The sequence below is a fragment of the Falco rusticolus genome, chromosome 8 (assembly GCF_015220075.1).
Source record: "Falco rusticolus isolate bFalRus1 chromosome 8, bFalRus1.pri, whole genome shotgun sequence".
Taxonomy (NCBI): Eukaryota; Metazoa; Chordata; class Aves; order Falconiformes; family Falconidae; genus Falco; species Falco rusticolus.
In genome coordinates, this window is record NC_051194.1 from 42,454,625 (window position 1) to 42,742,982 (window position 288,358).

Below are 288,358 nucleotides of genomic sequence, written 5' to 3' on the forward strand. Positions count from 1 at the left end.
TTACATCTGATTTCTGAAAGACTGAAAGTGTCAATTATCCTATGATAACTGGGTAACTTCATATCTGTCCCACCTCTCCAGGCAGGCTTCATGACAGTTTATGAAGTCTCTGGAAAGACCAGCACGTTATGAACTATTCTTTGATAATCAGATTTCTGCACAGAATGGGCTATACCATAATCTTCTTGTATAGTTTAAAAATTACTCTCTTATTGGAAGAAAAAAAAAAATCTACTTTTTTTTCTTCACCTCACTGCCCAGTCATTAGATAGGAACAGATTTAATATATGCTGTTAAATATATGAACAGAGTCTAAGAGCATCATTTGTCTCACACTGCAGGCAGACTAACACTGTTGCAAATGTTTGGTGTCAGCATACAGCATGCTACTAATTTAAAATGCTGTAAAACACTGTGTTATGATATTGTCTTATATCTTACCTGCTTCAAAATTTAATTTTAGGGATTTATCTCTTCTGTGGAAGACAGATTCCTGGGAAGGTAATAATCCTCTGTGAAAACTCATGTTATTTTAAGATACCTATTATTCTGTAGTAGGCCAATACCAAGAATGCTAATGTAAAGAAAAATAAATGGAAAAGACTTTATGCTTCACGCATCAGAGCACTGAGCTGGGAATATAAAAGGACCTGACTCAAAAAGACAGACACTTCTCTCTGTGAAAAAATTAGCCAGAGAAAAGATGGAAAGAGAAGGAGCAAATGAGAAGTGAATTTGTGTGACCTGAACACTATTTAAATATGCTACATGTTTTATCACCTTTCTTCTAGGTTTTTGGTTTTGGTTTGGTTTTTTTTTTTTTTTTTTTTTTTTTTTAATGCTAATGCCTAGTCAAGTGCCTTCTTCAGTTAAACAGTGCCGGAAGACATTTGTATTTGCCTCTTCTCAGCTAACATATCTCTTGCAATATGATAGAAAAGAGCCTGAAACTGTCACTTCATCAAATGTCACATGACTCCAGCGGTGCCTCCTTTGATGAGCTAATTGGTGTTCCAAGAGGGCCAGGACTGCCCTGCATTTGAACATACTTTGTATAATAGGCAGGGTACTGCTTTTTCACAAGAGTTCTCATGCAGCAGTACAAAACCACTGTGGCTACATAAATAAGGTATTTGACACCTGTATCCTTTTCAGAATAGCCACACAATGCAATGAACCAAGGATGGAGACATCTTCTAAGCCTTTTTCCCTAAAAAAATTATTTGAACCAAGCCACAAAATGCAGTGAACCAAGTATGGAGACATCTTTTAAGCCCTTTTTCCCCAGAAAAATACTCAAACCAAAAATATAAGCAAAGGGACCCTCTGTCACCCAGTGATATTTATGTTACTCATTCATGACAGCGACAAAATATAACGATACAAGAAACAGCACAGTATTTGCCAAAGTATAACTACTGCTTACATTACTACAGCATCTAGGAGCCCCTGTCATCAATCAGAAGCCACTGTACTAAGCCCTATATGAAGGCAGAGGAAAAAAAAAAAAAAAAGATACCCCCTGCCTCCAGAAACAAAAGTCATGAGAAGTATGTACAACATACCACCACGAAATCTCAAGTCAGTCAGTCTTGGCAAGACAGTAAGATCACCCCTGTCAGTTTTTCTGTTCCCATCAAGACAAAGGACACTGCTGAATAGTCAAAGGAAAATAGGAGGTAACTGGAGCAGGCTGTGGGGAATTTTTTTCAGTACAGAGCTTTCTATCTACTACAGCTAAGTCTGCCAAAGCCTACTGCTTGTGGCAGACATAAGCTTCCCACTAAGAGCTAATTTGCATGATCCGACTGAATGCAGGCTTTGCAGAATAACATCTGTAATTTATTCCTACAGCGTTTAATAGAAATTTTCACTTAGTTTCTAATTTTCTTTCTGTCTTCAGAGCATTACTTCAGTACTTGCATGAATTCAGTAAGTCCATGAATTTTACTGGGAATTTCCAGTGTTTTGTGGCCATTGTGTCCTTTAGGAAACCACATGTGAAAGTTCAGACCTTCCTGAAGTTTTCTTGAATGCCTGCTGCATGTAATTTTGGAATTCTATACAGCAACTATAGCTTTTCCATATGGTAAAAATCAACATTTAACTAGGAAGGAACAGAAAAATAAGCAGAAAGAGGAGTAATCAATCTAATTTCTCTCCATGAAGAGTTTTGAGTCATATATTGAATTTATCCTAAGCACATACCTGAATCTCATCTCCAATAGTACTGAACGACAGAAACTCGAAAGCTTCTACTTATTTCCTTCACTGGCCTGAATTCAAATCCTTTACTTTGTAGAATTTATGTCAATCCTAAAAAAAAAAATATATCCAAACAACAAATGTTGCAACACGGTTTCTAGGCTGAAACTCATTTGGTTTTTACAATTAGACCTCCATTTAACAGAACTACTACACAAATATAAGCCTTATGTGCATTATGTTTGTTTCTTGATTTCTCCCTCCCTCCCTGCTATGGGAATGTGTTCAATCTCATGTTTTACACTCACAATACATTTGTTTAGTCTGCCATTTTTTTTGTCTTTTTCCCCAACTTTTAATCAGTGTTCATACCAAACAGTCCAAATAAATCCTCACAGTACATTTAAGTTTTGTTTGCTCCTGAGTTACACATACTAGATAGTTTATCTACTAAACAGATAAATATCCTTCTGTTATTGGATCCAGATAATGTGTGCAATATGAGATATGAAGATTTTGTGCGTGAAAAATACATAGTATTATGGTCATTTAGCAAACCTGAGCCACTCTGCCCTCCCTCCATAGAGAAACTTGAGGAGGAAGGAAAATTGTCTAGGGAGTCTACAGTAGTACATGGGGTTTGCTCATCTGACAGACTTTCAGGACATAGTTTGTCAATGCACAGAAGTACGTGATTGGTAAGCAGCACACTGCTCTATAGAGTCAGAAACTGCTTAGTTCCTGTAAGAACGGTAATTTTACATCTGGTGTTCTGAAATGCCTTCTTAGCCGGAGAGAGGAACTTGGAAGAAAGTGACTCACACTGCCAGCTTTTGATGTGAAAACCCTCCCAGGAAGTGCTTGTGGAAGGAACATTGCTGTCCTCCCTCTGCCCAGACTCCATGAAGTCCTGTCCCTGAATGAAACATTAAAGCAGAATAACACTCCCAACTCTCTCTAATAGCTGTACGAGTTAAAAATGAAACAAACAAAAAACCCCCACCACCTCAAAATCCAACAATACTTCAAACTTCTGGTATGAAAGCACTGCTTTTAAAAACTGTATTACTCTTATAAGTATTGTCACCATCCAGTGACCATTGCTTAAAGATCTGTTTAGCTAGAAGTCATGAATGAAACAGCTTTGCCATGCAGGATGAAATGAAGACAAAAACCATCACCACCCCATTTAGCAGCGTAAAAATGGAGTAGCATTACACATCTAGTAGTTGAGGAAAGGTTGGCAAAAGGAATCACAACAATCACAATAATGCAAAAATGAACTCAAATTACATGGTTAGATCCGATAATAAATTTTTTTCAAAATTCCAGAACTAATACAGAAGATACTTATATAACTCACTCTCAACTTCAAATTATTACTCATATTCTATAGGTATACATGTGTGTGTGTATTTTTATATATACATATGGATGTATGTACTTATATAGACACATACATACATATACATGAATCCTTAATGTTAAATTAATTTTTAAGAACAGAAATTACCAAAATTTAACAAACCATGACAAAATCAATAGCCATATATCGAAAAGAAGCAGAGGACTAGAAAGATAACTAAGTTTAGAATGTTTTCTTACACAATTTGTTCAACCTGCACATGCCTGACATATAACAATGTTTCAATTCAGTTTCAGAAATAATAGATAGGGTTATACATTTAAGAATCAAAAGCTGTGTTTGTTACACACGTAATTTTCTTCTGTCAATCTTGAAATTTTTACAAAGACTGTTTACTTGAATCTTTTTAAATTCACCTGCATTGATTGATTGATGCAGTAACTTTTAAATAGAAGATCACTAATTGTAACAGTTACAGTTGAATTGTATCAGCTACAGTTCAGTCACAATACAAAATTACCCTTTACTCCAAAGCAAGTACAAGGGGTGCTTTCAGCACTAAGGGGCAGTTATTGCAAAATCAAAGAGAGAATTAATAGGGGGTCTTTCAATTTAACAGCAGAAATTTAATACACAGAGATCCATACATACTTTTTTTCAGGACTTAAAAAACTTCCTCATACTATGTTAATAAATACACATTAAGGTGTTATTATTTTTATAATTTCTTAAATTACAACAATAAAACATGGGAGATGTTTACATTCCCAAACATTTCTTTTATAACCTTTAAACAGCATTGCAGACTAAGTTAAAAAATATGCAGCCTTTTTTGATCGGTTTGCAAGTGATTCAAGTAACGTCTACTGAACAGCACCGTTTTTTGTTGAAACAGCTAAAACTTAAGTCTTATCTAGAAAAGGATGGCAGCATAAAACCAAGTATGTAAATACAGTTACACATTTTTAAATTCTTAGTGCATGTCAAAACACAAAAGCTCTTTTCCCACTCTCCTTTAAACTGGCATGTATGGCTTGCTGTGAGATGTACCTGATCTAGTCTGGAGATTGGTGTGCTACCTATGGTGGAAGCGTACTGTTTTGAAAAGAATTGTTACTAGGAAAGCAGTAGAACATTTCTTTTCCATGGCTACATTCCTGGGGATGCAAGATAGTCAAAACAAACCCAACTGTCATCACTAGCACACCGACAGCAAGAATCAGGCAGGATATGAGGTTATCTGAATGGTTCCATCGCTCTTTGGACAGCCTTAGATAACACGCTGTTGGGATGATAAAAACAAGTGGGGTAGCACTCAGAACTCCCTGTGCGTGGGAAACAACAATAGAAAAAACCTTCATAAGTGTGTATATTTACATGTGAAGAACAAAAACCTAAATTTTAAATGGTTGTGATTAGATTGATGCAACAGTAAAGCCAGATAATAGAGGCCTATTCCAGTGCTGCTATATGGAAAATTTTTTTCAAAGTCACAAATAACTTGCAAAAATATCTGTAAAACTACTTGAAATAATTCATATTTATTTAAATGCTTTTGCTTTGCTGATACAGAATAATATTTTAAATTGCAAGTACTATTACATCTGATTACCGGAAGTTTCACAGCTTCAGAAGTACAGTAACAGCCCAAACACAATAGTTCTGCAATACTGTAACTGACCTAAAATATTTAAAATCATTCCATGTAGGAGTCTAGATCTAATACTGCCTTACAAAAGTGGAAACACTGTATAGCAATTCAAAGAATTCTGATCAATTTTTATATTTACGACCTGATTTAGGTTGAGTTCCCTATAAAAGCAAAGCTCCCTTTGAGAGTAGAACTTCCCTTCCTACTAAAGATTCAGCTCCTCTTTAAACACTCTTATAGACAGGGTCAGATAAAAAGCACCTGCTTAAATGCTTTTTACAGTAAAGCCACTGCAGATTAACATATGAGTTACACACCAAAGGAGAGCATTTTTATGCAGAAATTTTGAATGTTTACTTTGTCACATACTTAAAAAACACTATGTTTCAACTTAATTATGGTGAGGTAAAATCCAGCTTACTGAATCTCTTTGCATTATTGTTTGTACAAACAGCCTGCTAACAGTGATCAGTACAGACATCAAAAATAGGTACATGCACGAAGTATCTTCTTCATAAAAAACGAAACTCTTAAGTACGTGAAGCAACACAAACTAGGATCCCAGTAAAAGAATAGCACAGCAAAATCCATGGACCCTTGATTCCCCTATGACTGAACAGTTTCCCTGGGGAATTACCACAGGGCAAACACAATGGCTTGTGCTTTGTTTAAAAAATGAGAAAGCAATGAAAATGTAAGCGAGTCAATGAAACAGCAGCAAATGCCACCTTGGTAAAGAGCCAAAAGGCAGCTCTTCTGCTGGACAGAAAGCCTGCTGAGACACAGATAATCTTTCTTTCATGTGTAAAGACTCTGCCTATTCATTTTTCTCTACTGATGGATATTGAAACTGAACAATCCTTCTGAGTGCAACAATTACGTACAATAAATACTTACAGCTGTATTGTCAAATTCTCTTTTAAAAAGGAATAAAAACAACCCCACAAGAAAGGAGCTACCCACTGAAATGTCTGGCTAGCAACTTCTATTTGCAACTGAGTCAAGCTCAAGCTATCAGCTTGATTATTGAGCAATTGCTTAGGCATCTCTGGGTAAAAATATTGTAAGGATGGAATGTGTGTTTTTGAGTGATTATTTTAAAACAATTCAATTCCAAATAGGAATCACACATAACTTATTAATGCTAGAAAGACTCACTGGCAGTTCTCTAGCGTAAATTTATTCTTAACATATTATAACATATAATAGATGTAAAACACATATATGTATTTAGACATATATGGGCAGACATGGTTAATTAGGTCAATTATACCAGTATTCAGACATTTGGCCAGAATAGGCATGTGTGTATGCGTGCACACATTTAAATACTTTTATGGGTATATGTATATACACAGGTGAATTTTCTGCACTTGTAATGTAAAACAGAGGGAAAAAAAGATGGGGAAAAAAAGTTGCCAACAGATGCCAAGAAGGTGGCAAAAATTTTAATCGAAACATGCATCCTGACCAAACTAATAGGGATATTGTTTATTTTCAGCCAGTTATAATTTGAAAAGGATTCACTTAGAAGAAACTATGTAGGTAGTTATTTTAAATAGAGGGTAATTGGATAGCTTATCTGAATATTCAGACCTGTTCTATAACATTAGTACTAAATCACTGCTATAAAATCACTCATTACTGCTCAGTTAGCAGATAAGCTGTACTGCAGATCAAAACAGCGTACATGTATCATAATGTGCATGCAAGTTCCTGTATCACATAGCATAAGGACCAACTCATTCCATTTTGTTCCATCAGTAAGCATATAATATATGGCTCAAAACTGTCAGTGAATGCATGGACAGGGATATAAAGAGGCAATTCTAAAATATTTCTATAAAGAAGCAAAGACTGCCCTTAAAAAACTTTCTCCACCTTCTAACTTTTATATCCTGGAGTACATTTCTACACGTTCTCTATTTATCAAAAATAGCTGACTTGAAATGGAAGGTAAATTGTTAAGACAATGTTTATAATAAATGTGGATTGGATTATTATTTTTGTTAACATTTCCTCACATTAAATATACTTTCTGTGTGAAAATCCACTGACTTCATCTGGTAAGCCTGCTTTGCTAACTAGCAGCCTAGGACTCAAGTAGACCACGTGGCGATTCCAGCCAACAAAAAAGCTACATAAATGTGTTAAAACTGGTCCAAAGCAGCGAGTGCCTTGTGTGGTCTGCCTGGTAAGCTCCATCTCTGCTATGAAGCAATACCAGACACAGAAATATTTACTGGCAAACAAAGCAGTCTCCTCCTAAAAATCATACACTCAGGTTATGAAATTACTTAGTTTTGCTCCCTAGTTAAGTCCAAAGCAGGGAAAAATTCCAGTTACTGTCTCTGTGGTCTCACTACTACTAGTTTGTTCTTTCTTCCCCCCGCCTATTTTTTGCCCCTTTGGCACAAGGCAGTCATTAGGATCTGCCCCAGTGTTTATTAAAGTGCCACCTTCATCAGAAGCGGGGAGTAGAAAAAGAAATGCCAGATTCAGTCCTAGAGTACAGAAAGGATGAGTATTTTAGTGATTTCCACTGCAGTTTTAATACATTTGGTAAGTCATAGCCACTTGCCAAATCTCCAGAACTGTTCTAAAAGCCCTCCCCAACCACAGGGACTTTACCTCCTAAACTTCCTTTCTTTTAATTATCCGATTTTGAAACAGTGAATAATCCCTTTTTTCCCCTACTAACATTTCCACTGATTACTCTGTTGAATTATGCAAGATTTTCAATAGAGCTGTGAATTTTTCAGAGTTCTGTTTTACAAAAAAGTGATTTATTAAATAAAAGAGTATACAGGTTCACTTACATTCAGCTCTAAAACTATTCCAAGGCATTCATATACTAATGATACACCAGTCGCCACAGCAATGATAACTACTGTCACAACAACATGGAAAACTGTTGAGAGGTTCCCATGGAAAAACACATTGGCAATCACCTGAAACAGAACCACAATTTTAAAACTTGATTTTGCTCTGTATGTTAACAAACAGCTTATTCTAAGTCATTCACAAACTAAAAGAATGGATGAGAGTATGCTGAACTTTACCTCTCTTGCTTCAATAATGCATCTTTACCCACTTCCAAAAATAATTAACAAAAAGCATTACTAAAACTGCAGAACACTTGCAAAACTGACTTAGTTACACCTGCAGAATTTAGGGTATGCTTACTTTCTTCTCATTTGCCCACTACAAAATAAAAGCCGATTACAAGTTTTTACTGAACAGATGGATCTCCTTAGATGGAGATACTTTAAAAAGCAAACTAGTAAGCATGATAAATATGCTATTTTCAGTTATTCTCAACATAAAAACAACAGTGGCATTTAAGCAAAACTTGGAATTTTAAGCATCCCTGACATTATTAATTATTAACATAATATTGGATAATGTTATGATAAATGTAATACAGTGTATGTTGCCAGAGTCTAAACATTACAAGTATTGCATGTAGCAGGGTAGGATATGCTGATGTTTACTACAGATCAACCATTTACTTCAGCTACAGTATATATTAATAATGTGAGAAAATTATTAATATATATCAACATTGTTAAAGGGAGAATGTAATACTTACCTCTCTAGTCACAAAACATTCAAGGGGGAAGGTGAGAATTACAGTAACTCCATAACAAAACCTTCCAAATGTAGCAAGGTTGTCATCTCTACAGTAGTTTTCAAATATATCTCCTGAGGCACAGCAAAATATCAATTAGTTTGAACTTCATGTCATTTGACTATTTACAAACTGAAGGATAATTTACTGGAGTAATCGAGAGTTTCTGATCCCTCTCCTGACATATATCAAGAAACTGTAGTTACAGTCACAAATTGCATCTAGCTTTATCCTGCTACTAGCAGTGTTTTTATTTCAAGTAGTGTTTATCTTTAAAAAAAAATATTTTAATATATAGACATTAGTTTGTCATCTGTTACCTTCCCCTTAGCACAGATTTTTATGAGATGCTGGTGTTTGTTGAAACAAATGTGACGGATTCAGAAAGAAAGCTTACATGTAAAAGATCTATTTCCTTTATAAATGTAATTCCTAAGAACAACAACAATTACACAAGGAAGACCAGGGAATTCCTCTGCAGAACTGCATTTCACTGATAGTATCAAATCATAGCTGGTAAGCTGCAGCGGAGAATTTCAAATATTCTGACCCTGAAAGCCCATTAAAAGCTTACAGATTGTTACCTAGCAAATCTTCTTACCTCTAACAACAAAAGCATTGGTAGAGAATTCTAATTATCATCTTGCTTAGCCTTTACCACAAAGAATCTGGAATAATGATCTCTGAGGCACAAGAAGACACTACAAGACAGCGATCAGATCTTTTCTAATTTACTATACTGTCTTATGATTTACTACTTTCAGGATGACTATGGCACTGAAGAAGCAATTATGGTGTACTTCAGAGAAAGCAAGCAAAAAATTTTGACAGGGAGAAAGAAGGTAAGATAGACCCTGCTTCCAGTAGTCATACACTGAGGGATAGCTGTAGTCAGACCTTTCTATAGTTGAAATATCTCAGCCAGTTTGCACTTGGTCTACCTACAGTTGCACCTAGGTCAGTGACTTATTCTGCATAAAGAGCACTGGAGGCAGGAAGAGGCCAGATCAAGCAGTAACACCCATCCTACAGTTCCTCTGTTCTCAACCACATCCTGCTGCGCATCAGGAAAGAAAGAAGCTTGGAAGCCTTCTCCTACAATTTGGAACAGAACTATTAAATAACAGAAAATCTGCTTGTTTATGAAATGTGTATTTTTCCTGAAGAAGCTAATGCACTAACCAAATCTATGCCTCGTTCTTTTATGCACCTTTTCCACTTCAACAAAATGATGTTAAATAGTATGATGTAACATTGATTATATATTTTTATACACATATGTATATTCATATACCCACAGAGGTGACAGTAGGATTAGTTACAGCAGAAAAGCTGTTGTAAAGATAGGAAACACCTCTAAGTCAGAGCTAGGATACTGTGTTAGCACAGACAGGAAAAGATAAAAAAGAATGTACAGAAATATATGCCGGGCACCCTGCAGAAAAATCAAGGCAATTTTTGTTCTTACTGCTCTCTCCTAGTGGACCATGTGGCTAAATTATGGATATTTAGTCCTCAGAAGTATTTTAATTATGGAAGTATTCAAAGGGGACTTTCACTGGTGAGGCTTACACTTGGGACTCTGACACCTATTAACATTTTGCTGACATCTTTGTACCCCATTTTGGTTGTTAGGTAACTATAAAAAATGTCTTAACTATTTTTGTCCAAACATAGTATGATTTTGGTATTTTTAGAGTCACTAATTAACAACGAAAGTCAGACAGAAAGGTAGAAATGTAAGGATTACAGCAAGCACCAAAATTGAGGGGTCAAGCAGTTTACCTTCTGTGTATCCTGTAAAAGTCATATATCCACATGCAGCAAACACAATGCTGATAATAACAGCAAGTGAGACAGACACATGTGTGACTTGAGACCAGTTATTTAATGTGGGTTCTTCCAGAGACCCATATATTAAAAAGCTGTTATGGTTGCAGATGAATGCTGAAACACACATGACAGTTAAAGCAGATGTATGAATTCATGCATATAAGCATATAAAATACATTTACAGAATGTGTATTCCAAGGTAGGAGAGATACAGCACAGTGTGAATCCACTCATTAAACACAAACTAACCCCGAATGAGTGCAATGATAAATGGCTTCAATTTTTACTTAGTTATTTGATTTGATGAAGGTTTATATTCATCCTAGGATGATTTTGACTACCTTACAATGCCACACCATTTCTCACCTTCCACACCTCTGTCCCACCTCTGTTTTCTCTTCCTGCTCTTCTATTTCTTAAGAACACAACAGCAGTTCTGAGATTATTTTTTTATTATTATTTTTTTCCCAAAAAACTCCAGAGCCATTTGCTACTTTCAGACATCCTATGACATCCATTTTAGGCAGCAGCAAGCATTAGGAGGCCTTAGATCGTCACAGCAATAACAAGAATATACCAGATCCTGCAGGCAAGAACATATTTTAGAATGAGTGTGCCCAGGTGACCAAGAAGGCCAAGAGCATCCTGGCTTGTATCCAAAACAGTGCGGCCAGTGGGACAAGGGAAGTGATTGTCCCCCTGTACTCGGCACTGGTGAGGCTGCACCTCAAACACTGTTCATTTTTAGGCTTCTCACTGCAAGACAGATATTGAGGTGCTGGAGCGTGTTGAGATAAGGGCAACAAAGCTGGCAAAGGGTCCGAAGAAAAAGCTTTATGAGGAGCGGCTGAGGGAACTGGGGTTGTTTAGCCTGGAGAAAAGAAGGCTCAGGGGGGACCCTATTGCTCTCTGCAACTGCCTGCGAGGAGGCAGTAGGCAGGTGGGGGTCGGCCTCTTCTCCCACGTAACAAGCCACTGGACAAGAGGAAATGGCCTCAAGTTGCACCAGCAGAGGTTTAGATTGGATATTAGGAAACATTTCTTCACTGAAAGGGTTGTCAAGCATTGGAACAGGCTGCCCAGGGAGGTGGTGGAATCACCATCCCTGGAGGTATCTAAAAACATGTAGATGGAGTACTTAGGGACACGGTTCAGTGGAGGACTTGTCAGTCCTGGGTTAATGGTTGGACTTGGTGATCTTACAGGTCTTTTCCAACCTAAACGATTCTATGGTAGTGGAGGCAAGATGACACTCGAATGGTTCACTGTGAGAAATGGGAAGCAACAGGCACTCTCTAGTGAACATATACATTGCAGTCAAAGATTTTTCTGTTAAAGGTTAGCCAAGAGAACGCAGAATGATCACAGCCTCCTCAGTTTATCAATTAGACTAACCCTATTAGTGTAAGTGTTTTAAGACGACCTGGATTCACATGTCACACCGCTGTCTGCTACGGTGGCAACAGCCTCTAGGGCAGGATGGTCAATAAATTAATGTAAATGACTCAAACTCAACTTCATTTTTTTTCTGGAACAGCTTAACATTAATATAAAAAATTACAATTGAAAATATGCAACTTGTAGGTCCAATATATTATATAAAGTAATTTCTTACAGTTGATCCGAGTATTAAAAATACCAAAAAAGTTACTTACCGAATGACATCACCCCAACAGCTTGTACTGCATTTGATTTTGCAAATATCCATGCATTTTCTGATTTGGGTCTAAAACAGACATTTGTTTTAATAGATTATCCTCTTTTCAAGTATCAGTTATTAAAAATAACCTAAAATACTATGCCGTAATACAGGACTGCCAGTCAGATCTCCAGAACTCTCTGAAGTAGGCCACAGTGTCCATCAACAATAAGATGAAACTAGGGAGATACCCTTCTCACCCCCCTTGTTTAAGTATTTCTGCAATCAGTTTTTACAGCTAAAAATGTCAGTCTGTTTCAGTTTTGTAAATAAACTCTTCAAGTCATATACCAAGAAACAGCAACAAGGAAGGTAAAAGCTGTTACTGATTCCGACTAAGGTTATCTCAACCCAAAATCTCTTCTGACTAGAGGCAGTTTCTTCCTTTGAGCTTACACATGTGATCCATGCAGTCTAGAGATACTTTTTTCCTAGGCTACGAATTAAGCGAGGCAGTTTGCCCTTCTTTACACCTGTCCCACCTATTCCTCATAGTAAAGGGATTCTGTTAGTTCCCAAAGTGATAAAGTGTAAGTATATGGAGACTTCTATAATCAGGCACAAGTGTAGCATCCCCCACATCTGCTCCTCTAAGATATGCACACAATTTTGGACGTCAGGTAATCGTAATTCTTAGAGGAGGCCCACAGAAAACAGTCAGCAAACTTTGTTAAAAACCATTTGATGCATAAACTTCCTCTCTGAATAAAGAGCCAAAATAAAGGAAAGGAGAAGAACACAAAACAGCTTTTTCCAGAACTACAAGTTGCTAAAACTATGAAATGAAATTCATAAGCCAGTTCAATGTTTTATTTGCAATACTGAAGCACAAAGAACAGTACAGAGAAACCTATTCGCAAAAAGTTGGCTGCTCCTAAGTTTCTGTTTTTATTTAGAGGGAAAGCTGCTGCCACCTGAGGCCTTAGCTGCTATTTTCCTACTGCCCTAGAAAGTAGTGTGGCACGCACGCCAGTTCTGTGAAGTTCTGAATGTCAGCTTTGTCTCTCCCTCTATCTGGTGATAACTAGCCCGTTTTGACAGCTGTAGTGGTATATGCCATGCTAGGTTCCATTACTTCCAAATGTTTAAACTCCTTCCTTAGAGGAGGAAAAAAAGAAAAAACCCGAAAGATATTGCTGTTTCCCCTTTCAGAACTCATAGATTACTATTTCTTGAGAGCTCAAATAGTCAATCCTTCCTTTTCCATATTAAAACTCCCAGATTTATAGTATCTAATTCATATTCAGTTCAGACTTGGAGCACCTTTTCAGCTCTTAAACTGTAGTTGCTAAGCTTAACTTTGAAGTACACAGAACCTGAGCATCAAATTTAAGCTCATTTTTTTTGTCCTTGTCCCTATTTAGTTTGACCTACATTCTTCTTAGCAACTCTTAGGGGAAGATTTTAACTGCTCCTCATAGAAGAACAGCGGTAGCTGTGAATATCCATGAATGACAAAAACAGCCAGCTTACTGCTCCCTGCTCAGTGTACAAAACAAGGCTACGCCTGCATGAACACAAAGTCTTTTTCATGCTGGAGAAGAAGTAGATGAAATGCAACGGAAGTGAACAGAAGAAATACATTTCTGATACAAAATGCACTTATTGACAGCTGTACTATCATATATAGTAGAAGCTGTAACACAAAGCAAAAGCTGAGAGGTAATGGAAGTGTGATTCTTGGAACAAAAATAATAAAAAGATTGAACAAGAAAAAAACATCCTAAGGGAGATCGCAGACAGGAAAAGGTCTCAGCTGAAAGACAACAGCAAGACAGACTGACAATAAGAACTCTCCATAGGAAGGTAATCAAGCCTAGTGATGAAGACAGCCTGGAGGTTAAAAAAGTAAGATTCTACTCAGTCTTCAGAATACTTAAGGGAAAGTATAGCATAATAAACATGCTAGTGAGTTTTAAAAAGTTTTGAAAATATTTGTGTTTATCTACATAAGAACAAGGGGAAATGAAAAGAACAAATGAACCAGGCAAACATTGAGCTTCCCTAACAGGGTAAAAGGCATTTCACATCCAGATCATGAGTAAGAGATGGGCAAATCTGGCAGTCTAAAAAGCATATCTTCTACTTCTTGTAAAATATTTCTTAAGATCCGTACTATCAAAAATCTCTTCTGTCATTTATGTAGAAATGCTGCCAAATATAATACAGCAGAGTGCATCAGAAGTGAAATATCTTTAAGGAGGGCAAGAGAAATATGCATCCCTGATCTCAACCCAGCTGGCAGGTAGGAAACACTGACTGAAAAAAGAAGCTTTTTTTCTAGAGAGAAAGCAAAGTCATATGTCTGACAGGGGAGCTAGGTGCAAACTGGCGGTTATCAAAATAATCCAGGAACACATGGCAGATTAATTCGAGTTTAATTCAATGATTTAGACAGGAAATTAATTGTAAAATTTCAATTAAATTCTATTCAAAGGTAAAATAGCTTTTTAGTTTTTGTTTAAACTTTAAAAATCTAAAGATACTGAAAAAGTTTATAGATGCTGAATATAACATCAATCAACATAACTAAAAGAAAATGAGTAATGCTCTCATCAGCCTTGAATTTTATATTAATCAAAGCCATCTTGGTTGTCAAGGAACACAGACAAGACAAAGCTGTATGTCAGTCCCACTTAGTAACAACTGTTTTAACTCCTCTTTATTCCTTAATGAACTACTTAGCAGTTCCATAAATATATGGTAGCTTAGTTTTATTTTTTAATTTCATCACACATTATGTTTATCTCTGCTTACTACTGGATTATTTATATGAAGGAAAGAATCAACTTTCTACTTTAAAGTTATTTTCCTGAACCCTTGGTTTTTCATCCCTGTGATCAGCTGCCAGTTGAGTAATTCTCACATCCTATTTATGTGTAGCAGATGCTCTTGAAGTTTTTCCTAGAGATTTATGTATTATGCAGACACTGGCATCGTGACATTCTTTCCAAAAGAACACCAAATTAAAACGATCCAATTTTATAAGCTACGTAAAATATTGCTTTTTACAGAAGTGAATGTTAATCTTTGAAGCACAAAGTTATTTTATGCGATATTAACATACTGCACATTTAAAGTTTGAGATAATTCTAACTCATTGGTTTTGATCACAGTAGAAAAATACCCAGCTATAAGCAGGTGGAAATAAAGTAAAGAATGGATCATCAAAATGTACTTTTATCCAACATCTTAAAACTCTGGGTCCAGAATACTAGATTTTATCTGCAGGTTCATTATGTCCTTCAGGCAACAATAATCATATGGATGATATTAATTGAAAGCAAAATTGGAGGGGGAAAAAAAAAAAAAAGTACTTCAGTTTCATATTTGTCATAACAGGCAATAATTTAAATCAAGTAATCACTCATCATAAATACATTTTTTTTATTCTTGAGCACTAATAAGAAAATAACATTCCTATAATGTCCCTGGAAAACCTGCTCCACTCCCAAAGCAACTAAAAAAAAAAACCAAAACAAAAATGCAACACTCCAAAGACTTTCAATTGCTGTTTTTCAGCCTACAGTTTCAAGTACATCAAATCATATAAAAATAGTAATAATGTTGTTGTTTCACTGATGGGCTACCACATCACAGAAGGTTTCTAAGAGAGATAACATTCTCTGTTGTCCAAATAATAGATAGAGTTTTCAACTAGAACATGCATTGCATTTAAGTAAAACAACAGTTTTATCATTCCCAGATAACCTTCTTGCACCTCTCAAAGGGAAGCAAACTTCACTTTGAAAAATCTGAAGGTAAGTAAAAGCTGATTACTAGCCAGGGAGTAATTATCAAAGCGAATAGATTTCCAAACGGGATTCCAGTGGTACCTGACCTGAGTCCAACACTTTTGAATGTATTCAGCAGTAACTTGAATGATGGAACAAAAAGTAAGAAGCATCCTCAACAGAAAGTATGAAATGTGCAGTTCATACAATCATGCTAGAGAACAGGGTGAAAATAGAAAAATCATTGGTTGGTAAATGGAGAAATCATCTAATAAAGCAGTATTCAATTCTGTAATGACAAATCCTACAGTTATGCTGGGGGAAAAAGGCTTCACGAGAACAGGGCAGGGGAACAACAAGCAAAAAAAAAAACAACCCCAAACACACACCCAACTTCATGAGAACAGAGTAAAAAGAAAGGAAAAATTGCCAGCTCACTGTTGTGCAGAGAAGGGCTTGGTGCTTCACTTAGACTGCAAACTCAAGGCATGTCTACAATGTCATGCTACTTTTGAGAGAGGCAAACATCGGCAATCCCCAAAAGAGGACATATAAGATACATCAATCTTTCTTCTCTGCTCCTCAATGTGAATACCACAGGCAGCTGGGGCACCACGATCTCACTTTCATTTGCAGAGAACTTAAGGCAGCCATTGGGAATGATCATTAGTACAGGAAATGACAAAGAAACACTAAAGGAACTGTGTGTGTTCAGTCTATAAAAAGGATCACCAAAGGGGATCAAAGATACAGCTCTTTAATGTTGTTTTTTCAATAATTTGAAAAAGAATGAACAATTTGCTGTCCACATCCACTGTGGTTATGCCAAGAAGCAACCAACACCAAATGCAGTAAGAGACACATATAGGAAGAATTCATAAGAAAAGGCTTGTTAAGAACTGGAATGGAAAAATCACTGAATTGCCAAGAACAAACTAGATAATCAGCTGTCATCAATGACAAGCACACAATCCATTCTGCTGTGCAACAATGGTAGGGATTAAGTATTCTCTCTGGCCCATCAAGTCTTTATCTAGGATTGTACAAATTATTTTCCTATACAATAGATCTGAGAACTGAACTTCATAACCATGATTTTTTTAAAATCTCCTTGAAAACCTCCAATTCTACTCTTTTAATAAAGATTCACAATAAATTTATTTAGTTGTTTTATTTGATATAATACTGTGATGTGACCCATATGAAAATAATCAGTGTTCTTCATTTTTACTGAAAAAAAAAAAAAAAAGAGATGGCAGAGCATTATACCATTAACAAAATATTAGAAGGTTTTTAATACTTGAAAGTATATGTCTATTTCTAACTGTAAAATACAAATAGTAAAAATAGACATTGATAGACTGTGAGAAAAAAAAATCTGATTAACAACTTGCTAGATGCATTTTTTAAAACAGTAAGTGTGAAGGCAGAAATGGAAGTCTCTAAAGAATTAAGTAAAACCAAGAATCACTCAAACCTCAACATTATGTCTTGTAAGAAAAAATAAAACTACGCATTCCATATTTTTCAGTGCTCCACAGCTGTTGAGAAGAAATGTTACCATAGTAACAAGGTCATCAGTAACCATTATATATAGCTTCTTCATTTTTTGACAGGGAATTTTGTGACTATTCTTTCAAATACCCCTTTAACACACAGCATCAGAAAGATGGTGGGGGGATGCCCCACACTGTTTCAAGTGCATCGTTTTATGGATGATAGGCAATATTATCTGGTACAACTTTAGAAACTACTATTCTACCCATCTTCCTAGCATTAAACATTAATACCCTGCAATTAACCCACATATCTTACCAGTAAGACAAATGAACGATCGTGCGTAACACTGCTAAAACAGTCATGGCAGAAGAATTCACTGCTTACAGAAACATTAGAAATACTATATAAAACTGTCCCAATAAATAAAAAAGCACATTCAGAAACAGTTTGTTGTCTTTATTAATATACATATATATAAAATTATTTAAATTATAAGGACAAATGCAAACTTTCTAGGCCATTAAAGAAAGATAATAGATTCATAGCACTTTCTTGCCATATAATTATAAAAATCTTGCCACAACACACACTCATTTATACTAAATTGTCTAGAACACTCCAATGTCCAACGTTAAATACTGCTTTCAGAGTATGAGTGCTGGAAAACAGTTTTGCATGCTTATATTGTTGCTTTCTCAAATGACAGAATAAAGTTTTTATTATTGTGTTCTCTTTTTTAATGCCATTATTTGTATTCATTTTTATTATATTAATATATGAACAAAATGAGAAGTATTACTAAGATACTATCTATTTTAAGATTGTAAATTATAGGCCATCTGACAATAACGGAAAAAAGTAAATATTTCTCAAAAGACAGACAACCTCACATGCCCATTCCAGAGCCAATTATTCTACAGTTTTTCTGAATTTATGTGCAATACAGGAAAAATAAAAAAGATAAAGTGTTTTAGCAGTTCATTTTGTATTACTGTTAATACAGATTTATTCTTTCAATTATCTATCTCTCCCAAAACAGCCATGTTCCAAAACTATGCAGATATATGTAACAGTGAAATAACATTACATACAATCAAAAATTCACTTTGTGGCAATTGCAAGAGTACTCACACTTGTGGACTGAATGTTACTGTTCTCACCATCACAATACACAGGATGACAATGGTTAAAATCAAAGAAATAAGAGATATCTGTAAAGGTAAAAACACAGCTTCATTCAGTAAGCTGCTGAAAGGTTGTCCTCTTAGCAGCATAATCTATGTGGTTTTTTTTAAAGAATAATTAACAAACAAGTACAGTTCTAAATATCACATAAAATATTTATAATTAGAAAGCTTGTGTATTTCATCATCTTTTAATTTGTTGCTCTTTTTAAGTAACCAGCCAATTCCAACTATTTCTCTAATTTTAAGTGATATTCCCATCTAAATATTTCTAATTAATAGTGCTCAGCATTTCAAGATCAGGCCTATAGCACCCAGTGCTTTACAATATGTGAGTTCTACTAGCAGTACATGGATAAAATCCAGTGATGCATAGGGAGGCAAGAGTTTTGCTTAAACTATTCCAAGTTTTCTCAATATTTCTTGGGGCAGAAGTCAGTCTGAACTTCTAAAATACTTAAGATGCTCTAGCCAAATGTATTCAGTTCAAATATATTAAGTTATGACTAGCACTTTTTTTCTAACGGCATACACAAAAATAAACAAAAAATCAAATACTATTGATTTACCTTTCCCAGTTTTGCTATGTCTCGATATAAAGATATAGGCAAGGTAAAGATGATGGTGGTAAGAAGAATTATGAAGTGACGGTCAGTAAGCACATTATCTGGTCCAACTAAAGCACAAAAAAAAATTACGTCTCTTAGAGACTAACATGAGGAACAGATTAGTTACATTTGAAAGGCTAGGAGTAACAATCTCTGATGTTGACCAGGCTTTTATCCCCTTTACTCAAGCCAATTAACACTGAAATAAAGACTAGGCATTAACTAACCTTGAGGAAGCCATACACAGCATGTGCATAGTCACAAGAATTCTACAGATTCAAACCAAATGCATAACATAGGGGATATATCATACCAAACTTTGAAAGTCTGGCATTTCTACATATAGATTAGTATTAATTTCCTTCATCGTGCCTGGTCCATGTTGGCAGACTGCAAGTAAAATATCCTAGTACTACTTTCTGCCATTTACTCTTGAGGATTTTTTGACACTGTGTGTTGACATCAATTACTGTGCTGTTGAAGATAAGCAAATTCTTAAAGAACGATCCTAAAATAAGTTAATTTTGAGGCTTCTTTTGAGCACCTCCTTTCTTGCTGTCAGCTGGCTTCTACTTGTAAAATACAGATTACCATGTGAAGGCAACAATGTCATAATATTCCCTGCAATCAGTAGCATTTATTTGTACAACCAGTGTTTTTTTCAAGCCAATTACAACTTAAACCAAAACATGTCAGTTCCAGTCAGGCCACCAGGAACCATGGGCTTGAATGAAAGCTTGCTGAGTAATTATGGCTGGGAAGTGACTGCCAACTGACATGGCAAGTCTGTGTTCAGTTCCCTCTGTTCTGTGGGAGATGGTAACACTTTCCCCACTTCCTTCCAGGCAGGCATTCTACTGGCCAGGTGAAAAGATGTGTCATGCTGCTGGTTCCTGCTATTACTTAAGTCATACTTCATATAAATTATTAGATATTCACTGTCACTATCAACCTGATCAGGTATGCACAGAACAACAGTGTGACAGTTAAAACTGCATCCACACCTTGTAGGCTTCACCTGCTGAAAATTATAGTCCACCTGTGGAAATCAAACAGTTCATCCACATACGAATTTCCATATCACTGCAGACACTTCTTTTAATTCTATTCCCCAGTGAAGAATCTTTTAACTTAGCTGGCTTTGTGCTAAAGTAGATGGCAAAACTACACACAAATTGCTCCACTGATTCTGCTGTGAAAACTTACAGCAAAGGAAGTGTCCAAGTGCATGAGTTAAAGAGCTCAAAAAGCCACACCTGCTTTTGTAGTATCTAAGAGAATTGAAAGTTACATATGTAGTTCATGACCAACTATTACAGATATGCCTAAGTAAGCATTAAACTCATTATATTATTTGCAAGTCATCCAGTATTATTCACTAAAGTGCTGTTTCAGTAGTCAAATGATTATTATAGGAAAAAGCTAAAAAAGATGACAAAATATGATGACCTTGAAAATATACCACTGTGGAAGACGCCTTCTATTTGCTTAGTATTTCATCAAAGCATGTGGTTTCTTCACTGACACTGAGTCCAATGATAACCAAGGTCTAGGAGTCATAGTTTTCATTTGAGAAAGACTTATTAAAAAAACACCAAACACCACACCAAAAAAACCCCCACTCATACAGATAGGCTTCAAGTCCTTAACTTACTATATTGAAGTGTAATTTAGAAGCAAAGTAACAGGTAAGCCCTAAATACTTAGGCTATACTGCTATCCAATACATTTTCCCCATTCTGAATTTTTTAAATGCATCTTACCTCCAGGAATTCTCTGAAAAACTTTAGTTAAAGTGTCTCCTGTTATTATGTTGTAACTGATCATAGCTAAGAAAATAATTTATTTGTTAGTACAAGTCAAATACGAAATATCAACATTTTATACACATTTTGTAGACTTCAGGATTATATACCACTGTCCCTCTTGTACAAATTCTGGATAGCACCAACAACTTCTGTTTCAGGTTTAAAACAAAACAATAATAAAAAAAAAATCTCTAGCACCCCAACCCACCTTTTTAAAAAAAAACACAGGTTCAACCTACACAAGCCTAACAAGCAAGGCTGTTGTGCTGACTTGCCATATAACCTTACTCCCAAAGAGGAAATCTAAGCTTCTAAACACTGTTTGTTTATAACAGCAATTCTTTGCCAGTTTATTTTCAAATTCTTGTTTCTATTTAGTAAAGCTCCAGTGTTAGTCTAATAATCGGTCCTGCGAATAAATGCACAGAACTTCCTAGCTCATGTAAAGTCAGCAAACCTTCAAACCAGAAGAAAGGAATTAAAACCAGAATAAGATATCAGATATGCACTTCCATTCTTTCCACTCATTAACAAAAACTGTGGCCTTAACATTCATACTTCATTCTTATCTTAATCTACACTACAAGTGTGTATATACACATACACAAAATACATTTATATACTCATGGTCTTCACCATTTAGACAACATATATATAGGTACTGACCTTAAATAATGCATAAATAGTCACTGTTATGAAATCGTAAGTCATAAACACTACGTATAGAAATAAATTCAAGTACGTACATAGGCATAACTAGTTCCTTGGTAAGGACCGAGATCTTTACAATTCTTTTCCATATTCTCTATGAAGTAGTAAGTACGCTCTTTTTTGAGCCGATATGTGTAAAATCGTTGCCTGCGGTAACAGTAACTTGACTCCCTTAAAAAATCTCAGCTACCTGTAATCAATTCAGGCTGATTATTCCCAAAGTAGGAGTTTTGATCTGTGAATGTGGTCACCAAGTCCAGCCTCTTGGCATATCAAGCAACCAGTACCTGCAGCCCCATGTGTGAAAATATCAAGCTTATTTAAGATTTGATTTAATTATGCTACTACTGTAGGAAACAGATTCAGAATATCACTTTGTTTTAAAACTTCCAGTCCAATTGCTGCCTAGATTATACCTGTTCTTTTACTATTTCTTCTTCAAAGAGGTCTTGAGTGCCCAATTTCCTAGTAGCTCATTGGATATGAGGCTGAATTAATGCTTCTGAAAAGCAATGACAGCACATAATAGTCAATCAACTTCTGATCAGTGGCTTCTCCAATCACAGTAATACTATATCTTTGGAAAAATATTAATTCAATATACTCCTAAAGTCACATTTTCCTTTTGATTCAGGCACATTAACTTTGTGCTCTGCTACTCATTCTACAAAAGAATCTGCCCTTTGCTATTTCTCATGGCTGCTTTTGTCATTAATTTTCAAGTGTGTGATCATGAATCTCTTTGCTATCATATTTCAGTTCATTTCTATTATGCTGGTACTCCATCTCATTGAATTCTTCCTCAGTTATTCAGAACCTACCAAGTAATTTTTAGTTGTTTTTTCTTTTTTTTTTGAAAGCAGAAAGGGGCATATACAGAATATTCTTTACAGAGTTCTTAATATTTAACCAGTGAATGAATAAGATAATGTGAAAAAGCTTGTTATTTATAAAACTTAATCATCTGTATTTTATGTGATCTTACCAATAAATGGATATAAAAATTGAAGAGTTGAAAGAACTAGATAACCTACAAGACCATATGTTTTTCTGACCAGCTCTTGATAGGTGTTGGTACTGGAGAGGTTTCCTCCTTTGATCAGTAATATAATGGAATAATCTGTTAAAATATAAAATTACTGTTAAAGACAGCATGAACTGACTTGTAGTTGGTTCATAGTTGGTTAAAAAAAAAATAAATCTTTAAAAAGGAAAAGAGTGGCATTGGGAAGAACAAGGATGAAAAAAAAAATTCTCAGAAGGGATCCCAGTCCACCAAACCCAGGAGTTATAGGTTCATACTGGAAGGAAATTGCAGCTTTCCCAATTAAGGACAGCAGAATCAGACTGATTTTCATTGGTTTCCGGTATGGCCAAAGGGAATAGGAACTGTAACAAGCACCAAAAAAGGAAAATTAAATTAATAACACAGAGCTCCTGAATGATTGGAGCATTTTATTTTATCCTGAAGGGGGGTAAACTGCAAGGGACTACCTATGTCATGGTACTAGAACTCTCAATCACTTTTCTCAGCTATATATTTAAGTTTGTGAAAGGTAAAGCCTGGTTAATATTTTATGTCTTTTCCACTGTTAACAATAAAAATATTATAAATATTTTAATGGAATACTTTTAAAATAAAACATGTAAAAAGTGATTTAACTGGAAAACTATGAAGCAACGTGCCTTGAGACAGAGCTGATATCACAGGCAGAATTAGTCCCAGATTGGGCTTCAAATTTTATGGAGAACAGTTCTGAGATATTGGTGTTACATCAGGCTATGCTTTAGTATTCATTTAAGCACCATTGGATTTTCCAGTCCAGATTAGTTACAGCACAGAATTTATTACCTTAGTGCAGATGTCTTGCCAGAGAGTAGCTAGACCTCATCTATTCCTCATCTGGCTTTCACTTAGCTTGTAATCTATGCTGCGATAGGAACAGTTCTTTTCTGTGAACATTATCAGTGTTCTTCTGGGAATGACTATAATTATGAAATTTCCACAGCCTTTCCAAAGGAGATTTCTACCATTTGTTAATATCAAAGCCAATCCAGAGATTCCCATGAGCATATGCAATTTTTACACTATATAAACTTGCTTACGCTATAATTGGGAGCAGACAAAACCAGAAATACATAATTGTTCATTATCAATTATGCTGCATACCGAGCTGATCTTGAGCAAGAAATATTAGGTCTTTGTAGCAGGGGATCTTAGACCCAATAAACTTGAAAAATATTTATTGTTAAATGACCTAAAATTGTATTTGTCTGTCAATCTAGGACTATATACAGTAAAAGTTAAAAACATCCCCCAAAAGGAAAAGCAGTAAGAATTCGCCAAGTATTCAGTAAAAACTACACAAAATAACTACTAATGTTTCATACTTAGCCTGCACTTTAAAGGCTACCAGTCAAAAAGTTGTAACTATAGTTATAACTTGCTTGTGCAAGATATATTGAGCCACATCTTTAACATAATAAAACGCTGAGTTAAATTCACAGGTTGTAACCCTATGGCTATGAAGTCTTCAAAACATTTAGAAATGCAAAGGACAAATCAGATTTCCTACAGAAAAGTAACTGAAATTTCTGAGCTATGTTTAAGATACAATTTCTTTAATGTATTCCGCCATCAGCCATAGAGAAAATTTTCCATTCATAAGGAACATATTCTTTAAGTCATATGACTCTCCAGTCAAACTTCAATGACTTAGACAAAGCCTTAAACGATATTTTAAGCAATGAAAAGCATCCACTGCTGCTCTGCATACAAGTAACAGAATATGTACCATTCATATTGACTTGGTTTGTTATTTTAAGACTTGAATCCACAGAGTCTTTACCAAAATTCTCCTTTGATGCCAATGGATTCGCTTACATTTAAGTTTATTTACCATGTGATTTCAAAACTTTTCCCTTTTTGAAGGTAAAACCATTCATTTTTTTTAAATGAATTATAATTAAGTAAAATATTCAAAGTCATAGTACAACCAAAGGTTTTAATTCTGTGGTATATTAAAAAAAAAAGTGGTATACAACCCACCATAGGATCAGCCTCTTAATTAGGATAAAAACAGTGGACTACAGCAGATGATTGAGGCACAAATGAGAGCTGTTTTTCCAAATGTCACCTTGACCTAGTCTAAGTAACTAGGCTTTATGAGAATAAAAGCACACAAAAAGCAGCTTTGTATGTTGTACAGTGTAATTATCTACTGCTATTAATCTACTCAAGGGATTAGTGAGGTAAGGAAAAAATTGTCATTTTTATTGTCATAGATATACTTGTTTCAGGTATTGTTAAGCTCAAGATCAGCTGAACATTGCAAGACTAGCTTTCACTTTACAACAGAAACTGCTTTTAGAGTACCTGTGATATAGGCAACCCCAAATAAAAGCAGTACTCCTAGTGGAAAACCAGCTTCCTTCATTGAATATGGCAGTCCTGTAAGTAAGAAAAGAAAAGATTATAGAAGAATCTTTGCAAATACTTATTTGTGACAACCAAAATAAAGAATTCAGATTAAAAAAAATTATCAAATCTTCCAAATTGGACCAGCGTGCTTAATAACCTCAGAAAGATCACTTTCAGTGAAGAAACTGTTGCCCAGGTGTGAAGTTCAGCCCGCATCTGTCCAATCAGTTCTCTGCGGTCATTATGGCAAAGAGTATGTAGGGTATTTATCATTGTGAGACATAATCTCAGCTGACACCTGTGCATTTTTGCATAGTAAGCAAATAGAGAAAAATCTTTAGAAACAGCAGCAGAAAGTAAGACAACAGTGTTATTCTCCACACTGGATAGTCATGCATGTATAAACAAGGCTGCACACAAGATAGTGAAGAAAGGTATGTTTACCTATAATCCCTGATCCTATGATAGAGTTGATAATGTTGAATCCAGCTGATGCCAGATCACTGTTTCCTCCTTTATTCCTGGGTTTCCTAAGGAGGGCTGTTTGGTCATCTGTATCTACCTATTTCAGAAAGACAATGATAACATTATACATGAGAAAATAGGTGAGGACAAGTATTTTACACATAGCCTATTCAAGATCAAAAAAAAATTGTCGTAGACTGAGATTTGTAGTTATTTTGATAACTAAATCCCATTTTTTTCCCAGTAAGAAATGAAAGGGATGTTAGGCATCTAATTCCTGTATGTCTGACCCATAATCTGTCATGAATTCTTCTCTGAAAAAATTAAGTGGAAGGGCAGAAATGTATACAAACTCAGAGGCAGGCTGTTAAACAAAGAACTTTTTAGTTATGTTCCAAAGGCAGACATGTGATTCAAGTATTTTTGAAATATTTTAGGTAATATGACTGATAAGTAAACACAGACCTCTGAATCAGGGGAATGAAATAAATTTCAAGAGTTACTACTAAAGTATGCCAACATCTGATGATGCTCTAATTTAAGGTTTTATTCAGCATTTTAAATATTTCTGTCACCCAATGGTTTAGCTCATTATGAATAGTTAATAACACTATGAAATTGGTTAATCCCAGAAATTTTCTGTGGGAAGGTCTGGTACAAACCAAAATTCAAAGCACAATTTGTAGCCAGTAGCTTCAAAAATTAAAGTTTTATCTGCAAAAAGCATTTCTTCATAAGCATGCCATGGCCCTCTCCTCAGGTCACCACTCTGCTGTCAGAGAACATTTTAGAATCATTCATTAGCAGGCCAGTATTTTAAATCAAGTCATATAATTCAAAAGAGGAACACGCATTTAATGAAAAAAATGCTTGCCTGTGTTCGACCAAAGCAAAACATTGTGTACTTACCATGAAAATAAAGAAACTATTTCATAGATGCAGGAGCCTACTTAAAATATATAGCAGGTATTAGAAACTCGGATGCTTGTCACTACTACTCCTAGAAAAAAAATTAAATGACTGATAAATCTAAGTCATCTGTAGATAGTGGTATAAGCTGACAAGCGTAAGTGCTTTAAAGAGGGCTACATATTTAAGGAGAACCTTTAATCCTTAAGCAGTACTAACATTATAAGCCTAATAGTGGGTCAGATCAAAGGCCAGTATAGCCTGGTATGCCATTTTTGAGTGGCCATGGAAAGCACCTAGGAAGAGTTTAAGAACATGAAAAATAGTTAGCAAAATAGTTAGCAAATAATTTTCCTGTCCCAGCTTTCAGCAGTTTGCATACCCCAGAATTCCCAAAGCAGTTATGTTCTTGGTGCATCACATCCCTTAATAGATTGCTCCTTAAATTTGCCCCTTTTTTGAAATCATGTACGTTTTTTAAGCTTCTACACTATCATATGGTAAAGAATGCCACATCTTAATTATACATTGTATGTAGAGACAGGTACTCTTCTTTGTTCTGAATCTACCATTAAATATTTCCACCTGGTGTCCCAAATTTTTTTATCATCACAGACAAACCAACCACCATTTCCTACTTACCTTCTCCATATCACATGCAATTTCATACATAACATTCTCCCTCAGCTGTTTCTTATCTAGACTTACAGGTGCCATGTTTTATTTCACTACTGATTTGAGCATCACTGTCATTCTCTCCTGAAATTTTAATCCTCTCTGCTACTTGCAGCACAGTACATGTGAAATTGCACTGAGCTAGAACAGCCCAATTCCCTCTTTCCAGTTGTTACAAGAAAATGAACACAATGTGCATTTTACAGCCTGAAGACTCTGTTATGAACCCTGGTCCTTTTCCCATTTGGAAGAGACGTTTGAATTGGCAAAAAGGATGAGAAAGGGCAACAGAATTCATGACACAGGTGAAACGGCTCCTGTGCGAAGACTGGCCCGAAGACGGAGGTAACACCTGCTGGGAGGCCTGCCAGGGACAGCGTGCCAGGTGGCGGCGATGGTGAACAGGACGGGTTTGTGCCTGGCCAGGTGCTCTCCCAGCGATGGGATGCAGCCCGTGAGGTGGCCTGGGTGGCCACCATCGCACTGACAGCGGCAGGCTCACCAGGAAACAGGGTGCTCAAGTTCTGGTCTTCAAGCAACACCGAATTTTAGCTGTGCCAAGCAGCCACAGTTCCCCTACCGCACGAGAACAGGGCCCCTCAGGTTGCGTTTTTCTTCCCTGCGTGGTACCTGCGAGTCTTTCTTTCTCATACGAATTGCGGGCGAAAATGAACGGAGATGAAAGCGCTATGGCTGCTGCCAGCGCAGCCGGGCCGAGGCGCCGGGCCGGGCGCTTCCCGCGGCTGGTGGCTACAAAGCCCGACAAAACCGGCCACGGCGCCCCCGAGCGCTGCCCAACGTCCCGCAGAAAGTAAAGGCGAGTCAGGTGTGTGCTGGCGGGCTCGCTGGGCTGCGGAGAGCCCCTCGCCTCCCCCGTCCCTGCCGCCGCCGATCCCAGCCCCGGTACCTGGTGAGCAGCGGCCGTCCCGACGCGCTCCATCGTCAGCTGCCGCGGAGGGGGCGCTGCCCTCCGCTCCGCTGCGCTGCCGCGGGCCGCCTCCGCTGCCTGAGCCCCGGGAGATGCCCGGGAGTGAGCGGAGAGGCGCGGCGGGCGGGCGAGGAGCGGTGGCAGCGGGGCCGCGGCGCGGGCTCCTCGCGGGCGCGCTCGGAAAGGTCCCGCCGCGCTCCCGCGGGTTTTGCCCCGGCCTGAGCCTGCAGCCCGCGCCCGCCTGCGCCCCGCCCGCCCGCGCCGCCGGCGGGGCCCGCAGCCTCGGGGCCAGGCGCCGGGAGGCGCGCAGGGGCCGCGGGCGCGCGGGCGGTGCCTCCGCGCCGTGAGGCGGCCGCCCCTCGCCTGGGACCTTTCCGAGAGTGAGCGCTGCGGCTTCGTGTTTCTGAGACCCCGACCTCACAAAATCGTGTTTATCCCAATGCACGAGGAGAGCTTTCCCTGCAGGGTGTGTAGCGAAAACTGGCGCCGGTGTCAGAGTCGCTTATTTGTTGTTTCTGTTCGATACCGATGTTATTTACGCGGCCCCGCTACGGCAGTCACTGTTTTTCCTCAGGGAGGGCAAGCTGCTGTAGAGTGCCAAATCAATCAGCAAAATGGGTGCAAGTCAGATAAAAGAACATACTGGGGCTGCAGTGAAAGTATAGGAAGAGGCCAAACTAATTAAAACCAATGCAAAATTACAGTGCTGAAAGTTTAGAATCTGCCGTTATCTTGAGCTGGGACCAGGCAGTCTCCAGCAGAAACACTCCGTAAACATAGAACAAGCTACAAATAGAAATCTACATCTTAAAAACATGTGGGAAGTGGTAAGCAACAATAAAACAGACATAATAATTAATTTTGTGAAGTATTACTGGACATAAAATTTAAGGCCTACAAGAGTCAAAAATAACTTTGGGAACTTACTTCAGTTGCTGGAGGGCCCTATCGATAGAATGTGGACCCAAAATTTTCAACAAGATTAGTCTTTATCGGTAAAAAAAAATAAAAATCTGAGATGCAACTAAATAGCAGAAGAAAATAGGGCATGCTAATTTCCTTTCTAGAATCTTAAGAACTCTTACATTTGGTAATACTTTGCTGGGATAAACTGCAGTGGTTAAAGGAGTGCATATGCCATGCATCAGTAATTTTGGCCTTAAAGATCTATGATGCATATGATCTAATATGGAGAACAAAGTACACATAAAGAGCATACATGACATTTTTGTTCAACAGCTTAAGCACATTAGCTCCAGCTCCTTCAAAAAAAAATCTCTAATCAGCTCCATGACAAGCTACAAGCTGACATGTATTCTTGTGTGACCAGTCAGATGACATGAGTCAGCAGAGAAAATTTTAGAGGCCTAAGGTGCAGAGAAAGTTCTTGTGATTTAGCAGCAACATTTTTTTTTCTTGGACTGTACAAAGAATTTTGTGTAAAAGCAGGGAATTAAGCTGTTTTAAAGCAAAGTGTGATAAAGTGTATAGTAGGTTTTCGTGACAGTACTCTACCAGACTCTACATGTTTAAGACCGTGGTAACTTCCTCACAAAATCTTTTCATCTAACACCCACATAGTCTACAATAGTCTCTTTGAGTTCTGTGATTTTGTTTTAATTCCAGTTCGGGGTGTGCATTTGTTACCTTAGAAAATAATTTCTGGTTTGTGCAAATGCTTTCTCCTGTATGGCCTTGTTATTAACCAGATATATTCTTCAAGCATTTATTTGATGCAAATTAAGTCAAGAACCCACTGTGCAACTCTTAATATGCGAGGGGGCCATTACCTGAAAGTGGCACCCATTTATTTAAGAGTCCTAGAATTTTACTTGTATGGTCATACTGGCACAATGCCGAGCAGTGTTTGTAAACTTAAAAGCTTTAATTCAGTATAGCAGTAGTGAATTAGGGAAAGGAATTGGCACTTCTGAAAAGATTCTGTAGAGTAACTTTTTCCTGTACTATGAGGGTAGGCTTTGATGCTCTATGCTCAGGATTGCTCTATGCTCCTTGCTGTTCTTTGGGATGTGGTTATTGTATGAAAGGCTTAATACTGGTTTTAATCTTAGCAGAGACTAGTAGTACATTGTGAATAAAATTACAAGGTGCATGGAAAATCCATAATCCAGAGTTTGTATTATGTTCTCTCTGAGTTTGCTGCAGGACACTTTGTACAATTGTTTACTTCTGTGGTTGTGGTGGAGGGCCAAGCTCTGAAGGATGCCAACAACATTAAACCACAGGGGCAGGGCAATTATAAAAAAAACACTGAAGGCATCTTCCAAAAAGAAGGACACAAAGGAAGTTGTGACCAAAAAAGGAAACAGAAAGGATCATAAATCTCTGTGAAATGTAGAAACACATTAAGGCAGGTTAAAATGAGTTAGAGCAACACCCAGTGAAAAGGAATCAATACTGGTAACTTTAGTATTTATGAGCAGAAATCCTGCAAGAGAATCCTAAGGATCCACAAAGAATTAAGGTTGGGCAGGAAGAGCAATCATGATAAAACCGGAACAGAGAAAGTAAGGAGAGGTTTTTGGTCACTGAAGAGGTTCTTGGGAAGATTTTCACAGCAGAAATTTTCCCATCTGGAAGACCAGAGAGAGAATACGCCTCAAACCGAATGACCAGCTGAATGAACAGAAAAGATAAGCAATAATGAGTTGCAACAATCAGATGTATTAACCTTGGGATCACAAGTTAATTTGTAGCTGGGGAAAGGGGAGTGCTAAGTTTTTGCTTAACATCAATGGAACTAAGTGGTATTGGAAAGTGGCAGATGTGACGTAAGTATGACTGCCAAAAAAGGCTCCAGTAATGAACCAAGGAACTGCATAGCAATATGCCCAACATCTCCACTGGGCAAGGTAGTAGAAAGTATAATAAATAATAGGATGAAGATGGCATTGAGCTGTGTTGGCAGAGCTTTGTCGAGAAGCCTGCACTGCTACAGCTTTTACTTCACTAGTGTTACTGCTTGAGATCTAAATTTCCAAATGCCAATAAACCACTGCAATCTTTCACAAGCATTAAATCTATTAAAGCAAACAAGACATTAAAAAAACAGAGAAAACTCAGTACTATAAGCTCTTTGTGTATTCCAAGGATGTGGTCTAGATCATCTGAAAACATGTAATATGTTAAAAAGATTAGATGCAAAGCAGACGTAGAAAAAGAAATGCCATGTGATACGAATTGACAAATATAAGAGAGATTTCTTTTGCTTTTATCTGTTTTTTTAAATGAATGAATAAAACAGGAAAAAAAGAGCAGTTTTTTGTAGGACATGATTGTTATAATCACATGATACTTTGATATCAGACTTATGAGTCCTTCCTGGAAAGGTCACATATCATTTTACTTTTTAGTAGTGTCTTTGTCCACAAGGCAAACATATTAAAAAGAACTACTGTTTTCAACAATAAATTAATTTAGCTGTAAGATACCTAATAGTCTGCCAGTATGAGTGATTATGGGCCACTTCTAAAAAAGATTTTGCAGAGAAATGAGCCTTTGTGATGTGCCTGAGCAAGATGGAATGAAAACTGCCCAGCTTAATCAGGCACCCCTGCAAAGTTGGTGAGGACTACAGGGGAATGCAACCTCTTAATATTACCACTGTAAGCAGTCTGCTTGTGTTGCTTAGTTGATGAGTTTAATGAACACCAAGCACCTGGTCTTCAGGCAGACTATATAAAGCATTACAGAAAGTACTAAAAATAATCATGGTTTGGGGTGTTTATGCTCTCAAAGTTCTAACCTGGCCTTCCTAAGAACTTGTAGTCTTTGTGAAATTAGTGAACAAGTGCTAAACTGAGCTAGAAGTTACCAGTAAAGCTTTGCCTCTTCTATGAGTTGTAGCTACCATAATCTGTTTTGGAGGAACATAGAGTCTTTAAGCTTATAGGTGATGGATTTTGTATAGGCAGTGTTGGTAACCTTTTGTTGATGATTCTTATTGTGGATACTGGGTCTTCAGTCTTTTGTGATAAAGAAAATGTTCTGCTTCCTGATTAACATGGTCTGCACAGTTGTGGTCAAAAAAATACATCTGGAGGGGGAAAAAGAAATCTTGAACTGCAGCTGGATCTGCCTTACTAGTTGGTTGTGAGAAATATACTATTTATTTAATTTAAATGTTGCACAAACCCAGCTAAATAAGAAAACTTGAAGCTTTACATATTAATTTTTCTTATGGCAAGTTTGAAATGTAAACTTGTCATTTCTCTCCAACCCATTAATTCATGGGATCTGTATCTGGGAAAATCAAAATCAAAGTTGTTCTGGTTCAAAATAGCCACAATGAAGCCAAGAAGGCAGACACGCTAATGCGGGAGAGCTGTTGTAAGAACTCATGACTGTGCATTGGGACTCTGTAATTTTTCAGCTAAACTGTATGAGCCCCCAAAGAACTAGTTATTTACTTTCCTAGATGTTTCACCTTTCTTGGAACTTCGATTCCACTTCTCCCTCACCCAACCCCACCCCATGTACTTTTGACTTCTAGTAGCTGTATTTTTGGTTATTTACTATAATTGAAAAAATAAATAGGAGAATAAATTGTTGCTTTATATTCAGATGACTCTAAGTGAATAAGGTGTGAGTGCAGCTAACTGTGCTTGTGCTTAACTAAGGGCTTAGGCTTGAAGTTAATACCACACTTTTTAACTGCTGGACTATCTACATTGGGAGAGAAAAGAGAAGCTGAGAACAAAAGCCAGTTACCTCTACTTGATTGTGTACCTGGGTGTAAGTTTAGAATTTGAGTGAGGAGGAAGTTATAAAAGTTGGGGTTTGCGTAAAGTGTTGTGGTAGCAGGTCCAGATATCTCCTTTTGTACTGCTTGAACAGATTTGAAAGGGTAGGAGAAAGCAGAAAACCAAGTGTGGCCCTTCAAAAAACCTGTAGAGGAATTGTAGAGGAATGAAGCTGGGTTAATTAACACTGATAGTATACAGCTGTGGGCTGTCTTCAGGGTGGTGGGTTGGCTCATGTGGATAAGGTGCAGGTGTGGCTGGTGCTATTAAGTGGTTGAGAGCAAACGAAGAGAGGGTGGCTGAGGAAGAGAGAGGAATAAGTAAGAGAGGAGAGAGTGGGCCTTGGATGAGATGTGGTGAGACAAGGAGAAGTCAGTAGAGGGACTGTATGAAGAGTGTGCTGATATGAGATAGCAAAAGACCTCGTTGCAGTATGATAGTTTGGAGAGTGCTATGACAGTGAGGCAAAGTGTCAATCACTTTAAAATTATTTCCTCCCCTTTTACTTTGCAATTTCACACTAAAATTACCAGTTTTATCTGGAGCTGAAAGTAGATGGTAAAAGGTACTGGTTTCCACAAACCAGCTGGGTTTGTAGAAAAGGAGTGTTCTTGAGAAGGCTTTTTTTTTTTTTATAATTTCTTCTGCAATGGTTTTGGGCTTTTAAAAGCCAAGGTAAGATTTCTTTTTTTTTTCAGTGTTTTCAACCAGGTCTACCAAAAAAAGTATAATACAAGCTATCTCAATATGCCTTAGCTGGTGGGGAAAGCTGACTAGTTGTCAGGAAAAAAATATTAAAGCAATTTTAATTAACGAAGATGTATAAGAACTGGTTTAGGTAGCTGCCAGAAGCTGTCACTGTAGTAAAACCAGCTTATTCCTTTATGTCACTCTGTGGCCCTTTAGTGTTGACTAAATACAAGCAATGGTATTTGGTTACAGTTTTGGGTTAAATAGGCTGGTTTACCTTGCTTCTCCAGTAGAGACTTTGGCTTTCAGTTTCTACAATTTTTTCCTTATCCTGTTTTTTACAGTTTTATTTTATAACGGGTCTGTTCTTCTTCATACATGTTTATGTGACTGTAAGCCCTTAACGTCAGATCTTTTTTTTTCCTAGATGACAGAAATGGATGTCCTGGTAATGTTTAAAGGAACCATAATGTACAGTATATATCATAGGTTGCTTGCTGAATGTGCAACAGCAGAGATACTGGTGGTGTCATGAGTGTTCATGTTGAACTGTGGGATCTTAAGGTTTTTTATTCAAATTTGCTTTCTGAGTACAAGATTACAGAAAAAAAATACTATAGAATTATTTTAGATGAAAAAATATAGATATAGTAAAGACAAGTAGGAAGCCTGGAGGCAAGAGAGTAAGGTACAAGTGACTGATAACATGCTAGCCAGCAGCTAGCCTGAAGGCATTCAGTGTTCAGAGAATGAAAGGTATGTGCACAGAGATGTTTGGTAGGCATATATTTGTGTATAAAGGGTGTTTTTGTGAAGTGTGCCAAGTTCCTTTGCTACATGCATAGTTTTAATTTATGCTGAGTGTAATGGCATTGTGGTTACCAGTCAGTTAGCTTAATTGGTTCAATTTTTTTTCTGAACAGTAGCAGAAGATGGTGATGCTGCAGGTGCTGGTATTCTGCTGGATATTCATGATTCACTGATGATGTGATGCCATGTGCAATTCTAGAACTTTTACTATAATATTTCTTCAGTGCCTTAACAGATCCTGTACAGAAATAACCAAAGTTGCTTTGACTACTACTTATATGCTTTTTTTTTCAAAGGGTTAAAACTGGCATTTCTGTATGAATTTCTGTTATTAGCATTTGCTGTTTTGGCCCTGCTTTTCTGTGCTTTAATCCTTGAATGTTTTCAGAACGAATGCTTGTCAGTGGCCCAATTCCCTTGCTTTTTAGGGAATACTTCTTCTTTATTTTCTGAAATGGATGACGAACTGAATGTACGCTTGTAGTAGCTTAAAAAATGCTGCCTTTAATATGATAACCTGTGGGCTCATTTGGAAAACTAAGTCGATTTACTCAGTATTTTTCTTCTAGTTAATAACACAATATGCTTTGACTATGAAAAGACCCTTTCCCTCATGTTTTGAAATGCATATCCCTTGCGTCCCCATTACACAATATTAATTCTACCTGAAGTTCTTCGCTAATGTTTTTAATTCCTTTGCAGAACCAAGTGGTTCTTACTTGGGCATATACTCATACAGCTCATTTCTAAGCTATATTGAGATGAAGTCGCCCAGCAAGGGTCAGGGACCGCAGCTTTTTGCTGCGTCTTGCAATTAGGCACCACCGCAATCCTCCCCCGTTTCCGCCGCGCGTTCCCATGCAGGACGTAGTTAACGCTGTTAAGGCGCAGCGCTCCAGGCCGGCTGCTGGTGAGCGCCGTGCTCCGCCCTGCAGGCGCCAGGGGGCGCTATTCGACCTGTTTGAGCTGCCTGCCGCAGAGCGCCAGCGGCCCTGCAGCCGCTCGGCTTAACGCAGGCGGCATCTGTGGCAGCCTTCTCACTCGTTTCGGCACCCCTTACACAGGCCCTAGTGGAAAATTTTCTGCAAACGCAATGACAATTCAAAACAAATGGTAAAAGCGAGTCCTGAACTCAGAATCCATTGTGGACACTGTGACATGCTCAAAGATGTTTGTCAGGGACAGAAAATAAAAATACTGATATTGTTCCAATTCTTTCTCTCAAAAGTGTTGTGTTATAAAAACATGACGAAAATTAAGTACAGTCTCTGACAATTGTGTCAGAGATTGGTCAAACTTCTTATGTCTTTTGTTGGCTTATTCCTAACAATTTTGATAACTTTGTATTCCTTACAACTGTTTGTCCATTTATTGGTCTTGATCAGTTTCAGACTCATGTTTCTCTTTGTTTCTATGCAGAGTGTGGGGAGATAAGATGTTGCAAATCTGATTAAGAAAGCTGATGTCTGAATCAAGCACCATAAGTATTTAAGATATAGACAGTGATGTTACACATATACATAAAGATATTTACAGATGTTACAGGCAATAAACAGATCATAGTTTATTTATGATGTACCAAGTGACTGAACATTTTTGCTATGCTTTTGGAAACTGAACTCCCCATAAGTTTTTTTCTTGTTTGTTATTTTAAAATAATCTGACTCAAGGATAAAATATTAATGGTGAAAGCTTGGACAAAGTGAAGTCAATGGTGTAACCCCTAAATGATATATGGTATTGTATGAATATAGCATAAGAGCTAACCAATTACACACACCTGTAGGATGTAATGGATTAATTTGTTATGCTTCTTTTGTGTTTTTCTTCCTTTTATATCTGAAAGACTATGTTTGTATGTGTAAAGTCCTGTAGTAGGTTCTACAGTAACACAGGATTGGAGGGTTGATGCATTGATGTATTTTGAGGAGGAGCAGAAGAATAGGTAGTTTTTGTTTTCCCAAAATGTCTAGCACAGGGAAGGAGGAAAGAGGGAGAAAACTAGAAATGGACTCTGGGAAGTGATGATTTTAAAATGGTAGGACAAAAATAATGGGAGACAATTGGGCTTGTCAAATGCTGTTTTGCTAATTCCCTGACATTTATCTTTTGATTGTTTTTACAGCCTCTCCAATTGTTCTTTCAGAAGTATTTTCTGATTTGCCACTTCTAATGTTTTATCTTAGGTGATTCAGTGCTTCCCAATCACCACTCAACTTGTAATCTTAGCTGATAGCTCATTTTAACCCCAAGTTAATACCTTTCATTGTGAAAGGCAGCCAAGAAGTTTTTGGCAACAGTTCATAATTTTGTTTTAGAGTGAGGTTGAAGAACTACATGCAAATACGGTTTCCTTATTTTTTCATTATTATAAATAGAGAAGTGAAGAAAGAGGAAGGGCCTCAAGAGGAAAGGAAGAAAAGTCTAGCAGATTTCTAATGTGTTGTCAATATGTCCATTTAAAGTTCAGTAAAACAGTCTCTTTTAAAGTACCTACTTGATATGATCCAGGGGATTTGGTAAACATGTAGAGAGCAATGTTTTGTCAAATACATCCCTACTGCTATGTAGAGGCTCTGTATAATCAGAGATTTTCCATTAGCAGTAGAATGTGGATGTGCTTTACAAATATCTCCCCTGTGTCAAAGCACAAGTGACAGATGGTATCAGTGACACCTTAGTTCTGTCTTCTGCCTCAAAATACTTGCTGTCAATTAATTCAGACTAGGAGTGAATTAGATCTGTTTATCTTTTTTTTTTTTTTGTCAGTTAATACTTAGTATTTTTAGCATATCCAGCTCGTTAGTTTAACATCTGGCAGTATGAATCCTGACCCATGACTAAAACTTCTGCCCATTAAGGTAGTATGATGAGTAAGATCAAATCAAAAAGATGGATTCAGCATTCCATTTAATTCACATCATCGAATAGCAGTAAGAATACATAGGAATATTTTCCAAAATACCAAAAGAAATAGGAATCAGAAAAATCATATTTTCAGAAAGGTATTCCTGATTTCAGCATAGTTTTTCTCTTGTGATATTGAACATGCAGTATGCTTTCTCTGTGCATGAGTTCCTTATTGCTAAAATGAGGATAATATTTTCCATTTTTACAAAATATTGTGAAGAAAATTCCATTAATATATTATCTCAGATATTAATATGATGGATACTATAGATTATGCTACAAGAAAGCAACAACCATGAACAAACTATTTGCTTTATTTAAATTTCAAAAAAATAAGTGTATTTTTAGTAAGAAGTTAAAGAATTAATTCCCCTGTAGCAGTGAGCTGAATTTATTTCACTTTGATCCATTTGGAGAGTGACTTATCTAGGAAGATATCTGAGAGAAGTTAGAAGTTGCTAATGTGGAGCCTGCATGAAGATGCTAAAAAGGAAAGCTATGTAGGAAGAGCCTATAATTTTCATTCCTATCTTTGGACTTGGATTAATGCCCAGAATAGTGACAAATACTACGTCACTGGGGAAAGACTAAGAATCCATTGGCAATAACAACTAACTAAAGGAATAGATAACTGCATACAATTATAACAATAAAGTATTTGCTAATAAAAACAATTTTTTTCTATTTTCAGTATGGATAACTGAAAAAGACCTTTTTTTTAACACTCAGTATTTTCAATGGGGGAAGAAAATGAAGTGTTGATAACTGTGTGAATATATGCATGATATATATACACACATCTATATTCAACAGACAAATTCAGATGAAGGTATTATAAAATATCCTCTCCCTCAATGCTGAAAGCATACTATGTCTAGGTGAGTTATTGGAGGCACCTGTTTGAAGAGCTTGGCATACAAGGTGCATAATTACCTGAGAACAACTCTTTGATAGAAGTAAGGGTAGAATGTGATAGAATACTTGTATTTATTTATTTTATTTGTCCCCTCTGTCACTTAATCTTCTTTGTTAAAAAATAAAAAGGAATATGGACACACTCTGGTTTAAGTGTTAAGTACTTCCCTACACATTTTAGACTCGTATTGCTTCTGCACTCCCTTCAGAAGCCTCACTTTACCCTCCGCTTCTCAGGAAACACTGCCTTACCTGTTTCTCCATTTCTGCCTTCCTTTGGAAGACCTGCAGAAAACCTCCTTGTACTGTCTGAGTTGATAATATCCTGGGAGAAAATGGGTAAAGGACCTTTCTAGCTTTCTTTGGAGTCTGAGGGAATAACAGTGCTCCCTGTTATTCTCACCTCCCTTATTAAAAATTCAAATAATTCTTTGTTTTGTTTGCGGCTAAAATAATCTGTGACTGTAAGATGCAGTGGCTAGGTCTATGTGTGGAACAAGGTGTTGCTGTAGTACTACATGAACAAAAGTTCCTTGTGTGCCGAGATATTACTTGTATTAAGTTTGGGTGTTTGGGCTTGCTTGTAGTGCTTTTGAAGCATGGGCGGTCTAAAAGGAATGCAGAATTTTAAGTCCTTTGCTAATACTGGCCCAAAAACATCCACAAACAAGACATGGGATTCGAACAGTAAACATACTTTCCTTACCAAATGGAGAATTTACTTACAGAGATGCCAGCTTTTAAGTATCCCTGCTGCTGCAGTATTCCCTGACCTTATGACTTATTTCTGAACATTGTTACTATCTTAGTAAAGGGATAAGTTATAGATGATAGAGGGTCTGTTCAGTTGGGTCTATGTTGAAATAGCAGCTGACCTCATTGAACCCACTTCATGCTTAGTATAGCAAAAGGTAGTCTTCCAGCACCCCTTCCTGTATTATACGAAAGTATGCTAATGCAAACATGTATCTAAAGTTAGATACAATATTTTTTTAAAGTCCTTGCATATCCTGCACTCTTTCCTAGTGAGTATAAAATTTGACTGTGCCTATCAACACATTTTTTTCTATAAAGAATTTCACTCTTACCTCATCTATTTGGGGTGCTCCCTACTGTGTATGTGGAGTAAAATTGAGTAAAATATAGTAACTCTTTTGAGTAAAATATAATAAATATGAAGCTTTAAAAAAAAGTAGCATTTATGTTTACAGGAATAATTTTCACTATGCGATCAAATATTTTAGGTAATTTAACATGTCATGCTTTTACATATAGAGAAGGAGTATTGTTTAAGGTAAAATCAGAGATACATATACATATGTGGTTTTTTGTACTGGAACCAAGGCTTAACAGGTACTTGGCTTAATACTGGCTGGCAGAGAGGTTTGCTTTTGGGCTGAAAATCTGCAGTAACTCAAACGAGTGACATTGCTGTGGAGGTAAAGACATGTTTTAAATATTAATTGGTATGAAATATCTTGAAGCCTGTTGTTGATACACATTCTTCAACAACAAGAGTGTTTGCAAGCAGAAATGGGAACATGTGAAGATGCAACCAATCAAAATACAGTTCTCCATATTATGTGCAGTTGTTAAGGATGTAAACCTATCAGTGATATTTCAATTTAGGCATTCGGAGAATGAATAATAGCTCGATGACTAACTATTAATGATATGGAGTGAAAAAGAAGCACTGTTGGGTAACTGGAGGTAGAATCATTTTACTATATGCAGCGATGAATATTACCTTGCACAAACAGTACAGCCTTGAAGTAGGGTGGGTGGAGGTGCAGCTGTGTGGGAAGCAGAAGACTGAGAGAATATGATTTATGTGTGAGAAATACAATCCTGTAAATAAATTTTAACGTTAGAAATTTAACACTAGAGATGCTGCATACTGGGCTTTGAGCTTCCAGATGCTCCCTGCTTTCAGTTTTGGTTTAATGACATTGTTATTTCTACAGCAACCATTAGTGACATTGTTGAAAGGACTGCAGCTAGAGTTTCCATTATTAGATACAGTTATGGGATTACTGCTATTGTAGTTCTAACTATTGAAGATGACCCTCCATCAATTCCTTTCCTCTTTTCCTCACTACATGTTTTTACTAACATAACATAATAACGTATGCAAATAAGCATCCAATTTGTATAACTGAAAACTAGCTGAATAACTTTGCCCAGGATTTCCAAATTTTGATTTCCTGGTATAGCAGTAGAGTTACCATATTATTTAAATGCTTTTTAAAGATGATTTTAAGATTACTGGTGCTAGAAATGTAAGAAAGTTAGAAGGGTAAGCACAACTGAAAATAAAATTCAAAATATCTGCAAGATCCAGGTAATGGCCAGCAGGTTGTTGGTACAGTTAACCAGATTTGGTTCAGAAGTGCACTAATGTCACAGTCATTACAAGCAGGATAAGCACAGACCTGCTTAAAGCCAAGAAATACACATTGCTGTGAAGGAGTTGAATATCTTGATTCCTGTTACAGCCAAGAGATGGAATTGCATAATGAGTTACAGCAGGTTATTTCCACTTAAAATCAATTACAGGTTTTTATGGTTGTTATTATAATAATTGTTATTCATATAATAGGAATAATTATAATAATTAGTGAACTAGTTTTATTTGCAAAATAAATATTTAATAGTCTCGAGCTATAGTGCCAGTTCAGAAAAGAACGCCTGTGGGTGTGTTAAATTCGTTTTTCTTGCTGAATCCTCCTGCAGCAGCAAATTAAGGCCAAGGAGTTCTCTCCCATGCGTGCAACTGCTATGTCACTCCTTTCCCATTGTGTCTCTCTGTACTGAAGAAGCTGCTCACTGTTGAAACAATCTTGAGCTAGTGCATTACCACGTTAGCGCACAAGAGGGCAGTGTAGGGGCAGGCTGAAAGGGTATCGCAGCCAAGAACCGCAACATAACTGATCGAGTAAGTCTAATTTTAGGCCCAAGCACATCAACATTCGCAAATAATGAGGAACAGACTTAAAACTATCTCAGTAGGTATTCTACATAAGCAATATTCTTTTCGGTGTTTTTTTTTAATGTCTCTAACTTGTATTTTATGTATATATTCGTATACATTTTTTTAGAAAATTACTTCATTCCTTTTTTTCTTTTCAAATCGTAAGATATTTCAGTCACAATTTCCATAGATATTTTGCAGCTGTCTGGGTGTTTTAATACATTCCACTGCACTATGTCTTTTTAAATGATGTTTAATAATGCAAGCAAAAATTTTAGTGAAGGTGAACATAATCTACAAAGCTAATATCTAACATGATACACTTTAAAAACATTTTCTGTTGGGCTTTATTTTGAATAGATGTATCTGAGAATTTTATTTTCTTTAAAATAATGGCAGCTTTTGTATGTACAGCATTTTAAGGTGTTAAGTAATTTAATGAAGTACTGCAACACATCTAGTACATATATAGATATAAATACGCTGAGTGGGCAGAGAATAATACCCAGCCACATACATGTGCAAAATGCATGCTACAGTATTGGTCAAATCAGTTAACATCTATAAATAGCAAGGAATCAATTTATACAATATCAATCTAGTTATTGTGTAACCTTGGCTCCAGAAGTATAGTTCACACACTACTTTTACCCTGCTGACTGTATACATTGGATTCAGCTGAATGAAATTCTCTATGCTTGGGCTAGATGAAGGGCTTTTTGAGTAGCACATCCTTGATGGCAGAATTCTGCTTAGTATTGTAGAAGCTGGCCTAGTGTAATCCAGTTTCTGAGTTTGGTCTTTCCTGAGCAGCACTTAAGGCATGGAGGATTTAAAAAAATAATGTATTTTTATAAGGATATTTCTTGGCTTGTTACTTCATTTCTCCCTCACATCTGCAACCTGACAGACCAGTGAGTGGTGTTAGTGGTTATTTGTGGTGGTGTTTAGTTGTGGTGGTTTTTGGGTTTCTTAATTATTATTGAGCTTACCTTAGCTCTATTTGATCTAAAGGCCACTTGATGGAGTTAAAACTCTAGAGACAATAGTCCTTGATGGTGTTGGAGCACCTGAACTTATCTTTAGAAAATCCTGATGCCACAAATATGATATCAGTAACTTCAAGTGTTCATTTGGATAATGGTCTTAAAAAACACCACAGGGACTGTGCATGAACTAAATGAACTAAAATGTGGGATTTTGAGTAGTTAGACTCTTTGGTCTTATGGCAAGGGTCCCATAGCCTATGGAGCTGGAATTCAAGCACGTTTCTCACTTGCTTTGCTAGCAGTTCTATGTGGAAAAAGTGCTTTGTGACAGAATTTAGCAGCAGCTTTGCTTTCAGAAGAAAAAGGTCTTTACAATTTTGGCTTGCTGTTGTGATACTAGTACAAAAAAAAAATCCAGTGTAACTTCCTTATATAAGACTAATAGTGGTAAAAACAATGATAATGTTTTGGCTTTTATATGCTGCCCAACATTTCAGATGTTTGTTTTCAAACACTTCTACTCTGCTTCCAGATCTGTACATGTTTATGGAGACCTAATTCTGTCAAAAGGGAAGTGATGGTAAAATACATGTAGTATTGGTAATAGTACAAAGATAATGCAGAATAAAAACATCTTCAGAAATTAGTGGCACAGACTGAGGACACAGTGACTTAAACCTGTCTTTAGATAGTCTCCATTATAAATCCATGTGCTCTTAGGTTTTTTAGTACTTGGATTTCCTTCCCATTTTGCTTCAGAAAGTTTTCGGCTGCAGATGGTTCAAATAGAAAAACTGTACTCACAAGTTATTTAATTGGTAGCATGTGTATTAATATTTATGGAATTTGAACGAAGAAAAAAAATCATGAATTTAAAACAAACAAACCAAAGTTCTTATGTTAATTGCTGAAGAATAATGTTAATGCACAAAGTTCTGTTGGAGGCAAGTCAATAATTGGTGTGCACCCCAGGGACTGATACTGGGGCCAGTGCTGTTCAACATCTTTGTTGATAACCTGATGATGGGACAGAGCACACCCTCTGCAAATTTGCAGACAATACAATGATGGTGAGGAGTTACTGCACAATACTGTATGCATTGATTAGTTGTGCTGCCATTCAGATGGGCCCAGACAGGCTGGAAAATTGGGCAGAGACAGATATCATGACCAACAAGGGCAGTTCCAAGTCCTGCTAGTACATGCTGGGGCCCAAGTGACTGAAAAGCAGCTCTGCAGAGTGGGATTTTGGGGTCCTGGTAGACATTAAGTTGAATACTAGCCAACACTCTGCCTTCCTGCACCCTGTGCTGCATTAGGAAGAGCACTGCCAGCAGGCTGAGGCAGGTGATCCTTTTCCTCAGTGTTCAGCACTGATGAAGTCATATCTGGAGTACCATGTCTGCTTCTGGGCTCCCCGGTCTAAGAAATATGTGGACTTCTTGGAGTGAGTCCATAGAAGGACCACAAAGATCATTAAGTGGTGGGAGCATCCATCATATGAAGAGAGGCTGAGAGAACTGGGACTTTCAGTCTGGAGGAGTCTCAGCAGGGATCTTGTTACATGTATAAGTACCTGCTGGGAGAGAATGAAGAAAGAGCTAGGCTTTTGTCAAGTAGTGCCTACTGATAGGACAAGAGGTGATGGGCACAAATTAAACCACTTGAAATTCTCTCGGAACAAAAGAAAAACCTTTCTTACTGTGAGGATGGCCAAATATTGGAACAAGTTCCCTGGAGGGGTGGTGGAGTTTCTGTCTGTGGAGATGTTTGAAAACTGTCTGGACATGGTGCTGTACAACCTGGTCTGGGTGACCCTCCTTGAGCAAGGGGGTTGGACTACATGATCTCAAGAAGTCTCTTTGAACCTAACTGATTCTGTGATTTCTCTTACCTTCAGATAACATGGTGGAAAAGAATTATCACAGTGGCTGCGTATGTACATTAATCTCGGGTGGTCGTGCTTAATGAGACTGAAATGTGGAAAGAAGCTATGGTGGAAACCATCATTGGAGCAGCAATACATCCTGTGCTTGTGTTCTTCCCTATAAACTTACTGAATTGTGCTTAGACCAGTGTAATCTGGTATCATTCCCATCAAGACTTTACTGCTCTGTACAGATCCATGAAAGAAATTTTCCAGTTTCAGATTTCATAAGTCTGGTCTGTCAACAGGTGATGGGAAATGTTCTTCTGGCACAGAAGTGTGACAGTAAAAAGAAAGAATGGCCTAATAAAATGTGAACAACAACATTTTCACTTAAATCTCAAGTTGTCTGTGAAATTCAGTGCACTGAGGAAGTTCAAAACTGAGAATTGTACTAGTCATAAAAGCTAGGTGGCCACTATAACATGGTTTTGTTGCTTTCAAGACTGTAGACCTCAGGTTGTGCCTATTTCAGATTTTAAAGACCCATTGTTACAAGGATAGGAAAAACCCTATAGTAAACAATTTCGTTTAATGTTTTTATTCATCAGCACAAATTCAGTGAGATAAGATTTTATGGTGTATGAAAAGTTTTATCTAAAACCTGATTTTTGTCATTATTAAAAATGCTTTTACTCTTTGTTAGACTTTTCTGCCTAGCTGTGAGCATGTATAAAGTGTCAGTTTTCTGCTGTAGTAGATAGATATTTTCTGCACTTGTAATCTACTGCCAGTAGTGCAGCTACTGGCAGTAGATAATGTTCTAAGCATTTGCATCAGTGAACACATTTTACAGGCACTTTGAGCTATCCTACCATACATTTGAAGGAAACATTGTGTCTCTTTTGACCACAAATTGAATTTACTTGCACGTCTCCATTTTATAAAATATAAAAAGATGTTCAGTTTCTGCCAAATTCAGTTTTGTGTTTTAAAGTGTGTCGTGTCTTAGGAAGAGAAAGCTGAAAGGCATTTTCAATTAGAAAAATCCCTCTTGCTTTCCTGTTAAAAAATGAGGCGAAATATAGGGATGAATATGGTGGGAGGGAGCTGTAGAGTAGTTTTTAAGTGAAAACTAGCATATGCTGCAAAAAAAAATCAACTTAGTTTATGCAAGCATCTGAAAATAATCATTTATAGTGCAATGAAATTTCCACCTCTGCAGACAGAAAGAGAAGGTCCTACATGTACCAAATTCCCCACATATTGTGGTGTAGCCCAGTCCTGAGTCTACTGGGATCAATGTTCTTATGGATTCTAGTTTCTAAATTTGCTGGCAGTGATTAGCAAGACTTTCAGAAACTCTAAACTTAGTGGACTGCTGATTAATAAATGCATGTTCAGAATTTTGATCAATATGGAATATAACTAGATTCAAATGTTTAAACTATTCTATAAATTTAGTAAGATTTCACTCATTTAGTTTACCCTTCAATAGTTGTGTCCCGTTTCAGTACAGTTAATTCTGAAGTGTGTAGTGAATGAATCTTGCAATTTCACCAGAATTAGTCTGTGTTCACAAACGGGTAGAATTCAAACCTAGAAGTTGGTGGGAATAGAAAATTGGTTTTGTTTTGCAAGGTAATTTTGTCTTCTCCCCCCTTTCTAATTTTTTTTTTTATTAAATTATTAAAGCTAACGCTCTTCTGCTGTCCCATTAGGTGCTACATCATGAATAATGAAGTTCTGGCGGGTCCAGTACTGAGTGCTATTCACCTTCTCCTGTTAAAACTGACAAGGAGCAAATATACAGAGAAAGGAGGCATTTAAGGATATGCAGAAGCGATGCAGCTTATGGTGTGCTTCAGTACAGTAAGTTAACTTTGATTTATTTTCAGAGGTTCTCTCTAATAAAATATTGTCTCTTTCTTACATAGAAGTTTCTAATTGTCCACAAGCAGTACTTGTTCACGTCTAAGAAACAGGAAAGAAATGTCAGCCTAGAGAGGAGCAAGTGGGCATGTTGGAATTCTGTGAATTCCTGGAGTATGTTGAAATTTAGGTAGAGGGGTTTTTGTCTTTATTGGGGTGCTGCAGAATATTTTGGGTTTTTTTAACTATCTTTGTCAGACAAATCTGTATGCAAAATGGTGCTTTTTGTTGATGATGATTTATTCCTTGGAAAAAACAAACAACCCTGAATGTATTGTTTTGAGCATTGATTTGTTTTTCATTGTAAAATGGCCTAGTTACTCTTCAGTAAGTCAGCAGAAAAAGCATGCTTCCTATGGGTACTGATATGTATATAAAATCTTAAATCTGTTTACTTTTTATTTACATATTTATGTAAATAAAATGGAAGGGAAAGGCACTTACTCTGGAGGAGCTCTAGTATATAAGCAGTCAGAAAATTTTGTGAAGAAACTGTTCCTTTCTTAGTATTGAGTCCATTTAAACACATTGAGTGAATACACCTTGTGAACTTATTTACAGTTGGTAAGCATTCTTCTTTCAGGAAACAGAATTCAGCTATAACAGGCACGAAACATTGGTATCACTGTTCCTCCTTAGCTCAATTATTTTGTAGATGGTGTCATGTGAAAAAATTTCAAATGGGTTAGTGTTTAATTCAGTAATGTAACTAAATGTTTTCTTGCTATAAAATCCTAAATTTGCTGACTGTCCAAAAAGGGTTATCTGTTTGTTAAAGGGGATTAACATTTTTTGATTACAAAATCATGAACATAAAAATGCAGAATAAGAATGTAACAGAATATTTTATTTTTGCAGATGTCCCCACAGCAAACAAGAACTTAAATATTTTCTTTAAAGTACTAAAACTTATTCACACAGAACTATGAAAATATGTCTTACATAGTGGTCAAAGAATACGAAGCTTTTATAAAATATCAGAAGTACTCTAAAGTTGTATTTGATGATAATGTAGACATTATGTGTTACAAAAAGTGCACTGTTTGTGTTGAAGTTGGGGAGAAGACAATTAGATTTGAAATCTCTGTAGAAATTCTTTACTAAATTTACATTATTTTAAGGCCACAGAGTATCAATGTAGATTTTGAATATTGTTTTGGTTTTAGTTTTTTTTCTCATCTTCTAATTAAATGATTTAACCTAACTGAAAAATAAGGGATCTTCTTTTTCTGCTCTGTGATTTAGGAATATTGGGAGGAAATATTTAACAGAACTATGAACACTCTCTTCACTGCTTAATTAACTTTTTTATTTTGTCTTTATCATTCAAAGGTGCAATAATAATAAGAAACATAGATTTTTTGAAGTCTTATTGACTCAGAATTTTTTCCCCCGATACTAAGGTATTCTATAATACCAAGTCAGTTATACTTCTCAAATATTTTCCCTGTAATGTGAAATCATGCATGATAGATGGAGAAATCCTTCAGACTTTCTTTGTAGTTCTTTATTTCAAGACAGAGTGTTATTTATTTCAGCTCCTTCATGATGGCCAAGGAGAATATACTTCTAATAAGTTAATAATACTATTTCAGCTCACTTTAGGGACTATTACTCATGTCTTGCAAAACTTGAATCTATTTGTAAAATTTTTCCACGGATCCATTTCCCCATACATCATATTTACAACAGTCTAAGTCTAACTCGGCTCAGCTTCAGATAAATCAGTGTGACACAAGGATATACCTTCTCAAACATATTATATTGTGTGTTTACCTAAAGTGTTTTTCAAAGGAAACTTATAAAAAGTATTCTTTTTTGCTCAATGAAAAGCAATAAATGATAAGACTGAAAGCCCTGGACAGATAAATGAGTCCTCCTTTCAAGACTTCTCTCTTTCAGAAGCTGTAGAGGTAATTTTTAGCTGTATCTTCCATCTGTTTGTTTAGGTAATACCTTTTCAGAAATGTTCTAAAAATTGTTAAAAATAAATGTATGTTTGTTTTTTACAGCACTGATGCTGGTGTTATAATGTGCACTCAGTTTTATTGTTACTTTTTAATCCCTCTACCAGTGTGCTTTGTCTAACACTAATTTCTATGTTTATAAATCTGAGGCATCCTTCTTATTTTGAGTAATTTCTGTCTTACAGACTTCAAAAATAAATGCTTAATCACTTCCCCTTTTAAACGTCTCCCATCTATTTAGTGATTTCTGCATTATTGTCCAGGTAATTGGGGAAAGAGTCACATTTTCAGCGTCACTGTTATTATCACTGAAAACAGGCGGATAAGAATCACTTCCATTCTCTGTTATGGTCTGAAGAGATTTTTGTTCTTGTCTTAGAAATTTCAGAAGCTAGTAGGTGATCTAGTATCATTAATAGTGAATAGGAGGGAGGGTATTTAAAAATGGGTCATACTTGAATTGTTTGTTTTGCAACTTCAGGTTCTTGAATTAGAGGAGAGAAAAGCCTGTTTAAAGTGTCATTTAAAGGCATGAGAAATGGTTCATCAATGCTGATACAATAAAGAATTGTATAATCTAATTTGTTATTTATATGCTAAAAATAAAATATTTGGAGATTTGCACTCCAGTGAAAAGATATTTTGTCTCTGCTTTTTAGGGTTTTTTCTTCTTTATCAGGTTGATTACAGGTACCAGTCAAATCCAAAATACAGGCAGTAGAATTAGTTCCTATGTACTTTGAAATTATTCAGCAAAAATGTTATAGTAGTAAGCACACTGGAGGCTGGGGAATATGTCTAAATACTTATTCAGCCTTAGAGGTACTGAGTGTTTATTTCTACATGTAAATTTTCCAGCTTAGCAATTTTAAAGAAGCACATCACATCAACATTAAAAAAAAAAAAGTACGAGCTGTTTCTGAGAGAGAGGCAATGGCAAAAAAGCAGTGGGCAGAGCTCAAAGGTTGAAGTATAGGTGGTGATGACTGAGGGCAAAGAAAGGAGAATCCAGAGTTAAATATCCTGTCAGCTTTTATCTTTATAATGTGTCCTAATAATTTAGAAATAGTAAAATCATGATGCAAAACTTAGGGGCTTTTTTCTTGAATATTAAAACACAATCACAATGTATTGAGTCTTTAGTAAGCAGTGGCTAAAAAAATGGCTTTTCACATTTTGGTGTGCCATGTAATATAGTCTAGTGGCATCAGAAGTTTATGGGGCTGTGTCTTAGAGTGGTTAGTGGTTGCTTTCCTAGCTTCTTAGAACATTAGTGGTCTATTTTTAGTCTTCTAACCCTGTGTCTGAGCCTGTCCTCCCTCTCTCCGTATCCTGTAGGGCTTGTAAGGTTCCGGTCCTAGGAAGAGTTATTTGTTCAATGCTATATAAAAAGGGGTTTCGTGTGTTGTACAGTTGAGCAGCCTCAAGATTAACTTCCTTAAAATGTATGGATCTCTGCCAAGCATCGTTCAAATTTATATGTCCTTTTTTCATAGCTAGATAGAACTTTTGGAACCCACTTTTACAATCCCGAAGTAACTTTAAGTCAGTTGTTTGCTTTAAAAAGGTGCATTTCCTTTTGGAAATTCTGACTTTGAGACTCTCTTGCTTACAGAATTTAACTGCTCATCACTTAAGTTAAAAAAGAGGTTGGATTTAATTTTTTTTTATGGAGCAAGATTTGTCCATAACTTTTTCAGTGCCTTAAGAAACCTTTGGAAAAAGTCTTTTTCTTCCCTTGATAAATAACATCTGTATGTGAAATTCATCACATGACTTGTGATGCCTTTTTTCCTCAGGACCTTTTAACTTTTTTGTCAAACTGAGTTTTGCCATGTAGATTTTTAATACACATGCTTCATTTTTATATTCTGAAATTTAAACTACTAGTAAAGTTGACTCCATGTGGTGTCTCCAGACTGCAGCAGAAAGTGAGTGCTCACCTGTTAAGAGTTCCCAGCTCTAATGTAAAGAGAATAGGGAGAAAATAAAAGGATAGTGTCAATAATCTGTCAGCTAACCCAGTAAACAGAGATGGAAATGTCAGCAGCTTATCTGTCAGGAGGGATGAGTCACTTGTCTCCCCATCTGGGGAGAATCTGGATGGAGCAAACTGGTTTACCAGACCATCTGCCCAGAGGTGCCGTCCTAGTAGGGAAGCAATCTGCTGGCCAATAGGTTCCAGGATGCTAACCTGTAATCTTTTCTTGGATGGTACTCTAAGCAAATGAATTACCTAAGAGAATGAGGGAATGGTCTAAGGAAGAAGTCCAAACATAAGTTATACTAAGGCAGAATTCTTCAACAACAAGTTACATGTGATTTAAATATCTTTTAAGATATAAAGCTGTGCTAATGGTGAGAAGTATAATGGAACTGGGCAATTTGAATGCCAATGTATTTTAATTTCAGGTGTGTGATAATAGAGTAAATCTAAGGGGAAGTTTCTATGATTTTTTTTTTAATTTTCAATTCCTGTTATTTTCTATTTTTTGAAGGGGTTTTGTTACTAGAATTTTATCTAGTATTCTAGTAATAATTCTAATAACTCCTCATGAGAGTAAAAGAAGATACATAAATAATACTTTAAAAAAAGGGGTGATTTTGCGGAGCTGTAGCTCACACTTTGTATATGCAGATATTCTACAAGAATGCCAAGATTTTGTATGAGGCTTTGCATGTATTACTAGATTATGATATTGAAGAGAATAGTGTGCCAACCGTATTATAACACTTAACTTAAAAATGTAAAAGGAATCTCTTCTGTATGTAAGAGTATGTAGATGATAATGACATTTCTTCATTATTCAGTTGGATAAAATAGTATGTGAAGTACAGTTTTCACTCGTCATTACTTAGTCTAAAATTTTAACTTGACTTTTTTTTTCTGCTAACTCAGTTTATCAAGTTTTTTCTTTTCTTTTTTCCTCAAGTGAGTATTCTAGAATGTCATGAAAGACCACATTCCAGTCTATGATAAAGATGCCTATGTTTACTGTTGGCCAAAACTGGCCGCATAGGATCTGCATGGGAATGCTCACTTGTATTAGTAGCATCTCAATTACTCATTTACATTTACCTTTGGATACCTATAACTTATGTAGATATAATTGATTTCAGACCCTATACAGATTTGGGCTTTTATATTACTGATTTTTTTTCTCTCTCAGAATGTCATACAGGCCTATTAAAAGGCTTTTGCAAGGCATTTGAAGTCAACAGTTACTTTGATCAAATAAATCTATATTCAGGAAGAAGTTGTGTTTGGCAAGACTTAGTTCTCCTGAAGCTGTTCTGATACTCATCAGTTATTCTAGCATCTCAGATTCTAAACTGATTGTAGTCTTTATTTTCCAGTCTATGTTTTTACCCAGGATCAGTGTCAATGTAATGGGCATATATTCATACAGCTGTTCTCTTTCATCCTTTGAAAATACTTTATATGAGTAAGAGAAAAAGGTCAAAAAGGTTGTAATTAAAAATAAAGAAATCTGGACAATTCGAAGAGTGAATTAAAGAGAAACATAAGGTTCAGAAAGTACATAAATATACTATGTGAAAATATTAACATTGACATTTCTGCACTAATGGAAAACTTGGCCTCTATTCTTCTGTTTCTTTAATGTACCTGAGATTAGATATTTACATAATCAGATAATTTATTTGTATAATTAATATTTGAGCTTTTAAACGTAAGGTCACAAAAAGTGACAATGTGTACTTTAAAGGACATTTAATTTCCTGTGACTACTCTATTTCCTATCCTTCATATTTAATTTATCAGTTACTACTTTTATGAATGCCACAGTCTGTGGAAGCAGAATTCTTAAGTGTTCATGGTATTGTGCACCAGATTTTGTTATCAAAATAGTTTGTATGCCTTACATAAAAAAGTAGTTTCATGGGGAAAGTCTAGAACACTTGTTTATGCAGATATAAAGTGCATTTGTGTAAGTGGTGACATTTGGACTCTTAATGCAGAATGAAGTAAAGAAAATAGGTAATGGTCTTGGCCAAAGATCTGAAGTTCTGTGGAGGAGCTTGTAACAGAATATAGTCCTTCTGACTTCGGTTTTTGTGCTTTAACTAAAAAGTTATTTGGAGCAGTGATGGGGTAAAGATGAATTTGCTCGTAATAGTTTGCTAGTATAGCATACAGTAAGTTCTGGCACCTTTGTCTTCCAGAACTCTTTTCAGGACACTGAGAGGTATAAATTATTTGGGTTCTTTATCTTCCTTGAAAAATGGGTGCTGTAATGCCCCTTGGTCCAATGACAGTTTTTCCTGTGTTTGCCTGGTTTACAAGCTCTTTGGAACAGAAATTGTTTTGGTTTGTGTATTACTTCATGGCTTGTAGTAAGTAACATGTTCAATAAATAACAGTAAATCCATCCTAAAATGCATAGTTAAATAATAAGATGCAAATGCAATGGAAAAAAAATTACAAATAGGCAAACTTATTCCTGTTTTCTTCTATGTAAATACTGACGTTAAAAAGTCACCTTTCATGAGAAGTGTTTGTGGCAAGTTGAGTACCTGGATTTTTAGTGAATTCCATGCAAAAATAGATAGGTCATTTTGTTCATCACCTCAGAACTTACTACTTGGAGAGTGTTCTGTGGAACTTCCTTTAGATGGTTAATGATATGAAAGGAATTACCCAACCAAATCTCCTGAAATGTTTACCTCTACTATTGTATATTTCTGCATGCATTTTAGTATCTGTGATTTGTTTTGTTCTCAAAGAATATGACTGTTAATAATCCTTTTTTATTTTGAATTCTGATGTGACTTTGTATTGAATATTAGTTAATGCATAACTTTTTTCTCCAGAAATTCAAGGAAAATAAGTTTGTCTTTCACACTTGTTTAAATTTTAATTGTCTTTTCAAGTAACAAACAAGCTTCAAGCTAAGACTTGCAGATGCTGAAAACTAGGTCATCTTGTTTATGTACAAACTCTGCTTGCTGTACTGCAGAGTGATGGTCTATAAAAGCAGAAGGATTTTCCTAGGATTAGGCAAGTCAGTAAGAATATTAAAGTATTCTTACTGCATCCTGCCATGAATTAACCATTATTTTTTACTAGTTATTCAGCTATTATAATTCTGGTTTTTACTTACTTGGATTTAATTTAACTGCCATCCTCTGAATGAGTAACTGCTCAGATTTTTCACTGAAAATGTAACCCATGGTATCTAAGTAAGGCTGGCATTTAACCAGGACTGATCTAGTGCTTTCCGTAATTTGGTGTCCTTTCTAGGGTAACCTTCATGGTCACCATGAAGAGAACAGGATTGTGCCAGATTACATAGTCATACCATCTTTTTAACCATGAGTTTCATTTGAAATGTGGTGACACAAAGCTGTTTCCTTCCTTTACCTCATGTTAGTCATACCATGTCCCCAGTAAGCCATTCAGCTTGCTAAAGTGATGCATAAACAGGCTAATAGTTCTTGTCTTCACTGCAAAACCTTATTATCTAACCATTAGTCAGAAGTATGAAGGCAAGTGTTAAAGTGCTGAACTCACAACTGGTCATATGGAGACTACCCTTGAAAACGTGTAGTGTCACGGTGGCAGTTTATGCTCAGCTTGTACTGTTTTATAGATTTGAGCTGTCAATTTGTTGAGAGTAAAATTTCAGGATCACACGTGGTAAATGGGGTAAACACTCCAAAGGCATGGTGAGATTTTTTTAAAAATTGTGCTCCACCTTATCTATGCTGCCTCTTCATAGCTAGTATTATCAGTGAATTGATTCTAGTGAGTTAAAATGCAACCTGGTTTCTTAATGAAGACCTACTTGTAGTTCAGTTCTGGTTTCTTTTTCTGAATCTATTGCCTCGTTATGACAGTAATAAGAAAGATATTAAGAAAACTTTATCAGATTTCAGTGGTTTTATGACAACTTGGGAAATAGCACCGGAATAATACTTCATTTATCCCTGCTAGTTTCCAGTCTCTTTTAGAACCAGAAATGCAAAGTTTCATGAGAACTGAAAAAGAAAATTGTTAATGTTTTATTAGTCTTAAGTTTTCCATATTATTTATCTGAGACTCTGTAAATGAGTGGAGTGCTCAGGCTAAAGTCCATATTAATACCAACCTAAGAGACTAACCGTTTGTCTCTGTGGCATACCTTTCTTTTGCATTTGTCACCTTTTTATTACTCAGGAATAGATACAGTATAATCTTACTGCAGCGCTTGGTATCTTGAGCGTATTGTCCACATTAAAGTCTTATTATATCTTCCTGTTTGCCTATCTCCTCCAGTTCTGCATGCTATCTTCCTGTCTGCTTCTATTTTAGAAACACATGAATATATGTAAATAGATGATCTTGTACAATTTGTGATTTGTTTAGTGACTCTTTCACTCTGATAGTGTGTGGGGTTTACTCAAAACATTAGCTTTTTAAATAGAACAGAAATGGAGGAAGATGGCTTTGTTATTTTAGAACATCGCTTCACTTGGAAATTTTATTTTATTTTTTAAGATTAAATTTGCAAAAATTACTAGGCTAGATTGATAGTGTTCTGTTTTTCACCGGGTGACTGGGTTTTTAACAAAACCTTTTCTCTGGGCAAATAGGTAGCTCCTTTAAAACTAAATAAAAAATGAAAAGGATCCTGTTTTCATCTGAAGTTTTCAGTGGTTCAAATATGAGTAATACTCTAGTAAGTAAATAATTATCAGTTCTGATGCTACTGCTTTCACTTCTCTTTATACACTGGTTTCTTTGACTTTACCGCATGGTCTGCTATGCTTACTGAATCTTACTCTCCCTTCTTTCCCCCACTTAACATGAAGGAAGAAATAACATTTCCTAGCTGATTTATTCTTCACTTCTTTACAGATCAAGAAATATTACAAGGAAAAGCTTAAGGCTTGAGGCAAAGAGCACGTTCAATAGCAGCCATATGACACAACTGTCCAAGGATCAAAACAGCTTTTAACCTTTGCTATCATTTTATCAAAGTTTTAACCTGTGATGTCTTCTATTAATTTATATACAATTCTCAGTCAAATCACTGTAGTAACTGTGCAATGCAGTCTGTACAAATTCCGTAAATAGATAGAATGTGTGAGGTGGGGCAGTAATCTCTTCATCTCATTGTCTCATTCTGAAATACTAAAACAACTACACAAGTTGTTGAAAACTGGCTGTACATGTCTTACCTACCAGATGCCAGATTGGAATTGTACATACAGGTGATATGTTTTCTTGGAACAATTAGTACAGTTGGCAAAGTGGCGTTTGTTCACAGAAGCCCCTTTTTGGGATCTGAAATAGAAACAATAAACTTCAAAATTAAATACCACAGAATAGTTGGTCTCAGATTATATCAGAAAGGAGATAGCTGGTTACTATGGACTGAAGCAGGGAGGGGGATATAAGCAGGAAAGACGTGGCAAGGTGAGGCATTTACTTGGAGAGAGCTATAGGTAAATTATAGCCTGTGGGACCAGAACGTGTTTCAATCAGAGTCAGTAGAGAAGCCAGAAATAACTTAGCTTGCCCTTCAAATTCTGTTCCTGGAATTTGAATTTGGAAGGGAAACAACAGAATAACATAACTTGGTGAATGATTTAATTGATTTGCAATCCGAGTGAATGTAATATGTGAGAAGCACTGAAGCAACAAACATTTTTTAGTGCAATTTTAAGGCATTTTCTTCAGTGGAGGTTTGTAGTTGTTCAAGTTGATCTGAAACATCTTTTCATATATGATGTATTAATTTTTTGCAAATAAAATACAAGATTGTTGAATAAACTGGATTTTTTTTTTACTGTTCTAGCAGAGCTATTCTTGATGGCATTTGTCCTTTTATAATACAGTTGACTTGCTTTGGAGACTATGTATCTTGCATATGTGTATTCCACAGACTCCCTGAAGTCCTTTGAAATCAAAGTAGTTAATAGTTAATGACAGTGTATTATGCATTGTATTGTAATTCTTACTGCTAATTCTATTTAAAGAATATCTGGGTTTTGGGCTAAAACTAACTGCATGAACCATCTTGGTTTTTCCTTCCCAGCTGTAGTGGTGGTATTTATTCCTTTTCTCAGATATTCATGACATATTATGAAAAGCATTAAATTAGAAAGTAATTTAGTGTTCTGTTTTGATACTGCTGTTCATCTTTTACTAGTGTCATTACACTGGCTTGTTCATGGATTATTTGGTTTCACAATATTTTTTGGCATCAGTTTCATACCTTTTCTCTTTAAAATAATAATAAAAAAACCCACTCTGGTTCGCCAGTTTTGTGTGCCAGATGTTGTCAAGCACATTGGCTCTAAAATATGTCTACAATATTTAAGAAAAGTATTTCATAGAGGCATCTGGTATTTTTGTAGCTCATCAGTATTAGAACTTAGTGAAACTACAGTATCTCCAAATGAAGGTGCATCTATGAGGTATGCAATATGGTTCAGTGGTTTATATAGCACTGGCTCTGTAATATTTGCAGAAGGAAAAAACCACAGTGTACTGAATATAGCGCCTAGCTATTTGGGAGGTTATTTCTCTTCTTTTGATTCATACAAAACTGAACTCACTACCTGTTTGCCATGGCAACTATCTCTTGATAAACCTGTTGCCTTATCTGTATGAGTCACTCTTAACAGGTGTGATCTGACTTGTCCTAAATGGTGTAGAAACATCCTTACACACTCTGATGGGTAGACGTGAGGCATGCTCACATGTAGGTGTCAAAGAGAACAGAATCTGTACATTTAGTTTACAGATTCAGATTTACTGCCTGTTTTGAACCATGGGAAGACATCCATATAGTGTCTAGTATCCATAAATGAGATGTCACCGTTGTGTAACACTGTTGAATCCTTATACATGAAATTCTCTGAACTGCATTTTTATATGTATTTATAATACATGTACATTATAAGGAAAGACAAAGTTATCTATAACTGAAGAAATTGATTTCATTTGATATTCAGTGTCAGTGTGAAGCATTTTTAGAATATATTTATATTCAGATATCACACCAAAACCAGTGTAGGATGTCATGAATGATACAGAGATATGGTAAGAATTTATATTCAAAATCACATATCCTATCTAGAATTTGGATTTGCAAACAATACTTAATTTTAAAGTAAGCTGAACCAAAGTCTTGGCAGTAATTCCCCTGAAAGTTTAGTAGCTCAAAATCTATGTCTTAGTTTTGTGGCAGACTTCCATTTCTGATGATGATTAACTGAAATTAAGCAATGCCTCATGATGTAGCTCATACAACACTCAAAGTGTAGCAGAAACAATCCAGGTGGATTGTACAAATAAATCAAAATTATACACTTTTTGTTGTATCTGTGTCACATCTGAATTTGTGTATCTCTTATTGTATTTTCTTTTAAAAAGTGGAAAAATACATTCTTGTCTTTGATCTCGTGGGTATAATCACTTTTTTTGCATGGGTAAGGTAGAATTTTGACTCAATAGTCTACCAAGCTAGTCTGCCATGAAAATAGTTAACGTCATCATTAAATTAAGCATACTATTATGTTTGCCTATCCTGTCCCCTCCTCCAAATCAGCTACATTGGAGGTGACCTGATAGAGCTCTTCTGCTGATCTTGTTTTCCCTGTGATATAATTCTTATACTCAGCCAGATTCATTCAAGGACGCAAAACCACCAGCATGTCTGCAATGTCTCCTTGCCTAACTACTGCTAAGATTGTTATCTTTGAGTAAACAGCCGAAAGCTCTGTAAACTTCTTTCTCAGTCTGACAATACATTCCAAATATTCATTAAATTTTTTTTTCTTTTGAATAGCATTTTTTTGTTTGGAGGGACATAAGCTATTGAGTACTTTCTATTGCTGTTTCTTCAGCCTTTTTCTCACTTTGAGTGAAACTAGCTATTTTGCTTTAGTTAGCCCATAAAGATTAGAGGTTTCTAACTCAAGAATGAAGCAAATGCCTCAATCCTGCTTAAGAAAAAAGTTAATCTCTTCCACAATTCTTAGTGAACACACATCATGGCTCTTAACAATGGTGGTTTAAAATGTTATTTGCATGTACTTTGGGTCCATTTCATTATTTTTATTAAAGCACCCTAACTACCTTTTGCTAAGACACAACCATAGGTTTGCCATCTAATTGTTCAAAAAGTGAAATGCACTAGACATGTGACACCTCCATACATTACTCCTATCTAGTAGAAATACCTTATGAAAGCACCGTAGAAGACTCATAGCTTTGCAAATAGTCATTATCATCAGAGATGAGTAAAAGTGTCTTAATTAAGGATTATATTGAAATAAATAATCTGTATTTAAAGTAGAATCAATGTTTTACTGTTAATTTTATAAAGTTTCCAAAAGTCATGACTAGAGACAGATTTTCATTAGAATGAAAACAAATAATAATGCATGTGAAGTGTGATAACAGTTTGGAAATTCCTGCCAGGGACAAAGATTTCATTACGCTATTGGAATTAGTCACCAGTTAAACTATGTAATGAAATCATATTAGTTTTGTACCAATGTAATAATATTCCACATAGGAAGGAAAGAAGGGCTGTTTGCATTTTAGAGGAGTGTTTAACCACACTTGAGATTTATTTTCTTTGATGGTCATAATTTACTGACAGTTATATGTATGGGAAAACCCTTTTGATGTTTGTACCATTACAGATGCCATCTGGACTTTATCTTTGCATAGATGCTCATTCTATATCACGTTCAGTTCAACTGGCAGCCAAAGCAGTAACAAAGTTTTTACTAAGCAACTCAGGAGTGTACTTTGCAACTTGTGTTGAGATAATATGCAGTAGTAGTTCCAGGTGGATTTAATTTATTAATAAGTTTATTGGCAAAAAACCCAACACCTGAGTCTTGTTGTACAGCTAGGCAAAATTCACTCCTTTTGATTCTATTTCACATTGAAGAGATGATAAGTTTTCTTGGCTAATGTTTCTTCCTGTGTTTGGAAGAAATCTGATTCATTTTTTGTCTCTTTTTTTTAACTACACTAATTTATGATGATGTTAATTCGTTGTTTAGAACTGTATTGTTAATTTTTCAGAGTGGCCAAGAGCCTAGTGTCTGCCAACTAGAATTAGTACTATATCTTAGGCAATATTGCTCTTTAGTTACTTCTTTAGGACTTACAAAACTCATTGTATATGTTTTACCTACCAGGTGGTAGATAGTATTTGTATCTCCCAGAAATTTTTTATGGTGTACTCAAGCAGTTAATACATAGAATCAAGATACTGATTTTCTATGTAATAAATTGTCTAGAAGATAATTAAAAAACAATGTATTGTGGTATATACCCACAAGATGGCAGATTGACTTTAGCATATGTGACCTTCAGCATTTGCTGAATTTTGTTTTTAGACATGAAGTTTTACTCTTTTATTGATGCCTGAAAGCCTCTGTCAAATAGGTATATGTTGGAAAGAAAGTGACTGTAGGCAGTGCATAAGCACCCCTTAGTGCAGTGGAAAGAATCAGTCAAAATTGAATGAATAACATATCTGAGAGCACTGAACCACTCTTTTCCCCAACTTTATCAAAACTCTGTTATCTTTGCTAACTATTTGAAAGTTAAAACGTTTACTGTTTACAAATTATGTTGTAAAGTATGAAAGAATGCTTTAACCTGATCTCCTTCAATGCAAGGTGACCAACTTAGTGTACGAAGGAAAGGCTGTAAGGCTAGGCAGACAGCACTTTTAGTAAAGCCTTTGGCATAGTTTCCTACAGCATTTTTCTGGAGAAACTGGCTGCTCATGGGTTGGACACGCATATGGTTTCCTGGGTGAAAAACTGGCGGGATGGCCAAGCCCAAGGAGTAGTGGTGAATGGAGTTAAATCCAGTTGGTGGCTGGTCACAGGTGGTGTTCCCCAGGGCTCTGTACTGGGGCCAGTTCTGTTTAATATCTTTAACATCAATCTGGACAAAGGGATCGAGTGCACCCTCAGTTAGTTTAAAAAACAACACCAAGCTGGGGGGAGTGTTGATCAGCTTGAGGGCAGGAAAACTCTGCAGAGGGATCTGGACAGGCTGTACCAATGGGCCAAGGCCAGTTATAGGAGATTCAACAAGGAGAAGGGCCGGGTCCTGCACTTGGGTCACAACAACTCCACACAACACTACAGGCTTCGGGAAGGGTGGCTGGAAAGATGCCCGGAGGAAAAGGAGCTGGAGGTGCTGCTCAACAGCCAGCCAAATATGAGCCAGCAGTGTGCCCAGGTGGCCAAAAAGGCCAAGAGCATTCTGGCTTGTATCCAAAACAGTGTGGCCAGCAGGACGAGGGAACTGGTTGTCCCCCTGTACTCAGCACTGGTAAGGCTGCACCTCTATTACTGTGTTCATTTTTGGGCCCCTCACTTCAAGAGGTATGTTGAGGTGCTGGAGCGTGTCCAGAGAATGGAACAAAGGTTGTGAAGCAGTGAGGGAACTGGGGTAGTTTAACCTGGAGAAAAGGAGGCTTAGGGGAGACCTTATTGCTTTCTACAACTACCTGAAAGGAGGTAGCAAGGTAGATGTCGGTTTCTTCTCCCAAGTAATAAGTAATAGGACAAGAGGAAACGGCCTCAAGTTGCACCGGGAGAAGTTTAGATTGGATATTAGGAAAAACTTCTTCACTGAAAGGGTGGTGAAGCATTGGAACAGGCTGGCCAGGGAAGTGGTGGAGTTGCCATCACTGCAGGTATTTAAAAGATGTGGTGCTTAGGGACATAGTTTAGTGTGGACTTGGCAATGCTAGATGAACAGCTGGACTCAATCTTAAATGTATTTTCCAACCTAATTGATTCTATGGTCTTCCACACTGAAAGACATTGTCCACAGTACTGGGAAAGCCAGCACATATGGATGGATCCATAGGAGCTCTAGGTGTCTAGCATCTCCTGCCCATTTAAGGAAACAGAGGTCCAACTCAATTCAGCAGTGCAGTATCTGGAAATGGTGTCTACAGTAAATCTAAACTACAAGATGGACAGTTTTACAAGTTGCCGTTTAGTCCTCATCTTCCAGTCACCCATTTCAGGGAACCTGTTGAACACTGAAAATACCTACCAGCCTTCATTTCTTTTCTGGGGAAATCCTGTGTGCTGGGAAGAGAAGAAAAAGGAGATACTGTGTCTTCCCCAGTGTAACATCAAGCTAAGTTAGGGGCGTACACCCACATCTAAGAGCTGTGAGGTGCTGCCTAGTTCCACAACGTACACATAACCTTGAGGGATAGATCATATATATGGAGTAAGAAGGAGGGATTCCTCTGCTCCCATTCTGTTTATGCAGTCTCCTGTCTGTGCCGAGATGCGTTTTTGCCTGCTTATTTCATTATTTATACTGTTTGCTTCTTCCCTTCACCGTGCAGTACCATGATAGCAGTTTAGCCAGTTTCTCTGAGATTTTTTTGGTCGGCTGATGTTCAGTCCTGTAAACTGGCAAAATGCGGCAAGCTGGACACTGTTAACTGCAGGCAAACAGTACATAAGAATTTGTGTGCATTTCCACTGGAATAAAAGGAGCACGTAGTAACAATTGCAGCCCATTGTAAAATCTGTTTCTGTAATGCTTGCATTTTACACTTTTGGACGTAAAGCATACCTTTTCTGATTTTATGCTCAAAATTACATTTTAAAGAATGTGAAACATGTCCATTCATGTAAATTTTCAAGTCACTTTGTTTTATTGATTCATTTTCATAAGCTTTGTTAATCTGGAACTCTTTTCAGATTTTATGCTTTGGAAACTGGTTTTATTTTCTTTGATTTCTAATTGGATGAGATTATCTGGAAATGTGCTGCATGCATTCAGCAGCAGCAAAACAAAGCTTTGTATTCTGGCTCATCGCCTCCATCGCAGGGGCAGACAGGTGGTGATGTCCTGTCACCATGACTACATACAGCCCCTTAGGGAGGGCTCTTGTAAGATGATAGTAATTCCTGAATGGGGGGAAGGGTATCCAGATAGGCTTCTAGTTGTGGGTTCTTTTGTATGGGTTGCACTTGATTACACATCTGCCCTGTGGCATGGGTGTGTGCTCCCAGAAATGCAGGGATTGGAAAGAATACATCACTACAGAAGGTGTTACAGGGGTGGCTCACGTTTACGGGTTAAAGTCTTTATGTGGATTAGAAAGGCAAAAGGATTAGTCAGACTGCCTGAGCTTCTGCATTATATTGACTGTAGGTTTTCCCAGAGTTAGACACTTCAGAGGGAAAGGTATACCTATGCTGAGGCGAAAGCACGTTCCCATGGCAGTGGTTTAGAGCATTGGTCTGAAGGGGAAGGGAGGTCTTTGTGTCTGTGACCATATCTAGTGACAGAATGTAGACATGCTGTGGTCTGTGGTGGGAAATGTTAATGAGAGTAAATGGAAAAAGTCCTTCAGCTGTGTCTTCCCTCAGTATGTCCCAGCAATTTAGGTAAGTAGAATTAAGAATCTGGACTGTGCCTAGCACGCACAGACCACCACCTTTCACTTGTGAAAAGAGGTCTAATAGCATTTTCAGTGATTAAATGTAGTTTGACCTTGGTGTTATAGCTGAAAACTGGGATTGCATCATCTTTTGACTTCAGATTCGAGTGGCTCAAAAAGTGCTACCTAAGGAATTGCCAGTATTTTCCCTCTACATGCTTTTCTGTGGTCTGACCTGGCATGGCCTTGTTTACACTTCTGAGATCTGCCAAGATCACAGCTGGAGTTGGTGTTGCTGCAGAATATTTGTAGTTTAAATTCCATTCCTGCTTTGCAGCAGTGCAAGCACATGTCTCTGCTACTGAAGGAAGCAATGTGTTTGAGTAAGGAGAGAGAAACTTGAGAGGGATGTAAGAGAGTTAAGTAACAAAGTGAAAAATGGCAAAGCACTGTCAGACTTGAAATGACAGAAAAAGCTAAATGGAAGCTGGCCTTCTGGTTCAGAAGGGATTTTTTTGTTGTTTCTTATGTGACTGAAATTTGACTTTAAGGACCATGCAGCTGTTGCTCTGTCTATGTGTAATACCTTGTGAAGATAAGTTGTGGAAAAGTTTGTAATCTGTGATGTTACTGATATTATTCAGTGTTGGAATGTTCAGCCAGGAATGCTCTATACAGACAACAGGAAGGGCTCCCTGATTCAAACTTCATGTGGGCTGACAGAAAAAAAATTATAGTGCATGAGGAGAAGTAAAGATGGGAAGAAACCTTGACTTTTTAATGAGGAACTGATTAGAGAGAATTGGCTAAATGGAAGAAAAGACTCCAGCTAGTACTTCCTTGAAGTGTGTAAGTCCCTGTGGTGAGTGAGAGTTATCATCTGGTTCTTAGTTTCCCCAAGGGAAGAGACTCTGTCTGTTTTCAGTGGTGTGAAGGAGTGCAGGAGCAACGGTGAGCTGCAGAGAATGGGTGGTCTCCTTGGTACTCCATCTTCAGATGCAGCAGTTCCTTCAGTCTGCTGTTTGCTCCTAATGATTTTGGAACAGAAAGCAGCAGTGACCTAGAAAATACAGAAATATCATTTTACTGTAAAATATGTACAATCTCAAGCTTCAGCTAGACAAATTCCACAGAACAATTAATTGGGAGCAGCCGTTGTCTTCCAAAACTGTCAGTTACACATTTTATTCTGAAGTAGAACAAAGAGCATTCTTGTATGTACATACAATCTATAAAATAGAATGGTTAGACAAGAGATACAGACTTTCAAAATAGCTTTGAAATTTACAAGCCCAGCTGTCAAATTGCCCTGCCTGCTTCATTGACAATTAAATAGCAAAATCACGTAGCTAAAAAACATTACTTTTTCTGGGTGAGTGTTCTGAGACTAATAAAACAATGGGGGGCTTTGTATTTTAGTTACCTACTAAGTTTCAAGACTTGTTCTTGCCTGTCAATTGTGAAGACACACACAGTGTCAACATCAGAGTTCTGATGAACTTGGATCACGGTATACAAAAAGCTATAATCATACTGGGTCTGGGAACTGGGGATTCCTCTGTAGGGCTGCCCATTGGAGGCCAAGAAACCCTTAAAGCGTTTTACACTCCGTATATATTTCCATGTATATGACCAGCAAGTTGGATGTTGCTTCATGTCCTCATCTGGAACTCTTGAAATTCTTCTTCTGTATATCAGAAACCCAGAGGGCATGGGCACAGAGGATGTAGGTAATTCAAATACCACTGCTGCCTTTCCACATTTCCTATTGCACATCTTGGAGGAACCAGATAAATTGTTTCCATTTTTTGGAAGAAAAGAAAAAATACAAAAGAAAAAAAAGTGCACTAAATGGAGCAGTTACAGGATTTTATGTCTAAGACATATAATTAAAAATATACATGTAAATTAATAATTTCAAAATATGGATTCTGGGTTAAAATGCTGCATTATGAAACAAAGATAATGGTAAAATAAAAATCATTACTTGTCCTCATTTCTATACAAACCCTGCAACACATGAATTAAGGATGTGCCTGGTGCAGATGGGAGATGTTAGTAACATCCTTTCGACACAGAACACATTCATGGAAGCAGCATATGCTCTGCCAGTTTTGTCCCTTGTCACTTTCAGAGTTTGAAGAGATTGTGCTGTTCCCTGGTGCCTGGAGTTGCGGTAGCAAAATTCCATCCAAAGAATAAATGATACTTATGATATGTGTCCCACATGTTAGGATCTGCCTATGCAAATTAAAGCTACTATTCCTCTTTTCTTCTGTATCTTTGTTTATGTATTTCATTTAAGGTTTCTTAGTTGAGAGAGAGAATTTGTACAGCTTTCCCATTGCATACTTTCACATGATTCTCAGATCTTTCTCTGATTATTTGCATGAAGAGGTAGGATAAGGCCTTTGGTATTCAGCAGAGACAAAAAGCTGTTATTTTTTTCTGGGTCAATCAATTTCCTCCCTTAGATCAGAGCTGGGATCTCTGAAGTGTATACCAGAACTGAGCTTCCTGCAGTTGTAAAATTAGACCCATCACTGTCACCCTCCTGTAATAGCAACAAGAGAAAAAATGTGAAGAACTATAAATTTTTGTGGCTGTTGAACTCAGTCAGTTCCAGTTCTCTGGGAAAGAAACTTATAATACAACCATGTACAACGTTTGTATGACAATTAAATAAAACCCTGTGTGTGTAACTTGGAATATAGCTGCTGCTACAGGCATGTTGTTAAACTGCTTCTTTTGGTTTGCTGGATTTGATATCACTGCATTAGACTGAGGGAAGAAGCAGCATGACCCACTTTGATTTAGGATGGCCGATTTCACTCATTAAGACTGTGCTTTGCTTGTACTTTGCTGTAAGCACATACCTGGGGCTATGCCTTCTGAAAGCAAACCCAACATTTCTACATTAGGAGACTGATGGGGCAGAGTATTTGTGATCCATGTACAGGCTATAAGGGTTTTAGAATAAAGAGTAAATAAACCTCTGATACTGAAATTCTCATGAGAACCTTACGGTTTTATAAAAAAACAGGAATGCCATGTAAGGTCTGGTAAATGCTTTTATATTTCTTAAATGTATTTCCTATAAGAACGAAGAATATGTTTTAGGGCTGATACAAAATTTTTCCCCCCTTACCCCTTAATGTAAGTTATGAGGAAAAAAAACCCCATTAAATAGCTTTTATTATACAGGAAATGTACTTGAAGTGTAGAATGCTTGGGACCTAATGCCTGCTTTACTGCTATAAATTGTTCATGATATGTCTTTCCTCATATGCATCAAACATAGCACTTGCTGCAGAGATGCATGTGATTTTCTTGTCTCCTGAGAGACAGTAATTGGCTTCAGTTTACTTAGGCTGCTGCAGTACAATTTATTTTTTTAGCTTAGCTGAGGCTCATGTTGCAGCATGTTTTCTTCTGTGAGGGTGAAGTATTTAATTTGTAAAGTGGTGGAGAGTATGCGTTGCATTACAAAGATAAAGCACATCCCTGCTCTGTGGTGTTTAGCGGAAACAGATCACAGCACTCCACCATCCCCCTTTACCTTATCCTGTCTTGTTATTAAATTGCATGTGAAATAATCATGATCTTTTAGAAAACATGCATTGTAACTAGCTCGGTAATTTGAACACATGACTAATGAACTGTGGTTTCTATTTGCTTTGTCTGTTTATAATGAATTATCTCTGTGGTTTTCAGCCTCAGTCACATGGTGGTACTTCTCTTCCCTGGGTCTCATTTCTGTCTTGATAACCAAATACTATTGAAATGGGCAACAGATAGAAAATAATGAAAACTTATTTTAAATATAAGGTTTTGTTGTTAGTTCAATGATCTTTTTTTCCTGCTCTGATTCCTTTATGGTTTTTCAGATTTATCTGTCTAGATGAAGAACTAAAGACATGAGCATAAAAATCACAACAAATGGCACTTCAACGGAGTTAAGCTCTTCAATGTAAAAATATTTACACAATCATAACAATTCATGTAGCAATAATAGTGATGTAACATATAAGTCATATAATGGAGATGAACCCTGTGAGTGAGGGCTTCCTTGATTTTATTAATTCCCATCATAATTTTACTTTCTAAATGACTGGTTTTTTTTCAATAAAGTACAGTATGTAATTCATAATGGACTAAGAAATGCTGAGTACTCACAATTTCCTTTAATGGATTAACGAATTTCACAGTAAATACATTTGACTGCTGGGGATCCTGACTTGCTGCAATGGCAGTCCCACTTACTGTTCTTCTGGCCAGTCTACTGCTTCTTGGAGGAAATGATTTTGGTTTTTTGGTTTGGGTTTTTTTGCCAACACAGACTGAGCTTTCCTCCTTTGTTACTGATGAATTAGTTTCAGTTAATTCTGCAAACTCATTACTCTTTTATGGCTGCACACATGTTAGCATTGTTGCATTAGTTCATATGAGGCACTGGGACATCTGGGAACACTTGCTTGGGAGCAGCATTAAGCGGTGCTGCCCTATGAATTAATTTGCAATGAAGAGGAATGTCTCCTTTCTGGGCATCCATGTGGATTTTTTTTCTTTTAAAACCTCATTAAATAAAAGCAGTGAGTAATGAACTTATACAATGGGAGTGACCTGGCTCTACTGTCAGCATTACTAATACTCTCATTTTGGCAATACGTGACATACAGAGTGGAAGGCGTTTTGTCTGTGGTTGGACATGTTGAAAATTCACCTGTTCATGGACATGGATCAGTATAGTCACACAACGAGGATTTTAGTAGCTACTAAGGGATCCTCCTTTGCTGGTTGTAAACTGTGGAGAGGGACAAGCAGCGCAATGTGGTAGGAATATAAAGCTATGCTTGACTGGGATAACCATCACTACTGGTTTGCCTAGTAGTATGTAGGGAGTTCTTTCAAGTGGCATATCTGTTCAAATGATCTGGAAGCACAGGAGAGGAGTGTATAACGTGAGATTTAAATGATACAAACTTTATTGATTTCTGCGGAAAAAGGAAATAGGTGGAAGGGAAGAAGTTGTTCACAGAAGCAGTACAGGGTAATTAGGACAACATATGTGCCCTCAAAGCAGCAAGCCTATTTCCAGTTCAGGTTAAACCAGGGCCCTCAGCCTTTCCTGCTGAGGCCAAAAGCATTGTCAATGTCTTCCCACACAGAGTGCTTGGTAATGAAGCTGGGTACAGTAATCTTACAGAGTACTGTAAGAGACTCCAGGTTCCTGAAAATGAATGATGAACTGTCATTCCTCATCAGAACGCTTGCCAACCTGTTCACAGAGCAGAAGTTCTGCAGATTTTAGATGATGTTTTGAGCATGTAATGAGAGTAGGTATAAGTAAAATGCAATTAGAAGTGAAGTCAGGGACTAAAGAAGCGGAATAGCTCCAAAAGTCTTGAAATAAATGGAATCGTTTATGAGGTTAGATAAGGTAATCAAAGGAGTGATGGAATAAATAATATACATAACTTTGACTTCAAGGGTTTACATACTGACATCAATACAGTGTGATTAGAAGATTCTCTAATTTGGGCTGGAGGTCAGGTACTTGTAAGGATGTCCAGACAACTGTGGAAGCCCATGTCTTGGGCTTTAACCCTGTATTCTAAGAGGGCTAGGGATGAGCCCCAGGAACTAATGGTATGAGAAGTCTGGACAAATCTGTGTGTTCTTGGTAAGACATTTTTTCTGGTGTAGGTAAAGCCATTCCTGTAAGGAAATATGGCTTCCCTATTGCATAGTACACCAGCTCAGAGACCCTGCTGCAGCGATTGCTGATGCTCATCATACTAGAGATCTTAATAGATTGTAGTGTTAGAATATTCCATCAGTTATTTCATGGCTGTCCAAGCAATTTAATATTTAGCCAAAGTACGGCTAATATGACATAATATCCACAGATAAAGAAAACACTGGAAACGTGCTAGTGAGCAAACTCCAGGAATATTCTACTTACTGCAAATTTTGAAATATAAAACTTTAAATTCAATAATATTGTATTTCAATGCACTATACCTTTCTGCCCTTGAACAGCATGAAGGGATCCGTTATAAGTCAAAAGCTACCGTGTAGCCTGTGGGTATTATGACTGTGAACACTACTTAATACAGCTGAGTTTCAGCAAGGTCCCTTTCTTATGAGATCAAGTGAAATGGTATTCATTAGTTTTGAGCATTACTGGAATAAAAAGGATCACTGTACGTTAAAAACAAATGCTACCTGTTTGCAATGAGCCTTTTGGTTGAATGTTACATAGGACCAAACAGAGGAACGTTGCTGGAGAGTTTGTTCGCATATTTAAGACTTGTAAAGCATGGGTAGCTGTGGTAGCAGCAATGTGGCAAGCTAAAATAACCTTAGATACTGAGGAGTGCCTTTACGGTTTGGAAGGGCTCTTGAGAGCTGAGAGAAAGGCTGTTGGGGCAGAATGTGTTGGTGTCCTGTGTTATCCCCAGGCAGTATGCTGATGACAAAGAAGTAGAAACCAATGGGGTGTGGTCAAAGTACTTAGATTTTTTTTTTTTATTGTTTTACATAGGAAAACCCTTTAAAAAGTGAAGAATAAGGTATTTAGCTCTAGTGATAACGAAAGCATTCTTTATTTGTACCAAAGCCAGTTTTTATCTTGCTTTAACCAACAGAAGGACAAAGAAAAATAAATACAATACAAAAAATGAAATCTTTATTTTTTGGCTCATTTGTAATATTGTTTACATTGTTTATGATAATAACAATTTCTTGCATGCATTTCACCAACACATTACAAGTCAAAAGCATTTGTAAAAGAAAGATTCTACATTTAATGTTCGCTTGTGTATGAAACACAAAATGTCCTGATGTCCTTGATTATACAAATGTGCCATTTTGTTCTTGGGAAATATTGTGGATTCTATTTTTACAAGTCTAGTGCAGTGTGATTCAAAAATAATAAGAATAAGCTATGTAAACCGATACTGCAAGATAGCAAGGACTTCATGAACAATGAGACTGTCTTGGAACTTCTGATGAAACAGCGCTAGAAATTCACATTTCCCTAATACTTTCCTTGCTATGTCCTGTTACCAGATATAACTATTTCGAGACAAGCTGGGTTCCAAATTTACACAATTTACTTCACATTGAAATATATGCAAATATAATATTCAAACAAGATAGTCTACAAATACTTTTTTTTTTCCTCATAGTGTGATGATGCCAGTTTAAAATTACTGTGGTCAGAAATTAAGCCAGGTGAACGAGGAAAGAAATATAAGAAATAGTGATCTAAACTTGAAGACACTTTTCTTATATACAGAACTGTTGCCAAATGGTATTTCTTTACATTATTTATATATACTAACCACATCTTCAACAGGTTAAACAGTTTGCAATATGGCCTGTACAGTCTGATTCTACACCATATAGTAGCCACTTCAAATTTAAAATGCAAAACTAAAGAAGCTCATAAATAGCTGCAACCTATTGCTTAATGACTTGAAAGAATGAGGTCTGGTTGGACAATTTGATTCACTTCACCACTGACACATGGCTTCCTATAGTGGAGACTGTGGACAGTGGAAGGAGCAAGATACAGCAGCAAAAGCATTGACATGCATCAGTGATACTCTCTGAACGATCTACAATGACACAGAATACAACATGTCCTGTTGAACTCTTATGAATTGCTCATACTGTGGTACATATCTGATGCAATTCCACATGGCAAAGCCATTTAATTCTATGCTCAAATATGCACTACAGTATACTGTTAATATTTACATGGCAAAGGGTTTTTTATGGATTTATTAGATGTTGGCCATAATGAAAGAAGACAGTAACTAAAGAACAGTCTAGAGAAAAATTTGAGCTGTTTAAAAACAAAAAAAAACCCACAACAAAATGAAAGAACTCCCAGGTATATTTTGGTGAAGCTATTTTTCCAGTGCAGAAACCGCACAGTATTTTTAAGCTGTGAATATTTTAACAAAAACAAGAACTTGTTAATGTTTAATGACGTGCATAAAAATAAGTCATTGCAGATTCCTGTAAATTAGAGGAGACTTTCCAGGCACATTAATCTGGATGCACATAATCTGGATGCAGCCGTACAGTAGTTAGAACACCTCAAATTTAAGAGCAACCCTGAAACATGGAAGTTCTTGAAATCTTTACCTTTGTGCAATGTCATATTTTTATTTATGCATGATTGAAAAGTGCAGCATGTCTATGCAAATCACTTCTATCTGTACATTATAGAGAATCTGAGAGTAGAACACCTGGTCCTCATACCTCTTTCCCCAACACAAAACCTATTACAAAAATAGTCACATATAATAGTAAACAAATTGTGAATTAAAAAATGATAAATACACTAATACTGATTTTGTAAAAATATGACAAATGTAGCAGTTGCATTACAAACAGTGAAAAGAGTTACCGTTCTATATGTTTTGCAGTATGTGAAACACAAAAACATATCACTTCCCATTCATTTCATGCTCCATGTTCTCTGTGGAGCCACTTTTCCCCTCATTCTTAGCAGTGTCAGTTGTAGTGAAAACAGTAACCTCTTGTCAAGTTTGTTACCCTGATTCACAGAGTCACAGACTGATGATGAAGGTTCACTGTTTTGTTATAGGCACTGACCATTAGTGTATATATATAATGTATATATATATGCACACACACACGCGCGCGCACACACACGCACATATATATATATATGTGTAAAAACTGACAGTTTGGCATAAACCTCCTGCAGGAGTCCAGTTGATGCTTCATTCTCAAAGACTGTAAACATGTTGTCCTACAAACAGAATTCTTAAATCTTTATTTTTTATTTTCCCTGACATCTTTACCTTTGTAGTTCTTTTCTGCTTTATCTTTGTCATATTTTTCTTTGTCTGGCTTTGTTACACTGTCATAGGATGGTGGGGAAGTCGTAGAGGAACTCTCATCTGTTTTTTCTGGAGTGGAGTTCTCATTTAGTTTATCAATAATTATCTCTTTTATAACTGGTCCATCTCCTTCTTTATTTTTATTTCTGTTATATATACTAGACACCTTTTTAACTTTTTGCTTTAAAAGGTAACACCTGTAAGCACGCTGAATAATGACAGCAGATACCTCCTCCTGTTTTCGTTTTAATGTGGTTGTAATTGGTTCATAGGAGACTTTAGAAGGATTGGCCGCCATGAACCGATCTTCCATCTGTATTCTGAGGGCATCCATCTCCCCACTTTCCCCCAAAACACGCTTTGTGAAAGCAAACAAGATGTCAAGGCAGTGAATTCTGTCACCGCTTACCATGGGCAGATCCATTGCAATAAGCTGGACTTTGTTTGGTTTTGCTATAAGAAGAGGAGGATCTAACGAAGCTGCAAAATCTGATAGTTTACTGTATTCTATGAATTGTGTTGCATCGGGATCAAACTTCTCCCAGACTTCATAGAACATCTCAAAGTCATCCTCACTCAAGGGTTCAGCGCTTTCTTCAGTAGCAACGCTGAAGTTCTCCAAAATCACAGCAATGTACATGTTCACCACTACCAGGAACGATATGATAATGTAGCTGACAAAGAAGAAAATCCCAACGGAAGGGTTGCCGCAGTCGCCTTTAACGGAGCTCCCCGGGTGGTCTTTATGGGGGTCACAGTCTGGCTCCCCACTGTTAAGAATTGGGGCTAGCAAACCATCCCAGCCAGCAGACGTGGTAATTTGAAAGAGGCAGATCATGCTGTTGCCAAACGTTTCAAAGTTGAACATGTCATCAATCCCAACTTCCCTCTTGACATAGGCAAAGTTGGACATGCCAAATATCGCATAGATAAACATGACCAGGAAGAGCAGCAGGCCAATGTTGAACAAAGCAGGAAGCGACATCATCAAAGCAAAAAGCAGAGTGCGGATTCCCTTAGCGCCTTTAATGAGGCGCAGGATTCGACCGATTCTGGCAAGTCGGATGACTCTGAATAGTGTGGGGGACACAAAATACTTCTCAATCATCTCAGCTAAGAACATACCTAGAGGAAAAAAAAGAATATTTAAAATATAATTTAAAATTTATTCGTTCATTACCTATAGTAAGATTTATTTATTGTCTCCAAAACAGTCAGTATAGAGAGTCTATGTTATAGCAAAACGTCATGAAAGTTATTACATTTTATTGAAACCTGTTACTAAGGTGAAAGCACCTTCCTTATGTTGAAATGCTGTCTAGGAGAAGGGAAATAAGTAAAAGAAGAAAGGCTGCTTGTGGCATGGTAGCTAGTGTCTGTCTAAGCTTTCAGTTACTCCTGAAGCAGCCTGGAAAGAAAAGTTTCTGCCTTTAGATATAATTAGTTCTTGAAGCTGAACAATTAGTTCTTGAAGCTGAGCTTTTTACCACTGTCTTTTATGAAGGAGTATATTGGCTTAATCTCTGCAAATCCATGATTTTTTTAACTTGAGGATCTACACTGTATCAGTACAGCTTCTCTCAGGTGTATCACTCTTGAAGAATCAAGTTTTGTCACACAACTGATTTGCACCTTGGAGAGTCATTAGCTTTTAATTGACAGAAATCTAAATATTTGCCAAGACCGTTGTTAGCAAAAGCAATTAAAAATCTCACCACCTTCACATCTTTTCCAGTTTTAGTACTGAAAGCAAATTTGTGATTAGTTCACATATACCACTAAACATTCCTCTTTATATTTGTACATGTTAATCTAATGTGCCAAATAGTTCCTTTATGTGTTTTGATATAGAAGATGACAGTGACTAACAGGAGAGATAAAAATCTTACACACAACATTTCATATATTGTATGCTCTAAAGTATGAAAATCTGAATCAAGATCTAAGTCATATAGGAAAGAGAAAATTTCATATTCAGTATCATAACATCCTTGTACAAATGTTCCCTTTTCCTTCTGCTAGTTCTTTCTTCAAAGGACTTGCTCTTACCTACTATGGAGAGAATCACAACCACAAAATCAAAAATATTCCAGCCTATAGTGAAGTAGTAATGGCGAAGTGAAATCAATTTCAGGACACATTCTCCAGTGAAAAGGATAATGAACACAAGGTTAATTCGGGATAAAATTGTTTCCATTTCTTTACTCTGGTCATCTGTTTCCACCATCATTGTGACCATGTTAAGGCAGATGAGTATCATGATGCTGATGTCAAATACTTGTTTGGTTACAAAATCAAAGACCATGCCTTGGAATTTATTCTGAAAAGAAAACCAAACAAAAAAAGTAATATAGTTTATACTCTGAAAATATTTGTCTTTAAAAATGCAAAATGGGAAAGCAAGTCCCTGCAAGATTCAGGAGGGCAAGATCCATTCATGATGCATCCATTAATATACACCAAACTCATGCTGGTTTGTGTCTCATCCTGTTTGTTCGAGTGGATCAAGAAGTGTACCACTGTTTATTGAAGGGACAGGAAGGAAAACTATGAATAATAATAGTAATAACACTGACAATTGATATTATTGGTGTGAAAAAGGTGATATAACTTGATAACTAGCAAGAGTACCAGGCACATAGAAACTCATTTTCTTATCTTTATTCTTAGCTGGTTTTAGAATACTAATCCCCACAGATGTTTCTCTCTTCCTTCAGTAACTGTGCTTGGTGAGATCTTGGACTACTGAAGTTAAATGTCTCAAACACACCATGACTGCACAGCCCTAGTTTTCCTTTAGTACTTAGCTAAATGTTTATTGCCATATGTCTCTTCTTAGAAAGACTATTTTTAACCACTTGGTGTGTAAGGGGCAACAAGTATTTTATTTTTTTCAAACCCTGTAGGCGTTCAGTAAATAACAGAGTAGTTTCTTACAGAGACATTTATCCTACTTTATGCTTTACTTGCTAGAGCATTCTTTTATTTTGTAAGATTGTCTGCACCTGTTTTTCTCTTTCACATTAGGTGACCACTGCCCCCTTCTGTCTTCAGCAGCAAGGGTCAGTGCATCCCCATTTCCTACAAATCATCTGGGAGGAGCAAACCCCAAAAATTAGGTTTATCTGTGGGTAACAAGAACTAATAAATGATCCAACCAACTGTACTTTTCTAGGACTTAGGCAGGAAATTATGACATTTATCTCATTAAACTTATTAAATGCTACAGTTCATACTTCAGAGTGTATGTTTTTAAATCACACATGAATGATCTAGTCCTCTGAATTCAAAAAAAAGGGGGACAATTTCTACTTTTATAAGAAAATGAATGGAAAAAATATTTTATTTCCAGACATATAACCTTATCTTTTTTGGCTAAAATTATATTCCCAAATGAGTATTTAATATTAGGAGTATAAAAATCAAATCACTCTTACCACTGGCCTTGGTATAGGTTTCTGTGGCTTTTTGGATCCCAGTTTTTTCATTGCATTGTAATATTTCTTCTGTTCCTCTGTCATAAATATATCCTGACCTCCAAAGTAAAGAAATAATATAAAAAACTGATCAGTATCATGTCTACACATAGAACATTTAACTACAGTATGTCCCTCTGTAACATAATAGTACATTTATATTTGATTTTTTCAGGTATTTATAGCGTGGATGCTCATATGCATTCCTAACGCAAAAAAACCCCACCCTTTACTGGTGCCTTGTCAGGCTAACGGCTGAATTTTCCCAGTGTCTTCACGCTCACCTTGGCTGGCATGGCTAAAACGGTTTTTACTATACTGATGCTGTTAAATAACTTGCTGATGAGAATATATTTAGTGCATAGGAGCCTGACTGGTGCCTTACATGTTCCAAATTCTAGATAGATTTTTAGGATTACAGCTAGCCAGGTCTAAAAGTTAGGTAACTCTTGAGGCACAGGTTGTGTCAAGGGAGAACATTTCTGTCTAATCTGAGGGTTTTAATGACAGCAAAAAAACCCCACCTTTGATATAGACTTAATAAAAGTAATCCAAATCATGTCATAGCAAATTAATAATCAAAACAGCACTGGAACCCTGATGAACTCAAATTAGCCTTTGTCTGCAGATGCAAATGCTGCCAGTCAGATGTGCAACTGAGTGACTGAATTTCAGTATAAATGGATCGTGCTTATTGATGAGTCTGAACTAAGTCAGATGGAAACACAATGTCAAAGTCATTGTTTGTTAAACTGGATATCAAAGCCCAAAGCAGGGCATAACTGATAGAAACTGAGGCAGCAGCCCCAGACATGTTTATGGCTCTTTTAAGAAGCTAATGAATATTTTCACAGAGAAAAATTTCTGTAGTTCACAATTGACTTTTACCATAGATTCTGTTTGGTATTGCTGCTTTTTATTTGGTGATTGAATAAAACCAAATCATATGAAAATTGTTTTTCACAGCATACAAATATTTAGAATGATCCTGAGGTTCCATTTCTTTTTGGCAGTTGAAGGCTAAGAATCATGAGGCTTCAAATTATTTTAAATATGTCTATTTGTATTTTTAGATTTTTAAAGTTATTTTGAATAAAATTATGCATTATCAATATAATTATTTTAAACATACCTTTGTGTCAAATGTATACAGAAAAAATTTGCTTCCTTTTATACCTTTGCTTTACCATCACTGATTATAGGTTGTATTTGTGTCTAACAAGTTCATCTCATTTCTCACACAAATGTTAGAAAAATAGAGCTCTTTTGTACACATTTTTATTTGCATCTTTAAGCTTATTCGTGTGAGGTCTATTGGACTTTTAATCAACTGTTTAATTAGCTTGCCAAACTATTATCTGTTGCATAAACACAATGCTATATTGTATCTTCATTAAGTGTCAACAGTTTATAAGATTAATTAAAATTATTTTATCCTAATTCTTTAAAGTTAATAAAAACCACCCTCTCTTCCATGGCAGATAATATTACATTTAATCAAAAGAATAATGCACATTCCCTGTTTGCATCTTCATTTAAGCTCTTACACAATTTGCAAATTATTATGAACCACCTCATGATTTGTCCCTCTTTGCTTGTCAAAATGCTGAAATGCAAAGGTTAAAATCACATCCACAAGATTTAACACAGATTATGTTAAAGAAAAAGAAGGCATTTTTACTCAAGGACTTGAAATAACTTCTCATTTTTATTAGCTTTACATAAATTAGTTATTAATTCATTATAGCTAATAATTTATAGCACTATGGAAACATTTTAAATACTTATCTTCTTTTTTTGTTGGTTGAAGTTGTCTATAATGACACCAATGAAAAGGTTCAAGGTAAAGAATGATCCAAATATGATAAAGATGACAAAATAAAGATACATATACAGGTTGTCCTCATACTTAGGTTGATCTTCTACCTACAAAATAGTATATATTTTATTACCCATGAGAATACTAGATGTAAAACCCAATGTATATAATTTATTAATAATATATGCTATCTCAGCTAGGAAAGCTGTAAACTGCACTCAGCTGTTAAAAAGACCCAACATGTCCACTCCAATCAATATTTGGAGAACTGAAAGCTGAGAGAATGATTACTCATATGGAATTTTAAAGTAAATGTACACACAGATGTGTTTATGTATGTACAGATACACAAAATTCCTTATATAGAAGGAAGAAGCAATGTGGAACTGAGAGTAGTCATTAGTACTTAAATTTTAACAGCACAAATCTAAATATTTTATATTATGTTCAGTGTATTTTTATGCAACAGAATCAATCAATTTTACTATTGCCTAAATCTCCCTGGAACTCTTTTGGTCTTACATGAGTGTTCTTACATCCAGCTAAGAACAGATGCTTTCAATAAATTTCTAGTCATTGAGTTTTGTGAAATCCATTAAATTGAGGAAAATTTCTAAGGAAGATTTTGTTATTGTCTCGATTCTTCTGGATTCCGCATCTCAGTGCCTGCACCTCTACTGCACCATGTGCTAAAGTGTAGAAATGCTGAAGGTAATAAAACAGGATATCCTACGCTGGGAGACAAGTAACACTGTGTGATGACAGATATCACTAATGTGACTATAACCTAGGTTGTATAGAACAACTTCAGGCATTTATGTGGCACTTTTTTGCACAAGGTAAAAACAGTTTTAATTTTGTAGCCAAGATAAAATTCTAATCCCTGGAAAAATGAACAGATGATCTTCAACCTTAAAATCTAGTTGGAGTTAAATAGCTAGATAACATAAGTACTCAACCTAAAGAAACAACGAAATGCATAGTTATAAATTACAAATCAAGATTAATATAGTCAATATGTAATAATTACATTACATAATCTTAAATTAATCCATACTTATGATTACCAAAGGAAGTGGTTAAAAAAACTCTTCATTGTTTTTTTCATTACCATTAGGTTTTCCCAAAAAAGTCCAGTTAAATTAATTTATTTGGCTAAACAGAAGGAAGTGGGATTAATTATTTCCATTACAAATTCTAAGATTCATGGAGTTACCTGAAAGTTCCTTTCTAGATTAGATGTATCTGGAAGAAATATGTATTGGTGCTGATTATAATTTTTAATGTTATTGTATGTGTTTAAATTCTATACTCTATAGCAGAATATAACCGATAGATGATCTTTGAAAGTCTTAAACTTACATCTCGTGAATCAACAGCAGCATACATAATATCCATCCATCCTTTGAAAGTAGCCTAGAAATAAAATATAGTTGTTTATTTTCCCTATAAAAATTCATAATGTGGAAAATAACTAGGTCACAACATTTGGACCTTAACTTTTAATAAAATCATATCTAAATGTATAAACCACACAGGCATATTTTTCATAGTAATACTAGTTTTTATTTTTTAGCTATTCCAAAAATATTAAAAATTGGGCTCTGAAGATCTCAGCAAGGGCATAGTGTGTTTGAAGCTGCAGATACTTTGCAGATGGAGAATGGTAGACTCAGATAGACATCACTGGAGATGTTCAGGTAGACTCTACTACAATCACTCATGGTAACAGCCATTTTATCAGGTTTACAGCACCAATTGATGGAGTCAGTCTGAACACTTTTGCTAGGGCTAAGCTGCCATGGGATTTTTAAAAATGTTTTATTCCCACACAATTAAAAATAATAGACTGTTTAAAATCAAAATATACAGTGGTTCTTGAGGGATAAGATTTACAGAATACTAAAAAGTGAATTGTAAAAGAGTTGTGATTAACTTCTATAAAACTTTGGGCTGAGCTCCTATAGAGACTTTGTCTAAGTAGAATAAAAAGTAAAAAAGATTTGCCATCATTGCTCTAAGGAGGTGATTTTCATGGACAGGGAATGTCCACTTTCTGAGGAACAACAGAGGGTTGGTGTGACATGCTAGTTGAAGATGTGAGTGCCTGTCATTAGCCAGGGTTTCCAAGCTTATTCACAATAAAGAAAAAAAGACCTAAAAAGCCTGTGACATGAACAGAAAAAGAGCATCTCTCCTGAGGAGATTCAGGAGAGGAACCATCCCAAGAAGTATATGGCATCTGTGCTTGCCAGAAGTAGCTCTGGTACTCTGGTCCAGCTGCTAATTTTCACAGCAGATAACTTGCACTCTGGGAGTGTTCACGTCCTCCTCAACCTTGCAGTGAAACACAAATTTACTAGGAACATGCTTGGAGCCAGGCTTCATAGATCTTTCTGGCTCAGTTGACAATTGACAGCCATTTGGTGCACTTTGTGTAGCAATATTAGAAGAGGAGCAATTGATATTGATAAGAGCAATAAATACAGGAGAAGAGTGGAGGGAGAATATTAGTGGAGACAATCAGCTGAAGTGGTGACATGAGACATGCTGAAGGATCCCTTAATCTCTGCAGGAAATGTAAAGGGCAGAAGGGAAGATTTAAAAAGGAAAATAATGAAAAATTAGAACAGAAAGAAATGAAGTGAAGAAGAACAAAAGGTCCACAGGAGTGATGTAGTAATTAAAGACCAACACTGTCTGGATGGATGACATGGATGACATTCAGACACAGCTTTAAGAGACTAAAGTTTTCCTTGTACATCTTCAGAGGCAAGTCTTGGCAATAAGACAATACACTTTAAATTCTAGTACAAGGGCAGCAATGAGATCTGAAGTCAGAGTATTAGAATCATTATTCAGTACATGAGAGTCACATCAACTTTAGAGGAAAAACATTTTAAGTCAGCTAGTTCATTTGGGAATTAAGGTCAGCTAGGGGTACTGACCTGCTGTGGGACAGAAGGGACAAACATATCGTTCTTGGATGACTTGGTGATACCAGAGCAGTAACAATCTCATAACATTTCTGATAGCTTTTCATACAATGAAGCTGTATGCCAAAGTATAGACAAGCGATTGTACAGAGCTTGATCATTTAAACATAATTGCTTGCTTTCTTGGTTGTGTTTTGGATCAGATGCCAGCTACCAGAAGCTCTGTTCTAAGCCAAGGAGCCTGTAACAGGGTTTATTCCTCTGGCATAAATAAAAGGTATGCCCAGTACCTAGAACAAAGATGTTTCTGTACCACAGTGCATAGGAAAAGGACTTCAAGGGAAAATAAAATTTACAGACTCCATATAAGTAGCAGTAATAAATAGAATGAATATGCCATGCAATACAATCACATCTAATACTCCACAAGGATAATACTAAAAGTAACAGAATATTATTTGGTATATTATAATGTATTTTTAATAAGTGTTAATGGAATGTGATATTTTTTGTGATAGAAGTATTTTACATTTTCCTATTTTACACACAGTTTAATGTCTTTGTAGTTTCATGTACTTCTCACTGAAACATAATAATTTAGTAGCAAGTACTGTTTATCTGCAAACATCAAGAGAAAGCGTTATATGATTAATCAGACCTAATACTCTATTAGGATCTATCTATCAGTAACTATCCATGTTCTTCCCATGGGCACCTCCTGCTTCTCACAGAGGATTTCAGACCTGTTACACAAGTATTATGATAATACCGAAAGAATTGGCTCCATGCTACATGAAACGCTGGGTACCCCAGTCTCAGATCTTGCATTATTTATGATTCCTTTCCCTAAATCCACTTCCAGGTCTGAAAATTCATGCTCCAATTAAACAAATAACTGCACTGGATGCATCGGGTCAATATATTTTTATTTTTACCATCTAATTTACAAACTGATTCCTTAGATGAGTATAGACATGAAGAAAAATCCACTCTACCTTGACCAGGCTGTTGACAAAAGAAAAAATATTTCACAGTGTCAAAAGTGCCTAGGTTAATAGATCTGACTGCGAAAGACTGTTGCTGTAGATATGTAATGATACCTAGGAACAGGCTATGTGGGAGGCGCTGAAAGTAGTTGCTCACAGGAAACCGGACAGTCAGTTAGGATGTCTGCCTTCTTTTAAACTGCTGTCTACCTCACTGTCTTACAAGGTAACTGAGCTCATAAATCAGGGGAGAGATCTTTTAAATAATTATAGGGATCTCTGAGCCATGCCCACCATGTAAAGGCTCATGAAATGCATTCCTGAAGTTTATATTGTGCACCACCAAAAGATTCATGGACTTTTTTCACTTATTACTTTCACATTATTATCATCATCGTGAGACTGTATTTCCTAGCCTTGGAATGGAAACTTAATCTGCTATCATTAATACAAAAATTACAGGTAACAATGCAATAGAACTGTGTAAACTGTACATCATTGCTACGAAGAAATTATTCTACTACTTAACAGTCTTAACTTGCTCATTTTCCCTAGACTTCTTTAAAAAGAGCAAAAAGAAAAGATATAAATTTACTTACTACTTGAAGCAGAGCAAGATATCCAGCTCCTACATTATCAAAGTTTACTTTCACATTTTTCCATCGGGCACTTTGATTGTTTTTAATGAGTTCCTCACACTGAGTATAATTGTTGACATCACTGACATCGAACATCTCACCAGTTGTGGTGTTGACACAGTGATAGAATTTGCCAGCAAACAGATTTACTCCCATGATGCTGAAGATGAGCCAGAATATAAGACAAACCAGTAATACATTCATGATAGATGGAATTGCTCCTACAAGGGCATTTACAACCACCTAGTGTACAAATTAGACAAAATAGACACTTAGTTTATGAACAGGAAAAGAAAACTACTTTAAAAATGTTAAAACAGTATTAATATGGAATGGACAGTTAAAATATTACATTAAAAATTTATGGTGGAAATGTTACTTAAGGTTCAATAGAAACTAATGAGATTGCAAAAAGCAAGAAATAAAATAATATGGAAACCAAGACAATGCAAAAGTCTGAAAAAAACTCAAAAAGCAAAAGAAAACCTGTTAGTAGCAAGATGGATTCTTAGAATTTGTGTGCTCTAGAGAAAGAGAGAAATAAATGTTAAATTCCAACAATACAAATCAAAGTCTAGAAATAGAAAATAAACCACAAAAAGATCAAAAAATGATTATGTGGAAGACTAAATAAAAATGTCTGCATGTAAAACTGTAATTACTAATGATTTTATTCTCAGAAACTTTTTATGTATATTGGTGTATTTTAGCATTTAAATACAACGTAACATAATTAAGCATATCTTATTTAGTTGGTATTAACAGCGTGTGCTATAAGTCTTGGTTTTAAATTGCTTGGCTCACTGTAGTTACTCTTACACTTATCCTTTAGGGTTTTGTTTTTAATTGGCTGCATTTAATACAGTTGAGCTACTCTATACGGGGAAGTGGCAGTAAACAACCAGATTAAATCCCTTGGCAAAAATTTTCTTACTGTGTTTGAACTAGAAGAAAGCTGCAGATACTCTGACAATAATTTTCTACCAAATCAGTAGAGACTGCAGTAATTTTTTGTGTACGGTTTTGAAAACAGTGGAATTTTTCTGTTCACTACTTTGACTGAAAGTAGTCCAAGATCAATAGAGGTTTTGCCCATTTATTAGATAGGGACTTCTGTGTTGTTTGCAATGCAAATCATGTAAAACAGTGGTGATGGCCATGTGCAAAAGGGCACAGTCCCCTGCACTGGCTAGTGTGGTCAGCAGCCTCAACCCAGACAGGAACCACACTATTTATTTGGAAACTTAAGACATATGACTAAACTATAAACATGTATTGTAGCATTTGTGTATTTTGATGTGAAAAATTTAAAGATTTCTCAATAACATTACCTTGTTAATTTTTTATGCATCAGTTTTTCCAGGAAGTAGCACAGTCTGCATTTTCAGCAGACAGCTTGTAATAGTTAGGGTTTTGAGTTTTGGTTGGGTTTTTTGGTTTTTTTTTTTGTTTTTTGGGGTTTTTTTGTCAGATTGCCAGAATATGAAAATATTTCCGTGACAGGAAGGATTTAGCTGTGTAGGAGGAGAGGTAAGATGGCAGCAGATGCATTCATACGAAGTTAAGGACACTAGCTGAGAAAATGTTTTCCCATCTCTCCCCTTCTATGCTTCCAGCACCAACCTTATTTCAGGTATCTGTTCAGAGAACCTTTCCCTAATACTACAGCATTTATTGTGGGATATTTTCCCCAGGCAGGTAGACAGGGAGCCACAGGGCATTTTAGTTTCTGGTGTGTCACTGTTGTCATCTTCTTCACCTTTTTTTTGTTTTGTTTTGTTCCATTTTCCAGTTAATCCTGTTCCATCCTGAACCACTGACACACTGAGAATAGAAGCAAGCTACAGAAATTTATAAAATAAAGTCCCCAGCTAAACTGGAGAACCCCCCCCCCCCCAATTCTCTATTCTAAAATTTCTCATGTCCTTTTACTTTTCTATATAAGTCCACAAATCAATGGAAATTTTAACAGTGAGAGGCCTGGGATAACACAACTATGCAGCAGTGAGCAGGCAAGTTTAATGAGCTCAAGGTCTAATCTCCGAATGTAAGCTGTACACATCTTGTATATAAGGACATGTTAGAAGGCATTTTTTTTCCACATATTTTTGCATGCATTCCTATTCTGGAGTTCTTTGCAGAAGGCAGGATTGTCACAATTCTACATTAATTTTTGTATGCATACATTCATTCAGACTCATTCATTTTCTCTCACCCTCATTCCTTCAAATCGTGACAAGGCTCTTAAAGGTCTTAAAGCTCTTAATGTCCGAAGTGATTTAATGGCACCAAGTTCAGAATAGCCCAAAGCATTGGCTATTAAACTAACCAATGAGACCTATAAAAATATAGAAAAGAATATAATTATACAAATTGTTCTATATAAAATGGTTTATTTACAAAGAATAAAGAAGTATCAACAGAAATATCAACAGTGACAAATGGAAGAACACCATTCTTGCCTATAGTGACCTTGGAGGTTCAATGCCATGATTTTCATGACTTGCTGTTAAATGTCCTTTATAGCTGGATAGGGTTTAACAGTCAGATGGAAAGACTCTATTTGTGAAGGATAAAATCTTCAGAATTGCCATACTTTCAGCAACTTCATTAAGATTCAACCTTCCAAGCAATTTAAAATTCTGCATAAAGTAAGGCAGTTTATTAACTACCGACAATATAATTAATATACATAATAACTAATAATATGCTAAATAATGTAGTGTTTAATTAGCTTTTCTTATAAATATTGCTTCTAAGTCAGATACTCAGTTCATAGCAACAATGGCCAGGTATCTATGAAATATATGTTGACAGAGGTGGTACTTTCTCACTTGCCTGAAAACTCTCTCAATAGTTTTTTGGGGTTTTTTCTCTTCTAAGTATAGGAAAATATTATGGAATAGATATTAATAGATGCTAGCATTAAAGCAGTGAGTGCTTTGTTATCTACAAAAGATGTGAGCTCCTGATTCATGTTACTAGGATTTTATTATTAGCCAGTCCACTTTAGTAAGGAGCAATTAATTTACATCTCAAATGGAACTGGGTTTTAAACAGCATTAATGTGAAAGAATTTAATTTACTTTGAGCAGTTTTGGAGACAGGAGTGGGGAAATATCATACCTTACTCATATGTTACTCAGTTCTACCACCAAAAGCATAGAAGACACATAAATGAACATAGGCTTATCCAGTCCTTGAGAAAATTCCTCAAATGTTAATTTCTGTACCTCGGTCTAGAGAGTCCTTTAAATAATTGGCTGTACAGAAATAGGCATTCACCGATAATGGTGGTAAGATTTTGCTCATTATATGAAAAGGTGGTTTCCTATGTTACTTGTATCCATAAAGAGCAATTAGATGAATCACAAACACAAGATTTACAAGATCATGTCTCGAAAGAACAACCTGAGAGCAGACAGAAATCAATTATTCATTACTATGTTGCTGTGTATATTAATCTAACAGAAAACAGTATTTTAGGGAATTCGTATCACTGTACCTTTCAACTGGATTACATAACAGGATGGAATTATTTTTATCAAAGGACAGGCTTACTTTATTGTTGCAATGGATAAGTTTGTAAAGGAACTTGCTATATCTATAAGCATATTAGGAAGAAAATCTTACTGATTTTCTGTAGTCTGTAACTGAAGTCTGTTCACTTACAAAAGATAACATTATTGTTTCTGCCATTACATTCATTATTGTAATTAATTATTTATTAATAATTGTCATTAATACCATTTATTTGTCCCGTGATTCTACAGTAAGGGAGTTCTTTTTTATCCTTTGCTGCCTCTAATATATTCCAGAGATAACAAGTAATGGAATTCTCTGTATTTTTAATAGAATATTCATGGATTCACTTACATCAAGAAGATACCCAGGCACGACAATAAACTTTAGTGTAAAGACAGTACATTTTACGTCTTGAAAAGAAACTATGAAATGTATATTCAAAAAATGTCTCTTGCTGGGAGAGCAAGACTTCTCTTTAAGGTTGAAGTCACATTAATGGCTCCTTCATTTTATACTTTTCTCCTCAAACTAGCACTGAGCCTTAGCTATCTTTTTCACCAGAGTCAATACAAGCTAATTACATAGCTGTAGCTCCTGTAACTTCAGTGGCATTGGGTATATCAGCAATTTTCAAGTCATTCTCCAGCCTAGTTTGTGCTTTCCATTTCAACCTATTTGCAGCTTTCTTACCATAGTGCTAGTGTTCTTACATCATAAACCTGAAGTTGTTTCACAGAGAAATACTTCATCTGTTTTAAACAACGTTTTCCTTTGATGCAAAGTTCAAATGAGAGGTGAAGATTTGCTTGGAATTCTTTGATATGAATATCATTGTATATACAGCATAAGTATATACACCTGGTCTGTACTGCTCTGGTTTTCTCAGTCTTCTTACCTTGGTCTTCTGTCATCTGTTCCACCTGTTTTGTTGCTAGTAGGTAAGAAAATAAATGTCTCTGTACACACATAAATAGATTGAATTGTTTCTTTTGAAATAGGAATGCATGCAGATGCAGTAATGAAGTCAAAATCATGGACAGAATTTTTACATTTGTTTCCTAGAACTGGAGGGTTGTATGTCCATATTTTTGTGTACAGATCTTTGAATGTAGACTATCTATTACAAAAAAATGTTTTGAAACTTAGCAGTCACAGTTAACCCTGCTCAAGATCTTCAGTCAGAATTGTCATCCAAGCCAGATCATTGGTCGTACAGCTCCACATTGACTTTATTTCTATTTAGGCCTAAAATTTAATCTGTATGAATTCTGTGCTACTTGGTGAGGTGGCTAATTTATGTGATTTGATTCCAGGTCCTCAGGGCAATATGGCCCTCCTCACTTTCAACGCTGCTTTTCCTGTCTTTCACGTAGTTTAAGTGTTTGGGTATTACACTTAACTAGGAGGAATAAACTAAACTGGAAGACTTGGAGGGGGGTGGAGGGTGGGGGGAAGGGGGGGAACCACTGAAGATTTTTTTTTCTATTGAGAAGTTAATGATTTTTCTTATTTTTTGAAAGATGGATACTATATTATCAATTTTCCAGGTAGGCATTTTTGACATTCTTAGAGACAGGACACTGGACTCAATGTAGCCTTTTTTATGCCTTATGTAGCTTTTCTTATGTTATGGTCATTTGCTAAGATGCTATAATTTTTTCTATATGTACTTGGTGAATGACTCTTAATTTATGGTATTTTACTGGCACGTATTCAAAATTCGTTTTGTTTAGATGCATAATTGCAAGCTATGGTTCTGTTCCTGAACTCATTGAACAAGAGCTTTAGGTTTCATGCATATATCATCTGAATATTCTGTTGAATTAATCAATTAATTTCAATCGATTAGGTAATGTTATCATAGTGTACCATGTTAGGATACACATGAAGACATATAAGACTGTCTAGGAAGACAAAGTGACTGTCTGTATCTGGTTTCTCAGCACATCAATATGCTCATCTTATTCTTATTTTTATTATGAGGTTGTCAGGGCAGCAGTTGCTTCTTCCTCTGTTCATGCAGCATTTAGTATATTAGTGTAATGTGACCCTGATCTTTTCCAGATTGTTGCTGTTGAGTTAATTATTCTGAAAAGCTAATTAAAAGGTTGAGAACACAGTTTAATTAAATCACTTTAACTGTTTTAACAAAAAGCATGCAACAGTTTTAGCTATATGAAGAAATATTATGTAAGTCATCAATATGATGAACTTTTAATGTACTATACAACAAGCCCAACTGAAAGGTTATTTTGCCACATTTTATTGTTTGAAAACTGTACTCATTGAAATTTTACCAGGCATAAGCAATTGCAGGAAGGTCAAATAATTCATTCTACTTGCAGATTCGTTACTGCCCCACAGTATTTGGCAAATACATGACATGTTTTAAATGTTACTTATTTCCATTTCATTCAAGTACAAGTAATTAACAAAATAATTTAGAAATAAAGTTTCTATGCTGAATTATAGGACTAATTTACAAGGTTTAAAAATATACAGTGTAAAATGGTATCCACTTAAAATTATCTAAGAATACATACCGTAACACAAAACTACACAAAAAAATTTAGTAACTGACAAACTCATTGGGTATCCCCAGATTCCCTGTTTCCTTCCCTGATGTCCTATCTCCTAGCTTTGTAAGCAACAAAGAAAATTTAGAGTCATTACAGCTGTACAACAAAACCAACAAATAATAAACTCATGACAGATGGCTTCTGGAGTAAGAGGGTAAGAGCAAAAACCAAGGTATAGGATGACGTACTCTGTAGCATCTAGTTGTACTGGGTTTGTCTGTCTCATGCCTTTCCCTGGCTATCTCTGCCAGAATTAGTCTCCTCCAAAAAAGCAAATATGTCCCTGCTTCTTGGCTGCCTGCATCCAAAATTCAGTCTCTTTACTTAAACCACTGTTAAACGTGTTTGAACTAATTTACCAGATTGTGATTTTGGGTAGATAAGGCACTCCTTCCAAATATCTGCTCCTTGCTACAGATATTGTTTTATATAGCAGGAGTGGGGCGGAGAGATGGCATGATAAGGTCTTAAACTGAGGTACCCAGATGTACCAAGGGTCATCTGTCATGGCTGCAAACTGACAAGAGCTGAAAATTGTAATTTCTTTGTGTAATTATTAAAATATAATTTGGTCACAATCACTGAGAGCAACTATGGCTATTTCTCACAGTGAGAGATTCAGGTATGTAAGATACTAAAGGTCAAAGCCCTAAAGAGATATCAGTGTTTACTCTAGAATTTTAGAGGATGGAATTAAACAATTTGATTAACTTTAGTCACCTCTAATGAAGAAGGGCTTACTAGTCTTCTCATTGGGAGCATGTCACTGAATCACACCTTTTTAAACTGCCTGTAGGTTCTCTGGTTTCTATGGGAAGATAACATGAGTTCATGTATTTCTTTCAAGTGCTGTCTGATGGTGCTAAAGGATTTGCTGAATTAGCCTTAGGCACGGTAAGACATTTTTTTACCACTTTCTGAAACATTTAATATAATTCTTCAAAAGTAGAAGGTTCCAATCTCATTTAGTCATGCTTTTGTTTATAAAAAAGTTGGCAAAATAAGCTGCTTTGCTTATGATGATGTTCTTTATAATTCTGAGAGCCTGCTTAGATAACAGTGTCTCTGAAGCTAAACTATTATTCAGAAACCATGGGGTATGGCTTAGAATAATCTGTTTAGGTTTATGTTACAAAAAGAATAATTAAAACATGAGTTGTAGTTCATCTAAAAAAAAATCATTCTTAACATAATCCTGGAGCATCTGTCTTCTGCATTAACATCCTCTTAAGAAAACCATTCACACTACTCCATTCTAGTGTAGATTTTCAGGACAGAGCTGGAGATTAACAGTATAAAGTTTAAAAAAAAGAGAAGGTCTTCCATTCTGAGTTATGGGCAAATCAAGCTAAGTTTTTTTTCTTCTGGGAATCAGAAATCCAATACATTTCTATCATATATTCGTAAGGAATAAGTATTTATGGAAACAGGATTTATGCAAACTTCTCAAGAAATACAGTAACTTGGGCAGAAATTACTATAATTGCACATTGCACGTTTGCCCTGAGATGCCGTCTCTCAGTTCCACACTGAGGACATGTATAGCCAATGAACTGGGTCAGATAATGTGTGAAGGCAAGAGCCCAAAATATCCTGGGAGTAAAACCAGCTTTGATCCCTTCTAACAACACAAGCAAGGCCTTTGCACAGAAGTATAACACAACTGGGAAAGCAGCCAAGAAACCTTGTATTCTCTTCAATCATAAACCCTGCCGAGTTATAGCTGACTTAACTATTGCAGATCGTCACCCTATTAAAACTAATTAATTTTTAGACCAAATAACCACTGTCTTTCTGAAAATGATAACAGGATAGTTTTGGGGGACAAAGTTCTGAGAACTCAGATGAAATCTGGACCAAATGTATTGTTTCTCTTGCAAAGCTGTAGTGTTTGTAGAAGAAATTGGCACAATGTAGTGTCTTATTTGCTAAGCAATGAGGTAATAAGATCAGAGTCCATTAAAAATAGAATGTTACAAAATTAGGTTTTTTTCCTCATAAAACCTCACATTTGATACAACCTGGGTATGAACTTCTTAACCATGAAGAATGAGCAGCCTGATGACATCCTTTTCCTTCTGCCATATAAATGTACTTTAAAGAACACATCCAGATCACTTTATTACTAATGCAGTATAACTATACAATGTGAATTATTTTTGCATGTTTATAAGATTACTTAGTAGTAATGAGGTTTACAACATAAAGAACTTTAATGAATTTTACAATATTTAAGACTGTGTACTTACATCAACAATCAGGAAGTCCAGCCAGCACCACGCATTAGTAAAATATATTTGAAAACCATATGCTACCCATTTTAAAAGCATTTCCAAAATGAAAATATATGTAAAAACTTTGTCAGCATATTCCAGCATGGTCTTGATAGTTTTGCGCTGTTCAATATATATGTCTTCAAAAGCCTATGAAAAAATATATGTAAATATTACCGTTTCACAGAATAAACATGATAATAATAATGAGTAAATAATAAAAAATAAGTAGGTCAGAGCTAAAATTTCCTCTTGTTCATCTGCATACTCTTATTTTATGTATTTGCCATCTTTAACCATACTACAAACTGGAGCAACTTTATGTATTCTGCCCTGTCTGGGGTTGAATATATGCATATCCTATTTTACTAGTGAAAGAAGAAATAAACTCAAAGAATGAATTTTTGTCTGCTGTGGTATTAAGAAACTTTCACATACACACACAAAACCCTCCCTTTTCTTACACAAAAATCTGTTCCAGTTATGTATATTCCATTCTAGAAAGCAGTTAGGGAGATTACATTTCTATCCTTCATCAATCAAACTTATGTCTAAATGTCAAATTAAAGAGCAATGTGCTTGCTAGAATGTACACAATGCACATTGATACTGTAGCAAGTGTTCAACTGGAGTAAAGCTGGAAAAGTGGGTAATGATTTACATGTTGGGAAGTAGCTGTAAAGTTTAATTTGCTGTCACACTCTTGCCTATCTCCTGCCTTCAAAAAAGGAACAGAATGAAGTATTTATTCCTTTTTTTGTATGGTCTTTCATAAGCAGAATCCAAGTGGCTGAGCCTAGAAGGAATTACAGACTTAAAATTATACATTTAGCTATATTATTCACAGTTAACAATGGTCCTTTCTACCCAAATCTCTTGACACACATGCTGAAAGTTGGCAGGCAATTTAAATCTTGAATGCTCGCTTAAATAAAATTGTGCCAACTTTACAGTAGTAAACAAAAAGTATCACTAAAAAAGTGCATGTGAATTTCAACAAACCTTTTCAAGTTTGGGCCAAGTTTCATTCCATCCTGAAAAGATGGAATGCAGGTAGTTTTATACAACTCCAAGCAAAACAAGTCTTTCTGAAGAAAATTTGAATTTTGCTGTTGCTTCTAAGGAGATATCTAAATATTTCAGCATCTGCAATTTTTTTTTTTTTTACTTACTAGTGCTCCACTGCTGAGAAGAATCATGAAGACAATGAAGGTCTCAAACCAGTTGTGCTCAACTATGCTGTAGCAGGTTTTTCTAAGATTCCACCAAATTTTTCCTTTGCCATCCTCTATGCTTACTTGACAACATGGAAATTTCTGCACACAACCTGCATTAGATTAAGAGATATTAGGATCCAAAAGCAAATTACTTCAAAGTCAATTTTTACTGTGGCATCAACATATTAACAGATTTTACAATTTTTTTTAAAAATTTAAACAGTGGAATACTCTTTTATAGGCTTCAAATATCTGAATATCTGAATACAGAGAAACCAGACAGTAGTAGATATAATCGTGAGTAAACTCAATCCAAAAAACTGATTTTTTTGGCTGTTGGCATGTTCCCTCTGTTGATGGAGTCTCAAAAAATTTAATTTATTCCAAATTTCAAGGGCCCTTTCAAATAACTGAAAAGCATTTTAAAATAGAAAAGTTAATGAAGTTTCTTAGATACAAGATGTGTGCAGTGACCAGGCAGATAAAGTTACTCAAAGACCAGGGAAACCTTGTTTTGGCATCTGATTTCCAGCATTCTAGGCAAAGAGTATTATATTCTTTTGATTGTTGAGGTCATGACGGTTCACCAGATTTGAAACTCTCAAGAACTTAAATGTGCCTAGTAATAATGCTATTTTACTAATACATCTCTTAAATCAGCAGTTTCTACAACCTTCTGTAAAACAGGCTTCTGGTTCAAGAGCTTCTTCACTTTCAATTTCTGCTTGCTCGCCCTCTCCAGGAGGAGCAATATCAACTGTGCTGCCTTCTGATGAACTGGATGCATTTAGTTTCTGCAAGTAAAGTACCACAGGAAAAAAAATTCTTATTAGATACATATTCTGTAAAAAAATTATACTGAATCAAATCATGCCATTCTTTGACTTTTGAAGAACATGGAATTTATAGTGATAAATATGCATCTCCATCGTAATGACATGTACACTGTATAGTTCCGTTTCCCAGGTTATCTTCTCATAGGGAACAATTAAATATAATTTGGCTACTAACCTGATCCACGTATAAGACTTCTGAAGTATTCACAGCAGTATTAAAACTGGAGAGCTTGCATGTACCACACTCTCAAGTTATTTCATTTTCTTTACTATACTGGATTATATTGAAAATGTGTCTTAGTTTTCCCAGCGAAATGAACTAACAGAAAGCTCCACATATATCTTCATGTCCACTACAGATGCTGTTTTCACAAATATACACCATATCTGGATTAAAAAGTTGTCAATTTAATGGCGTTTAATGGCAAATTTCTGCACGATTAAATTTTTGCAAAAAGCATAAATAACCAGATCTTAAATATCTTCTTTGCATTCCAGTCTCCTACGCATCTTAAGAGACCTCCTGGGGTCTTTCCATCCTGAATTTTTCTATCATTCTACCACTTTTGTGTATAGTGAAATACTATAGTTTTTACTATGGTAAAAGCACTTCTAGATCTGAGAACTCTAAGAACTGGAGAGTGATATAAAGCAACTTTTTTAAGTATTACGTAACTTTTTACCAAGTACATTGAAATTTGGATCAGGTCAAGGTGCTTATCAGTCATGCAAGACTGCCCATAATTTTGTCCTTTTAATAAAGCCTATTTTGAAAGGACAAACCTGCTAAAGATGTACACAACTGATGCAATAATCAGACATAGAGTTTCTAACTTCTTTTCAGTTGTCAATACTGTTTGTGTCTTTAATTGTTTTCCTCCAAAATACATTCACTTTTACTGTGAAATAGGGCTTGTAATCAGAAAGCAACATTAAAAAGCAGTGAAATACTTCTGGTTTATACCATGTAGCAATAATGCATAGGAATTTTGGGGGATGTAGAATGCACCTCTAACTTAAATACTTCTAATTGTACAGGCACTGATGTAACATTTTGTCACAGACTAGATTTGTGGTTTCAACTAAGCAGATCTGGTCATACCCGTTGACCTATATAAAGACATTTCTATACATTTTTTCTGAGAAAATGCTTAATACCAATTACTTTTCATATTTAGTTTTCAAGATAGTGGTATTTTTAGAATATAATAATAAAAAAACCCTCTTCAGATTATTTGAATGATTTTGCATCAAATAATAAAAACAGTAACTTTTTGAAGTGGCATTTCCATGTATTCACGTATTCACTTCTTCAGGGGCACTGCTGCAAATTAAAACTAGTTATTTAACTCTTCAGTTACAACGCAATCCCTCCAAGAAAATGCATTGGGAGCTAAGGGCTTTTTTCTGCCAGAAATAATATAAATGGCACATATATCTTTATATAGTTTGGTAAGCCATTCTTTCCCCATATTCAACTCTTACATGAGATGAATGAAGTAAAAAAAAAAATAATCATGTTGGGTGATGGATAATTTCAGGGTTAAGTTTCAAGAGGCTGCCTTTCACACACATGTGCAGATGTAGTCAACATAGGGTCACTCAGACCTCAGGTTGCATGGCTGTTACTGCACTGGGACCAAAAATAAAGAACATATTGCATAAGAGAAAAAATTTCTGAAAACCACACAGGTATGAGTTTGAAAACCAGTCTTTCCCTTTTTAAATATTATGACCTGCCCTACATGGAAAATGACGCTGACAAATGTGAAACTATTTGAGATTTGGATATTTTCAGTGGTTAATTTTTGCTTAGCAAACATGTTAAAATATCATGTTCCCTTTTTCATACTGCACTTCCTCTATGATTTCCAAAATTTATATATGTAAAATAATTACAGACATATTGCCTCTAAATGGAATACTCTTATTACTGGTCATGTAGATCAGTAAATCTGAAATAAAATACTGTGTACCTCACATCGTGAGAATATTTTAAGCTTTGCTTTCTGTATTACATGTACAGTCCAAACTGCACATTAGCGTACACTATATTAAGCATAATTAGCACACCACCTTATTATCCACACAAAAGGCTCTCTTTTAAAAAGAAAATAAGATTAACTATATTACCTATCACTGTAATACAAAGAAACAAGAAGTCCGAAACCTGTTACTGAAATTATAGGCAGTTTCTTCATGAAATAAAAATCAAATATTGTGAAAATAATAATCTCCCACATTTGAGTTAGGAAAATTAAAACTAATTCATGGCCTGATCCATCATCATTAAGTCAATTAATGCTTAATAGTAGCAAGATAAAGGTTCATATTATCATTAATTATTAATATCTATGAATGCCAGTTAAAAGGCAACCAATTTTTATCTGCATCTTCCCATGTAAACTCTGTTGCAGATAGTCCTGTCAGCATAGCTGCTAAAAACCCAGTGACAGAAATGTAATTTATAATCAGTACAAACAAAACCTACAATAATTCTTCTCATTATTTTTCACATAAAGCATTTTCATTATTTTTTAAATCATCTTAAACAAATTATTTAAAAAAAAACTCATTAAGTTAATAATACTCTTTTTTGCTTCAAGACCCTAAATTAGGAAAGAACCATTGCATTTTAAATAAGGTGACTAATGATTTCTTTCCTAACAATAAAACTAATAAAACTAATAGGAAACTCAAGATACGTGATGGATTAACACAATCTTCTTTTCACCTTATAAATGAGATTATTAGCCTCTAGGACACGCCATGCCCTGTAAATACGTATTTGCATCTTCAGTGATATCACATTTTCCTTTACAAGGATACACTTGAAAGCAATTGCTTATGATGCAGCATTCTCAAGGCCTGAATCAGCAAAACAACATGCTTGACTACAGCAGAAGCCTGAGCAATACTGTGGAAATCACAAACAAAAATAAAATAAAAAATAAACCTACCTCAATGGGATTATGGTTCTTTTAAAACAGTATTATAAATATTATTGTATAGAATAAAACATAAAAAAATGCTTCATCACCAACCCAAATACTTGGTTAATATACGTATAATCAGCCTCCATACTGTCCTTTCAGAGCAGTGCATCTCTTTTCAACAGCTTGGATCATTAAAACAAGCTTTGACCAACAGCATGTTAATGTGCCCATTTACAAGAAAATGCATTCACTTAAGACCCGGTCTTGCTCTCATTTGATTTTATTCTAGATTTCAATAAGAGCAAGAGCAGGCTACTAAAATTTTAAGCTTTACAAATGGCTTCATGATTCAAGTGACAATAAAATAAGGGGATTCAGCCATTACAAATTGCCTTTAGAAATTCAGCCATGTGGTTTTATACTCTGATTCTTGAAAGCTGCACTGTAATTGAGTGACAAAATATAAAATAATGGGGATCAGTGATTCCAAAGTGATTCTAAACTGACTTTAAATCTCAGATGTTATGATATTTGACTTTTATACAACATTAAGAAAACTTTAAAATCTCTTTCCTTAAGAGTTTTATTTGATGTTTGAAGCATATCTTGGTTTAAAATTTAATCAGTAAAATCTAAGAATTTTCACAATACACACCAATATTATTTTTTTTGGCAGCTCTGGGAAATTTATACTACAATATAGATAGATCAAACTACAGCATAATCAATGAAACTGAACTATTTAGTTAGCGTTTTGAAGCCAGTAAGACTCTGCCTGAAGGAAATAGCTTTGAATCCTGATGTAGGGCTGAAATCTCAATCCCAACAAAATTTTGATGCCTAGTTGTACTAGGATAATTTGACTTCCTTAGTTTCATGTAACTTTGGCTGCTGTGCACTATTTATTGTCCCTATTCCTGAAGGCTCTGCCAATTATGCACCAGTGGAGATTAGGCTTGCCTATAATGAAAAAAACCCTGGGGTAAATACACAAGGAATTTTATAAAAATGGTGCTGACTACTCCATAGTCTTTCTAACATACACCAGGTGAAGTCCCCCAACTCAGTCACAGACTGCTGTCATGAAACACATTTCAAAGTACCACTATTTATAAAGGAGTTTAAAGTTTAAGAAAAGGGTATTTGTAAAACGCTTTGCTTTCAGAGTTTATTAAGGGCGGGTTATTTGCTAGGTATAATTTTAGCCGTTGTGAAACTGTTTGCTCTGCTTACAGTTTATAAAACTCAAGATATGCACTGCCCAAATGAATACAGAATGTAGTTTGTAGCACCCTGAATATTTGAATTACAGTGCATTGTAGATTTAATGGTATAACAGTGTAATTTTTATACGATTAGCTACTACAATAGTTTAAATGTTATTCATTAAGAAGCTGAAGTTGTGGCAGTAATCATCACATAAATCACTTAAAACATTTCATTAAATATTTACATTTATAAGGGCTGAATCAAAAAGGGTTGTTTTTATTTTGTAAAAACTATGCATGCTCCCTTTTTCTTTGGCCTCTTTAATGTATAACATTCCAGTACTTTTATGATCCATACTTCAAAACCTGTAGAGCATGCAGTTACTGCTGAAGACTGTATTAAAATACCCAGAAAAATCAGTAGCAGAGTTAAGAAACGTACGTCGGGATTGCCAGTCCCACCTGACCATGCTGTGATGTGAGTCCCATGACTCTGCAGAGAGCAGCTGTGCATGTTTCTACTGTCTTGCAATGGATAGGGAAGGTACATAGCTGAATAGCATGCAGGCCAGTCAAAATCCATTAAAAAGTGATTATATATATATATACATATATATGTATAACTTGCTTAGGTAACCTGTGTGAAAGTGGTGACACGTTGCTCTACCTGGTTAAAAAGCACCAGAGCTGCATTCTTGATTGCTCCAGCTTGGTTTTACCCCTGTGAGAAGTAAGAATGGTAGGCAGTGAAGTTCAAGACACAGGATCTCTAGTTTTCCTCTTTTTGGAATCTCTAATTCAAACACGGCTTTAACACAATTAAAACATAATTATTAAATATTTTATGATCATTTGGCAAAAAGGGAAATACATACCACCTGAAATGTTCAACAAACTTCTCTACAGAACTTTAGTTTATTTTAGAGAAATAAGAAACGCAGAAGCTAGACCTAATAATCCACACTCTGAAATTATGATTCATAAATAAAACCAGAATGAATTAATAAAGACATGGTTAGCGGATTTGGAAAATATTCCAGTATTTATATAGTACTTAATGCATATTAATGAAAATCTTAAGGGTTGTTTTGGTTTAATGTTCTAGTCTTCATTTAACTGACGATGGGATTATCTCATATTTGCAAAAAATGTACATACAGTAAGCAAAATACTCTGAAGATGCACGTCCTCCCATGTCTCCTTCATCCTCTAATAATGGTGCTGGAACTTATAGATCTCAATGAAAATAAACCTCCTTCATTTCTGTTCAAATTAAATTTGGTGAAGTATCATATTGTGTAAGTTTCTAGTTTAGATTCAGTATGCTATATACTTCTGAATCTATAATCACTCTGTTTCAAAAGGGGATTGAATCAGTGTCTGGATACCCATCAGTGTATCCAGAGATACGGTTTCATTCATTAGATTATCCACAGCTAGTCCATAACTTAAAGAATCAGTAACTTTTGAAGACACTGTCCAAGAACTAGTCAGTTTTAGAAAAGGAGAATTTTGACTGTTGGATATTTTAAAAGGAATGTGATAAAAAATCATCTAACAAATTGATCAAATCACTACTGGGTATGTTTTAGCTAAGAAATTTATTGAAGTACAATGGCAATGCTTAACTTTTGGGAATGCAATAACTGTGTTCCTTTCTTTTTACTTCACTTAAGTCACAAAGGCACTAGTGAAGCCAGTCAGAAAAATGAACTTATTGTTTTGAAAATTCAGTGGATTAGAATATGAAGGATAATTTTAATTTTATTAAAACCATCTGGTTTGATTTCAGAATTTAATTGAGCAGCTTTACTTCTCCAATCTGAATTTGCACTTACTGTACATAAAATGTAGATAGAAAGGCTTTTGAAATTCTGAACAATAGAGGCCTGTAGGTATATGTATTTCTTCAGTTGTGAAATAAGCTTTCTGTAACTGATGAGTATCTTTGGAATTACTTTTCCATGTTGAAATCCAAAACTTTATTCATGAAGTTGTGATTCAGATGTAATGAACAGTTGTTAAGTGCTACAGAAATACAATAGTTACGAGTCTTGTATTTGGAAAGATTAACATAGTCTATTCATTTCACTGATTAGCAGGCATATTTTGTAACAAAAACAGCATCCACAATGCTAACTAAAAACCACTAAATTATCCCCTTTAGTTACTTCTAATTTTCTTATTATCTTCAAAGTAAATTATCTTGAGTATCTTATTTTCATAGCAGAAATCTGTTATTTCTAATGGTTATTTCATGGGGTATTGCACCACTTTAGTAGATATTAAAAAAAATTCTTGCAAAGTATCAAGGAAATGTTTGCTTTTTTTAGGTACTTTCAGCCAACTATTACTCTAAAGAAGTGGGTAACTGAAAACTAATACATGCTACTGTTTTCTTTCATCCAAACAGAGACATTCCCAAATTTCTAGCGACATGTGTTAGAAAGATGTTGTTTAGGTCTGGAACGTGCAACCAGGTTCCAGCACTGATGCTGGCAGATTTGGGAAGTTATTAACTAGCAAATTAATTAGAAAGTTTTTTTATGAAAGAAAAAAAAAAAAGAAAGAAAAAAAAAGAAAGGAACCAGCCTTCAGAAAGACACTTGCTGGCTAGAGTTATTTGCAGTTACAATTTCTATAGTAATGACCTGCTCTTGGCATATTTCTCAGGGGGACAGAGTTCCTGCCCCACTTCTAGCATGAAATTTATTGCTGACAGACTTTAAATAACCACTCTCTTAACATCAGTGACAGTCAGTAAGACACCAGAAAAAAAAATGGTTCATTTTACAGTTCCTGTGCATATCTAGCTTCTCACAGCTCTGTTGTTAAATAAGAAGTTAATAAAGAGGATACCTTCTGAGGGTATTTTAAGTGCTAAGTACTGCCACAGTTAAGGCAAGGAAAGTTCTGCCCCATGTCTTACCCCTCCTTTTGCAGACCAGGCCTTCTCCTAGCAGGAATGCTGTCTCAGTGGTATCCCTTGAGAGGCAAAATAAAGCAAATGATGGTGTACCGGTCTAGAGAGGTAATTTAAACACTGCACCAATATACTCTTTATCTTCCTCAAAAGACAATCAGAAGGCAGCAAAAGATTCAACAGTACTGTTGACTTGGTAGGAGAAGATTGGGAATCTTCAAAAATTCCTGTCACATGCCAGAGTATCTGTTCATGTATTACCAAAGCAGATGGACTTTTATACACACAATAAAAAAAAGTACTTTATCCTTTCCCTAAAAATCATCCAGAAGGAATGGAATAAGGAATCCAGAACAGAAAGTGCAATTAATATAGAATTCACAATTTTCAGGACACTGGTAAGAAATTCCTGTCTTATTAAATACCTTTCACAATATGCACACTTGCACTGTACAAACACATATCAAACAGTTAAATGCTAAACATTTGTGTGTGAGCAGAACTTGAGGGAAGCACTAATGCTCCAGTTTCACGATAGTAATGATTATTACATTCTGTGGAAATCTTGAGGCTCCACAGAAATCCTAAATTTATCCTATCCCCATTGAAAATTTCTTCACAAGTTCTTAATATAAACACCATCCATCACTTACTGGCAGGTTTCCCACAGTCACCTGAAATTTTCACTTCCAAATTGTTTTTACAGAGTTTTGGATTTGGTTTCTTCCTGAAGATATACGGATACATCTGAAGTCCATAAAAAAAAATGCAAAATCCCTTTTGATTTATTACAGTCATGAAATTTCAGGATGGCCTTAGAACAAAAAACCATGATGCCCGGACCAAAGATGGGAATGAACAGAGCAATTGACTTATGAAAGTCACCTTGAAATTTGTATCATTCTGAATTCAGCATAACAAAGGCATTTACTCCATTTTCTTGAGGTGTACTTACATCATATATTCACTTGAAAACAGAGGAGTTTCTGCCTTTGCATTGCATTTTGTTTTGTCCTCAGCTGTTCTGATAGAACACATGGCAGTACACTGTAAACTGAATGATTCAATCTATCTTAAAGAAGAAATAAACAAATAATACCTATGGGATGATATTTAACTAACACTGCTCCAGTGACATGCCTTGTAGTACAGACCCACAAACACCGTAGCGGAGAAAGTGGTAAAGGAGGCTGCCAGGGGATCAAGAGCCAGGTGTGGACGGGAACTTCCCAAGCCAGATCTGCTGCTGAAGCTGATATGTCATGTAACCACATTTAGCATCTGCACAGCTTTATAAACCTCCCAGCTTCCTAATGCATATTACAAGCTTTTTAAAAAGTAACATATTTGGAAAGTTTTTGAGCATGTAACTTCATAAGATGGAGTTACTAGGAAGGCAATCATCACTGTATTTATCAAAACTAACCACAAGGAAAGCAGCAAATTTATAATAAAATGTCATTTTAAAGGACATCAGAATATATGAGAAGACTTAGAAGACTTTGCTAAAGGTTCATAGTGGAAGGCAATTAACTTTTATTAGATCAGCTTACTCTCAGGCCCAGACTCACTCTGACAGCTTTTATTTTTATACTAGTTGTTCTCATAAATGGTATCACTTTATACTTCCTGTATTCTTAAACTGTCATGGATAAGCACTACTCCTATACTATCATATACTTGCACTGAAAATGTCTGCCTCATAACTGAGCAACTCAGATAGAATATCTTGCTTTTAATCTCAGAATTGTTATGCAGAGTAACCATCTTTGCAGCTGCAAACAAACACACACTATGTTCCTTTATGTTCTTTAGCAAAAAAACCCTATTCTATGATAAACTGAATCATGGCTATCCATTAATGTTATGCAATATAGTTTGGTATTGCTGAGGAGTATAGCATATTTGTAAATATGGCAGCTAAACAGCTATGATACAGTCATGAATGTAGGACTCCTTTATAAAAGAGCTTGCTTTATGGTAAACAAACCCTTTTATATTAATGAGTTATCACACAACATCGTAGCTTCTAATCTAATTGAAAACATATTTATCCATGGGTCCTGATCCCTTAAACCTCACAGTTCCTACATTTCTAATGGCACCAAATAAAATTTTATTGTGCTAATACATTTATTGGCTTGTCATTGATCATTATTCCAACATACAAAGTTTTTCTTGAATACCGTTATCACCTATTCATGATCACTTCTGGTATTGGAGTCACTTATATTTTGGAGTACATGGCTTCTGGTTCTTAGATCAACTTTTACCTCTTTGTGCAATAATAATAGAATAAGGCTTTCAAGTAAACTGTTTCCACATGCATATGTATTACAAGGTTGTTCTGCTCTCCAGGATAACTTGAGATACTGCTTTACCATGACATTAATTAGTATCTGGATTACTTCAGCCAGCCATAGTCTTTGAACACAAAATCTGTAAAATATTACCCAGAAAACTTTCTAGATAATCCAGAATACATCACTGATTTACAATGTATCAGTGTTCATTTTTAGAACTACCCTAAATATAGAAAAAAATATTTTTTCTCTGCTTATATTTGATTTGGTATGCAAAGCTGTACACTCTTGATTGTTTCTTGGCCTTCTACAATACTCTTATCCCATAAATCCTGATTGCATTACAGATACTGCAGAAAGAATGCTTTATGAAATGTGTGCTAGTCCTAAAACCTGACAAAATTGTGAAAGAAATAATCATATTTAAAATGATACACCTTCCAAATGCTAGTAAACAGGGGATTAAAAATGTAAACTCTAAAGACCCTGTAGTATACCATCACATAGGGTAATTTTTTTCTTGAATTATAATTACATAAAATACTAAAATATAAAACATATTTACATGAGATACAAGTTTTAAAACAATTCTAAGTAAGTAATTAAGAAATATGTAAATGCATGACTACAATTATTAAGATACAAAAAATCCTACCTGTTTGCCTTCTTCCATATCAGATTCGCTGCTAAATTCTTCTGTATTTAGATTTTCAAAATCTGATTCTCCAACTGCAATTGGCACTGTCACAGTGAGGCCTGGGTTGTTTATAAATGACATGTAATCATTTTCATCGATTACATATTTTTCCACACTGCTTCCTGTGCCTACACCACTGGTGGTTCCGTTCCCATCTTTAAGATAATTCAGATCTTTGCTTATTTCAACAGCAGTATGATTGGAAATGCAGCTGTCTTTCTTGTTTAGCTCTTCAAGTGCTTTGATTTCCTCTAAAGCTTTCTGCTTTCTAACAAAGGCTTTTTGGATGAACTCCTGTATTTTTTTTTAACATAATCTATTCCCTTCTGAATCCTTGCCACAGCAATCTGGAGATTGTTCATTTCATTATCATCATCAGTAGCAGCAAGGTTGTCTGAACTAAATGAGCTCAGCAGCAAGGCCAGAAATAGGTTCAACACCTAAAAGATGAGAGAATACAGCTATATAGTAAATAAATGCATATAAGAAGTGATGGACTTGGCAGTGCTAGGTTAAGGGTTGGACTCAACAATCTTAAGGTCTTTTGAACCTAAACAATTCTATGATTCTAAAAAAACAGTAGAGCAGATTACTGATCATAATTAGCTTTCTGGCGCTCTGCACATTTGTGCGGAATGTAATTTCAAGATTGCATGGTAATGTAAACAACTAGAATACAAACATTTTGAATTCTATTTTATAAAAATTTAAATCATGTTAAAATATATCACTAAAGAGAATTTTGACAGGTAATGAAATACAGTTTTATGTGCATATCAGAACAAACTGCATAGATTAACAGTAAAAGAAACTCAGAAAACATATAAATAGTGCATTCTAAGTACAATCCTAAATTCTCCCCGATCCAATATTTATCAGTTGAACCTTTGGCATTTTAACTTGTCAGCTTGATTTAGATTTTTTTTATAAAGGTTTCTTCTACTTCTATAATTTTGCTAGTTAGAAGCTTTCAAACACATTTTTAGAATGGACATCCAATCAGTCTGTACTCTTTTTTTTTTTTTTTTTCATCTAAAGAGGCCAAAATTTCGGTACATAAATTCAAGATATTTTATATAAGAACAGCTACATTATGCTTTATTTTTATTAAGTCAGAAGTATTAGTGTTGGAATTAGCTGTAAGGGGTATAAAAAAGTCCATTAGATTTTTCTCCAAAGATGCAGCTGCCCAGAAGCTGGTGCAGTATAAGCTTTATTTCAAGACTAGTTAGGAAGACATTTTGATTTAAACAGCAACTCTAAATTTGCTGCAGCACTCCCATGATAGGGTGTTTGATTTGAGTTTTTGGTGTATTCCTAACTTCCTGGACCCATAGTGAGTACTTCAGTGTATGGAAATGAGTGAAAAAAGGGAGAAGAGAATCATCATGTTTCTACCCAAAACCTAGCACATCCAGATTTATTTTTTAATTCCAAATAGAAGCATGACAAACATTCTCATTGTCTAGCTGTAAGTTATGTACATTTTGCATCAGAGTTAATGTTCAGAAATGTTCATCACGTACCACAAGGTTTCCAATCACCATGACCAGCATGAAAACAATAAGGCACATGGTTTGGCCTGCGACCTCCATGCAGTCCCACATCGTTTCTATCCATTCTCCACACAGCACTCGAAATACAATCAGGAAAGAGTGGAAAAAGTCATGCATGTGCCAGCGTGGAAGCACACAGTCACTGGAGATCTTGCAGACACATTCCTTGTAGCTTTTCCCAAAGAGCTGCATCCCAACCACAGCGAAAATGAACACAATGATGGCCAGCACCAGGGTCAGATTCCCCAGAGCCCCCACTGAGTTGCCAATAATCTTAATCAGCATATTTAGGGTTGGCCAAGATTTTGCTAACTTAAAAACTCGAAGCTGAAAAACAGAAATGCAGAGGTATCATTGGTATTAGCTATGAAACAGAAGCTAGGTCAAAGTTGTTTAGCAGAGAATATCAGTTTCTGTAGATTAATTTTTTCTTCAGTAGGAACATATTATTTTAATGGAAACTAGGCAGCATGGAGTATTTGCCTAAACTGCAGTGTTCAGCATTTCATCTTAGTGATGCCATAGAAAAAAAAAACATAATTTATGTTTGTACCACATTTGAATTTATTATTTTTAGTATTATTAATATTATTTAAACATCTACTTACAGATGATTACTGAACAATTCTTAACAACATCTTGGAAGTTCATACTCTTTCCATCACCTTCACTACACCCTCTTTGCTGGCTTGGTTCCACATTTCCCTCAGCACCACACTAGGTCTTCCAATTTTAGTTTGACAACAATTTTTGAAGCAACAATTTGATGCTGATATTGTCATGTCTATTCAAATCATAAACACTAACTTAAATATAATATTCAGTAACCAAACCATGGTATATGAAGTTGGATACCATTGCAACTGGTGATAATAAACCAAGTCACTACTTCCTGCTCTATATATTAGGAAATAACCTAGGTTTTCAAGTAATGTGATAACTATTAGTAATACAGACTTTTAAATCAGGAATCTTGTGTCTGTAGTAAACGTACCTAGAACTTAGTTTGTACACTACACTAATTGCTATAAAAAAGACATTTCTAGTAGAAGCTCAATAATATTTCATTTTAAGTGATATCCTAAAGTCAGATTGTTATGACTCTTTGTTATGAGTAATAGAGTTACTAAATGTTTATTCTCCATGCTCATTAAAATAAATGTTGTGAAGAAAGGACCTACGTAGGGGCTTTATAAGTAACACAAAATAATATTCACAATACAAAGAATAAAAATGTTAAGATACTTTACGCTGGTGGCAATATGTTTTTACAGCTATTCAGCATTGATAAACCTTAATGAAATCACTATAATGAAGATTTACAAAATTCTCAAAAGGTAGAAGTTTTATGCTGGCAAAGGATATCAGTAGGATAGGATATCAATAGGGTAATTTGATATCAAAAGATATCAAAGGATATCAACTGTCAAATACCTTAAACTTGTACTTATCAAATATAGCTTTCAAATTAGACATATATGAAAAATGTGTGAGCCATTTAAGTATATAATACATCCTTTAGGCACTAGTAATTAGTACAGATATTACTTTTTTTTTTTTTTGAGACAAAATGCATGCAAATGTTTAATTATCAAGGTATTTACCAATCTGAATGACCGAAGAACAGATAGTCCTTCAACATTTGCGAGACCAAGTTCCATTAAACTAAGGCTAACGATAATACCATCAAAAATATTCCAGCCTTCTTGGAAATAATAATAAGGGTCCATGGCAATTATCTTTAGTACCATTTCTGCTGTGAATATCCCAGTGAATACCTAAAACAAAATGTAATTAATTAGTTGAGTTGTTATGAGAAATTTATATACCTCAGTAAATTTTTCTAAGCCAGTTGGAGTTCTCATACTTGTTACTTATACCTGTTACTATAAAAAAGAGCTGATTACTATCTCGAAATGGCATCTAAGTATTTCTAAAGACTAAAAACTGATAATTAAAAAAACCCTAAATCAGGACAGATACAGGAAGGCAGAGGATTGATAAAAAGCTATTCACCGTTCAGCAGTTCAGCTCCGGTTTTTATTTGACTGATATGTGCTGAACTATCCATCCAGCAGATGATGTGATATGATTCAGTGCTTTCAGTCCTGTTTCTAGAGTATAGTTCCAGTACAGCAAAAGAAGACTTGACAGCATTTTTTTTCTTGCTTGCAGTGTAAACACAAGTGTTAGAAAAAAAACTCTCTAAAGTCAGACTCTTTAAGGACAGACTTTCTAAGTTCTGTCTTTTAGGTCAGAGTTGAAATGTATGGGTGGAATAGACAGGGGAAGTTGGAGTTTCTTAGACTGGGCTTTTTGTAAGGATATAGAGGTTTCATGCACAGTTACTATTCTGTGTGATAGTTATTTCCTTTTGGGAAAAAGAACTTCATAGTGATAATGTTCTTTGAAATATCTAGAAGTCCCAAATATGAAATTACCAATGCCTCTTAAGTGTTTTAAAGTCCAGAATTTAACCTAACGCTTTTGCAATGGGTAGTGATCAGTGGTTTGTGGCAGCATAATAAAGAAGCTTTGAAGCATAGTGCAAAGCCACTAAAATCTTTTGAATAATCTGCACAACATGCAAAAGGTATCCTAGATGATCCAGAAGTCTACTACAGTATACTACTCTGCCTTGTGATAGCTCTTTACCCAGCTTGTTCTCAGTCCTCCTACAGTTAAGTTTTATGGAAGCAAAGCAGACATATTTATGTAACACTAACTAAACTCATTATTACCTTTTAATTTAAGAAGGTTAGGAAGTAGATATAATGCTGTGGAAATACTCACCATTGTCCAAGTGTAAATATTAGTATTTTTTTTAAGTGTTTTATTTTGAGAAACCAGAAATATAGCAATAAACACTATACAAATAAATTGATATTTCAGGCTGAGGGAGTTGTTCAGCTTGGAGAAGAGAAGGCTATGGGGAGAACTTTTAGTGGCCTTTTGATACTTAAAGGGGACTTATAAGAAAGACAGGGACAGACTTTTTAGTAGGGCCTGTAACAACAGGACAAGGGGTAATGGTTTTAAACTAAAGAGGTAAATTTAGAACAGATATTAGGAAGAAATTCTTTAATGTCAGGCACTGGAGCCGGTTGCCCAGAGAAGCTGTGGATGCCCCATCCCTGGAAGTGTTCAAGGCCAGACTGGATGGGGCTTGAGTAACCTGGTCTAGTGGAAGGTGTCCCTGTCCATGGCAGGGGGTTGGAGCTAGATGATCTTTAAGGTCCCTTTCAACCCAAACCATTCTATGATTCTATGAAATAATCAGAAGAATGTAACAGGTATTGCTATCTGTGGTATACAGAACACAACGAAGATTATACTTGACAAAACTGTCATACTTGTCAAAATAATTGAAAAAAAAACAATGAGAAACATTTCAATTTGAAATATGTTGTTCACAAAATAATCCATTCCATCCTCAAAATACTTCTCTTGAGCATAACTTCATCCTCAAATACATAAAAATACATTTTAACAGAAGTAAACTCAAGTTTTCTTGTAATTAGGTAAGACTTTTAAGTACTGAATGAATTTTAGTACTATGAAAATGAATCATTGCATTTTAGAACTATTTCTTCCTTCTTGTTAAAATGCTACAGAAAGGACAGAGTCATATTTGTCATATTTAATTTATCCTCAAACAGACCATGATGTCACAAGCAAAGAGTAAATTAACATATTTTGAATAGAAATCACAAAATTAAGGTTAATAGATTAATACAGTGAGAAACAGAGAATTTAATTGAAACCAGCAGGACTAGTATTCACTGCAGATATATATAGTCCTAATTAAGGATACTGGATTGTTACGAAGATAGTTAAAAATATGACTGTTGCTAGCTTAGAATAAAAAAAACCCATAAAAATATGAGATGTGAAAAGGCAAAAGACCTTGTAAGTATAAATTGTTTGAGAGAAATAGTTCTAATAATATGACAGAACAACATTTTAAAAGACAATATTCTGTAATCTGTGATGAATATAAGAATATGCCAGCAATCAGATCTTTGTCCAGGAGAAAATAAACTAATGCACACAAGAACACATAGGTAATAAGCTCAATTTTAGTTCTATTTTTTAAAAAAGTCATAGAAGGATGTATTACCAGTACATATAAAGAAAATATTTAGACTTTAAAACATACTTGGACTAAGGAATCTGTTACTGCTCCATTTAAATATTAGCATAATTTTCAAAACTAATCTTTCTGAATTATTAGTTTAGAACATTTGGTTGGTTCTGATTTTCAGGACTGCATGCTGTGTGAGTCAATCCATACATCTCCTGTGTAAACTACTGGTAGTTATGTGACCCGGTAAAAAATTAAAAATGTACAAATATTCTTCTGAAACAAACACTTGCAAGGGTCAGTCCTCTGCTTCCTGAGCATTAGAAGCAAATTGAGAGAAACAGATGAGAACATTTAAGTGTTATGCCACATTTAGATAGCTGTTCAGAAAAGTAATTACATGTAACCCTAAATCTCTGGATCAAGTTACCTAAAGTGGCAAGGACTTACTGCTAACAAGAAATATATCTTTCTTGGAGATGTACTTTCACTGTAGCGTAGTTTAAAAAAATACAGAGAGAAATTCTGACATCTGAATATTTCATCAATTTCCTGCAGAAAAAAAATATTTTCTGTGCTAGAATATCAGTACTATGGCTAAAATTAGATAATCTACCTTAATATTTTACAGAAAACCCCCAAGGTAGACTTCAAGAAATACGACAATCCAGTGAAGACTGTACTTCCACACATATTCAGTTATTTCATTATAGTGGTTACAAAATAATTCATGAAAGTTAAAGGCTCCAGTAAAAATCGCTTTATCTATGAAAATCATATATACAGTTTTTAAGCTGATAATAAAAAACAAAATGGAATAAATTTAAAACCAATGTAAAGCATTTATGCACTTTTTCTTTTAGAAACAGGTATTTTTACCCCAAGTACTGCATGACAAACCACTTACCAGGTTCCCTACAGAAAGGACACTGCTAAACTGTTCTGTCATTGGGTAGTGTTCCATGGCCATAAACAAGGTGTTTAAAACAATGCAAATAGTTATAGCAAGATCAACAAATGGATCCATCACAACTAAATTGACGACATGTTTTACTTTTAACCATGGACTCCAGCAATCCCAGATCAAGAAAGTATTTGCAAATCTGTACCAGCATGGTGGGCATTTCTGTCTGGATTCTTCAAGTTCTGGAAAAAAAAAAATAGAACAAAATTAACAAATAATGACTATTCCAATTATATCTATTGGAAGTTTTGTTTAACATATGTAAAAAGATTAAATCATTCAAATAAACAGCTCATGCTGACACGGGATATCCCTCACTTATGTTTAGCCATCTTAAACTTCTAGTTTATTTAAGCTCCTCTACAACCAGTGGACAGTGAAGTTGTCTCTAAAGGGTGAATCATCTCAGACATCTATCTAAACAGCGAAATGTGGTTGTCACTTTCCCATGACAGTAGGGAGAGTCTAGACATTTAGCTTAGGTTACTTGACTGACTGACAGCAGATGTCTTAATTTTGGATATTAAAAGTTAACATGACTCCATCATCAGTGAGCTATATATAAATATATATATTTTTTTTTGTTAAGTATATAACATGAGTACGTATTTTGATTTGAGCTACTAGAAGTATTATATTTGCTACTACATTAAACCACTACAATATCATAACAGATAAATGACTCAGTGTGCATACTTATCATTGCTTATTTGAATCAATACTTTTAACATACAGAATGCCTGTTTTCTTATTTTAAAATTTCATTTGACTTTGAAAATTCTTGTACAGTTACAGCATCTATCAATTGAGGAAGAGAAGAGCATGTTAGTTTTAGCAGAACAGCTCTGCTCTCAATTAGAATCTTTACAAACTATTTTTTCTTCCATTTCACTGTCGATATTTTCGAAGTCACAGAATAAGTAAATTTTGAATTAATAATAGCAAGGATGAATGTCAATGTGATGGGACGTTTAAGGACAGCCCAGAAAGAAGATAGATATTTGTTTAAGTGAGAAATACTTAGACTACAAAATATGTAAGAAATGGCCACAACAGTTTCAATTAAATTTCTGCATAGTGGCATCAACCCAAATCTGCAATTTGCCAGTTTTCAGACATCCCTTACAGCACAAGGTCTCCATCATCATGACTCTTATGGGTGATTTTGCTAAAATAGCAAACATGCTGTTTTACTGTATTTGTTAATAAGGATTTAGTGCTAAACTCTACACTTTGAGGCCCAGTGAATTGATTTTTGCCTCTAATATTGTCCTGTATGGGTGGAATTGCAGGAAATTAAAAGCTGTTGCCAGAGGCCTCAAACTCATTGAAACTAACAAGCTCTTCCATTAAATCAGACTGTAGCCTCCAGGCAGAAAAGGGTGTTGTAAGTAGTGAAAGTCCTCATAACAAAGGCAGTGCTTCCAAAGGAATATATGGATTGGGTGGAATAATCACATTTCTGAACATGTAACTCAGGATGCTGAGATGTGGGATGGGACTGGCCTTGAACAAAAGTGACCACTCACACTGGACACTGAGTTGGCACAGAAGATTCCATTGCTTGCACTTAGCAACTTCTGGAATAATGGAAACCAGATGTGGGTAGGAGGTGACTATCAGGATATAGTTACATTGACCTGTTTCTTCTGGCCAGAAGAATGGAAGGACAAACTATTCAACTGGAGGAAGAGAATCATAGAATCATAGAATAGTTTGGTTTGGAAGGCACCTTAAAGATCACCTAGTTCCACCACCCTGCCATGGGCTGGGACACCTTCCACTAGACCAGGTTACTCGAAGTCCCACTCCACCTGACCTTGAACACTTCCAGGGATGGGGCATCCACAACTTCCCTGGGCAACCTGTTCCAGTGTCTCAACACGTCCACATTAAAGAATTTCTTCCTAATGTCTAATCTAAATCTACCCTCTTTCAGCTTAAAGCCATTACCCTCTAAGGAGATATCCTCCCTACCTGGGAGGAGAACTAAGAACCGCACACAACAAGAATCAAGAGGTACCAACAGTTCACACTTCACGCGTTTGTGAGAATGGCTTGCAAATACTTTTAGAAGAAAATAGGTGATATAAGCCTTATATTCCTGACTATTAGTTTGGGGTCTATTTGTTTCTCTGAGAGCAAAGGACTTCAACTATATTTTAATTCTGACAAAGTAATCCTAAGAACACTGTAAATTTTCTTGGTAATTTCTTGCCCTTTTAGAACATGTGTTGTCGGACATCCACCAGGCAGCTGTCACACTGTGCCAGTATCCAGCAGATAGATCCTTTAAGCTTATAAAAGTATTTTAATGGCATATGTATGTAGTGTGAGTGTACTCAGTTTTCATTAAATAAGCAAAACATTTCCAACAATGTATGCTTTCTCATATAGTAAATATAGTATCTTTTTATCTTTGATATACTTACCTAAGAAGGTTTAAGAAATGCTTAAGGAAGGCAGTTCATGCGCGTTGCCATGGGTTGATTACAGTTGCTTGTTTTCTTTAAAACTATTTCTTTTCATTCCAAATTCCTATTGTCTATCCTTGGATTTTATGCCTTAAGGCAATGACTGTTCTAGCACATCACTGCCGTTCATAGCAATTCCTGTGTGTCTTAATTGATCCTGTTAATGTTTTATATGAAGAAATCCTTGTACTTTCTGTTTGGGGCTCTGGCAGTCCCCTAGCTATGATTATTTTGTCGTTGTTAGTCCACTCAGTAGAGTAATATTATGGAAAGTGTCATGAAAATTAAATGACTAAGCATTTAGAAATGCTAGTTAGTAAATGATCTTAGAAATTCTCAAAAGCCTTTTGTACCTGATGTTCAGAGATTTCACACGTCCAGTTTTACACGTACAAAGGTAATTATGTACATAATTGTGCTGCACATGTAGTTAACAGAAATTCACTGAACTGCCTGTCAGATAAAATGCATCAAATACCTTCCATTGTATTTGTAAGTATGCTGACTATACTCATTGCTCTTTGTCTGGCAGCAGAATCTTCCAGCATTTCCATGGAAATTTGATAAGAACTCAGTCTTCTTTTTCTTATTTCTGTTTCTGTAGCGGTGCCCTGTAAATGAAATACTGGGGAATTAAACCAACTTTCAACAGCCAATTAATAATATTTACTGTATAATACTGTACTGATAATCAAAATCATCTTTGTGCAGCATCCTAGACTTCTCTTACAAACTGAAGGTTTCTGTTCCTGTAGGAATTTGAGAAATTCAGTGGGAATTTTGTACAGTGCTACAAATAATCAAGTGGGGGACATAATACCAAGGCAATGTGGGACCAATGAGTGAACAAAAGTTTTGCTAGGTATCTCTTTGCTACTGACTATTATTATTCTTTCAAGAAAAAATGATCAAAGTTGAAACTTGTCACTTTAATTTCCAGCAGCTAATCATGTTAAATAATTAAAGCGAGTACAGAAAGTGAACTACTATTTAAGAAAGTAACTCTGATACAAGAAACATGACTATAATTGTAGGAATTGATTATATCTCTAATTCTATATACTACATTCCTAACGTGATAAGTGTGGTTGGAAAACTTTATATGAGAAAAAAATCACCTTATTTAGTATTTCTTCTACCTAATTATTACTGAAAAGCTCATACTGAATTTGTGATATATTCTTGCAGTGAATGTGCAAGCCTTCTCTGTTCTGTATGGCTTCTAATCGCCTTTGCTAAGCATTATTACCCGGCTCTGATTTAAATGTGCCTAATGTGTCACTACTCTGTAGCGTGTAGGTGTCCTGGTAGCTGCTCTTCTTTTCTTCTGGAGTGTGGCCTGGGGATTTAACACAGGAGTGGATTAAGAAGTTCCTAAATCTTGGTTTCTGGTTTTCTGATTCTGTGATTCATGGAAACCACTCACTTTTTTTCTCATTATTCTCTCCGTATCCAGAAAAAGAACAAAAACGCATGCAGAACTCATAAGGGATTTCAAAGTCATCTGAGTGTGAAGATGAAAAACCATTTCTGAGCATTCACTAGTACTGTTTCTTTAAAGAAAGCTCTTGAGTTAAATGGCTAATTTCAAGTGAATGTATTTCTGAAATAGAACTATAAACACAAAACCTCTGAGGTAATCTGGTTGAATTTCTGGTATGAAGGTCTATATCAAGATAGGAGAGAAACAAAAATAAAAATAAATGTATAACAGTAGTAATGAAATCTCAATACTTATCAAAATATTTTCAAGTTAAATACAATGCTATTATAGCCACCAAAATACCATACTGAATATATATTAAAATACTATGTATGAAAAAATATGAAACAGACTGAAATACAAAGTAATTACAAAGGTACAGAGGATTTTTACATACTTTCCTCAAGTAAGTGATAAGAAAAGCATCTTCAACATAAATTCTGTAAGGGCTATTTCAATTAACTATCATGGGATTAGTAACTGCATTCTGCTTAATTTTGCAAGTGGTTTCCTGTATGTATTTGCAAGTTACATATCAAATGTCTACCTTTGTTGATCAGGTGAAACTGTATACAAATTGTTAAATTCAATTTATGCTTTTTTCTTTCTATGTGTGGATCCCTTGCTATAGTCAAGGAGAATATAATACTTTGCTGAGGCTCAGACATACCAGGTTAAGGACTTTTTTCCCCTTATGTTCTGTTATTTAGAAAGTATTGGAAGTTATTTCTCACAGCTCTAAGAAATTATAAGACATGCAGAGGTGAACAATAAGAAAAAATTCCATGCCTGAACGAAACTGTTTACTTATAATTACCTCTGGTATAAGCTGACCAGTAGGTGAAGTTAGAGTTGAAGGTCCTCCAACCAAAGAAACAACTCCATTGCAATCCACAGTGCTGTGCATCTTCCCATTTACTGGAACAGCTGGTACCATTCTAGATGACACACTTGCCTGACTAATATTACTGTTGCGCCGTTCCCCATGTCGATTTGGAACAAAAAGAGAATCTCTTCTGCTCTCATTGTCTTCAAGAGTGCTGTGCTCATCATCAGCAAAGTCATTTTCAGATCCTATATCCTTTGCATGACCTCTGAAACTGAAAATGCTTGTTTTGCTGTTGCGCCTTGGTGAGAACAGGGAACCACGAATGCTTAGCAAAGACTGTAAAAGAATTGATACAAATCAAAACAGCATTAGAACTGAGGTTTGAAGTTCTTGGCTTTTCAATGAATAGTTACAGTGCTGGAGGAAGGGTAGCCACTTTTTTCTTCAATACTATCAGTATCAGGGGAATGTGCTCATTAGGGGACCTGAAGTAGAGGGGAAAAATTCTTTTTAATGTAATGTATCAGGACTGAGGAAAAGTTGTGCAGAACATTTTTGAACAAAGGTGGCAGGCTGAATTTGTTTAGACCCATGACTGCTGGACACAGTTGTCAACATCACTATCAAGGTTTTGCAGGTATTTGTCTTTTATTCCTTCTATTAGAGAACAGAGTTAAAATCTTTTACTTTTCTTCCCTTCTTCATCCCCTGGGTTCCTATGGACCCAGGTAATGGTCACTGATCATTGTTTTCTATTCTATTTGCTAGAGGCAGAAGTGGTCTTAAGGTTGGCATTAAATTCCATCTAAGCTGATGTGAACAACTTGTCTGCCTTCTTCACAATAAGCTCAATAGTGGGAACAATATATGCAGTACTCTAAAACTAAAAGACAGAGGCAATGGCTTGGGGAAACTCTGGACGTACAGTATGAACATGACTAATAGCATACTTGTGCATATAGCACTGTGGAGGCTAGAGCAGGCTGCACACCTACCAGAAGGTACCACTTGGCCATCAGGCAGCTTAAAGCAGCCATTCATGAGACACAGAGTTATCTAAAGATATCCTCTTACAAATGAGAAAAATAAATTAGTGGTTGTTGGTAATTCATCTTTTAATTACAGTAGAAGCTGGTTAATGGAATGTTCTTCTCCCTTGCTACATATTTTATTAACAGCATTCATGAATAAATAAAATGAGTACTTATTGCAGAAAAAAAGAAACCTTGTGTTAAGCTTTCTTCAATTCTGCATTTGTACAGATCTTCTCATCTTGGAACATAAAAAACCTGGTTCAAGATGACTCTCAATTTTTCACTTGTTTTGCAGGTGGAAAATGCTCACTTGCAATAGCAGTGGGTTTTATCCCACGATAATTAAAGTGAACGTGAAAACTGCACTGTAATATATAAGCCTATATTAATACTGTGAAAACCAAACACTCAATATGTGCATATATCAATCCGTATGTAACTCTGTATATTCATACTCAGATTTATACATACACAGACATAATGTGTGCTCTGAACTGGCAGTACTGCCTGTTATAAAGGCTGGAAGGTGTTTTTATTGTTATGAGATGTATTTTTTCTGCTTTTACAACTATACCAAATTTTAATAATTTGGGCTGAAATTTTCTATGCTGGCTGTCAGCCTCAGGCCAATTTACTTGAAGAATATCAGCCAAATGATTTTGCTAACCCATTTATGTAAATTTGGATGGAGAAAAAGTGTTGTTTTGTTTATGCTGAAAGATAATTTTATCTAAAAAAAAAGCTTTAGCTGCTATAGAGCATAACAATGAATTCTGACCAAGTGGTACTACACCCTTTGTACATATATTTGTAAATGTATTTGGCCAATCTACAGTCCTTCAAGAAACCACACACTCACTAGGTTGCATCTGACTACTACCACTGCCCTTGGTTTTTTTTAGAGAATGTTTCCATGACTGCTATGTTTTGTTTGTAGTCCAATCTTTCCAATATGTGTTATCATGTTCTGAGCACAACTAATTGGATCAGGCCCCTCAGTGATCTGGGAGGAGTAATGCCTGCTCTGCAAGCCCCTGTTGGTTTGAGACAAAAGATACAAGCCAAAATGGCTGCAATTCTAACACATGTAGAGGCAGAAACCTATGCGTCTACATGCTCCTGGAAAGTAAGGTCTGAAAGGAAAGCTTGGCTTTTCTTGCGGGCTGCACCATTCATCTGCAATGGAATACTGTGTCAAAGGACTAAACCTCAACAGGGGCCAACTGGGCAGATGATGATAATCTCCTCTTACCATTCGACTGTGTCGTTTCATGCTCTGCCAACCTATTTCACCAGGGAGCTAACTGCACGACTAACAAGATAAACCACCTCTCCCTTTACCAGTTCTACAGCCTGTAATCCTTCCACTCTTGTGGCAGCTCAGTTTTATTTCATTTATATGCAGGCAACGTATCTTTTTCAGACTAGGCATCATCCCTTATATTTGACTAATTACTGAGGTTTTGTTTCAAATTAAGTTTTCCTCCCCTCAGTGCATTTATTTCAGTGAGAAGCATTTCTGCCACTGAATCTCATATTTAATATGAGTCTGTAAAGTAACACACTTGATATGAACATTAAATGCCATAAACGTTGGTAGTTAAACATGGGTAGTATTGGTAGCTAAATGTCATCTATTAGCTGAGAGCAGACAAGATTATTTTGAAGAGATGCATTTTGAGTGATTTTTCTACAAATACCATAACTGTGTGTAGACTTGAAATAGGCAAAGGTATCCTTAAGCGATGGAAGAGATCTTTTGATTTAAGGGAGTAGAGCTTTGAAGTTTGGGCTAAATGATTTCCAGAGGTCATTCCTAAATATTTTTTTCTATGATTGCAATGATGCTCCATCTTGTATAATGAATTTGTAATGAAAAAGAACAGTATGACTAAATTCTTATAAGTCCAGACGATGTCTACATAGTTTGTCTTTATTGTGAACTACTAGAGCTACTTCTCTCATTATCTGCCACTTAAAGATGCTAATTAAGGAAAACAATAGAAACTAATGATAGTGTGGAATTTCGTATGCAGGGTATTTTGATGATGTGGTCTGCTAAAAAACCCCACATATTGGTACAGTTTTAAAATTGATGCAGAACAGAGAACCTATGGTTGATTAATGCAAATATGTGAGTACTGATCAAAGAGTCTTTGATTCTTTCTCCAACCTACCAGATGCATCTTAATTTTCAGAAATGTTTTAATTAAATTTACAATTATCTTTGGTATGTTGGTTTTATCCCTTTTCTAATAGAATGGGTCAAACCATACCAAACTTCAACACTTTTAATGGTACTACCACTGGTTTTTTTCTTCACTCACCTTTTACATAAATTCCAACATGTGCAGCTGCTTTAATGTCATTCAAAACCAAATTAGAGTAGATGTACATGATTTAATAAAAAAAATAGTGCTGTACCTGGTGAGGAGATGTGAACCTTTTCTCATATGTCAATTGACTTCCTTCTGTGGAGAAGCGGAAACTTTTCCTCCTAATACTGTCTTCTGACTCGGACTTGGGGAACTTATCAATATCTCCTTTGTCCTCTGCTTCAGACATTTCTTTCTGTCTTCTTTTCTTCCTTCTGTTTCTTCTTTCTTTAGCACTCTTTGAGCTCAACTTTGATGCTTCTGAAGAACTTTCCAAGAGTTCTCCTAATCCCCCTACACCACTGAAATCTCTTGATGCAACTGATGCTGCTGCTACTGCTGCTGTTGCCTGTCAGGTCACAAAGCAAGGTATTCTTAGTAGGTGAAAAATTAACAACTTTATAGGCTTTTATCAACTGTTTTTATTACCACTGTGGTAATACTGCTGGTTGTACAACCCTGCATATGCAAATATACACAGACAAATTGAACTGAAGGTAAAGTATTGAGCTGTATAGCTCCTCATTGTTTAATAGCATAAACTACTTGAAGCATCAGCCTCAGCAGAAAAATAAAAATATTGTTCCTTAAAGACTAAGAATCATAGAATAGACTCAAAGAATCATTTAGGTTGGAAAAGACCTTTAAGATCACCAAGTCCAACCATTAAGCCAGGACTGCCAAGTCCACCATTAAACCATGTCCCTAAGCTCCGCATCTAGATGTTTTTTAAACACTTCTAGGGATGGTGATTCCACCACCTCCCTGGGCAGCCTGTTCCAACGCTTGACTACCATTTCAGTGAAGAATTTTTTCCTAATATCCAACCTAAACCTCCCCTGGTGCAACTTGAGGCCATTTCCGCTTCTCCTGTCGTTTGTTACCTGGGAGAAGAGACCGACCCCCACCTGCCTACAGCCTCCTCTCAGGCAGTTGTAGAGAGCCATGAAGTTCCCCCCTGAGCCTCCTTCTCTCCACACTAAACAGCCCCAGTTCCCTCAGCTGCCTCTCATAAGACTTGTGCTCCAGCCCCTTCACCAGCTTCGCTGCCCTTCTCTGGACACGCTCCAGCACCAATACGTCCCTCTTGAAGTGAGGGGCCCAAAAATGAACACAGTGTTTGAGCTGCAGCCTCACCAGTGCTGAGTACAGGGGGACAACCACTTCCCTTGTCCTGCTGGCCACACTGTTTTGGATACAAGCCAGAATGCTCTTGGCCTTTTTGGCCACCTGGGCACACTGCTGGCTCATATTTGGCTGGCTGTTGAGCAGCACCTCCAGCTCCTTTTCCTCCGGGCATCTTTCCAGCCACCCTTCCCGAAGCCTGTAGTGTTGTGTGGGGTTGTTGTGACCCAAGTGCAGGACCCGGCCCTTCTCCTTGTTGAATCTCCTATAACTGGCCTTGGCCCATTGGTACAGCCTGTCCAGATCCCTCTGCAGAGCCTCCCTGCCCTCAAGCAGATCAACACTACCTCCCAGTTTGGTGTGCCTGCAAATTTACTTGCTGCACAAGACACTGGTCTAAAATTAAGGCAGTCAAAAAAGTAGAAACATGATGTTTTTTCATGTATTTCAGACCTGCTTCCCCATTTTCTCTCAAGAAAACCCCCATGTCATAATCTAATTTAGCTGATCCCTTCTGAGTTTGAGAAAACTAATCCCTAACATCCACCATATGAGTTAGTGTATCATAATCCAACTAGCAGCCTGCAAGAAGTTGAATCCATCCTTTCCTCACTGTCTTCACAGCAAGGACACTCCCCACACTTGCCTGGCAACAGGCACACCCTCTAGACATGTCTGCAACCCCTCTTCACGTTTGCTTTCCTGCATTTCCCACTGTAACAGCACTCCGGGTCTTTGTTATAGATACACACAAGTAACTCTATTGTCTGTTGCTGACGTGGCCATAGAGGAGAAAAAGTTTAGGTTTCTTCTCTGATACAAAGAGATGAGATGACTTACTGGAGCAAAAAGCCATCCCAAAACTTAGGACCAGTATCTTCACTGACAGTGGCCAGCCTACCTCACTTGGTTCGTTAGGGAAACCAGTTCATTTAGTCATCAAATAAAGGAAGAATTGAGAGTGTTTCCAGTACTTTTCCCAGAAAGAACTGCCTGGGAGATTGCAATGAAATTCTGCAGTGGAAATTATGTTTGGGAAGTTAACAGGCTGCTGTGAACTTACAAAAAAAGGGTGGTGTGGTAAATGGCAAGAGACTAGAATTATATAAGATGACCAGTAATTATCCAGCAAAACATATTATATTCAATGCCACATATTTCAGGAATGATGACATCTCTCTCTACAGCAGGAAAGGATAGTTTGAAACCTCATAGTATGAATTAATGGCTTTCTGCACCACAATATCCAACCCATGCTATACAAGTTGACTTGATACAGACTTTTTCTGCTAAATGGGGTATTAAAAGGATTCTGAAGTGTTTTCAATTCAAAAAAATTATACTCAAAATTTTGTCACACTGGTTTCATGATGTTGTCCTTCAAATGCTCTAACAGAAAGAAAGGCAGCAGACGCTGAGTTATCACCCATCTACTTCATAATACTGACATCAAAGGTCAAACAAGTGGAGCAATCCAAAGACTGCTGTGATGATTTAGGTTTATGGATGAGTATTTTCAGTGTCAAGGGAGTGAAGAGACGGGTCCCATACTCATTTTTGTCTCACCTTGTAATGCCTACTTTCAGCTAATATTTTCATGTACAAAAGGGATCTTCACTGTAATACTGCTTTCCTTAATAATGAATTGAGTGGACATTCATTTAAAAAAGTAACAACTTTCCAGGGCTATTATCCAGCCTTCCCTGTATTCTCTGTTTCATATGGTTCTATTTTTCTCCTAATTCTGGATCAGCTTCATCTCTGGCCCCACTCTTAAACACACAAACATCTAGATGTGCCTCCTGGTATTTTTTGATATAATATGATTTAGTGTCTTTCATGGATGAAAATATCAGGGTTTTTTTTTTTAAAAAAAACAACCACCTATTCCCTTCTGATATTTAACTTTTTTTTAAATTTGAATTTTGTAGGATTCTGATTTTTCTTTAGTGATTTGGAAGTGATAAGGTTTAATGCCTAAAATAGAGATATGCTAATTAGATTTCACAGGTCATGCATAAAGCTTTCTTTTCAAGAAAAAGAAGCAGTTTCACTTTCTGGTAGCACTTTACAGAATCATTCTAACTTACTGAAAGTAGCTGTAAAATACTACCAAAACTATAGTCTCATAGAAGATTCTAGTTTGTTATCATTTAATAAAAATTGTCCTGTTGAAAACTATGATATGCCATATGAAAAGCAATAGAAAATCAGTCCAGAAACTAGGCAGATGTCTGACTCACAGAGCTGAACTCTTGCATATATTTTACTTTCAGATAAGAAAACCTCACACAAATATATATATTAAAATGTCTTTTTTTGCATAAAAATTTAAATAATTTTATTCTCTTTTCACAGAAAACAAAGATTACTTTAAAAGTACTCTGAAGTAATACCTTTGTTATAAATATTGCTAGTCTGTTCTAAGGATATATAAACTTCTGATTGACTTCACTGTGCTTGAATTAGGGACATGATGCAATACCTTGCTGGTAGAAACCTAAAATAACTCTGATTTCAATACTTCCCTCTATTTTCTGAATGCTGGGGAAGAACTATTAAGTATAGCAAGCCTGGCAATTCTCACTCAGACTGTAAACCAGAAGTAATGTCACTAGACTTTCTTCATGCTGTTCGTAAGATCTGTAACATAAAAGTATCATGAGCTATGGCTACAGAACACCCTTATTACAAATATTTTACTTCTAGTCTTTTGATGACCTTAGTGGAACTCTTTTCTGTACCATTAGCTTGTCTTTTTGCTATTTCTTTGTTTTGTTTTATTTTATCTTAATAGAATTATAGAATCATTTAGGTTGAAGAAGACCTTTGAGATCATCAAGTCCAACAGTTAACCCAGGACTGCCAAGTCCATCATTGAACCATACCCCTAGGCACCATTACTTCCTGATTTTCATTGCCTATTTCCACTTCTATAACTTTTGTGGTAAACAAGACTTTTTTTCTTTCTGTAACTCATTGCATTTTTATGCAATTTATACATATTCTAACTCATAAAAAAAATATTATCCTTGCCTGAAGAACAAGGCTGTTCGGCAAATAAAATTTTCTCCATTACCTGAGCTTCTTCTTGTTGCTTCTTCAGTTGTTCCAGCATCTGTTGAAATTCTGCCTCTTTCTGCTCTGCTTCTTCCATGGTTGCTTGATTCTGTTCTTCATAGGCCATGGCAACCACAGCCAGGATCAAGTTGATCAGGTAGAAAGAACCCAGAAAAATCACCAGAACAAAAAATATCATGTATGTCTTCCCAGCAGCACGTAGTGTCTAGGGAGTAGAAAGCATATCTATGTATTATTCTACCACTTATCTTTGTTACTGCAACAACATTATGCTTTCAGCTCATCTACAAATAAGCCTATCATATATTTTTGTATGTCACCTACAGTTTACTTTAGATGTCATAAAAATTTCTTACCAACTGATACAGGTTTTCCCAGAAGTCCTGAGTCATTAGCCGAAAGAGTGACAAAAAAGCCCAACTAAAGGTGTCAAAACTTGTGTAACCATAGTTGGGGTTTCTACCAGCTTTCACACAGATATATCCCTCTGGGCACTGCCTATGTGAAAACCAAAGAGGAGGTACTTTGTTACAACTTTTCTTTCTTTCTAGAACATATTTATTATTTTTTGGAACAATATGCATTATTTTTCCACAGGAAATCCATGAATTACAATTAAATTCATTCAGGGAAAAAAAAAAGTCTTGAGAAAAGAACTAATAAGACTATAAATGAAAGATACCCTTTCCAGCTGTTGAAATGGTCGAAATATTTAAATTCTCCTCAGTCTCATTTTGCAAATAAAATCTTTATGCCAAATGAATAATTTCCTGGCAGAAATAATTGCTAAAATATTGTTAAGGTTACAGAAAGATTAAACAATATTATTAGCTAATTCCAATTGTACGTTTAGGGATCTCCCACATAATGCTGAGTTCACTGTTGCCATTTAGGTATTGGGAGTTCAGCTAAGAATTCTAGGCTCATAATGGGGCACATATGTATGGCAGAATTTTCCAGTAATGGAAAAGAGTTAGGCTTGAAAAATAAAGATTCAGTCTTGAATTATGAAGTCAATACCACGCCTTCTTAATATTTTACATAATCTCTTTCTCAGTTCTAACCTTTGCTTTCATCCTACTTTCTTCAGTCAGTGCATCTCCAAAATAGACTTTACAAGAGTTTTTTATCATTAACACCAACATCATTTTCCAATCAAGCTGGAAGAATGACTTATTATTTGGTTTAGTCAGAAAGTAAAATAATTTGACTTAATTAAGTAATCATTGTTTAGCAGCAAAACTCTGTAAGTTCTTTAACATGGCTAAATACAGAGTTACAACTGCTACAGATAGGTTTCATGTTATTTCTTTTTCTACAGAACATACCAAAGGATTTTTGAAAGGCTCTTACCCTGCGTCAGAGCTATTACCACAAAGTAGGGCATCTCTTTGTCCTTCCAAAATGTAAAAATGAGCTGTGTAGAAAGCATTAGAAATATACGTGAATAAATCAAATTAAGTGGAAAGTACTAAAAAGCAAAATAAAAATAAATTGTAATAAAATCGAAGTGGCTAGCTGCTGGTCACTTTGTAGTTTGTTTAGGAGCCCTTCTGGTTATTGTACTTGTTTATTGTATGTATTTGATCTCTGTCAGTCAGTGACCCTAAGCAGTTCTACATAAGGCAGAAATACAAATGTTCTTTGTTTGTACACAAATAGTTGCATACTATAGCCAAAAATATATTAAAAATAGTTACATCAGACATTCTTACTTTCATCCTCAATGTAATCCTTCCAGTTAAATGTGCTCACTGTCATATTAACAAATGTACCATTTTCATCCATTGTGCTGTTAAAGTAGGAAATAACATTTATTTCAAAAGTAGAATTGTCTGGAGGCCACTGCAGGCATTTATTCCTCAAGTTGCCCATGAACAGCTGCAGCCCTATTAGTGCGAATACACTCAGACAAAACACAGTCAGGATCATTACGTCCGAGAGCTTCTTCACAGACTGAATTAGGGCTCCTACAATAGTCTTTAGGCCTGCAAAGAGAAAAGATCCACAGATTTATCAAAGAGTATCTTTGCCCTTCCCGTATAATTAAGATGTCATGCAGACACTTAAAAAAATATTTTTTATTTTTCAAAAAGTAAAGCTTCATAAGCAGCCTCAGAGCTTGTGAAGATGAAAGAAAAAGATTCTTTTTTATGAATATGCAATGTACATATATTCCAATAAATTGAATATATAATGTTATTCTCAAGCAGGAAATTTTATCAATCATGCTTTCCTTTTACAGTGTTGATTTAATTTTTTAATTTTTCTCTGCATTTAATATTCTGCCAATGATTCATTTTCCAGTTAATATTACATATGACTTCACAATAGTATGAAGATAGTACAGAGATAGAATTGCAAGTAATTTTGAAGAAAAAAATCATTTGCATTTGATAAACTTTCCTGTTCAATATTTATGTCCTTTTTGGTAGCTTTTTTTCTTGTTACTTGGTTGTCTTTAAGACTAATGTCAATTTTAGGTGTAAAATAAAGGAAAAAATTCAAAATCAAGAAAGCCATAGCGCTAAAGCTTTTTTAATGTAGAGACAACTTGTTGTAACAAAATGCAGAAAAACAAAGCAAAATAACCCATAGGCCTCATATTTTATGTTTCATGCAAGAATCTGTTAAACTCAAAGGCTGATTTTGCAAAATAAAAGAAGCTAGTGCTGAAAAGGCAAAGAATCATAATCCAGGCTTATGATCCATGCCTTTTTTTAACTTTTTTTCTTTTTTTTTTTTTTTTTTTTGGCAACACGAGCAGCAAACAGCAAGACTTATGCTCAAAAGAAGTGAATTCAACTTCAATGGAACGAAAGTCAGCCTCGGTGTTTAACCTAGCTCTCACCTGGAATGACCGATATTGTTTTCAAAGCTCGGAGAACTCTGAATGTTCTCAACGCTGAGACATTGCCCAGGTCCACAAACTCTGTCACATATCTGTAATAGGGGAGTTCACACACAAACACAATGACAGCACACAAATAACAGTTGGAGATACGAGGGGCCTAACACCTTACACCAACTACTTCTTACCTGGGATTACAGAAATAGTTTTCAAAGCTCTCAATACTCTGAAAGTTCGAAGAGCTGAAACATTGCCTAGGTTTACAAATTCTGTTACATACCTGTAGGATTAAATCACAGTTATTTAGAATTGAGGCAGAGCTTATACTAATTATGTGGGTTTTCAAAACCTCTGTGGCAATATTAGTAATCATGCTTCAAAATTTACCTGTCTCTTCAGTACACCTACTGTTATAATTTTTATTTTCATCAATTTTGCTTAAATTTCAATGAAGCGAAACTCACTGATTTGTATTTGAACAGCTAATTAAACTAATTAGTTTGCAATAGGGTGGTGACATGAAGTCAAAGGTATGGCTTCCATTCTGGTGAGCAGAAAAATGTAGGACATGAAATTAGTGTCCCTCAGCTCGATGCTGGCTCCTGCCATATTTTAATTTCATTTATGAGCACTAGAATGTGTGATACAGTGCCTAAACTTCACAGGTTACAGAAGTTAAATACCTTCAAATCAATATACGTACTGAAATAATATTTGTCACTAATTTCATGCCCTAAAAGCTTAAAAAGTTCTTGAACCACTTACGCCATTAAAATGACACTGAAGTCAAGCCAGTTCCATGGGTCTCGCAAAAAAGTAAAACCTTCTAAGCAGAAGCCCCTCGCAAGAATTTTGATAAGTGATTCAAAGGTATAAATTCCAGTGAAAGTGTACCTGAAAAACAGCAGAGCAGGAATAATGAATTTTTGCATACTTATGCTTATAGACAATGCCATTCTTTATCAAAGATGACTTACAAGAAAAGAAGTATGTAGAAGTGAATGGAGGAAATAATGAACTTGCCCCAAACATTTAAGAATATAATCATTGTTCAGTAGATGAAATTTGAACCTGACACATATACACTGTTCATTTTCTAAAAGGTTGATCTAATCTCGGTTTTTGTGCTTGCAAATAATTTCAGACTCTAATATTTATAGATATGTTCAGACTTTGGTCTTTATATCTACATTCTCCAGCACTCACAGAGCTGCTTATTTGCTTGCATTCACAAATCGGGTAGATGTCTAAGTGTAACAAAAAATGAAGATATTTTTTTTTAAATGTAGAAATCAGAGAGCTTTGTGAAAGTCAGTTCTTGGTAATAACTATACTCATGCCTTTAATACAAGTTTATTTCATAAATAATCATTAAATATAAGAAAGCATGCCCAGACTGCTCTTTTTTAAAGGTGTGGAGCATGATTACCAATTTACCTCGTGTGAGAACAACCATTCATTTAAAAACACAGAATAGTCAGTTATAACCAGCGAAATGCAGGGACTTCCTCAGACCCACACAGGTCTGTGTGGACCTCTGGGATAAAGGAAATCTGCCTACAGACCCTACTGGTCTCCTTTCAGACTCTCAGCAACCCTAACAAGCCATAGTCACGTTAAACATACTGGGAACAGAGTGCAGTTTCTAAATACAGCATTCAGAGTAAGATTCCTTAATGCAGTGAAATAAATAAACAGAAGTCAATAATGGTTATTGGAGAAAAGGGGGTAGTGAAAGAACCCACAAGTGGTTAGAACCAGGTTTTTCATGAGTAGTATTATTTCAAAGAAAAAAAAGACACTCAACCTGGCTTGTATCCAAAACAGTGACCAGCAGGACAAGGGAAGTGGTTGTCCCCCTGTACTCAGCACTGGTGAGGCTGCAGCTCAAACACTGTGTTCATTTTTGGGCCCCTCACTTCAAGAGGGACGTATTGGTGCTGGAGCGTGTCCAGAGAAGGGCAGCGAAGCTGGTGAAGGGGCTGGAGCACAAGTCTTATGAGAGGCGGCTGAAGGAACTGGGGCTGTTTAGTATGGAGAGAAGGAGGCTCAGGGGGGAACTTCATGGCTCTCTACAACTGCCTGAGAGGAGGCTGTAGGCAGGTGGGGGTCGGTCTCTTCTCCCAGGTAACAAACGACAGGAGAAGCGGAAATGGCCTCAAGTTGCACCAGGGGAGGTTTAGGTTGGATATTAGGAAAAAATTCTTCACTGAAATGGTAGTCAAGCGTTGGAACAGGCTGCCCAGGGAGGTGGTGGAATCACCATCCCTAGAAGTGTTTAAAAAACATCTAGATGCGGAGCTTAGGGACATGGTTTAATGGTGGACTTGGCAGTCCTGGCTTAATGGTTGGACTCGGTGATCTTAAAGGTCTTTTCCAACCTAAATGGTTCTATGATTCTATAATATTTGAAAGGAAAATGTGTATCTGTATTTGCTTAGAGAGCAAATATGCATGTATAACTGTGAACAAGAAAGAGAAGCAGAGATACTTTGTGGTTTCCTTACTCTGCCAGCTCTTTGTTACTCCTTCATAGGTACGGCCCCTTCTGAGCAGTTTGAGTTTCTAGTGGTTTGAGTGCTGTGTGTGCTTGCTGTGGCTGGCAGTTGTGAGTTTGCATCAGTGAGCCATGATGAATGTCCCACTGTACTGAGATCATGGATACTCATGAAATACATGGCTGGCCTCACCATTGGCATGCAACAAATTTAAATCACATTTGTAGTTCTGGAGCTCCTTTTCTGATTTACAGCTCAGAACACCCAAGGAAAAGAGCTCATGTTTGTACATTATGGTAGAAGTTCAGATATTCCTCAGACATAATTTTGAAACAAGACATTACTCTTAAACCATTTGAATTATTCAGGAGGGAACCAGAAAGATACTGATGATCTCATGGAATCTGATTCTGCATAACTCTGGAAAAACCCATGCTGGCATGCAACTTTCCATAAATGCTTCTGGTTTGGAGTTACACACAAAAAAAGATGTAAAAATAAAGAAGTAAAGATGTTTAACTTACTCTACATTCTTTGTCCAGTCTGGAGGATTACTCATGGTCATAAATACACAGTTGGTCAAAATAGTGCACATGATAAGCATGCTGAATAATGTAGATTGTAGTCAAGGCACGTAAGTAAAAAAATTACGGCAGTTTTATAACACTGAAATTAGTACTAGAAATATTAAGTGTATAAAAATATGTACAAAGAACACGACATTCCAAATAAAATCTGAAAATACAGTTTCACACGTAATTTTATCCATTCTAAATGGTATACCATCTGGCATGTTATGGTGCACTTACTGTAAAACAATGCATTACTTTTGGAATTATGGCAGGTTTAGGATTTAAATGAAACTTAAAACACATCCTTAAGTCTGTAAAAATATGAAATAAGTACCCAAACGTAATTACTCATTGAAGCCAGCGAAATCATTCTAAAAGATCTTTAGGCAGAGGTTGATTGTTTACGCCCAAGTTGTTCTTTGAACATGATTGAAATATTTTTGAAAATACTCTCCTTCATTCTGACCTGGATCTTTTATAGGACACCTACCCCAGTGCTGAAAACACAATGCTCAAGAAGGATTCCTGACAAAGCAGCCCTTCACTCATACTCTTTTGTCCTTGCTAAGTGAGTCTAGCTCATGAATAGTACTGCTAGTCTTGGTAAAAGTGTGACCTTAGATATATTCAAGTGCAATGGTTTGTTCCAAATTTGGCCTTAGCTGCAGGGCTTAGTATGGGATATGGTCTCCTTTTGTATATAAAGCCTGATATTTAAACTCTGACAGCTTTAAGTGGCTCAGTAGAGAATTCTCTCAGTAGGAATGAAGATCATACTGCAATTCACATGTGATATTGCTGCTTTTTAAGTGTGATCAGCATATGTTTAGTTGGCATAGTACACCCACATGGACATAATTTGTATATCTGTATGAAAAGTATTATTTTGTTAATTACAGTTTTAAATGGCAACCCTTAAATCAACATTAAGAAAAAAGGATATGAATGTACCAAAATCTTGATGGCAATTTTTCTGATGGGATTAAAAGGAGTTAAAATGTACAAGGCAGATGTGGCACTGAACCGGAAAATTGCCTTTCCTTTATTCAATACTATGAAAGTCTGCAAAAAAAGAAATACAAAATTAAAATGCAGTGCTGACTACATAAATGTCTTTACCTCCTAGAAGAATCCATTCTCCACCTGGAAGTTTCACGCTCCATTCTACTGTCTACCTGTGATAGGAAAATAACTGATTTCTATGAACACAGTCGATTAAGCCTTCTACTGCCAGTTCTCCAATTTGCTAAATTTCCCAGCATGTAGACTGAATATTGATGTTATTAAAATTGGTGGGAAGTATCAGCACCAACTTCAGTTAATAATAGCAAAATGCAACATTTCATCACTAAAATATTTTCTATTTTATTTTTAATGAAGTCTTTGATTAAAGTCAGAGTTTCAAATTAATCAAATATATTCTACCTTGTAAGCAAACACAAACAAAACCAAAACAGCAAAACAGCCATTCTAAACACCAGTTTGAATTTGGAACAAATACTTGACAGAATTATATTCACACATATATATGGTGACAAGGATGAACACCTGTCACTAAACAACCACAATTTTAAAACAAATTTTGCTATAATTTCAGATTGTTAATAACAATATCAACTATTTGTGTCTTCTAAAAATATATCTGTGAAAAAATAAAAGGGATTGATAAATTGCCAGCTGACATCATTCTGAGCAGTCTGAGGTGTACATATGCCAGAATTTGGCATCCTATAACAACTAATCTTTTCTTCAAAAAAATGCTGGTTTAATTTTTAACAATATGCTCTTATTTTCCCTATATGTGAGCACCAAATTTAGGTAGTTACTGTATTTTAAAACTTGACCTGATAAACCTGTGGTTCATGCTCATTTCATTCTGTTCCTGTTGGCGGTCATTGCCTGTGTTTTCATTTTTATTCCAAGTGTATTTGTGTGTAAGGTTTACTTGCATCTTTGGTGCTGTTTGAAATATCCTCAGGACATGACTATTCTTCATTCCTTTTGCTCTTTGTCAATGGTAATGGCTCTGCTTTGTGTTACCATAATAGAGTCTTTGTTACACTCTCAGCAGAGCTATATAGTATCACTGTTCTCCATGTTGATTTCCATTGTCTGTAAAAACTTGGCTGTGATCAGAAAAATGCTGCCCTCTCCATGGCCTTTACTGCCTATCTGGTCTGGCATCTCTGGAAGAGAAAGCAAGTATCTCTACAGTAGGAAAGAAAACAGGTAAAGAAGTGTTGCCAGTGCCTGTTCACAGAATAACATCAAGCACAGAGGATGGACTCACACTCATTGGCATTTGTCTCTGCCTTACAGTCCTGCAGCCAGATAGAAATGCTAGAAAGATGTTGCCTGTCCCAAGGTCACTGCTGTAGCAGAGCCTGAGGACAGACTACAATTCACGGATGATTTTCTCTGCATTGACAAGTTGATGATTAAGAGTAGTTTCTGCTCTAAACTGGAGGAGGCATGACTAATTCTAGTTCATCATTTAAGATGTCCATTTGTTTCCTGTTGAGCTTATTAGACTGGTAAATACAGACGTTACCTATGACAAAAGATTTTGCAGTTTACAAATTACTGTCATAGACTAAGTCTATCAGTAGGCAGAGTTTTTATGCTTTTGTTCCAAAAAACCTGACTGCTTTGGCATTTAGAAGTTATACTTCACTACTTCTCAGGTTTTCTGATTCATTTGTAGAAGACTTCTTTAGAAAACTTTACTCCTAAACTTATTTACACAACTTTATTCCCGATTTTTTTTGCAGCTAGTCAAGAAAAGGGCTTAGTGCACACAATTCTATTGTAAGTAAGGATCTGCATGGAACTGCCGATATAACCAAAAGCATATAAATGAAAATAAACCTTGGGAACACTCCTTCTTTGAGATTTCATTTCTTTAAATTTTCTTAATAATGTTAATATTTGTATTATCTACAGCACTGTTTATTTAACTTTGGCAACTGTTAGGTTATGCCGTTACATATGGATTCTGCTTTATTTTCAGTTCCTTTTACTGAAGCCGTAATTTTAAAAACAGGTTTGTGAACCAAAGGTAAACACAAATTTAGCCACAAAATTGAGAGTACTATTGGCATGATTTTTTCCTAACAAGCTGAGCTTCTTTGCAGTTTAAAATATTTTATGTCTTCATTTTTTTGTAGTTGCTCAACATCGAGTTCCTTATCTCAATGGTAGCCTGGGATGTTTTGTCATCAGAGCGTCAGAGCAACTGTGTTCATTTCCTTCTCTGTTTCAAGAGATGGGAAAAGATAATCCCAAGCATTTGTCCATAAAACACCTTCCCCATTTTTTAATTTAGGGTTACTATCCACAGCTTCATCTTCCTTCACTCTTATTATCCACAACACTTTGCAGGTCTATCAGGAACTGATCGCATCTTGATGTTGCTAAAGGAGAATGCAGAAACAAGCAGATAGAGAGTTCAGAGAACCTGCTTTTACTGTCAACTGTAACTTTCACTAAACTGTGCAGGACATAAGGTGTTTTTAGCTATTTGCAGGCTGGACTATTTCAGATCCTAGAGTAGTTTAACAGTTTACAACTAATTCCAGCTATGGAGATGTACTTGTTAGTTCCTTGTCTTTCTCTGAAGTCATATAATAGTAGTCTGTTTCTAGAGTGCACGCATTATTGTTGCAAGACCAGAACCCATATACTCTACTGCCAATCCTGACATTTTAAAAGTTCAAGGGGCAAACTTTTTACTTGAATGGATCTGTTTGAACTAGCCTTCCTATCTCCAAGTCCTTGGCTTGTGGATCATGTGAAAATGAGGATTTTGTATGACTGTGCAGATCAGAAGGGGAAGTACACCTGGTTTAGTTCACATTCTTCATGGAACACATCTGTTGATATTCTAGTTGTGTTATAGCCTCACACATAACTCAGGCACATTACTTTTCTCTCACAACACAGAACTCTTCACTGTGCTCTATCTGTATGAAAACTTTCAACAAAACTGTCTTTTTTTTTTTTTTTTATTCCTTCCTCAAAACTCAGCTTTTCTGTTGTGTCTGCCACAGATGTCCAACTGACAGCTGTGCAGCAGAGATCTGTCATAGCAATCCAAAGCACCTAAAGCAACAGTTTTCATTGTGGTAGTTTTATATGACCCAGGATTTACACAGAATACATGCTACATATATATATATATATTTTATACATACATGCATAGATATAGGTTTACATTTGTTATATTGCTGTAACAGATATGAAGTATAGTTACAGTCCTTTATTTCACTAACCTGAATGGATGCTACCTGGTTATCTACAACGATCTCCACTGCAAAGCCACGCTTGGAACACCTTATTTGTCATACCAGTCTTACTGCTACCTTGAAATCAGGAAAACTCAGTCATGTTCTTGAGTTCAGGCAAGCTCAAGGAAGCTATAACTTCCTTACAATGAAGTAAGTAACAAGTAACTCCATGGAAGTTGAATGATTCACAATATAGAAGAGCATAAATCTGTTAAATGAAAAGATGTTTCTGTTTCTGCATATTTAGTGACTTCATGGCTCTAACCATCCTATTTTGTGATTAAACTTTTCCAGTGTAGAAAATTATATTCTGTTTTGTGCAAAAGATTATTCACTCACTTTTTTATTGATATAATATGGGTCCAGGTCTTCCAAAGGTTCTGATACCATTTCTGGAGGTATGTCACCATAAATAAATGGCAGTGTCTTTCCTGCTTCCAAGTCACTGTTTGGTTTTGGACCATTTTCATCATCATCATCTGTATGTTCTTGCTTGGGCTTTTTAGCTTTTTCTTCTGCAGAACGTTTTTCAATAGCTGTGAGGGAATCTCTAGTAAAATAGCGGAAGCTTTCAGGTCCTGGTGGTACCAGCAGTGCCTGTGCCATGTTTTCATCCTGCAAATTTAATTACTTTTAGCCTCTTGCATAAGAATGACCTATAAAAGAAAATTAGATGATTTAGGAAAACTAGATTGTACCAACAGAAAAAGTCCAACATTTGCTCAGAAACCCTTTCCAGGCCTGAAATAGAAGCAGCATATTTCAAGGCTGAATGAAAGTTAAAAGCAACTGCTCAGAATTTATTTAGATATTTCATAAATTATTTTTCAGCTTTTTCCTGCTGGTCTAGAAAAAGACACTACTTCTGCCCACAAACAGTGCTTTGCCTACATCCTTAGACTCTCCCAGTTAGAACAAAATACTGATACAGGTGTTTTAACAATATATATATTTTAAAGATTTTTTTAAAAGCATAAATATATATTCTATGAGGTACTCTTGAAAATTGTAAACCTATATTTTACCAGTTAATACATTATACCTTCACTTATTTCTTCAAGTATCAGTAACCCAACTTTACACATGTAAGTACTTTCATTAAACACAAAAGAAGTTTTTGTCCGATTAATGCTGCTTAAATGACAGCAACTGAACTATGGCAGAAACAAGCATACTTCTTTCTTACTGACAAGTTTACTGTGCTGAGGGTTAATGTTAGATACCAAAGCAGGTTAGGTTGCATTTACTGACTGTCCGTGAGCCGTGAACCAAAATCACAGGCCTTTTAAGTAAAAGGAAACAGGATGTATGATCAACACTGTGGGAAAAGAATGCCGCTCCTTTTTTTTATGTCATAAGATTTATATTTATGTCATATGCCGCACATGTCATAAGTTTATTTCAGGCTAAAACTACTTTGAAATCTGAGATTCTGGTTCCCTACGAATGTCTTTGGTGCCAGTGCTGGATGATTTAGTCCCTGCTGCTGCTTCCTGTTCTCCGCACCAAACTCTCCACTCTACAACAGGTCTTTTTATGAAGCCCTGCAGTGCATCAGCTGAAAATAATATTCTTTTCTCTCTTCCAGGTCCTTCTACAGCAGGACCAGTTGCTTAAACTGATGCACTGTACAGCACAATGGAGACGGTTGAATCGTTAGAGGGAGAGAACAGCAGAAGGAAAGCAGATCTGGTTAAGGAGCAGTGCCACCAAGTAAGAAAATATAGCCTTATTTGATGTCTACTTTGGAAAAGTTTGTGACATAGTGTAGTAATAAGTTTAATTATGAAAACCAATCTTTAAGAGTGAGTTTCAGTGCCTGAAAAGAGTTCTAATTGTGATTTCTGTACATGAAGCCATGTAGTCTTCCCTACGTTACCTCATGAATGTGCAACATCTGGTTGACACATCTAGATTTGAGACATAGTATTATATTAATTTGCATTCATTCAGTAGTCTTTCTCCTAAAGCTTATCACCTTCCTGGAGCAGTTTGTAGGAATCACATACACACACACATGAAGCGCTACAGTAATGATCTTACTGAATAAAGGATTCCTTTTCAAATGACCCCCGCAAAATGAAATACTGTATGAAGGTAGAGGGGCGTGTTAAGAAGTGCTTTAAGAATCTACAATAGAAAACTGGAGGAAAGACATGAAACTGCACATTCCTAAATCTAAATTACCAATCCAATGATATGATGGGTAAACCTGCTCCTGTGCCACCTCAAGTCTTTATCTCTGGAGCACAGCACAGCATCAGTGTGTACAATCAGCACTGAGATCACTGAAATAATCTAGGTGGGTAGATTATAGCACTAAGCATCTAAGTGACACAAGACCAGAACTGAGGTACTTGTCCCTAAATTCATAAATAAAATATACTAGAATGTAGACATGGAGAAAGCTTTTCTCAAGGAAGATCCTGGAGACCCATGAGTTAATGTAATGTGTGGAATCACAGAGATCCTGGAGGGGCTGGATGTACTGATGCAGTATAAATTGAAAAATGAAGTGTTAAGCCAAACAGAGACTCCAGCAGGCAACCTTATCACCTGTTGCTACACTGAAACTTCTGCTACTAATTTTTAGTTTGCACAAGATGGAAGCCTTTGCTCGTACCTGTTGTTTAATAATCTAACTCCCAGTTATAAGGATCCTAAATCAAAATTGTCCTTTATTTGAGAATTAAAAGCACACACATTCTCTGGATACAGTCCACACTCCTTTGATTATTGCTTTTGCCCATCCAGTATTAATAAACATAAGAATATGTTTGAGGTTTCCCTTTGGTCTTTCTGGATAATCGATTCCTTTATTTCACATTTTGCAGGTCTGTGATTCAAATTGTTGACCTAGGTGCCCTTTCTATGAAACTAGTCTCAAAAGGTGCACCCTCCTAGAGTCATCAGTGGGTCTGTCTTCTTTTTATAGTTCAGTGCATTTGGTTAGGCTGCTTTTCTTTTGTTAACAGTTACAGTTATGAATGGTGTAACAAAATACATTGTCCTCACTAGAAATATATGTATCTGTATTGCTAGAAGTTCACAAAGGGGTCAATGAATGACTGGGAAAAGTAATATTAGCAGACTTGGGGTTTCACTGTATTTCTCAGAGAGTCATAAAACAAGTTTTTAAAGAAGTTTTCTTGACAAATTGGAAACATTACTTGAGTCCTGCCTCCACTACTGTCTGGTGCAGTTGTGTCTTCCCTGGCTGCTGCTGTTACACAAGATTTTTCCTATACTAAATATGCCCCAAGTGTTTTCATTCAGATTACAAATCTTAAAAGAACAATACACAAATATGTAGTTGACTACTATTGATATACATGCAGTAGTTTAATAGAACAATGAAAGAAAAGTAATTCTGTTTCCTACACTGAGCCCTGAACAAGAACCATTCATTTGTAAGTGATAGCTTTCCTCTTCTTCCTTCACTGGTTTTAAAATCGCTTGTTATCCAGTAACTAAACTGCCAGGTCATGAATGATACTGGACAGAATTCAGACAAAGAATTCTGTGTAATACTTTCAGAATAGCCTTCATTAGCAATCAATCTTTAAAGGAATAGTCTCAAAAATGCATGTGGTCCAGGCCCCTCAGTACCTGATACAGCTCAGCAAAAAGAATTTCAAATATTTGAAATACAATTTGGACCTAGATACCATATGTGTAATGATCTAAAATTTGATAGATTTCATTAGAAAAAAAAAGCTCCAATTTAATAAAGACATGCTTTTGCCAAATAAATCCATTTTGTTATATTTGAGCATTGCATTCTGTAAATCCTTCTCCAGTTTTCCTTCAGTCCCTTACTTTAAATAATAAGATCAAGCAATAAGCAGAATCCATATGTTCTTAATTGTATGCATATTTCAGTTAATTATATTATGTCCATGGAAAACTTGTTAAATTTTATTTTTTTATATAATTATTGTCTCACCATTTACACAGAAGATGACTCAAAGTAAGTGAAATATCTGTGCTAATGATGTCAAGTTAATTTGTGTGAGTCTTTGAAAAAGCCAGAAGTGGCCTGAAAGTATCTATTCTTACAATATCTTAAATCAGGCAAATGGTAAAAGTGAAAGTGTCAGTGTAAGAACCAGGTGGATACTATGATTATTTATTAAAATCATCAGGTCACTGAACAGGTTATTTGCATTCTGCATGAAACAGACCACATACACCCTTCACAATTTTCAAGGTGGAGATATAGCAAGGCTTGCAGTCTTTCTTCTGGTATGGGGTTTCTTTTGCTTTTACAGGGCTGGCATTAGAATTATTTTCCTGCTGAAACCTTGAAAGAGCTGACTACTGAGATTTTCATTCCATTAAAACTGCAACATTGGCAAACACACATGTATTTGATTAGAGTTGGAATAAGTGCAAGGACAGCAAATTGAATCTGTAAAATGACCAACTATCGTAATTTTCTTATGCTAATCCTTTATTCAAGAGGCTGTAATCTGGGAACAGTATCTTCCTCTGTGCCAAGCACAGCAATAGTGTCTCAGATGCTAAAACCTGGACTACAAACTCTGCTCTAAACCATTAGTGTTAATAAGACCGGCTGTCTCACATTAGGCCAGTAGAGATCCTTGTCCAAATCAAAAAGGTGGGGCTCCCACAGTAGGAGAGACAGAAACAACAGGGCTAGTGGCACCACTTCAGCATCAGGTAGAGATTATTTTCTGCAGCTTTAGAAGTAAAAAGTGTAGCTGTTTTGTGCTGATGTTGTCAGGAAATTGCCTCAACAGAAACTACCCCTGTCCCAAGGAGGAAAGGAGTACAGAGGGAGGGTATGCAGGAAAAGTCTAAAGAAATGAGTTATCTTAACTCCCCCTCAGTATTTGCAAACTTATTTTGCAAAATTCAGGCATTAGTTTTCTGGAACTGAAGATTATTATGTTTAAATTACTATGCTTTGATAAAATTTCAATTGGGTAATTCAATTCAAATTGGGTAATGGTGCATTCAATTTGTCCTAAAAACAAAAGGATAGGTAAATATTAGTTCATTGTGAAGATGATCTAAAATACTTTAATATATTATATAGATAAAAAAATACAAAATATTTTTATTGAAATTTCTCAGGGTACTTTTGCATGGAGGATAATTTCACAAAGCAAAAACTATCCCCTTATCTGCTGAAGCACACTGAAGTATTTTTTACAGTTATAGATTATTATCTTTTCATAAAAGATTACTTTGTTTTTCCTGGCATCTTTACACTATTTTTTACTGCTTTAAAATTTTTTGAATAAGAAACAGAACTCTAAAGAGAAAAAAAGAGCTCTCAAATGTCACTGTAGTTCAAATTGGTCAATGCAATGAATTGCAGGTTTGAGATATATAACGAGATACCACATCAAAACTATGCACAGGTCCTAAGGCAAGGAATCCATGAATGTTGGTTCCACAAAAGTAGGTATTTTCAAGGAAAGGAATACTTCCTCAAAGCTGAAAACAGCCTCCAGCATTTAGCACCTGCTAAGAACCTGCTGATTATTTAATCTACTAGTTTAAACTATGGTAATTTATGTTTACAGGTCCTAACTGACTAATATGTAGGATTTTCTTTCTTTTTTTTCCATTCCTTCCAACATTTATCATTCATCTATTGTCTCATTTTCCTTAGACTATAATTTATCTGTAGGAATGACTATGATTTTTGTTTGGATTTGTGCAGTCAGCCTCAGTAGCCTATAGGCATTAGTGTTACGTAACCATCCAAAATAAAAATAATTAAATCATCACCAGGTATTTATTAATAAAATTAATAAATGACAGAAGACAAAAATACTTCCTTGTTATGAGACTATGAAATCAACTAATAAGGGTATGTAACAGAAATACTACATCCTTAATAAAACCTTACTTTAGAAGGATTTAGAATAGGATAGTGGTAAGTGGCTAAATATGAATTGGTAGTTCACATTGGCTGAAACCTGTCTGAAGAACAGTAAATAGAGTAAATACTAATGAATTAATACTAATGTGGTGCTTCAGGGATCTTACATGCAATTTTATTTAATGTCCTCAGTAATGACTTGCAATAAGGTGTGAAAGCACATCAACTAAATCTTAAGAACCTCAATAAAAGTACTGTAAGAGTTTGCAGATCTGGGTAGAATGTAATACATGACGTTCAGTCTGACGAGCGAAATTCTAGGCCAATGGGAAAACACTCAGATTAGATTAGAGACTGGAAAGTAATCTCAGACCTCTCTGAAAGATCCAGAAGCTGCTTCTTGGGAGGATATTTTTGGACGCTGCTCTACCTCACCAAGACATTGCTATGGATAGTCTTTCCCCCCACTTATTTTTTTTGGTTTTGCCCACTGCCATTCCACACTCATCTCTTTTCTTTTCTCTCTACCTGCAACATTCACTTTTGAATTAAGTTGTTCCTGTTTCTTGTCTCCTCTTGCATAGGAGTGGAAATAGTGGATTAAGATTCTTATATCAAGGCCATATATGCTTACTTAGTAAACTGGAGTAATCCAAACTAGATATGTAAAGAAATGAACCTGCATTTCTCAGTGCACAATACATACCCGCAAGCTGTAGAAACCCCAAAACAAATCATTTGACCCATTTAATTATAAAAAGTGACCAAAACCTCTAAGAAGTCTTTAAATGCAGGTCTGCCTTACATTTTCTTTAACACCGTAAGCTGCCTCTGAAAAAGTGTGGAAAGAGATCTAGTGTGAATACTTGAAGTATTGGAGAAACCTGAAAAAGGCTAAATGAAAACCATATGCAATTTAAGAGGAAGAGTGTCTTAGCCCATCAGCCTAGTTGGAATACAGTACTTAATGAATTAATTACTTAATATTTTACAAATATATTCCAATGTTAAAGATTCTTACATTCTAAAGGAAAATAGCTACAATACATGTAACACAAATTTCTACTGCTAGACCTCATTAAAATGTTTGTTTCATTTCCCCACCGATATTTTAGTGAAGATATATAGTGCTATATCAAATGGTCATCTTAACTGAAACATCACTTTTGTTTTGTTTTGGCTGAGCAGAAAAGATAGTCTTACCTTTATTTTTCTAAGAAATGCCAAATCTCAGAATTTAGCCACTGGATCTTTTGCTATCATGAAAACAAAAAGGCCGCATTTCTAGCAGAAAATGCAATTGGTAAGAAAAGTTTCTCCTTGGGAGCTGAAGCTTCTTCAAGACTGAAGTTTCTTCAAGACTCTCTAATTCTTTGTTCCTGTGTCCAAAGCTTCTCAAAATTAATTGTGGCAGACAAAGATAACTCTACGTATTCGTGTAGACACATTTTTCTAACCTAAAAGCAAAAAGATGTAGGAAAAGCAGGATGAAACATGGGTTTGTCCACAAAACATAACATAGACCAACAGTCCATTTAAGAATATCCTTTGAGTGATATGTTTCAAAAAATCCATTTATTCTTTTACCTGCATGCTTTAACTAAAAGGGGAAAATGGGTCTTGTTGAGATTACTGCATAACTAGTGCAGTCTTTAGTAGACACAGGATAACTATGCCCAGGCTAACAGGGGTGTTCTCATCTGTCACTTAGGGAACTGCACAGTGTAACATTATTCCCTAAGGGATTCACTGTCTTTAACCAGGAAGAGAAGCTAATTCAGTCTATATTTGTATGAAAATATGGACACATCTTCATGTTACTTATCTTAGAGAATGTTGGTATGAGTGTTTGTGTGACAATTTTTTTTTTCATCTCAAGCATTTTAATAGCAGAAAAAGATAGTTTCTTCTCCACATTCTTCAATTTAAAGCTTGCTCCACTGCAAGAGCTGACCAAAGTTTGGCTATGGCTTCCTCAGTCTTTAAAGCTTTAATAATCTGAGTATCTGGTTCACTAACTTTAAATGGTCTCCTTACAACTTGCAAATTTTAGTCTTCGGACATTGAGATTGAGATGAAGTGTCTTTGAGGCATTTATTCTTACTTGAACTAGATAAATTTATGGCTCTTTTTGTACTTTTAAATGTTGTTATTTTGGTTTTACTCCTAGAGAAGAAAAGAAACAGACATCACTCTCCTAGGTCTCTGCTCCTGCCAAAGCAGCCCTTAATGATACTTTTCTCCAAATGTAGTAAGAATGAGTAGCCACTGTAGAAACTCTGTAGATAAAATAAAATCTGTGTAGACACAGATTGGGTCAAAGAGAACACAGAAGGTGGGAAGACAGAAAGTGAAAGTTTTCTACTAGACCACTGCTGCTCTTGTTTTTAAAGACAGATCTTCAAGTACCCCTACAGAAAAATATATTTCAAAAACTAACACAGAATTTACCTAATACTAGTTACTATTAATCTATAATTATGCTGCCTAAAGATACAGCAAGTGGTACCACAATTATTGCTTCTATTTATTTGATAGTCACGTAAAGTCATTCCAACGATTGCTAGCAGAAAACTCTTTCAATGTTCTGGTCATTTTGAGTAATGCACTGATTCAGCACATCTTACTGTGGTGAGTCACTACTGGAGAGGCTCCACTGAAGACATCTGAAAGCTGTGCCTCCAGCGCTAACCTCAGGGGATCATGACTCTCCTACTGCCACCAATGATACTCATCCACCAATGCATATTATCCACTGAATGCAACTTTCCCTGGGGGTACATAGGGGATTTCCCCATCCCTTTGCCTATTGGGTGCATCTGGATTCTGCCCCTGAAGTAGCCAGCTGAGCTCACGGTCAGCTACAGTGCAAATAGGCAAAATGTGTAAGTGCTGTTACGTGCAAGTTTTAAAATAATATGAAAGGGATACTATAGCTTCTTAATAAAAGAGTAATCACTAATACTAAGCATTGATATGACATTTGTTTTCAAAAGAGGGAGCGTAACTTCTATCCAGTTAAAATATTTGCCCATTTGCAAAATGTAAGGAATTAATAGTCAATGTGTGTTGAGGAACTAATCTTTATGTGAAAATTGTTAATAACACTAATAGCACAGGTTAATTTCAATAAATCCGTATTTTGAATTAGAGCACAAGGCAAAGAACCTTTTTTCACATGTAACCCTATCACCTAGTCTCCATCTCCCTATTTATTACATCCTACCTGTGTTTGTACTTGCTGTATCTCCAACGGATAAGAGATGCAGGTTTTTATCTACTAATGCCATACATTATTGGTAGTATAGTGGTATCAATGGGAGTCACAGCAATAATTGAAGGAAGGAGGCTGGCAGAATTGTGAGCCCTTTCTCCTGAATTTATAATAGGCCTGGGCCATGTCAGAGTAATTTCATTATACGATTTCAATTAATAATTCATCTCATATTTTTTAGGCGGTTTTTTTTTCCCCTGTATAATGCAGATATTGCAATATACCAAAAAAAGCCAAACTTTTGGGTTTTTTTAATCTAATGACTTTGGTTCTCACCCCAAGACTAGAAATTTTTATAGGTAGGTCCAGATCATACAGTTTTACTGTAGCTGAAGGTGATGATAGAGAATTATTTTGGCTGATATTGACCAAAATAATTTTTATTTGGGGTAGATTATCCTGATTCAGCTTCTATGACTGAATCATAGGTAAAATCTCAGGCCTAGTCAGTGGTGATTCCTGATGGACAGACTATATATGTTCTTTCCTGGGGGACTATTTCTTAAGCTCTTCCATCTATATGGCATCAGCATTTATTTTAAGACTGGTTAGAATATCCTTCAAATTCTGAGACATGATATTGCTTCAAAAAAAGTTTCAACCTATATCCTCATGCACTTGAGCTCCCTTTCAATGTAATGATGACCTGGAAAAGATAGTTGCATATTGTTGTCACTTTATCCTGTGGCAAAATGTGTGATTCCATCTGAAATGTGATTTAGAAAAGAAATCAGGTTGTTCAAAATTAGATACTCTTGTAAAGACAGTTATAAGACAATATGACAGTGATGGCTTCAACTAAGTGAAATCACATGTTAGAGACAAATGTCAGACAATGAACGGAAATTGTGGGCAACCATATGGACATGTGAAGTGTTAAGTGATTATAGAAATGAAAACCCATTTTTAGATTGACAAGAAACAGAGTTACACACAAAATTAATTATCCAGATTCAGAATTATTTGTTGAGCGCTCCCCATAATCTAGATTTAGCTAATTCCTAGTAATTTTTGTACTCATATTAAAATTTAAATGTGCTAAGTGGAACACTGGAACATACCATTATCCACTGTGAAGGTATTAAAGAAGTCACAATAAAACATCAGTTAGCAATATCTAAATAGATCACAGTATCGATTTTGCTTTGTAAAAAAAAATCAAAAGCTCTGTTTATAAAGTAATACTCTTCTAAATTTTTCTAGGGAAACTTATGAAAATGCATTTGCAACAGAAAATATTGCTTATAAACCTAAAAATATGTAAAAAATTAAACTCAGAAAATTAACTGAATCATTAAGAACTATGCAGCTGGAACACTTTCCTAGCCTTGCTAAGCCCCAGAAACTAATCAATACAAAATATGAAAGAATAAATTTTGTATAGCACAAGATTAATGGATCGTATTTAGACTCTGACAGTTGTCTAGGAAACTGAAAGGGAAAAAATTGGAACTTCTGGCTTGAGAGGCTTACACACAATTCCTGGCTGAATGTTGTCATTACTACACAAGTAGGAAAAAGCACAGAAAGTCAACAGGAAAATAGAGTGCTTTATATCTGTGGTTTAACACAGCATATGAAAACTGTACATGGATTTCTTTAAGTTCATTCAGGCATCATGGAAGTACCTAATAAAATTTAACCAAGCCCTACGTTTGGAACATTTTCTAAATGGATTATGGAAGTATGACTTTGACCTAGCCACTACCCCTATGTAATAAATCCAAAGAGGCAAAGCCTGTGAGTTACAAGTTCTACCACTTCTTTAAAAGGTGTCTCTTGTAATGCTGAAATTTCAGTACATTCATGAAATATTGTACTGATTAAAGGCCTATAGCTTTAAGTAATATACACTACAGAATAATAGCTAGTGTTACAGCAGCTACTAGAACGCTAGTATTCTTCCTATTGTAACACATACTAAAGTGAGTTGATACGTAGGAAATACACAGCAAGTAACTTAAACTGGTGTTTGTAAAAACCTTCCAGGAAGACTCGTGATACTCAGTTACATCTTCACTCAGTAGGAAGAAATTGCTTCCTAACACAGGTTGAATTTTTTTTTATATTGCTTTTGGTCAGAATTTCTGTCTCAAGACAGATTTCTTCACATGAACATTTTGGCCTTAAATATTAGTGACAGACATTTCATATGAACGAAGGTTAACATTAGGATTGCCCTCTTTCAGTTAAATCTGACCTTGGACTTTTTGGCCTTTTTGAGATTAACTACTTATTTCTGTCATCAAGTTTTTTCCACTCAAGACCTAAAATAACAATTGCCTTTCTTAATGTAAACCCTAGCACTTTTTCTTTCATCTACCATACACAAGTTTTACAGCTGTTTGGGCTTTAAGTTAAAATAAAATTAATGAGAATTTTTAAAAAAGATTCAAAGCTGTTGGCGATGAGTGCAATTTGCTTTGCTCCTTGATAGGGTGCAAGAGTGCAAGTTAGGTGTATGCCTTCACTCATCATTTCAAAGTGCTCTTTCTCTGTGTAACATAAAAGCTATCACAGGAAACTTGAGGTTTTGGATACAGTTTAGATTTAGGGTATTCTTTCCCTCTAAAGAGTGCTTTTTAAGAAAACACAATCAAATATCTGTTCAAATAAGAACCAATTATCCATGGTGAAAAATGTCTTCTTTTGACTGTCACTGTGGAGTTAGGTTAACTTTTCTAAAATGGATAGGGCTTCTTCATTCCTATGACTTAATACCCTGATTTTGTAGTCCACCAGCTTGACCCTTATTACTTAACCACAGCACAATTAGATATACATTCAAAAGCAAATGCTTTTAACAGTAGTAACTGTAGAGAAATTTCAGTGCTCAAGGAGATTGAGTTGGTATCATGTTAACTACACCTGAGAAAAAAATTCCCGTGTTTTAGGTGGGACACAGGTGAATTCATCTTCAGGTTTCCAAGATTGCCACACATATATTTCAAATATGAATAGAAAGATAAAAATATTCTTGTATCAAAGTCTTGGTACAGTTAACACAGTTGTACTCTGTGCCTGTCTTTTGAGAAGGCAGTGAGAGATGTTTGCAAAGAAAGTGCATTCACTTTCACATCTGAAAACTTCTTATTTGGACATATTTAAAACCAAAGCAAGGACTTTCGCTTTCTGAGAATGTATTTTTATTTAACATAAATTTGAAATTCCTCAGTGTGTCCAAATATTAAAAGACAGTACAATAATGAATAAGAAAGGGCAGACTTTTCAGGATACTCGAAGCAATGTAGGCAAGAATTTGACACAAAAGGGCCCATATTCAGGCTATATAGGCTCAGAAAATTTCTACTCCTATCCCAGGACTACCAGACCGTGAAAAGACACATAATTGATGAGAAAAGATGGCAGGTTTTTTCTCAATGACTACAGTAGCCAGGCCACATAGTGCTACGGTGCCCTATATAAGAGTAACTATTTCTCCTGTGAACAATTAATTTCCCTTTATTCCTTGCTTATTTTAATTCACAATCTGCATTGCCGTAGTGGTTTTGAATACAAATTTCTTAGAAGTTCTTGTAATTTCTTAGAAACATATATAATCATATATAATCCTATTTTATAGTTAAGCAGAGCATGCAACAATTTGTGCTAGCCCCAAATTTCACACACACATAAAAGAAGTTTCTCACTTTACATTGTTCTTAAAATAAATTACCCTAAAAGACCAGAAACACTGCTCCCCTCTCGTTTCAGAAAGGAGGGCCTAATCTTAAATAAGCAATGTCTAACAAGCATAAATCATCCATACATGGAAAATGCCTGCTATGTATCTATCTCAAGATCTTCCTGTTAAGTGGTTATACTGGGTATATAAAGGGGATCAGAGCCAATAGTATTGATACTCTTCTCAGCCATTTTCCATACTGTCATCTGTGACATCCTTCCAAATCTACTAGTGTCCCTCATACTTTCATTCAAGAAATCCTGCAAAGAAATATGAGGACGTGCTTGATGCAGTGCAGGTGTAGGGAGTCAGCTGTATGTGCTGTTCATCTGATCTATACATATATAATGACTTCAACACATGTTGAACATCCAGCAAGTTGACAGATCAAGTTAGAAATCCACAGAAGTAGCAAGATAAACAATTCCAGATTGAAAACAGGACCTGTGCACATGGCAGCTCTATGATTATACTTGCCTAAGTAAAACTACTCAGTAAGAAGAGATCAATAACAATAAAGAATGAATAACCAGACAAATAATTAATCTGAGCATAACCTGTTCCTTAAGTTTTGTACATGTGAAAGAGCTTCATAAAACCTTAAGCTCTTCAATTAAATTTTAACTTTTTAGTTGCATTTTTTACTGTAAAACACATTCCATTATCTGTCTTTGTTGGTAGAGTAAGTGAACAGTAAATTTTGTAGCAAGACCTTACCAAGACTGGCAACCACCTTAAAGTTTAACAATTTGAAATGACAGTGTTGGGGTGGGTTGGCTGGTACTTCTGTTTCAGGATTTTTTTTCTAATGGAATTAAATCGTTTGAGGATGGATAATGAGCAAAAGAGAGACCAGATAGTTTTGTGACCTAGAATTTAACTGGCTTACTTCTGTTTAGGATTACAGTGGTAGTACACACAAGTTATGGTTACTCAAGAGCATATGGTGCTCCTACTCTATATTTATATTTTGAAGTAATACAGTCCCTGCCTGAGCCGCTCTTATCCCTAGTCCCTGAGCTTTACCTCATCATAAGACAAGGAAAATCAAGCAATAACAGTATCACAGTAATATACTAAGGTTTCCAGTTGTTCATAAAGAAAATTTTGATGAAAGCAGATGAACTGGTTGCAAGATACCAGCTGCAATATCAAGGTCCTATGGGAGGGCAATCAATAGCAAACTCGGAGAGAGATGCCATTGGCAATGCGCTTCAGCGCTTTTAATCAGAAGTAGTAGCTGTAATAAGTAACAGCAGCTTTCCAATGAAGAGGACGCAGTTTCCTATAGATGGATTTTATGATGGTTGACACTTGGTTTGATGGACTCACTGAAGCCACAGCTCAATGTGTATATTTGTTCTGTAAGCAGTCTGAACTAGTGAGCATCAATTTTATGATGATATTTTAAACCTTTTATTTATTTGAGGATTAAAAAGCAATATTCCCTGCAAATAGCAACAGTACATATTACTGATTAACAGCTAGAAGCTAATAAAATATAGAAGAGTTACACTGAGTGGCAAATAACCTAATTAGACCTTTGAAAGTTAAGTTTCTAACTTCTAACTAGAATTTCCTGATAAAGAACAGAGTATATGTAACTTCCTGAAACTTACTTTCAATAGTCATTTTCAGAGTTCAACAAACAGATCATCTTAACAAATCAGGTACCAAGTATCAGACATTTGCATTTTTTTCACCTTAGGTTTAACTCAAGCACGGTTCAAGCAATTTTTTTCATTTGTCACCTTATGGCAAGAACAGAATACGGATAAGAAGGGCCAGGATCTGCACTTTAGAGAACAAGATAACAGCTTTCTTGCCTTATAAAAAGAACTCTCTTAGCATCTGCTATTCTGTGATCCATCAAAAGTTGTGGGATTCCAGCACTGTAATTAATACATAGCATACATATAACAAATTATATAGGGCTGAGAATGTGAGCAGCAGAAGGAAATGGATACCATCAGTCAGAAAGTTCCATCTCACATCCCACCATCCTTTTTGCTTCTAAAATCCTTACTCTTCTGAGGGGAAATAAACTTATCTCTGTGCCTGATCTTCTTAAGGTACAAGTTAACTCATTTAATGATATCTGATGAAGAAAAAGAGGTGAAAACACAAAATTTGTCATTCAGCATATTGATTAAAACCCCCACGTTTTCTATACTTTCTCTTTTCCTTGATCCTTCCCCACTCCAGGTTACCTGATAATAAAGGAAAATGACCAGACTACCACTGACAGAATCTGAGAGGGCACAGAGGAATCGTTTCATGTTCTCCATTGAAAACATGAAAGTCTCTACCTCTACTAGCATCTAGTATTATCTAAACAGAACTTTACAAGACTGAGTTTAATTGGCACAGCTAAGAAAATCAGTACAGGCTTCTAATTTCTGCTCATTAGAGAGAAAAATCATAACCTAACAACACAAGTGTAATTTCTATAAATATCAAGGCCTAATAAACAACACATCTGTTTAAGAGGTGCTATGAAGCTTCAAATTACTGCAGCAGGTCGCATTCTAGGCTTTAACAATCTTTCCACCCAAAATGAAGATGTGCAAGAAGCAAAGATTAAATATTAAACTATTAAAAAGTCCTCTGAAACTGTTTTCTTGACAAATCACTTATGAAATCAAAAACATGGTATGTTTTTAAAACAAACATCATCACTATTATAAATTATTTATTTTGAAGTTACACAAGGACACCACAGGCACAATGATTTGGCACCACAAAAAATACAAATTAACAACTTTTATACTTAAAAACATCACTACTTTAGGTACAGGCCTCAGTTGCTGCTCTGAGTGCCACCTGAGACCAAATCCTGCTTTCTGTTTTTTGGTATGTATTGAGATGGTGTTTTGCAAACAGTAGGCTCTTTATTCTGTTGTATAGTTGGGTTTTTTTGGCTCACCCCCCCCCTCCCCCGCCGTTTTCTCTTGGAAATAATTTCCAAAATAACGCTATGGTAACATACATAGTTTTAATGTGAATATGTGTCTGTAGAACCACAACTGGTAAAAGAATTCACATGTCAAAGTGATCTTCAATATTTTCCTTTTACCTTTAATAAATGACAGATATAATTATTACTGATAACAATGAATGAGACAATATATCAACGGACAATAATATGAAGAAATATAATAAGCCTTGTGCTGATTTCTTTCAACAGTCATATTAAGAAGCACGTATTAAACTAGACAGTAATATTACAGGCAAAATGTGAACTATCATCAGTGTGGACCTTTGCTTAATTAACAGTTGGTCAGCCTGTTCTCTCATACACACAGACAACCAACCATGCAAAAAATGGCACAGAAAGAAGATATTTTCTTATACATCTTTTCAAAATCTAGCTAATAAGGGAATTTCTTCAAATACCATATATATATTGAAAATAGCTGTTACAAACCACACAGATTTTATTCCTGGATTATCAGAATCTGAGATGCTCAGAATCTTATGAGACCTGCTGCTCCTGAGCCTGAATATCACCAGATTTTTCTTCTTAGGAAACAAGGTCACTTCTACAAAATGCTAGGAATTAATTTAGTATACCTTGATTATGAATTGATCTGATTTTGCAAGACTACTGCATCACAACATCACATTAAGAGTAAGAGGCCAGATATCAGATTTAACGAGGTTAAAATGAAAAAAAAAAATCACACCATCATCACAATCAGTCAGTACAAAATGGCTTTGAATTCCCTATTCCATCTTTGGCTCTACCTTAACAGCAAACCAGAGGGTACAATCTGATTCCAAAATGTGGAAAAGATTATATTGCTAAGATTTATTATGGGTACAATTAAATGTTTTGCCATCTTACCTGATTGAAAGAGAATGATAAATCACTGCAAAGCCCAGCATCCAAGAATAATATGATAATATATGTCTCCTCCTGAAATAGTCCAGGTTTCCATCCACAAAGCTTTACTAATTAAATATCATTTCTGTATTCTCAGTGGAAAAGAAAACACAGAGACCTTTCCAGAATCCTCTCTGATTCTGCCTCCGCTTCCTGTTCTCAGTCTCACTCGATGGTACCCAACATATATCAGAAAACAGCTTATTAGGAGAAGGAGGGGGTGAAGGGTGGGGGAATGGAGGGGGAGAAGTGAAAAAAACGCAGCACCTAACGTGGCAGCTCCACCTACTGGTAAAGATAATGAACACGTACAAAGCGTCAGCTTAGGAGGCATCTTTATCCCAGTTTATTCTGCATTACACTTGAAACAGCTCCTGTGTAGTAAGTTCTTCCAGGCAAGAAGCGGAACAGACCAATAAAACCACAGTGACTATTGAATAACCCTATTAAAGATTTTTTTCTTAAAATAATTAAATTTAAAAACAGTTGCCTGTATACATTCAGCAGAGCACTTAGTTTTAAACGTGCTGTTTCCTTTAAAAATCCACAGGGAGACAGAACTGTAAATAAGAAAGCACACACACTGACTGCACTGCTAACTCATGTATGATGAACTTGCTGATTGTCTTGATACTCTTATTCATTAAATACTACCATGCATTTTTGGCATCATGGTAATTTCTTTATTGTGCATAAAATGTACTATGCTTATGTAAAAAGCATAGCTCAAAGTCTTTCCCTTAGACAGGATTCCTGGGCATGTGCAGCTTTCCATCTGATTACCTAGGGTTCCTCTGGCCATCCTGGGAAGAATTATTAGAGCAGTGGCTCCATCATTGCCTGGTCCATGGGCAACAGTATTGAGTGAACAATGTGCTTCAGGCAACATATTCCGTTGTCCTGCATGTCAGTTTGAGGAGTATTGTGTCAGTGGAAAGCAAGATGTAGAACCGTTAAGCAATGTCTGCAAGTGTGTTCAATATAATAACTCATAGCCCTGGGTCAGAGACCACTGGAGTTCCCAACTAATTTAAAATCAAGCTACCAGCTTTATTCAGTCATGTGGGATTTAATGAACAAATGTTATTCCACAAAACAAGAAAAAAGAGTATATGAGACAATATTTTGCTCTCTGGCAGCCCCTGTATTTCCTTTGCGTACCTTTTCAGCAGTGGCTACAGATAGCCCCTTCTCTGTCCCACTGGTCACATACTTTTGGAAGCAAGGATTCCAGGGCAGCCAGCATGTATCCAGCCTGATGGCTGCTACCGTATCACAACTACACAAAGCAGCAGTAGTGGTGACAACTGCCTACAACTGGTGTCCCTTATCTCTAATATCATACAGATATCCCTATTTAATTTAGCATACATAAACCAGAATCCTTAAGCATTTATGTTGAGTAGTCCATTTCAATTAAACTTGCTGCATGATCGACAGATACAAACACCAAATTCCTGAATTTGGCTAATAACAGCAAACAGAAATACATTTTCAGAGGTTGTATGTATTCTGTATGTACAGAATAATCTCTGTATATTAAGTGAGAGAGATGTGCCCCCAGCTTGCAGTTGCAGCTGTATTACTTCCCTTGTTTGACTGGGGCACATCGTGACGCTCCTGATCAATCTGTTCAAACAAATCCCCCCTTTTATTTCAAAGAGACTTTGAGGGTGTGAATATATACCCCAGTTTTATATGAAAAAAATATAAATATTTGGTCTCCTTTGATTTTATTATTTACATTTTCAAACTTCTAGAAGTAAGGAATATATTTTTAATAAAAATGTTCATTTTTCTCTAAAGCATTGGTTTTGCTTTCATAGGTTGATGTTAATTTAGCAAACCCTTGGATGAACGGAAGATGATGTCTGGATTTTAAACTGCTTGGGAACATTGTTTTGAAACTGTATTGTGTTTTGAAAATCAAGCCAGTCCTTGGATAGAACTTTCACTTGCTTACATGCTGCATTTCTTTTATTTATCATTTTTAATGATAAAAATTTTTCTTAGTTGTCTTTGCATGTTTTCTTTAGAAAGTCTTTATGCCATGATTAAAATATAATTATCATCTAGTAACATCATAGTTAAGAGTGTGTTATACATGTTGAATCTGTTTCTGCTGGAAAAATAAGAAATTCTAACCTACATAACAAAGATTTCAACCTCATTAAAACATAGGAAACAGTCCTTAATGCCAGCAGTATAATTCCAGCAGAAAAGGGTGTGTAAAAACACGTTTTAAACCTGAGTTGGTTCAGAGATTTGATTCTCTGACAACTTTTATGACAGGGTTGTCTTAGAATAACTAATTTTTGTGTGCTAACTTTCCAAAAGATGGTTAGGATAACATCGTATTACTACAGAACCCCCAGTCCTGCTTTTCTGTGGTGGTGTCCTTATATCGATTGCGTTCTTCTGTAATATACCAGTTGGCAGAATGACTATACATAATGTATTAGTCTATACCAAGATAGCCTTCTCATAGGCGTAGGTCTGATATTTGAGCAATGTTGCGTCACCGATTTAAACAGTGCAATTGTCAACCCTCACACTAAAAAAAAAAAAAAAGAGCCAGAAAAGTAAAGTTTTATTTGTAGAAATGATCATGCCAAACAAAGCCATGGTAAATATTCATTTATTAATATGGCTCATATATGGCTCATATTCTTTTTTAATCAATGTACAGGATTGCCTGTATAGTTCATTGAAACCAGTCAGAGTCTTTGATTTAATGAAACAGAGTTTGAATCGTGTTCTTAAGAATTCCTTTGCACTTTTTTGATCTACCAGTGAAACAACAGGGCTGAAACAAATAACTATGCAATATGCATAAATACACATTTACACTATAAATACACCAAACCATTTATATGGAACAACCTCCCCACACACACCCTTAAATTTCTTAACATGAAAATTTAATTTTAAAAAATCATCTTTCACCACAAATCTATATAAAATGTATATATGCAATGCATGCTATGTAAGTACATGTATATATGCAATATGTGTATACCAAATATATACATGCTACGTATACAAAAGCTCTCTCCCTCCTTTCTTCTGCCTCACTACACCCCACCGAATAGTTAACTGCCAGATGTGAAAATCAGAAGTGGTCATTCAAAAGACAACAACAAATAGACTATTTTGACAAACGTCATTTATAACAATGCCAGCCTGGCACTGGTTTCAATTTAAAATATTAGTACAACTTTTAAAGAATCATCACTGGAAGTTTATTTCAGAAGTTACATTTAACAATATAACTTGAAAAGCCCTGACATTTCTAAAGAATCTGTTTGTCTGGGAATCCTGCCCCAGGTGCAGTTATGCTTTCAGTCATGAGTGAATAAATGCAAAGCTATTCAGTAACTTTTAATTAAACAGCTGAAACAGAAATGTTGAGGTATCTTAGTTGGAAAGAGAAAAATAATTTTGAAGTGTTAAACATGGATGGATACAGCTCCTGTATGAGGTCTCATATAAGGGCAAGTCCTGTACATAGCCTGCATGTAACTACTCAGCAACACAGACATCAGCTTGTTTTAACATCAAATATTTTGTTTGACTAATAGCATTATTTTCGGGCAATAGTTATCTTGAATAATTCTCAGGCACTTCTGTGAATATTAACATAGTTAAAGGCATCAAAATATAAGACATGTTGTTATAACTATTCCTTCAACTACTTACCTGTATTAGCCTTTGAAAGTGACCTAAACAGCAGTATTTAGCTAAGTGTGGTGGATATGACTTTAATTCAAGTTCAAGACTGGCTGACACAAGTGTATAAACCTATTTTTCCACCTTTGGTTTCTCTCTTTTTCTTTCTCCTTTTGTCTCTAGAGTGCAAAATAAGAAAAACCCTGCTTTTGTACCAGAGTTAATAATGCATATTTACAAGCCATGGACCTGATGTAGTGGGTTTCCAGCTAATAATCTGCCTGCCGCATGGGGTGGTAAGCAAATTTTAGGGAAGGCAATACACTCAACTGCAGTGGAAGAATCCGGTCTAACATTTAAGGAAGATCTGTGGTAGGCTGGCAAAGGAGTTTCTACAGTGTCTGTCTTTTTATTCAAAAACATGTAGGTTGCACATGTGGAATTTCAAAACTGGGAAAGAAAATACAAAAAGTGGCAAGCAGTCAAATGCTATAGCACAGAACTGCAGAACTTCTTGAAATAAAGAGGAGCCTGAGGCTATGCCTCAACTCCAGTCCTCTCTGTAGGATCAGTGAAAACATAATGTTCTGTTTGTATAGGATCACTTAGAAGTATAAGGACTTCATAGTATCTTAAGTCTTTGACTGCTCAAGTAGTTTAACAGGCCATAAAGCATACTATCTGAACAATTATCTGCTTTAAGGTATTCATAATAATATCATAATAAAGATATGTGATTAGCAATCTGTACTTTAACAGTTGTAGCTTTCAATAGCAACAGAATAGTTCTAACATTAATGTAACTACTAATAGTCAGACCTCTCCTATTGTTGCAGAAAAACGATATGAAGGCCATACCAAATAATTCCACCATTTTAGTAATAAGAATTAAAAATAAGTCTCCAAGCATAAACCACTCTGACCACCTTCCACATGTGCCTAAGTGCTTCCAAAACATTAATCTCCAGTTACAACTTTCCTGTCATTCAGATGAACTACAATCAAAATTATAAAATTATTGTGAGCTGAACTAATTGTACACAACAGTCAAAGCTAAGAGATGTCTTAAAATATTCACATTATATATACAGTATATACATATACACACACGCTTTAAGTATATAGAGTAGGATTCTTTTGTATCTATGTTTTGAGTAAATAAGATCATCATATGAGACTGATATCTGTTTAGTCTAGTGGTTTAACAGTAGTGCCACAGGTTTCTAAGTTCAAGACAATTAGCAGCAGACAATAATAAAATAACTGGTCAGTAAAAAGATTTTTTCTTATGCCAGTAATCCTCAGTCTAGAGGTGGGTCTAGCTAGCGTGATACTCGGTTGCAGGAGCTTCACAGCCAACTTCACCTGGCATTGTTAATTACTTAGTGAGAGAGTGGGTGAAAAGTTCTGTAGGTTAACTGGGAAAATGTAGCTTTCCCACCATGTACATGCTAGATGTTTCTATCCTCTAGCACGTAGCACTGCATCTGTTGCCACCACAACAAGTAGTTTAGGAATTTCTAAGTGCTAGAAGCAACATTCCTTCTAATCTTGTTAATCTTGCTTGATAAGACTTCTTTTGTATGTTTCAACACAACAAAGGAGAGTTGTAGAAGGCAACTAATTCAATAGGAAATACTTTTTTGTATGACACATAACTTAAGAATTTACAGATATACAGGCTCAGGAGGATTCTGAAAAACACTAGATATTTATGTGAGTAATAAGAGTTAGAATAGGGAGCAGGTGCTGACTCAGATAATAAGGTTTCAGTATCTAAGGCCTGGAAGCTTCTTGTGTAACTTCCAGAACATAACGTATGTTTGTATCTCAGTTCCTCACCTATGGAATGGAGATAATAATTCCTGACTTCAGAAGGGGCTATAGGATAAACTAATTTTGTTAGCCAGCCATGCTGTAGAGAACAAGACTGAAGAAGTATTTTAATATTCCTTGTAATGCCCAAAGAGGCCAGACAGGCCTAGGAAGTTGCTGTTTTAGGCACTATATATATATTTTTTCACAGGACACAGAGCATGTTCAAAAGAATCTACTATATATGTATGACAAGACCAATAAACAAAGATGAAATGCAAGCAAGCAATTTCAGAGTGAACAAATACAATTTCAGATAGACAGATTTTAAGAGATGGACAAATGAATTAAATGATACCTCTGCAACAAGTGCAGTAGTGCTCTCAGAGCTAGTAACAAAATGTAATAATGTTCTCCCAGGACACCTATAAACAGAAAGATTGCATTCATATGTTTTCATTCCATTTATTGCTACTGAGTCATGTGGTTTAATTGGTCAGATGAAAGGTAATCATCACTTGGAGAGAGGGGAGGTTTTGTTAAGCAAACCTCAAGTTATGATTTATTTATTTGCCAGTCTTTAAAAGCTGGAATGTCTAGAAGAATTGCTCTGTTTAATAACATACACTTGCCAAGCTGATTTTGCATTAGACGGTTTCTCTGCATCTCACAGTAAGCCTAGCAGTTATCCACACTAAAAATAGTACCATTATAATTAAACCATGAAAATATACTATGCTGAGAGAAATGATACAAAATTTCAAACAGTTGACTGTAGTATTTTAAAGGAAAATAACTCTACTTTCATCTACTTTCAGCCATGAATGATAAAGATACAGAACATGTAAACTCTTTGGTGCATTGAATCATGAAGTTAGCACAAGTGAATGCCTTAATGGTTCTGACTATGGGCATACTAATGTCTCAAAGAGCAAATGGAAGTGATATGTACTTTCAAAAACTGTTGTACACATTCCTTTTCAAATCTGTCTTCACCATTGGCCATTAAAAGTGACTTCAGTATTAGCCCTAGGCAGCCAAGAAATGACTGGCTTTACAATTTGAAAACATGAATGTGATTTAACATATTCTATTTTTCAAAAGTAATTATCAAGATTGCCAAATAGTTTTCATCACGTAGAAAAATGTTCAGAAATCTTTTAAATTCCAAATCTATCTTTCCTTTTAGGCAGACATAAAAAACTGGCAGCCTGCAGTAATACACCTCAGATGCAAAGACGTCAGATATGAAAGAAATGTAATAAAATTAAAAGATTGCCAATTTTTAGTAGTCACCAGGGTAATTTCTGTTAAAGTAACTCTGGAACAGGTCAAAAAATATGCTTCATATTTAGAATCATCTTAAAGTTCAGTTTCACTTCAATGAGTAATTTGCCAAGTTGACTCTCAGACGTTAAAGGCAAGAATGATAGGCTTTCTGATTTCATGAGAACTAAACAAAGACTGATAAGTTTTGATTGAGATTCATTTATGTCTTTTAATAATATGACACTTCAAGGAACCATGAACCTGCTCACTCTGCAGACCTGTCTTTTGCCTTAGCAATTTACAGATTCAGGTCTAGAGTTTAAAAGTTGAGAGATTTATGGATAAAAAGACAAGGAAAAGTAAGGGTTCTAAATATGTGAAACAGCTATTTCTTTGAGGCATGTAAAAGACAAGCGTAGATAAGTGTCTGTTGGCCAGAATAGCTATTGGCATTACTCCTTAGGCTTAACATCCCATGCACTGTGGAAACTGAAGGTTGACCTTTTGCTCCATCTCTTCCGGGTAAATGTTTTTGCATGATTTAATAGAATGGTTATTTTTTATACAGATGACTGTTAGCCATGCTCTGAGAGGAAAAGAGAAATTTCTGGTAGAAAGGAGCTCTATCAGCCTGGTTGAATAAGCAAAAGACTCCTCTAGCTATCCTAGTTTTTAAGATATTTAAATAAAAAAATCAGAAAATCAGAAAATGAGATTTATTCAAGGGCTATTTTTATGCCTATACAATTACTATTACAATGATTACTTAACCCATAAATAAACGATGTTTGTAGGTGTTATTGGAGAGCTTTAGTAGATGCAGAGCCACCTCTGAGAGATTCACTGAGTTTTGTTGATTCTTACAGTGTTCTGAATTTTTCACAGAAAAACCTATTTTCTCATGTACTTGTAACTGGGCAAGTTTGTGCCACTGACAAATGCAGTCTTTATAGGAAAATGTAAACTTAGAAAATTCCTGTGAATTTCAGCAGTTAAATTTTTATTGTCTTTCACTTATTGTGGCATTTTATTGTGGTATATATGAGATATAATCATATTTCATTTTCATTGTACTCTTCACAGAGATACAGAAAAGCAAATGTATCTTTGCCAATGAGCTTTACTATTAAGATGTCATTGTCATATACCTACAGATTAAAAAATTGAAAGAGTGATAGGCTGTAGAAGGATTAAGATTACAGAATATAAAAAAGAATAACAGTTTCTTTGAGTTTGGGAGAGAGAAAACAGTGTTTATAATGGAGCTGAAATGCATATTTCTTCCCAGTACTCCTTTAACTGAATGGCTGCTCTACAGCTAAGTATTATATATTAGTATTATTATAAGTAATACAGTTTCATACAGCCTCAAAATCTCTTATAATACTTTTATCTCACTTTTAATATTGCAGATATTATTAATTCAAATGATCTTTGGGTTTTTTAGATGGCATAGAAATTTTTGTTTGGTTTGTGAAGTAGTTTAAATTAATATTCGAAGTTTTAATGTTACATATGCCAATGAAATAACTGTTTTGTGAAAAGTACATTCAAGGGGTGACTTCATTAAAGTAAGCTTTAGAATATCACCTTCACCAATATAGGTTTATAGTAGGCCTAAATCCTTTCATGGTACATTTCCATGTTTATACAAAGTTGCCAAAGTATATTCACAAGCATTTAAAGTCACATGACCTTTAGACCTTTAGACTCCGGGCATTTCGAGTGCCAGGTCCCGGGGATGGCAGAGTGCGCTTCAGCACCGCGGACAGCGCCCGACCCCACCCCCCTCCCACCCCCACCCCCACCACCCCCGCCGTTCAGGCGCTGCTATAGGGGTGAGTAAAAATCGTCTGTATTTTTCAGTGAAATCCTTTTTCGAGGTATAACTATTACTTTTAATATAAATTAGTATTATAGGGGATAGGGGAAAATTTCCTTAAAACAAGGTCAAATGAGAGCGTATTTTTTTGTGACAATAGGATTTCTAAAATACTCAGCCTATGCTCACACATGAGGTATTTTGACCTATTATCATTACTTGAACTATTTTAGGACTTTGGAGTTCTTTCATGGTCTAAGATCCCATTGTAGGGATTGGACAAGCATACAAATTGATCTTTTTCCTGAAGAAGTGTCACTCCATGGATTTGTGATAACCATGAAGAATGGTTTAAGCTGATACAAATATGAGATGCTACTGAAAGGGAGTCTCCCCAGCAACTTCCCTGTCTTGACATTAGTGATCATTTTGATGAGTTAGATCGTGGATCCCAATTAAAAAAATCCATGTGTTTCATCTAGATGCATTCCTAGTTAACTCTTGCACTTTTTCCTCTCCCAATCCCCATGTTTTGGTGCAATGAAATTTTCCTCCAGAGCTGAGAATTGTTGAGCCAGCCCTGCATGCAGGTGTGTGCTAGCTGTTTGACGTGACAAAGCAGGTTTAAGAGATAGAAAGCTTTTAAGGAAATAGAGAGAGAAAAGTAGATACACTCAGCTATATAGCTCTCCAGTATAAGGCATGCTTTAGTAACAGTAAATCCAAAACTGCTGTCAGGTGGATCATGGCTAGAGACAACTGAGGTGAGGCAGACAACTTGTATATTAGTCTTTTGCAACTAATAGCTTCCAGAGTATGAAAGAGCCATTTCAGGATGCTATAAAATTCAGGACAGCCTGGGATGAAAATAAGCAAAACAGATCACCACAAAGAAATTTTTATTGAGCAACAATGTAATAGCCCTTGCTAAATCCAAGCATCCATTCCTTTCATCTTACGGGTTTTTTTCCCTCTGGCTTTTTATAAAGATATAAATGTAATTTATATTTTGCAGAATCAATAATCAAACAGAAAAAAAGTAGGTGCTCTTATTCTCAACCACTTGTAGTGGTGTTTCTGAATAAAGAATTACTTCTTTATTTTTAAACATAATGGCATTAGTACATAGTGAAACAAAGACATCTGGCAGAACCTTTAGTTTTCTGCAATTATTTGTGTACAGATGTATCCAAATACCTACTTCGTTATTTCAAAAAAAAGTTTTGCAGTTTAAATCTCAAACCAATTTTTAAGAATATATAAGCATTCGTTAGTCCTAACCTACTTACTTCATTTAAAAGCTGTATAATCAAGGGCTAATATACGACTATAAAACTGAAATACAGTTTTGACGGCGCAAGAACCCGGCCGAGCTCCCGTCCGCGCCGGCAGGTGGCGCTCGCACGCAGCGTGCCGCCGCCTGCCTCCCCCTCAGCCCTTCCCTCCCCTTCCTCTTTTATTCCCCACAACCAATTTTCTGATCGATGCTGGGATTCAAAGAGTGAATCTCTAGAACAGGAAGCAGGCGAAGTGACTACAGAATACTGCAGAGATTCCTTTGTTGCTTTGATGGGGAGGTTCTTTCTTTACTTCTTCCCTTTTTCATTTCAGTGAAATTAAGAGTTACAAGCTTCTTTTCCCAGAAACCTGAACCTGCAGTAGAAGGAGCCTCATCATCTACAAGTGTATGGATATTTCTTATACCATGATTTTTAATTCTCTTTTGATCAGGTAAGACAATACAATATTTAATTAAAATGCTTAGTCAATAGATTCCAGTTATTTTGTACCAAGATTCCTCTCCTGTGGTGCCACACCTAGCTTTCAATTAATATTAATAGAACAAGAGGAGAGGCAGTAATAGCCATCTTTGCCACTGCATGGATTTTTCATAGTATTTAATTAGGTCTTAGCACAATAATAAAAAATGTTGTTGCTCTTGGGAGTTCTCTGGTCCTATGTATTTTTAAGATTGTGTGTTTATAATTACAATTGAGTTTGTATTTTTCATCCTAATAGTGGTAATTTATTGCTGTTGTTTTGAGGTGGTCATCCACAAGTGTTCTCTTTTTCTGCTGGAGGCTATATTGGTGCTGTATCCAGAATACAAATTGGACTGTAATTTAAAGCATACAATTAGATCTCTGGGATTACCCAGTTTTAATGCAGAAATGTGCTGTTGCTTCTTTATACCATATTCAGTCAGAGGCTTTCTTTACTTCCTAAATTCATCATTTTGTTTCTGTGAGGTATAGGAGATTTACAGGATTTTCCCCTCCCTCATCTCCCAAAACAGCCTCTCCCTGATGGAAGACAGAATGGAGGACTTCTCTGTGACTAAACATGGTTTTGCACTGCTGCAAATGTCATATGCAACACATGTGTTTTGTAAATCATTTTATAGATATAAGAATGATTTTTTTATTGTAAAAACTTAATTCCATATTGCATGAGAAAGGAAAAAAATATTCCTTTCATTATCTTTTTAGATGATACATACTGGGAGAGACAGCAGAATGACTCAGGAGGTGGGAAGCTCATGCAGTACCCCCTGACTCTTCTTTCAAACCTCCAGTTTTTTTCTTTTACAGCAATAATTTATTTAGTCAGGGAAAAATAATGTAGAAATGCAATGATTTACACAGTCATAAACCAGAGAAAGGGCTCTGTAGTCAGTATGTGAGAAAAAAGAATATGTGATTAGTTTAAATGCATTTTGCTTTCTATTATAAAGTGGTAAGTAGGAAAGCACTTAATCTTACCTGTGAAAAGGTAAACTTTTTTTTTTAGTGGTGATTAGTGAAGCAACAGAAAATTGCCTGTTGGGATTTGAATGCTAGATGCTGCCTTGGCTTTAGATGATTCCCTAGATACATGTGAAATGTTAAGAAGGTTCACAGCATTCTTGCCACCTATGCTCATTTGGATTTTTCTGACCAATGTTTACAATATGTATATATGGGTACGGCTCAGCCATTGTAATGTCTGAAGATATCTTGACTAGATGGTAAAGGATCATCCATTCTTGAATAGATCTGGAGAAAAGACTAATAATCGCATCCAAATGCTCTGCAATTTCCTCCAGTGACAAAAGCATTAAATAAATGACGTTCTCTTATGTCTATAGGCCCCAATTCAACAACAAAAAGGCATGTCAATAGGATGACTCACGTTATTAGTATTAGGCAAGTAGATAAGTACCTGGCTCTGTTCTCTTGATTTTTAGACTACACCAATGTTCAGGGAGAGAATAATTTTTTTTAATCACAGAAATTTTGCAGTGTTCATAAAATGCAGTTAGTAGGGTAAACAAACTATAGCTTTAAGATGAGTTATAGATTTACTTTCACATTTAAAAAATAAAAAGAAAATCCACTTGGCTTCTGCAAGCCTTAAAGGAAAATATTGAAGCTGAATTCTTACAGATTTTGAGTATGTTACTTGTGAACATTAGTCTTGGGGAAATATGAACACATAAATAGTGATATTGCCTCAAAGCATGATCCAGTTACCCTTCAGCAGCAATGAAGTCGGATGTTTCTGGAGGACTTCAAGTGAAAGTTGTCCCCAAAAGAAAGCCGGCCCTGGGAGGGCCTTTTGTGAAACTTAATTTTAGGAGATATTTAAGCCCTCTTGTTAGTATTGTTCATCTGAACTACTCTAATTGAAGTGTACTTTCTATACCTATAAACATCAGATCCTGCAGCAGGGACCAGCAGACCCACTCTGCAGCCAGAGCAAGAGGCCAGCAGCAGTTACGCTGTCAGCGCTGCTTGCTCAGTTTCTTCATCACGGACCTTGATGTGTTGGGTCATGACCTGCAGCCCTGCTCTACCCCTGAGTAGCCCCTAAACTCTCCTGCAGAGGGGACAGAAAGGACACTGAAATCTAATATAGCCTATTTGCTTGAATCGTACTAGGCTCCAAATGCAACTGCAACCCCTTCTTATGCATACAGCTCTCCGCTGGAGCCTGAAAATCATGAACAAGCTTTTTACTGTGTGGCTTCCATTGTTTTAAGGCCATGCACAGCTTCTCCAGAGGACAGTGTGGATCCTTTGCAGCAGCAGACCCTGGTCCTGTACTCCCCCAGGGTGGGAGCAACCTCTCATGCATCAAAGCCCCCCCATTCCTCTCTCTTTGCCCTCGCTTGCTGAGCAGGCATCGGGGATTGTGAAGGCCTCCTTTCTAGAGGCTTCCTGAAGCCACTCGAAATAATCCATTTCTTATGCCTCCTTCTCCTTTCGCTGACACCTACGAGTCTCAGAAGTGCTGGGTTAAAAGACACTTATGCCAATGGTGGACTGAATCTCCTGTTCTTCTTCAAATAATGTACTTGATTTCAAAGAGACATTAATGTGGGGAGGCAAATGGTGGTGTGAACCACTAAATACCATAAGGCTTAGAATCATAAAAAATAGCTAAGGAGGAAAATAATAATTCTGTAATCACTGCATATTAGGGAAGACATGCAGTAAAGAGGGTTTGGGACCAAAATACTGAAAGAGGACAATTTTAAGAAGCATTGAATAACTACGTTCAAGTTATTCAGTTCAAATTCCTGTTGTTTCCAAGCTCACAACATTACCTCTCTTATTTCTGCTTCTGAACCTACTATTGTTCTTTTTTCCTACCCTACCTTTTTCCTACCTTACCTCCTGTTAGGCTGCTTCCTCTTCCTGCCTCCAGCTGGTTTGGGACCAGCAGAAGGGCTTTGCTTCTGCTCCTGGTTTCAGCATTTGATGCCTCAGCAGCTATTGCTATCAATTGCACTGAATTGCTAATGCTAGGCAGAAACACAGTCAACATGTGGCAGCTCTGTAAGTATTTATTGCAAGCTGCTAAGAAGCTTTTTCTGAGCGCATTTAGCAATTATTTTAGAGAGATGCTGAGTGGCCAAATTTCAAGAAATTTAAACAGGAACAACAAAATACAGACTCTTATATTGCTTGAGCAGCCTGCTTGACAAAATTCAGAGTAAAGAGATTGTAGCAAAAGTTCTAAAAATATGGCAGGAAATATATTTTAGCGCTGCAGTATTACCAACATACTCATTAAATAATTACAAAAATGGTTTTTAATCTTCCTATTAAAAAACCTAATAACATAGATTCATTGTTCTTGCCTTTTGGTTTTTAAACTTGTAGATTAGTAAAATAATACTTTCAAACTTTTCCTAATAAGCAGACTACAAATGTATTTTTTTCTATTAAGTGGTGAAGTTTTTGTTGTTATAAGCATTCAAGCTGAAAGAATTAAGTATCATGAGGACACATGGATCCACATTGTCAAGTTAAGCTTTTCTTTGTAACTTCATTGAAAGAAGTATCTCACCATTTATAGTGCCATTAAAGAAAGAAATCAGGATGAGACCAACAGCACAAAGAAATTCAGTCCCAACAATTAATGTCTGGCAAAGCTGAAAGCATTAGGAAGAGATTCTCATGATGGAAATTATTAAGCAAACAAAATTTTGTCAGCTCTGTTCATACTATATAGAAAAAAAGATCAAAAAATATTAAAAAATCAGTAATAAATTTTTTAGGTCTTTCTGCATGAAGTTCGGTGATTGTTTCTATATGAAGTTTTCTTGGGTTTTGTGTAATTGCAATTGCAGTTGCTTCTTGATTCTTAGCTCAGATTCCATTGAATGTGGGCAGAATCTGATTTTGGCCAGGTGAGCTCTTGAACTGCTAGCACTAGCCAGTTCTCACTCCTCTTTCTGGACATCCCCACAGCTACTTCCCATTATGCAGCAAAAATGCTGACTTCCACCATCAAGAAAGAGGCTCGTGTTAAAGAACATAATGATTACTCTATGCAGTGTATACTCAGAAAAGCTCATAACATGTAACGTTAGCAGACTGTGTTTTAAGACGATGGATGTCCAGGTTTTGAACATACAGTAAGAGGTCTTCTCGTGGTCTAATGTGGACTTGTCACATAAGAGGAGATGCCTGATTTCTATGCCATATGGTGCTGCTTGTCTGGGCTTAAATGGAGTCGTAACGTACAGCTTTTGAGTATGTTTAGAGGATGTCAAAGGACTCACTTTAGCCAAAAATATTGGGTACAATTCAACCCTGCAGTAAAAAGTACAACTGCAGTAGGTTTAGCCAGCTCTCAGCTTAGTACTATGTTTTCAAATGCAGTGTATGTGCTTTATGAAACTGTACCAACCCACCTGATTATTTTGGCTACTCATTTGGCCTGCTAGCCTATCACTCCATAGCTTTCTGGTCATTGGTACTGAGCTAACTGAATTAAAGCTACAATATTTCCACATCTGCTGCTGTCATTCTTCTGACATTATTACCAGCAGGCTTTGAGTGGGGCAGAAACAGTGTTCCTGTTTGAATGGGGGTTAGTTAGACACTACTTCTTTCTATGCCATCCTCACCACATCTCACCTTCCTCAGAGTAACTGCAAAATCCTGAGCAGACTTTGACCCTAATGCAGTTTTGTTTGATGATAAATGTAAATGACTCACACTGAAATTAGGAGTCTGACTCAAGTTCTCAAAAGCAATACACCATCTTCTAGACTCCTGCATTTTTCTCGGTAGGATCAGAGATATACTAGGAGCCAGATTCCACATATGTATACAAAATGGAGTCACATCCATGCAGAAAAAATTTGATAGTCTGATCTCAAGAAGAATAGTGGCCAGTTTAATGCATCATAAACTTCATACAGACAGAGCAAGGTCAGAAACAAGTGTCCTTGCCCTAGACATTGGTCTGAATTTGCTGTTTAAAAATGAGTTCCATAAATAGATGCCAACAAAAAGAAGGTTGAAGTAGCACCTGAGCATCTAAACAAACGATGTGCTTATAGGGGAGTGTATGGCAAATTTCTATACAACCACAACTATTATGAAACAAGAACTCTGCCCAGGGAATTTGAAATTTGACAGCCTATCTCTAAGTATACTCATTGTATTTTGTTTATTAGTAAATACTTGTACCAGATGCAAACCAGTGGAAAATCCTACCTTTTGGGCCACAAGGCAAGCTTTGTGAGATCAGTTTTCCACACTGGAAGTCTGGCGAGGTTGTTCTAACTGGGACTGTGGCACACAAGGTCATATCACAAGAGGATAACAGGTATATTTGTAGAGTGTGTGAGCTTCATATGCTTTCTCTTTACTGATAGTCAATAATAAAACCATGGAAACTAAAAGATAACTACCGAAACCAGTCAGAATGAAAAAATATTCCTTCTGTAGATGCATTAACCTGAAAGCAGACATGGGGCAAACACTGCATGATTGTATCCAGGCTGAGCTTTCAGTGATGGCTGTGCAAACAAACTGATAGCAAATGTATTCACACAGGTTACATTTTGCAGTGCAGGGGCAGGTTTCCATTTTGTAGAATGGGAAGTAACACAAAACTGCTGACAGCAGACAGCCTCCTAGGTACCGCAATAATACTACTGAAAAATTCTCCTAGCAAAGCAATGAGAATATGCTTTGAAAATGCTGAGATGCAGGATAAGCTGTTTTATTTTTATTTGGTTTCTGCAAAATACTAATAGACGCAACAGAAAATGCCCAATTTTACTATCAGTAGCAATGGTAAGATGCAAATCTTTAACATTATTAAGGAAATCAATTTTGTTAGGAAGCAATACACTAAGTGTTACTGGGCAGATTTGAGAGTCACTTTTCAATAGAATAACATTTTACATCTTGCAGACAGTTTGCTTTTGTAGTTTTGTTGACTAAACATACACAACAAAATGTTTTCGAGAGTTATTGTTTCAAATTATTTTTTTTCAAAATTTTCTGTGAAAGTTAACATTTAAAGCATTTTGCAACATTTGTGACTGTAAAAATATACTTGTGCTTTTGCCAGCTGTAGTTGCTATGAATTACATGATCTTTGATCTGAAGCAAAGCTTCGGCCCTCTAAGCCAAGCTGAAGGCAGGCTAGTCTTTGCACAGAGAGAAATTTGTTACTCTACTCCACCAGTATCCTTCAAGAAAAAACAAATATTAAATTTGAATGTAAGCCTTAGAGTATGAAGATGATGACCTTTAATATTATATAGGACACTTGGGTGCTATTACTCATGTTGATATCTTGCTCTATGGAGTGGCAGAGGCTGGGAACCCAGAAGCATTCTCCATTGCTAGGAAAGGGATTATATGGCTTTTCTCAGTATTGACCTCACTTCCAAATTAATTTAAGGATTCACACGTTCTCAAAATAATCTGTCCTTAGTGAGAGAGATGATGGATACAATGCAGGAATCGAGTGAGCTGGTATAAATATTGTGAAGATGGGCAAACAGCTCTGAAACTGTGATAAGGAAAGGAAATATCCTCTGGGAATCTAAAAGAGAGTGATTGATGGGGGAAAGCAATTTATTGTGGGGCGGGGGAAGTGAAATTTTAGGAGTGTACACAAATTTATTTCATACGAGAAAAAAACAGAATCCATTGTAAAGCAAATATTGAAACGTGTATCTGTGTTCCTGTACAAAGGTGAGCAGTGTGGTGTGCATGGCTCCAGTGGGAAAATTTTGCAGTGGTACAGCTCCAGGTGGCAGGTGATGCTGTGAGCCAGGAATGCTTCTAGGAACTCTTTAGGGAGCTCTTGTATTCCCTCTAATCAGAACCTGTTTTGCTGGCTCAAACATAGTGGGAAAGGATAAACTCTCCTGAGGAGGTTTTCAACATCTGCTCCCTTGCTTTATTCACATGTACCAACAAATGCAAATGAAATATACTCAAAGAAAATTTACAGTTGGAAATTATTCCAAACTGGAGTAAATTGTCAAACTCCACTGAACAAATCTTGGTTCCAAAACACCCAGCTATCATGGGCTGCAGTTGTATTTTAGCCAAGACTTCCGTAGATTATCTTGAACAATCCTTCCTTTCCCCATAGTTATAAAAGGATACTATAATGAACAAGCCTCACCTTTTTTTTTTTTCAAGTTACCTTGAAACTGAATCTGCTTTTTTAAAGAGAGTGATTGAATTTTACTGCTGTTGGTTCTCTGAGATATGTTTCATGAGGTTTTTTCTCTCTTGTGAAAAAAAATCAGGAGATAGTTAGATTTGGGTAAATATATGGTGTAACTGTTCAGCTTTCCATTTCTGACAAATCCCTATACTTAAAAGGAGAAGCGGCACAGAAGTTTTCTTGACTTCACTACCCAGAAAAGTGATGTCTAAGTATAAAATAAGGCACCCATGTTATTGGAATAATACTTTGCCATCAGGTGACACAGTAAGAGACTCACATGAGTTTGGTGTGTTCCAGCTGAGGGTCATGTTAAATCAGGGGACTGTTATAAGCCACACTGTGCAGTGTCAGAATAAACACTCATAGTGATCTCTCTGGTCCTGTATTTATGAGTCTGGGTTGCTCCCTCAGGCCCTTCAAGTTTCTTGATGGAATAGTGATATTATCTTTCTGTTCTTGCTTAACTGCATATGTCTGCCATATGCACTTTGTCCCTCAGGATAACTTGATCCATAAATATGATGTTATAGTGTTCAGAATATTCCTAATTTATTTCTTGATCTGACAGGTTATCAGGACACTATAAAAGGCAAGCAGAAACCGGCCCTGGCAAGCTGTTTGTTGGTTTGGGTTTGTTTTTTTTTTTTTTTTAATGGCAATTCTATTTAATTGTGGGCCAATTAACTACTCTGTTTCCTTTCAGATAAAAAAAATCTTCTAAATTTAATAGAGAGTTGTTTGTTGCTTCCTAATGTTGTATATCTGTCTAAGCTTTTCATTACTCAGAGAAACAAACATGCTGGTCAGGTCACCGGGGAGTAGTGGTGATGTTTGCCGTCCTCCTTTGCATGGGAGGCGGAGGGGGGATGAAGCTGTAGCTCTTAAGTGTTCTAATGGTTCCTGCATGATAGGCTGGGAAATGCTGTGTAACACCTGGCTGTTCTGCACAAGTCACCAGCCATATTATTCATCATGGGATCTAATTTCATGCTGTTTGGTTTAATTTTTCCTTTTTGGTTGCCAAATTTTGAATATACATCCAACCTTGTCACACTGGTGACATCTTCATTTAAAAGATATACTTACTCATCTGTAGAGATGCCTGTAGTGTGAAGTTTTGGACAGTTGGTAGAGCTGCAATAAATCATAACTATTAAAATTACAGTAATTAACATACATGCGAAGTACTAGAACAGGAATATTCAGTTCCCGCCCTGCCTCTGTTAATGTGTATCAGTATGCAACATATATTTTCATGTCATTCTGTTTCCAAAACCACATGTGCTTCTGTTTCTCAAAATGTGAAGTGGGAATAATGTTAATAGCTGAAAAATAAATGGCTGATATTTAATAAAGCAGGGCGGAAATAAAAGGTTCCACTAAATATTTCACATTTTTAAAATTGCATTAAAAGTGTGTTAAGTGGCAGATTCAAGCAGTCAGTTATGGGACACTGAACTAAAGCTGTCTTTACATTCTGGAAATCAAACATATGATTTGTGAAAAGAGTGATTTGAGTGAATTGCCTGCCATCATATTGGAATACTGAGTAGAATTCATCCCATCTCCCTATACAGTGGAGAGAAACAGGCACTTCTAGGGCACAACTTGCCTCCTCGAGGTAGATATCTAAAATGGGTCAGAAGAATTGCTTATCGAAGGACTAATTTTCCTCCAGTGGATATGAAAGGAGTTCAGATTGGCTTAGACGTGCATGCCTACAGATACAGACATCTGACACCACGGAAGGTGAATCCTACTCATGACACAGGTAGAGGTGACATCCAGTTCTCTGGGACAGCATACAGACCTTGCACAAAGGACAGTACTTTTTGCCCACGTAGTTATTGTCCTTTTTCTCCTTCCCACTAGTCACTTCTCCCAATCCACATGCAGCACCAATGAATCAAGGAAGTCTCCAAAACAAATCTCACTGCTTTTAAGAGCTCATTCATATTGTGTACTACAGAAGACAGTGAGTGTTGCATTATAGTATCTACTGACAAATGGACTGAAAGTGAGATCTTCATTCTTGCAAATGCTGTCATTTGAGTCCTCCTTCCTGCAGTAATAAGTGTTTCTTATTGGAGTGTCTGTACACAATTTTAGGGAGATCATACTGATACCCATATGAACAATCAGGAGTTACTGAAGTTATGTTTAAAGATGACAGGTTCAGGGGTCTGTGAAGTATGCATATAGTACTCTATAAACTCAGTTTCAGATCTTATTGTCCATCCCTCCAATTAATTGCAGTCCAGTTATTTCAGCTTTTTATTCCCTTTCTTGCCCATCGAGCCGAAGCTTTTTTGCTTTGTCCTGTCTCAGCTTGCCCCCTTATACTGACTCCTCCCTACCCCTCTTCCCTTTTCCATCACTTTTTCCCAGTCTAGTCTCCTGTGAGGCCAAACTGATCAACCTAGATTATTTTCTTCGTCATAATAATCTGCAAGTCCTTGAGCTTTTCACGTCTCTCCAACCAGCCTCCAGGACTACTACAGCTAATTTTGAGACAATCTCTTTATCCAGGCTGACAGTTCTTCCACATATCACTTCCCTGGAGGTTTTTTCTCCTGCCAGTCTTCAATCCCAGATATGTCTCTGTTTCTTCCTAATTTTTTTTTCTGTATTCTTTCTTCTTTCTGTATTTCCTTCTGGTTTCTTGGTTTTTTTGTTTTGTTTTGTTTTATTATTATTATTATTATTATTTTCAAATAACCAATGTATAGGGTCATTAAGAACAGAAAGAGGAAAACATTCCCACTCTTAGGTCAGCACAGTCCACAAAGACTTCAGCTGCAGGAAAATCCTCTCAGCTGGACACTCAAACATCAACAGAAAAGGCATTATCTCTGGAATTCACACCTTTAAACCTCTGGGGTGTTCTTCCAAATATATGCAAACTACTTTTTCAAAAGCTTTCAACTCTGAGTAAATGTTATAGATATCACTCCAACAGAAAAGTCCAAAATGCAGAACGCTGTTATGCAAGAGGTTCTGCAGGGCTTCATATTCATGCTTCGAAAATTGTCAGCTATAAAATTTTAGAAAGAAATATATATCTGTAGCTTTTTCTTAGAAATAGTTGCATCATTTAAGTTGCAGCTTCCATCCAAAAATCAGCCTGAGGCAAAAAAGGAAATTTTAGCCCCAGTGCTTCAAGTTTGGCTTAAGTAAGCAAGGGAAGGGTGGGGGTGGCGGCATAAAACGAAAGGAAAATGGGACAGGTCAAGTATCTCAATAACAAACAGTACCATCAGCCCCATCTGTAATTATTATGAAACAAGACAACCTGTAACTAGTAGCTAGCTTGGACCCATCTGCACTTTATCCCTAAGGATATAGTAACAACTGCTAACCCATAAACCACTGTAAGACTAAAAGAATATTTAGAAGTAAATATGGGACTTCATCTATGACTTAATTTCCAGTATCACTGAAATGACTTTGCTTCTGGCTTATTTGAAGTGGCATTTCCCTGAAACAAAGCCAGTTCTTCCATTCTAGTGGCAAAGGGAATCTGGTGGAGACCAGGTGTGGGAAAGGGAGTTGTGCTTTTCAGTCATGCCTTTTTCTGTTTCTGCCTGCTTCAGAGACCTTGGTATGTTTCCAGGTGCAGTTATATAGTAGGACATGGAGGTAGGGGCATGAGTAGTGCTGATGAGGAAATACAGTCTGTGGCATCTTGCCCTTGGAAGCTGATGGATATCCAGGGAGTTAATGCTTCTTTCAAGCTACGTTAACTCCTGCAGGATCCCCTCGGCAGCTGGTGCTGTGCAGCTGCAGGGAGCCTGTCAGCGGCAGTGCAGTTCCCAGGGGGAAAATTCTCATATGTTATCCATGGAGATGTTTGTTTCCCCTCTGTGGGATGGTCCTCACGCTTTTAGTGTCTATTGTGTTTTGCTTTTAGAAATAAGTTCCTCACGAGGCAGTTGTCTTTGTTACTAATGCACTATCTTTGCAATTGCAGGACTATTTAGAGAATACCCCATTTAGATTCAGATTCTCTTTATTTTGCAGAGTTACAAATTAGATACGTACCTCCTGATGTGCTTTCTATAGACCAAACCTAAGGTCAGGGTTATTTAGCATGTGGTGGAGGAGGTTATTTTTTTTTTTTTAAACATACCAACAGCTTGAAATAAGGGCAACATCTTTTAAAAGGGAAGATGATGTAAAAACCGTCCCAGCATCCAGCTCCCCATGTCTGTTTCTATGGTTTTAGTCACCATTTCGTAGTCAAAAAACCAAACAAACCCCAGAAAAACAACAACCGCCCCCACTTGAAGAAGGGAACTGGCCGCCCGCAGGCAGGCGGCAGCAGCATGGCTGACTGTCCGCACCCAACACAGCCGGTGAGCACACCTCACCGGAGGGATCGTGCTCCCCGGTTCCTGCCCGCCTGGGTGGGACAGCCCGGACCGGGCTGGGGACAGCGCTCGCCGGGCTCCAGCCCCTGCCCAGGGCCTCGGCTCCTTCTGGCCGACGCCCCCGGCAGGCGCAGCCACCGCGGAGCGCGGCCCCCTCCGCGCCTGCCTCCCCGCAACCCTGCCGCTACCTACGCTACGCTAAATGCCCGCTCTTTTCCGCCCCTCCTGCCTCCCCCGTTTGATTAGGCCCCGCTGAAGCAGGCTGGGGACGCTTTCCTTCTGGAAAAAATCATCTGCCTGGAGCAGGTTTTCGCGGGGAGCTCCCGCAGCCCGCGGGCGGCGCTGCCGCTGCGCTGCGCTGTCTGCCAGGCCGCAGCGCGGGTGCCGGTGCCGCAGCCGCCGGGCCGGTTGCTACGCAACCGCTCTCCGCTCCCCTCGGCGCCGCTCCGTGCCGGCGGCCCCCGCCGCCATTGCAGAGCCGCGTCCCCTCACAGCCCGGCCGCTCCCCGCCCGCCTCCCCGGCCTGGCTTTTCCCTCGCGGCACCGCGCTGCCCGTCTGCGCTCGTTGCAATCCCGTGTGGCAACGGCAGCCGCGGAGGCCGCGGGCGGCGGCCCGGCTGCCGCACCTGAGGCGCCCGGCGGCGGGGGCGGGCTCTGGAGGCGGCTCGGCTCGGCTCGGCTCGGCACTGCGGCGTGCGCCCGGCCCTGCCCTCCCCCGCGGCTGCCGCAGCGCCCGTGGCGCCGCTCGCCGGCTCCGCCAAGGCCAGAGGAGCCTTTGGGATTGGAGTGGAAGCTGGCTGCAGCCCCTGCGCCCTGGCCTGAGGGGTGCTGGGCCCCTGCGCCCTCGCCTGAGGGGTGCTGGGCCTGGCTTTTCTGTGGCAGCCTGACCTAGGCTCATGTAAACAATAACCACCACAGCAGTTTTGTTTGTAGGTTGTGTTTGCAACAGAAGATGGCAAGAGGCTATAAAAGTGGAAATGTATTTTCCACACCACTTGTCAGTAGGTTCAGAATCACGACTGAAGTTGTTCATCCAAAATTTCTAGGCAGTTGTTAGGGGCATTTTAAAATTTCCCATCAACCTGGCATCCTTTATCCAAAAGGATCTAAATTATATATGACTGAATTTTCTGTAGCCATGCTGTAGTTACGATTAATGGAGATTTTATTCTAAACATCTTTACATAATGCCCATACTGGGAATGTTAAACTCAGGGTTCTGGTTTTTTGGGAAAGAAATCACAGCATGTTTTATTAACAGCATAAGTAATCAGCACATTCTCCTATTCAGGCATCTGGAAATATCTAGCTCATCCCGTACATATGGCACTTCTGTTATCATTACATCTTTGAATTGTATAGTCACTCTCCCCACACAAACACACTAAAAATGGATATATCTCTAGCTTGACACTTACTTATACAAGAATGTACTTGTGGGGATTCATTCTTCACAACAGATATCAGGGCAAAGATTGATTTGATGAAAAGCCCACCTCTGATGGCTGAAAGGCCTTAATCACTTAACCAGCCTCATTAGGGATTTGGCAAATGCTCTTCTCCCATTACTTTGTCTCCCACTTTGCTGTTTGCTTTGGAGACAGTCAGTATGTATCCCTTTTTGTAAAGGGGAAACTTGAACTGTTGTTTTGAATCTTTCCCAGGTGTGAATTGCCCTTTTCTTTTTCCTCTAGTCCTGGAGAACTGGAGGAACTTATCACCTGAGTCTGGCAGAATGCTTGTTTTACTGTACACAGAAAGAGAACGGTATTTTCAACAAGTGAAAAATACCAAATTGTCTAATGCTAGAAAGAAGTACTTTAGGGCGTCTTACCTGAAAAAAAACAAGTAACGTTTTTGTTCATTCACTGACATTTGATTGAAAATCAGCAATTGTTCAGAGATCATTTCTGATAAAGAGGAAAATGGAGCATGTAGCTATAACCAAATGCAAGTCATTGCCAATTACTGGCTAACAGTAAGCAAAGATAACAATCAACCGAGTTTTAGCAATGTATTTTTCATACTTCCTTGGAGCACTTCTTGCCATAGCCCTATGGGCAGTACCCTGAAATAACTTTTAGACTGAGTGAGAAAACTGATCTGAAAGAACCCCCAAACTTTCCCAATAGAGGTTTTTGTATACCTATTTTCACGCTAGATGACTCTTGCCACATATTTTGCATAAAATGCTGTCCTGATATCCATGTTGAAAGGTGGAGGGTGATCCTGGTCACCTTCTGATCTTGGAAGAGCAGTCCTGAGGCTGCTGTTACTGAATGCTAGCCCTGTTTCATCCCTAGATTTGCTAGGGTTTGGGCATTTTAAGAAACCTTTTTGGTTTTTTATTCTACCTATACTGGGTTCTACACTAGGTACAGGATCCATGCTAATATTTGTTGACTGTACAGTTGTTAAAGCTCTGTTCAGCTTCAGCATTCAGGCACTGAAGGTCTGTTTGTTCATACTCTGGCTCTTTAAGCCCTATTGAGCTTTGCACTTAGGAGAAGCACTAAAATTTGGAAGACACTGTAGGCAGGTAGCTAGTCCTTTGCACTCTAAAAGTGAGGGGACGTATTAAGCCTCTTAATTTCTGTAGTGTGGTGGATCAGCTCTTTGGTCTGTTTGACATCTGGCCACTTATTTGTAGTTTTCAGGCAGACCAGTAAGCTGATACGGCTAAAATGCAGAGATGCAGAAGTGCTCGAAGCCATCACAGTGGGAAATGACCAGGACAAGAATGGGTGGAGAATGGGGCTGTCCCTTCTGACAGCACCACCTTGTATCAGCTTAAGATTTTCAGAAAATGTATTTTCAAAGGTGACTTGCTAGTTATGCATTCATTTAAAATGTTGGACAATGTGTAGGAAGCTGTATTTTTATATAACTCTTCCAAGCCATTTGGAAAAAATTGTTATATAGAAACACCCACTGTTCAAATTCACAATTCAGCACATAGGTACTGGATGAAGAGACCTCTGTCAGAGCTCTGACTACTGATGACACGATGCAGTGTAGCATGAAACACACAAACCTCAGTTGCAGGAAAACTGATTTTTATTTTCTGTCCACTAATTTCAGCAGTGGAGTAGTAAGACCATAAACCTTAACAGATGTACCACACCAGCTGTAAACCTTCCACCTTCATACAGGGCAATCATATACAATCTTTCATGCAGTGCCATGGGGTGCTGACATATCCAGAAGGTCTATAGCCCTTTGAGACAGAACAGGGTTTTTTCCAGCACTTGTTCTACCCATGTATAGGAACAGTAGTGATGCTAGTTGCAAGTAAGAGAATGGACTATGAAATAGCTTTTCTAAATGTGATTGGTTTTATTTCTTTTTGTTGGATTAGGGGAAAATGAAAATGCTGGAAGGAGACAGGGGTGAGCAAAGAGAAACTGGGGGAAGATCTCTCCTATTCCACACCAATGCTTCCTTAGGCGCCCTCGTCTCTTTGTAAAGAAGTCCTTGGGACTTTCCTGCATATGGTGTCACTCTTTTGTATCCTGCACCCCACTGATTCTTCAAGAATTTTCTCAGCCAACAGTGACTGAAATCAAAACCCCATTATTTTCTGCTGCTCTGGTATATAAACAATAAGCTTTTGCTCCCTTGAGGCCCAGGGAGAAACTAACAGCTGGAGCAGCACAAAACAATGAGAAACCTATGCTCATTAAGACCCTAAAACAGTAAGGGCCTGTTACAAGTTTCTTGATTCTCATTCTGATCAGTTTTGCTACAAATCTCACGCTCATCACTGATCTTTCTTTTTACAAGGCCTAGCCTTTCTTAAAGGCCTTGAAGGGTTGCGGTCTGTCTGCTCTGTTCATTCTCTATTTTCACTGGTAAAAGTGAAAATAACACTTTCCTAGCAAGTCCCTCTTGCTGCAGTTTAACCCCACAACCTGTTTGCCTATATGCCTCTTCCTTGGAGGAGCTTTCTAGACATATGAAGACTGTCATTGTCTCCTCCATCAAACTTTTCAATGTAAAATAAAGACAGAAAGAACTCAAATTCCACAATGCCTTGGATGTTTTCTCTTAAGTTTTGTTTTTTATACTGTGGTCTGAATTCTTTCCAGGTGGCCCCATATTTTTTGAAATGCAGTACCCAAGTTGGACATACTGCTCCAACTAGAAGGGTAGAAGATGATTTCACAAGTTTATAAATTTAAGTACTTGCACTTTTTTTCCAAAACTGACAGTTTTCACTCATGCTTGGTATGTAATGCAGTTAAGTACTCTAGATCTTCTCCTGTAGAGCTATTGGTGGGGTTTTGTTCCTCATCCGCTAATTTTTTAGTTGTTTATTCTTGCCTAAATACAAAATGTAGGACTTGTATCTCTTGAATTGCATCATTTTTCAAGACCATTTTGTTATTTGTCAAAACATTTCAAATTCTAATCCTCCAGTTTACCTGTAGCTCTCTCAGTTTCATGGAGTCTGCAAAGCTAACGAACATGTTTTTCAGTCATCTAGATCATCATGAATACTTTAGTAGTATAGTAAGTATTTTAAGTACCAGGGGGGGAAGAGGTGTCAGGAATTTCTTTAGATTCAGTGTACTTGATTAAATGTATACAATTTACAAGTTTGAGTGTATATTACTTACAAGAAGAAAAACCTCCATTTTCCCTCCTCTACCCCTTTTTCTCTTTAAATGCAAAAAATACTACTTCATTTTAGAGTATAAATTTCTGATTTTTTGGCGTTTTTAAGATTAAAGTTCTCAAAGTGGTATTAACGTTATTTGCAAACTACAGCAAGTATCACAGTAACCTACACTTTGCTCAAAGTTGCTTGTCACTGTTATAATTTTGGGACAGATTTTATTTAAAATTTGATTGTTTCAGCACAGAAAGTAGAAATATGCCAATGTAATTTGCTGCTATCACAAAGTTGGGAAGCATTGTCAATGAGCAAGCTATTGGACAAGATGAGCTTGATGACTGATGTTACTGGAATGAGATGAAATTCAGAACTATATAAATGAAAAGTCATGCACTTAGGGACAATTGTAACATAGTATAGGAACACACAGCTGGAGAGTAAAAGGATTACAAAACCCCCGAATGATGGCACGTTGCCACTTGTACATTTTAGTGCTTTGCTTTAACATTGAACGTAGACAGTTAATTTTTATAGATTTCTGAGGAGAATCTGGTAATCTGTTTGCTTTCTGATTTTATTAATCAAGATTGTCTGTAGATGAAGGGCTCCTAGACTGCCAGGAAAAAACTCAGAAGTTTCTCTCAGCTCTGTCCTGTCAAAAATCATTCACCCTCATGCAGATTTTCTTTACATATGACACTGAACACTTCTTTAACTCTGCCCTTTATATGGGCCATGACTGTTTTGCAAAATGATTAAAAGTCAAAGTCCACTTCAAGCTTTCAGATGTGCCAGAGAGGTGGGAAGGTGGATAGCATTGGTGATAGAACTACTCATAAAATGTACCCAGGGCTGTAGGTAGGAAGCTAGACAGCAGCTGGAAATTACATATTACCAGAATTATTCTTGTTCAGTTATTATATTTTAGGTAAATTTTGTCCATGTTTTTTGAAGCAGGTTATGTTGGATTGGTTTTTGATTGGTATTTACTATTTCATTTGATCATTTTCCCTTCCTATATCTACTAATTTTATCTGTTACATTTACTGTAGTATGTAGTATTTAATTTTTTCAATATATTTTTAAGGATTGTTTCTACCTTCTCTAGATGTAGTACTGTGGTCTCCTCTTCAAAAGTATATATATTTCTCTTTTAGACTACAAAGATCGTATTGCATTTCCTACCTGTTCTGTCTCTCTACAATACTTGTTCTTTTCACCTTACAGCCTAGTAAGACTGTACACACAAGAATCTAAGCAATGGGATACAATGTCCCACTAGCTATTTCCTTTTTGTCTTTACTTTTCACTGTCCTTCCTAATACTATGCATGTGGATTGTATAGCATATAGCACTGGTGGAAATCAAATTGAGATCTCAGGTAATTTCAGACTCATACAATAAGAAACAAATAATCAGACACTTAATATACCATTGATGGCAGAACGAAGGTCCTTTTCCATATTGTGAATTAGCCCAGCTTCTCAGGTACTTGGTTTACTGCAACTTTCATCAGTAGCTGCATGCACACATATGTACATATCCACACATATAAATAATGAAAATACTTTTGTAGTTAGAAGCTGCATTACTACTGTGAATCTGTGCTGTCTCATAATCCTCTTACGTGAGACTACAGAGCAGCTCCAAGTAAACCACAGTCCCAATTAGAGCCAGCCAGAAGTTTTCATCCAAAGCTTTTTAACAAAAAAAATATTGGTTACATGGAAGTGTTTACACAATTTCTATTTATTTCATTGAGTCATTTGTGAAATTAGAAAACCTTATCAAATAAAAGACTTTTTAGAAAAGGCTTTTAACATTATTTTAAAATATTGTGTAATGTTTAAATGATCCAAACCCAAATCAATATTTGTGATGTCATTAAATTACATTTCTCATTTGACACATTTTCTTCTTAGTTGCCGAAAATTTCAAAAACAGTGTTTGGATCCAGTCAGACTGTTCATTTTCTCACTACAATTACCAAAGAACCAAATTATCAGTATTTGTCCCTCTCTTCATTGTCCTTTTTTCAAATGCACAGTGGCATTTCTTCAGCTACTGTATTTGTTCCTTCTCCAACCTTTCTCACTTTAGAGTGACCCTTGCTTTTTTTTCTTTTTTACTTTCCACAGCTCCTTTAGTCCACTTCACAGCTGAAGGAAAGGAGATGGCAGAGAGGCAGAAGTAAATGATTGCTTGAAAGTCTGAATCAGGAATGTGTTGCTTGAAAAGTTTGAAAGAGATTTGGGTACGCATAAGACAAGGAGGGAATGACAGAAGATCGATGGTGGGGAAAGAAAGAGGCTAAAAAAGTTTTATTAGTGCAGTGAGAGAAAAGGTATGATAGAATCATAGAATGGTTCGCGTTGGAAGGGACCAACCTGCCATGGGCAGGGACACCTTCCACTAGACCAGGCTGCTCAGTGTCCCATCCACCCTGGTCTCGAACACTGATGAAAATCAGTAAGAATAAGAAAAACAGAGAAAGCAAGAGAGTGAAAAGAAGTAGGATGTCATTTAGGTGATGTGGTGCCCAGAGGTGTTGTCTTACTGATTTGTTACATGGGAGGGGCGTGCAGTGCTCCTGATCATCCAGTCTGGCTCCCTGCTACCGTGGGTGATTTCTGTACAGGCATTCATCACTGCAGTGAACATTCAGAGCTGCCATTCTTTCCTCTCTGGCTTTCCCACATTTAGAAAGAATACATATCAAATATATTGTATGAGTTTACTTTAGAAAACTCATACAAGCTATATCTTAAAATACTCCAGACTGCTGATAATCCAGACCCGGGAACTGCTTTGATGGTACACTGCCTGTGCAACCTCCATTTTTCTGTTTCTCTTACTTTGCTATCCCACCCACTTTCTTTCTGTGTCACCTTCACAGTTTAACAGCTATGGTCTCATCAGCAGTAGCTGCTATATATTCACAAGTATGTTTGAGAATCCTGAGACCTGGCTGGTTATATAAACCCGTGTATTTTAGTCCCAGAGTCTCAGTTTAAGCAAGTGTTCGAGTATGCAAAAATTCTTTACCATTTCTAAAACCGTTTATGGATGTCTATCAGTACCATCTAGTGGCCATAAGAGTTATAGCACTTAGTAGGCTCGCACAGGAAATGCGAGATTTGACTTCAATAACCAGGATCCTTCAGCAGGAAGTTAGGTGTGGTCTGTAGAAGGAGACTTAAAAAAAAAAAAAAAAAAGGAAAGAAAAAAATGAAAAAGGAAAAGACATGATGGAATTTTAGCTGCAGTCTTCCTTGGTGCCATTCCAAACCCACATAAGTGCAAGATTCTTCACTGGTAATGAATTTTTAATTGTTTCCTGCAGTATTGAAACAGGATTATGCCTTTTATTTTTTTTTTCTTCTTCTGTAATTAACAATAAAATCTAACAGGATTCTGCTGCAGGACCACTTTCATTTTCCTAATTAACCCTTCTACTGCTAATAGTGCAGCTTCCAGCAGCAGTTTGCTACAGACCGCCCATGACAGAATGCACCAGGTGCATTTGCCCGCAATGGAAGAGCATGCTCACGGGGAGACCTGCAGGAGTTGGGATGTGTGTAGATGTCCGTATAGGTGTAAATGGCTGTGTGCGTATGGTTGAAAAGGGGAGGAAAGCATCATGTTGCAATTTATTTAGCGGGCTTCAAAAATACGAATTTGTTGCAGCTGTACTGGAATATGTATATTTAGTGAGACAGTAAAATAGGATCATGCTGATTGTATTTCTAACTATTGTATTGTTTTAATTTGGTAATTGTTTCGTGGGTATATTGTCTTACTCAGAAGTTGTTACTTTTTTGTTGCATTTGCTATATTTTTAATGTGCTTACTCAGGAGGAAGACTCTTAAGAAAGATTCTTGAAGGCTACAGGAAAGATGCCCTTTGTGTTTTCAGATCAAAGTATTTGCATTGGGAATATTTTCCACTTGTTCTTTTTAACTGAACTGTCTGGAGACATTAAGAAGAGATGGGTCTGCTCTTGTTAGTGAAAACTGTGCAAAATATATACAGCCGATATGGTATCAGACATAAAAGATATAAATGCAGTATGTAATGATTAAAGATCATTTTTGTTTAATTCAGCAATTCTTCCAGTGCACAGTATGTTACCAGGCAGGGGATCTGAATACAGGTGCTTATGCCTGAATCTTGTTTCCTGAGCTGGCAGCTTTGCAAAAGCAGCATATTTGTACCCAAAGAAAAAGAGCATCTTGCATTGCTTGCAACTGATCCCTCTGGCCGTACATGGCAGTAGTGGATTCTAGGAGTCATTTCTGGTCCTTGTAGCTAGAGGGAGGGTTAGTCCAAGGTGCAGCTTTTGGGATAATAAGGATAATTGTCTGGAGTCTCACTCCTCAACACAAAACTAGAAACACTTCAGGATTGTTGATTCCTCACACTGAATGCGGTGGAAAACATCTCCTGCTTTATTCACTAGAACAGACAGCATTATCTTTGATAAAGGCAAGATGTTATTGTATTGTATGTGACTTTTTTTTTTTTAATACAGTCTGTAGAATCGATACTCTATTGTCATAAGCACTAAATGAATTTGAAACTAAATATTTTAAGAATTGATACCTTCAAGACAGCTCTAAGAGGCCAGCTCCAAAGGAAAATGGTTTGTCTTGAAATAAAAACAAATTAAAAAATCTGTTTCACAGCAGCCTCGTCTTGGATGATAATTACTGAATTTAACAAGATGTTCCACAGAAAATTCTATGAAGGTATATTCTTTTGTATTATTTGTAGCTATTTGTGTTGCTCTAAATTTTTTCTGTGTTTTTTTTTTTATATATATATATTTTTAGCACTTTTTTATGAGAGAGGCTAAACAGTAATTAAGAGGTGCAGGATGAAAAGATGGCACAATCAGTGCTGGTACCACCAGGACCTGACAGCTTCCGCTACTTCACAAGAGAATCACTTGCAGCTATTGAACAGCGTGTTAATGAAGAAAAAGCTAAAAAATCCAAACAAGAACGCAAAGACGATGATGATGAAGATGGCCCAAAACCAAATAGCGACTTGGAGGCAGGAAAGACACTGCCATTTATTTATGGCGACATACCTCCAGGAATGGTGTCTGAGCCCTTGGAAGACCTGGACCCATATTATATCAATAAAAAAGTGAGTGTGTTGTATATTTTTATCAGACTTTAAGAAGATTAAAATACAAGGAACCCTCTCACAGGCATAATATTCCCAGTATTTTGGACATGGTCTGTAGGTATTATACATTTCCCCCATTTCATTGGCAGAAATCTTAACTGTAAGAACAGAAGTTAATAATGAAAGTTTGTGGGACCTGGTTTGTTTGTAGAGATGCATTTAGGTTTATTTTAATATACCTGGCATTATACTAAAACTTGTAACTTTCAGTGTTTTACACACAGGAGAAATTAAGAAGTAGCACAGGGGTTATCGTTAGAATTATTATTTTATGAATTGCTGTATTATAGATGCGAAAAGATCATGTCTTCACTATGAAACCCATCTAAAAGGTAGCTGAATGCCTTTTCACTAGCTTTCTTCACAGTCACATGGAAAGTCTAGGTCGCATTCTCTTGTTGCTGGGAAGGATAGGGAAATACGTGAAGGTAATTTCTCAGGATATGCTGAAGATCATCCTCTTCTGTTTTGTACTCTGTAGAGGCATCATATATCTCAGTGAAAAACTTTTCACATCCAGATTTATATTGTTCTATGATTTTTATCAAAGAGATGTTTGAAAGAGGGACAAAAAGAGGAGGCAGGAATTAATCTTGGAGTGTTGGCAGAATGTTGCGTAATTTAAAAAAATATTTTATAGATATGTTCATTTTTGAAAAAATAAACCCACATATTTACTTTCTGTTTAAAGTAACAACAACAATTGTTGTGGCCAAGCACAGAAGTGCTGAACTTTTAGACTTTTGACCAGATGGCCTTGGGTTTCCTCCAGAATTCCAGTAGCTCAGATTCTGGCATCCTATGTATTGCACCATCATTATTTTATCAGTAAAGAACAAATTGCCATTATTTTATTTTCTGTCTTCACAATTTTTTCTTGTGCTTTCTTTTCTTTCCTGTGGAAACTAGCTAGTGAATAAAAACAAGTGAATTTAAAAAACAACCATGAAAGCAAAAAAAAAAATACTTCGAAGAAAAAGGAAGAAAACTCCCAGCGATTGTTAGGAGTCAAACTTGAACTAAGTAACAAAATACAAATTAAGATACCTCCTGCAGGAATTAAGGGTATGCCTCATCACAAATATGTTGAAACAATAACAACATAGGCATACTGTGATAAACTAAACAGACAGAACAGCTTTAAAAAAAAAACAGCTCTACCTTAAATGTTCATTGCAGAATTTCTAAAAACTCAATTTGTGCTACAGGGAATCAAGAGTTAAATTTGAAAACAAAGTTTTCAATTAAATATAATGTTCTACTCCCTTTACTCAAGTGATTTACCCTGTTGAAGTCTGGAAGTAAGGCAAATGGAAGTTGGGTCAAAGTGCTGATCCCTTTCCTTCCTTCTTTCCCAGTTCTGCAGTATCAAAACTCTCAGTTCACTGTTGGAAATCCTAAAGTTAGTACACATATTATCACGCTTTGGAAACTAGAAAAGTAATTCTGCAATTAAGTGTGGACGTAAAGTGAAATCCTGCTGAATTTCTTTTTCCTGATTGAGAAATGCCTATCAGTTGTCTTGATCTTTTCCAAAAGCATAGTGGTTTCTAGTAGATGAGATGTAAGACTCCAAACTATACATGTATTGCCATAGTAATTTCTCCCATTATTTTTCTTGGTGTTCTTTGCATATCTTTGAACATCCTCGTTTAGGTCAGGCTCCATTTAAATTTTTTAATATGTCTTTATGAGTCAGCATCACACAACTGATGCTTCATCAGGTTTTTTTTTTCAGAGTAAAGGGAACAGAAAACATATGAAAAACTTTGATTTGAGGATATATTTTCTTGAACTCCAGGAAGAATAGTAATAGAGTTGAAAAGCAATGGTAGCAAAGAGTACATTACAGACCAATCCTTTCTCCTCTACAACAAAGGACCAGGGCATGGCTTGTGAATCAATGGGTATCTGGGAATGCAAGTATGTTCTGTTTGGAAGCACTGAAATGATTTCAGGCAGGGGGAGGCATTTTGTTTTCAGGATTTCAGCTGCTGTATTTGGCACACCTGCTCAGAAAGTAGAGCATAATTTTTACAAATGCTGCCCTCTGATTCCAGCAGAGGCAGATCATGGCTACTGGCTGTGCTCCAGGTTTGCATGGCTTGTGTTCCCTTTGGGCTTTTTAGGGCTGCCACAATGCTAGCTAGATCCACTTACCTTCAAAGAGCATGAACTTTCACACACGTGTAAAAGAAGTGATGATAGAAATAGAATAGGAATTTCCCCAAATGCATGGAAATCTAAATAATTTTAAAACTTTCTGCATGTTAAATAAAGGCTTTATTCTTTATTTCCCAGGTCTTAAGAAAACTATTACATTTATAAATGCTTCTTAAAATGTTGATAGTATGCATGAGCTATTGCTGAAACTGTGGAGACACAGTGAAAATACATGGATTATTGAATTCTGTATTGGGTAAAAGTAAAGCATAACAGAAGGAAAATAGACAGAATTGCAGGTATGAAACTCACAAGAAATAGTTGAAAAGAGAACCAATACGTTTACTCTTGCCTTAGAGTACAGCAAAAACTGTTCAGTACATCAGTGTAATGTTGAAAACTGGTTATTGAACACTCTTCCTTATTTTCATGAAGGTCATTCATGAAATTTAGATCACTTTGTAAGTACTATTGCCTTAGTGCTTTAATGTGATTAACTAATGCTGGCTATTTGATCAGGGAATGCTGAAGTTTTAATGGCTGTCATGTTTTTTAAAGTTACATACCTCACTATAAGGTACAAATCGTCATATACTAATTCTTCAGAAATTATGTATTATGTATACCTCTCTGTCTTCTAGGTAGCAATATCAGGATTACTTGTAGTATCTAAATGAACTTACTTGAATGTTTTCATGCAACTGTATTTATAGTAATTTGGGTTCTGGACTCTCCTATGTGTGAACTGGACAAGGGAATTGTGATTCTGGGGGAGGTATAAATGGAAGAAGAGTTTCACCAAATATGATTAATGATTAAATGAAAATGATACTGGACTTTAACCTGTAACTTGTTTCTAACTTGGTGCCTTTTAAATGCTTTTTCATTCTGTCTTTTTCCAGACCTTTATAGTATTGAATAAAGGGAAGGCAATATTCCGATTCAGTGCCACCTCTGCCCTGTACATGTTAACTCCTTTCAATCCTCTTAGAAAAATAGCTATTAAGATTTTGGTACATTCATATCCTTTTAAGTGGTTAGTCTAAAACTGTAGTGAATGAGATGTTATGTAGTATTTACATCATTCTCTGGCACATGTCCCAGGATCAATGTGATCTATAGTGTTTTGTCCCTCTTCTCTCTACTATTTGTCTTGCATTCTTTCTGTTATTCCCTTTTTACATTTGTGTTCGTTGCTGGATCTTAATATAGTAGAATCAGAAGATAGACAGCCAGTCATTGCCCTTTACAATTTTTTCCTGTGTCCTTTCCACCCCAACACACCTGTTTTTTCCCTTCCCGCTTATTTTTCCTGTAATCATCATATTTTTTTATCTTTTCCTCTCCTCCACACTTTTCATAAATTGCAGATATATTGCTCAAAATACTTTCAGTTCTTCACTGACACTGTGTGTTAAAAAGCAAATCTTTGATCCCACGTTTGTGCTTGCATGAATATTTGGTGAAAATACGGTTTCATAATTCCTTTCTTTCTGATTCAGATCACAATTGCAGAAGGATAGGTTGATCAACAGCTTAGGCTTCTTGTTTTGTTACGCATTCTCAGTCCTATATGTATCTTACTTGTCTATTTTATCTCTTGATCGTTATTCAATTATGCACTCGTAATTCTGTAGATGTTTTCATTTCAGTCTTCAAGTAGGATGTGAGACTTCCACATTGCAGGTAGACATTTGCAAAACTAAATGGTAATAGTGACTTATGTATTCTTTTGTCTTTTTTAGTGTTTTGATAGCTGACTATAGTAGGCATCCCACTGGTCTGATGCCAAATGCTGATCTGAACAGTGAGGGCATTGACTTCAGCAAGGCTGTTTACTTAAGGAGCAAATACAAAAGTTTGCACACTTACATTTTACAAAAGTCTAACATAAGTGCACTGAAAGTAGTTTTGTGATAACATTACATACAGGGATACTAAGATCGCATAGAATAAATCTTGAAAGGATTTTTTTTTCAATCTTGGTATAATGGAATTCTGATAATTACAATGGTTGTTACATGTTGGATGTGTTATCAATGCTAGCTTACAAATGACTTCAGGATCAATCATGACACTACATAGCCTGTTTTATATTTGCTTGCTACAGGTGTCACTACAAATAATTGTCAGTTATCTGACATTCCTTAGGAAGTTATAGAGCATTATTCAATTACAAGGAATAATGGGAGATCATGGGACTGAGATGGTGGTGAAGAGCTAGAGTCACCAAAGAATGTTAAAAAACATTGTTTAAATTTGTGGGAAGGTATATGCTAGTTATTTTACCACTGATGAAAGAATAGTGACGATTTGCAGCTCTGAGAGGACATTTCATCGAAAAGGATTTTGAAAGCCTATGTAAAATACAGGCTTGTGGAACACTTTAATAACACATGATTTTCTATGTTTTTTAAAAATACCTTTCTCTTCTGCTTTGCTCATATATGAATTACATAGTGAGAAGCTAGATGCTGAGTAAAGAATTTGAAATATATTTACTGAGCAGAAAACCCGAAGAATTGTTGAATGTAATGCCACACAGTTGTTTGAAGGTTGAGAAGGCAGAGGTATTTGCTGTCACTTGAAGGTTTTCTTCATTAATGTAGACATGCAAAGAGAACTTCATGTGGGGAACCTCACAGTACTTCCCACCCCATTATACTTGGACTTCTATTTAGAAACACCATGTGAACCTGCATTTTACAGTTACAGAAGCTAAAGCTCTTCTCATAATCGAGCTTTGTCCTTTCTAGTTTTAGGTTATCGTGCCATCATGTGGACGTTTTGTGCATCATCATTATGGTTTTCATTTTGGTGTTTGTATGTTCATTTCTGAGAAGAATGTAGTCAGTCCAGAGAGTGAAAGGTTGTAGATCCAGAGCAGTTCTGTTAAAATCAGTGGAATTATTTATGACTTGGACCTGTTCTGGAATTCTTTTTAGATTTCTTTTCTTTTAGAATATCATGTGTCTTCCCTCTGCCAACATTTATACTACAAAATCTATATATAAAGCAAACAGTAATAAAATAATTTTATCACTAAGATTTCCCTATGTTCTCTCCTACTATATAATAACTAGCTTTCAATATATGTATTACAATGATCAGCAAAAACATTGATATGTGCCAAATTTTATGGTGAAACATAGAAAAAGAAAAGTCAAGAAAATTTATTTTTCACTGTTTTGTATGAATGATTTAGATCAGATTTGGCTGGATCATCCAAAACAAGTGCCTTTTATGTTATTCTACTAAATTAGGAGCTACTACTTCAAACTTTCACATTTTTATTCAAAAGAAAAAATAATCTAAGGTCTTCTTAAAATTAAGGGTTGGGGCTTTTTTAATATCTTTCATATTTTCTAATTTTTAGTATGTGATTGTTCTCTTTTAGCTATAAAACAGTGACTGTGGAAGCTTTTTACATATTCAGGGCTTTTCCCCGAGTGTGGAGGGATAAATAGCTCCTGATAGTGGAAATCTGCCAAAGCAGTGTGTTATTTGATAGTCTTTTTATGAGATTTTCTGGCTTACATTCCTTAACTCTTAACCTACATTATTCAGCATGCTTATCATGTGCACTATTTTGACCAACTGTGTATTTATGACCATGAGTAACCCTCCAGACTGGACAAAGAATGTAGAGTAAGTTAAATGGATTTTTTTTTTTTAAATAATAATATTCGGTAATCTGAAATAAACTGCTGTAAAATTATTTTATATTTGGGTGGCATCCACTGGCAGCAGCTACCTGGTTGGCATATCCTCTCAACAGATATTCTGATGCTAGTTTCTTCTGTGCAATATTAAGTACATATATTTTACAATGCCTCATTACAAATTGTTCAATGTCCATCCTCTGTTTGCAGTACTAGATGGAGAATGTAAGAAGAGAAGTTAGACTTATGATCATGCAAAAAAGTGTATTATAAATATTTTCCACTGCATTCTATGTTATGTTTGTGCAAAAATGCGGGGAAATACTCTCCCATGTCTGTTGCAATAGCCATTACAGATAAAGGGATCGTGTGATGGATGGCTGTGTTCACTGTAGTGCAGCTTTCCTTTACCAAAGACAATCTAACAATGGAAAGTTTGTATGGAAAAAAAAGAGCTATTAAAAAAGCGTTTAAGTGGTTGGCTAATATTCCCATAGGAAAAGAAAAGGTCTAGCACGGTGTCAGCTACTTGGTGCTGATACACAATTGGTGTATATTTTGTTGTAGTTGCAAGGCTGTAGACCCCAGTGTGAAACGCTGCTCTTCATGGTGCTTCATTTTTGCAATAGCATTTTATACTTCTGCTGCTTCTTCATTCCTAACTGCTTTGGATGATACTTACCTGCTTAAACTTCAGTATTCAAAAGTGAAGTCATAGAGCTGTTAAAGTCAATGCAGGCATCCTTATTTTGAGTTCGATATGAACATGTATGTATTCAGGATGTCTACCATCTAGTAAATATTTATGAATAAAGATATCTAGCTTCAGTATTTCTTTATGTCATTATATTGTACCATTTAGATATACAACAGATAGATACATGTAGATACTCAATGTCTGTTGAGTAAAGTTGTGCAGGAAAGAAATTTTTTAGTAATTAAACTGAAAATACTAACATTGGAAAAATCATTTCAGTTTGACTCAAGTTTGAAAACCATTTCAAACCTTTAAATAGTTTAATTTGAATTCTTTTTTCATTAAAAATATAAATGAAACTATATTTCAAGATGACATCATTTGCAGGTAGCAAATTGAAATTACTCAGAATGCCAGAATTAAATATTATTACTTTTTAAATTTCAACCACATTTTTTAGTCAAAATGAGTAGCTGAATTTTATTTGTATTTGTAAAAAATGTTTAGTTGCTCTTACACAGGATTTTGCATCTGGAAACTCTTGGTTCATTTAGGTACTATGCCTGTCTTGCTGAAGGTGAAGTACTGGATACAGCTACTCTGTAACAAAGCCAAAGAGGACTGATGAGGGTTGGCACACTGCCAGCTCATGGTACTAAACATTTCAGCATAAAAATAACATTGAAGGAAGACATTTTTAGTCTGGAAACAAATTCTGAAATCCTAACATGATCTATCCGCATGTTTTGTTATAACATGGATTCAGATTGGACATAAACATGCATCAATGATGTAACCAGGAGTTTTGTAGCTGTCTTACTGTACAGATTATAGAATTTGAACTTAAGCTATGGGTTGTCATATAGTCTTTCAATCATAATTTTATTCCTCCTTCCTTATGGTATGCATTCTGCAGATGTTTAAAGTTGGTTGTAACTGCCATTAAATTCTTAGGCAACTTAAAAAGAAGAAAATGAGAATAAAGCAACTAAAGAGCATCATGTGTAAAACTAACATTTGTGTGTTTCTGTAAACTCTGTCTTGCATATTTTCCTCAGATACACATTCACTGGAATTTATACCTTTGAATCCCTCATTAAAATTCTTGCAAGGGGCTTCTGTTTAGAAGATTTTACGTTTCTTCGAGACCCATGGAATTGGCTAGATTTCACTGTCATTACATTTGCGTAAGTCTTCTACTTATTTTTTTATAAAAATATCTTCTGATAGCATGAAATTAGTGACTAAAAATTGCCTCATATTTTGTCAGCCAGAACATTTGGAGCCTGGACTTCCTGCAGTTTCAATATGTTTCTTTTACCTCTTTTACACATTTTAGTATTTCTAACTAAGCATGTGCTGCAGAGGCCAGCATGGTGTGCCAGCCCATTAGGATTGTGAATGCCATCAGCCTGAACTGTTCATATCCTGTCTCCTTTCTGCATCCCAGAATTAAAGGAATCCTTTTGACTTCCTGCTATAAGCTGACCAAATTAGGTTTCAAACACCAAGTCAATGTGGTTTATTTTGATAAAACATATTTTAATTTCATGGTCAGGAGCATATTTATAACACAGGCAAAATACAGTGAATGGTGAAGAGGTCTTGATCAAAGACCCAAGCAAATAGGATAAAATCTGCCTCAATTCTGAGTAACTGTGATTTAATCCTACAGGTATGTAACAGAATTTGTAAACCTAGGCAATGTTTCAGCTCTTCGAACTTTCAGAGTATTGAGAGCTTTGAAAACTATTTCTGTAATCCCAGGTAAGAAGTAGTTGGTGTAAGGTGTTAGGCCCCTCGTATCTCCAACTGTTATTTGTGTGCTGTCATTGTGTTTGTGTGTGAACTCCCCTATTACAGATATGTGACAGAGTTTGTGGACCTGGGCAATGTCTCAGCGTTGAGAACATTCAGAGTTCTCCGAGCTTTGAAAACAATATCAGTCATTCCAGGTGAGAGCTAGGTTAAACACTGAGGCTGACTTTTGTTCTACAAAGGCTGTACTCACATTTTTAAAGCATAAGCCTTGTTTGCTGCACATTGTTAACAAAATAAAAAAGCAGGAATCAAGACATGTAATTTTATTTAAATTGATTCTTGCTTATATTACTTGTATTTTCCTTTCAAAAAAGGTCAGCCTTTGAGTTTAACAAATTCTTGCATGAGATATTTGCAGTAAACAGCCTATGTGATTTGCATCTTATGACATCAAGCTTTCCTGTACGTGTTTTAAATATAAGTTATTTTTAAGCTTTCATACTGATGCAAATTTTATCATTTATTGCAGGCACTTGATATAGCAACTCAATTCAGTTTTAAGTCATGTATAAAAAATTAAACTCTAAAGGATAGCATGGACCATGCATGGGGTATTTTTTTAAAGATGTCTTTCTTCTCCAAACCATCACCCCTCTTATGATATCATTCAAATATGCACTTATAATGTCTTGGTACTGGGTTTACTAATGCAGAATACTTTTCAAAAGGTTCATATAAGAAAGGTTTGGGCAAGAAGCATCAGCTACAGTAACGATGCTTTTCTATGCAGGGTTGAGATATAGCATGAATAATAAAATCACTTGTTTTGGCATAAACAATATGTTTGGTATATGTAGTTTTTATTTCTGTACACTGTAAAACAGGCATAAACTTACAGCTTTTCATTCATCTTCACAAGTAATAAGGCTTTTCATGAAAATTACTGTATAATAAATATTAGACTCATTTAGTTGTCATTTTGCATGAAATCTTTATCTTGTCAGGTAAAAGCACTTGAATTTTTGTGTGTTTAGTATCTGTTTAACATCATAATAAAAATCTTTTCTCTTTGCAGGCTTGAAGACTATTGTGGGAGCCCTAATTCAGTCTGTGAAGAAGCTCTCGGATGTAATGATCCTGACTGTGTTTTGTCTGAGTGTATTTGCACTAATAGGGCTGCAGCTGTTCATGGGCAACTTGAGGAATAAATGCCTGCAGTGGCCTCCAGACAATTCTACTTTTGAAACAACTGTTATTTCCTACTTTAATAGCTCTATAGGTGAAAATGGTACATATATTAATACAACAATGACAACATTTAACTGGGATGAGTACATCGAAGACAGAAGTAAGAGTTAATTGTATAATCTACTTCATTGATTTTTCTGGAAATTTTTTAAACAGATACAAAAGCATCAGTATCTGTTGCATTTAAAATGGTGTAATCTGTCAAAAAGACATAAAAGCACTCATTTAGTGTAGTAAATAAAAGAACAGTCATAATGTAGTTTAACATACTCATAATATTGTGTTTGGTACAAAAATACCTTTTTTACCTTTTACTGAGTATGACTTTTAGAGTAAATCCCCATTGCGGTACAAAGCAGAAATTTCCGTGCTAGCTTCAAGCTTCCTGAAGTAGTGTGACAGTCCTACCTAATATGGGATCTAAAAAAGTATAGCTACAGTAGCGCAAGATAATGCCCAATATCATAAATCCACATTTGAAGATCAGTTAGCTCATGAATCCTGTCATAGCACGTAAATGCAGCTGCATTGTTTCCTCTGGAACTTGGTGTTTCTACAGTATAGTCCCTTGCACAGCATAGACATGCCTTGATGAGAGTGCTGATGATTTATTCCGTGCTTGTTCTTCTAGCAAAATAAGAACTAGATTTCATATCATGTGTCTTCTAATTCGTTTCTTACCTGTGGAAAATCAAAAAAATAGCATTTTGGTCTCCTTTGTACCTTATAATACAGTATTTTCACTGCTTTAGGTAGTTAACTTCACTACTGTGTTAATGAAAACTGTTTAAAATTCAGACAGAACAACTCTGAACATATCTATGGGAGATTGCTATTCTGTCTTTCGTCATGGTAAACAGCTTCAGTCTCTCCTGTTTATTCAGTGTTTTCTATTTATTTTAGTGTATTAGAGTTTTAACTTTGTAATTAGGCATAATCTTAATTTTTTTATAAAGTCTGTATAAATGTAACTGATGCCTGTATCACTGGAAGTTAGGAAACCTCAGTTTGACAGCTAAATGCTTTTGGATCCAAGTCTCATTGCCTTATAATCTTTTAATACACTTATCTCAGCATGCTTGTAGTATCATAGAAATGTCATCTTGGAGAAGAGCTTGGATGATAACCTATTCTTACAAACGTCTGAAGAACAGTTTCTATTCCATTCCCCTTTAGCTGTTTCTGGTACTACAGAACACAAATAGAAAGGTTTTTTTTAAAAATGTCTAATGTAAATTTTCCTGATTTCAGATTGAATATATTACTGCTTCTCCTGTGGTCTTAGAAATAAGATAATCTTAGACTACTTTCTATTAGTCTGTATGATATTTTAAAACCTTTATCTTCTTTATTTCTGGTCTTTTCTAAACCAAGCAATCCTATTTTCTGTTTTACATTTTATAAACCTTTTTTCACATTTCTTTGCTTTTTTGGACTCTTTGCAATTAGTCTGGGATTTGGGTTGGTTTGGGTTTTGGTTTTGTTTTTTTTTATGGTTTTGGTTTTGATTTTTTTTTTTAATAAGATGCTCAAGTCTGGTACTTCTCTAATAAAGGGACAAATCAGAAGTAATTATCTCATGTGCCATATATGAAACATTCCTGTTAACACATCTGAAAACTTATATCATTTTTATATCAGCACTGTATTGTTGATTCACAGTCAACTTGCAGTTCTTGAGTCACTGCATCTTTTTGTACAGCAGTGGCTGTGGCCAGATCCTGTCTATTTTGCATTTACGTATTTGATTTTGCCTTGTCAGCTGTAGCATTTTCCACTTGTCTCTGTTGAAATAAATCAAATTGCTTTTGGACCAGCTTGTCAGTTTGTAAAGGTCATTCTAAATTTCAATCATCTTCTCTCCTAGCTTGATGTCTTCAGAATACTTGATGCATTTTTTCTATTATTTCATGTCTTGAGTTGGTAATGAAACTTGTTGTGAATGTATAGCACAAATCCCTGGAGGATGTTTAGAACGATGCCCTTGTGAATTGACATTGCGCCACTGGCAATTGCTCTCTGAGAATCTTTTTTCATATATTTTGTGATGATTCCAGCCAGAACGTATCTCCTTTATTTGCTTATGAAAGTGTCATGTAGGACTTGCACCCATGACTGTTGTCCTGTTACTAAGTTGGCAGGAGACAGGAATAGTTTTATATATGATGTATTTTTTACAAACTCATATGGACTATCTTTATTACTTGATCATCATCATCTTTGTATTGAGATAATTATTATGTAAATGTTTTCCAAAATAGTGGGCTGAGAATTGAGCTGACTGGATGGTTTAACAGGATCATTTGCTTACCAGTGGAGGAGCTGTGCCACGTAAGAACGTGAATTAGGCCCACAGACAGTTTTGAAAATCCAGCTTGGAGCCTATCTGCATCTTTAAGCTCTTTAAGTAGGGGTTAGATCTCTCACAAGGCATGACTATGTGAGCACTGGAATGTCTGAAAATCCACTATTTTCTTATCTGATATCTGAGGGTAGATTGCAGATGCCTAAGTTATTCACATAATATACCTCTCTCTAAAGTAAGCTGATTTTATGCTGTCTCTGTTGTATGCTGGTGGTGACAGAGGAGAAGCGGTCAATAGGAATTGGTTGCAATTGTCTTCTTGTCTCCTTAGCATTAGCCCTCAGTTAGTTCATGCCAGCTAAGCTAGTTCATGCCAGCTGGAAGTGAATCTCAAAGGAACCATCTGCTTCCTGGGAACAGCTAGAACATACCTAATTCTGGCAACTTTAGCTTAATATGCCACCTGACCCAAAAATCTCCACTAGAGATTCCCATTTTACCTTAAAAATTCCAAACTAGGAATTGATGGCAAATTGATTTTCTCTTTCTGCCTCAAAACATAACAAAGAAAAGAAAACAATGTGCCAGGGGCTTTTAAGACTTCCACCTCTTTAAATTATATTTTACCTTATTTTAGTAGTTAGCCTATTGGCAAAATACATATAGATATTTCAAGTACATTCCTCTGCTATAGAATTTTGTGTAGTAATTTTTTGTAATGTACAATAAAAGCCTGGTTTCTCCCTCAGCTGCTCAAGTCAAGATCCAGTTAGCAATTTCTTATGCATGTTGTGTTATGTTTTCATGCTGCAAAAATTTCAGTACTTTTTCAAGTAATATTTGGATAAAATAGTATGTAATGAAATAACACTACATGATATATATGAAAATGCATGAACAAAGGCAGGGAATTGCCCTCATCCTTTGTCTTGGTTTGCTGCTATTTGTTCACTCATTTGTTGACATAAACAATTTGGTATTCCACCCATTGTATCTTACTAATTTGGGTAGGCTACTGAGAATTATCTGTACAACTACCTTTCTATTTTCTAAAGAAAGGCCAGCTTCAAGACTCTATAGTCAAAACAGTATTTTTCATGCTTTTTTTTATTCCTAATCATTATATATTGCAGTTAAACTGTTAGCTCTGCTTATTTCTGTAAAGTGTAAAGGTCTGTATCATTGCTCAATTTCCATTTGGTATAAATGATCTTTCTCATAACCTTTTTCATTTATTTTTTTTTAAAACAGGTCATTTCTACTTCTTGGAAGGACAAAATGATGCTCTGCTGTGTGGCAATAGCTCAGATGCAGGGTAAGAAAATGATCATCGTTTTTCATCATGCATCAAGAAAAAATAATTAGCTACTTAGAATAGCTCAGGTGGTCAACTGTCGTATCAACTGTACATGCAGTTGCAAATTACCAATGTTTTGCCATTGAAGCTATACCTGAATATAACCATCTATGTGATTTGAGTTTACACAGGCACCTTCATCAGCATCTTAGGCTAATTTTGTAGACGTAACCACATGATTGCTATGTGCATAAATGTTGCTGCTAGCTTGCTGACAACTGTTTATCATCAGCCATGCTAGTTGACATTCTCTTTTCCTGGTAGAGATGTGTTGATATGACAGATTGTGGGGAAGGGTAGATTGCTATTAGTTATATTATTGAAGTATTAAAATATCATTAGGAAATGGAATTAACATTTGAAAACCAGTAAGACATATATTTTTATCTTAGGTATGTAGAATAAAATTTTACTTGTTCATAATTTCATTAGCAATTGGTACTCCTGAACAATTTTGTGATTTACTATAGCATATCGTAATTTAGAGTAGTTGTTAAAAATAGCATTTCCTCTTCTTTTGTAGTCAATGTCCAGAAGGATATATATGTGTGAAAGCTGGTAGAAACCCCAACTATGGCTACACAAGTTTTGATACATTCAGTTGGGCATTCTTGTCACTGTTTCGATTGATGACTCAGGACTTTTGGGAGAATCTTTACCAGCTGGTGAGGACTTATTAAAATAAACAGCACCATCACCAATACCATTACTACATAGTACTTGCATAGTTATTTTCATTCCCATGTCCCTAAGGTCTTTGGGACAGAAATCATCTTTTATTTTGTATATGTAAGCTGTCTAAAACAATAGGGCCCTTGTTCATGATTTAGGTTCTCATGTGCTACTCAAATACATAATAGGAAATAGCTGCTATTTTTTAAGGTGGTTAAGCATTATTGTTTCTTTTCACAAGTGAGTAAATGAACTTAAGTTGTTAAAGCTTCTTACCCAAACATGCTGTAAATAGATGCGAGTTAAATTGATTTGAAGTTAGTACAAATACGTTGTCTTTAAAAAGGTTACATCTTGTCCCTGAACTACATGTATCCTTAACCTGAAGGACAGTGATGTTGTGCAACGTGACATTTTGTATACTGCACTGTCTTTGTGGCATTGTAGTTTGGGACTGATGAGACAAGAAGGTAAGATGCTGGTTAGTGGCCCCACTACTGTTAGATTTAAAGGCTGTAATATAGACAATATAGTGGGGGCAGCAACTGCTACTCATTGGCAGAAGTTCTGAAGTATTCAAGCTACAGAATCTTACTTACCTTGACCATAGTATACACAAAACTTGGATTTTTGTATACATAGCCTGGATATAATCCTATTTGTATATGGAAAAAATAATTTTGTGCTAATACAAAACAATCTTATAATGTGTTTCTAGATCATGACACAGATGCTACCATATTACGCAACAGTATTTAAAAGTCTGCTAAAAATGTGAATTACCTCTTTTTCTCCAGACACTGCGTGCTGCCGGGAAAACATACATGATATTTTTTGTTTTGGTCATTTTCCTGGGTTCTTTCTACCTGATTAACTTGATCCTGGCTGTGGTCGCCATGGCCTATGAAGAACAAAATCAAGCAACCATGGAAGAAGCAGAACAGAAAGAAGCAGAATTTCAGCAAATGCTGGAACAACTGAAAAAGCAACAGGAAGAAGCTCAGGTATCCCTGTAAAGTAAAATTCCTTCTTCCATTCATGATTGTGATTGGATACTTTATGTCTACATATCAGAATACTTCTACTCCCCTACTCCTAACAATAGATTAGCTTCAGCCTTATAAATTCCTTTGTTTTGCAAACAGTCTTTAATGTTTTCCATTGCACTGCTTCTGCTGGCTTGAGTGAACCTGTTAATTCGTGGCAAAAAATGATAATAAGCCAAAGTACTGGATTTTCAAATTGGAGATGGAAATTAGCTTTTTTACTGAGCACTTGAACAAGTTGCTCAGAGTGCTTGTGGCATCACCATCCCTGACGATAATCAAAAGCTGTTTGGATGTGGTTCTGGTTGCCTGCTTTAGGTGATCCTGTCTGTTCTGGGGAGTTGGACACGATGGCATCCAGAGGTTCCTTTCCAACCTCAACCATTCTGTGATTCTGTGAAATGGAGATGGAGATGTGGGGGAGAAAATCCCAGGAATTCTGCTTATTTCAGCAACAAAAGCAAATGTATTTGAGGTGTTGTGGAAGAAATATTTTGCTTCAGCAATATTTGGGTTTTTTTACTCCTTTCCCAGCTCTCACAGCAGAAAGCCGTAGTGCTTCAGTTTTAAAGAAAACGGGAAAAAATTGAGAAACTGAGGAAATGCTTCTGTGGTACAGAAATCATGATTACATACTGCTTTGAATTTCCTTTTCATTTTTTGAAGACTCTGAAAACTTTAATAGGATAATTGATAATGTCTGCTTGGTGTGTAGCCACATAGAGCAGAAGGTGCTCTGTGTCTTCCATGTAAGCACATGACTAGTCAGCAATAGGGGGTTTTGTTTGGTTGGTTAGGTTTTTTCTACCACAACTTATAAATAACTGTCAATCAAATCCTCCACAAATGTTTGAAACTTCAAACAACAACAGGCCTCTAATAGCCTGCAATTTAACTCAAATCTCTGATAATGATTTGCAAAACTGAGACAAGCAATGTTACACCAGATCTGTAGTAGACTAGAGAGCATTCAAAGTCCAGCAAAATGGTGTAAGAAAGTGTTGCTTTCTGTTAACAGGGATTTTTCCTGTTGTTTGAGCTTTGATCCCTTCCCTTTACATAGTATTTCAGGTGAAAAATTCATTGCAACATATTCCTCCCATCTAAAACAGATGCTTGTTAACTCGGTTCTCTGACAGCACAGTTTTCCCTTGGGCTGCTCTAGCTCCTGGTTTACAGAGCAGTGGCAAATTACGGTTCCTGTGCTATTTCACAATTTATACTTGTAAGGATATGCTGGGTTCAGTGAAGTGGGATCATTGCTTTTATTTAAAAGTATTTTTTTTTAAGAATGGCAATAAATTTAAAATAGTGAGTGGTGTGTGTTGGTATAAATGTTGTAAATTGCATATGTGCTTGTACATATAGGCAGCAGCAGCAGCTGCAGCAGCTGACTCAAGAGATTATAGTGGAGTAGGTGGAATAGGTGGATTCTCCGAAAGTTCTTCTGAGGCGTCAAAACTGAGCTCAAAGAGTGCTAAAGAGAGGAGGAACAGAAGAAAGAAAAAAAAGCAAAAAGAACAATCTGAAGGCGAGGAGAAGGACGGGGAAGAATTTCACAAATCTGAATCAGAGGACAGCATCAAAAGGAAAGGTTTCCGATTTTCCATTGAAGGGAATAGACTGACTTATGAAAAGAAATTCTCTTCCCCACACCAGGTACCATAGTATTATTACCTCTTAAACACCTTTGTTGTTTGCTTAATCATACAAAATGAAACACTATAAAGTAGTTTGGTCAGTTCTTGCAAAAGATACTACAGATTCTTTAATACCTTAGATCAAAGTATGACCAAGTTAATATTTGCAGCCAAAGATGAAACTGTAAGAATTTGAGCTATTTTGTTTCATTCTTAATTTGTGTGAAAAATCAAAATAATGTGTATTAATTAAAATGAGTTGTATTTCAACTTTCTTAATGAAAATGGACCTATCTCCCCATCAAGATGGATGTATTCAGCATTATCAGTGGCTTCAAAATTTGGTGCACACATACAAAGGAATTTAATGTTTTACATGAGAAAGGTACTAAAATGTGGGATGCAAAAACCCCCGTAGAAATTGCATAAATGTTCATGTGAAATCTGACAAATTAATTGATATTAGACCGTTAATTGTGTTATCTTCAAGAAGGTGGAAATATGTGTGGCAACGTGTCCTTGCATGTGTTCTCTTACATTGAAACACCATGACTCAGTGCCATCTGCATCTCTCCATCCAGACATCTATTTAATTTGTTAGTTTTGTTATATTACCCCTTCTAAACTTTTCAGAGCTCCTCTTCATTTGCCGACCTCCGACTCTCTCCTCTTCAGCACTTCCAAGGCCAGATCTCACATCCACTCTCCTTTTGCTGCTCCTTTGTGTGCCTCAATATGCTGCTTCCTTTTATGTCCACCTTCTTGATTCTCCCTGGTCTTTATGACTTGCTTTCTCCCTCCTTTTAGTCACTGTTACTAAACTCATTCCTTCCTTTTTAATCCTCTTCTGTTACTGTCTCTGGAAAGCCTGTTTCATCCCTAAATAGATCATGAGCATTCATATTCTCTTCATGTATCACTTTCTCCAGCTCCCATTCTCAAAGAAGCTCAGACCTCTTCATCCAATATTTTATTAAGGACTCTCCTTGTTAGATCAGACTGTGGTGGGAAATAACACTTCTAGCTTCCTGCTTCTGGCAAGTTAACTCCTCCTTCCACTTACTTCCTAATGTACTTCCTTTTTTAATAGTACTGCATCCTTCCCCACCACCCCCTGCCACCCTTGGTCTACCACCATTTTGTGTTGTTAACTGTCTAGCTAATCTCTGTAAGACTTCACTGCTGAATTGAGTTAGTTCATGATTCATTCTGTTCCTTATGCAGATTTTCACACCTATATCCATTGACTTCAACTTTGTGTTGAAGACCCATCTAATCCCTTAGGTACATATTCTTCCTTGTGTCTTCATTCAGACTGCAGCCTTATTCAACTGCAGCTCAATTCATCCATCTGGTAAGAAATGAAGCATTCCTCATACAATTTGCTTCTCTTACCTTTCATCTCCAAGTTCATTTACAGCTGTTTACTCTGACAGTCTAGCAATCCCCTCCCCTCTGGTTTTCCAGCTCTAGTTCCTTTTCACTCTGGATTCTAGCCACTCAACAGAAATTCCACTCACCAGTTTTTAATAACCTTTTTCTAGACAAAACTCAAGTTTGTATCTCATTTTGACTTTTTCCTTGACATTTCACTTGCCTTCAATGTAACCAGCCATTATGTTCTTCTTGAAAACTTATTCTTCCTAATGTTCATTATTTCATTTCCTCTCGGTTCTCCTGGTGTAGTTATGCTTTAGAAGATTCTTTTACCCCTTTATCCCATTGACAGTTTTCTAAGGGATTTCCACATGTCCTTTTGATAGTTCCTTCTCTCTTTCCTTTTCTTTTTCCTTTTCTTTTTTTTAAACTCTAAATGTACAATTGTAAATCATTTTTAACTTGGACCTTTTTCCATGTCCCAGTTACTGCTGTATTCATCAACAATGTTGTTGCAAAGAGCACTAACCTATCTCATTGCTTTTACCTAATCTGCTAGTAAACATAATCTAACTAAAGATATTTTAATACCATAAAACGAACTGTGCCTAAAGTTCCCTCCAACCCACCTTGTGTACTTTACAGTAAACAAGTCCCAGCTTTGATTGACCCATGCCAGCATTCATAACCTCCTGTTAAATTTTCAAAAGTTTCTTTGAGCTCTTTCTGGTATGCTGCCCCTCATGCTTGGAAGAAGCTCCCATGGGTTTCCACAGAACACTTCATTGCTTTCCTCAAATCCCTCTTTAAAACTCTCTTTTACCATGCTGCCTACAGAAAGCTTGACAGGGAAGTGACTTCAGGTGAGCTAAGACCACTGTTTATCATACCCATCAATTTTGCCTCCTTGTATTCCCTCTCTTTTTGTTTCCATCTGTTGTGTTACGCTTAGATAAGAAGTTCCTTGCAGAGTGCCTTTTTGTTCTGCATTTTGCAGTACCTAGAACAATGGGGCTCAGGTCCATAAAGATAAGTTGCAGAAGAGAAACAAAGACACTGCTTTGTTATTTATCATCTCTGCTGTTCATAGAGGTCTTGGGTGAAATCAGGTACTAATGCTAATCAATCAAGTCAAGAGAATCATTGATATGAATTAAAGTTAACAATCTGTAAAATTGTTTGCAAGATTAGAGCAAAATTTGCAAGATTATTTGCAAGATTAGGGATTTTTACTCTGATCTTGATGGCAGAATGTTTACTCACATGGGTAAATTGGCAAACATTAGTGAGACTACTTATACAAAATTACAGGCATATGTTTGCATATTCAGGATAGCTAAGACAAACAAAAGATAAGATAACAAAAAACTTATTGTGGCCTACTTGACTGGTATCTGGGGAAAAAAAAAGTATGTTTATTAAACTAGGCAGTATTTGGAGCTACCTTTGTGTGCAGACTAAGTCACAGGAAACTTGCCTAAAATGTTATTTACTCAGCCTGTTGGACTAATGCCAACCTGGGATAAATAGTGTCTAGATGTGCTTGCTCAGTTTATGAACAATTGGTAATAAACCGGGCAGAATGGCAGAGGAAATAAGTCTGTCAAGCAGTTTCTTTTACTCTAATTAAACCAATGATTTAATATATCTGAAGTGGTGAAACAACTAGTCTTTGTCTGTCACTTATGTGCTCTTTGTTTACTACCCAAAAGGGAGGGTACAGGGGTGGGGGGTGAGGAGGGCTGTACCAGTTCATTTCTTTGTAGATGACCTTACCCTTAAGACATATTAACACTGTGGTTTTTTCCTCTGTATGAAAACATTATATTTTAAATTATTTTTATCTGATAAACATTGTTTTTATTTGCCTACAGTCTTTGCTGAGCATTCGAGGCTCCCTGTTTTCCCCAAGACGCAATAGCAGAACAAGTCTTTTCAGCTTCAGAGGTCGAGCAAAAGATGTAGGATCAGAAAATGACTTTGCTGATGATGAGCACAGCACTTTTGAAGACAATGAGAGCAGAAGAGATTCTCTCTTTGTTCCTCATAGACATGGTGAACGGCGCAACAGTAACATTAGTCAGGCCAGTAGGTCATCCAGGACAGTACCTCCACTTCCAGCAAACGGGAAGATGCACAGCACTGTGGATTGCAATGGAGTAGTTTCTTTAGTCGGTGGGCCGCCAGCTTTGACGTCACCTACTGGACAGCTTCTGCCAGAGGTGATGATTGATAAAGCAGCCACTGCTAGCAATGTAAGGAAGTCTGCAATAGCTCAGGCATGATGTTCTCCCCCTCTGTGATCAACTACTGTTTCTACAATATTTAGTCACTTGGGAATGATTCCCTTTCTGACCAAGCTGTGAATGCTCCTTTCATATATTCCAGTTATAAGCTAAAGTAGAAACTGAAATTTTATAGCTCTCTAACTAAATATGTGGAAAATATATGCTAATTTACTGGGAATTAACAGAATAAGATAGAAAACCACTGAATAAATGTAGTACGTGTAGTCTTACACCCTTTGATTCATTATGCTAACTGAAGACTTAACTGGAAGGTTCTCATTCAAATATCAGACAGGATATAAAAATATTAATTTTATTTACTTAATGGAATATATTAAATGAGTATTTAAATTCCCACTGACTATATGTGAAACTTATGAGTAACACTGATAGTACAACTTACATGGGTTGTGATATTCTTCCTGTAACACAGTTAATTTTTCTAGTTTGGTTTTTTTTTGAGATGTCAACATGTCAACATTATGAAATATTTTTGCTTTTATTTTGTTTGAAAACGTGCTAGAAAATTGATAATTTATTATAAATTAAGAGTTATCTTAAGAAAATACACTTATATGTGTTTTTACTGCTAGCTGTGTAGGGTGTGCATTTTCATGTTTAGAAAAAGACTTCACTGCCTAATTAGAAAGATATTTATGGCAGAGCTTATTGACAAGCATTGTGGAACTTTTTATAGTGTAAAAACTATTCACAGTCTAAAATATGTTTTAAAATCTCAGCCCTGTTTCAGAAAAAAACTTAAAACCGTTTTTTAAGCACAAGAGCAATCCTATTGATGTGTCTGACTATTTACAATATACAAAGTTAAGCATACAGTAGTCTATTGCAAAACTACAACATAAATGGAGCATGGTGCAGGACAGCAAAGTGTTTTAAACCATTGTACTTCTATAATAATTTACAGTGTTATTCTTACTAAATGAACAATCAATAGGTTATTTTATCAGTGTTTTATTTTTCAGGGCACTACTACAGAAACTGACTTAAGAAAGAGACGGTCTAGTTCTTATCATGTTCCTATGGACTACCTAGCAGATCCTAGTGCAAGGCAAAGAGCAATGAGTATAGCCAGCATGCTTACAAACACAATGGAAGGTATGTAACACAGAATTGTTATATGATGATACCATAAAGTGCTATTAAACGTATGATAAATTAAGTAGTAGTGGTGGTTTAAGGCAGCTATTTCAGCTTAAAGGGTACCAGCAAGATGAGATTTGTATATAGAGGTAGTGTTTTGATTTTTTTTTTTAGAATGGACTGATGTATATGGAAAAGCAGTCAAGCTTTCAATATACTAATAGGTTTAAGGTGGAAGCAGCAAAATTCCAAGTTAAATGAATGCAGAAAGCAATTGATCAATGCAGTGTTTTCTAGACAAGTTATATTTTGGTGTAAAAGGTCTTTTTAGGTTAATGAAATGGCTATGCTTCTTGCAGTAGAACAATCCCCTTCTACCACTTCAACAGACATGCTGTTGCACAAAGGAAGGATTGCATTATTCTTTCTGTAAGGCTAAATACAATGAATCTGAATCATGGAATTAAGCAACTACTTGCAAAAAAGGGCAAAACATTACTCTGAGGCTTAAGTGACTGCCCAAAATAGCAAACAGGAAGGTAATAATGAGCAGTTTTGCACATGTGGACCATAACACTGTCTAAATACTTGTCTGACTTCTGTTTTTTTCTAAGCGTTTATCTTTTATGACACTTTTAAATATTTTATTCATTCTATGTGTAGAATCATAGAATGGTTTGGGTTGGAAGGGACCTTAAAGATCATCTGTTTCCAACCCCCCTGCCATGGACAGGGACACCTTCCACTAGACCAGGTTGCTCAAAGCTCCATCCAGCCTGGCCTTGAACACTTCCAGGGATGGGGCATCCACAGCTTCTCTGGACAACCTGTTCCAGTGTCCCATCACCCTCACAGTAAGGAATTTGTTCCTAATATTTAGATCTACCACCTTTAATCTTAAAACTCTTACCCCTTGTCCTATCAGTACACTCTCTGATAGGGTCCTCCCCATCTTTCCTGTAGGCCCCCTTTAAATATTGGAAGGCTCCCTGGGGCCTTTGCTTCTCTAGGCTGAACAGCCCCAACTCCCTCAGTCTGCCCTCAAAGGAGAGGTGTTCCAGCCCTCTGATCATCTTCATGGCCCTCCTCTGGCCCTACTCTAACAGGTCGATGTCTTATGCTGGGGACCCTGGAGCTGAGCACAGTACTCCGGGTGGGGTCTCACAAGAGCTGAGCAGAGGGGGAGAATCACCTCCTTCGAACGGCTGGCCACACTTCTGATACAGCCCAGGATGAGACTGGCTTTCTGGGCTGTGAGTGTACGTTGCCTACTCATACGCAGTTTTTCATCCACCGATACCTCCCAAGTCTTTCTTCACAGGGCTGCTCTTAATCCACTCATTGTCCAGCCTGTATGCCTGATTTCTAAGACAAATTTCTGTTTTGCATACTATGTGGCATTTGCTTGTGAAAGGCTATTTTATCTATTGAATATTTACTATTCTTTTTATATCAAATTCAAAAGTGGGACAGATTATTTTTAATTGTAATTTCTTTTGACTGACAGTATCCTTTGTTTCTAAAGGTCTACAATATCAACACAGTTTATCAACAGTACATTGGAAAACAGCATTTAGGCCTCAAGGAGATACCCAGGTGATAATAGAATAGAAGAAATATGTTTAAAATGTTATTTGATTTTTCTTTCTAGAACTGGAAGAATCCAGACAGAAGTGCCCACCATGCTGGTATAAATTTGCTAACACTTGCCTGATTTGGGACTGCTGTACTCCATGGCTGAAAGTCAAACATATTGTAAATTTGATTGTGATGGACCCATTTGTTGATCTGGCCATTACTATCTGCATTGTCCTGAACACCCTGTTCATGGCCATGGAGCACTACCCAATGACAGAACAGTTTAGTGGTGTGCTTTCAGTCGGAAACCTTGTAAGTCTTTCATGATGTGCCATGTATGTTAAATGCATTTTTTTAAAGTAAGTCCTTTGTGATCTAGGTACATCTGTTTAAAAGAAAATGTTGACTAGACATTTATAGGCTTGGGATGGTTGAGTTTAAATTTAAGCTGTACTGAATCCCTCTGTTGTCATGTGTGGATTTTGCCACTTTTGCTTTATAGAGCAAAAAATAGTAAGATCTGTTGGGTCGATGTGCATTTTGGTTTTTAAAACCTTCAGCTTCTGTAATTGAAGCTGGTTAAAGGAATTTATCTAATATGTTTTCTTGGATGGATACTTACACATCACAAGAGCTTTTGGTTCTATTCCCTCACCTGTTCTGCTCCACACTAGCACCTCCTGAGGTCCTGAGTGTTCAGGGAATTGTAGAGGGGAAAGACCCGGTAAGCACAGAGGATTAACTGCAACTCTGCATGAAAAGGTGAAACGGCATGACAGTGCCTTCTGTGGGTCATTCTGAAGAATAGTTCCGCTCAACTTTCAGTATATATTTTTTTCATAATAAAATAATTGTCCCTCTCATCAACTTATCTTTATCCCTAGAAACAAAAAGATTTCTGAAGGGCAAAGATGAGATCTAAGGGGGAAAATCTGAGCATTAAAATCAGAAGAGATTCCGTGTATCAGTATTTATATATGCATGTTAGCATGCTAGATAAAACCCATATTTTTCCCATTTATCTCTTTTTCTCTGGAAACCGAACATTGTCATGCATATGTAAGCTTTAAATCTGAATTTAATTCCTAACTCCAGTATATGGTAATATAGAGAAGCTATTCAGATTTATCATGGATTGCTTGTTAAAAATATAACTTAACAACGGTTGATACCATTAGGTTTACTTTTTAAATATTTTTTCATTAAATTGGAATAAGAAACTGTCTTTTTCTTGCAGGTGTTTACTGGAATTTTCACAGCAGAAATGTTTCTTAAGATAATTGCCATGGATCCTTATTATTATTTCCAAGAGGGGTGGAATATTTTTGATGGTTTTATCGTGAGTCTTAGTTTAATGGAGCTTGGCCTTGCAAACGTAGAAGGATTATCTGTCCTTCGATCATTTCGATTGGTAAATATACTAAATAAAATATATTTTCATGTTCTGTTTTTGTATTTATGCAGTTATATTGTTCATTTTTCATTTGTACATTATGTATTTGGCTAACACAGAAGACCTTTTCGTAAGAACTTACAAAATATTAAATTGCATACCCACTAGATGGCATGTATATATTATGTCAGGTTTGTCTTACATATTAACATCTATTTACTTAAATATTAACATCTTACATAGTAACACCTATTGCTTCAAGATATTGTCAACATCAGTTCTGTTCTTGCAGTGAGTGTGCTTTAAGGATTAACTTTTTTTAATAGTAGTACCTATTAGAGTCTTTTTCTCCCTAGATGAGGAGAATAAAAAATGCAAAAGCCAGAGGCCCTCACTACCTGTGACTGAAGATTAGTAAATTACGTAGTAAATAATGGAATAGTCAATAAAACTTTATTGCCAGTTTTAGTTGATAGTCTTCCGTTACCAGCTGGCTTACATAGTTTCAGAAGAGAGCAGTGTAAAGATTTTTCTTTGGATAGGGATTTTTCCTCACTGCAAGCCTTCTCTTTACCACCCTCTGCAAGGGTTCATCCACTAACAGCTTTTCTCTTTGGAAGTCACCACAGTATCTCTGCCTTTTATTAGATATTTCTGTCATCAACAGGAGCTTGGTAAACCTTGGTCTTGCTGAAGACTAGGCTAGCATGCCAGCTGATGTTCAAATTGTTTTCTGAGAAGACCTACACAGTAAGAGACATGAAGTTAGACGTCCTAGTCATCAACCAGAAATTTTGCCTTAAATAAAGCAAAAAATATTTAACTTTAAATAAAAGCCCTTTAAAAAATGACAGGGGTTAAATTTGTTAATTTGCTGGTTCTCTGTATAGCTTTATATTGCATTTTGCCTAAAGTTGATTACATGTCTGGATTGACCTCTCCTTCAATAATAGAATTCTGTGTTTAACTTCACATCTATATATTTTAAGTTTCATGCCATGAAATAGTATTTAGATTTAGATTCTTTTTGGTATTCTCTTTCAATTGTCTGAACATTTGCTGTGTCTTTCCAAATAATTGTGTTTTGTCATTTTGTTTCAAGTTGTACTTTAATGTAACACTTTTCATTCTCTGGTTTTCTCAATGTTGACAAATTTTGTAAGACACATCACACTTATTTTAAATGACAGAAAAGACATTGTTAAAGGTGCTTGCGAGTAACTTGTATGCCTGTCATTAACAACTCTAGCTTGTTTCTCTTTCTAGGAAAACCATGTCTTCCATCTCTGCCCGTTAAGATGAGAGAGATCTGGAAGTGTGTATACACCTACAATCCTGTTAAACTGATCATGTTTCATATGTGCGGGTGTATTTTTAATAATACTCTTAGAGTTAACTAAAGGAAAAAAAGTGTTGTTCAACTTGTCCAGCAAGTGCAACTTGTTTATAGATATCTAAAGTGACCAAAAGAGGTAAAGTCTCAATTGGAGACTTTGTGATAATTGCAGTGTAATTCAAATGAGCATAGAGATGGCATTTTTGATTTCTTATGACTTGCATCAGGGCTTAAGACCGCTGATGTCATTGTAGATAGAACTGGAAAAAATTTACCTAAAGTTTCTAATGGTTACAGGAGACGTGATTTAGACACAGGGTAACTGAAATATGAAATGTATAGCAATAATTTCATTACAATTAGTAACACAAATACCTGTATGCTATTATTCTGTTTTGCAGCTTCGAGTTTTCAAATTGGCAAAATCTTGGCCAACTCTAAATATGCTGATAAAAATTATTGGCAACTCAGTGGGGGCTCTGGGGAATCTGACCCTGGTGCTGGCCATCATTGTGTTCATTTTCGCTGTGGTTGGGATGCAGCTGTTTGGGAAAAGCTACAAGGAATGTGTCTGCAAGATCTCCAGTGACTGTGAACTTCCACGCTGGCACATGCATGACTTTTTCCACTCTTTCCTGATTGTATTTCGAGTGCTGTGTGGAGAATGGATAGAAACGATGTGGGACTGCATGGAGGTCGCAGGCCAAACCATGTGCCTTACTGTCTTCATGATGGTCATGGTGATTGGAAACCTAGTGGTATGTAATCAGTGGGGATTTTTAAAAACTATTAGAACATATTTCCTATTTTTTATAATTTTAAAGTCTGAGAGAACTGGAGATGGACATCAGGAGATCATGCAATTCATTTGCCCTTTCTCTAAACCAGGTTCAAATATACCTTGATCATTTTTGAAAAATGTTTGTCTACCTTTTCTTTTAAATCTTCAGTAAGTTTATAATCTCTTTAGTAAGATCCGTGCTGAATTACACTTAGAGTTAAAAATACCTTTTAAAAAAAATCTACCTTAAATCACCTTTTACAGCCAATTAAACTGGTCTCAATAGTGATGGAAAACAGTTGGTCTTCATGACAACATCTATAATACTTCAGGGTTTACTGTTTCCACTTTTAATCTTCTCTTTCTGAAACAAAATAAGTCTAGCTGTTCAATTTTTTCTCATATGTGATGATTTCTAAACTACTTATCCCTTTTGCTGCTGGCCTCTGAATTCTTCCCAAACAGCATTTTGGATAGAGACACAAATACCAAATAATGTGGAATCATTACAATTCCATGTCTTACACCAAACATTCCTTGTGGTACAGCCCGAAGTGACACACAAAATTTCTGTACCAGCATTGCTTTCCTGATGCAGCCTATATGCACTTTTCCACAGTGCTTCGACCTTGCAGTTTTCATATCTTCTGTATATGTACCCTTCATTTTTCATAACCAACATTTTCAGAGTAGTGCGTCAGAATTAAATGCGGTAATGATTTTGAATGATTTCACCAATTTACCATGGTTATGCCTATTTGTAGTTCTTTTTTGTTGAGTGCTAGCATCCCTTCTCTTTTTGGTATCACCCATGAATTTTATAAAGTTTAAATGGACTAATGTGAGAGTCCTGTGGTATACCCTCTAAAATGTTCTTTAAGTTTGAACAAGAAGAATTGACAAACATAATTTAGATACTATTTTTAATCAGTTTTGCACATAATGTTGTAATTACATCTAGTCCAAATTTCTCTTGTATGTTTGTAAAATGTCATGCAAGAAAGTCTGAAATAGTTTCCTAAAATTTAGGTGTGTCACATTTGTGGACTCTTTATCTCTTAGCTAGTTATCCTGCACAAAACAAAAAGAGACTGATATATTCTTGGCAAATACATAAGTTTATTATTTTCTGAATTAGAGACACTGAAACTATGGCCTGCTGAACTGTAGAAGACTGGGGTCTCTCCGCATTCCCCTTGTCTATGAACACTGTAGTGGATGTAGCTTGCATAAATTACTACATCATGTTGTATCCTGCTTGCTTATCTCATTCTCCATTTTGAGGCACAGACCTGAACAACTTCCAGTGTGGAGAAGAAAGTCAAGTAACAGCTCAGATTTTCACCTGTTAGTCAAGTTAAACATGCTAAAAATGTTTGTGGCAATTTATAATAAAAAATGGGGGACAGGGATTATGGACTGGAAAGAATAGTAGGAAGGTGGGTTGAATTAAAGTGCTAGCTGTGAAATAAAAATTATGTCATATTGAACATCCCATAATGGAATTAATTTTATGACCTTAAAATAAGAGATCCAGTATATTTTTCTCCTTACTGTCTTGTAGGTACTCAACCTCTTTTTGGCCTTGCTGCTGAGCTCATTTAGTTCAGACAACCTTGCTGCTACAGACGATGATAATGAAATGAACAATCTACAGATTGCTGTGGCAAGGATTCAGAAAGGCATAGATTATGTGAAGAGGAAAGTGCGTGAGTTCATCCAAAAAGCCTTTGTTCGGAAGCAGAAAGTTTTAGATGAAATCAAACCTCTTGAAGACCTAAACAACAAAAAAGACAGCTGTATTTCCAACCACACAATAGTAGAAATAGGTAAAAACCTTGCCTATCTTAAAGAAGGGAATGGAACTACCAGTGGCATAGGCAGCAGTGTGGAAAAATACGTTGTTGATGAAAGTGATTACATGTCATTCATAAACAACCCAAGTCTCACTGTGACAGTGCCCATTGCTGTCGGGGAATCAGATTTTGAAAATTTAAATACAGAGGAGTTCAGCAGTGAGTCAGACCTGGAAGAAAGCAAAGAGGTAAGAGTATTTCTGTGTTTAAAATTGATGCTTTGCTTTTCTTCCTAAGGTTTCTAGTGTTGAGTTCAAATCTCTATATAATTACTCTGTAACAGGGTATACCAACTTGTAATGGCATTTAAGGTAAATTGATGGAAGGTTGTGGGTTTTGAAGAGATGGTAGTACAGTATTGCATTTACAGTAATGACCAAGATGCGTAATACATTTTTTTTAAGTAATATTTTTTTTCTATTTTATTGTGTTAAGTTAGCAAGAAAATGAAGCAATTTAATAGCCCTGGAGACCAAAAGTCTTACAAAATATGTGTGGGTTGTTGGAGTTTCTGCATGCTTATTTTATTAGTGCAATTTATTTACTCTTCTGTCTGCTTTCTGGAGTGCCTCCTGTCAAATTAACAATTCATTCTGATACTTTTAACCTATTTGATATAGTCAAAATACATCTAGATAACATTATAATTACATTTGACTACTGCACCAACATCACCAAATGATTTCATATAAATCGCCAATAATCTTTCTGATAGTAGCAGAACCACTGAAGAAATAATGGCCTTATGGTAAAAAAATGATGAAGCTTTATGTCTCAGTATAAGACCCTTTTATGCAGCTACCCATTGCCATTTTCAAAGCTTTAAGATATTTGAATCTGTTACCTACTGTGACCATAATAAAATATACCTCTTTCTGGCACAATGTGCTGCCAAATGGACACATCCAAGCTAGGACTTAGTGAGTTACAGTGGGTGCTGAAGCCATTAGTATTGTGTTAACCCAGTGCTCTGTCCTGCACAATTGTACGTGGTGGAGGCACATCTCCTCAAGTGGAGTAAGTCTATACTATGCTTAATACCAATGCTAGTTCATTCAGCTTTAGCATGTGTATTTTTTAACAATACTGCATGCTATGGTGCAGACATAAACTAACGTAAAGGTTTTCATAAGTGATACCCCTGCAATTGAATCTGAGGGTATAAATATGAGTAAGATACGGGCTGAGGCCACAGAAAGCCTCCCAGCCCCATCCCAAGTGAGCGAGAACGGTTGGCACATCTCACGGCAAATCTAGTAATTCTCACCCTGAGATCCTTTTCTGTACAGACTGTATCACACATTTAGTCATATTTTCTTGTTTCTTATAAAAAATGTCTTTATTTATTATTATGGTTCTTTTGAAAATATTTCTTTCTGCAGATTGTTTGTATTAGTATTTCTCTTACTCTTCAAAACCATGACTTGGGTGTAGAACAAAGCAGAATTTATTGTAGTTTAACCTTTAATTGCTCTCTGTAATGAAGAGGGTATTTATATGAAAGTTTCTTGGTCTGAATGTAGGATTTTTGTTGATTGTATTTTATCTTTGTACATAAGATAAGAAAAGGAGTCCTCTTCAGGCGCCTTTACATCACATAGGGCTAGTGCATTGTTCTGTGTTCCCATTGTTCTGCTGTTCCATTGTTCTATTGTCCCATCCTTAATTGTTTCAAAACTCACTGCTGCCAAAGGAGCAGCAAATTCTACTGCAAATCTGGTCAAATTCCACCTATCCGTGAGATCATCCATAACGATTGCATACCACAGTAGTGGCACAGGTTATTCTTCTGTCTTTTTGTAAATCACGTAGTTTCTTGTTATACACCTGGTCCTTCTGGATTTGTTCTTTTTTCCTGCTATTCTTATGTTCAAGTCCATCTATGACTTCCAGCCCTTTCCCTGCTTAGCAACTGGTGATAGCCAAAGGATGTACTGAATGTTTGGGAATAAAGTGTGTTAAGTTTAAAGTTCAGTACTAGGTAAGACAATACTTTGGATTTCTTTATTACAAAATATTTAGTGCTTAGTGGAGTAACAAATACCTATGTCATTCTTTATTTGTCTGTAAAGTTAGTATCATATTTTTATCAGTGTCAAGGGTGCTGTCAACCTAAACCTGTATTTTTTTTATAAAACATTCTAAATGCCTCAATTGCAACGTGTGAAGAAGATACTCTTAGTTTATTCTACAGATATATTGTAACTGGCAATGATGCTTCAGATATTACTGTACAAACAGTATGAAAAGAAAATCTGACACAGATACAGTCAGATGTTGACTGTGAAGTCCCAGTATGATCATGAGTATGCACTCAGGAAACCTCCTCTCTTAGTTTCTTATTTTGTTCTCCCACCCATATCATATTAATTCTGATAATGTTACTGATTCTGATACTGCCGCTACTCATGGTAGTAGTAAACCATGTTTTAAATTGTCCTATATACCTTTCCCATGCTTGTTCTTTTTTAAAAGTTATGAAGTTATGTATGTATTAACTGAAGTTTTATCGACCTAGATTATAGCTCTGATAATTTTTAATTGGCAACTTTTCTGTAAAAAGTAATTTGTAAGTTTAATTGGATTCTACTAATTTAGATACTATATGTCATTAAAATGACTGAGAAAGAAGTAACTTAAATATTTTCATTAGTGATTATTGGATTAATTAGCTGATGAAGTATGTTCTTAAAACTGTAATCAGGACTGTTCTGTACTAGTGCACTATTCTCCACTTCTTATTCTGAAGCTGCAATTGTGCAGAAAATAGTTTCTGATACACTGAACAGTGGTGGCAAGGAGGAACGTGATGTTTGGTAGTGCCTAATGATTAAGGCATCTGTTTGAGAACAAAATCTTTCCCTGCTACAAAATCTGTTTATAATTTTTAATGTGGTTAAAATTTATTAAAAAATGTAAAAAATTCATAAAAATATAAAATTAAAATTTATATTAAAAAAAAATCAGTGGCTACAGTGCAGAAACTGCCTTGAAATAGGGACCAAAATCTGAATTTCCCATTTGAATTCCCTGATCACCAACTTTCTTCCTTTTGTTTCTTTTTGTAGCCTGCTCAGTCTTTAACTATTTACTGCACAAGAGCATTATGTCAGTAGAAGAGATGGAGGATGTAACTTATTCAGATCTGTTGGCTGGTGGTTAGCAGGACTGAGTATGACCACAATGACAATGGTGCATCTGTTTCTTCATTGTATAACAGGATGGTATGACTGCTGACTGTCTTGATTAGCCAAATCTTTCCTTTTCCTGATGGAAGGAATTCAATTGGGTGGTTCTACGACATGACAAAAATATTGGTTTGAATTCCTATAGGGAAAATTTTAAAGTCAATTACCCATATTTGAGACATGAGCTCCAGTCATTAAGCTTCGAGCATAAAAGAAAGGCTTTCTCCTCCAGATACAGTATTTAAAAGAAAATGATGTCTTAACTTCGTTCTTGGAGGCACTTAATCCTGTAAATGTGTGTGTTAATCATGCTTCAGGAACTGCAAATTGATCAGGTGGTAAAACAAAGAAATACATATTCACAGAATGGCTAGGGTTGGAAGGAACTGCTGGAGATCAGCTAGTCCATCCCCCTGCTAAAGCAGGTTCACCTAGGGCAGGCTGCACAGAGTCGCATCCAGGTGGGTTTTTAACATCTCCTGAGCAGGAGACTCCACAGCCTCTCTGGGCAGCCTGTCCCAGTGCTCTGTCATCCTCAAGGTAAAGAGGTTTTTCCTCATATTGAGATGGAACTTCTTGTGTTGCAGTTTGTGCCCGTTGCCCCTTGTCCTGTCACTGGGCACCACTGAAAGGAGTCTGGCCCCATCCTCTTGACACCCACCCTGAAGATATTTAGATGCATTCATAAGATCCCCTCTCAGTCTTCTCTTCTCCAGACTGAACAGGCCCAGCTCTCCCAGCCTTTCCTCATCAGGGAGGTGCTCCAGTTCTCTCATTGTAGCCCTCCGCTAGACCCTGTCCAGTAGTTCCCTGTCTCTCTTGAACTGTGCACAGCGCTCCAAATGCAGCCTCACCAGGCCAAACTAGAGTGACAGGGTCACCTCCTCCACCTGCTGGCCACGCTCCTCCTAATGCACCCCAGGATCCCACTGGCCTCCTTGGCCACAGGGCACACTGCTGGCTCATGGGCAACTTGCTGTCCCCAGCAGTCCCAGGTTTGTCTCCGCAGAGCTGCCTCCCAGCAGGTCAGCCCCCAGCGTGGACTGGTGCGTGGGGTTGTTCCTCCCTGGGTGCAGGACCCTACACGTGCCTTTGCTGAACATCGTTAGGTTCCTCTCTGCCCAGCTCTCCAGCCTGCCCAGGTCTGGCTGAATGGCAGCGCAGCCTCCTGGTGCATCAGCCGCTCCTCCCAGCTCTGTATCAGCAGCAAACTTGCTGAGGGTGCACTCGGCCCCTTCATCCAGGTCACTGATGAGTCAGTTGGACAGGACTGGACCTAGTACTGACCCCTGGGGATCACCACTCGCTACAAGCCTCCAGCTAGACTCTGTGCCACTGACCACAACCCTCTGAGCTTTGTCATTCAGCCAGTTCACAACCCACCTCACTGTCCACTCATCTCAGCCACACTTCCTGAGCTTACCTATGAGGACGCTGTGGGAGACAGTGTCAAAAGCCTTGCTGAGGTCAAGGTAGACAACATCCACTGCTCTCCCCTCCTCTACCCAGCCAGTCATTCCATCACAGATAGTCTTGGTCAGGCATGATTTCCCCTTAGTGAATCCATGCTGACTTTTCCTGATAACCACCTTTTCCTCCACATGCTTCAAGATGACCTCCAGGATGGCGTTCCATCATATTTCCAGGGATGGAGGGGAGGCTGACTGGCCTGTAGTTTCCTGGGTCCTCCTTCTTGCCCTTTTTGAAGACTGGAGTGACATCAGCTTTCCTCCAGTCCTCAGGCACCTCTCCTGTCCTCCATGGCCTTTCAAAGATGATGGAGAGTGGCTTGGCAATAACATCTGCCAGCTCCCTCAGCACTCGGGGGTGTATCCCATCAGGGCCCGTGGATTTGTAGGTGTCAGATTTGTCTAAATGATTCTAACCTGATCCTTCTTGACGAAGGGAGAGTTTTCCTTTCTCCAGGCTTCTTTTCTTGCCTCCAGGGTCTGGGAAACGAGAGGGCCGGCCTTGGCAGTGAAGACTGAAGCAAAGAAGACATTCAGTAACTCTGCCTTCTCTGTGTCCTTCGTCACCAGGGCACCACCTCATTCAGGCACGGCCCACATATTCCCTAGTCACCCTTTTCCTGCTGATGCATTTGAAGAAGCCCTTCTTCTTGTCCTTGGCCTCCCTTGCCAGATTTAATTCCAAACACACCTTAGCCTTCCTCATTGCCTCCTTGCATGTTCTGACAACATCCCTATATTTCTTCCAAGTGGCCTGTCCCTCTTTCCACATTCCAGAAGCTTCCTTCTTCTGTTTGAATTTTGCCAGAAGCTCCTCGTCCATGCAGGCCTCCTGCCACCTTTGCTCGATTTTGTATTCATGGGGATGCACTGATCTTGAGCTTGGAGGAAGTGATGCTTGAAAATTAGCCAGCTCTCTTGGACCCTCTTGCCTTGTACAGTCATAATGCATGGGATTCCTCTAAGCAGGGCCTTGATGATGCCAGCGTTAGCTCTCCTGAAGTCCAGGGCTGCAATCCTACTTGTTGCCCTGCTTCCTCCATGCAGGATCTTGAACTCCACCATCTCATGGTCACTGCAGCCAAGACTGCCCCAGCCTTCACATCCCCAACCAGCACTTCTTTGTTTGTGAAGACAAGGTCTAAAAGCACTCCTTGCCTCATTGGCTTCTCTACCACCGTGTCAAAAAGTTATCATCAGTGCTCTGCAGGAACCTCCTTGGCTGCATGAGCCTAGCTGTGTTTTCTTTTCAGCGGATATCAGGGAGGTTGAAGTCCCCCATAAGCACAAGGGCTTGTGATCATGATGCCATCTGCAGTTGTCTGTGGAAGATCTCATTGACATCATCTTCCTGATCAGGTGGCCTGTAGCAAGCACCCACACACTGACCCTCATTTCAGCCTGCCCCTTAATCTTTACTCATAAGCTCTCAGCTAGGGAGAGGTTGATACATTCCAGTTGCTCTGTCACATAAAGAGCAACTCCATCACCTTGCCTTGCTGGCCTGTCTTTCCTAAAAAGTACACAGCCATCCATGACAGCGTTCCAGTCATGTCAGCTATCCCACCATGTCTCTGTAATTCCAATGAGATCATGGCCCTGTGACCACACACAGATCTCTAATTCTTCAGAAATCAGTCAGGAATGATCTAGTACCAAGTAGTATTGACTGGTCAAGCCTGAAACTCTTCTGAGCACAAAATTTCTTACTCTTGCAGAAGCTGCAGTTGGAAAACTGAAAGAAAATGTTTAAAAATTTGAGGCACCTTCAAGAAAGCACAGCAAAGGTGTTGCGAGCATATTTCTTAAGTGCCTAAATTTCAAATAGATTTTAATCACAAAAGTGCATATTTGTTATCTTAACCCTAATTCCTACTCTTCACTAGATAATTCTTATCCACCGTGGCTTTTGATATAGAGAAAAGGGATGGCTTATTAGTCACAGGCCCCAGACTCTTGTCACGAAAATGATCAATAGCAAAAGAAGGCATTTTTTAATTTTTAAAAAAGTGACTACAAATGGCTTTTTGTTCAAGGCTTTCTCTTTTTTTGCCATGCCATAACGTGCCTTGCGTTTTTGCCCTCTCATGTTTTCCCATTTATATGATTCTGCTGTTGCTGAATATTGATCTGCCAGTCACTTCATTGCTTATACCATAAATTAAAAGAACTGAAATTAGAAACTGCCACCAAATCACATTCAATTAGCAATATCCCAAATGAAAGGCAACTGAGGCATCCATGTACTGTGAAAACACTGCACAAGATAGCCAGATGCTAATGAGTGTGTGTCTGTGTGCTTTTGCTTTTCTTTATGTATAAACATGCATACACATATTCACTGTGGTATAGGGCAATAAGCTGAATTTCTACAAAGTAATTATAATTTATTAGTAAGTTTTAATTAAGTATATTAATGTTTGGTGAATTCTTTATTATATCAATCAAGTATTTTGATTGAAATGTTAACTAGATTATGCCTTTCTAGAAAGAATACATACATTATTGTACATGCTTGTAGGTGTGAATTTGCAAGAAACTTTCTAGATAATTGCCTGAAACCTAAAATAGAATTAACTATGAGAACATTGTGTCCATAAGACTGGTAGCAGGGGAGTACAGTGTAATAAGGGAATTAGAAAACAAATACTAAATAAAACTTTACCGTGGAAGTAGTGCCATGAACGAATATGGGGCTGCTGTGCTGAGTCTGTTGTCCTATATGTAAAGATACGTGGACATGAGCTGCGTTACTGCTATCCAGTGGAGAAACTATAAAAATAATTTTTACTTTTTTGGTCCTGAAGTACTATGGGGATGGTTTATGTAGAAAATTTTGTAGTGCATGTATAGCTGTGTAATAATTAGGTTTTTATGCTAAGTGTAACTTCTAGGCTAGTAATTGCACCAAGATAGACCAAGTTACAAGATATTTTCAAATGCCTTGAAAAATATGGGTTCTTCTAATGCTGTTGCAGACACCTTAATAATGTATATTTTACTTTAAGCAGTATTCAGTGCAAAAAAAAAGCAGAGGTGCTGTATCCTGAACTTCATTTCCTACCATTCTTACTTCTCACAGGAGTAGAACCAAGCTGGATCAGTCAAGCGGGCAGCTCTGGTGCCTTTTAGCGAGGCAGAGCGTCGTGTCACCAATTTTACACAGGTTACCTAAGCAAGTTATACATCTATATGTATATAGTATATAATCACTTTTTAACGGATATTGACTGGCCTGCATGCTATTCAGCTATGATCCCGTCCCATTCATTGCAATAAAGTACAAACATGCACAGCTGCTCTCTGCTGAGTCACGGGACTCGCATCACAGCATGGTCAGGCAAGATTGGCAGCCCCAGTATTTCTGTGGTTCAGATGCTATACTTCCCATGATATTTTAACAGTATTTTGCAGTGCATGCTATGTACCATTCCCAATCTTGATGGTAAAGTTTTCAAGATTCTATTTTTGAAGGGTTTTATTTCCTTTTGAAAGAAGACAGAATATGTAACTCATAAGCTATGTTTCTCATCAGAAGCGTATATAAGTCCATCTGTAAATTGTGTTGTAATGAAAAACTGTTAGCTGTTTTGGAAAACTTTCATACTATTGTATTTTAGCTTATAATGGACGTAACTTGAAACTCATGAAAGTCACATTTTTATTTTCCCCAATTTTTTTTTTAGAAATGCTTCTCTTCAGTACTTGTATAAGCATTAAGCTATTTCAGAGATTAATATGCAGTACTTGAAGCACCATTAAGCATGAAATTCATTTAATTTTCACAGTCAAAGCATGTGACCATCATTTGGTAAAAAAGCTCATATAAAACTGGTATTTGGCTGGTCAAACATTCAGAGATCAGTTCTGCTCTTACTTACGCCCACACTTAGAAGTGTAGAGGTGCAAAGAGAAAACTGATAGCAAGATCTGGCCCTATTCAGTCTTACCATAGCTCTTTAATTTATACTCAGAAATTGACTACCTCCCCGAATGTTGTCTGCCCTGAGAAGCTTTTTCTCATCTTATCAGTAATAAATAAGGTTCAGCCGTCTAGTAAATAAGCTACTGATTTTGAACCACAAGGTCCCCAGCTTCAGCAAGATTTACATCTCACCTATTAAACATTGCCATAATATTTACAACACCATAGTTGGATGCTGATGCTTTCAGTTTGGTAAATCAGTAGAGTTAAAATATACTATTGCATAGCTTTTTGTATTGTATTTTCCTTATATTTTGTAAGGAATAATCTGACAAGTCATATTTTGATTTTAAAATATTCATTATTCAAAATCCTTTGACACTGAAGAATTTAGGCTTTAGATTGTGAATTGCTCACATCATATTGGCATACTGTGATTCATAGCAGATATTAAGTTGTTAATATTAGAGTTAATTGGAGTTCACTTGATTAATCTTTAAAAACACCAGTCCCTTGCTCTGTTTCAGAAATATTCTTTCGATATTGCCTGTGTGAATTAAAGAGCCTTTTAAAGTAGCTTCCAGTGAGAGTGCTTTTTCAAATACTTCCACTGCTACTTATGATGCTTTTGCTTTCATCCAATGTTCTTGCAAATATTTTCTTTGTGAAATGCTGGTAAATAAGTAGATCAAAGGAATTATGAATAGCAATAAAGTACAGTGGATTGTAATTTAGGGATCCTGTTTTTTTTTGCAATATTTGCAAACAATAATAATCACAGAATTGTTTTGCTTTTACAATATTCTGTTTTTTTTGAACTGATAGAGTCATTATGCCTGACTGTATAAGCACTAGAAAGAGTGAGAACCGGATTCCACTTAATTATACCAGTGGAACTGCAATGATATTTACCACTTGGTTGATTTTATAGGTGATGTAGCTGTACTGAAGAAGACTGGATAAATTTGGATATAATGCCATTTACATCACAGAACATCTCATTTTCATACTGACATCCACACAGCACTGAAAAAATAAAACCAATATATTTTCCATTATTTAACGTTTTCACAGGTATTTGGGAGGAAAGGAAATCAAAAGCAAAACCAAAACGGTCGTTTCTCTTGGTGCCATCTTCCTGCTTATGTCTGTTCTGCTCTTTGCTCCTTCAGTCCCTTAAATTATGATTTCAACAGCTATTAGTGGCTTCCTGGCCAATCATGAAATTTCAGGCTTTGTTAAAAATGTTAAACTAAGCTGTTCAGCTACTCTCAGATCATCATTTTTGAAAGAAAGAGAGAAAGAAAGATATGTTAGAAGCTCAAAGTGGCCTGGCTGTAAGTGAAGCAGAATTGTATGAATCTATGAGATGTTGAGGTTCAGAAAGTAATTATGTCAAAAACTTCCTGACCTAATTTTGGCTGCTGCTTTTTGCAATGCTGCTCTGATAGGCAAGCTGCTTTCCACTTCCAGTTTCTATCTTGAAAGCTAAACTAAAATCTGTATCTCATACTGTACTGTATTGCTGACTAAAGCATGACTGGCAAGGCTGTTGGTAGATGTGACCTAAAAAATATATATATATATATCTATCTTTATGATAATCAGGATACTGCTGCTTTAGAACCATGTAAGTACTTTTTTCCCCTTACTGTCTTCTGTGAAAAGGAGATGGAGTATGTAGATTCTGAGGGTTTTGAAAAGTAGATTTCTCTTAAGAATAATTTCCTTAGCATACTATTCAGAAAAAATCTAGCGTCATAACTCTTGAAGAGTGTCTAATACTTGACCCTGATAAATCTCTTACAATATGGGTGACTGAATACTTTTAAAACCTAGAACCATGGTATAAAAGAGGCTTGCAAAGGACTTAGTGTTATATCAAAGATAACGTTTGGGTTTGATGATTATCTTGTTTCCACATGTTCATTTTTTAAAAAAGCTCTATACATGTTAAGTATATAGTGTTGCCTAAATCCAGTAATGCTGGTGAACAGAGTAGAATTTATCAGGTACAACGGTAACTGAGATATGTTAAGATAAAGAACCGGGACATACACTACATATCTAACATACCAGGGTCTGCAGTTAGGGGGGCAGTCTAGCTATCCAGCTGGATTTCATATGTGAACACTGGCAAGTCACAGTAAGTGGCAGAAAAAGTCTTCCTATGTATTAAAGCATATGGACAAAACATAATCAGCAATAACATGGTCCATTCCCAGGTGATGTCGTGTTGAATACGTAGAAATCAGTACAACATCCCTGGGTCAGTTGCTTTATAATAGAACAGAAGTTCGCTGTGGAAATAGGCGATTGTCACTGTGAAAAGTTTTCCTAGCATACTGAACTTAATTGATTTGGTAAAATCTTGAGATGTTGTATTGTAAAACCTTCCTAGCTGTTTGTAATGCATACTAAATTTTATGAATATTATATAGTGTGCCATACAATAAATACATTGTTAACAATAACAAAGAAAAACAAAAAAAGAGTAATTATTTCTGTTGAAAAATTCTGATTTTTTTCTTCCCCAAATGATACTGAATTATTAGAGATTGCATTTATTGAATAATTTTTCTAATATGCTTCTTCATATACTGATCGGATTGGGGCCAAATTCGGGTATAATAGAACAGCATGCTAAGGAAATACTCTGTTACACCAACAACAGAAGAGTAACTTATCAGTGGGATAAGGCATTTAATTGTTGTGTTTCAAGTATCAACTGCTGTTGATTAAATTTAGGATTTTTCTGTTTAGCTTAACTCCTGTGATTATTATTACAGCTCTTTAAAAGAAGCATACCAGATTTTCAGTGAGAAGAGACTTGTACAATACAACTCGCCATACATACTGCCCCACATAAATAAAGATGGCTTTCTGATGTTCCTGATAATTGACTGTTCTACTGATCACTTTCTACTTTTTCTACCTGATTTTTTGGTCTCTCCTTATAGTGGATATCTCTAATCTTTCATCTTGAGTTAACTGTTAGTCTTACACAATTTCAGTAATAGGAATTCTTTAGCCCTTCTTAAAGTTAATATGCTGATTACATTAACTGCGTAATATCTGTGTTACTGAACTCTTCATTTCCTTGTAAAAGAATGGACAGTAGGTCTTTTAAATTTATGTTTTAACCTGTTCATAGTTTTTGTTTGCTCTGCTACTACTACAGCATTCTGCTAGAAATGCTGTCCAGATCGGAATGATGCAAGCAACATTTTAAGAAAATGCTACATAATCAAACAGATAGTCACTTCTCAGTTTAAAAATTCTTTACTGTGTATTATTGATAAACATTAATTTTTAACACTACATACAAATTTCTTTGGAATGTACCTTGCGTTTATGGTATTTCTGGCCTTTCCTTAAACTGATGATTGACTTCCACTAATGTTTAAATGCTGTGGTCCTTACTTGAGGACTACAGTATTCATCCCATACTTTCTAGTTTCTCCCTTTTAGAGGCAGTATTCCACAATGACCAAACTGCCATGCATTATCTATAATCTGAATACTTTGCAGTGGGAAATTTGAAATAATAATCTGCAGAAAAGTGTGCATCCATGTCTTTGTATATTGGACCTAACCTCGTAGATTCTAAATCTCATGCACAAACATGAGACATGAATACATAAGATGGGATTTTGAAAGAAACATAAAGGAAATGGGTGCACAGATATCACTGAAAGTATGTGCATAATAACATCCCACAATACATGTTTCCATTTGTTTGGTCTTCCTCTAAAATGTGGGCTATGGTGTACCATGGTACACAAAAATCAAAGTTAAAAATCACAACACAATATACTGTCAGTGTGATTTGATAAAATTAGAGTGGAGGATAAAGGAATTAATCTTTTTTTGTTTGAAGAACATTCTTAATATTGTCTGCAATGTAAAATTCCATTGAAGTCTTATGGTACTTTCTGTATTCACATACTAATAATGTTTAATTTCCTTTACAAAAAAAGTATAGAATTTGGATCTTGTCAAACATGTTTTAAAGGAATAATGCCTCTAACTTAAGTTTTAAATTTCAGCAAAGATATAGCTTTAATGTTACCACGGACCATCTCTCTGTCTAATATTAATACCCTATAGACTGTATTCTATAATCTGCTTACATCATTCCCTTTATAAAATTAGCTACTTATCAATGCAGCCATTTTACTGATGTTATACTCCACATAGTGATAACATTAGAAGAGTCATAGAATGCCATGATCAAACTACTTTTACTTATTATAGTACTCATATTTGTCTGTTGCCAGCATAATGCAATGGTGTGAAAGAATCACTTTGAAGATTTGGATTATTTGCAGTATTGTTTTATGACAGTATTGTTTTAAAAGCATTTCTTTTCACTTTAGTCTTAAAAAAATAAAGATCTTTGGGGGCTTTTATAGTGATTGGACATGTATGTGTACTGTACCAAAGTAATAAGTAGTTTCAAAACGCACAATAAATTCAGAAAATGCATTGGCAAGTGAGAATGCAAAATATCAGCTACTGCTCTTAAAGTAATGTGCTGCTCATTTGGAAGTAAAGAGGATTAAACTATCCTATACAATTAAAAACATGTGTTTTCATGTCAATTATAATGAAAAGTTTATATTAAAACTTTTTAGATTTTACAGATTTGATAGAATAACTTTTACTTGAGACATGAAAATACATCTGTGTAGCTTGCTGTTGGTTTGGTCATGACGTTGGAAAATTATTTGTATTAACACATGCTATCTGAAGTGTAATCCAAAATGCAGCCACATGATTGGAATAACTAAACAATACGAAGTGTGGAAGGCTCCCATGCCTCTTACTGAAATTTCATTTCAGAATTCTTATGTCTGGCTCAGAATATTAGTCTAATAATTTCTTCAATTCCTTGTATGAAAATACCAAAATATTTTCAATAGGAAAAACGCACATGATGTAGTTTCTAATCTTGTGACCTCACCTGTAGTAGAGCAATTTGGCATTATAGATTGTAGATAAGAAATTAGTTTAATATCAGAGCACGGAATACATGCAGAATATTTTGGTATGCATTTCAAATGTGAACTATTCAAAATAAGTAAAACTGAAAAAAATAATTATGTGGGGTTTCATTCACAGAAATTAAATGCATCCAGTTCATCAGAAGGCAGCACTGTTGATATCGGACTACCTGCAGAAGGGGAACAGCCAGAAGCAGAACCCGAAGAAGTTCTAGAGCCAGAGGCTTGTTTTACAGAAGGTAGGTGAAGTAAAATATATGTGAAGTGATTAGACCTCACTCTGTCGATTTGGACTGGATTCTATTTTTATTCAAAATTAAGAAGCAGCTTTGTGACTATAGTTGTATTTTCTGTTTGTATTGTTTGTATTAGTAACTCCTTCAAAGGTACTACCATAGATGTACTGTTCTTGTGCTCTCTCTGTCCTTGGAAGGTATTGTAAGAATTACAAAGCTTTAACTTTAAATATTGAAACAAAAATCCTTTAACAGGAGATGCTTATTTACAAGAATCTATTGCAGTAGCACTGAAATAAGCCAGATTACTTCCACTCATTGTGATTCCTAATAAATATTTACCTTATACTAACATCTCAAAATCTATTATTGCATTTAGGCTGCGTGCGGAGATTCAAGTGCTGTCAAGTCAGTGTAGAAGATGGGAAAGGGAAAATCTGGTGGAATCTGCGGAAAACCTGCTACAAGATTGTTGAACACAACTGGTTTGAGACCTTCATTGTCTTCATGATTCTTCTCAGCAGTGGTGCTCTGGTAAATTCAGTGTGGAACTATTGTATCTATTTTAAGCAGCAGGCAATTAGAATTACAGTTAATTATAAAGCTGCACATAAAACATCAGAACTTGATATTCAATTCATAAATGTTCTAATATCAACATATATATATCAACAAGCATTGAGCATGTATTGTAGGATACCTAAGAGTGCTCACAGGCTATGCAACAAATTGTTTGGCAAGTTCAAAATGTAGTGTTAATGGAAATAAGAAATTGGTTATATCAGACTGGTATTCACATGGTTTCATACTGATGATAATAGCTTTTTTTTGCCTTATACGCATTTAAAATAAACCACAGTTGAACTAGGAACTTATCAACAGCAGCTTGAATTGTGAAACTGAGATGTAAGGTGCCAATGTGATTCCCTCAGGTATTTTACCAGACTGATGTTAAATCAGGTGCGCTAAGTACCGAGGTAATTAGTTCCTCATAGCAGGAGCAAAATACAGCGTACTTGCTACACTTGAGTCAACACAGAGTGATTCACTGTCAGTGTAGACATTTTCTTTTGAAAAGGAGTTATTAATCTTTGTTATTCAAAATCTTTCTTGGCTACTATATACCACACTGCAAACTGTGACAACATTTAATGATACCTTCAAAAATCTTTTTCACAGGCATTTGAAGATATATACATAGAACAACGTAAAACTATCAAGACCATGCTGGAATACGCTGACAAAGTTTTTACTTATATCTTCATTCTGGAAATGCTTTTAAAATGGGTGGCTTATGGCTTTCAAACCTATTTCACTAATGCGTGGTGCTGGCTGGACTTCCTGATTGTTGATGTATGTATTCTTTTTCATGTCCTGTACAACAAGCTCTAAAAATCAGAATATTGTTTTCAGGGTAAGCTTTCTGTTCTATTCAATAGAAACTTTATTTTAAAAACTGTTGCTGTGGTACAGTTTACAATTCTGTTCAGAAAAGAAAAAAATATTTAGATATACTTATCACTCCAGAGAAGGTTTGTTGATGTTCTCTAGTTTTGTCAAGTTGTAATGCTTTATTGACATGATGCTTTTCACTTTTTTTTTTTTTTCACGGCGTGGAAAGGATGCTGTTCATCCTCTTCAGTTTTTGCTGATATGGAGCTTAATTATTTCAGAGCAATTTCTTTAAAGGTTTCTAACATTCTGATCAAATACTGTAAGTGTCCTGTCACTTACTCTATGTAGTACGGAAGGAAAATACTGGTAGGAACTCTCAATTCCATTGTACTCTTGCACTTTTCACTGCATCACGTGGGCGATCTTAGAGAGACACTTGGAGAACTGTAGATGAGCTCCCTTAGAATGGGTTCTCAAATGGTTTTCAAAAGGCTGCACCACCAAGGAGGAGATAAACTATGCCTGAAGGAGACCTAATGAGAAGTGCATTGTAATTTCAAGTATACATGCTCACCAATGTATGCACAGTACTGGGTAGCATAAATGGAAGTCTGCAGATCTTTAACCATATAGGAGATGTTCATTTCCCTTCCATCCCCAATAGCCTTACTGCATCTGTCTGTGCTAATAGGCTGTCTCTCAAATGCACCTATGTAATTCCCATGGAATGCAAGGTAAGAATCTGTTTTGAATCACTTGTTTGTTCATTCCGAAAAGCAGCAGAATTCTATAGAAATCACACTGTATCTCCTTAAAACTATGATATGATAGACCATGAAGTTTTTACTACACAGAGCTTGGAAAACATTATAACTTTTACATCCATACCAGCATTGCAAACCCTATGATAAAACACGACTCTATGCACACTTAGTATCCTGTGATTGAGTCTGTACCAATGTAAAATATTTGGCTCAATCATCAGATGTGTCAATTACTATGCATATAACCAGAGCTTTACAGAGGCACCGTGAACAATACTTTACACTGTCATTATATGTTTATAGTATTTATCAACAAATATTTAATTCTTATTTGATAGTCTGTGTTTAGTTACTTTTGTGAACTTTATAAATAACTTCATTAGTTTTTCATGGCAACCTAACGCTGGTGCATTTTTTTTCATGGAAAAAATTAATCTCTGAAGCATGTTTTTTAGTCTTTAATCAGAGGATGGAACAAAGAAAAAAGATTAATTTGGAAATGAAAGAATTAAAAGAGAACAGGAATGATGTAAGGGAAGGTCATTAAATGGAAAGAAACAGAAGATTGTTGGATGTTTTTTTTCTTTACTAGAGCCACTCCTTCCCAATGGTTTACTATAAATATATTTCTAAGGATTATTGATGAAGGATAATTGTATTATTTATTTTACAGCTATTCTAGTTTATTTACTCATCTGCCTGCAGACCAGACCAGCGTTATGCAAGCCAGAATTGATGAAGTGGTTGAAGGAGTCACAGGGAATGAATGAAGTGTGGTTATGCCTAACAGTGAAGCTTCTACCATTGTCTAACAAACAGTTGGATATCAGTGTTGATTAGTCTGGTTAAATCTCAACACCACTGGTAGCTGTGGCTGTTGAATAAGATTTTCTGGAGACTAGAAAGTTACATTTGACTGAAGGCCAGGTCTGGCTGTGTTTTTTGAGAGCTTTTACATTCCCATCAGGTTCTGAAGATATCATGGGAAGTCCTAACCTAAACTGATCATTCCAATTCACCCAACTTTTGGGATTTTTCTTTTTGCGTGTGACTTCATTTTTCTTTAAATACCACCAAATGTTGACCAGTTTATGTGAATTTAAAAGGCATTTTTATACCATTCTACCAACATGATTTCACCAACAGGTACCTAGAATATACTCCTATTCTACTTTGTCTGACTTGAAAGATCTTTCTGCATTATAGAGGGTTTCCTGGAGAAAGAGGTCCAGCCTTGAATCTGCTTGAGAAGTTCAGGGCACATCATTCCCACCATTTGTATTGAAAGGATATACAAGATGAATGAGCAATATTGCCTTTCTGTTTTTGTGTAGGTCTCTTTGGTTAGCTTAACAGCTAATGCCTTGGGCTACTCAGAACTTGGTGCGATTAAATCCCTTAGGACACTAAGAGCTTTGAGACCTCTAAGAGCCTTGTCGCGATTTGAAGGGATGAGGGTAAGACAAAATGAAAGAATCGGAAATAATGCATGCATACACAGAAAAAATGCATGCAGAATAATCAACGGCAAATCCATGCAGAAATGCTACACTATCATCCTATATATTTTACATTTGTCACTAACATATAAGCAAAAGTCTTCATCTGCTTATATGAATTCATGTGTTATCGCACACATTGTTACACTTATTTAGGCTCCTTGGCCTTTCACCCTATTTCATATTTTCCTGGAGGGCCGAAGGATTTATCAGCTGCATGGATCTATACAATGTTACTACAAAACTGGATTTATCCCATATAAAAAAATGCTGCTGTAGTCAGAAAAGTTTTGAAAAAACAATACTTCTTAACAATAGTGTGTGCACGTGTACACACATATGTATGCACATAAGTATTGCACACTAGTATAGAATACCACGTGTAGTCTATCAATATATTTTAACTTACTGTTCTGTAAATATTGATTGGGAATTTCTGTTACAATTTAAAAGTTTTGTGATGAATTCCTATGTCAATAAGTAAATTGGCAGTGTTAAAATACCTTCTTTCTTTCAGATTAGAGCTATTGCATTCTATTTAAGACAACTTTTCTAGTATACCAAAGATGGAGCTGGTTTTATGATTTCTGGCCTAAATTGGTTGCTTGCTGCTTTCCATGTTGATTTTAAAATGTTGATTTTAATCTAGAGAGCACTGAGCATCCTGAAAACATATCAGAAGACTTTTGCTGACAGAGTTGGGTATATTTGAAGAATTACTGTCTCCAGCTGTTATCCCCAACTGGTATCGCCATACCAGTTACTGCAGCTGAGACCCTCAGCCGCCCAGCTGGGCACTCTCATGTCTATTCCAGTGCAATGTGAAATTGATTAGTTTAGATCACTTCTTTAGTGCACTGAATGGACAAAGACCTTATGTGTTCTGCTGTGACATGAAAGCTCTAGAAGGGTCTCTTAGGGGGAGTAGTTAACAACTAGAGATGGTAGATATTTCTAGCTCCAGCCACAAGGAGATGTCTGATTTACACCTTCAGAGTCTATCTGTCTGCCTTGGACATATTGCCACAGATCTGATCAGCAGGTGCACCTGAGCTGAAACCCTATTGCTAACTAAAAGGGGTCCTTGTGGGAGCTCCCTGTGCAGTCACTGATCTTTAGCACCACAGGTTATAAGCTGCTTAGCAAATTTATAAGTCATCTACAAATTGGTGAGCTTCTGAAGAAAATGGGATGCTCTGTGTGTGGCAAGTAAAAGACTTCAACTAGAAAGGAAACAGGATTTGATGAAAGGTTATACATTCAAATAGAAAATACCACTTCCTTGCCTCCAGCAGGTTTCTGGAACTTTGCTGAAGCAAATTTTAAAATTTGGGATGTTTATATTCGATATAAGGCCTATCTAAAACATCAGTAATATCTCACTCAAAAACCACATTAGCTGTTGTTTTTCTATGAGAATGATGAGGGAAAATGAGCCAAAGACAAAATATGTCACTTTTTATATGCACAGTTGCTTAATGTGGCAAGGAAGAAACAATCACTTTGTCAAGAATGTTAATGGGAAATTGTCAATCCCGTAACTTTCCTGTTGGTATAAACTACCTATTAATTTTATACTGATCTGCTAACTGTAAAATACAGTAAAAATACACAGATAAGGAGGAGATTTATGACTTTAGCAAAAGTTACAATCAAAAAAAAAGTTAAAATAAAAAATAGTGGATGAAGTCAGTTAAGTTCAGACTAGAAATGCAACCTATGTTTTTATTAGGCAATCAACCATTGACATTTTCCTATGGATATAATGAATTTTGCCTTATTTAAAGTAAATAATTTCAGGCTTAATGTCTTTAAAGGTAGAGTAGCTCAAGCTGGTGAAGAAATTAATATGAGAAGATTTTAAGGTCTGATACATGGAAATTGAAGATGTCTGTTCATAACATAGTAATATCATTGGTGTTTCACATCTGTGGACTGAAAATATGACAATATAGTATGGTGCACATATTTGCATAAGCACTTAAAATTGCTTCTAGTGAGCATTATATTTCCTACATACAAGCAAGAAATTCCATTCTACACATCTAAAAATTTTAATCCACCATACTGTTCTCTAGGATCAGGGCTTGCACCTGCCCGAACTAATAATTAATAGAAAACATCGCCCCTATGGAAAACATGGTGTTTCCCCTGCATCTTCCCACCACTAGTATTGCTAGGAGAAATACATTTTAATTTGCACTTGGGATTTCATGGCAGTAGCCTGTGGGAGTATAATTAATCTGTCTATGCTCTGTCCCAAGCAATGTCACTCACTGCTGTATGGTGCTAGGCACATACTACCTTTATTTTAACCAGTAAAGAACACTTTTAATGTCTTTCTAACGCTTTCCCTGCTTTAACTTCTCTCAGGCCTTGGCCTGTTTTCTCACACTCCTGCTACCAATGGAGGCTAGGAGGTGTCTGGATCAGTGTTTTCAGTAATGCTCAACAGTACATTTTGAGTGTCTTCAATTGGTTCATATTACAAGCTGGTTCTGCTATAGCTTCAGGAATCAGATTAAAAACAGAGAAAGTAGGTCAGCTGTAGAAATCCAGCAATTACAGAAAGAAGAACATGACTGGACCTGCAGCTGTAGCAGAAAGAGGAACACAGTTCTCGGGTGTAATGAGACTGAAAGCTCGAGGACAAATATTTTCACTTCATTAACTGTCCTTTTATATCTCAATAATTATTCCTGATGGATTATATTATTATGTTTAAGAAATCTGCTTATATTTTTAAGTAGAAGAATTGAGATAACTTTAAATAAAAATAATGTAAAAATAACAGCACATATATTTGGAAAATATTCCCAAACTGGAAAAAAATGATGTCACAATTTATTATTCCAGTCAAACTTCCCACTAAAATCAGTGGGTTCATGGATTTCCAATTTAAACTAATTCAGCATTATTATTAAACTATTTGTTTGTTTATGTCAAACTACTCCTCATCATGTTTCACAGTCATGTCGTAGAGAAAGCTGAGAGTACACGTCTGTCAACATAAGTCAGCACTGTTGAAATAGTCACAAGGGATTTATCCGGTAGTCTGGGAATCCTCTGTGCCCAGCTGTTGAGTCATAAAATGCTGTATTACTTTTGCTTATTGATTTTTGGTAGGTATTGCTAAGGAGATTTTTAGTATGAGTAAGAAACTAATTTGCTCTCTTTTTTTTCAATTTCCCCATTAGAAATAAACAAGTATTACAACATGTGATTTAAAACACGTGGCAAAAAACCAAACAAACATGGAAGCTTTGGACTTCATCCACCATTCTGTGCTTTTATAAAGTCATAGAGTAATTTACATTGAAAGGAACCTAAGTTGGTCCAGCTCCTAAATTTAACATAATGACAATTTCATTGAAGTCCTATAGGATCTCGAATATTTTCCAAAGTATGTATCATCCAAAAGAGGTATTGTTTTGGCAGGAATGGAGCCCTGCAAGTTGCAAGTATTTCTCCTTTACATCAGCCTAAGTCTACTATATGCTATACATGGTGGTGGTTCATCACCTACTCTAACATTGAAAGGGCTTATTTTCTATTCTGTAAAATGGCAACGAATGACAGGTGACCTACCTAGATGACTAATTTTACAAGTAATTGATTTATGGAACATATTAATTGTAGATGTAAGTGTAATGCCAAAATATTTTTCAGGCTTAATCTACATATTTGTATTTCAAGTAGAAACAAATAGCATAGTGTGCTAGAGGATCTGCTGTAGCACCTACATCATATAAAGTAAATGAATTATAAATAATCTCTTCTATGTAATACCTAATGTCCTGCATTTTTAAAACAAAATCTTCATTAGGGTATAAGGACCTGATTTGGTTGTTTTGGCAAAACTGGCAGTGGTGATCCATAGTTATTAAGTTCTCTATTTTAGACTTACTTACAAACACATTTAAAATAGGAGTTAACTAGTTTAGGAGTTCATCAATTCTATCATTAAAGAAATAATTCTCATTCATAATGGACCTACTTTCTCCCTAATTTTTCTTCACCATTTTATTTTTATTCTGGCATGTTTTTAATCATTGCTTGTCATCATACATAAACTCATTTTCATAGTTTTCTTTCCTGAAACCTGATTTTCCCAAAAAATAATTTGGGAATTAAATCAAGTCTCTTCTTTTTTCAAGTCTTATCTGCCACTTGTCTGAATGCTACCAGCTTTTCTGTGCTCAGACACTCAGCTGGCTTCCTGGTTTGAACATGTCTTTTTCTGATTTTATGTAGAACCATCCGAATGAATATGCGTACATCCCTGAGTTTTCTTTTATTTAAAAGAACTCTTAAAATTACTTTCAATTAAAGATTTGCTCAGCAACATTGATTTTGAATCTTTGTCTAGCAAGCATGTAATAAAAAAAGATTTATTGTGTTTGATGCAATCAGTCATTAGAAATATTATGAAGATAATTTGGCAGACATACATTAAGTAAATATTCAAAAAAGAATTAATTAACAAATGCAGATTTTTTTTCTGTTTGGCTTTTTTTTAGCTCGTTACCTGTTTGTTCTTCTTTTTCTCATTCTTTAAAGCTACTGTTTGTATGTTTTTCCTCCTAAATATGTTGATGTTTTATCTTTCCTCTATACTGCTTTTCTCACTTCTTACTCTCAACAATTAAAAAAAAGTAACACTGATATTAGAGTTAAAATAGAGTGTTTAAGAAAGGCTGATGAAATATTTGTAACATACTGGTGCCTGTGTTCTTACACTCTTTCTCTTTGGTTTCATCTATATACTAGGTGGTTGTGAATGCCCTGTTAGGAGCGATTCCATCCATTATGAACGTGCTTCTTGTTTGCCTTATATTCTGGCTGATCTTCAGTATCATGGGAGTAAATCTATTTGCTGGAAAATTTTACTACTGTGTTAACACTACAACTGATGAGAGATTTGATATCAGCCAAATCAACAACTATAGTCAATGTGAGGAGCTCATAAAAAACAATGAAACTGCCCGATGGAAGAATGTGAAGGTTAACTTTGACAATGTAGGCCTTGGTTATCTTTCTCTGCTTCAAGTGGTAAGTCACCACTCCTTAATTTCTGTTTATCTTTCTGTATATCAATTGTTACAGTAAAAAGTAATTTTTCATTTAGAAATTTTGTTTCTTCTTGGTTTGGAATTACAAAATGTGGGATAAATCCATGGCTCTACAGAAATAATATGAAGCATATAGGCTATGCTGACTATGAGAAAAAATACATAATTCAAACCTAATTCGCCCTAGCTGCATTGAATCTGTATCAAGTACACCTACTTTGCTCATACACAGAAAATAACTTTTGTATCGGATATAACTCATAATGGATAAAAGTTCTTAATAGATGTTGTGTCCTCTATAGTCAGATATTGGAATTTGCTTGCAACTCTCATATATGAATAAAACATAGAATAGAAGGCAAGAGTTACGTATTAACATTTCTCTGTGGTGGTGTTTATGATAAGCACTAAGGACACTTGGTCTTCAGCTCTTAAACATGTTTCTGACAAGCTGTTTTCCAGAAAAAGCATGAGGTAAACACCAGTGTTCTCTTTATAGGCTACATTTAAAGGATGGATGGATATCATGTATGCGGCTGTGGATTCTCGTAATGTAAGTATAGCCCCTTGACTCCATTTGTTTTGACTGTAAGAGCTCCAAGATTTAACAATGTAATTTTTTAACATCTTTCAGGAATAACAGTAACAGTGAGAGAACAAGGAGTTATTATGGGTTTGTAGTTAAAGAAAATGGAAACCATAGGAAAAATATGAGACAAAGAAAGCAGAGGAGCAGTCCTAAAGGATTCCATGTTCTGTATGGTGCAGTTGGACCAAAATTCCTCTGTTCCACAGCAGATTCCACTATTTCCATGAAATGCCTTTTCCTCCTCTCATTATGTGCGCTGAGGCATTATTTGCATTTAGAAAGAGGCACCAATACACAGATTACAGATATTTTTTGTAATACTGATCTTGTTTTAAAGTTGAGACTTCCACTGTGCTGTCCAAGTTGCCTGACTCCTTTCTTCAGGGAACAGTTCCTATTCTTAAGTCGGCCTGTGCCTTTTCTTACCATTTTGCCTTCCCCTTGCTCCCTTGGTGCAACTTGTCCTCTAGTTCTAAGTAGATGACTGAATAAACTGTACTGGTAGGACTCCAGCTTTTTTTGGTAAGCTACACTCACAGCGGGAGGCCTGTTGTAGTATAGCACATGTGCTTACTCTAAAGACAGCTTGGATGCTTCTCTTCCATAATCCAGCACAGTTTCCTAAGTGCCTATAGTAGTGAAAGCTCCACAAGCCCACATCAGAGGCCTCTCATGAGATACACAGAAAATTTTGCAGCTTCACACACTGGTGTTTCTGGTTGTCTGTAGACACAGACAGATGATACTATACTAGTTTAAACCAGTTGTGTCTTCAGTATTTATTCTACGCTCATGTAGGCCAGTTACATTTTCTTAAATGTAATATGAGGTTTGATAGCAAAGCTCTCTGTCAAGAATGTAACTTCATAGACTGAAGATCAGTGGAATGGATATGTGGGAACTTGACCATAAGAAGCAAAGATCAGAGTGACAGAGCCCTAAATTCTATTCAGCAGATTTTTGATTCTCTGCTCACAGTTAAACTAAGGCTTAGTTTCTATGCCTTTTTTGCAGGTTTTGGATCAGCCTAAGTATGAAGATAACCTGTACATGTATCTTTACTTTGTCATCTTTATCATCTTTGGATCATTCTTTACTTTGAACCTTTTCATTGGTGTCATCATAGACAATTTCAACCAGCAGAAAAAGAAGATAAGTACTTCATGATTATTCTGGAAAGAAAGCTAAAAAAAAATGCTTATTTTTGGTTGACAGAAAATAACTTTATTTCTAAAATATTATTTTTCTACTTTATGATAAATTACTATGTGTTCTGCATATTAAATAGTTTACATTATTAAAGCATATGATTTTGCTTGATGAGGGTTTGATGGACAAGTGACAACATATGTCTGTCCATGGTTAATGAAATAGTAATCTTTGTAAAGATGTGGATTTGGGGCTGAAGTCTGTAATAGACTCATAAAAAGGGAAAGAAGAGGTTCTGAAATATCAGCATCTGGATACCTTCTAATTCTCCTTTGGTATTTGGCCAAAATTTAGACTAGAGGAAAAAAAAAAAAAAGAGAAGGGGATTGGAATATTTTATTAGTTTGTGCCTCTGTAATAACTGATGGAATTTAGTAGAAGAAAGATAAAGCACCTCTCCTTCCTCTGTACGAGCCCTCTCCCCAAAGAAGAGCAGAGGTCTACCACAAACAATGCACATTCAAGGGCCTCTCAAAAAACTTCCCAGTCATTAAGAGTGGAATATGTAAAGCAATTCTTCTGTTAACAAAGTGCTAATAATCACAATAAAAGGGTCTTTTTATGTCTGTCCTAACTTTTCTCACAGATGAGAATGCGAACACTAGTGATTATTACTGTTCAGTATCTTTATTTATAAGTAATCGGTAGAGATATGTGGTTGTCACCAGTTTTTGTCTCTTTGGTTTACTTTGGAGGTCAAGACATTTTTATGACAGAAGAACAGAAGAAATACTACAATGCAATGAAAAAACTGGGTTCAAAGAAACCACAAAAACCTATACCTCGACCAGCAGTAAGAATAAAAATATTTTATGTTATTTTTACATTTCTTTAAAAACAGGTTTGTTTCAGTTATGCCTCAGCCTGAATTAAGTTGTAAGCTAAAAACCCAAGTGACATCAGAAAAGCCTTTCTCATCTGAAATCCTATTTTTTCTCTTTTCTAGTCTGAATTTGGAGGACACTTTGCCTTTTTTGCTCCACCCCCCCCTTTCTCTCTGTTGGTGGCAATGACATTTTATGTGGCATTTTTTCAAAATGCTGGTTTGACTAGAACAATAAAATCTGGCAGTGCATTTGTCAAAACACATGAAAGTCTTAGGGCACAGGCTTTTTCAGTCATTGAGGAAGACTCTGAAACTGCTGTATGGGGGCAAGGTACCTTATCATTGTTTGAAAAACAGTCCTTTTGCCCCTCACATTCCTGTTGCACAACCCATACAATGCTTGTGGTCTGGAGCAGGGCTACCCTAGCACTGCAGAGCAGAGTCTGGCTGGGGCAGAGAGCGATTCCAGCTCTGCAGTTCTGCTTTGGACTGTGTAACCTGCTAAGTGGCCAGTCCAGCCATCAGTAAATTTTTCTATAGCTGAGCAATGGAAGATATTGTTCTAAAAGTTATTTTGGTGACATGAAGAGTGTGAAGTTTTCTATCAAATGAAGCGCTATTAATTCCCAGCCTGCTTACATCACCCCGTTACTTACTTATATCCAAATTTTGCCAAGCTAGGCATCAGTTAATAATCTGTGTCACAAGAGGTTACAATTAACTGGTTCAGGGTGGCAAAATCTCCTTGCAACTTTAAAAAAAAGTAGCGTGCATATTTTGAAACCATCTTTTGATGCTTATAAACACAGTAGCTGTAAACAGAAATTAAATATAAATGCATATACAAACTGGAAAATTCATGCAAATGGAGGAATTCATGGAAGACATGAAATCCCTTTCATATTAGATATAAATAATTTGTAGTGATTTTGAAAAAGAAATTTTACCCAATGCATATCGTAATGGATCTTATTTTTTCTCCCCCCCAGAACAAATTCCAAGGCATGGTCTTTGATTTTGTAACAAAACAAGCATTTGATATCAGTATCATGATACTTATCTGCCTTAACATGGTCACAATGATGGTAGAAACAGATGATCAGAGTGAAGACATGGAAAACATTTTATATTGGATTAACCTGGTATTTATTGTACTTTTCACTGGAGAATGTGTCCTGAAATTAATTTCACTTCGCCATTACTACTTCACTATAGGCTGGAATATTTTTGATTTTGTGGTTGTGATTCTCTCTATAGTAGGTAAGAGAAATTCATTTTTATGAAATCACTAAATCTGTGAAAATTGAAACATTTTTGGCATGTAAAGTCTATTTCTGTTTTGGTTCGACATTGTCACTAGGAAGTCTGACCATAATTTTTCTTTCTTCTGATTTCATATTATCCATAAAATAATGGATCAGTATAGTAAGAAACTTTTTAGCAATAGGTTTTCATTTCTCTAGGACCTGAAATTAGATCTTTGTTCTGAGTTCTGTAGAAATTCCTCAGCATAGAAACAAACTCACACATGAAAGTCAATTTTGATATAAACTGATGGTGGCAAGTGCAGGAAAAGAGTCCATCAATCCAAAATCCAAGAGCAAAATCTGTGCGGGACTGTTAGGCTCGCATGCAAGCACCCCAGACAGCAGGGTAAACCCTTAGATTGCTTCAGTTTTGTTTGATTCTGAGAGGTTTTAGGTGTGAGCTAGAGTGAGCAACTGGAGAAGCAGAGCTGAAGCAGAAGTGGTAATAAATACATGGCTCCACTAATCTTTGCTTTATCTATAGCACAGAGCCTAAAAGAACTTGAGTAAAATTTCTGTCATTTTAATTTCTCAGAGCTCCTTATATACAAATTTGTTTTGCCATTTTTGTTTGGATTTTTCATTAATACTAAACTTGTGGTCCATTATTTCATGTGTGATTAAGAAGTTGCAGTTCTCTTCAAACTTACATATTTTCTTTGAATACCATAACTTGATTACACAGCATTTTAATACTACTGTAAATATGATCTTTCCTTAGATTAACTGAGATTATATTTCTTACAGTTAAACAGAAAGCTGTTCTTCTGGTCTCAGCATTTGCTAGTCTACATACACTAGTTATCAGTTTGTCCTAAATTTTATATGTTTCTGCATCTATCTGCACATTTATGTAGTCATACAATTAATACTTAGAAATGTCATTGATGCAGTTTTTCATTATGCTGTAAATTACATCAGAATTTCTATTGGTATTTATGGGTTTCCAAAGCATACCAAACTGTAAAGGCCTTGTAAAAAGAGCTGAATGGCTAATTCCTAAAATCTGTTCAAATATTCTATTCTTTTTAAAGTTCTACAATGTTTGTAGGATAAATCTTTAGCAGTGTTTTTGAAATTTAATAATATTCTTTATTAATTTCATCTGGTTTTCAACAGGTATGTTCTTAGCTGAGATGATTGAGAAGTATTTTGTGTCCCCCACACTATTCAGAGTCATCCGACTTGCCAGAATCGGTCGAATCTTGCGCCTCATTAAAGGCGCTAAGGGAATCCGCACTCTGCTTTTTGCTTTGATGATGTCGCTTCCTGCTTTGTTCAACATTGGCCTGCTGCTCTTCCTGGTCATGTTTATCTATGCGATATTTGGCATGTCCAACTTTGCCTATGTCAAGAGGGAAGTTGGGATTGATGACATGTTCAACTTTGAAACGTTTGGCAACAGCATGATCTGCCTCTTTCAAATTACCACGTCTGCTGGCTGGGATGGTTTGCTAGCCCCAATTCTTAACAGTGGGGAGCCAGACTGTGACCCCCATAAAGACCACCCGGGGAGCTCCGTTAAAGGCGACTGCGGCAACCCTTCCGTTGGGATTTTCTTCTTTGTCAGCTACATTATCATATCGTTCCTGGTAGTGGTGAACATGTACATTGCTGTGATTTTGGAGAACTTCAGCGTTGCTACTGAAGAAAGCGCTGAACCCTTGAGTGAGGATGACTTTGAGATGTTCTATGAAGTCTGGGAGAAGTTTGATCCCGATGCAACACAATTCATAGAGTTCAGTAAACTATCAGATTTTGCAGCTTCGTTAGATCCTCCTCTTCTTATAGCAAAACCAAACAAAGTCCAGCTTATTGCAATGGATCTGCCCATGGTAAGCGGTGACAGAATTCACTGCCTTGACATCTTGTTTGCTTTCACAAAGCGGGTTTTGGGGGAAAGTGGGGAGATGGATGCCCTCAGAATACAGATGGAAGATCGGTTTATGGCGGCCAATCCTTCTAAAGTCTCCTATGAACCAATTACAACCACATTAAAACGAAAACAGGAGGAGGTATCTGCTGTCATTATTCAGCGTGCTTTCAGATGTCATCTTTTAAGGCAAAAAGTCAAAAAAGTTTCATGTATCTTTAATCAGGATAAAGGTAAAGATGAGGACGATCTGCCCATGAAAGAAGATATGATTATGGATAAACTAAATGAGAACTCCACTCCAGAAAAAACAGATATGACCCCATCCACAACCTCCCCACCATCCTATGACAGTGTAACAAAGCCAGACAAAGATAAATATGAAAAAGACAAATCAGAAAAAGAAGATAAAGGTAAAGACAGCAGGGAAAGTAAAAAGTAACACAGAATTCTATTTGTGATAAACTGTTTACAGCCTGAGAAAGTATGTATTTGTGTCAACAGGACTCCTGTAGGAGGTACATGCCAAACTGACAGTTTTTACATAATATAAATATATATATAATTATATATATATATATATAAAAGGTCAGTGCCTATAACAAGACAGTGACCCCTCGTCATCAAACTGCAGCTCTGTAAAACAGGGTAACATCTTGACAGGAGGTTGTTGTTTTTATTACCAGCTGACACTGCTGAAGAGAAGATAAAATGGCCAATCAGACTGTAGGGACCAGTTACAAAAGAAAGGTGCAAACCTATGAATCTCTGTGTTGAACATGAAACACACAGTACAAAAATTGTGTCCACTGTTTGCATTTCAACAGCCACATTTGCCATATTTTTACAAAAATCAGTGTTGGTGAACTTATCATTTTTTAATTCACAGGTTGTTTACTATTATATGTGACTATTTTTGTAAATGGGTTTTATGTTGGGGAAGGGGGTACGAGAACCAGGTGTTCTACTCTCGGATTCTCTATAATGTACAGACAGAAGTGATTTGCATGAAGGCATGCTGCACTTGTAGTTCATGCATGGAAAAACATGACGTCGCACAAAGCAGCAGAGTCTGACTACTTCCATGTTTCAGGGTGGCTCTATATTTTGAGGTGCTTACTAACAGTATCCATCTAGTATCCCATCCAGACAAATCTTAATGTGCCTGTAAAGTCCCATAGAGGCTAATAATAGAACAGATGTTTTATTTTTTCATAAGTCATTTAACTGTAGTTGAACGAACTCTGCGTAAAAAAATTTACTAAGGGTCATAAGAGCCCGTTTTTAAGTACTCCGTAGAAAACAGCTTACCTGAACTTGGGAAATTGAATTTACCAAAAACCTGCAAAACCTAAGGATTATGAAGTTGTTCTGCTTCACCCTGCAGTATTGTTTAGCCATCTTCTGCTCTCAGCAAGGTTGACATTGTATGTGTTGATTAAAAAAGTACCGTCTATGTAAATAGTTATTTTATCCCGTGGTGCATGTTTGAGCAAACAAATAATGACCTGTGCACAATATTTATTGCATCAAATATGTACCACAATAAGTGTAGTTTGCAAGCTTTCAACAGCTAATATGAAGTATTCTGTACCATTATAGATAGTTTGGAAGCTATCACTGATGCATGTTTATCTTGCCTTTGCTGCTGTAATTTTACTCCTTCCACTGTTAAAAGTCTAATATGGGAAGCCATATCTCAGTGGTTAAGTGAAACAAATTGTTCAATCGGTCATCATTCTTTCATGACATCAAGCAATAGTTTGCAGCTAATTAAAAGCTTCTTGCTTTGCATTCTAAAATTTTAAGTGACTACTGTACGGTGTATAGTCAGACTGTACAGGATATGTTGCAAACTGCTTAATCTGTTGAAAAATACATGGATAGAATTTTCTAAGAAAATATAAATATTGTAAAAAATACCATTTTATTTTATTTTTCAGCGTTTTGTACATAAAATAAGAAATGAGAATTATCTTCAGGTTGATGTCACTGTCACTTTTGTTACTTTCTATCCATAGCACTTTTTAATTCAAGAACTTCACTAACTAAGAAACAAAGGAAAGAATGGGGTAGCTTTAGGTTTCTGCTTTTTTATTAGTACTGTATTTTTGCACACATTTTAATGTGAAATAAGTTTCAAACTGATTCCAAAATGCACTTGCTTCCAAATAGATATAACTTGTAATTGAAATGTGGTGGGGAAGATTTGTTTAAAATTCTAGCACTGCCTGCATCAGAAGTTTCAAGGTAGTCTTTTATTCATGAAATCTTTACCAGTGTTTGTTTACATAGACTATTCTTATTCTTGTCGATTCATGCTGCACTAGAACTGTTCTAAATATAATATGGGATCCACAATGTTGTTTTCTTTTCCACAGGAATTAAATAGCAAACTTGTATAATTGATCACATCAGGACATTTTGTGTTTCTTACACAAGCAAAAATTTGATGTTGACTCCTCCTTTTACAAAAATATTGACTTGTGTGTCGGTGAACTGCATGCAGGAAAATGCTATTACCATAAAGAACAGTAAACCACATTACAGTTGAGCCAAAAGAATAAAGACTTCATTTTTTATTGTATTTATTTGTTCTGTCTTTGTTTTCATTACTAAAAACTATTGGCTGTCAAGAGGTGCTATGAAAATAAGATATGAATCTATAAAGTGAATCTTAGAAATAAGGAGTAGCGATTAACTCATAATAATAATCTGCAAAAAGTAAAAATTTGAAGCCATATGCTTTCAGAAAGATCTTTAACATGATTTCAATGAACAATCTTCACATTATTAATCCTATTTAAAGATATTCTTTAGTAGGATAATGTTTATGTGTACATAATGCCTAACCCCCTTTTTCATGTCAGGTATTCATAGACAACTAGAAAAACACATGTTAAAGAAAGTAGCTATCAAGGCTGCAAACCAGTGTGCATAATTTCAATGATATTTTAACATTTTAAGTGAAGAATTATCTTTGTGTTATAAGAATAATTTTGTTTACTACATAATTTGTAAAAAAAATTACTTTGCTTTAAGATATGAGGGGTGGAAGTCAGGAGAAACTGCTGGAAGTTTTAGTAAAGCATCAAATTCATAGGGTTTTTATTAATCTTAGGGTGCTGAATGCCAATTATAATGTGAAAAATCCTATAATTTTAAACTTCTGTGGCGAATTTACAGACACTACTATTCACTGTCAGGGAGCTGGCATACGTATCGGTTGATGCGTACATACCCATGGAAAGGCTGATAGCAGAATACAGGAGACGGGTGTAGAACAGGCATTGCAAGAGCGGTGGCAGTGGAACTGAGAAGAATTTTGAATTTTGGGGGAAATAATATAAATAAGTATTTATTGTATCAGTCTTGTCAGTCAGCTAATCTGTCTCCACTTTACAGAATCCCTCATGAGGTGCTTGGAAGTATGTTGGAAGAATGCCTAGTATCGAAGTGTTTCTTTTTGCCCTAGCAGGGCTTCCTATGCTTTGAGACACAAAGCACCTTCCGGAAAAAGTGAGCGACAAGAAATTGTCATTAGTCTTTCTTTCGACTGTGACATATGACCATCTTCTCGACACATTAAAATGGGAGTTCATTTATATTGTTGCAAAGTCATCTCTGATGCCATAAAACATGCTAAAATTGGTTCTGAATAAAATAGCACTTGTGACCCTGAAAGCAAGAAAGCTGAATTTTTAGGTAGCTGTCCTATTAGAGTACTATTTCTAAAACCAGATTGCCTCTGTTGTAAATGTAAAGTAATGCCCTGAAGGCAGGATACAGTGAACAAATTAAAAGCTAAGAAAAACACGTACAAGTGCTAACAAACATCCTAGGGGGTGCAGCCGTGTCGGTATGAAGTATCGGGAAAAGCAGAGGCACCCAGCGGCGTGTGTGCGGCGGCAGCCGCAGCTTCGGGTGCAGATCCCGTGGGACGCACCTGCAAAGGGAGCCGCGGGGTAGTGAGCGGCCTTCACCTGTGCCCCCGCGGGTCTGAGGCCCCGCGGCCCCGCCGAGCTGAGGCAGCGAGCTCTCGGGCTGCAGCGTTGCAGTGGGACGGTTTAGCTCTGCCGGTGCGAACAGCGAGGGCAGGGTGGGCAGGGGCCGAGATCCCGGGCGGTGGCAGCATCTGAAATGCCGTGATTGCAGCGCCAACGGGATGGGCGTTTGGTTGGTGTTGCGGGGGGAAAGCCATGGAATAAAATGCAGATACATCTATTTGTGCGAATTAGACGAGAAAATCATCGCTGTGCTTCTTTTGCAGGGATTTATACTTCACAGAAGACTCCTGCAAATAAAAAATAATTAAATTTCTCAAACCTGAGGCGCAGGTATGGTTTTGCATGCGCGCCCCCCCCCCCCCCCCCCCTTTTTTTTTATTATAGCTGTAGGTGTGCGAAGAACACCCGCTCACGCACCCAAAGGCAGCCACGCGCGGATGCCCCCCCGCGGCGCGGAGCCTCGGCAGCCCCCCGCTGCTGTAACGCGGCCGCGGCCACCGCTCCCTGCGGCCGGCTCTCCGCGGACCCCTTCAGCGCAGCGGCGGGACACCCCCGGCCCGGCGGCCGCCGCCCGGCTTCCCCCCGCCGCCCACCGGGACGCGGCGCCCTCGGCCGAGCTTGCGGGTCGGCCGCCGGCCCCGCCGCCACAGCGCCGCCACCCGGCCGCGCCGCGCCCTGCACCTGGCGCAGCGCCGCCCGGCCCCGCGCGCGGCAGGGAGCGGCCGGGGTGAGGGCCGCCGCGCGGGCGGGCAGGTAGCGCGCGCCCGCTCCCAGCCCGCGGCCGTCGGGCGCCTCAGGACCCGCCGCGCCTGCAGCCGCCGGGGGCCGGTAAGGGGAGCGCGGGCGGGGCGGCGGGACGGGGGCTGCCCGCGTCCCGGGGGGGTCCCGGGGGGGGCAAGCTCGGGCCGGGAGGCGGGGGCCGCGCGCAGCCCCGGCCCAACGGCTGCCCCGGGCGGCGCGCGGCGGCAGGTGGGGGCGGCCCGGGGGGGCGGCGAGCGGCGGCCGCCGGGAGCGCTCGGTGCCGCCCAGCCGCGGAGCCCGGGGCGGCGCTGGAGGCGGGGGACCGGCCCCCCGTTGCTCGCGCTGCTGTGGCGGCCGGCGCAGGGCCGATAGACCCGGGCGGGGGCAGCCCCCGCGGGAGCCGCAGCGTGTCAGGCCAGGGCCGCCAGCGCGCCGGGCGGCTGCGCCCGCAGAGGGCCCCGTTAGCCGGGGCCGGGGCTCAGCGGGGAGGGGGACGGACCCCCGCAGCGCGTGGACGGCGCCCAGCGGCGGCAGCGGTCGGCGAGTCACGGGCTCTCGTAGCACCGCCGGCCGCCCGGAGCCGTGCGGGGCGAGGCGGGGCGGCTCGCTGCACCCCGGCGGGGCTCCGCTGTCCCCAGGCGCGGCGGGCGCCCCACAGCCCCCGCTCGCAGCGCAGCCGCTCCGGTGGGCGCCCGAGCCGGCCCGCCCCGCCCCGCCGCACGGGTGCCGGCCCAGCGGCCCGAGGGGGCGGCTGGCGACCAGCCGGGGTAGCCACAGCTGCCCGCCGGGATGGCAGAATGACTAGGGAGCGTTTCGTGCGGCTGCAGTGGCTCTGGGGAAACCTGCGCCGTGTGCCGGCCCTGCGTGAGAGGCGTGCGGTAAATCCGCCTGAGCGCGACGGGCTCCGGAGCAGCCGGTACCACCGGTTCCTTCTTGGCCTGAAGCACCTTCTGCACGGAGCAGGCAGGGGAGGCAGGCGGCGGGGCAGGGCAGCGCCTGCCGGCGCCTGGCACAGCTGAAGAATTAACGGATTGCTTCAGGGTGGCCGGTACCGTGTGCCTTCAGTCCTGCCGGTGAGTTGTGCCCACCTGGTTTTGCGGCTCTGAGTGATGAGGGTCTGTTTTACCGGGAGATTTGTCAGCTGAAGTCCACCACAAATGATTGCGCATCCACATCTGTGGCTTTTGTTTCATCAGCGTGCAGACTGAAGAATGGATTTTTTTACATACTATGTGTGGAAAATATGAAGCTCTAAGAAGTTTGTAAATTTTAATAAGTTTACTCTGCAAAGCGGTAAAGTAAATGAAGACACAAGGGTAGTAGAGTGGCATACTCTAGGGTGACTCCAGGATGACTTCTGTGCTTTGTAGTCTTGTCAGAGGAAAGCAAGCTATAGCGATGTCAAAAATAGCGTTTTAAAAACTGACTATAAGGAAAGGTCTGCCCTTTCTGTATGCCTGTTCTTATCTGTGGTTTTTGGTTTAATGTTATTTTTGTGTTTATTGTATGAAGTGTAGTTCAGGCTCACCCAGCAACATACCTGGGTAGGTGGGGGCAAGTCACAAAAAATGTCTGTCTTTTGTTTAAGATAGAGCATTCAATAAAGAGCAGGAAAACCAGAGAACTCTGAGAGATTGTTTCAATTTATCTTTGTGATGAAGCATCCTTTATTTTAAAATAAAGCTTTTACCATGAAATAAACAGAACTTTATGCAATGTGTAGCATAAGTTTCATTGAACCTAGAGAAGTCTATCTGTAATTTGAGTTAGGGAGTCCCAGAATTCTGGAATATTAAGGCACTTAAAACTAGGCTGGCTTCTTCACTCTGTGGGAGCCCTTACTTGTGCAATAGACTGAGAAGCGTTTGCAGCATGCAGCGTTATCTTGCTGTGAATTTATGGTCGTTGTGTGTCCTGTGCTGTACTGTTTAGATTTTGGATTCTGTCAGGTGTTTCTAATGACAATTTAAAATTATTTCCTGCCTTTGTGATTGCATAGCGACGGCTGGGAGGGAAATAAGCGATAAGCAGCTGCAGGAGGGTGTAATTGTGTCCTTACAACACACATCCACTATTGTAAATTGTCGTACTTTGGAAACAAAAGGGCTTGTAGAGAGGCAACAGATCAGAGTACAGCCTGGTTTGTGTTTGTCACATCGATGGTACAGCAGTAGAAGTCGCTTACTTCAACCGCAGACAGATGTTATAGCACTGATGTAAATACATCGATCTATTTGTTCAAAGTGGAGATGGGGGTGAATGGGGCTGAGCTGTGGTTTGGTTTCTTTTCTAAATAGCTAAATATAAATAAGGGAATCTCCTACAGGTTGGAGATAATGAGTAATTTAGAGAAACAGTGAGCCAGAGGACAAGGAGGGTTGAATATCCCTGGCAGTGAAGACATCTGCCTAACGTTTCTATGAATCTGAGAAATGCAGAGCATCTGTATTACTGAAATAATGACTCATCAAAGAGGTGCAGTGTTAAGTGAAGGACTGATAGAGGCAGATAAAATGAGCTAGAAGATTAAACATTTTCCTGAGTTTTTTTACTATTTGTAGTATAATACTAGTTTCTTACTCCGCAGCCCTTTTTCCTCAGCAGTCACCTCTTAGGAAAAGACACTTGTATTTTTACTAATTCTAAAAACTTGGCAAATTAAGAATGCGCGCTATTCTGAACATAAAATTTTACCTTTAAGTGTTGCATGCTTAACTGTTTCACTTGATGGTAAATTGCTTGACTTCTTGAGTTCAATTTAAATACATTTGCAATTTTTGCAAGTCATAATAAAGATGCAGGTCACCTGCCCACCCCCTACCCATCACTGGAAGTGCCTTCTATTACTCTAAAATATCCTCAGCTATGTGATGATTTGTCCAAGCATTTCACAAGAGCTGTGCAGTTCCGTGTCAGGGTGTGCAGGCTAGGTCAAAAAAGAGAGTGGGCATGGCTAAACTGGGGTTAGGTGCCCTAATCTGTGCTCTGAGTTAATCAAAACTAATTGCTTTGATTGATACTAGGTTCTGTATAATGTGTTGTCTGATAAGCAAGTGGTGTTAGAACAAATGAAAAAGTATGTATTTAAGAACACGTGAAAAAGAATGTATTTTTTAATTAATGGTTCTGTAGAGCCATCTGGAACCAGGAACCAGTTTGCAGAAACTTGTACTTAGTTTCCAAGGTTTCTTTTTAAGGCAGTTGTCATAATCTGATATTTAAGTAGTTATAATGTTAAAAGAAAAATGTGTTTCAAATATATATTGAGATGGCTTCGATGTGCAGAAGCAATTTTGGCAGTTACTCTTATGGAAACCTGTTTTCTCCAGGGTTCTTCCTAACTTCATTCTTGTGTTACAAATCAGCATATGGCCTAGAGGTTGCATAGTTCAAACAGCATTTTTATGCAGTATTCTTCATGTGGGGCGCTTGAGACGTTTTGTATCATATACATATTTGACAGGAAAATAAATAGCGCCTCTTTAGACTGTAACGGGGTGCTGAAAAGGGTATGCTTGATACTATGAATTCCATGTTATTACATGAATCCTTTGATCAGCCTGTTGACTTTTTTTATTCATACTTCTGGGGACTGTGTTCAAGCAGGAATTGCATGACTAGGTTTGCCAGTGATTTTTCATTTTGCTTTGAAGTGCCAACAGCCTTCTCAAAAGGCATGATATTCCATTTTAATATCAAATGTTAATGTTTTGTTACCTGAGAACGTGGATACAAAGGGCAAATTGCAGGTATAACTAACCTTGAAATAATGTTTTAAACATTTGTATTATAAATCTTGCTTTATGCAGTCTGGTTTATGCCATGTTCTTTTTTTATGTATGCTTTGCATAAAGTGCTATAGTTTTTTTAAAAAAGATCTGTTTATTGTCCTATGTGTAGATGGACTGAGCAATGTAAGTCATTAGTGCATGCTTTGCACCAAGTGTACCTGGAAGAGACATATGCGGAAGTTGGTGTTCTTGCATTGTATATAATACATCTTAAAAAGTAATCATATGAGCTGGTTTTAGTGAAAATTTGCAAAATACTTTTGTAAGGAGAGTTTGGAAATTAGATTTGAAGAAGCATTTTGTTTTCAGGCTGAAAATGCCCAAGCATTTTTGATACAAAAACCTGGACTACTGGTAATTTCCCAGCAGACATGTTTCTGTTATAGCCTTGCTATGTCATCACTGGCAGTTTTTACAGTTCCCATGGCAACGAGGATTTTTGATCTGCAAATACTGTATATGGTTTGAGGGGGTATAGATTTTCTTTATTACTGAAGAAATTTTGATTCATGAAAGCTGACCAGCTGTGCCCTCCCCGCCGCCCCCCCCCCATCCCTCCCCTTAATAATTTGTGTGTTGCCAGTAAGCTTATGTGTAAACATGAACTATTTGACAGGAATACAGTTACCAGTTCTAATTTTTGACATAGTATAAGAGATGGTGGAAAATTTGTAAAGACTTACTGTAGTGATAGCAGGGAAAATGTCTCATCTTCCAGGTGGAGTCTTGACAAACAGGAGACCATTGTATATGCATATAAATTTGTATGTGTATGTATTTGTGAACATTGTATATGTGTATAAAGAGTAATGAGAGTTAAAGTTGCTCAGGCTTTGCCTTGGCTTCTGCTAATGTTTACTTTGGCTTGGACTGATTTCCAAGGTGCATTCATAAAATATTTACTTTTAAAATGGACTTACATATATTAACTAGAGAATCTCAAAATCCTGTATCTGATTCACAAACTAAAATTACTTCACAGTGGCACTACTCTTGTGTGATTTTTTGTGTGTGCCTGTCCTTCACCTTCTCAGATGAATACATGGGCTGGTATGGGATGTTTGGGAGGTATCCTGAACCAAATATGTATAGGATAGAGTAACTTGTGCTTGGGGCATGAGTCTTTTTTTTTTCCTAAATTAGATAGGTTTTCTATGTTGTTTTTGAGCATTCATTCCAAAAAAAGAAGCCAATTCAGATTTGTCGAGTTCCTTCCACACCCTGTTGGTTTAGTTTGGGGTGGTTATTACTGGGGTTGAATGGGTTTTGGTTGTTTTTTGGGGGTGTTTTTTGGTGGTGTTTTTTTTGTCGTTGTTGCTTTTTTTCTTTGTGACTGGTAAAAGAGAAAATGGGAATGACGTAGTTACTGAAATAAATGGCATAGGTAAACTAGGCAATTACTGTTTATGATGGAAAAATCTGTGAATAGTGTATCTAAGACAAATATTTTTATATCTGAAAGGGTGTTTAGAGATGCATTAAAACAAATTTGGAAAGTAAAGTCTGCTGCCAGTGGCCTGCTGGTCTTCATGTGATTTGGGCTGTGAGACCTCTGTCTTCCCGTGCTGCTGTTCACCACACACACGTAGGATTATTATGGAATCATGAAAATGGAAAAATGCTGCATTGAACTCTGCATCTGAAGCTACTTATCCAAAGACATGTAGTTCTGCTGTAGAAGTACTGTACTGGAGTAGGGCAATCTAGTATTTAGGTAATAACTTCATCCAAATGCCGGTTTGTAAAAGATTTTTCTGTCACTAGTGTATGTCGTAGCTGTGACAAAATAACTTGCATATACATGAGAGAGAAATCGAGCTTAATGCCCATACCCAGGCATGAATACCCTGGATGCATATCAGTTTTTTCAAGTGAAGCTAGAAGTTCTGAAATGACTAATATACTTTTTTTCTCCTCTTCCCCCCCACTCCCAATGGCCTTCTAGGAGATAGTTTGAACATGGTGGGTGCATGGTAGGTAGTCCCTTATCATGAAGAACAACTTTCAAGTCAATTCAGTGCTAATGTTGAAAAAAAAGCGTATAGCCTGCAGTTGTATATATTCAGAATGATGTATGTGATTCTGGATCGTTCTTATATTTGTGAATTCAAGGAAACAAAGGTATGAAACCTGGAATTTTTAGCATATGTCTGCAAAGATTTGTGGGGACTGATAGCACCTGGCAGTGTATTGCATACCACCTCCCTCCCCGCCTCCCAACGCAACCTCAACCCATTTATTAGAGCTTGAAGGTTTATTTTGATATTTTTCTGGCTTTGCTTGTAATACTAGGCAGTACAGGTTTTCATGGAACAATTTGTCCAGTGCTCCTTGAGAATTCAGGAGAAAAGGTAGTTGCTGGCTTGGGCTTCATGTTTGAGAAATGTGCAAAGTTTAGGAGAAAGGGATCACCTAAACGCAATTAAAGAATGCAAAGAGTTGTGAGTTGCAATGTCAGATATTTTCCATAGTATATGGAGAGGATGTGAGGCTGGTGATGCTGCGTAAAACTGGATGAATATGTCAAACAGCTTCTGCATTTCTGTTGAGACACGTTGAGTTGTTGAGGCTGTTAAGGACTGACATTGCGATGACATAATCGCTGACCCCATATTATTCTGTTATAAATCCTCTGGTTGCAGTCTCCACTGTTCCTCAGCATGTGTGGTTCACACTTAAGGGCTTTGCCGATAAGCTCCATCACCATTTCCTACATAATGGAAACCAAACAGTAGTGCTGTGTGGGGGCCAGCTGACTCCCTGAGTGGAGATGGAGGCTGGAGAATACACCTCATCCCTAAGAACTTGTTTGTCTGGTTGGTGTCATTGGCATACTGTGCACTCATTGCTAGGCTGTCGTTACGGATCAAAATTAAATGAGGTAGTGACTCATTTACAGGGACATACACCGTTTTTGAACAGGTCAGATGCTGCATACTGTACGTGTGTTCTTATGCTCGTGCACAAGAAATACTGCGCATCCTAATGTTTCCCTATTAGAAGAAGGGAAACATAGTCCATATGTGAAACATCTTATCTTATAACTTATGTATATAGTGGTAGCACTTGTCCTGCGTGGGCAATGGAAAAATAAGCAAAAAGATTTCTTAACTGCAAGTATTCACTAGGTGTCAGTGCATGATCACACTGAACTGATGTTCTCACAGTTCTTTGATGATTGTGGTGTCTCCCTTTTGTACAGGGATTTTTAAAGAAAATGCCTACTTCTGTCTCCAGCATGCAGCTTGGATTGAATTTAAAAATAACTAATGATTAGTAGTGATTAATTCAGTCTTGTTTTGGGGAGCAGCCTGATAAAAATGCTGATTCTAATAAAACCCAACATGTTTTGTGCTTAATGAAAGGTAATTTAAAGACTTAAAATGGCCAGTGTTGATCATTATCCAGCTTTCTTGTCAATATCTGCTATATTGCTAATCAAGCACTTGGTGATACTGCTGCTGATCCTGGGTGTGACTAAAATTCCTTTTAAGATGAGGCAAAATGACAGTTTTCATAGTGATACATGATCTGTAACACAAACACATTCACTTAATTATTTGCAAAAATATTATTTTCCTTAAGGGATGTAAAAGGTCAAGTCTGTAAATGTAGTTGAAGCAGAGGAAAACCTCAATGAATACAGCTAAAATTGCCTGGTTTCCTGTAAGGAAATCTTCTTGATCTCTTGCCGTATAATGTCACTAGAATGAAATATCCTGTTTATTGAAGTATCTCATATTACTTGCATCTCAGTATTATTTTTTTTTTATTATTATCTTTAAGCAGATTTAAGTTCATAATATTTAGCCTAGTTTTAGTGATATATGATTAGGGAATGTATCTTTTCAATCTCTATAGAGTGATCAGCATTCATCTAAAATTTTAGGTTTTGAGAAATGGGTATTTTCTGTCTTATATGTAAAAGTATTTGGTTAGAACTGTACATTAGTAGGTTAAAATAGCAAAAAATTGTCATTCAGCTGATAAATGCAAATATTTGAAATGGCTCCCTTGTGTCTTGCAGTTCATACTGACCTTTTCCTATTGTATTTTAACCATAGCACTTAGTGAATGGTAAAAATATTCACACGTTTTGCCCTCTTATATCAAATCTGTTTACGAGTGTGGCCTTTTTTAGCACTACTCCCTGGTACCCTAAGGGAAGCGTTAATACCTGTGGTAATAGGTAAGAGGAGTTAGTTTGGTTACAATTACACATTTTTTGACTTGAGCTTAACATGATATTGCTACCTATTCAGTATGTAGCAGAAATACCGATGTGATTGTTTGACGGCCGACCTTCAGCATTTTCCCTATTGTTGTAGATGTATGAGGACTGTCTTTGGTGCCATCTTTGTTTAGTCATGCCACTTCACTGTCAGATAGAAACTATCTGATCATCAGACAAAGGCATATTTCTTCCACCCTGATGTCCCTCCGGTTACATCATGCAGTGACATTTAAGCACTGATCTTTCATCATGGGACGCAGCTACCTGCCTGACCAGATACTAAGACAAGTTCTGATTGAGCTTGTACAAGAACTCCATAAAAGATAAGGTAGGAAGACTGTAAAGATTAAAATAGACTGTTGTCTAACATACACCTCTCCCTTACACAGATATGTGGAATACTAACACATGCAAGAAGTTCTAAATAAAGGAGAGCTTGAGTGACTTCGCATTGCGTATGACTCTGACTTTGTGTCTCTGAACATTGCATGAAAACCCATCCTCCAGCTTGAATTGCTCATTAATTTCAACAGATTATCTATTCAAAATGATGCAAAATAAAGCAGATTCTGTCACTGTCTTAAAAATTGTTCCTAACTGAGGCTTAATTATGTATAAGAAGTGCTGATTTTTGTTTTTAATGACGACTTCAGGATTCTTCCAGGACCTCTCTTCAGAAGTTGATCTGTCTGAAAAGAGCTCTCTCTGCCCAATGACAAAATTTTAATCTTCCCTTGTTTGACATGTCTTGAGAAATTTGTTTAAAATAATTCCTGGTGCTTGCTTTCTACTGTCCTGCTTTTCAGTGCCAACTGTGACATTCTGTTGGTATGGTTCCTTTGAAGTTCATGATTCTGCTAAGCATTTTCTTGCAGGCCTACCGAAGGTGATTAAAAAGGCATTTGCAACTCAGGAAATCAATTTGATGGATCTCTGCAGCTGCAACTTTTGGAGTAATACATACTGTGTTTTTAGCACAGAAAATGGAGCTTGTGTCTCTGCAAAATATGCAAAGAGAAATTCCATCATCCTGCATTTTGCTGGGGTTTCTGCCTTGCCGAAATGGACATACTAGCACAGTAGGATGTCTGAATTTCTGACCTTTAAAGTATAGGCAGCTGTGTGCACTGAGAATCCAAACCACTAAGCCCTCTTCTGTGGGTGGACTCTTAACGTAATAGGATTTTCTCTTTCACCAATGATAGACAGGTACTTGTTTATTATAGTTGACAGCACTTCCTAAGAAGGTGAGAGACTTGGTTACTGTTCTTTCCTTAGCCTGAAATTGTTCAAATCCACACCTGAATCTTCCAGAAATGTACCATAATTGACAAGCTGTAAAATAATTTGGGGAAGATAGTGCTAAGCAAGGGTCTGTCGTTTCTTTAGGAGGATATTGGATGGAAAGGAGTATAACACTCTAACCTAACAGTGGGCCATTCAGTTGTGTGGAGGGATAGTTGGGCTTTCTTGTTCACAAGATTGTTTTGGAAATGGGGACTAGACCCCTGTTCTCTTCTAGAAATCTTTCGCAAGTCTGTATGTGAAGACACAGGTGGATTGTTTGCAGAGCACTGTTCTTTGGTGCAGCTGAGGTTCATGTCACTTGGGAAATGAGTACATTTTAATTTATCAGCAAAACTATGCACCAAAATCTTGAACTCCACCTCAGCTACAACAGAGCAAAAAGGTAAATAATGACCTTTCTTGTTGCAAGAAGCACGACAGATTAGCACATGCAGAATTTCTGAAAAGGCAACTGATCTCTCATATAATTTCTTTAGGGCTTTTTTCAGCTCTGCTGCTTACAAGCTTTATATTTGTTTACTTTTCATTCAATAGCTTAATTGAATGCTGTACTGATCATCTGGTAAGATTAAAGATCTTTACCCAGTGGCAATGTGATATATAAGTTCTTACGTTTGTTGCATGTATGATGGTGAATTTTACCTTAGAGAGACAATTATGGTTGTTTTTTTGTTTGTTTGTTTGTTTGTTTTAATGCCTACTAGAAAAAACATAAATGGTACAGGTGAAAAAATGGCTGCAAGAAAGCAGTAATAGTGAAAGGATGGTAAGTACTGGTTAGTTATGTGTCCTTATGGACTGGATGTGATTTTCTTAGATGTTCTCTTTCTGTCTCTATTTTGGGGAGCTATGCATCAGCAGCACTGGGGAAAACCAGTGAGTGCTATCGATAACACCGGTGCATGTCCTTTCTTAAAAGTATGCATGGGGTAAAGGAGGAGCTCCTTCAATGACTTCTGGAATTAAATTTTGCACAAGTATATTTAAAAATGTAGTACTTGTATTGGTAGAAATGCAAAGCAGTGTTAGGGTTTTTTTAACCAGAAATTTGGTTACGAACCCAACCCCCCCCCATGTTTTATGCTCGTATAATGTACTTGAGGACCAGATTCACCAGTTGGTCTCTTCTCTTTGATCGCTGGTTGGCACATGGATGTGCAGAAAATCAAAAATCTGGTGCAGAAGAAGGGTGACCCTCAGATATTAGTGTAGCCTCATGAGCTGTCTAGTAGTATACCTGATTGTGGGCAGTCCCCCAATATTAACTGTGCCTGAGTATAAGGCTGGTTTTAAGTGAATGCAACCAGTATGTGAGGCTGAGGACAGGGTAGCTGTAGAGTCATGCATGAAGCTGGGCTGGATGGAGAGAGCAGAAAGATGTAGGGAAAAACCGAAATAAGAGGTGCAGGACACTGCATGTGTTTGAAAACAGGATGGTAGCACACATGGCATAATTTATCAAATAAAAATTAAATTGATTTTTAATTTTGTTCTTTGAAAAATGAGAGATGCCCACAATGCTGACTTGGGGTCAGCATCAAATGTTTGGAGGGAATGAATGTTGGTATTAACCCTGTCCTTAACGTTTTTCACCTTTCCTGTCTGAATGAAATGTTTTTTACTAACTGCAGTATAACTACTTACGCTTAGTATATTTTGCTTCATACGTTTATGTCTTTGGACTTTTTATTATGTTGTAGTACTCTCTTCAATTAAGATTTATGAAAGAACTATTAAAGACTGTAAAAAAAGGAAAAATATTTATATCTGATTTAATAAACTTCCAAGAATATTTGAATACCCGCACATATGATCTCTCAGATAAAATTTCAAGTATTTTCTCTAAATGCAGGCTCAGTAACATCTGTGGGAATCAATTACCATGAGCATTCCATGTAAACCATGCTTGCTTTTGAATAGGAACTTTGATCCCATGACAGCAATACAGGTATTAAATGATGTTGAGTTCCTTCATCAAGAAAATCCTGTGTTCGTCACCCTAAAAGGGGGGGTGGGGGTAATATACATTATATTTTTCATGTATGGTCTTTGGTTTATTAAGGTAATAATTAATTACAATCTCCAGGCATCCTAGGACACATGGAGGCGTATTTTTTTCAGACATCTTTAGGCATAATTGCCAGCTAGGTCAGAACTGGATTGACTCAAAATCAGCTTAAAGGTTTCATCCAGTTGGTGCATTAGTAGTGGAAGAAGGAATATAAAAAGAAAAACCAAAACAAAAAACGAAACTCGCCTAACCTGCAAAACAAGCAGAAAGAAAAAGAACCCTTATTAATCCATCAGGTACTCGGTTGTGGTGACTAAGTAAAATCTCATAAGGCGCCTGTCATAGCAGTGAAAAGTGGTACTCCTCCCTGACCTAGCTGTCAGTCTGCGTCTGTGTTCCTTCCAAACGGGGTAGTACCTCATCTTTTCTTACCGTGCTGTGCCAGCATTATGCTCTCACTGAAGCAGATATGGCTGAAACCCAAGAATTTTTGTTACAGCTAATGAAAACTAGGTTAATAAACTTGTTCAGGTTTACTTAATTTTGCCTTTCAGTCGTGAAGTCTGGATTATGGTTCAAAAGAAACTTGTTTTTAAAGTCTGATGTTTTAGGCTTGTGGCTGTTATTTAGTTACAAAAGTCGATTCCTGATTTTGGGAAGAAATTACCTGACTTAGTTGTTGGTATGTAAATAATTGGAAATAATTTCCATGCTAGAAAGCTGCTTTATAAGATAGTCACAGATGAATTAATGAAAATCCATGTATACTCTTGTGCAGAAGTTCTTTGCTTGCCTTTTCTCTTGTCATTTATTATACCACTTTTGATTTCACTGAAGGCAGATGACACTACTTGAGTTGATTAAAGGAATATAAATGGAGGTTGGTAAGTGGGTGGGAGTCTGAAGAAGCTGAAATTTATGTAACTTGCATTTCTAAGAGGTGAAAATTAGTCTGCCTTGAATGTGTTTCTCAATTTTACCCTCGGATTTGTTTCCACCTGGCACTATTTTTGTGGAGGTTTCTGTTTGTGTTTTTGGTATTTGTTTTGTTTTGTTTTGTATTGTTACACAAGCTATGTTTGTTTGGTTTTTTAAGAGGAAAGGAAAGTTTGTTTCGGTTTTGCTTGGCTTTGTTTATCAAGGAGTAAAGAGGAAACTGACTATTGTCACAGAGGTGCTGCAGTACTGTTTTTCTTAAAGCTAGGGAAGGTACTAAATCACTCTGCTTTCAGCCTCACCACCCCCACCCCCAATCTTAGAATAGTTTTTAGAGCTCCTTGATAGATAAATCTTCCTAAAGTAAAATGTATTCAAGTGGCAGATCCACTGACCAGTATGGTCGATTTCTGGCAACCTTGTGTGCCATATAGAAAGGGCTTGGTTTGTTACTGTTCTGACTTGGAGCAAACACTCTTTGGCACAGCTGCTTCAGAGACAGCAGAGTCTTCTAAGATCTATTAAGAAGTAAAATTGTATGAATGCTGTGGTAAAGTAATCCTATTCTTTTTTCCTGAAGCAGTTTTGATTTTCAAACTATAGGATGATGTGTTTTCGCTGTGCCTTGCCGTAATTATCCAGCTTCTTCTCCAGCCCGAACAGTCATCCCTTCAGGCTTCATTAAATGCAGTCAGTAGGGCATTGAAGCTGCTATAGCTTGTTGTATGGCTTCTGAATTTTAATACATTGCTATTTCTGGTTGTGTAGTTCTGGTTTTTTTCAGAGACTAATAGAAACTGTATCACGTGCATCCTAGTAGATAGCTTCTCGCCATTTAAACCTCAGACTACTGGAATTGCACGTGCCTTGAGAGATTTCTAAGGCTAGTAGGTGATGGCATCTGCCCACCACTTGTGAGAAAGAAACCTCAATTCTCCATTTGTATTCAGTCATAAATCACAAGTAATTTCCGTGCAATGGCAATAGCTTCCAATTAAGGAAACCTTAACCTGGATTTCATAATGAAACATCAGTGGGTTCCAGTTCTTTTGACCACACAGGATTTTTCCAGGCAGCAACCCTGAGTACACACCAGTAAGTCATACCTAATTCATTCATCACTTTCTTCTTTTTTCTTCTATCAGAGTTTACTGTGCCTGGGGACCGTGTTGGCACATTTCTTGATGGCATTGGGTGCTGAGTTGCTGCATGGTGGCTGTGAAACTCGGATAGTCCTGTTGCTGCCTTACCAGCTTTGTCCCTCCCACTTCAAGGATCTTCCCACAGACATATAGGATGCTGAAAAACAAATGTCTCTCTCCATTCAGGAGATCTAGTAGATCTGATGTGTGGAATATGACGTAGCTTCCTGGGATCTTGCTAGCAGAACAGTGAATAAGATCCTTATTTCTAGGCCATGTGTGAGAAATTTGTTCTGACATCCTAATAACAGTCTGTCAGGAGAGTGATTATGCTTTAGGAGATCTGACCTCTTCCAACTTCAGTAAGTGAGGCGATGGCTCTTTTGTTCCTGAGCTGGACAGTAGCTTCTATTTTTCTTACGCAAATGCCTGATCCTGCAGTCAGTAGCCTGGGGAACAAACTGTAAGTCTCACATGTCTGCTTGTAACTTTCTCTAAATATCAAGTTCCACCTGTGTCTTCATTAAGCGATATGTTTGAGCTGATCTCACACTTGATGGAAGAAATCTACAGTAATTGGTTTCTAATGAAGGACTATTGTGATCAGCTATCACAAAGTTGCATAACCTGAGGATAGCTGCTGGGAGTCAGGTGCTGTATGAATGCCTGTGCCCATTATTGAGTGGAGATCAAGAGAGATGTTAATTACTGGAAATCAGACTTCTCTGAGATACGTAAATCTACAACTATCTTTTGCCCCCCAGCCATTGTTTCCCTTCCCTCCTGCTTGTGAAGATGTATGTTTCAGAAGAAGCTAGAGTGATGCATAAAGTGCTACCCAGTGTCCTAAATTCGAGAGTGGTTAGGAAATCAGCACATCTTATACAAGTCTGCAGAAAGAAAAAGTGGTCTAGTCTCTAAGTGAATGTACATGTGAAGCACAGGGAACTCTCATCCCCATCTCACTATATATATTCTTTTTTTTTTTTTTTTTTCTCTCTCCCAAAATGTGAAATAAAGGGCACTAACAGAAAATTGTATGCAGAACCTAATAAAACAAGGATCCTCTTTGATATCAAATGCTGTTGACAACAGGTTTTAGTATTGATTTAGTTTTAAAGAATTTTTACCTTCTCTATCTTTTAAGTAAGTAAATCCTTCATGGTTCTAGGAAGGAAATGGGTATGCACACCGAAGAAGCAAGTGTGGACCAGATGTGAGATAAAGGGGAGAGAGAGGCAAATAAGCTGATAGAACAGCTGAAAACATTTTTTTATTTAAAAGAAAAGTAAAAAAAAGAAAAGCATAAGGTCTACAGAGAAGGATAACTGGACTAGTGATTAAGCCTGCTGAGGGAGGGGAGTAGAACAATTAGCTCTGCTAAAGGAAGAGACTGAAAGCAGATATTGTAGGAAATACCATGTTTAGTTTTAGCAGCATATGTTATGAAATACAAGAGGTTTGTTTGAAGTTCTAATTATTTACTAAGCTGTTTCAGTTCATATTTACAATCAGGGTTGGCTAAAGTGTTAAGATAAGCATGGCTTTTATTTGTTTTTTCCAGTATCTCTGAGTGTGGAAGTGTGTATGGTTTAATCATCATTTAAATAACTTGGTGTGAGTGTCATTTTGCTTGTCTCCTGTGGGTCTGTGCAGCACCTTTCAACTTTGTGTCCACCATAGTTTATCATCAACTCTGGAGTGGGAAGTAAAAATCTTGACTGATAAGCCTGGATGTTACTAAGCACTGTGAGTTGTGAGTGAAACCTGAACTGGGATCTGTGAATGGTTCCTAATGCACCAGAGCCAGGAACCGCCTCCAGCCCGGACGGCACAGCTATATAGATCGCGTCAAAGGACACTGGCAGCCTTGCAGTTTCTGATTTCAGCGTAGATTCTTCTAATTTACTCGGTCAGTACCATTATATAGTAAGGCAGAGCGGATTACTGAGATGTATTTTACATACACTTTCTAAATTTTTTTTTCTCTGAAGCTTTACTTCAGGAAGGAGATGATCCTGTAGCATATTATCTTTCCATAAAGGTGTTGGCAAAAATAGCTTCGTTCTCTGTAGTCAGAGAAAATGGAAGCAAATGTTTTAATAGCAACGGACATAGGCAAGGAAAGGAGAAGTAAAGAAAGTCCTTGCAACAGTCTGTTTCCTGAGGAAGTCTTCCTTTTGTCTGATATATAGCTCTGGAGAAAAAATTAAAACTTATGTAAGGAGTATTAAATATACAGAAATTAAGAAAAAAGGTGAAATAGCCGAATGAATACAAACATACAGACTAATCACTTGAGTCACAGCAGGGACTAAGTACAAACCTGGATTCTGAAAGGACCTGCTTTCCCTTTCTTCATCTCTGTGTATCTGTGGTTGATTAGTCCAGTAATAGCACTTTGGAGCTGGAAAGCATCACTGAGACTTTGCAGGAGCTGGCTCAGGAAAGGGACAGTTGGGCTCAGGTGTGCTGGGGAGCAGCCAGGGCGGCCGGCTGCTTGGCAGGGGTGGGGGGGCTGGAGGCTGGGGGCACCTGGCGGCACTGAGGGGGCCAGGCCTGGCCATGGCTGCTGGGCTGGCGATGGCCTGGTGGGCTGCCCTGCAGTGGAGCAGCAGGTCTGGGTCAGGCTCAGCCGCAGCGGCGTGGTGGCACAGCTTGGGCAGGGGCTGAGGGCAAGAGGCTGCATTTAAAAGCAGTGTCCTGGCAAGGGGTGGGCAGGTCCCCAGCAGGGCCACCAGCTGTGCTGTCTGCACGTTGGCCTGGATCCCAGGCAGCCAGAGCCCCCCGCCCCCACAGGGAGCGCCCTCAGTGCCCTGGCATACCAGCAGAAGTGAATTTCATGTATTTAAAAAGCATTTATCAAGCAGATGAGTGTACTTAATTTTTGAGGTGCAAATTGAAGCAAATTTCACACAGACTCTCTGATGTTCCATAGAATTCTGAGGAACACTGGCAAGCGTAGGTTACAGGGGCTGCACAGACCCTGCTCTGCTGGGGAGACATGTGTGTGCAGGGTTTGGGAACTGCAGGGGAAACATCAAGCCTACTTAATCATTTTTTGTAGCAAGGCTATTTGTGTTTTACTTTAGAAACACTGACTGTATTAGAACTGCTTCATTCTGGGACTATTTTAGAGGTGTTAGATTTTCTTTTGTTAGTAACCTTTCTTCATAGTAGATTTTGCAAGGCATTCCAATTTATTTGTTTGTACCGCCCATTTCTCTGTGACTAGTTATGGTAATAGTGCTTCAGGGCTGGAATACCGTTGCACCTTGCCATCTGTATCAAAAAGATTTTTTAAAAAGTCCAGTTACGACCCTACAATTCTGCGACACACTGCGTTTCCCTCAGCAGTCAGGCTGGTTGAGTGGTGAAGCCTTGGTGCTCAACTCTAGATTTCTTTCTGCAGATAAAAAAGTTTAAGTTGTCTTCCAGCCAGTCGCTTATCAGAGCAAAGTAACTGTTTAGGTCTTTGTCAGTGTTCCCCACAGTTCCTTCCCACTAAAGAAGATTGTATTGGTTGTCTGTATTTGAAACTTAAAAGTTATTTTAGTGTTTAATGCTTACAGGAATGGATTTCCATTTTTCTAGGCATCTAGGAAGAGGTTTTATGTTAAACTGAGGTAATTTGGTTAAAAAGGCACCCGCTTTACTTGTTAAGGCAGAATCTGAATGTTTTTTCTCAGGATCTGCTGGCAGTTTGTTGTGATAAGACTGACAGCTAACTTTTTCAGAAGCTAAAACAGCTATTACTTTATAGTGAAAGTATGCTAATTTGTATAGTCTTGCTGTGTTTAAAGATCAATAATTCAGTGAAGAGGATAGATGCTCTTATTTAAAGGAATTCACAGTTAATTTTATTGGAAGGCTATAGCTGAAGATTGAAATTTGTGAACACAAAAGGTGTCTGCCAGCTTCTGCTGCTTAACGTTTTCCTTTCAAGGGGAAATCCTGGAGTAAAAATGCTTTGTTGTGGCAGTAAATGTTACCTTAGTTGAGACTGAAGATTAATTCCTGATTTTGATTTTAGTTTTAATTAAACTGTCATAAAATAAATCTGATGCTGTTGTCTTCAGCTGAGCTGATACCTGATTTACAGGGATATATAGAAAATAAAAATTTCCTGATCTTGGAAAAAAAATTTTTCAACTAGATTTAAGGGGCTACAAATAGACTTCACAGTATATTTGGGGCACATGAAAACTTTTCACCCAGTCATTTTTTGCATTTGAATTCTTAATTAGGTAGAAGGTTTTGCGTGGACAAAGTTCACGCAGCACACTAGGTTTTGGCTACTGTATTATAAATACAGTAAATTAAATGCACACATACCAGTTACACAGGTAGAGCTTTATATAGGTAGAACTTCATGAAAAAGTATCTCGTAACAATCCTCTTTCAGGTATTGTATAAATACTGCCTTGAACAGAAAGAAAATGTATTTAGTAGGAAATTACTGGCATCCATCTCTGAATTACTCAAATTTGCATTGAATTTCAGATTCTTGCTTTGTATAAAAGCACCACTGTTATTTTGATAATCACAAAATTTCCTGAATACACAGCAGCACTCTTCACTGAAGATCTGAATAGCTGAGTCGGTCTCAAAGGATGTATGCAGGCAATAACTGTGTTCCTGCAGCTGTTTGCTTGTGTTTTCCATACAAAAAGGAGCTGAAGGGGAGAACAGCTATTCACTAGTGGAGCTGGAGGTTATTAATGGAGAGGCATGTTTTTTTCTTGTCTCTAAATTTTGTCCCTACCTTCCAGTACAGAGCATCCTCACTGATTACTAAGTAGCTCATTAAAGTTGGATTTTAGATGTGCTTTTTTGTTTTGTTTTCTTGCTCTTTTCCCATTTTGCGAGCATGCAGATGGGGGTGGGGAGTGGGAAATAAGGGAGAGAGCATGTTCTAGAGGATGCCAGGATGACTTCAGTTATTGGATGACTGCTGTCTGATGGATGGAAAAAGGAGGAGTAAACCTTTCAGTCCGCACTGACAGAGCTGAAACACAGAAACCCGATTTACAGGTAAGGGTGAAAAAAATTCCTGTTCTGAATAGCTGTTCTTGATCCTTGCCACAATACTTTTTGGGTGTAAAAAAATGCATGTGCAAGCATCTTGTTTGTTCCTTAGTAGTGACTTTGAAGCAGCTTTTCAGGTTATTATTTCTCCTGCTTAGGAGGTTTCAACTGATGTGAGATCCATAGATAGGGAAATCATAAGCATGCCTGATGCTATCTGACAACTTTCTCATGTGACGTGTAGGCATTGGATCTCATTGATGGCTGAAGTTGTTCAGTAAGCTGTAGGAATAGAGGTCTTTTGTGTGATGGAAATACTGGCTGTTGAAAATACAGTATGTGCTACCAGCAGGAAAATAGTGGTGGAAGATCTGAAAGTGTTTTCTTTTGAGTTTGGATAGGAAAGGGGCTTACAAATGAACTGCTTCTAAAACTGTATGTGTCTTATTTAGTGTTGAACGTACAGTACGAATGGTATCTCAGAGCAACTCTTAGGGGTTTTGTGGATTTTTGCATTATTTTTAGGTTTGGAATGAATACAACTTAAAATTCACTTATAAAATTACCTTTCTCATAAAGAAAAAGCATGATATATACAATTAAATTATGTGCATGTGGCAGATAGATCTTGTATACCTACAGCAGTTACATACCAGTTTTAATAAACTGTTGAATTAGCTCATATGAAACCTGTTCTGCTGATTTTATGTTAGCAGCAGCTGTTAATTCACAAACACTGAACATGACAAGTAGCAAATAACTTGGTACAGAAAATTGATTTGTTTATTAAGCTGCATTATTTGAGGATATAGGACTACAGGCAGAAGTCCAGGCCTCAATGAAAAAATCGGAGACTTTGATATTGGCCTTACTGGGGCAAGGATTTCAACATGCCCACTCTGTTGACTTATTTCTACATTGTAGGTGTAGAAAATAATCGTTATACTGCAGGACCCCGTTTTGCTGATTTGAAGCAGAAATATTCAATGAAATAAATGAATTGTAATTATCATTGGTTTGAGAGTATATAGTCATAAAATATAAAGTGAAAATGCTGGAATTTAGTTTTAATAATTTCAGCATGATCAGTAAATGCAAGTGTCCATTTTTGTTTTATTGACCAAGTGCATTCCCTTACAGCAGACCCAAAATTATTAAAAAGTGATGTTATTAAAGAAAAATTGGACCAAGTCAATAGAACTCTTGCTGAGTATTAAAAGGGACTGGAAGAAGCTTTCTCCTCTGTCCACTTATTTATACACTTTAGTAGCTGCAAGCATCTGGAGCGGTGTCCCTTTTTCTTGGCTGTTACTTCAGAGAATGGAGCCTGATACATTTGCTAAACAATCAATCAAAAAATCACTGACTTCGAACAAATGTCAACAGTCCACAAAATTATTCTAAACCACTGACAAACTGTATCTTTTTTATACTGGAATGTGAACACTGGTAAATAATACTGACTGAAAAATAGATGAGTTCATCCTAACATTTGTTATTTGTAGGGAATAGATACGTATCTGAAAGCATAAACACAACTGTTAAATTACAATCTCAAATCTATGTAATTCAATTGCTTCCCTCCCCCCCCCCCCCCCCCCCCCCCCCCCCCCCGAGAAAACTGACTTAAAGCAGCTCCAGTAACAGAGAGGAGTTGATGAAAACAGAGATCTAGTTCCACATGTATTTAAATTATTCTGTCTCCTTGGAAACACTGCTGCTGCAGATGGATTTGGCTTTTGGCAGCTAAAAATATCTCCTGCTTAATAATGACAGCATAAAAGATACTGAATAAAACTACAGTGGTGTCATTAGTTTTAAAGTTCCCTAATGATTCGGGTATTCTACATGAAGTACCGATTTGCGTTTTCTGCCCAGAATTCCCTATCAGCTGTTGCCAGCACTCGCCAGCTTGGGGGAAATGAGACAAGCTCATTAGCCTTGGTTGGAGACCCTAATGAGAAGGGAGCATGTGGGTGGGAGGTAGGGTAGGCAGTTTGAAAGCAGGTAGAAAGTTGGAAAAAAGTTCATGGTGGGGGTGCAGGTATGTGTTGTCTAACACTTGAGGATAAAGCTTATTCTCAGGGAAGCCTGTGGTTGGAAGAGTATGCTTAAGCCCTGTGTTTGTAAGTGAACAATTTGTAAATAAAAGACTGCCTTTTTCTTTTATTTGTTGCAGAATCTATAGTGAATGCTTCATCAGTTGTATGTATAGGTAACTGAAATATCACACAATACATTTCAAGTCAAATACTAAATGACCTTAAACAAAAGCCAAAACCTAAATTACTAAAGAACTTGTTGTGAGAAATAGCATTATGTTACTTAGCATTACTAAGACATTTCATCCTCTAAAGAATTAACTCTTTTCAATTAAGAAAGTGTAGCCACTACTTTTTTTATTCAGTGTTTTATTATTTATTCCCTCCATGTAGCACAACTTTTTTTTGTTGTTGTTGTTAGCTGGTATTCAGTATATACGGAAAAAAAAACCCCACTTCTGTTTTTTTGATCTCTCCTTCATTTCCATTGCATGGCTTCCTGCTTGTGCCTAGAAAACAGAACAAATGACAAACACTTTTTTCAGTGTGGCATGGTGGGCTAAACATACCTCTTTCTTTATTCTTCTGTTTTGTTGGTGTGTATGTGAATTGTAGCATAGATCAAAATTGATGATTCATTTTCTATTATTGAACAAGGCATTTCTCCTGTTCTGCAGTGTCTTAAAGACAACATTTAAATATCATAAGATATTGTTACACATATAAAAAATTAATCCTCTGCAAATTAATACTAAAATCCATTTTTAGCTGACAACACAAGTGCCAAAGGTCATTTGAAGTAAAAGTTGAATACTTGGTTTTGATTAATTGAAATAAGAGGAAAGGATCTGGTATCTTCCATTCTGTAAGAGACTGTTAACATATTAATAAGGGAGATTATTAAATGGATTATAGAAACTTTTCTGAGGACAATAAAATTTAATCATAGCAGGCCGCCTTATTGAGAATAATTTATTTTGTTTTAAGATGAACAAACCCAGGTTGCTTTAATTTTAAGACCCTCTTGTAGTATGTAGTTTAAGATTTTGGGGAGGTTACAAGTAAGTCTAAACACTATTTGAGGAAGTTGTGGTGTGGTAAGTTGCTGGAAGTAGCAGCTATGTGTATTAAAGTGGTAGTCAAGTTGTGCCAGTTTGACACTTTTTGAATGCTTTGATTTCTGGATATAGAAGCAGAAGTTACCTGCTGAAAATAGCAATGAGAAAGTTTGTTGCACATGGCCTCTGTTAAACACTCCAGATTTCAGAGGAGAGAATGGCGAACCCTGGGTCAAAATGCAGAAATCATGGGGTGGTAAGAAGGGGAGAGCTGCTGAATTCATGCTCTCTCTGCTGGCTTTGATGGCAACGGTGAATGAGCTGCCAGGCTGTGTGTTAAATAGCATGCAACAGGGAGCCAAGTACCTTGTACTTGGGCTGTAGAGGTGTGAAGGCACCATTGGCATATACCAATCCTGACCATGCTGTACTTTGGCAGGAGCATACTGAGCTATACAAGATAACCTACCGTGTTGTGCAGTTCCTCTGCAGGCAGTACACAAGATTGATGTTCATGAAAGAACAGTGTGGAAGATCAGTACTGAAATAGCACAAAGGCACATCACAGTCTGGCAATTAGTACTGTTACTTGGGCTAATCTGGGCAAAATTTACGTTTCCAGCACTCTTAAGGTGACAGCATTTCCAGTCTTTACTACAGAGTGGGACACTGCTGCCATTCTTGTAGCTGGGAGCAGCATAATGCAAAGTCACCGTGCCAAAAACATGCTGAAAACACTACTGATGGTCTTGGAACCTCACTCCCGTTGCTGGGGAGGGGCTAGCCAAGCCAAATGTTGTCTGTCCTTTTGCAAAGAGGTGCAATAAAGATGTGGTGTTAGTATGCAGTCTCCTATATAGCGGACAGACCAGTTCTTCCTATTGCCTGCATGCTCACCCCTCTCTAAAAGGCGCTGTATCTGTAGAAGTCAGTAGGACTGGTGGTAGTGTTTTCCTGCTTTCACATTTCAATTTTATGAAGAGTTGTGACATCTCCTGGCCAGAGCAAGCAGCCCTGCAATACAGTCTAAAAAGAAGTAAGTCTTTTCTGGGAGCCCACATACAAACTTAAAAGTTTCTTTGGAATACAGATACTTCTATAGTGGAGGTGAAATACATTGCACCATCTTTTTTTTTTTTTTCTTCAAGCAGAAGCAAAAGAAAATATTTCACAGAGGGTTTGGGTGAAGAGATTTTTAATTGATGAAATTTCATCATCAAAGCTTAAAACCTACAAGAGAAGTGGCCAATACCAGGTCTTCAGCAGCGTTACCTGAAGACTTTGGAAAGGAGTTTGTGACAGGCGCTGCTGATAGTGTCCTAGATGACTTAGATGGAGGTTAGTCATTATGAACCTGAGTTTGTGACCCAGCTTCAGCATGACTTTTTCCTGAATCTCCTGTTTGCCTCTAGGACTCGATGTCGCTTATGCATCTTTCACTCTTGTAGAAGCAGTTCTTGCTGCAACAAGCTTAGAATATTGTTACAAATGAAACACGAGCTCAAACTAAACAGCTTTTGTGGGCAGATCTTACCTTGACAGGAAAGCCCTCTTGCTGAATGCCTCTGAATCCCCTTCTACAAGGTTGCACCTTTGTCATTGGAGACCTGTATGCTAAGCTTCTGGATGCCTGGTTGAATTATTGCTGCCTCTTACTCGTCTCATTTTGCTCTCTGGGGAGCATGCTGAAAGAAGACTTAGGAGAACTAGCCTAGAATTTTATTCTGTTGGCTGTATTATACATGAACATTTCATTTAAATGTTGACATCAGTTGGTGTAGCTAAGAACTGGACTCGGGCATCAGAAGGCCATTTGCTACTGTATGCAAGAGTCTTATATTTGGGTGATGGAGAGCGGGGGCATTTACATGCTTGGTGCATGTAGAAGCTTATGAGATGCTTCTGGAGGACTCGGGGAGCCAGATCTACCACCATTGCATCTGTACTGTGTGTAGAGACAGGTGGTGAGCATATGCCAACATCCTTTCTGCATTCTAAATTCATTGCCAGTGGAGCTTGTTGGTGTGTGTTAGAGTGCACAACAATGTGTAGGCAGTCTAGAAGATTAGTGGATTAGTAGTCAAGTGTGAAATCAGGAGTGCTGTAAAGTGATGGTATAGAAACCCTGCAAAGAGCAGGCTTGGCAGGATTTGGCGTGCAATGCCAGAACAGATTCCCCAGGTTGAATTGCGCAGTCTTATCCTGCAGGATTTACTTAGTGCTACAAATTTAGCTAGACTGAAGCAAACAAGCAGAGAAAGACTTTTCCTAGTTTACGTCTGTGTAACCTGACCACTGCTGTAAGCACAATTTTACGAGTAAGATTATACTAATGGTATAACTTCTGCCTATACAGAATAGTTTCTTTAAGTGGAATTAGCTTGCTACGCATTTTTAATTTTTACAGATTGTAATAGTGAACCTATCAGCCCTACCTCTGGCAACTGGTGCTGGTGATTAGAGCTGCCAAATACAGCAAAACATGTATTGCAAACATTAATTTGAATTCTGAACAGCTGTTTGAGTCATGTTCGTGTACCTCTGTTGTTCACTGTTTGCAAGCATTCATGCAAATGGATTTTTGTCTGCATTAATACAGTCCTTTGCATGAATAGACATTTTCACAAGCAAATAATATTCTTTGTGTGAATGATGATGTCACAGTAGATGATTTTGGTTTTGACTCTTCCCACCCCTCCATCCCACCCGCCCCCATTTAAAACTGTCAGTTACACAAAGAGCAGAATGATTAAGCACAATATGTGGAACCAAACAAACACCTTGATGAGTTCATGACCATCTCTGCTGCTGACGTTTATTCAGCAGGTAAGAAAAATGTCTTTAAAAAAATCAAGCTTTTTTTGCAAGCTAAGAAAAAGACCTAAATTCAAAAAGAATATTAATCACAACAAATAACCCAAACATCTCTGCTTGTGAGCATCAATATTCATGATTTCACTGTGAAATTATTTGCCAAGTCTCCCTAGCATGTTATAGTACATGCTGACTGGCCAGTGGGTGGGAGTTGTTTGTGATGAGTACTTTGCAGTAATGTTTTATGTGTAACATCTGCTTTCTGCATCCTCCTGTTCAGTTTCCAGTCATTTGCATAAGTGTTTTTTGTTCAGAAGCAAATCTGTATTGTTGCTACAGATTTTGTCTAAATTTTTCTGTACTTGATACATTTGAGACAAGGCAAAATGCATTGCCTCTCATAGGTCAAGTCTTTGGTGACTGTCTTTTTTTTTTTTTTTTTTTTTTTTTTCCCCCAGATAAGAATTTTTATCCAGGTAGATTTTATCATGGTACATAATCAGCTTTCAAGAAGGAATTAGTATAAAATAAGATTTCATAAATGAATGAAAGAAGCAATTAATTGGATCTTTTCCTCCCCTGAACGCCAGTGTGTTCTTGGACTTTTTCCTAAGCATTGGGCAGTAACTGATTCGTATAGTGAGGCTTCTCTCTAAGTCATGAGGATACGTAGTCTGAGGCAGGGTCCTCTTTTATTATTTCTGATCTGTTTTGTTATGCTTACTGCATATGGGACATACTTGATGTTTATGTCTTCACAGGTATGTTCCCTACTTGTTCAGTTTCCCATGTAGTGTAGTATGAGCTGGATACTATAATGCTGGATTTTTCAAAACAGTCATTTATTTGAAGATTTTGACTAGGATGAAAACGTCTTTGAATTTGTCTGTCACTGCACAAAGATTTTTTCAGCTGCCTATGTCCATATTGCAGCATGTTGTTTTATTAGTATCTTTTAGCACATTTCAAAGCAATAGCTAAAGTGCAATTTAGGAGAAATGCTTGCCTCTCCCTGTAATACCTATCCAGTGTGGTCCTGGCACTTTTGTTTCGTGGATTATTTTTCTGCTTTACTTTTTCCTGTCCATGGGTGTCTGTGAAACACTGGGGATATGGCAACTTAAAAGTTAGGTTTTGTAGAGCAAGCTAGGCGGTATATGTTAGGGGGATAACATAAGAAGCATCTTGGAGCTGGGAGCACGGACTCCATCACCCCTTCCCTCCCCTCAGTAATTCTAACACAACTCGTTTTTTGGGCTTTTCAGTGGGATTTGGAGGTTTTCTAAAGGATTGCTGCAATGAGATTTTAACCATGGTTCCCTAAAATTTCCCAGCTTTTCAGGTACAAGAGAAAACTCAATCCAGCCAGGCTTTTACAATAATTTACTTTGTAGGTTCCAGGTAGTATTGTGACTGTGTTAGATATATCTCCCACATTTACATGGGATTTTTGTCATCTAGTAATAACATGTTGCCTCTGAACTTTTAAAATGTATGGTGCCTGCCAATTATCCGGCATCATAGCAAGGCAAAGCCTGTTGCCATGGAGCTCTGAGGACTTGCTTTGCCAGTCAGCATACCTGCAGCTAGAGAACTGGTTAAATGATCTCTTTGTAGGAGTAGGTGGAGGAAAACTAGGAAAGGAGTTAAAAATGGAGCGGGGGGAGGGGTGGGGGAAATGTTTAAGAAAGCTATATGATTCTCGCAGCCGACATCCATCATATGCTTCCGTTGGGTTGCCATTTCCTTGAAGAATCCATAACTGTGTCAGGTGATTGGTCTTTGACCTAGAGTTCACAACAATATGTGTAGCTGATTTTCCTTGCTTTAATACTGTTCCTTCTATTTCAGCTTTGTTTTGCTTTGCTGTGGGATAATGTCATGTTAGTATGGTGAGGAGCACAGCAGAGGATGACGTATCACATCACTGTGCGAGGGTTTCTTTGTTGTGAAGGACAGATCAACAAACAGGAAAGCTTCCAGTGCCTGCTTCTTAGTTATGTGAATCAGCAGGATGCAGCTCCAAATCAAACTTAGCTACTAGGGAGTTATTTAATAATTATCCAGAAAGGTCTGTTTCTAATTGAACTTTTCAAGCCAACTTTCTCCTTTTTTCACCTGAACTGACAAGTTTGATATAGCAGATCTCTAACGGCAGCTGGTGGCTGTTATTCTGTTTGCCTCTGAAGGCTGGACCTCACTGGTGTCTTCTTACTGGAAGTCCAAGAATATTGACTTAGTACTGTACATTTATTTTTCTTAGTCAAGTGATGTTGTTTGGTTTCTGTAGTCAGTCATGGACTTTTGTGTACTAGATTCTATGCAGTAATACACACATTTACTCATTTTTCTTCAGAACATATGTATTGCTTTAGTAGTTTTGTGTGTTTGAGATTATTCCCATCCTATATGATGTACTGTTTTGCATGCTGTGACTTTTCTGTTAGCAAAATTGAACCACTGTGTAGTTATATTACCCTTACAATTCCTGTTATCAGATATGGAGTTTATTTATAGTTTTACTTTTCATTTGCGAATTAAAAATTAGACTTGTTTAAGCCTTTGGTGCCTTGTCCCCTAAACCTGGAGAGTCTTCAGTTCAGATGAGGTTGGATTTAGATTTGTGACTGCATTTCATTCAGTTTGATTCCCCAAAATCTGAAATTCCTTGTTCAGTATAGCTATGGTGCAGGAAAAAGGACAGAAATTCAATTTTGGGGGGAAAAAACCACAAGAAACCCCCCAACCAACCCCCCCCCAAAAAAAAACAATCAAAAGTTCCCTGCCCTGGTTCTCTGATTCTGGACTTAAGGAACCTTTAGAGATACTGCAAACTTTGTGGCCTCACTGATGCTAGAAGTTTGACTTGCTTATTCCTGTTGTGCTCTGTCTTCCACTGGGATATATCACATCATCAACAGAGAGTGCAAAAAAATGCTTTCATGAACATTGTCGGGTTGTGTGTCACCATGCTTCTTATCTCTTAGTTCCTGGAGATGTGGATCTCACCCAGGTACTACAGGGTGCCTGTGTAAACAAGGCGTGGGTTAAATGGATCTGTGCAGATGTGCCTCTTTCTGAAGAGTATTGGCTTATGGAGTAGCAGCTGTTTATACAGATGTTATTCTGAAGGGATCTCCTGCTGGTACATAGTGTGTACAAACAGTTTTAGATCTCTTTAATCTATCTCTGTGATAGCCAAGCTCCTGAGCAACAGAAGTGTCGTCTTTCCCCTGTGTAGTGTTTTCCTGGGGAGGGAGACTTGGTAGCAGAGATCTTAGGCAAGTGGCAATGCCTAAATTTTTTCACGACTACTTTGTCAAACAACCTTCTTGATAATCTTATTGGAAGATATTCAGAACAAAGATTGAGCAACAGTGATTCCAAGTATATATAATGGATAGCTATGCGCTGTGGTGGTACCCAGGTTCTGCAGTATACCCCTACCTCCTGGCTTATCTTTCTTGGCAAGCTGGGTGCGGAACTAACGCATATGCTATTTCCAGGGATCCTGGGAATCATTTGTTACAGTTTATTACATAAATCTTCTTAATGAAATAGCTTTTATGTTACCAGGTGATGACATTTGGTGCAAATGTAGGCTATGCTAAATGCCAGCAAATTCAAAACCCTTTGGTGTGAAAAAAATTGTTTCTCTACTAGCTGTAAACAGATCTGGCAGTTGAGACTCACTATCTGCAACGACTTTACTGATGTGCAAGATGCATGTTAGGCATCCAGTCACTGTGTGGTATACTTGCAGAAGACAATGAAGGAAGAGCTTTTGTCTGGAAATCATCTTGGACTATGAAATTAGTTCATGCTCTCTGACAGTCTGCACACTAGTGATGATTGCAGCTATTAGGTTTGCCTCGCAGTGCAGTTACGACTGAACTTATTTGGACGTGGAACTTCATGACTCCCGTAGCCACAATTTCAATGGGCTCAGACGTGGATTTGACCTAGGTCTCACTTAGACGATAAACTCTTTGTCAGCCCATTTCTCACTGTCTTCACTGAGATGTTTGAATGTAAGCATTTTCTTTCTCACACTCCAGCTGCTTCTTTACCCTCTTCTGCAGTCAAGCTATAATCCTGTGGTTTTGATATTGCGGGCTGTTGCCATGGAAATAATGGTGATTTCACAATTTCAGTGCTGTAAGCATTGCAGGAGGCAAAGGAAAAGGTGGCTGGCAAGCGATATAGTAATGATGTGGGGGACAGTTCAGAGTTGTTGTTTCTGAACCTGTTTTTGGGGGGGGGTTCAGCCCCCTCTCTATGATTGTGGGTTTTCAGTGTGTGTGGTGATGCTGGTGTTCTGTTTCTCATGTGATTTTAATAAAGGTTGATGCTTAACAATCTCATGTATACTTACTTTTTGCAAAGGTTATTACAGAGCGATGTTAAATGCTCCTTTGTCCTCAGGATAAAAATACCATGTTTTCTTTGCAGTCTATAGTAATGCATTTTTGGACAAAAGGGGCAAAGGTTGAGATGTAAGCATGTTCTGTTTAGAGTCGTAGCCTGAAGAAATCCCTTTCAGGAAAACATTTTTTTTTCAATAAATAGTAAAACAAGCTGAGAACATAATGACAGCCATATGCATTTAAAGCTGTCTGTGTCACTGACAGTATTAAAACCTAGTATGTTTGTCATTTAATTTTTAGTGTGTTCTGCATATGAACAAGTTCAGTGCTGAAGATCATCTTATGTAGCATGTGTTCTTACCATTATGTCATGATTCCACACCTATCCTGAAATCTTTTTCTCTAAATTATAGACACATCCATAAAGGTAGAATGAAATTTACTGGAGGGAATCAACTTTGGTGTAAAATGAATTGTATTGGCAGCTTAACAAGCTGAAGGCAAGTGGCATTCAGAAGAATGATCATTTTTTGATACTGTATGCTTGAAAGCATCAAACAGCAGCCTTTTTCCCCAGCTATTTACAGCAACGTTCCACTGATTAGTGCAGTCAGTAGCTATTATCTGTACCTTTTAAATTAAGACCTTAAAATTAATTTTCAGTCTTCAGTAGGATGTAATCAGTAACGATGCTGTCAGTAAACTTTAAGATCTTTTTTTAATTAAAGATAAAGAAAAAATTGTTTCAGCCGATCAGATGCATTAAAATGATCTAGGAATTTTTTTAAAAGTATTTTGATCTTTTTCTGCTTGCTATTCCATAAATGGAGATGATAAGAGATCAGCTGTTATATATGAAAGGGAAACAACTATTAGGAAGCCAAGTTCATAAGGATAGATTCAGTCCCTTGATACTTTACTTGTGTGAATGGAAATAGTCTACATGTGTGCCAGTACTCATAACTGAATTTCACAAAAGCTCTGCAAGAAACTTCTGCATAAATTAAAATGACAAAATGAGCCAGAAGTGTGTTTGCAGGGCCCGGCCTGAAAAGATGCTAAATATCTCATGCTCTCCAATCTAATTGAAAATGTGGGCATTTGATATTACTGTTACATAAATTGGACCTTTAAATCAAGAAAGAGAACATTTCCTTTCTGCACTATATTTAGTGAACACTGATTTTTGTCATGTAATGTTTCTTGGTGCCAAGTACGTTTTAAAGTGTTGTATAAAGGCACATTTCTGCTGAATTATTTTGGATTATATATACTTTATGCTTGGCCCAAATTTGATGCATAACTGAAATACTATTTTATTTTTTTTTTATGCATGCGGTTTGTCAAAGAACTTTGTGCTGGTAGAACGTAGGTAGCATTTATGTTCTGTCTTAAGAGGAAAAGACTGCCTGTAAGAAATTCAGTGAGACGATGAATATACTGATTATAAGCATTTTTGACTCCTTCCTGGAAAAGTTGTTTAAAACTCTTGGTAAAGAGCCATTTAGCTACAGGTAGTAGTATCTGGTTGATACATTAACTCCTCTATGATAAAGTAATTTGAAGACCTGGACAGCAGGCAGATGTTTCAGTGCCTCATTGCCTCTGTTCCTGTTGCAGGTGCATGTGACAGCATTGCAGCGATGAGTGGAATTTTAAAGAGGAAGTTTGAAGAAGTTGATGGCTCCTCACCTTGCTCCTGTGTGTGGGAATCGGATGATGACATTTCTAGCAGTGAAAGTGCTGACAGTGGAAGTAATACCCATCCATCCACTTCTAATCATTTTACTCGTAAGTACTAAAGTGGGGTGTAAGGCATGATACTCCTTTTTATACAAACTAAGGAAAGGTGTGTCTTACTTGGAAGAAACACAGTGTAGACTATCTGCTTTTATTTTGAAGCATTTTTCTATTTTATTACATTTGAATGTTGACACTATGATTAATTACTTCTTTTTCAAAAAGAACTATTTCCTCTGGTAGTTGTTTATGTAAAAAAATTTTATGTCAGTGAGTTTCAGAGGGAACTCCACTTGTATACTACATAATTGACATCAAGATAGTGTGAAATGTTTTAACTATTGTCATGATTTAACCCCAGTCAGCAACTAAGTACCATGCAGCTGCTTGCTTACTCCGCCCTGCCCAATGGGATGGGGAGGATAATCAGAAAACAGTAAAACCCATGGGTTGAGATAAGAACAGATTAGTAATTGAAATAAAGTAAAAATAATAACAATAATAACTGTAAGAAACAAAAGAGGGAGAGAGAGGAATAAAATCCGAGGCAGGGGAATGGGGACAACCAACCAACAAAAAAACCCAAAACAAGTGATGCTCAATACGGTTGCTCACCGCCTGCTGACCAGTGCCCAGCCAGTCCCTGAGCAACGATTGGCCCCTCCCGGTCACCCCCGGCCCTGTATATATACTCAACATGATGTTCTATGCTGTGGAATATCCCTTTAGCTAGTTCGAGTCAGCTGCGCTGGCTCTGCTCCATCCCAGCTTCTTGTGCATCTGCTCACTGGCAGAGCACTGAAAACTTGAAAAGTCCTTGATTTAGAGTAAGCCCTACTTAACATACTGATATTTTAGTTGTTGCTACCAACATTATTCTCATACTAAATTAAAAACATAGCACTGTACCAGCTACCAGGAAGAAAAATCAAGTCTATTCCAGCTGCAGCCAGGACAGTATATATGAGAACATCTTTCATTTTGGGTGATGATCTGGGAGAAGAGGGAAAATGGGCAGTAACAAAGCTTGAAGGCCAGAGTTTCTGCTTGAGCCCTGTCTGTTCAGAGCTGAGAATGTGCATGATCTGTGACAGAATAGCTGATCCCTCTGATCATTCGTCCTGCCACCTGAATCAATGTAACCACACAGCCCTCGTTCCTTTTCTTCCACTCATTACAAGAGTAAACAGAGGAAGAAATGTGTTACTCTCCCTGAGAAGATGTTAGGTGAGACAAAGAACAGAAATCCTTTTCTTGTTCCCACTCAACCAACTGAACATGAATAGCTAATTTATGGCATATTTTCCTTTGAACTTCTCATGTTGAGGTTACCAGTTCCTAAACTCACGTAAAGCCTCATACCTGCCACAAACCACATGTGTAAATGAGTAGCTGTAAGTGATCTGGACTTCAGCTGAAATTTCATATGTAGCAGCTACAAGGGTGTCTCCATTTTTTTTAGTGTCGTGTCTAATAAAGTTAGGATAGAGCTATTTGTGAGTTATGGCTGGCAGTAGACTCAGTGTAATTCCTTATCTGATAAGGAAAAAAAGCTCCTCTGGATAAAGGACACTTCTGTACCTTCTCTTTGAGCAGAGTTTTCAAAGCACACAGCGCACTGAGGACTTGGCACAGCTAAGTGTGGTGGTGAAGGGGTTGTACTCCAATTTGAGGGGGAACACAGGAGTCTGTCCCGAAACCTGTCCTGCTTAACATCTTTATCCATCACCTGAAGGAGGTGACAGTGTGACTTGCGTCAAGTTTGCAGAGAACCACCTTGAATGGGGGCTTCTTCCTGAAGGGCATCAGCTATTCTTCTCAGAGGGACCTAGGCAGGCTGGAGAGGTGGGCTGACAGGGGGCACATAAAGTTCAGCAAAGACAAATGCAGAGTTGGGTGCCTGGGAAGGAAGAGCCCCTTGCAGCGATCCAGGCTGGGAGCTGGCTGACCGGGCAGCAGCTCTGCAAAAAGGCCCCGGGAGCCTTGGCAGACAGACAGCAAGGTGAAGGTGAGCCAGCAGCGCCCTGGCAGCCAGGAAGGGCAACAGCCCCCTGGGCTGCACGAGCAGAAACACAGCGAGCGGAGTGAGGGAAGTGACAGTGCCCCTCCGCTCAGCACCCCCTAGCCTGTACCTGGAACTGTGTGCCCAGGTCTGCCCTCCCCAATGCCAGAAAGACACTGATAAAGCAGAGCAAGTTCAGCAGAGGGACACCAAGGTCATGAGAGGGCTGGAACATTTGCCCTGTGAGGAGAGGCTGAGGGACCTGACCTTGTTCAGCCTGGAGAAGGGAAGGCAGTGGGGGGAGTTGGCGGAAACCATGCAGTGCCCTTGTGAGTAGCTTACGTGGAAGGTAGGCATGCCCAGTGGCCTGTGATGTGAGGGTGCGAGGCAGTAGTTGTAGACTGAAACGAGAGATGTTCTGACTGAATGTAAGGAGAAACTTCTCACCATGAGGACAGCCAGGCTGTCCTCAACTGGAACAGGTTGCCCAGAGAGGCTGTGTAGTCTCTGGCCTTGCAGGTTCTCCAGAGCTGACTGGCGAAAGCTGTGAGCATCCTGGTCTGATATCTTAGCTGACCTTCCTTTGAGCAGGAGGCTGGACTAGAGACCTGCTGAAGTCCTTTTCAACCTGAATTACTTGTTGTGACTTTATGGCTTGTGTACGTCAGAGATTCAGAGTGATGAAGTATTGTTGCTTGTTCTCATCCCAGAACAAGCTCACTGGTAAACAGCCTGTGGTAGCAGCAAGCATGTCTCCAGGAACAGTTTGTACAGTGCTGTGAAACCTCAACGAGACTGCTTTTGGGCCTCTTCTGATAAGTCTGTAGGGAACAGTGTTTTGCTTCATCAATTTACTAGCTCAAGTCTCTCCTAGGTCTGGGATCCATTTGCAGCTTTCCACTGCCAAATGTGTGTGTATATCTCATGCTCTGATTTGATACTTTCAGTTTTGCTGCCTCACCTCTTTAAGTGCAGATGGTGGCCCAGTACTGATGATTTTCAGAAGGCCAGGTTTTCTGTAGGCTTCTTGAAGAATGTAGAATGCCAGTGGGAAGAACAAAGACTGGGATGTTTTGAGGCACAGGTAGATTTGAGATGTGCAGCTGCCCCCCCCCCCCCCCCCCCCCCCATCATTACTCTGTGTTGATTGTGTTTGAGGCTCTTGCTGTTGGCTCTTGGAACTTGAACTCTCCAAATTTAGCGATGGGATTTGCAGCCTGGAATTTATTCCACTTGGCAGTCTGCCAGTGCTTTGTCTACTGAATAGGCTTCAGGGCGCGATGCAGATACATTTATTTTGCTTAGCCTTCATTTGTTTTCCATTTTTATGTGTGGGTCGGTTCTGGATTTTTTTTGTTTTGAGGTTTGGTTGGTTGGTTGGTTTTTTTTTTTTTCCCATTTTCATTGTTTCATTCTGGACAAAGCCACAACCTATTTGCTCATGTTTCTGTAGGCAAGGGCAGTACTTTTCTAATGCAGCTCTCTAGGTAAGTACTTGTGGGGAAAAAAAAAGCCACCACCAAACATCCCTGACTGCTGTGACAGCAGACTTTATAAATCACAAAGTAAATAAAGCAGTTCAAGTGTTTTGGTAAACCAGAAATAAACAACGGAGATTGAATTTAAAGAGCTTGGCTCTCTATAGTTGAAGCTTGTACAGTTTAGCAGCATCAAAATAGAAGCCACATCTACTTCTTTCTGTAGAGGTATTTATATAGGGTGGTGAAGGATCAGCCCTGTAGCCCAAGAAAACATAGTATTTCATGTAAACTAGCTGAGGAACTTCTGGCTATTTTCCTGCTTTTTACCTCAAAGAACATTTGACAGTTCCTATGTAACAGGATTTTTTCCTGATTTTATTGGAATCCATTGTTTTTTGGAAGTGTACTTCTATATTTTTCTGGGGAGAATGGGTTTATTGGAGTGGTGACTGCAACAGATTGCTACTTACTAAAGGTTTTTCAGAGGATCTGGAATGGCATATGTTGTATCAGAATTCATTTCTTTTCCATCAGATTCTGCTAGTAGTGGTTTTCAGATTCCTGTCCTCTGTTGTTGTTATTTTATAGAATCATTTAGGTTGGAAAAGACTTCTAAGATCATAAAGTCTAACCATTAACCCAGGACTGCCAAGTCCACTGCTAAACCATGTCCATAAGCACCACATCTATGTGGTATCTAAATGCTTCCAGGGATGGTGACTCCACCACCTCCCTGGGCAGCCTGTTCCAATGCTTGACCACCCTTTCAGTGAAGAATTTTTTTCTAATACCCGATTCAAACCACCCCTGGTGCACCGTGAGGCTGTTCCCTCTTGTCCTGTGGCTTGTTCCTGGGAGAAAAGACCTTCCCCCACCTGCCTACAGCCTCCTGTCAGGCAGTTGCAGAGAGCGATAATGTCCCCCCTGAGCCTCTTTTTCTCCAGGCTAAACAGCCTCAGTTCCCTCAGCTGGTCCTTGTAAGACTGTTTGTTTAGATCCTTCACCTGCTCACAGGGGGACAGTCACTGCCCTTGTCCTGCTGCCACACTGTTTTGGATACAAGCCAGGATGCTGTTGGCATTCTTGGCCACCTGGGCACACTGCTGGCTCATGTTCAGCCGGCTGTCAACCAGCACCCCCAGGTCATTTTTGTTCAGGCAGCTTTCCAGCTGCCCTTCCCCCAAGCCTGTAGCGTTGTGTGGGGTTGTTGTGACCCAAGTGCAGGACCCAGCACCTCTCCTTGTTGAACCTCATACAGTTGACCTCAGCCTCTCGATCCAGCCTGTCCAGATCCCTCTGCAGAGCCTCTTGCCCTCAAGCAGACCAACACTCCCTCCTTACCTGGTGGTATCTGCAAACTGACTGAGGTGCACTCGATCCCCTTGTCCAGATCATCGATAAAGCTATTAAATGGGACTGGCCCCATGCTGAGCCCTGGGGAACACCACCTGTGACCGGCTGCCATCCAGGTGTAACTCCATTTACTACCACGCTTCGGGCTTGGCTTTCCAGCCAGCTTTTCACTCAGTGTAAAATATTAGTCATCAGCTTCTGGAAAATGGAAATGACAAATTTATTAACAGTCCAAAATCTCTAGATGTAAAGTGGAAATCAATAAGATTATCTGCAAATAGAGATGATTTATGTGAGAAAGTTGCAGGATTGAGTTGCATGATGTTTGAGTATGGGGCAAAATAAGAAAACTCGCTGTGCCGTTGTGGACAACTCTGTCCTCACTAGCATATGTTATATGCATAACAGCAGGCTTTTAGAATCCGTGAGACGTTTGCTCTAGCCTCATCTGAGATCAGTGTAAAATTGTTTCTCCTCTTCAGCCCACTTAATGCAGTAATCTGTTTATTCTGTACACATGTTCCCTGAAGTCTGGGCTCCTACTGTGTGCCGAAAGCTGCTCTGCTGTTCAGAACTGAAAAGATTCATACAAATTCTTCTCACTCTATCGATACATGTGCAGATTCATTGCTTCTCCAAGGGACTGCTGAGACACACAACAGCAATCTAAAAAGAATCTTTTATTATGCCATGAGCCCCACAAAAAATTGTGGTAGTGGGATGTAATATTATAACAGTATTTTACAAGCTGCGTGTGGATTAAGGCTATTGTTAACAATTAATACTGAACATTTTACATTAATCTTTCTTTTCCTGTGCTAACATGTTTTGTTCAAAAATAAATGTTGGGCATATCCAAATCTGTTAAATTATTACAGTAGCATTATATTGCTTTTCATTTCCTCTATGGCATCCTTGGAAAGGAATGTGCCTTTTTAAAGATGCAGGTCTCTGTGTGTGTATGCGTGTACACGTATGGCTTGGAAAAAGCATAACTATATATGTGTGTATATATGGGCAATTTGGAAAAGCATATATATGTTTGTATACATATATCTGTACAAGTGCGATAAACGTGATAATGGTATACAGAAGTGTTGAGTGATATTGTAACTATAAAGCTTGTAACAGAATGCCACAGAACTGAAAAGTGAGTAGCTACAGGGTTTTATACATATGTTGACTAGGGTCTGGATTGTGGTAACTGAAGAAATATGTCTTGTGTCTCTCCCACTAAGGTTTAGGGATTTGTGTGAGTCAGGTGCTTGTTTTCTAGTAAGAAGCCTGCACGCTGTATGCAGGAAACAATCTAAATAATGCCGTTCTTTTTAAGGAGACATGATTTGTGTTTCTTTGCCCTTTGAAGGAAGATTACTGTTTCACTCATGGATTGCTTGCTACTCATTTACTAGAATCAGGACTTCAATTTGTTTTAAATCAGAACTTTCTTCTAAACTCATGGTTAGGGAAGTTGACAGGTGAATTTGGGCTGGGCCAGACTTTCTCAGGTGCAACTGGAAAGTTTCTCTTATTTGTGTCCATTAACCTTCTGTGGATTGCTGAAGCACCTCACAGACCAGCTAGGCTCACCCCTGCCATTAAATACTATTTTTAAGCAGGGTGGGGTTGGGGGGGGATCAGTCAGTGGAGCTGTTTAACAGTTCTGGAAAGTGCTATATCAATCATGATAAAATGTTTTATATTTAAGGTAATTCTAGGAAAGCATAGGGAATACCAGTACCTGTTTGCTCTCTATTGAAAATATGTGTACCGTGTTATTTGAAAGAATAAATTAAAGCTAGAGAGTGAAAATATCTCTTAAGGAAACTAACTGAAAACAAAAAAAAAAGTCCCTCAGTTTCTCCATAAAACTCAATTCAAGGCTTCTGAAGTTGTGTTTTGTTTGTTTGTTTTTCTTAAAAGGTCTGAATACTTCCACATTCACATTGCTGCTTTTCATGTTATTTGTGGTTAATCAACTCAGTTTGCTCACCCACAGTGAGGCCAGCCCAGCGATATTCCTGTGTATGATGATTCTCTTTTCAGCAGGGTGGTCTCTGCTTAAAGGGCAAATGATAGCAGTAAGCCAGTTCTGCCAGTTAGTAATCATGAAGTATCAAAGTGGTTCCAGTAAAAGGCAGGAAGACCTCTGGTGTGTGGAGTTGGTCTGTGCTTTGGCTCTGGGAGATGGAGAGTGAAAGACTCTTGTAGTCTTTGTTAGTCAACAGTAGAGTTTTATTTTACTGAGTTTCATGTCATAGGGAAAGAACCCGAAATAACGTTTGGCGTGGAGCTGGACCACCCTGGGTTGGGGCGGAGGCCTGCAAATTAGAAGTCATCTTCTGAACGGCATATATGTGAGAGACAGAAACTAATAGCAACATAGACTTTTGAAGTTATTTGCCTCAGTTTTGAAATGCCAAAAATGGGATCTCTGGAACACTGAGGACGCTGTCCAAAAGTCCCTCCAAGGTATCTCAGACATGTGGTCAAAGAAATTCAGTCCTCTTAAGTGGAGCCTTGTACTGAATATTCTGGGAAGAGTGTCTCTGCTGTTAATGTAGCCAATGTGTAGAGCAGGAGTAATAAATACTATTATTTTCCAGGCTCTGACCAGATTATTAAAAAAAGTAATCCTACCTGTTGTTTTAGGATTCTTTGTTAGATTTGGAGAACCGGCTGACTCCCTAGTTAAATCCACTGAAGCATTTCCAGCATGAAAACCTGAGCCAGCAGACATTTTCCATTATCTTCTTGTTATGTCATGGCTGACTTCAGTTTTTACGGTTTCTATGACAACTGTGATTTCTGATTGGTAAAGACTAAAGTACTAACAGATTTTTTTGACTATACAGTATTTTTCCATCAAAGGAGTACAGTGAAAACATCAAGGTGCTTTTTGCTAATCAGTATTGTAATTGAATTGCTGCCTAAACGTGGATACCTGTTTTGTGGCAGATTCCACATACACTGATTTTTCAGATAGATGAGAAAATAGGCCTGTTACTGGTTTCTGGAAAATTAATGATAATTTATACTTACAATTTAAGGTACTCTTATTTTTCAAATCATATAGATACTCACGTTCCAATGTTAACCCTTAAAGAAATGTACTTATCAAGACATGGCTCAAAGCAACACCAGGTTGTTTTCTGAGATTCTTTGGCAATTCTTGCAGGTCAGCAAAATGGTACTTTGGAACTACTGATGGGATTTCATCAGGTGGGAATAAAAAAAAAAAAGTGAGAGGAACAAGAGCGTGACTTGCTGGATTATAAGAGAACAGAGAGAGTGGTCAGAATGCACAGGTGAACAACTAGTGGTTACTGGGGAAATACAGAGAGGAGCTAATGAAGAACTGATGAGGGTGGGAAGATGGCTTGTTGGCTATGTCATGTATGAAGGAAAAGAGAGAAGGAGGTTCCCTGAGACAAGAGGAACTTGACAAGCAACAGGGTGTTTTTCAGTGAGAGCAAGAAAGCAGTGGTAACAGATTTTACTTGATAAATATGTCAGTTTGCAGAAAGGGCTACAGATTGGCTGGCTCATAACTGGGAAAAGAGGGAGGGCTAATGAACAGAATGAGGATGAGCCAGTTTAACAAGATCAAAGGAATTTAATGCTCCAGCAGTTTGCAAATTCTTATTCAGTGAAAGTGACTCATCCTCTTTCACTACATCGATGTGTGTGGAACATATTCAAAAACACATTAGAAAATTACTGGGAAATGTTGATTGAGATTCTGTAGCGCTTCTGGATCTGTTCTGCATCTATTTGTTAGAGAAAAGCACCTTGCACTGAGAATGTATGTATAAATCCTGGTCCATATTCAGGACTATGTACTCTCAGTGGGTCTGCAACCATCTTCTGCAGGCAGATCTGGGATCCCTAGTTCAGAATGATGCTAACACAATGTATGAAAGGGTATTTGCTGATGGGCTCTTGTCTGTGAGATTTGCTAAAAATTAAACATGATGGTTGGATTTTGTCCTTGATTTGTGATTCAGAATAAAAATTAGATTAACAATTGGAGTATTATGCCAGATTGAATCTTAGTGACTAGTTTTAGGCTTTTGATAGCAGCTGATGCAAAATAATTTGAATAACTTTACAGTCTAAGTCATAATTTCATTTCACATGTAATGTGGAATTTCTTTTTTCTCACCTGTGATGTGCATACAATTTTAGACACATGAAATCATGATGACCGTGGCTTTCTTGATGAAGAGGAATGTATCTAAGCTCACAGTTTCTCAGAAGTTGTTCTTTTCATCTGATTCCTAGCTTGAATTTGAACCAGTCTTACCCAACATCCTTTTCTGGAGAAACGATAAGGCTGGAGTGTAGATGGGCTTTATTTTAGAAGAAGAGTTGCTCCATGGTCTTTGACAAATAATATCAGAATTTTAAAATGTGTTTCTAAATGTGAAATCTGTAAGATGGCTTAGATACTAGGAGTAGCTGTCCTCTTCAGACATGAAGCATTATAACATTTGGATACCAGTGAAAGCTGTGGGTGGCCTGATACCATGACATCAGCTTCTGTAGGGAAACAATTGATGAATCAGATCACAAAGGAGGGAAAAATGGATTTTTCTGTTACCAGTTTATAACTTCTAATAGCTTCTTTTTTGTCTGAAATTTTTTTCTTCATGCTTGCTTTCTCAAGACTGCTCGATCCTAGCACTAGCTTTTATTTCTAGTGAGAGTCCCACTGGCCGTTCAGCAGCTTTGTTTGAATTTTCTTCATGTGCTCTCACAAAGCAAATGAAGCTTCAGAAAGATCCTTACAATATCCCCTCCTCTTATCTAGTGCGATGTTTTGTTTTGTGTTTAGTACATTTTTGGCATTTTATACTGGTTTACACCTTTTACCACCAATCTTTAAAGATGTTTTGAAATTTAAGGCCAAATTAGAGTTAGTGCTTTTAACAAATTACATTGTCTTACTGTCAATTACTGTAAACTTTTAAAGTAATTTTAGCATTTACCAGCATCGATACATGAGCCATTGGGTACTGTTTTCTCCTTGCTGAATGCTGCTCTGCTGTTTTTTGCTTACACAAGCAATTGATTTAGCAGTAGGCATGACTGAGGGGAGGTCACACCAGAAGGACAGTGACATTAAGGCACGGTTTCTACTGGTAGCGGATCTTCTTTTAGAAGATAGAAGAGGTGTCTTCTATCCAGTGGCTTGCTTCTGCTCAAAGGTTTTTCCCTATCAGTTGATAGTTTCCAAATCTGTTGTTTGTGTGACCATGTTGTAAGAGATCTTAAGTCTCTAGCAGTAAGCTGGGAACAGCCTTCTGTGTGGGTTTGGTTTGGTTTCATTTTGTTTGTGGTATGGTTTTTTTAATAGACTAGTAGTTGTGCTTGCAAAGCAGAATTAACAAGCAGATGAACTTAGGAGTTTTTTCTTGGTGCTTCAAGATGAAACTGTTCTAATGCTTACAAGAAAGATGCAGCTATCTTCTTATTTGTGTTTTTAGTATTATGAGCCTTCAGGGATCAAGAGTTTTATATTCTGATTTTTATTATGTCATTTGTATTGTACTAGGGCTTTTTGGCGCTCTTGGGCCTAGGCTTGGACCTGCTTAAGGTGAAGGGCTGTGTCTGTACACAGAAAATACAGACTTGTTCAGATAATTTAGTCTTATAAGACAGCAAGCATATAGAGTAAATGTGGAACTGCAGGGAGGAATGGATCCATGGAAATTACTGACCTGTGAGCAAAAAATTAACGAACTTTGATAGATAGAAACATTAGGGAAAAATAAAAGTATTCTGCCTGCTGGAGGCTTTTTTGTCTTCCAGCTTTCTTCCTCTGTAGACCAGCCTCATCTCCCACATGTATTATAGTCTTGCTGTTTGCTGGTGTCCTGGTGCTCAAGGAAGTTTTCTGGTGTGCACCAAGCATGAGGTGTGTTGAAGATCCTGATCCTTACAGGAATGTAAAAAAACAGAGCATTGGTGTGTCGTCGCCCTGTCCCATGTCTGCCCCCCCACTCCCACCCCCAAATACCATAGTGACATTTTCAGCAGCTCCAGTTAGAAGAATATATACAAATCATTATTTCTTTGGAATTTGCCAGTTCATTGAAGTTACATGGATTGTTTGATTTTTGCCAAAGCTCTTTTAGCAAAACCAGACAAATTTCTTTGTTCCATGACAGCTTCGCTGTTTGGCTTCCCAGCAGTCTTGCTGTGGTGTTTTGTGTTCATCTATCAGTGGTTTTGAGCTTGCAAGAGTTTAAAGCAAGTGAGGCGACATGATTCTTTGTTGATGCCATTTAACACTATTGATTATTATTCTTCTTTTCACTAAATATGTAGCATTTTTGGTGTTTTGATTGTGTATATGAACAGTGACGCTACCCTACCACAATATAGTTGTAGCACTAATAGCATTAAGGTGGGTGGGTAGCATCCAGACCTCAAAGCCTGTATTAGAGTTTTCATAATACCCGATCAAAATAAATAAATAAATAAATAAATAAATTAATAACTGGTTTAGCCTGAACTCACATAATAGTGAAATGACTTTTCTAAAGGGGAAAACCAGTTAGCAGTTGTCAAGGACATTGGCTTGTCCTATTATTGCCCAGTTCACTATCAAAGCCAATTAGAGTATTTTTGTAATGTGGAGTCTTTTGTATTTTAATAAATTCATCATCAACTGTGTATGCCCCAGAGCAATGGTGGTGAGAAAGGGGTTTTCACCATCAGACTGACTGAAGACTTAATACCGCTTCCTCCCAAGTGAGGTTTTAACTGCTACTATCCTGGCTCCAGCCTTATTAGATGACTGGGTTTCACTGTGTGCTTGTGTGCAAAACAATATTATGTCAACCCATTAACACCCCCTTGCAATGGATGTACTGAATACACCATCGCTGAACTTGCTGGGTGCTTATCAAAGAGAGCTTAGCCTAATGTGAGTGCTTTCTGAACTTCAGTGTTACTGATGTTTAGCGGGTTGCTCTGTGTAAATATTTTTCTTGCAACTTCTTGTAAAGACAATTTTCTCCCTTTTGGAGACTCTAGGCTTGAGATGCAGATGAGAGAGTACACTTTTGGTACTGAAAGTTAGGTTTTGTGTGTTTCCAACTGGTTAGCCAAGTAGTTTATCTGCACATGGATATCAGGGGATACTTTTGAAAATGTTAAAGCAGGAGTTATGTTTGGAAGTAAACTAATGGTAATTCCAAGCACTCCTTTAGCTCTTCCTTATTTTAACTGAAGGATGGCTGTATTTGTACATCACCTGCTAGCAAAGAAAGCCATAGGCAGTGGTCATCTGTAGAGCTATAGTTCAGCAGTGGTTACTATGGAAACTGTAGGTGACCTATATTTTACCAAAAAGTGGTAAAGTTTCTGTGATTTTTTTTTTTTTAAATGCAGCACACATTGATATCTACTGCTGTTCATTTTTTACACATTCACTTAAGTAGTCTTAGTTTTGAGTGATTAGTGTGGAATGGACACAAAAATCTTGGAGCAGAGATACCATTTCATTCTTACACTACTATTTAATATTAGTGGAAATTTTTACCTTTGTTGTCTCGTCTAATTATGTATTCTTAGGAAGAAGATAACACAATTTAATTAATTACAGTGTGCATTATAATCATGTATTATTTATATAGCTACCAGTGTATGGTTTATAATGACTTGCAATGGAAAGGTGCATTCTTGTGAATATATCTATTTGACTAACATTACAAGTCAGTAGGATACTGTATGAATGAAGTTACCTAAACTATTGGACTTGGAGTAAGCATCAAAAATGCTTTTGGTTTTAGTAAATTCAGCTTTTAAGGAAGTGAAAATTTTCTCCAAAAATGAGAATATACTGCAGACATTGTTAAAGAGCAGCCAGAAGAGACGACAGTGTGTGACATTTGAAATAAAGCTTGAGTTGGCATTTTAAATACACATTCTTACAATGTGATTAACACAGAAGGGTAAGTGTTGGGCTAGAGCACGTGCCTAATGAAGTCATTAAATATTGTGATCTGTCTAGAACTTTGGCTTGCAGATGGGCCAGGCCTGGATTTTCAGAAAATGTTGTTATAACAGGTTCTCAGAGAAAGGATTTACATGTAATGGTTTTTATTTGGGTGGCTTTGTTGGTACTTAGAGAAAAACCCAGTTCTGCTTTGAATTGCTTATTGTAGTTTGCAGTGTGAAGGAAACGTGAGTTTCATAGAAATTAAGGACAGAGAAAAGCTAAAATACAGACTTGTTTGGGACCACATATTTTCCTTCGTTACTTTACAGACCACCTGCTGATTACTGAAACTGTCTCTCTCTGCCGTCAGAGCCTGTCATGACATTTGATGGGACTATGAGTCTGAGGTGGAACTATACAGATTCATACTGCCCATACTTTGCAGTCCTTCCTCACTGTTCACATGTACAAGATCATATGCATCCTGCAGCTGACGATGGAACCACCTCTTGATTTCTCCTGTAATTCCCACTTTATCTTCTCTGCCCGCGTGTCTTTCTTTTGTAGTCCTGTTTATTGCTCTGAAGTTCATACAGTGTGCTCAGTGTGATCTATATGGCCTGGCGTGCTATGGTCCATCACTTCAGTCATGTGTTATTAGATTAGCTACCAACCTACTGTTCAAATACCTCAAAAAATAAAACATTTTTTTGTTTCTTACTTCTTTCTTGCTCCAGAAGGCTTGAGTTGTATGCACTATGTCCATCCACCTACACTGCGATACATGCAAACAGCAGTAGTATTGGCAAGGGATATTAGTTGAGTAAAACAGCCAGTACTAAATGCTTTTGGGAGTTGATCTAGTTTGCCTTTATGATGCAGGCTTTAATTATCACCTAAACTTCCCGTATCATGATCAAACCCTTTGTTTTCCCAAATTATTTTGATTCTGAAAAGTCTTAAGCATGCTTTAAATAGAGAATGGTGCAATAGCAAGCATTGCACCACTGATGCTCAAGATCATAGCAAAGACAGCACATAGAGTTGTATGCCCAGAGAGTCATGGCCTGTGCTGAAGGAGGATATGAAAATTGCCAGAGGTCTAACTGGAGTCTGTACCAAAGCTCTTTTGTAATCATGTCGTTATGAACTAGCTGTGAGCGCAAAATACCTTCCAGGCACGTTTGAAGTGTCTCTGCTGCTTCTGGCCATAAGCCTGTCTCCAGCTGTGCTCAATTTTTAGTGCCACAGAAGAAGGCGAAAAATTATCATTCAAACCAGAGAAACCAGATTCTACATTCAGAAATGTCGAAATGAATATTCCTTTCTGATCCTCTGCAGGGTGAGCTGAAACACTGAACCAAGATAAGGTTCCAACATTTTTTTAAAACACGGTCACAAGTGTTAGGGGCCAGAATGGGAAGTGACATGAACAGGCATCTGTAATGGCAAAGCCAGACCCATCGCTGGCTTGCACTGCCAGTCCCTTCTCCCTTTACCACAGAGACGTCCACAAGTGTGCAGTATGGATCAAATGGGTTTTTTCAAAGACTATATCCAAAAATGTCTTTTAGAACGATACCAAACCTTGCTTTAAGGACTTCAACAGATGGCAAGTCTGTCACCTGCCTTGATAAGCAGGATTAATGTTTAATTGTCCTTGCAGTTCCTGAATTTTGTTCTGTTCAGTGAAATACAGGGAGGTTTTCAGGCTCCTTGTTCTGTCAGGGCAGAAGTAGCTCGTGTACAAGAAACCAAATGTGCATACTGGCTATGTGCTTAAAGGGAGCATGATCATTTATACTAAAAAGCCAGGTCTGCTCTTCTCAAATATACAATATTTCATAAATTAGTCAGTAATTGTTTGCAGTAATTATTTTGGTTAAAATAACTTCTGTGGCTTACTCATACATGTGACTCACATGCTGTTCTTTTTTTTCCCCTAATATGGTAATTGGTTTCATTGCAAACAAACTGAATTTTCTGTTTATTCTATGAGTGTGCGTAAGGCATCGCTGATACTTTGATAGAAATTCTGAAAGTTTGTTGGTATCATTTTAACAGTAATGAGACATGAATTTCATTTTTTTAAGGACAGATTAAGGAAATGTCTACAGACTGAAAACATGATTTCAGAGGTCTAAAAATCTCCTGAGAGAAACTGGCGTTCTTTGAGATCACAAGGTCAGTAGTACCATTTGATGGTACAAAACATGATGTTATATTTTACATCTCTGCAGAGGTTTTATTAGCAATTTTGGAACAACAGTAGCATAAATTCCAGTTTCCAGCTGCAAGTTTGTGTAAAAATGCTTAAAATTCATGCTAAAAGCTATTGGATTAGTATACATTAGCAGCTTCCAATGTAATTAGATTTATTCAGGAAAAATGTTCCTAACTTGTTGCCTGTGTTTGTTACTGAATTACTTATTGCATATTTGCATCTTTCTTCACTTGCTTGCAAAAGTATGATCTGTTTAATATTTTGGAAAAGGGAATACAAAGTTATCTGAAGAAGTACTTTCAAGGCTTGTATTTTAATTTGTCACATCATGATGTGATTTATTTTTTCCAAAGACTGGAAGTAATGGATATGATTTATTCAGCCACAAAGAGCTAGCAAGCACATCTCAGGTAGTAAATGTGTTCAGAGAACTGTGTATAATCAGTACAATAATTTAATAACATCACAAAGTAATTTAAAATGCTTGATAAAGAGCAAGAAAATTATGATAGCATCTTCTCTTGGATAACATGTTCATAATTTGTTGTAAGCTTTGCCTCAGATACTGGAAAACATGTATAACTTGTCTTATAGGCGTTTGTTGTTAAAATGTTATGTTTAAATGCTACATGTGTACTGATGAAGAAAAAATCAGAAAGTGTACAAGTGTAGTTAATCCTTACTCCTGAAGGGTCTGTTTGGATTATGGGTTAACCATGATACGAATGCAGCCATTAAACCTGGCTTCTCCAGAATGACTGTGGGTCTAAATATAGTAGTATGCTGCTTATGTACTGCATCATGTGAACATGCACACATAGGGCAATAGTCCATGACCACAGTTAGCGATCTCCTTTTCCTGTTTACCTTGTTGAATGTTTTTATAGCCTGACTCAAATGAACTGTTTATAGGACTTTTTTCCCTTACCTTGATTATCCTTATCATACATTACTGAAGGCAGTTGGCAGTTGTTTCTCTTTCAGTAGCTTAAGCCATGTATTATGTTGTGTCTGATTTTGATTACCTGATGAGTTTCTACAGTGAAGAGGAGGATGTATGCTGCTTAATGAAGGAACATTTGGCCTAGTTTTCCTCATTTTTAGTGCGTAAGTGAAGATGAATTTGCTAGAATTTTCACATAATATTCATTAAGAAAGAATAACACTTTCGATATTGAAATATTTTTCTTCTGCTATACTCAAGTGATGTGTTTTCCTCGTACTTGTGCGCTTGGCATGCAGGAAGGTGGAACTATAATGGAAAAAGTAAAACAACCCAGAAAACAGTACTGCTGACTTAAGAGGTGCTCCATTAAGTTAGATTGGTCAATGCTGCAGGAAAACTTTCCAAATGATCTTTGCTGTTACTGTTGTTCCACTACTGGGTGCAATTAAAAATGTGATTTAGAAAGGTAATAGACCAATATTCCTTCAGTGGCTGCACCAGAGAGTAGGACTGTGGGGAATTTTCAAGTACCAAGTAATTTACATTAGCATAAACTGAATAGTTTACTGTTAATTTGTGCCCTTCCTTAGATTGAATATATGTAAAATTTTGGGAAGACTTCAGAAGTGCGTTACATTTGTGTTGCAGTATAATAACAACTTCAACTGGTTTTGGATTATGGTATATAAAGAAATCTTGCAATATAAGGCTTAATCATAGTCATTACTGAAGAAAAACTTGAAAACATTAGGCTTAGTATCTACATGATAATACTGTATGTGTAACCAGGGTTCTGGTGATTTCCCATGTTCTCCCCTCCCCACTTCATTGACTCTTAATGGATTTTAGAGATTAGAGGAAGTTTGACGGTGACTCACTAGCAATGACAAATCGGTGAAGAGATTTGGCAATTAATAGATGTTCAAACATATAGAATCCTTTGCATTGTTCCTCCAGAGCATAACACTGGCAGTCACCAGAACCAATGCACCAAGTTATGTTCTGTCAACAAAATGGAACATAATTTTATATTAATATTAAAATTCAAATCTGTAATATTTACATAAAAGGAAAAATATGTTAGGATTGCTTAAAAGTATAATGTTTTGGCATCTAAGCCTCATTT

The 288,358-nt window shown here is 37.0% G+C and overlaps 4 protein-coding genes across 6 annotated transcripts in view; 2 read left to right on the top strand and 2 right to left on the bottom strand.

Moving 5' to 3' along the window:
• Positions 1 to 3,507: 3,507 nt before the first annotated feature.
• SLC38A11 (solute carrier family 38 member 11) lies at positions 3,508 to 28,562 on the bottom strand. Its single transcript, XM_037398695.1, has 12 exons — positions 28,308 to 28,562; positions 25,796 to 25,913; positions 25,307 to 25,381; positions 22,916 to 23,050; positions 21,175 to 21,240; positions 19,373 to 19,479; positions 18,751 to 18,830; positions 12,342 to 12,412; positions 10,639 to 10,800; positions 8,815 to 8,927; positions 8,042 to 8,173; positions 3,508 to 4,896 (listed from the first exon to the last, which is right to left on the bottom strand). Exons 1-12 carry the CDS (start codon positions 28,338 to 28,340, stop codon positions 4,651 to 4,653), a joined length of 1,338 nt encoding a protein of 445 aa, XP_037254592.1. The 5' UTR covers positions 28,341 to 28,562; the 3' UTR covers positions 3,508 to 4,650.
• Positions 28,563 to 69,144: 40,582 nt separating this feature from the next.
• Positions 69,145 to 147,857, bottom strand: LOC119152714 (sodium channel protein type 2 subunit alpha-like). Its single transcript, XM_037398340.1, is given in 29 exon segments — positions 69,145 to 72,560; positions 73,485 to 73,755; positions 74,873 to 74,977; positions 76,700 to 76,837; positions 78,093 to 78,146; positions 81,252 to 81,533; positions 83,506 to 83,628; positions 89,644 to 89,817; positions 90,840 to 90,994; positions 91,558 to 91,678; positions 101,746 to 102,092; positions 102,095 to 102,227; positions 103,314 to 103,670; positions 104,948 to 105,121; positions 108,335 to 108,573; positions 111,344 to 111,476; positions 113,166 to 113,513; positions 116,636 to 116,935; positions 120,791 to 120,997; positions 121,149 to 121,290; positions 122,146 to 122,209; positions 122,508 to 122,780; positions 123,832 to 123,923; positions 124,409 to 124,537; positions 126,666 to 126,755; positions 127,657 to 127,775; positions 131,339 to 131,655; positions 138,060 to 138,313; positions 147,663 to 147,857. Coding segments are annotated over 27 exon segments (6,030 nt in total). The 5' UTR covers positions 131,606 to 131,655; positions 138,060 to 138,313; positions 147,663 to 147,857; the 3' UTR covers positions 69,145 to 71,367.
• A 9,896-nt stretch (positions 147,858 to 157,753) lies between these two features.
• On the top strand, positions 157,754 to 238,643 carry LOC119152713 (sodium channel protein type 2 subunit alpha-like). The gene is made up of 27 exons (XM_037398339.1): positions 157,754 to 158,007; positions 179,077 to 179,395; positions 182,503 to 182,621; positions 185,159 to 185,248; positions 187,018 to 187,146; positions 187,823 to 187,914; positions 188,796 to 189,068; positions 192,525 to 192,588; positions 193,154 to 193,295; positions 194,100 to 194,306; positions 195,717 to 196,007; positions 199,240 to 199,620; positions 200,637 to 200,769; positions 202,406 to 202,644; positions 203,570 to 203,743; positions 205,463 to 205,819; positions 207,407 to 207,886; positions 221,405 to 221,525; positions 221,902 to 222,056; positions 222,702 to 222,875; positions 225,016 to 225,138; positions 229,951 to 230,232; positions 230,752 to 230,805; positions 231,856 to 231,993; positions 232,739 to 232,843; positions 233,866 to 234,136; positions 235,303 to 238,643. Exons 2-27 carry the CDS (start codon positions 179,129 to 179,131, stop codon positions 236,496 to 236,498), a joined length of 6,057 nt encoding a protein of 2,018 aa, XP_037254236.1. The 5' UTR covers positions 157,754 to 158,007; positions 179,077 to 179,128; the 3' UTR covers positions 236,499 to 238,643.
• Positions 238,644 to 240,802: 2,159 nt separating this feature from the next.
• The window catches only part of CSRNP3 (cysteine and serine rich nuclear protein 3), a 111,801-nt gene continuing 64,245 nt past the window's right edge, over positions 240,803 to 288,358 (top strand). For 2 of the 3 annotated variants that reach the window (XM_037398334.1, XM_037398332.1), the window contains exons 1-2: positions 240,803 to 240,891; positions 271,156 to 271,326. In XM_037398334.1, coding sequence (XP_037254231.1) covers positions 271,179 to 271,326 — 148 coding nt within the window. In that variant the 5' untranslated portion in view covers positions 240,803 to 240,891; positions 271,156 to 271,178. Of the gene's footprint in view, positions 240,892 to 250,146; positions 250,520 to 271,155; positions 271,327 to 288,358 lie in introns of those variants that run through there. The other variant, XM_037398333.1, reaches the window with a different exon arrangement.

Bases quoted from the DNA above. Each gene is read 5' to 3' on its own strand.
- SLC38A11 (XM_037398695.1), bottom strand. From the start codon at position 28,340: ATGGAGCGCGTCGGGACGGCCGCTGCTCACCAG. The intron at 23,051-25,306 runs GTACTCTAAAAG...ATATTTTAACAG, and splicing joins TGGGGTTGCCTATATCACAG to ATTATTCCATTATATTACTG. The intron at 21,241-22,915 runs GTAAGATCACAT...TTATTTTCTTAG, and splicing joins ATTTTTATATCCATTTATTG to CTATGATCAGTTACAACATA.
- LOC119152713 (XM_037398339.1), top strand. From the start codon at position 179,129: ATGGCACAATCAGTGCTGGTACCACCAGGACCTGACAGCTTCCGCTAC. The intron at 185,249-187,017 runs GTAAGTTAAATG...TATTTTCCTCAG, and splicing joins GACTGGACAAAGAATGTAGA to ATACACATTCACTGGAATTT. The intron at 222,876-225,015 runs GTATGTATTCTT...GTTTTTGTGTAG, and splicing joins TGGACTTCCTGATTGTTGAT to GTCTCTTTGGTTAGCTTAAC.